The 288,358-nt window shown below is 43.7% G+C and overlaps 9 protein-coding genes across 12 annotated transcripts; 6 read left to right on the plus strand and 3 right to left on the minus strand.

Moving 5' to 3' along the window:
• Positions 1–9,142: 9,142 nt before the first annotated feature.
• LOC120027891 (band 4.1-like protein 3) lies at positions 9,143–38,896 on the plus strand. Its single transcript, XM_038972988.1, has 9 exons — positions 9,143–9,178; positions 9,432–9,626; positions 16,384–16,488; positions 26,080–26,226; positions 28,759–28,878; positions 29,121–29,213; positions 31,480–31,560; positions 33,864–33,980; positions 37,880–38,896. The coding sequence occupies exons 1-8, from the start codon at positions 9,143–9,145 to the stop codon at positions 33,972–33,974; spliced, it is 888 nt and encodes a 295-aa protein (XP_038828916.1). The 3' UTR covers positions 33,975–33,980; positions 37,880–38,896.
• A 2,487-nt stretch (positions 38,897–41,383) lies between these two features.
• On the plus strand, positions 41,384–44,695 carry LOC120027766 (zinc finger and BTB domain-containing protein 14-like). The gene is made up of 2 exons (XM_038972786.1): positions 41,384–41,540; positions 42,783–44,695. The coding sequence occupies exons 1-2, from the start codon at positions 41,399–41,401 to the stop codon at positions 44,132–44,134; spliced, it is 1,494 nt and encodes a 497-aa protein (XP_038828714.1). The 5' UTR covers positions 41,384–41,398; the 3' UTR covers positions 44,135–44,695.
• Positions 44,696–49,667: 4,972 nt separating this feature from the next.
• Positions 49,668–59,341, plus strand: LOC120027871 (DNA topoisomerase I, mitochondrial-like). Of its 2 annotated transcripts, XM_038972959.1 has the most exons (14): positions 49,668–49,886; positions 50,210–50,325; positions 50,437–50,558; positions 50,709–50,831; positions 51,025–51,212; positions 51,369–51,513; positions 51,686–51,829; positions 56,977–57,162; positions 57,271–57,339; positions 57,483–57,597; positions 57,908–58,035; positions 58,262–58,356; positions 58,694–58,843; positions 58,979–59,341. In XM_038972959.1, the coding sequence occupies exons 1-14, from the start codon at positions 49,756–49,758 to the stop codon at positions 59,079–59,081; spliced, it is 1,815 nt and encodes a 604-aa protein (XP_038828887.1). In that variant the 5' UTR covers positions 49,668–49,755; the 3' UTR covers positions 59,082–59,341. The 2 variants fall into 2 exon arrangements, with proteins under 2 accessions (XP_038828887.1, XP_038828889.1); XM_038972961.1 differs by lacking the exon at positions 56,977–57,162.
• A 10,091-nt stretch (positions 59,342–69,432) lies between these two features.
• Positions 69,433–79,505, plus strand: LOC120027892 (protein APCDD1-like). The gene is made up of 5 exons (XM_038972989.1): positions 69,433–69,478; positions 69,795–69,990; positions 71,959–72,511; positions 77,701–78,022; positions 79,054–79,505. Exons 1-5 carry the CDS (start codon positions 69,433–69,435, stop codon positions 79,503–79,505), a joined length of 1,569 nt encoding a protein of 522 aa, XP_038828917.1.
• A 1,012-nt stretch (positions 79,506–80,517) lies between these two features.
• On the minus strand, positions 80,518–85,894 carry LOC120027943 (vesicle-associated membrane protein-associated protein A-like). The gene is made up of 6 exons (XM_038973035.1): positions 85,735–85,894; positions 84,631–84,783; positions 84,105–84,208; positions 83,403–83,483; positions 81,638–81,814; positions 80,518–81,447 (listed from the first exon to the last, which is right to left on the minus strand). Exons 1-6 carry the CDS (start codon positions 85,790–85,792, stop codon positions 81,286–81,288), a joined length of 735 nt encoding a protein of 244 aa, XP_038828963.1. The 5' UTR covers positions 85,793–85,894; the 3' UTR covers positions 80,518–81,285.
• Positions 85,895–87,297: 1,403 nt separating this feature from the next.
• Positions 87,298–104,253, plus strand: LOC120027738 (serine/threonine-protein phosphatase 4 regulatory subunit 1-like). Of its 3 annotated transcripts, XM_038972744.1 has the most exons (20): positions 87,327–87,382; positions 87,526–87,570; positions 88,599–88,670; positions 88,774–88,858; positions 88,964–89,070; positions 90,546–90,688; positions 90,903–91,049; positions 91,503–91,610; positions 91,919–91,984; positions 92,347–92,505; positions 93,048–93,172; positions 93,297–94,078; positions 96,269–96,429; positions 96,521–96,802; positions 97,658–97,819; positions 98,088–98,188; positions 98,413–98,533; positions 99,607–99,735; positions 102,705–102,846; positions 103,150–104,253. In XM_038972744.1, the coding sequence occupies exons 4-20, from the start codon at positions 88,800–88,802 to the stop codon at positions 103,311–103,313; spliced, it is 2,958 nt and encodes a 985-aa protein (XP_038828672.1). In that variant the 5' UTR covers positions 87,327–87,382; positions 87,526–87,570; positions 88,599–88,670; positions 88,774–88,799; the 3' UTR covers positions 103,314–104,253. The 3 variants fall into 3 exon arrangements, with proteins under 3 accessions (XP_038828670.1, XP_038828671.1, XP_038828672.1); XM_038972742.1 differs by lacking the exon at positions 88,599–88,670 and having other exon boundaries at positions 87,298–87,382; positions 88,723–88,858; XM_038972743.1 differs by lacking the exon at positions 88,599–88,670 and having other exon boundaries at positions 87,298–87,382.
• Positions 104,254–110,456: 6,203 nt separating this feature from the next.
• Positions 110,457–118,840, minus strand: LOC120027958 (twisted gastrulation protein homolog 1-A-like). Its single transcript, XM_038973051.1, has 5 exons — positions 118,730–118,840; positions 117,952–118,097; positions 115,171–115,270; positions 114,371–114,643; positions 110,457–111,163 (listed from the first exon to the last, which is right to left on the minus strand). The coding sequence occupies exons 2-5, from the start codon at positions 118,069–118,071 to the stop codon at positions 110,982–110,984; spliced, it is 675 nt and encodes a 224-aa protein (XP_038828979.1). The 5' UTR covers positions 118,072–118,097; positions 118,730–118,840; the 3' UTR covers positions 110,457–110,981.
• Positions 118,841–119,550: 710 nt separating this feature from the next.
• Positions 119,551–125,347, plus strand: LOC120027764 (gamma-soluble NSF attachment protein-like). The gene is made up of 12 exons (XM_038972784.1): positions 119,551–119,765; positions 120,146–120,213; positions 121,236–121,320; positions 121,579–121,596; positions 121,718–121,748; positions 121,970–122,079; positions 122,225–122,291; positions 122,525–122,595; positions 122,675–122,753; positions 122,838–122,917; positions 123,443–123,572; positions 124,342–125,347. The coding sequence occupies exons 1-12, from the start codon at positions 119,713–119,715 to the stop codon at positions 124,474–124,476; spliced, it is 927 nt and encodes a 308-aa protein (XP_038828712.1). The 5' UTR covers positions 119,551–119,712; the 3' UTR covers positions 124,477–125,347.
• A 1,005-nt stretch (positions 125,348–126,352) lies between these two features.
• LOC120027893 (piezo-type mechanosensitive ion channel component 2-like) lies at positions 126,353–212,350 on the minus strand. Its single transcript, XM_038972990.1, has 46 exons — positions 211,613–212,350; positions 209,558–209,684; positions 208,679–208,892; positions 196,962–197,130; positions 192,821–192,946; positions 192,185–192,326; positions 191,748–191,923; positions 189,472–189,820; positions 188,161–188,360; positions 187,680–187,828; positions 187,271–187,444; positions 185,553–185,643; positions 183,518–183,521; positions 183,230–183,390; positions 178,954–179,130; positions 177,774–177,896; positions 177,146–177,346; positions 176,468–176,672; positions 176,159–176,260; positions 175,678–175,837; positions 173,977–174,220; positions 173,536–173,632; positions 158,222–158,387; positions 157,987–158,076; positions 156,709–156,833; positions 153,859–153,974; positions 152,255–152,384; positions 148,990–149,046; positions 148,577–148,743; positions 148,016–148,209; positions 143,593–143,772; positions 139,306–139,896; positions 138,540–138,798; positions 134,144–134,326; positions 133,654–133,921; positions 133,340–133,508; positions 132,550–132,697; positions 132,139–132,353; positions 131,797–131,955; positions 130,260–130,407; positions 129,800–129,988; positions 129,485–129,577; positions 129,034–129,203; positions 127,500–127,579; positions 126,891–127,101; positions 126,353–126,608 (listed from the first exon to the last, which is right to left on the minus strand). The coding sequence occupies exons 1-46, from the start codon at positions 212,348–212,350 to the stop codon at positions 126,353–126,355; spliced, it is 8,493 nt and encodes a 2,830-aa protein (XP_038828918.1).
• Between the last annotated feature and the right edge of the window lie 76,008 nt (positions 212,351–288,358).

Here is a 288,358-nt window from a genome sequence, read left to right on the forward strand (position 1 = left end):
CTCATGTTGTCTGTTATAACTACCTGTTACAAACCCCTCATGCTGTCTGTTATAACAACTACCTGTTACAAACCCCTCATGTTGTCTGTTATAACAACCACCTGTTACAAACCCCTCATGCTGTCTGTTATAACAACTACCTGTTACAAACCCCTCATGCTGTCTGTTATAACAACTACCTGTTACAAACCCCTCATGTTGTCTGTTATAACTACCTGTTACAAACCCCTCATGTTGTCTGTTACAACAACTACCTGTTACAAACCCCTCATGCTGTCTGTTATAACAACCAGCTGTTACAAACCCTCATGTTGTCTGTTATAACTACCTGTTACAAACCCCTCATGTTGTCTGTTATAACAACTACCTGTTACAAACCCTCATGCTGTCTGTTATAACAACTACCTGTTACAAACCCCTCATGCTGTCTGTTATAACAACTACCTGTTACAAAACCTCATGCTGTCTGTTATAACAACTACCTGTTACAAACCCCTCATGCTGTTGTTATAACAACTACCTGTTACAAACCCTTCATGCTGTCTGTTATAACAACCAGCTGTTACAAACCCCTCATGCTGTCTGTTATAACAACTACTGTTACAAACCCCTCATGCTGTCTGTTATAACAACTACCTGTTACAAACCCCTCATGTGTCTGTTATAACAACTACCTGTTACAAACCCCTATGTTTTCTGTTATAACAACTACCTGTTACAAACACTCATGCTGTCTGTTATAACAACTACCTGTTACAAACCCTCATGCTGTCTGTTATAACAACTACTGTTACAACCCCTCATGTTATTGTTATAACAACAACCTGTTACAAACCCCTCATGTTGTCTGTTATAAACAACTACCTGTTACAAACCCCTCATGCTGTCTGTTATAAAACTACTGTTACAAAACCCTCATGCTGTCTGTTATAACAACCAGCTGTTACAAACCCCTCATGCTGTCTGTTATACTACCTGTTACAAACCCCTCTAGTTGTTGTTATAACTACCTGTTACAAACCCCTCATGCTGTCTGTTTAACAACTACCTGTTACAAACCCCCATGCTGTCTGTTATAACAACTACCTGTTACAAACCCCTCATGCTGTCTGTATAAACAACTACCTGTTACAAACCCCTCATGTGTCTGTTATAACAACTACCTGTACAAACCCCTCATGTTGTCTGTTATAAACTACCTGTTACAAACCCCTCATGTTGTCTGTTATAAAACTACCTGTTACAAACCCTCATGCTGTCTGTTATAACAACTACCTGTTACAAACCCTTCATGCTGTCTGTTATAACAACAGCTGTTACAAACCCTCATGCTGTCTGTTATAACAACTACCTGTACAAACCCCTCATGCTGTCTGTTATAACAACTACCTGTTACAAAACCCTCATGCTGTCTGTTATAACAACTACTGTTACAAACCCCTCATGCTGTCTGTTATAACAACACCTGTTACAAACCCTCATGCTGTCTGTTATAACAACTACCGTTACAAACCCCTCATGCTGTCTGTTATAACAACTACCTGTTACAAACCCCTCATGTTGTCTGTTATAACAACTACCTTACAAGACCCCTCATGTTTTCTGTTATAACAAAATACCTGTTACAAACCCCTCATGCTGTCTGTTATAACAACTACCTGTTACAAACCCCTCATGCGTCTGTTTAACAACTACCTGTTACAAAACCCCTCATGTATCTGTTATAACAACTACCTGTACAAACCCCTCATGTTGTTGTTATAACAACTACCTGTTACAAACCCCTCATGCTGTCTGTTTATAACAACTACCTGTTACAAACCCCTCATGCTGTTGTTATAACAACCAGCTGTTACAAACCCCTATGCTGTCTGTTATAACTACCTGTTACAAACCCCCCATGTTGTCTGTTATAACTACCTGTTACAAACCCTCATGCTGTGTATAACAACTACCTGTTACAAACCCTCATGCTGTCTGTTATAACAATACCTGTTACAAACCCCTCATGCTGTCTGTTATAACAACTACCTGTTACAAACCCTCATGCGTCTGTTATAACAAATACCTGTACAAACCCTATGCTGTCTGTTATAACAACTACCGTTACAAACCCCTCATGCTGTCTGTTATAACAACTACCTGTTACAAACCCCTCATGTTGTCTGTTATAACTACCGGTTACAAACCCCTCATGTTATCTGTTATAACAACTACCTGTTACAAACCCCTCATGTTGTCTGTTATAACAACTACCTGTTACAAACCCCTCATGTTGTCTGTTATAACAACTACCTGTTACAAACCCCTCATGCTGTCTGTTATAACAACTACCTGTTACAAACCCCTCATGCTGTCTGTTTAACAACTACCTGTTACAAACCACTCATGCTGTCTGTTATAACAACTACTGTAAACCACTCATGTTTCTGATACAAACTACCTGTTACAACCTCATGCTGTCGTTATAACAACTACCTGTTACAAACCCTCATGCTGTCTGTTATAACAACTCTGTTAACCCCTCATGTTTTCTGTTATAACAGCTACTTGTTACAAACCCCTCATGCTGTGTTATAATAACTACCTGTTACAAACCCCTCATGCTGTCTGTTATAACTACCTGTTACAAACCCCTCATGTTGTCTGTTATAACTACCTGTTACAAACCCCTCATGCTGTCTGTTATAACAACTACCTGTTACAAACCCCTCATGCTGTCTGTTATAACAACTACCTGTTACAAAACCCCTCATGCTGTCTGTATTATAACAACTACCTGTTACAAACCCCTCATGCTGTCTGTTATAACAACTACCTGTTACAAACCCCTCATGCTGTCTGTTATAACAACTACCTGTTACAAACCCCTCATGCTGTCTGTTATAACAACTACCTGTTACAAAACCCTCATGCTGTCTGTTATAACAACCGCTGTTACAAACCCCTCATGCTGTCTGTTATAACAACTACCTGTTACAAAACCCTCATGCTGTCTGTTATAAAAAACCACGTTACAAACCCTCATGCTGTCTGTTATAAACAACTACCTGTTACAAACCCCTCATGCCTTCTGTTATAACAACACTGTTACAAACCCCTCATGTGTCTGTTATAACAACCACTGTTACAAACCCCTCATGCTGTCTGTTATAAAATACCTGTTACAAACCCCTCATGTGTCTGTTATAACTACCTGTTACAAACCCCTCATGCTGTCTGTTATAACAAACTACCTGTTACAAACCCCTCATGTGTCTGTTATAACACCACCTGTTACAAACCCCTCATGCTGTCTGTTATAACAACTACCTGTTACAAACCCCTCATGCTGTCTGTTATAACAACTACCTGTTACAAACCCTCATGTTGTTGTATAACTACCTGTTACAAACCCTCATGTTTGTCTGTTACAACAACTACCTGTTACAAACCCTCATGCGTCTGTTATAACAACCAGCTGTTACAAACCTCATGTTGTCTGTTATAACTACCTGTTACAAACCCTCATGTTGTCTGTTATAACAACTACATGTTACAAAAACCCCATGCTGTCTGTTATAACAACTACCTGTTACAAACCCCTCATGCTGTCGGTTTTATAACAACTACCTGTTACAAAACCCCTCATGCTGTCTGTTATAACACTACCTGTTACAAACCCCTCATGCTGTCTGTTATAACAACTACCTGTTACAACCCCTCATGCTGTCTGTTATAACAACTACCTGTTACAAACCCTCATGCTGTTGTTAAAAACCACTGTTAAAACCCCTCATGCTGTCGTTATAACAACTACCTGTTACAAACCCCTCATGCTGTCTGTTATAACAACATACCTGTTACAAACCCTCATTGTGTCTGTATAACAACTACCTGTTACAAACCCCCTCATGTGTCTGTTTAAACAACCACTGTTACAAACCCCTCATGCTGTCTGTTATAACTACCTGTTACAAACCCCTCATGTTGTCTGTTTAATAACTACCTGTTCAAACCCTCATGCTTGTCTGTTTATAACAACTACCTGTTACAAACCCCTATGTGTCTGTTATAACAACTACCTGTTACAAACCCCTCATCGTCTGTTATAAACAAACTACCTGTTACAAACCCCTCATGTTTGTCTGTTTATAACAACACCTGTTACAAACCCTCATGTTGTCTGTTATAACTACCTGGTACAAACCCCTCATGTGTCTGTTAAAAAACTACTGTTACAAAACCAACTCATGCTGTCTGTTATAACAACTACCTGTTACAAACCCTCATGCTGTCTGTTATAACAACCAGCTGTTACAAACCCTCATGCTGTCTGTTATAACAACTACCTGTTACAAACCCCTCATGCTGCTGTTTATAACAACTACCTGTACAAACCCCTCATGCTGTCTGTTATAACAACTAACTGTTACAAACCCCTCATGCTGTCTGTTATAACAAAACCTGTTACAAAACCCCTCATGTTGTCTGTTATAACTACCGGTTACAAACCCCTCATGTGTCATTGTTATACAACTACCTGTTACAAACCCCTCATGTTGTCTGTTATAACAACTACCTGTTACAAACCCCTCATGTTGTCTGTTATAACAACTACCTGTTACAAACCCCTCATGCTGTCTGTTATAACAACTACCTGTTACAAACCCCTCATGTTGTCTGTTCTATAACAACTACATGTTACAAACCCTCATGCTGTCTGTTATAACAACCAGCTGTTACAAAAACCCCTCATGCTTGTCTATGTTATAACAACTACCTGTTACAAACCCCTCATGCTGTCTGTTATAACTACCTGTTACAAACCCCTCATGTTGTCTGTTACAACAAACTTACCTGTTACAAACCCCTCATGCTGTCTGTTATACACAACTACCTGTTACAAAACCCTCATGTTGTCTGTTATAACTACCTGTTACAAACCCCTCATGTTGGTCTGTTATAACAACTACCTGTTACCAAACCCTCATGCTGTCTGTTATAACAACTACCTGTTACAAAACCCCTCATGCTGTCTGTTTATAACAACTACCTGTTACAAACCCTCATGCTGCTGTATAACAAACTACCGTTACAAACCCCTCATGCGTCTGTTATAACAACATACCTGTTACAAACCCTCATGCTGTCTGTTATAACAACTACCTGTTACAAACCCTTCATGCTGTCTGTTATAACATACCATGTTACAAACCCCTCATGCTGTCTGTTATAACAAACTACCTGTTACAAACCCCTCATGCTGTCTGTTATAACAACTACCTGTTACAAACCCTCATGCTGTCTGTTATAACAAATACCTGTTACAAAACCCTCATTGTGTCTGTTATAACAAACGCTGTTACAAACCCCTCATGCTCGTCTGTGTATAACAACTACTGTTACAAACCCACCCATGTCTGTCTGTTATAACAACCGTTACAAACCCCTCATTGCTGCTGTTTATAAAACCCTGTTACAAACCTCATGCCTTGTTTGTATAATAAACCACTGTTACAAACCCCTCATGCTGTCTGTTAAATAACTACAGCTGTTAACAAACCCTATAGATACAATGCTGTCTGTATCTGTTATAACTACCTGTTACAAACCCCTCATTGCTTGTACTGTTGTAACAACTACTCTGTTATACAAACCCCTCATGTGTGTTGTTATATAAAAAACTCGTTACAAACACCCTCATGTTGTCTGGTTAAAAAACTACTGTTACAAACCCCTACATGCTGTCTGTTATAACACCTACCTTGTTACAAACCCCTCATGTCTGTTCTGTGTATAACAACTACCTGTTACAACCCCTCATGTTGTCTGTTAAATACCTGTTACAAACACCCTCACTGTAATCTGGCTGTTATCAACAACTACCTGTTACAAACCCTCATATGCTGTCTGTTATAACAACCGTTACAAACCCTCATGCTGTCTGTTATAAACTACCGTTACAAACCCCTCATGCTGTCTGTTATACAACTACCTGTTACAAACCCATCATGCTGTCTTTATAACACAACTACCTGTTACAAACCCCTCATGCTGTGCTGTTATTAACAAACTACCTGTTACAAACCCTCATGCTGTCTGTTATAACTATACATACCTGTTAACAAAAACCCCTCATGCTGTCTGTTATAACAAACTACCTGTTACAAACCCCTCATGCTGTGTCTGTTATAACAACTACCTGTTACAAACCCTCATGCTGTCTGTTATAACAACCACTGTTACAAACCCTCATGCTGTCTGTTTAACCAACTACCTGTTACAAACCCCTCATGCTGGTCTGTTAAACAACTACCTGTTACAAACCCCTCATGCTTGTCTGTTATAACAACTACCTGTTACAAACCCCTCATGCTTGTCTGTTATAAACAACTACGCTGTTACAAACCCCTCATGTTCTCTGTATATACACTAATCACTGTTACAAACCCCTCATGCTGTTCTGTTATAAACAACTACCTGTTACACAAACCCCTCCATGCTGTCTGTTATAACAACTACCTGTTACAAACCCTCTCATGCTGTTCTGTTATAACAAACAACTGTTACAAACCCCTCATGTTGTCTGTTATAACAACTACCTGTTACAAACCCCTCAGCTGCTTGTCTGTATAACAACTACCTGTTACAAACACCTCATGCTGTTGTTTATAACAACCCTGTTACAAAACCCCTCATGCTGTCTGTTATAACTACCTGTTACAAACCCCTCATGTTGTCTGTTATAACAACTACCTGTTACAAAACCCCTCATGCTGTCTGTTATAACAACTACTGCTGTTACAAACCCCTCATGTTGTCTGTTATAACAACTACCTGTTACAAACCCCTCATGTGTCATGTTATAAATCCTGTTACAAACCCTCATGCTTATGTTATAACAACTACCTGTTACAAACCCCTCATGCTTGTCTGTTATAACAACTACCTGTTACAAACCCTCATGCTGTCTGTTATAAACAACCCTGTTACAAACCCCTCATGCTGTCTGTTATAACAACTACCTTACAAAACCACCTCATGCTGTCTTGTTAAAACTACCTGTTACAAACCCCTCATGTTGTCTGTTAAACAATACCTGTTACAAACCCCTCATGCTGTTGTTTATAACAACCAGTGTACAAACCTCATGCTGTCTGTTATACAAACTACTGTTACAAACCCTCATTTGTCTGTTATACAACTACCTGTTACAAACCCTCATGCTGTCTGTTATAACAACTACCTGTTACAAACCCCTCATGCTGTCTGTATAAACAATACCTGTTACAAACCCCTCATGCGTCTGTTATAACAACTACCTGTTACAAACCCTCATGCTGTCTGTATAAAACTACCTGTTACAAACCCCTCATGCTGTTATAACAACTACCTGTTACAAACCCCTCATGCTGTCTGGTTATAACAACACTACTGTTACAAACCCCTCATGCTGTCTGTTATAACAATACCTGTTACAAACCCCTCATGCTGTCTGTTATAACAACTACCTGTTACAAACCCTCATGTGTCTGTTATAACAACTACCTGTTACAAACCCCCATGTGTCGTGTTATAACAAACCGTGTTACAAACCCCTCATGTGTCTGTTAATAACAACTACCTGTTACAAACCCTCATGCTTTTCTGTTATAAAACTACCTGTTACAAAACCCCTCTTGTCTGTTATAACAACTACCTTGTTACAAACCCCTCATGCTGTCTGTTATAACAACTACCTGTTACAAAAACCCTCATGCTGTCTGTTATAACAACTACCTGTTACAAACCCCTCATGCGTCTGTTATAACAAACTACCTGTTACAAACCCTCCTGCATGTCTGTTATAACAACACTGTTTACAAACCCCTCATGTTGTTGTTATAACTACACTGTTACAAACCCCTCATGCTGTTCTGTTATAAACTACCTGTTACAAACCCTCATGCTGTCTGTTATAACAAAACTACCTGTTACAAACCTCATGCTGTCTGTTATAACAACCAGCTGTTACAAAACCCCTTATGCTGTCTGTTATAACAACTACCTGTTACAAACCCTCATGCTGTCTTGTTATAACAACTACCTGTTTACAAACCCCTTCATGCTGTCTGTTATAACAACTACTGTTACAAACCCCTCATGCTGTCTGTCTATAAAACTACCTGTTACAAAACAACCTCATGTTGTCTGTTTATAACTAACTCTGTTACAAAACCCTCATGTGTTCTGTTATAACAAACTACCTGTTACAAACCCTCATGTGTGTATAACAACTACTGTACAACCCCTCATGTTGTCTGTTATAACAACTACTGTTACAAACCCCTCATGCTGTCTGTGTTATAACAACTACCTGTTACAAACCCCTCATGCTGTCTGTTATAACAACTCACTGTTACAAACCCCTCATGTGTCTGTTATTAAACAACTACCTGTTACAAAACCCCTCATCGTCTGTTATAAAAAGCTTGTTAAAACCCTCATGTTCTGTTATAACAACCAGCTGTTACAAACCCTCATGTTGTCGTTATAACAACTACCTGTACAAACCTCTCTGTTGTCTGTTATAACAAACCGCTGTTACAAAACCCCTCATGCTGTCTGTTATAACAACTACCTGTTACAACCCCTCATGCTGTCTGTTATAACTACCTGTTACAAACCCCTCATGCTGTCTGTTATAACAACTACCTGTTACAAACACCTCATGTGTCTGTTATAACAACTACCTGTTACAAAACCCCTCATGCTGTCTGTTATAACAACTACCTGTTACAAACCCCTCATGCTGTCTGTTATAACTACCTGTTACAAACCCCTATGTTGTCTGTTAACCAACAAACTACCTGTTACAAACCCCTCTCATGCTGTCTGTTATAACAAACACTGTTACAAACCCTCATGTTGTCTGTTATAAACTACCTGTTACAAAACCCCTCATGTTGTCTGTGTTATAACAACTACCTGTTACAAAACCTCATGCGTCTGTTATAACAACTACCTGTACAAACCCCTCATGCGTCTGTTATAACATACTAACTGTTACAAACCCTATCATGCTGTCTGTTATAACAACTACCTGTTACAAACCACCCTCATGCTGTCTGCTTTATCAAACCTGCAGTGTATATAAACCTGTTACAAACCCTCAATTGCTATGGTTAACAACTACCTGTTTACAAACCCTCTATGTGTCTGTTTATACACAACTACTGTTACAGAACCCTCATGCTGTCTGCTCTATAACAACTACTGTTTACAAACCCTCAGCTTCTGTCTGTTATTAACAACTACTGTTACAAACCCTCATGCTGTCGTGTTATAACATACTAACTGTACAAAACCCCTCATGCTTGTCTGTTGTATAACAACTACCTGTTACAAACACCTACGCATGTTTTCTTTTACTAAACAAAACAGCTGTTACAACTCTTCCTGCTCCTCAGGACACAGTGGGCACGCCGGAGGAGCTGTTGAAACACACGACCAACATCAGTGAGCTCAAGAGGTCGTTCCTGGAGACGGGCGCCGACTCGGCTGGCCTTACCGAATGGGAGAAGAGGCTGTCATCGTCCCCCCTGCGCTCGCCGCGCCTTGACGAGGCCCCCATGATCGAACCCCTGGAACTCGACGAGGTACCGGTAAGTTCACTGTTAAATCAGAGAGGGACTGAATGGAGAGAGAGAGAGAGAGAGAGAGACAGGGGGACATCCACGTACCTTGTAGAGACCCCTCCATTTTTTATAAAACATTTAGTAGAACCTCACTGGGTGGAAACATCAACATTAGAAATCTAGTGGCATCTAATCCAGTGGTGGCCAGTGTGCAGGTTTTTGTTCCATTCCTGCTCTAACACCTGATTCTACTAATCAGCTGCTCATTAGCTCCTTGATAAGCTGAATCAGGTTAGAAAACCTGCTGGATGTACATACACAACCCTGATCTAAAGAGAAATAACATATTCACTTTTGAGGCTATGATTTGAAGGTTGAGATGTGTCTGCTACAGTGTGAGAAGGTTGAGATGTGTCTGCTACAGTGTGAGAAGGTTGAGATGTGTCTGCTACAGTATGAGTGTCACGGTCGTCTTGAGGTGAATGAATGGACCAAGGCGCAGCGTGATATGAATACATCTTCTTTTATTTTACGACGAAGATGAACACGAAACGAAACACTTATACAAACTATACAAAACAACAAACAACCGTGAAGCTACAAACGAAAGTGCACACACAAGCTACTTACGTTCAACATAGACAATCTCCCACAATCACCTAAAGCCTATGGCTGCCTTAAATATGGCTCCCAATCAGAGACAATTAATGACATCTGTCTCTGATTGAGAACCAAACCAGGCAACCATAGACTTTCCTAGAACTCTCTCCTGAACACAACCCCATACACTATACAACACCCCCTAAACAATACACACACCCTAAACTAGACAAAACACACAAACTTCCCATGTCACACCCTGACCTAACTAAAATAATAAAGAAAACAAAGAATACTAAGGCCAGGGCGTGACATAACCCCCCCCTCAAGGTGCGAACTCCGGACGCACCAGCATAAAGTCTAGGGGAGGGTCTGGGTGGGCGTCTGTCCACGGTGGCGGCTCTGGTGCTGGTCGTGGTCCCCACCCCACCATAGTCACTACCCGCTTTCGTATCCTCCTCCAAATGGCCACCCTCCAAATTAACCCCACCGGACTAAGTGGCAGCACCGGACTAAGGGGCAGCACCAGGATAAGGGGCAGCACCAGGATAAGGGGCAGCACCAGGATAAGGGGCAGCACCAGGATAAGGGGCAGCACCAGGATAAGGGGCAGCTCCGGACTGAGGGACGGCAGCTCCGGACTGAGGGACGGCAGCTCCGGACTGAGGGACAACACCGGACTGGCTGGCGGACCCTGGCTGGCTGGCGGATCCTGGCTGGCTGGCGGATCCTGGCTGGCTGGCTCTGGCGGATCCTGGCTGGCTGGCTCTGGCGGATCCTGGCTGGCTGGCTCTGGCGGATCCTGGCTGGCTGGCTCTGGCGGATCCTGGCTGGCTGGCTCTGGCGGATCCTGGCTGGATGACGGCTCTGGCTGGTCATGGCTCGCTGACGGCTCTGGCTGGTCATGGCTCGCTGACAGCTCTGGCTGGTCATGGCTCGCTGACGGCTCTGGCTGGTCATGGCTCGCTGACGGCTCTGGCTGGTCATGGCTCGCTGACGGCTCTGGCTGGTCATGGCTCGCTGACGGCTCTGGCTGGTCATGGCTCGCTGACGGCTCTGGCTGATCCGGTCTGGCGGAAGGCTCTGGCTGATCCGGTCTGGCGGAAGGCTCTGGCTGATCCGGTCTGGCGGAAGGCTCTGGCTGATCCGGTCTGGCGGAAGGCTCTGGCTGATCCTGTCTGGCGGAAGGCTCTAGCGGCTCCTGTCTGGCGGAAGGCTCTAGCGGCTCCTGTCTGGCGGAAGGCTCTAGCGGCTCCTGTCTGGCGGACGGCTCTGTAGGCTCATGGCAGACGGGCGGCTTTGCAGGCTCATGGCAGACGGGCGGCTTTGAAGGCTCAATACAGACGGGCAGCTCATGCGGCACTTGGCAGACGGACAGTTCAGACGGCGTAGGGCAGACGGGCAGTTCAGGCGCCGTTGGGCAGACGTGCAGTTCAGGCGCCGTTGGGCAGACGGGCAGTTCAGGCGCCGTTGGGCAGACGGGCAGTTCAGGCCGGCTGAGACGCACTGTAGGCCTGGTGCGTGGTGCCGGAACTGGAGGTACCGGGCTAAGGACATGCACCTTCAGGCTAGTGCGGGGAACAACAACAGGGCACACTGGACTCTCAAGGCGTACTATAGGCCTGGTGCGTGGTACCGGCACTGGTGGTACCGGGCTGAGGGCACGCACATCAGGGCGAGTACGGGGAGAAGGAACAGTGCGTACAGGGCTCTGGAGACGCACAGGAGGCTTAGTGCGTGGTGCCGGAACTGGTGGTACTGGACTGGAGACACGCACCATAGGGAGAGTGCGTGGAGAAGGAACAGGGCTCTGGAGACGCACTGGAAGCCTGGTGCGTGGTGTAGGCACTGGTGGTACTGGCCTGGAGCGGGGAGGTGGCGCCGGAAATACCGGACCGTGCAGGCGTACTGGCTCCCTTGAGCATTGAGCCTGCCCAACCTTACCTGGTTGAATGCTCCCCGTCGCCCGACCAGTGCGGGGAGGTGGAATAACCCGCACCGGGCTATGTAGGCGAACCGGGGACACCATGCGTAAGGCTGGTGCCATGTAAGCCGGCCCGAGGAGACGCACTGGTGGCCAGATATGTAGGGCCGGCTTCATGACATCCGGCTCAATACTCAATCTAGCCCTGCCAGTGCGGGGAGGTGGAATAACCCGCACCGGGCTATGCACACGTACAGGAGACACCGTGCGCTCTACTGCGTAACACGGTGTCTGCCCGTACTCCCGCTCTCCACGGTTAGCCTGGGAAGTGGGCGCAGGTCTCCTACCTGCCCTCGGCCCACTACCTCTTAGCCTCCCCCCCAATAAATTTTTGGGGTTTACTCACAGGCTTCCTTGCTAGTCGTACCCTCATAACTTCGGTTCCTCTCTCCGGTTGCCTCTGCTCTCCTAATCGCCTCCAGCTGTTCCCATGGAAGGCGATCTCTTCCAGCTCGGATCTCCTCCCATGTATAGCAACCCTTGCCGTCCAATACATCCTCCCATGTCCACGAGTCCTGGTTACTTTGCCGCTGTTGTTGGTTCCGCTCACGCTGCTTGATCCATGTGTGGTGGGAGATTCTGTCACGGTCGTCTTGAGGTGAATGAATGGACCAAGGCGCAGCGTGATATGAATACATCTTCTTTTATTTTACGACGAAGATGAACACGAAACGAAACACTTATACAAACTATACAAAACAACAAACAACCGTGAAGCTACAAACGAAAGTGCACGCACAAGCTACTTACGTTCAACATAGACAATCTCCCACAATCACCTAAAGCCTATGGCTGCCTTAAATATGGCTCCCAATCAGAGACAATTAATGACATCTGTCTCTGATTGAGAACCAAACCAGGCAACCATAGACTTTCCTAGAACTCTCTCCTGAACACAACCCCATACACTATACAACACCCCCAAACAATACACACACCCTAAACTAGACAAAACACACAAACTTCCCATGTCACACCCTGACCTAACTAAAATAATAAAGAAAACAAAGAATACTAAGGCCAGGGCGTGACAATGAGAAGGTTGAGATGTGTCTGCTACAGTGTGAGAAGGTTGAGATGTGTCTGCTACAGTGTGAGAAGGTTGAGATGTGTCTGCTACAGTGTGAGCTCAGGTTGAGATGTGTCTGCTACAGTGTGAGAAGGTTGAGATGTGTCTGCTACAGTGTGAGCTCAGGTTGAGATGTGTCTGCTACAGTGTGAGAAGGTTGAGATGTGTCTGCTACAGTGTGAGAAGGTTGAGATGTGTCTGCTACAGTGTGAGAAGGTTGAGATGTGTCTGCTACAGTGTGAGGAGGTTGAGATGTGTCTGCTACAGTGTGAGCTCAGGTTGAGATGTGTCTGCTACAGTGTGAGAAAGTTGAGATGTGTCTGCTACAGTGTGAGCTCAGGTTGAGATGTGTCTGCTACAGTGTGAGAAGGTTGAGATGTGTCTGCTACAGTGTGAGAAGGTTGAGATGTGTCTGCTACAGTGTGAGCTCAGGTTGAGATGTGTCTGCTACAGTGTGAGCTCAGGTTGAGATGTGTCTGCTACAGTGTGAGAAGGTTGAGATGTGTCTGCTACAGTGTGAGCTCAGGTTGAGATGTGTCTGCTACAGTGTGAGAAGGTTGAGATGTGTCTGCTACAGTGTGAGAAGGTTAAGATGTGTCTGCTACAGTGTGAGAAGGTTGAGATGTGTCTGCTACAGTGTGAGAAGGTTGAGATGTGTCTGCTACAGTGTGAGAAGGTTGAGATGTGTCTGCTACAGTGTGAGCTCAGGTTGAGATGTGTCTGCTACAGTGTGAGAAGGTTGAGATGTGTCTGCTACAGTGTGAGAAGGTTGAGATGTGTCTGCTACAGTGTGAGAAGGTTGAGATGTGTCTGCTACAGTGTGAGAAGGTTGAGATGTGTCTGCTACAGTGTGAGAAGGTTCAGATGTGTCTGCTACAGTGTGAGAAGGTTGAGATGCGTCTGCTACAGTGTGAGAAGGTTGAGATGTGTCTGCTACAGTGTGAGAAGGTTCAGATGTGTCTGCTACAGTGTGAGAAGGTTCAGATGTGTCTGCTACAGTGTGAGAAGGTTGAGATGTGTCTCCTACAGTGTGAGAAGGTTGAGATGTGTCTGCTACAGTGTGAGAAGGTTCAGATGTGTCTGCTACAGTGTGAGAAGGTTGAGATGTGTCTGCTACAGTGTGAGAAGGTTGAGATGTGTCTGCTACAGTGTGAGCTCAGGTTGTTTAGGGGGAAAGAGATGAATGAGATCCTTCCTCTCCATGTCAAGTCTCTGGAGACTGGGGCCTCTACCGCCTCCCTTTGAAAATCTGCTCAATAATCCATGCAGGTGGAGGACGGTGCTTAACAGCCAGCTACTGGAGATAGAAGAACAGCTGTTATGAAAGAATCGCTGCCTCATTATAACATTTGACACCTACCTTTCTTCTCCAGTGCTGTTTTCAAATAGTTACCAAGCATCAACCTGTTTTTCAATGGAAGTTAAGCCACGGTAAAAGGAAGTGATTCCGATGCGGCTCCTTGACGAAGCCAAAAAGTGTAAGCAACATTATCCAACCATTGAAGCCAAAAGTAGATAAAAGGAGCAAGCGTTGAAAGGAGCAGGGGACAATTAACAGTGGGACATCAGAATAGGGCTGGATTGATTTGTAGCAGCCTGGCCAGTGAACGAGTAATAAATCCTTGAGCTGTAACCTTGCCAAACGGAGGTGGGAGAGAGAGACAGAAGGAAGCCATTGGAAACATCCTTCTCGGCTAAGCATTTTAGTGCACTAAGATATATATATATATGGAGAAGCATGCGGGGCCTTCAAAAGAGAGGGAGGATTAGGGAGAAGAAACCCTGCTCCCCTCTGCATGGTGTGTGTGTGTGTGTGTGTGTGTGTGTGTGTGTGTGTGTGTGTGTGTGTGTGTGTGTGTGTGTGTGTGTGTGTGTGTGTGTGTGTGTGTGTGTGTGTGTGTGTGTGTGTGTGTGTGTGTGTGTGTGTCAGTGTGTGTGGGAACATCAAGCAGTCGGGAGAATGGCAATGATGACGTAACCAGGGAAAGGAGATATTTTATTCATTAATGTAGCAGCAACAACGGCGTATTCAGTATTTATTTTTATGACTGTTGGGATGTGGTTAAATTAAGTGTGGAAAGGAGACAGTTTACCACTCAGCCGAGTCTTGCTACCTTGTTTCATTCTTTATTTGTGAGCTACTGGAAGAAGAGGGACTGTGTGGGTCTGCACTCTGTAGAGAATGTCTCATAAATTCAGACCCATATGTCCGATATCAACGCCATGTTGTGACTACGTTTGGAGAGATACTATAGTCCTGTAGTCACACGCTGGTGAAATCTCAGATCACACACACTCTTATCCAACACAATGAGTAAATATCACACACACTCTTATCAAACACAATGAGTAAATATCACACACACTCTTATCCAACACAATGAGTAAATATCACACACACTCTTATCAAACACAATGAGTAAATATCACACACACTCTTATCCAACACAATGAGTAAATATCACACACACTCTTATCCAACACAATGAGTAAATATCACACACACTCGTATCCAACACAATGAGTAAATATCACACACACTCTTATCAAACACAATGAGTAAATATCACACACACTCTTATCAAACACAATGAGTAAATATCACACACACTCTTATCAAACACAATGAGTAAATATCACACACACTCTTATCAAACACAATGAGTAAATATCACACACACTCTTATCAAACACAATGAGTAAATATCACACACACTCTTATCAAACACAATGAGTAAATATCACACACACTCTTATCAAACACAATGAGTAAATATCACACACACTCTTATCAAACACAATGAGTAAATATCACACACACTCTTATCAAACACAATGAGTAAATATCACACACACTCTTATCCAACACAATGAGTAAATATCACACACACTCTTATCAAACACAATGAGTAAATATCACACACACTCTTATCAAACACAATGAGTAAATATCACACACACTCTTATCAAACACAATGAGTAAATATCACACACACTCTGTAATGTGTAATGGTGCCAGCAATAGGATGCAGACCACACACACACACACACCTCAAAGCTACTTTCAATTCTAGTTAATTCATGCTGTTAGTTTGTTTCCCTTTTTTTCTTTTTCTTTTCCATTCATGTAGAGCCAAGAGGATGAGGGAGAGGATGAGAGAGAGAGAGCCATGGCTGCAGGCGGTAGCGTTGAGGAGGACATCAAGCACAGCCCTGTGGATACTAAGACTACTGTGGTAGGTAGCCAAGCTGTCACTACATACAAGTATCTGCTGGTTCAGGTATCTCTGTGTGATTAGAAAACCTTCATCTCTGCTGCTTGGCTAGATTAGAGCCAGCTACTCCAATTAATTATTGACGAGTCTTACACATTTAACCTATGATCCATTTGGGTGTGTAGGACTAGGTTCCTATCCAGCAAACCAACATTTAATTAGTTCTGTGACAGTTCCCAGAACATTCATTAGGCCACGGCAAATGTTCTCTTAACCGAAAACCTGTCCAGTCGTGCTGATGATTATAGAATGTTTGTATAAAACGTTCGCCTGACGTTCCAAGAATGTCCCTAGAAAACATTTAGTCTGTTCTTTAAAGGTTCCTAGAATGTTTCTGGGAACAGTCTGGTGGGAACATTGTGGGGACATTTACTGGAAACATTACTGGTTCATTGTGTTATTACATTACCTAGAAACCTAATGAGAACGTTTGGGGAATGTTCTGTAATGGTTGTTACAGATGTTGTGCACAACATTTTTGTGAATTTTAGGAGAACATTCCAAGGATATTTCATAAAAGATTTAAAATAAGAAAACAAATAGATTTTGTTTTCAAAAATGTGAATGTTTTTGGGATGTTATCATCCTAATGTTGGATAAAACCCTAACTATAAGTTCATGGGAAGCTAATATTTTGGGAATGTTCCAGGTTTGCCGGGTATGTTATTCATTGTCAGCAGTGGATGACAATGTGACTCATTTGACCCTGTACAGTACCAGTCAACCTTTGCACACTCTTGGCATTCTCTCAACCAGCTTCATGAGGTAGTCACATGGAATGCATTTTCAATTAACATGTGTGCCTTGTTAAAAGTTAATTTGTGGAATTTCTTTCCTTAATGCGTTTGAGCCAATCAGTTGTGTTGTGACAAGGTAGGGGTGGTATACAGAAGATATAGCCCTATTTGGTAAAAGACCAAGTCTTTATTATGGCAAGAACAGCTCAAATAAGTAAAGAGAAACGACAATCCATCATTACTTTAAGACATGGCAAGAACTTTGAAAGTTTCTTCAAGTGCAGTCGCAAAAAACATCAAACACTATGATGAAACTGTCTCTCATGAGGACCGCCACAGGAAAGGAAGACCCAGAGTTACTTCTGCTGCAGAGGATAAGTTCATTAGAGTTACCAGCCTCAGAAATTGCAGCCCAAATAAATGCTTCACAGATGCTTCTCAGAGTTCAAGTAACAGACACATCACAACATCAATTGTTCAGAGGAGACAGTGTGAATCAGGCCTTCATGGTTCGAATTGCTGCAAAGAAACCACAACTAAAAGACACCAATAAGAAGAAGAGACTTGTTTGGGCCAAGAAACACAAGCAATGGACACTAGACCAGTGGAAATCTATCCTTTGGTTTATTGAGTCAAAATTTGAGATTTTTGGTTCCAACCGCTGTGTCTTTGTGAGAAGCAGAGTAGGTGAACAGATGATCTCCTCGTGAGTAGTTCTCACTGTGAAGCATGGAGGAGGAGGTGTGATGGTGTGGGGGTGCTTTGCTGGTGACACTGTCAGTGATTTATTTAGAATTCAAGGCACACTTAACCAGCATGGCTGCCACAGCCTTCTGCAGCGATACGCCATCAGGACAACAGGACAATGACCCAACACACCTCCAGGCTGTGTAAGGGCTATTTGACCAAGAAGGAGAGTGATAGAGTGCTGCATCAGATTACCTGGCCTCCACAATCACCCGACCTCAACCCAATTGAGTTGGTTTGGGATGAGTTGGACCGCAGAGTAAAGAACAAGCAGCCAACAAGTGCTCAGCATATGTGGAAACTCCTTCAAGACTGTTGTAAAAGCATTCCAGGTGACTACCTCATGAAGCTGGTTGAGAGAATGCCAAGAGTGTGCAAAGCTGTCATCAAGGCAAAGGGTGGCTATTTTGAAGAGTCTTTTTGTTTAACACTTTTTTGGCTACTACATGAATAACATATGTGTTATTTCATAGTTTGGATGTCTTCATTATTATTCTACAATGTAGAAAATAGTAAAAATAAAGAAAAACCCTTCAATGAGCTATATGGAGAGACCGCTTTTAACAATACACTATTAACTAAGAACTGTGATACAATACATGACCAAAAGTATGTGGACACCTGCTCGTCGAACATCTCATTCCCAAATCATGGGCATTAATATGGAGTTGGTGCCCTCTTTGCAGCTATAACAGCCTCCACTCTTCTGGGAAGGCTTTCCACTAGATGTTGGAACATTGCTGAGGGGACTTGCTTCCATTCAGCCGCAAGAGCATTAGTGAGGTTGGGCACTGATGTTGGACGATTAGGCCTGGCTCACAGTCGGTGTTCCAATTCATCCCAAAGGTGTTCGATGGGGTTGAGGTCAGGGCTCTGTGCAGGACAGTCAAGTGCTTCCACATCGATCTCGACAAACCATTTCTGTATGGAACTCCCTTTGTGCATGGGGGGCATTGTCATGCTGAAACAGGAAAGGGCCTTCCACAAACTGTTGCCACAGGTTTGGAAGCACAGAATCGTCTAAAATGTCATTGTATGCTGTAGTGTTAAGATTTCCATTCTCTGTATCTAAGAGGCCCGAACCATGAACAACAGCCACAGACCATTATTCCTCCTCCACCAAACTCGACAGTTGGCACGATGCATTGGGGCAGGTAGTGTTCTCCTGGCATCCGCCAAACTCAGATTCGTCCGTTGGACTGCCAGATGGTGAAGCGTGATTCATCACCACTTCGTGGCAGAGCCGTTGTTGCTTCTAGACGTTTCCACTTCACAATAACAGAACTTACAGTTGACTGGGGCAGCTGTAGCAGTGCAGAAATTTGACAAACTGACTTGTTGGAAAGGTGGCATCCTATGACGGTGCCACGTTGAAAGTCACTGAGCTCTTCAGTAAGGCCATTCTACTGCCAAAGTTTGTCTATGTAGATTGTATGCCTGTGTGCTCGATTGTATATACCTGTCAGCAACGGGTGTGGCTGAAATAGTCGAATCCACTCATTTGAAAGGGTGTCCACATACTTTTGCATATATATTGTATATGTTGCTGTCTATGATCTATGTTCCTTCAAGTCTAAAGTTGCTTCCTTATTGCTCTTCTTGGTACTGCCATTGGAAGTCCTACTCCCCCATTGAACTGGCTAACCCCAGTCTTTGTATGTATCTTGTATGTAGGATTCTGACGGGTGGGTAATAGTAAGCAAAGTCCCTCCTAAGGTAGCCGAAAAGAGAAACATTGTCAACTATAAAGTTATGGCCGTCGATAACATTGTGGCTGAAGGAGCGCTCGGCGACGCCAGTGGTGTCGTTGTCATCAAGGAGTTTGGCAAACCATACGAGAGCTTCAGCAGTGAACTATCGTCCAAGACCGAGGAGATGGAGGAGAAGACCTACACCCTGGGCAAGTCCTACGACACCATGTCAGGCAAGATCATCACCATGACGACGCAGGCCAAAGATGGTGGGGAGGCGGCGGTAGCCGCTCCGGCGGTGTTCGCCAGGGAGCTGAAGAGGGCGGCGGACCAATCCACCACCACTGTGAAGATCATCCCGGTATCGACTGAGTACGAGATGCCAGTGTCGGTCCACTTGAGTCTCCCGCCCATAGAGGGAATCGGACCCCCAATGATCACCATCCAGGAGGCCAGGACCCCCTCTCCATCCGAGGGAATGGGACCCTCCATGATCACCATCCAGGAGGCCAGGACCCCCTCTCCATCCGAGCCCAGCGACGGTGGCCTGGGCGCCATGCGGACCGTAGTGTCCATCCGCTCCAGCCCGAAAATAAGTGATGCCGCGAGAGCGGACAGCAGGAAGCAGCTAAGGGAGACTTTTCTCCTGGGAGACAGGAGCACCACCCCTGTTGCGCCTCACACACCCCTCTCGCCACGGTCCCCAATGGCCAAGTCCCCAATGGCCAAGTCCCCAATGGCCAAGTCCCCCATGAAGATGCCCAAGCCTCAAATGGTCGATCTGCGTCTGAGCCCCAGCCCTGTGTCCTATCTATCCAGAACCCCATCGCCCTCCAAAGTGGTAGGATGATATGAAACCCCCCCCCCCCCCCCAAATACCTGAAACCCCATCTCCCTAACCCCCCACTTTATCCTCAAGTTACTTCCTCTTCCCCCCCCTCTCCCTAAACCCCCACTTTATCCTCAAGCTACTTCCCCTTCCCTCCTCTCCCTAAACCCCCACTTTATCCTCAAGATACTCCCCCCCCTCTCCCTAACCCCCCACTTTATCCTCAAGTGACTCCCTCTTCCCCCTCTCCCTAAACCCCCACTTTATCCTCAAGCTACTTCCCCTTCCCTCCTCTCCCTAAACCCCCACTTTATCCTCAAGCTACTTCCCCTCCCCTCCTCTCCCTAACCCCCCACTTTATCCTCAAGCTACTTCCCCTTCCCCCCTCTCCCTAACCTCCCACTTTATCCTCAAGCTACTTCCCCTTCCCTCCTCTCCCTAACCCCCCACTTTATCCTCAAGTTACTCCCCCCCCTCTCCCTAAACCCCCACTTTATCCTCAAGCTACTTCCGCTTCCCCCCCTCTCCCTAACCCCCACTTTATCCTCAAGCTACTTCCGCTGCCCCCCTCTCCCAAACCCCCACTTTATCCTCAAGCTACTTCCGCTTCCCCCCCCCCTCCCTAACCCCCACTTTATCCTCAAGCTACTTCCGCTGCCCCCCCTCTCCCTGATCCCCCACTTTATCCTGAAGTTACTTCCCCTTCCCTTCCCTCCTCTCTCTAACCCCCCACTTTATCCTGAAGTTACTTCCCCCCCTCTCCCTAATCCCCCACTTTATCCTCAAGCTACTTCCGCTTCCCCCCCTCTCCCTACCCCCCCCCCCCCCCACTTTATCCTCAAGCTACTTCCGCTTCCCCCCCTCTCCCTAACCCCCCACTTTATCCTCAAGCTACTTCCGCTTCCCCCCCTCTCCCTAAACCCCCACTTTATCCTCAAGCTACTTCCGCTTCCCACCCTCTCCCTACCCCCACTTTATCCTCAAGCTACTTCCGCTTCCCCCCCTCTCCCTACCCCCCCCCCCCACTTTATCCTCAAGCTACTTCCGCTTCCCCCCCTCTCCCTACCCCCACTTTATCCTCAAGCTACTTCCGCTTCCCACCCTCTCCCTACCCCCACTTTATCCTCAAGCTACTTCCGCTCCCCCCCCTCTCCCTACCCCCACTTTATCCTCAAGCTACTTCCGCTTCCCCCCCTCTCCCTACCCCCCCACTTTATCCTCAAGCTACTTCCGCTTCCCCCCCTCTCCCTACCCCCCCCCCACTTTATCCTCAAGCTACTTCCGCTTCCCACCCTCTCCCTACCCCCACTTTATCCTCAAGCTACTTCCGCTTCCCACCCTCTCCCTAACCCCCCACTTTATCCTCAAGCTACTTCCGCTTCCCCCCCTCTCCCTAAACCCCCACTTTATCCTCAAGCTACTTCCGCTTCCCACCCTCTCCCTACCCCCACTTTTTCCTCAAGCTACTTCCGCTTCCCCCCCTCTCCCTACCCCCCCCCCCCCCCCCCCCCACTTTATCCTCAAGCTACTTCCGCTTCCCCCCCTCTCCCTAATCCCCCACTTTATCCTCAAGCTACTTCCTCTTCCCCCTCTCCCTAATCCCCCACTTTATCCTCAAGCTACTTCCTCTTCCCCCTCTCCCTAATCCCCCACTTTATCCTCAAGCTACTTCCTCTTCCCCCTCTCCCTAATCCCCCACTTTATCCTCAAGCTACTTCCGCCCCAGCCTGTTTGGTTGTCTTATCCACTGCAACAAGGCTGGACCCGGCGCTGTTTTGCACTCGACTGAATGTTCATGGGAATTGCATGGGAGTCTGTTTTTTCTTTCTATAGTTTGCTCTGTTTATTTGATCCCTTTGCCACTGTATTTGATGTTATTTGTTCACTGCTTGTCTTAGCCAAACTTGCTGCTCCATGGGTACTGGCATTTGTTTACCTCTTTCATTTCGATTTGTAAATGAAAATCGTGTTTTGTTTTAAGCTGGTCCCCATGCTGCTAGCCACACCAAATGAATGCTTTCCACTTTGGCTTATGGTACGGTATGCTATGGTTGGTATGCCACTGATTGCTTCAGTCCTGCCACTTTTACTTTGACTTCCCTGGGTTTGCGCTCTCTGACCTCTCTGCAGCTTGATCTGACATGATGATATTGGCCCTATTCATAAGAGGAGACCCTCCGACACACAAGACACTCTTGTCTGTCTTACCTATTGCCTTTATGACTGACATTCTCAAGAGAAAAACAACTCGAGTTCAGTGATTGACATGTCACAGGATGGTGTTTCTACCCATGTGCTCTGTAAAATAAATGCATTGCTCCGAGTTGCATATTATAGCATACAAACTGAATTAAAATAGTTGGAAACCAATTTGATGAAACCTTTGTAATTCTTGCATTGTTGTATAGAAGGAAATCAATCTAGGTTGTGATTGACATAATTATTTTTGAATACTTTAGAATAAAATTTGACAAACCCAATCTTCTAAGTTTACCTTTCTTAGCTATCAATCATCACCTCAATGCTCTTATGAATAATCCCGTCCAACCCCCCCGTCCCCTGAGCTTGTGTCTGGGCATTGTGTGAAAGACCTGTCTCTTTGTCTCTCCTATGTACGTACAGTATCTAACTGTGTGTGTGTCTCTCTTCTACTCCTGTTGTGTTGACTCTCCCCATCTCTCTGTCTGCTCAGCCAAAGCCGACCTTTGAGGAGATGTCCCCGGAGCTCACCGCTCTCTTACAGTCGGCCAGAGATCAGACCAGCACGCGGGTCTGGACTGCTTCGCCTGCCTTTAGTCAGACCGTGTTTAAGGTGGCCTCTTATACCATATAGATAATATACAACTCAACAAACGTGATGACAACAGTTGTAGTGCATGCATATCTGAGTTTTTAAAATTCTTTTTTTACCTTTTATACAGGTTATTCTCATTGAGATAGCATCTCTTTTGCAAAAGACCTGTTCAGTATCTGTACTGTTTGTCACTGATGTGTTTGTTCTTGTTGTTGAGGAAATGTTGTCACTGTAGCCACTGTGTTGTCTGTCAGGCTTTTCTGTCCCCTGTCCGTCCGTCCTTCCTGCCGGCTATTAAAACAGTGGACAGGTTTATGAGGAGGAATGGTTTGTCTAGACAGAGGCACCACATGGTCCTGGGGCCTTATTGAAGAGGAATGGTTTGTCTAGTCAGAGGCACCACATGGTCCTGGGGCCTTATTGAAGAGGAATGGTTTGTCTAGACAGAGGCACCACATGGTCCTGGGGCCTTATTGAAGAGGAATGGTTTGTCTAGTCAGAGGCACCACATGGTCCTGGGGCCTTATTGAAGAGGAATGGTTTGTCTAGACAGAGGCACCACATGGTCCTGGGGCCTTATTGAGGAGGAATGTTTTGTCTAGACAGAGGCACCACATGGTCCTGGAGCCTTATTGAAGAGGAATGGTTTGTCTAGACAGAGGCACCACATGGTCCTGGGGCCTTATTGAAGAGGAATGGTTTGTCTAGTCAGAGGCACCACATGGTCCTGGGGCCTTATTGAAGAGGAATGGTTTGTCTAGACAGAGGCACCACATGGTCCTGGGGCCTTATTGAAGAGGAATGGTTTGTCTAGTCAGAGGCACCACATGGTCCTGGGGCCTTATTGAAGAGGAATGGTTTGTCTAGTCAGAGGCACCACATGGTCCTGGGGCCTTATTGAAGAGGAATGGTTTGTCTAGTCAGAGGCACCACATGGTCCTGGGGCCTTATTGAAGAGGAATGGTTTGTCTCGACAGAGGCACCACATGGTCCTGGGGCCTTATTGAAGAGGAATGGTTTGTCTAGTCAGAGGCACCACATGGTCCTGGGGCATTATTGAAGAGGAATGGTTTGTCTAGTCAGAGGCACCACATGGTCCTGGGGCCTTATTGAAGGGGAAAGGCACCACATGGTCCTGGGGCCTTATTGAAGGGGAATGGTTTGTCTAGACAGAGGCACCACATGGTCCTGGGGCCTTATTGAAGAGGAATGGTTTGTCTAGTCAGAGGCACCACATGGTCCTGGGGCCTTATTGAGGAGGAATGGTTTGTCTAGACAGAGGCACCACATGGTCCTGGGGCCTTATTGAAGAGGAATGTGAGAGCGTTACCCACCCGGCATATTTGATTTTGCAACTCTACTCCACCTTTAGGTCATTTTGATACCTGAAAGTGGGGAAAAAAGCAATCATCCAATGCACAGCATGTTAAATGATTTAAACATGTATTCAGAAAGATCACATCGGTACTAACATATGAAGTAACCCTTCCCTACTGTATGGAAGCAGATTCTAGGTTATCCACCCACTCTGCCCAGAGTGGCTGAAAACTTGCTTTGGTGATGAAATTTCACTTCCTTATGATCTAAAATACATTTTTACCAAAAAACAAATATAATTATTCACGTTCTAAATCATTCAGTGTGAACTTTTCCTCCAACATCCAAAAATAAGCACCAAGATAATAATAATAAATAAGCACCAATAATAAGCACCTGCACATAGAGGTGCAGGTTTCTTATAACAACGGTTGACATAGAGGTGCAGGTTTCTTATAACAACTGTTGACATAGAGGTGCAGGTTTCTTATAACAACTGTTGACATAGAGGTTACAGGTTTCTTATAACAACTGTTGACATAGAGGTGCAGGTTTCTTATAACAACTGTTGACATAGAGGTGCAGGTTTCTTATAACAACTGTTGACATAGAGGTGCAGGTTTCTTATAACAACTGTTGACATAGAGGTGCAGGTTTCTTATAACAACTGTTGACATAGAGGTGCAGGTTTCTTATAACAACTGTTGACATAGAGGTGCAGGTTTCTTATAACAACTGTTGCGGATTTTATATCTTGTGGTCGTCTTCAAAGTTGTTTCCTAGGGTCGCAAAAATATATAAATTAGCATGACACGAGCTGAATTAAATGTAAAAGGCTTTGAAAATGAAAAGCTTGGTATACACTCAGTGCTCCGTTGAAATTTATAGAGATATGCTTGTTTTTGTGAGAAATCTAATAATAACAGGAATTTCGAATTAAAATAAAGTGTATACTTAAATATGAAAATACTACATGTCATGTCTCAAAATCAATATCTATCTTACCTCTATATTGTTTTATGTCCTACGGATTCGAGAAGAAAGATGACCAGTTCAAAGGGAAAGTGAGCCTGTCAGGTAGCCAATAGCCTTAATTCTTGCACGGCATCCAGCCTAGCTGACACAATGCACTTTTCCTGATTTTTGACCACTTTTTTCCCTCTGGCCTCCCTAATCTAAGCCATCTAACAACGGTAAAAACTCCAATAACTTTTGAATGGATTATGATAGAGACATGAGGTTTGGACCATTGGTTTTTCTTAGAGGACTATCTGCACAAATAATATTAGTTTACTCATTGGTCAAAAGATGTGTTTTTGATTGGACACCCTACAGATTCATGCTATTTTTTCATCTGCTTCCATACTACTGTAGATTCAATCCATATTGAAGGTTCAAGAAGACTGTTGGTGATGTCTTGTTTGTTTCCTTTGTTAGACAACAGAGAAGGTGGAGCGGATCGTGCTGCAGACAGAGGTGGTATCATCCCAACAAGAAAAAGACCAGGACCAGCCTGAGCTGAAGTCGGCACAGCCAGAACAGCCTGACAACTTGGAGAACCAGGCAGAGCATCAGACTGAGCAGGTAGAGACAGACTCACTGGAAGGGATAGAGGACGATAGGCCTCAGTCCATGCTGGGGTTTACAGGGCTGAGTATGCATGATGACCACTCTGACGACTCAGACACGCCAAGCGAGGCAAGTGACACTAGTGACGCCGCTAGCGTAGCCTCGGCGGGGCCGGCCCTGACTGCCGCAGCCAAGGCTGCCGTGGACAAGGCTATAGGGGCGGCGGTGAAGCAGGCGGAGGCCGAGGAGAAAACTCCAGCCCCAGGCTCGGGTGGAAACCTAGGCCTTGGGCTGGACAGTCAGTCAGAGGGAGAGGAGTCAGCAGGGTCAGTCTCAGAGGAGGAAGCGGAGAAGGAGAACAGCCAAGACTGGAGAGGGTGCTTCGTGCCCCCCTCCCCCGTGCACCCCTCTCCTATTGGAGCGTCCTGGCAGAGTCTCAGTGGGGAGGTAGCTGCTGCAAGGGCTCACTCGGAGGTAACACCCCAAAAGAGCCCCAAAATGTTCCCTAGTTGCCCCATTGACCTGTAGTACCTCTCCATAAGTGCCCCCCTAAACTATCCTTAACTGTCCTACCCACTTGTCTACAATAGCACTGGAAAAGCTACTCCTGTCTCATATTCCTTTTTGCCCATGCTATTTAGAAAGTGCTCAATCTGTTGCAGTCTTGCCTTCCCATTCCCCTGTAATATCACTGGAAAGATTCTCCCCAAATGATCCCAATCTTGGCCTCCCATTAGCTAGTAGTGCCAATAAGCAGGAAGCACGCAATTTATCCCAATCTTGGTCGTATTACCACAGAATCAGCTACCCAACTCCCCCAGTCCTGACCCTCCTCTTTGCCAATAGTAGCAGTCAGCCAGCCTGTGCTGCTGTGTGTTCAGTGATGTGCAGGTGGGAGACTGTCCTTTTCCCTGTTTCCTGTCCCTGTTTCTGCCCACTGGGTTTTCTATTGGAAAGCATTACCATGGCCAGGCAGGCTGTACATACTGTATGCTACTGTATCTATCAGCCAGGGAGGTATTGAAAACGGTTGAAGATTGCATAGAGGGACTTCTTGCGTGTGTGATTGTGTGTATGCAGGCCTGTGTTTGTTCTTACAGCGCCACTATAAACGCTATAATATTTTCGAGCTGCACATATACACACAGTATCATAGTGGAAACAGTTTATTTCTTCCTGACTTGTTGTTGCTCTATTTCCTCAATGTTCAGATACACTGAGTATCTTAAAACATTAAGAACACCTTCCTAATATTCAGTTGCTAGACGGCTTAAAAATGTTTCTTTAACCCGTCTCCTCCCCTTCATCTACACTGAAGTGGATTTAACAAGTGACATCAATAAGGGATCATATCTTTCACCTGGAATCATCTGGTCCGTCTATGTCATGGAAAGAGCAGCTGTTCTTCATGTTTTACTCAGTGTAGATTACCTTTGTGGCAATCATGAGCAGCAATGAATTAGAATGTTTTATGGACACACGTCTATGAGAAGCACAGATTGAATAGATAGCGGTCTGTTGCAGGATTATTGTCTATCGGTCCACAGACGTTTTCAATTATGTGAACCGTTTCAGTTTATAAATACAATCCTGCCAGGTAGACCCATTTGGCTTTCTCCTAAATGAATTAATATGCTTCCACAATCCCACATAAGACTTACTCTGTGGTGAACTGTGATGAATTCTTAGTGAATGGTCCAGGATGATGCACTAAGTGTCGTAGCCCCTTCCATCATAATTTAAAAAAATGACTATTTATTTTATAACAACATCTCTGCTATTTGCTTTCGGGATTTTATGTTATCATTTTGATTTGATTCATTTTGATAATTGTATAAATATTCTATCAGAGAGAGGATGGTCCTCATGAACAGCCAGTCCTTCAGAACTTTCCCTTTCCTCTTTCTATGACCTTTCAATTCATTCATTAATTGCTTGTGTGTCCTGTAGACAGACGGTGACAATGTAATTGTGTGTGAGCATGCAAACGTGATTGCCTGTGTGTGTATAAATAAATATAAGGGTGAAATCTTATTTTCTGCCCCATTTTCATTTCTCTCTCTCTCTCTCTCTCTCTCTCTCTCTCTCTCTCTCTCTCTCTCTCTCTCTCTCTCTCTCTCTATCCATATCTCTTTCTCTCCCCCGCTCTCTCTATCCCTCTTTCTCCATCCCTGTCTTTATTTCTCTCTCTATCCCTCTCTATCTCTCTTTATTTCTCTGTTTCTATCTCTCTCCCTCTCTCTATCCCTCTCACTCTCTCTCTATATCCCTCTCCCTCTATTTCTCTCACTCTATCCCCCCTCTCTCACTCTCTCTTTCTCTCTCTCTCTCTCTCTCTCTCTCTCTCACTCTCTCTCTCTCTCCCTCTATCCCTCTCTTTATTTCTCTCTCTCTATCCCTCCCTCTCTCTCTTTCTATCCTTCTCGCTCTCTCTCTCTATCCCTCTCCCTCTATTTCTCTCACTCTACCCCCCCCTCTCTCTCACACACTCTCTCTCTCTCTCTCACTCTCTCTCTCTCTATCCCTCTCTCTCTCTCTCTCTCTCAGTTGTCTGTGCTGGAGGCTCCAGAGGTCCTAACCTTCAACAGGGCAGACGTGGTGGATGTGACCCATGGGGTCCCTGTAATACACACGGAAATGAAAACTGTCACATACCAGTCACTAGAGGTAAAGGCCCTCTCGTCAGACTTATGTCTCATGCTCTATTCTGGATATTCTCATATACTTTTTGACCTGGGTAGTGTTCATTAGGGCACACAATGGAAAATGTTGTAAAACTCTAATTGCAACAAAAAACGTCCAAGTAGTTCCTCCTTGTTTCAATCTGTTTTACAACATTTGGTGCCTAAGGAATACGACCCTGTTCTTCCATCCAATTGAGATGATGAATTGTGTCTGTGTTGTTCCAGGCTGAAGCTGATCCCGAGGCGGGGGTGTTGATGAGTGCCCAGACCATCACCTCAGACACCACCAGCACCACCACAACCACACATATCACCAAGGTAGATACTACCTGACCTCAACTCAGAGGGGTGCCACTGTCATTCACCTCTGCTTTATCCATGAGTCCCTTTTGTGTCCCTTTGATATTTTAAGTTTAAATTGTGCACCAATTGTAACGAGTGCGCTGAGAGTCGGGAAGCAAGTTCAGGGAGTGAGTGTTTTAATAAATAAACAAAACAATAAACACGTAACACAAACAAACGCACCGACATGAAAACAGAGTCAATAACACCTGAGGAAAGAACCAATGGGAGTGACAGATATAGGGAAGATAATCAAGGAGGTGATGGAGTCCAGGTGAGGTGCGTGAGACGATGGTGACAGGTGTGCGGGATATTCAGCAGCCGGATGACCTAGAGGCTGGAGAGGGAGTATACGTGACAGTATCCCCTCCCCGACACTAGGCTCTAGCCGCAAGATGCCGTCAAAGATGACGAACCCGGGGATCAGGAGCGGACTGGTCACCCCTGCTGATGCGCGAGAACCTGTCACGCCAGCTGAGGCTCGGGAACCTGTCGAGTCAGCTGGGGCGCGGGAACCTGACAGATCGGTTGAGGCAGGGGAACCTGGCGATCCGGCGGAGGCATGAAAGCCCAACGAGCCGGCTGAGGCAGGGGAGCCTAGCGATCCGGCTGAGGCATGAAAGCCCAACGAGCCAGCTGAGGCAGGGGAGCCTAGCAATCCGGCTGAGGCATGAAAGCCCAACGAGCCAGCTGAGGCAGGGGAGCCTAGCGATCCGGCTGAGGCATGAAAGCCCAACGAGCCAGCTGAGGCAGGGGAGCCTGGCGATCCGGCTAAGGTATGAAAGCCCAACGAGACGGCTGAGGCAGGGGAGCCTGGCGATCCGGCTAAGGTATGAGAGCCTGATGAGCCGGCTGAGGCATGAGAGCCTGGCGATCTGGTTGAGGCATGAGAGCCTGTAGCAGTTCCCGGACCCAACGTCATTACTTTAACCCAAAAATAACATTAAAAAAACACTTGCTGTGCTTCCCTTAGATGAGGTGTTATTCTGTAACGAGTTCGCTGAGAGTCGGGAAGCAAGTTCAGGGTGTGAGTGTTTTAATAAATAAATTAAACACGTAACACAAACAACACACCGACATGAAAACAGAGTCAATAACACCTGAGGAAAGAACCAATGGGAGTGACAGATATAGGGAAGATAATCAAGGAGGTGATGGAGTCCAGGTGAGTGTCATGAGGCGCTGGTGCGCGAGACGATGATGACAGGTGTGCGGGATATTCAGCAGCCTGATGACCTGAGAGGGAGTATACGTGACACCAATATTGCATTTTAAAAGCCTGATATATTAAATGAAGTGCCTTTTAATATAGACCGCATAGACAAATAAATAAAACAGATTGTTTATATTAATAAATCCAGCATTTTGACATGTCCCTCCGTGCACCCTCTGTGACTTTTAGGAAGATTTTAACCCACTTAAACTCCAAAACTTCTCCAGGTTTTCACCATCATTGTAAAGCCCAAGTTATTTTATTTCTTTGACAAAGTCATTTCTAAAGATTATTATTTATTTAATGTGATTAGTGATTCATTTACGTCTGTCCCTCATTTTAAGGTCAACCCTGTTACGTGAACTGAACTCTCGTTTTAATAAGATGAAATTATTCCTTAAAAAAAAAAATACCTTGAACATCTAATAGTCCAATCATAGTGTAAAAGCAGGTGAGCTGGTTCTACTATGTTTGACATTTTCTGGTGTTTTGTGTTGGAAAACAAAGCAGTTTGAGCATTACACTTCAACCCTGTTACCAATAGATAGACAGGCATTTTATTAAAAAAATTACAATTTCCTTTTTTTTTGTGAAGCTTGCATTCAACAAGCTTTCATTCCCCCTGTCACAAGGGGATTTACGTCTGATTTAAAATGAAATTGTCAACACTGTTACTATATTTGGCACTTACTGTAGTCCATTTGTTTTTTTGTTTTTTAAATTATTAAATTGAACATGTTATCTTTATGACAGAATGTTAAAATTAAAATTCACCAAGTTCCACTACCCAAAAGGGACTAGTTTCGTGGAACGACCCAGTGGCATGGGTAGCATACTGTATGAGTGAATAGGGCGTGGATATGGATTCCACTGGTTTGTTAGTGGTGCATCATTTCACTATTAATTAGGTGGTTCCATTGGCTCAGTTGGTTTCAAGCTTGGTGCTTCCAATACTACAGCTGTGGGTTCCTTTAGGCTTTGTTGTTCCACGTCTGAAATATACCTCAAATTCAATGACATTTTTTCCAGACTGTGAAAGGAGGCATCTCGGAAACCAGGATCGAGAAGAGAATCGTAATCTCGGGTGATGCAGACATGGACCATGACGAGGTAAAAGGATATACTGTTTCTTCAGTCTTGCACTGTGTGTCCTCTAGCATGCATCCTAAGTATCCTTACAGCTACTAAATAGGCTTAGCTATTTTAACAAGACGATTGGTAACTGGAGACATTGCTGATGTCAAGATATTCGGTCCCCTACCCGACGAACAAACTGGTGGCAAAGAGATCATTATGCCGTCTTTTATGATGTCATGGTCCCGCTGTATACTAGTTGTAACAAGTTTTGTTATCGTCTTTTTAGTAACCAGAAAAAGACGTCTTTATCTGGTTGTAATGTGACCAGATAACAATATAAAGTATTTTCGATGATGTCTTAAAGTCGTTGTTCACACACACAGTGACGGAGGTGTTCTCACACACACAGTGACGGAGGTGTTCTCACACACACAGTGACGGAGGTGTTCACACACACAGTGACGGAGGTGTTCACACACACAGTGACGGAGGTGTTCTCACACACAGTGACGGAGGTTTTCACACACACAGTGACGGAGGTGTTCTCACACACAGTGACGGGGGTGTTCACACACACAGTGACGGAGGTGTTCACACACACAGTGACGGAGGTGTTCACACACACAGTGACGGAGGTGTTCTCACACACAGTGACGGGGGTGTTCACACACACAGTGACGGAGGTGTTCACACACACAGTGACGGGGGTGTTCACACACACAGTGACGGAGGTGTTCACACACACAGTGACGGAGGTGTTCACACACACAGTGACGGAGGTGTTCACACACACAGTGACGGAGGTGTTCACACACAGTGACGGAGGTGTTCACACACACAGTGACGGAGGTGTTCACACACACAGTGACGGAGGTGTTCACACACACAGTGACGGAGGTGTTCACACACACGGTGACGGAGGTGTTCTCACACACGGTGACGGGGGTGTTCACACACACGGTGACGGAGGTGTTCTCACTCACAGTGACGGAGGTGTTCTCACACACAGTGACGGAGGTGTTCTCACACACACAGTGACGGAGGTGTTCACACACACAGTGACGGAGGTGTTCACACACACAGTGACGGAGGTGTTCACACACACAGTGACGGAGGTGTTCACACACACAGTGACGGAGGTGTTCACACACACAGTGACGGAGGTGTTCTCACACACAGTGACGGGGGTGTTCACACACACAGTGACGGAGGTGTTCACACACACAGTGACGGGGGTGTTCACACACACAGTGACGGAGGTGTTCACACACACAGTGACAGAGGTGTTCACACACACAGTGACGGAGGTGTTCACACACACAGTGACGGAGGTGTTCACACACACAGTGACGGAGGTGTTCTCACACACAGTGACGGGGGTGTTCACACACACAGTGACGGAGGTGTTCACACACACAGTGACGGAGGTGTTCACACACACAGTGACGGAGGTGTTCTCACACACAGTGACGGGGGTGTTCACACACACGGTGACGGAGGTGTTCTCACTCACAGTGACGGAGGTGTTCACACACACAGTGACGGTGGTGTTCACACACACAGTGACGGAGGTGTTCACACACACGGTGACGGAGGTGTTCACACACACGGTGACGGAGGTGTTCACACACACGGTGACGGAGGTGTTCACACACACGGTGACGGAGGTGTTCTCACACACGGTGACGGGGGTGTTCTCACACACGGTGACGGAGGTGTTCTCACACACGGTGACGGAGGTGTTCGCACACACGGTGACGGAGGTGTTCACACACACAGTGACGGAGGTGTTCACACACACAGTGACGGGGGTGTTCTCACACACGGTGACGGGGGTGTTCTCACACACAGTGACGGAGGTGTTCACACACACAGTGACGGAGGTGTTCACACACACAGTGACGGAGGTGTTCACACACACAGTGACGGAGGTGTTCACACACACAGTGACGGAGGTATACCCAACCACACTGTGAAGGAGGTATCCCCAACCACACTGTGAAGGAGGTATACCCAACCACACTGTGAAGGAGGTATCCCCAACCACACTGTGAAGGAGGTATCCCCAACCACACTGTGAAGGAGGTATCCCCAACCACACTGTGAAGGAGGTATACCCAACCACACTGTCAAGGAGGTATCCCCAACCACACTGTCAAGGAGGTATACCCAACCACACAGTGAAGGAGGTATCCCCAACCACACTGTGAAGGAGGTATACCCAACCTCACTGTGACTAGTCCAGCCCTTGCCCTTGTGATTCTGATCATGCCCATTCCACCTTCCTCTCTGTTTCCCTCCATGGGGTGTTTGGCATAATGTCTGTCTGTCTGTAGGCCTTGGCTCAGGCCATAAAGGAGGCCAAAGAGCAGCACCCTGACATGTCAGTGACCAAAGTAGTGGTCCACAAAGAGACTGAGATCACGCCCGAGGAGGGCGAAGAGTGACCGCAGGTAAGGGGACCACGTCGGTCGGTCTGTGACGGCTGGGTCTGGCTGGCAGGACACTGACAAGTAACCCTCTCCATTCCCTCCACATCCATCCTCTGCTTCTTGTGCTGTCTACAGTCACCGGCTTCCCCATAGGGCTGCTCGATGCTCAGCTTGCTGTACTAACCTGGGGCTGCTTTCAGCTTTCCACAGTCCTCTCCCTCTCCACAGTCAACTATAGTATCATGATTCCTTCTGTGTGGATGGAGTCTCTCTCTCATATATATATACACATACTGTATGGAGTCTCTATATATACTGTATGGAGTCTCTCTCTATATATATACTGTATGGAGTCTCTCTATATATACTGTATGGCGTCTCTATATAAACTGTATGGAGTCTCTATATATACTGTATGGAGTCTCTATATTTACTGTATGGAGTCTCTGTATTTACTGTATGGAGTCTCTGTATTTACTGTATGGAGTGTCTATATATATACTGTATGGAGTCTCTATATACTGTATGGAGTCTATATATACTGTATGGAGTCTCTATATATACTGTATGGAGTCTCTATATTTACTGTATGGAGTCTCTGTATTTACTGTATGGAGTCTCTGTATTTACTGTATGGAGTGTCTATATATATACTGTATGGAGTCTCTGTATTTACTGTATGGAGTGTCTATATATATACTGTATGGAGTCTATATATACTGTATGGAGTCTCTGTATTTACTGTATGGAGTCTCTATATATTTACTGTATGGAGTCTCTATATACTGTATGGAGTCTATATATACTGTATGGAGTCTCTATATTTACTGTATGGAGTCTCTGTATTTACTGTATGGAGTCTCTGTATTTACTGTATGGACTGTCTATATATATACTGTATGGAGTCTATATTTACTGTATGGAGTCTCTCTATATACTGTATGGAGTTTATATATACTGTATGGAGTCTCTATATATAAACTGTATGGAGTCTCTATATATACTGTATGGAGTCTCTCTACATACTGTATGGAGTCTCTCTATATACTTTATGGAGTCTCTAGATATATACTGTATGGAGTGTATATATATACTGTATGGAGTCTCTATATAATGTATGGAGTCTCTCTATATAATGTATGGAATCTCTCTAAATACTGTATGGAGTCTCTCTATATACTGTATGGAGTCTCTCTATATTTACTGTATGGAGTCTCTATATTTACTGTATGGAGTCTCTCTATATATATACTGTATGGAGTCTCTCTATATATATACTGTATGGAGTCTCTCTATATTTACTGTATGGAGTCTCTATATTTACTGTATGGAGTCTCTCTATATATATACTGTATGGAGTCTCTCTATATTTACTGTATGGAGTCTCTATATATACTGTATGGAGTCTCTATATTTACTGTACGGAGTCTATATATATATTTACTGTATGGAGTCTCTATATACTGTATGGAGTCTCTCTATATATACTGTATGGAGTCACTATATATACTGTATGGAGTCTCTCTATATATATATACTGTATGGAGTCTCTATATATTGTATGGAGTCTCTCTATATACTGTATGGAGTCTCTATATACTGTATGGAGTCTCTCTATATACTGTATGGAGTCTCTCTATATACTGTATGGCGTCTCTATATACTGTATGGAGTCTCTCTATAGATATATACTGTATGGAGTCTCTCTATATACTGTATGGCGTCTCTATATACTGTATGGAGTCTCTCTCTATATATATATACTGTATGGAGTCTCTCTATATACTGTATGGAGTCTCTCTATATACTGTATGGAGTCTCTCTCTATATACTGTATGGAGTCTCTCTCTATATACTGTATGGAGTCTCTCTATATATACTGTATGGAGTCTCTATATATACTGTATGGAGTCTCTCTATATACTGTATGGAGTCTCTATATACTGTATGGAGTCTCTATATACTGTATGGAGTTTCTCTATATACTGTATGGAGTCTCTCTATATACTGTATGGAGTCTCTATATACTGTATGGAGTCTCTATATATACTGTATGGAGTCTCTATATACTGTATGGAGTCTCTCTATATACTGTATGGAGTCTCTATATACTGTATGGAGTCTCTATATATACTGTATGGAGTCTCTATATACTGTATGGAGTCTCTCTATATATACTGTATGATGTCTCTCTCAATATACTGTATGGAGTCTCTCTATATACTGTATGGAGTCTCTCTATATATACTGTATGGAGTCTCTATATACTGTATGGAGTCTCTCTATATACTGTATGGAGTCTCTCTATATATACTGTATGGAGTCTCTATATACTGTATGGAGTCTCTATATACTGTATGGAGTCTCTCTCTATATACTGTATGGAGTCTCTCTCTATATACTGTATGGAGTCTCTCTATATACTGTATGGAGTCTCTCTCTATATACTGTATGGAGTCTCTATATACTGTATGGAGTCTCTCTATATACTGTATGGAGTCTCTCTATATACTGTATGGAGTCTCTCTATATACTGTATGATGTCTCTCTCTATATACTGTATGGAGTCTCTATATACTGTATGGAGTCTCTCTATATACTGTATGGAGTCTCTATATACTGTATGGAGTCTCTCTATATACTGTATGGAGTCTCTATATATACTGTATGGAGTCTCTATATACTGTATGGAGTCTCTCTATATACTGTATGGAGTCTCTCTATATACTGTATGGAGTCTCTCTATAGCCTTCCATGGCTGGCTTCTGTGCCTGTGATGGCTGTTCTGGAAATGTTATTGGTGCTAATGTTTGCATTTCCTTTCAGCTTCTCATACCATTATTGACAATAAGCAATTCAAACGTTGTGTGTTTGCAATTCATTTTTTACTGTCTTGTCTAAATTTCAAGTTTGGTTTTGATTGTTGTCTATATAATTATCTGTGTTATCTCTGGTAGTGTTCAGAGTGTACTGGTTTTCACACTGCCAGTTTGTCTCATTCCTATCAAATGAGGGGTTACTTGATCAGTGTGTTTAACTACATTATATCATTATTTACCCTCTTTCTGGTTATTATGGCATAATGCTCAAGAGAGACACCAGTTTACATTTCTTATTGTCAAAGTTTCTGTATGCTGTAGTAGAGACATATTGCTTGGCAGGGGCTGTCTAGTCTATTAACCCTTTAAAATAAATGGTCATGTCTTAGCATGCAGCTTGTATGAATCTGTGTCTGATAAGTGTTGGTTTAGATGGAAAAGGTTCTTCTGCTGATAACAAACAAACCGTTGACTGCCATTCACACGACCTCTGGTATTCACACGACCTCTGGCATTCACACGACCTCTGGCATTCACACGACCTCTGGTATTCACACGACCTCTGGCATTCACACGACCTCTGGTATTCACACGACCTTTGCCATTCACACGACCTTTGCCATTCACACGACCTCTGACATTCACACGACCTCTGCCACTCACACGACCTCTGCCAGTCACACGACCTCTGCCATTCACACGACCTCTGCCATTCACACGACCTCTGATATTCACATGACCTCTGATATTCACACGACCTCTGATATTCACACGACCTCTGATATTCACACGACCTCTGCCATTCACACGACCTCTGCCAGTCACACGACCTCTGCCATTCACATGACCTCTGCCATTCACACGACCTCTGGCATTCACACGACCTCTGCCATTCACACGACCTCTGATATTCACATGACCTCTGATATTCACACGACCTCTCTCATGCTATTCTTCTTATCTTCAATCATAACAGCTACAATAACATAAAACATTTCCTTTTTTCCATCCTTCTGAAAAAGATGTACCTTCAACAAGAATGGGAGTGTTCATCTGTTTCATCTTAGCACGTGCTCTATAACGATACTCTCTCTCTTTCAGGAGTGACGGGTCACCGGGTTCACTAACGTTTCGGGAGCATTCTGTTAACGTTACTTCACGCTGTTCAGAGTAAGGGACGCAAGCAGGATAGTGGCGTTGCCGACGGACAGCACCCCACTGTAGCAGACACTAATACTGCATCCGACCACTACTAAACTAACCTCATCCACCCACACTCCCTCACTCACTCACCATCACTACTGGCAAACACAAACCTCCAAAGCTACCTTCATAGGAACATGTATATTGCATGAAAAGGGAACAATTCTGCATTTTTGTAAAAGAAAAAAAAAGATATATCAAAAGTTCTACATGTTTTGCTTGACCTGTAAACTCAGACTCAAAGGTTTAAGAATGTATGTGATGAGAGTTAAGATAGTATCGATCATTATGTTGTATTTATTATCAAACTGCTCACTTGGAAACATGTATAATAGTAGGCTATGATGGCACAATATTTATCCACGCAATAGATGTGGCATTCATCTTGTCATAAGTCCCCTTATTTATCCCAAATGCTGATTTTATCCAATTTTACATAGAGTATTCCCTTTAAAAAGACAACAATAATATCTATGGTACTGGTACATGCATTTGCTTAGTAGGTCATTCATCCTCAAAGATGATTTTGTTGTTTTTACTTTAATTGTAAATATGCTTATTTGGTTTTCATTAATTACAAGGTGAGGATGAGGATGATGAGGCAAAATATTGTAGAAGTGTTAGTTAGCAGGAAAAGTTAAACAGACTCCATTACTGTGACCTCTGAGGTGATTAAGAAACCCCTTATAATACAGTATTTGTCTTTACACTGTTGATTGTACTTTCTTGTTGGCTTGTATCTGAAATTATACCCTATTCCATATGGGCTCTGGTCATAAGTAGTGTACTATATAGGGAATATGATGCAATTTTAGATACATAATTGTTAAAACACATTCTTAAAGGAAAATTCCACCCAAAAACAATATTTTGGTATTTGTTTCATTAGTCCATTGTTAACACAGTCCCAACATGTTTTGCTTGTCAACAATCAAGTTTTCAAGATATGTAACTTTGAAAATACAGAAATCATCCCTGTATGATACATTTTGCATCCTATGATGCTGCGTTTTGCGTCATATGATGCATCATACAGGGATGATTTCTGTATTTTTAAAGTTACATATCTTGAAAACTTGATTGCTGACAAGCAAAACATTTTGGGACTATGTCAACATATGGGGGGGTGGCATTTTCCTTTAAGTCCTACCCAGAATCCTCCTCATCCCTGTGTGGCACATCCAAGCCTTAAAACTGTGCAGAATGGACAGACAACAACCTCAAGTACAAGTCTGCAGTGTGTGTTTGTGTGCTTGGTTTCTCCCACACAGAGGCATCATGCCCATCGAACCTGAGTTGGCACCATCGGGTGGCACATGCCCCCCTCAATATCATCCACTGGGATGAGAATACATAATTAGCAGTGTCTTATAGAATGAATATTAAGACATTATGGAGTCATCAGTGACCCCTCAGAGATATTGGGATCATGATGCCTCTGATCCCACCCCTTCAAATCATCAGCTGTAAAAACCATCCTTGTTGAATGTGTTTCCCACAAGATAAATAAATGGATAAATACATATTGTTGGATCTATTTTTTTTTTTTTTTTTTTGTCAATCGCTGAAAATGTATTGGTGGTTGTGCTCTCATAAACTCATGGCCGTAACTCTACAGTGAAGCCATTTACAGTATCACAACCAGTTCAGAGTGACACGAGCCCACTGCTCTTCTCTTCTTCTAACAAGCTACGAGTTATTTAACGAAAGGAACACCATTAGAAGGAAAGGCGTGACAAAATGGCTGATTGTACTTTCACCGAACACAAGTGCAGAGTCCGGTTACAGTCATGTGTTGCAAGTTAAGGTGTAAATCACTTTGGTTGTGTGTGACAGACTAGTAATGTTCCTAACCAAGCCAAATGTCCATCAACAAGACAGTTACTTTGAATGACTCATTTGAGAAGCAGTGTTTGGTGGGAAACTGAAATGTAATATGATAATTCAGTTCCACAACAGTATTGTCTAGAGGGACCTAACCAGTCAGAAACTAGAAGCATCTCGAAGTAGGAGTGCTACCTATCCAGGATCAGCCAGACTGCTTTGTGATCACCCTGCTCAAAGGATGCTGGAAGCTTATAGCTGTTTGTCGCAAAATTAGCCTTTTGAACCATAGATGTGTTGGAGTGTACAGTGTATATCTACTGTATAGTTCTCTCAGCCCAGTTAATTAAGTGTTTTTGCTGAAGTTATACATTATATAGAAATGTTCCAAATGTGTCTTCAGCTTTGCAAAATTGTTTTTCGTATTTTAAACGAATCATTAGGCAAAGGCAAAGTTGTTGACTACCCAGTAGCCACAATGTATTTTCAATTACAGATTTGACCTTTCAGAGCATATTGAATCTGGCTTTGCTCTAATTCAGAGTGCAACTACACCAATGGAACATGAAGTCAACTGTGAAGGCACAGCTGCTCTGGCATGAAGCAGATGGGGCCATAGTGCCCATTGCTAATGGCTGTATAAGCATCATGTTCATTATTCTAACTCTGAACACAAACCATAACAAATATCTATTGATGGTGCAATCCAAACCTTCAAGAGATGTGCAGCACATTGTTAAATAACCATATTACATTTACAGAAATATTAAATTGACATCTCTGGGATATAAAACAGGGAATCATTATGCAAGGTGGCATCTCCAATTAGCATTAATTATTGCATTGCAGTAGAGACTGAAAGAAAATTGCTTTAATGTAATTTGGGCATATACATTTAGAATACCAATAGAATACCGCTAAAGGGAACCATGACATCAGTAATAGCCGATATCCATCATCCCATTACAATTGAGGACCATAAGAAAATGGAAATGAGCCTAATAAATCCATTTAGGGCTACATTCCTTGTAAAAAAAAAAATTCTCGATATGGATTATTAACTATTCAAACGGTGTTGTAAAATCAATATTTGATGGGATATTTCATCAAATTATTATCGGTGGGCCATGTCAAACGCTCCAGTTTGACACTCCGTGCCGAACTTGCACACCTGTAGGCTCTGTGGGTGACAAGTGGCTAAAATTATTGAGGGTCAGTGCTATCAGAGATCCTTGGGACGTCCCTACCCTAAACCCTAACCATAATCTTTATCTAGCCCTAACCTTGAACCTTACCTTAACCATTTTAAATGTGAACTTCAATGGGGGTAGGGATGTACCAAGGACTCTGGATTGCACGGACTAATTATTGAATCTGTATCATCTCGATAAAAAGCGCACTCGCTTCCCGCTCGTGACAGTAGCTTTCGCGCCCCAAATCTACTCCCGTTTTCCTTCTAGGTTCGCGCTCCAGAGACTTCTTATCAGTAATTTGCGTAAGCACAGTGTGGTTTCTGCTTTTTGTGTTGTATTTACGCTTTGAGCATAGGCGGAAACATTTACAATTGACGTACGTACGCGCATAGTCACTTGCATGCTGCAGTTCCGTGCTGGCGCAGCGCGTCCTTCCGCTTATGCTCGTCCTCAGGCCAACAACACACAAAGTGTATTATTCCCTTTTGACTGCTTGACATTTATCGGAGACTTTCTCAAGGGGACGACATATTGTACTACAGGTAAGAAACGTATTTTTTTTAGCTAATCAGATCGATTTCCAAAATATTGCATAATGTTTAACCAAGATGCCTGCGCGCTCACGGTTTCAGCAAAAGCTCGAGTTCGTCATTTCAGGAGAGTTCATGGCTGCTCGGGCATTTTCCATGTTAGTGTTACGGGCGCTTCCTCGCGTGCTTGTGGCTAGTCGGATACACAACCCTTTTCTCCCCACCGTTCAGAATGAGACCGATTGTTGTGTTGTCATCGACATAAATTACGATTTTACAACCAAAAGCAGCATCGTATTCATGTTCTGTTGAAAACAATACGTATATAAGCATAGGTGGATGCAAACTATAGCTAGCTAAAGGTTAGCAAAATAGGCTAGCTAACGTTAGCCAGTTAACGTTAGTTACACTCCCCCAAATCTAAAGCTATATTGCTAGCTTTTCCAATGGGTTTACTGTATGCATACACATTACATTGCCAATGAATTGGCTATACGACATTGAGATGTATTGCTATGCAAGCATACATTCATAATGTGGCCAATTTAACATGTGCAACGTTATATAATTTATGATTTTCTGGGTTGAAAATTATCAAAGTCTAAGACATTCAATTGATGGGCGATTGTATCTGCCTAGATTGAATGTACTAAAATCATTTGGCCACCACAAACCTTGATTTATTGATTATATTTCGTTATAAAAAAAAACATGAAATGAAATTATTCAACAATGTGTCTATTTCCCTCTGGTCATGTGATCCATGTCGGGAGGGGATGGTAAACTAGTTATCTAAATAATCAAATCAAATGTTATTGGTCACGTACACATGTTTTGCAGGTGCAGGGAAATGTTTCTATTTCTAGCTCCAACAGTCTAGTAATACCTAACAATACATACAAATCCTAAAAATAAATACATATCATTGCAAGTGATTGCATATAGGCTACTCTCATAGTAACGATTTCCTATCCACATAGATTACTACATGTATTAGGTTGATATGGTAATAAATGATAACACAAAACATAGCTTTTTAAGTCAGCCCATTATTCTGCCCCACAACAGCCATTATGGTGTCATCCAGAGAAACATCATATATCGGGCCATGACACACACAGTGAAGCAGCTAATCATTCGCAATGTGGTTAACGTTTTAGGATATTATGACCAGATTGCTTTCGGCTTATTTCCCAATGGTTCAGAGTGAAATGTATCCACAGACATGTAACAACGTTCTTTCTATTGTTCCAGAATATCAATCCAAGATGTCAGAGACCGTGAAGTACATGGATGATGAACACAAGACCATCTTCCTGAAGATACTGAATGAGCAACGGTTGGAGGGTGAACACTGTGACATCGCGGTGGTGGTTGAAGATGTGAAGTTCAGGGCGCACCGCTGTGTGCTGGCAGCGTGTAGCAACTACTTCAAAAAGCTGTTCAAGAAGCATGAAGTCGACAACTCCTCAGTCATAGAAATCGACTTCATCCGCTCAGACATCTTCGAGGAGGTGTTGAACTACATGTACACGGCCAAGATTTCTGTGAAGATAAAGGATGTGAATTTGATGATTTCTTCAGGCCAGATACTCGGAATCCGTTTTCTGGACAAACTCTGTTCACAGAAGCGTGACATGTCCATTGAAGAAAGGAACGGCCAAAATGACAAACCCTTTCCCTGTGATATTCTCAAAATGGCTCTCCCTACTGATGACCCTACATTGGGCCAGGAAAACGACTTGCAGGTGCTAGGTGATCATGACGACACTCCTACTGACGACCTTGTGGAAGAGCCAATGACCAATCACGACTTGGACAAATCGCCCAACACGGCGTTGAGAGTAACGGAGGCCATTCTCAAAGAATGGCCTCCTGCCACTGAGGACGTGCACAAGGTGAGCTGTTACAACCAGGACGTGGAACCCATGGACACGGAGCAAAAAGACCTGGCAGGTCACACCACAACAACCTTAGCGTTTGCTGACAGCATCGGTGAGGTGAAGGACGAGCAGCCCCCCGGTTGGACCACAGCCACGACGGACATGAAGTTCGAGTACCTCCTCTACGGCCAACGGGAACAGCTCGCCTGCCAGATCTGTGGAAAGACCTTCATCGACGAGAACCGTTTGAGGAAACACGAAAAGCTGCACTCGGCCGAACGTCCGTTCATCTGTGAAATCTGCAGCAAAGCCTTCACTACCCAGGCTCACCTGAAGGAGCATCTGAAGATCCACACAGGCTTCAAGCCCTACCGCTGCGACGTGTGTGGCAAGTCCTTCATCCGAGCGCCTGACCTCAAGAAGCACGAGCGGGTCCACAGCAACGAGCGTCCCTTCGGCTGCCAGATGTGCGACAAGGCCTTCAAGCACAAGTCCCACCTGAAGGACCACGAGAGGCGCCACAGGGGCGAGAAGCCTTTCGTCTGCGGCTCGTGCACCAAGGCCTTTGCTAAAGCCTCAGACCTAAAGAGACATGAAAACAACATGCACAGCGAGAGGAAGCAGATGGCGCCCAGCGCTCTGCAGACCGAAACAGAACAGCTGCAGGCAGCAGCCATGGCCGCCGAGGCCGAGCAACAACTGGACTCCATAGCATGCTCATAGCACACAACGTTGTGTAACATTACCTTACTTGTCATGGACATCTTGAGAACAATCTGAGTTTTTTGATGCTGTTTAATTTTGTATTTTGGGAGGCCGACAAACTCCAATAATCAGATAGATTTGATGTTGATCATTTTTCTCGAGAACATAGTGAAATAAGATAGGATTTGACTGCATTCATTTATTTTTTGATTTATTTCACGTGTTTTAGGCTTTCTTGCACTTGATTATATTGTAATGGTTAAATCATTTTTGGGGGTATTAATTAAAATATGTTTGTGTAAATGTTATGGCAGCGTTATGGATATAAATGCTATGACTACTGCCTCTACTCGGTTTTGGTTGTCAATATATTAGTGCTGTTATACAGTACTGGTTTTATCAAGAAAAACTGGAAATTAAATGTTTGATTTGTAAAAATTGATGGAAAAAATTGTTATAAACCACAACGTTTTTGATGGTTAACTATTCCACAGCATCACATACACAAGTCTTACTGTAATTTACATCAAAATATGTGTTGCTTTAATAAACATGGTAGCCTCAACTGCCAACAAGTCATTAATCTATTGTCTTTTTCATTATTTTTGGAAATACATTATAGCTTTAATTTGTGTAGACTAGCCTATGTTTGCAAGGATTGACATGTCAAAAAAAGATATATAGTGTTGGGAAGTAGTGAACTACATGTTGTTCAACTAGTCATTTAACTAAATTTTACAGTAGCTTTTTGGTTGTTGAACTAATAAAAATCGAGGTTGGGTTTTCAGTAGTTAATTTATTTTTTGCTAGAACTATACATTACTGTTTTACCATGTAGCGGTGTAGCTAACTACTGGGAATACACACTACTGTTTTACCATGTAGTGGTGTAGCGAACTACTGGAACTACACACTACTGTTTTACCATATAGCAGTGTTCCTAATTACTGGAACTACACACTACTGTTTTACCATGTAGCGGTGTAGCTAACTACTGGAACTACACACTACTGTTTTACCATGTAGCGGTGTAGCTAACTACTGGAACGACACACTACTGGTTTACCATGTAGCAGTGTAGCTAACTACTGGATCTACACACTACTGTTTTACCATGTAGCGGTGTAGCTAACTACTAGAACTATACACTACTGTTTTACCATGTAGCGGTGTTGCTAACTACTGGAACTACACACTACTGTTTTACCATGTAGCGGTGTAGCTAACTACTGGAACTACACACTACTGTTTTACCATGTAGCGTTGTAGCTAACTACTAGAACTATACACTACTGTTTTACCATGTAGCGGTGTAGCTAACTACTAGAACTATACACTACTGTTTTACCATGTAGCGGTGTTGCTAACTACTGGAACTACACACTACTGTTTTACCATATAGCAGTGTTGCTAACTACTGGAACTACACACTACTGTTTTACCATGTAGCGTTGTAGCTAACTACTGGGAATAGACACTACTGTTTTACCATGTAGTGGTGTAGCTAACTACTGGAACTACACACTACTTTTTTTGCTAAAATAAAATATGGGGGAAGTAGGCAAGAATTTCCTTTATTTTTCAGCATCAGACCTGCCTAATTCTCCCTTGAAACAGTTTTTGTTTTTAATAGGCTAAACGACACATTCTGTTAACAACAACATCTGAATCCAGAGTGATCTTTTCTTGCAATTTGTAGTCTATGACTTGAGATTTAGATATGCTAATTCATCACTAAGTAGTTTGGACTTTAGTAACTTTAGTTAACTATATTTTATTTATTTTCAGAGTAGCTTCCCCAACACCACTATTAAAGCAGTGGTGTAAAGTACTTAAGTAAAAATATTTAAAGTACTACTTAAGTAGTTTTAGGGGGAATCTGTACTTTACTATTTATATTTATGACTACTTTTACTTTTAGTTCACTACATTCCTAAAGAAAATAATGTACTTTTACTCCATACATTTTACCTGATACCCAAAAGTACTTGTTATATTTTGAATGCTTAGCAGGACAGGAAAATGGTCTACTAGACTTATCAACATGTGGTCATCCCTGCTGCCTCTGATCTGCATCTTTTGTAAATTATGTCGGAGTGTTGGAGTGTGCCCCTGGTTATCAGTACGTTTTTAAAACAAGAAAATGGTGCTGTCTGCTGTGCTTAATATAAGGAATTTGAAATGATTTATACTTTTTCTTTTGATACTTAAGTATATTTTAGCAATTACATTTATTTTTTGATACTTAAGTATATTTAGAACCGAATACTTTTAGACTTTTACTCAAGTAGTATTTTACTAGGTGACGTTCACTTTTACTTGAGTAACTTTCTATTAAGGTATCTAACTTTTACTCAAGTATGACAATTGGGTACTTTTTTCCACCACTGTATTAAAGTGTGTTCATCAAGGCTAGGCTATGTTAGATCTATTCAGTCATTGTGTCACATTTTTTAATGATCTATTTGCTGACCTTGCTAATAACTTTATATTTGAGCAAGTTTTAAACATACACTATTCGTTGTAAATGTATGTCAATATGTTATTTGGCTGGATTTATGGTTGACCCTGGGCGTTCAAGCATGCGCAGTAGGTCGCTTTTGGTACTTGAAAACTTTCAGGTGTCGTGAGTTCTCAATCTCATCGAGAGTGTAATGGACACGATTGTGAATTGAGAACACGGACAACTCTGTTTACAGGTAAAGAATGCAAATACTTTCAGATATGTTAGCATTTTTCAACTGAAATAAAATAATTGGACAATTTTATGAACGTGTTTGTCGAGGAACTACGAGTAATATTGCCAGATTATCGACCCTCCAATCAGTAAAATTGTGACATGGTAAATTGATCTACAAATAACCATCCGTAATTCGACCTCGTGTGTTTAAAATGGTGTGGAATTGAAACTTTACAATATGATAACTATACACAGGTACAATTCAACTTGATAAAACATTGTCTACTTTAAAGACTTAATTGTTAAGGCTTAAGGCTACCTACATTTTGTACGGTCACATTTGAGTGATGAAACTGGAAGGCAATGAAGGGCATGGAGGAGCCAAAACATCTAGCAGGAAAAGAACAGCATCAGAATCTAAGAGGGATGAGAGCCCAACAGACAGGTGAGTTTCCTGAAGATACCTCAAACCACTGGTCCTAGGTCAGGTTGTCATCATGATAGAATTGGGTTTGGGGGGTGGAAGTGTATATCGTTGAGGTTACTTATCTCAGTGACAAGGTAGTAGAATAGAGCCTATCCATTACAAAGAGGTCATTGTTTTTATATAAATCAGGATTATTATGAAAAGCTAAATTCACACTTCCCTATGGTCCAACACAGGAAGAGGAGTAAGGATGGGGAAAGGGACAAAAAAGAGGAAACCGAGCTGAAGCACAAGGTAATGTAATGCACCATTTGGAGTGTTTAGAGAGTGGAACGTCAACTATATGAAAGTTAAGACCAGATGGCGGCAGCATGCATGAGATCCACACACCATCTCAATTATATCGCGTGATACACGCCAGGCATTCCTAATCAATCACTAACACAGACACGCCTTACAGTAAAATAGACCATTCATCCATACTCATGCACATGTCTGATGATAATTTTATTTCGTAGGCGAAGCACTCCAGTTCTAAGCATCCTCGTAAACCTCTGCAGGAGCCGAAGATCACAAGGTGAGTATGGACAGATCTATCTATTAGTATTAATTTACATACAGGGGATATGTGAAAGCGCCCTTAATTACAATCTCCCACTTACATGTCTTCATTCACAATGAAGGGTGTAGTATTGTCCGATGTGTTCGGTTTTATTTAAATCAGTGGTCAACTTGTTTAGCGATCATCTGATTTCATCTTGTTTTAACAATGCATTTGTTTCTGTCTTTCCTTTATCAGTTCTGGGGGCTTAAAAGCTGTCTCGGAGAACAACCATGCAGATGTGAAGACCAAAGGTGTAGCCATGGTAAGAACCACAGACTATCACCAGAGATCTGTACATAATGACCAGATGCTCATGTCTCCGCACTAACAATGGGAGTCATCCCAAAGGCGGGAAGGCAGGCGACAAGTTTAGGTCCTAAATAACCCATAGAAACGCATGGGTCTTATTTTGGACAGATTTTGGTGTGAGAGAAACCTCTCGCTTCACCTCTTCCTCTGCTATAACATGATATACACAGGCCTAGTTACTGCATATCCCTGTATTAGCAAAACATTTTAGGTCATGTTTATTCATGGGGTTTCTGTCTTTCTCTCACAGGATGCATCACTACCTTCTGAAAAGAAGTACGTTTTTCTCTGATGTTCAAAATATTCACCCCAAAAGTGAAAGTATATTCTTGAATGTGAAAGGAGGGAAAGCAAAGTTGGTGATTTTTTGTTTTTATTTTATTTTCAGCACCATTGACTTAAACAACAATATCTCTGCCAAGCACACGGAATCAGATGAGAGGAAAGTGATCAAGACTGAGATACGGGAAGTTGACTTGTTTGCACCAATTGAGCATTCAGATATGGAGAGGTAGGCTACAATTGACCCTTTATTGCATGATGAGTTTATTTATTGACAAAAACGGTCACTTGGTTTGGGGTAAATTGCATTTCTCTCTTTAACTAGGTCTGACAAAAAATCCAAGAAAACTGGGCATTCACAAAAAGATAACAAACACAAGGTACCTGACTAACCATTTTTTATTATTATTTTCAATTATCAATGTAATTGGTGATGTTGCTTGCCTTGTTTCTCACCTATTATGTCAATGTAGCACAAATCTAAAAGTAGCAAAAAGGGACACCACAGGACAGACGAGAGAAATCCTGAGCAGAGAAAAGTTGGTGAAATATCAGCTAACAGGTGAACATCATTAAGTTCCACAGTAAAAATGCTTCATACTCAGAATATGCTATGCTCTGAGTGAACCAACGTTTTTTTCTTTGTTCATTTTAATGACAATATCAAATATGTGCCAAATGGCTATGCTTTGTGTTATGGTGGATTTTATAGTACATTTCTACAAAGCTTTATTCAAAAGCATTTTCTCTTACCATTTAAATAGTTTCTATTTGAAAGTCATGCTTAAAGTCTAATTTTATTATCTCTGTAGTTCCGATGTCAACTCTAAAAAGAGGAAGAGCAAAGATTCATGTGAAACTGATGTTCTACCGACCGGTGACAGTAAAAAAGAAACTGCCGTAAAAAAGGAGAATGCCAAGAAAGAAAGGGAGAAAAAAGATAGACGTGGTAAAGACACAAAGACAACCGGTAAAAAGAAGCCAGAAGGAAAAGAGGAATCTAAGAAGAAGAAAAAAGATGGAGATGATGGGAAGTCCAAGAAGGGTGGGAAAAAAGAAGGGGAGGACAGTACATGGAAATGGTAATTGCGCAATGTTTTACTCTGTATTGCATGTAATGGGCAAGTATCATATTTGAATGAATTTATATTTGTTTTTATAACATTTTCCCCCTGTTATAGTTGTTGACATATTACGCTCATTTGTAGCCGGAACCGTTAACAATCGTTTGTTTCTAGGGGGACAGTATTAATAGTTCAACACAGGTGAATATTGTTTTAACAGCGTTATGAAAGTCCTTGGCGCCTGTGAATCTCATGCATTCTTGGTAATCTGGAATGAACAAATACAGCAATTTTTTTGCAAACTTGATATGTCAGTCGGTGAAATTTAATAGAAGTTGGTCTGCGGTTTACTCATTACGATTTTACCGAACTAATGTAAAGATTAAGCATGAGCCCAAAGCCAGGTGAGTAAACGATGGCAAGTAGCTGATCTTACAGTAGCTTACTCCAAACCACGCATGAATTATTTAGTTAAGTAACGTTATATTTGTCAAAACAGTGCAGACAGACAGTGACAGCCAGGGTAATGCCATTTTGGAAGAGTAATCCTAGCTAGCCACACATTGTCAATGTAAAGGGGTACGTTAGCTAACCTTACTTTTGCTAGATCTGGTATGGAGATGTTGTATTTTATATATTGTATTGTTTCACTTGTATTAGATTTTAAACCTTCAAACCTTTTCTGTCTTTCTGTACTGTAATTAAATTGCGTTACGCTTGTTGTCAGGTGGGAGGAAGGTAATTCCAACAACGGGATCAAATGGACCACGTTGGAACACAAAGGTCCACTTTTCCCACCAGAATACGAACCATTACCAAATAATGTGTCTTTCTTTTACAATGGTGAGTTACTTACCACCCTATTAATCCATTTTACTCATCCTCATAGTTTTCCTGTCTCGTTTTAGCTTTACAGTAAAGCAGACCTAACATTCAACGTTCCGTGATTCATAGGGAACCCTATAAAACTGTCTTTGCCTGCTGAGGAAGTAGCCACGTTTTACGCCAAGATGCTGGACCATGAGTACACAACCAAGAGTTCCTTCCAGGAGAACTTCTTCACCGACTGGAGAGAGGTTAGTCTCACTGATTAAGTAGAGACTTGCGTTTTGCAATGAACAACCACAGTTGTTAAGCAGCATTTTGTGTGAGTGTGTGTGTGTGTGAGTAAGAATGAAGGTCAATGTAGCAGTTGATATTGAGCTCATCAGGATTTTACCTAACAGGAAATGACAGTAGAGGAGAGGGAACAGATCAAGAAGTTGTCGAAGTGTGATTTCACACATATCAACAAGTACTTCCTGGATAAGTCTGAGGAGAAGAAGGCTATGACTAAAGAACAGAAACAGGTAACTTAGCCAAGTATCAAGAGCTTAGAGCTGCATCTATAACATTATGTAAGTATTGAAGTAAATTGTTCCATTTGAATTGAATTGATGGTACTTCATTCTGCATATCTAAGTGAATCCCCCAAAATATATATTATTTTGAGGGCACACTATCATTGCAAATCTGGAAGTCTTTGGATTGTGCTTTTGTTAGGTCCTGAAAGAGGAGAACAACAAGCTGACGGAGGAGTATGGCTTCTGTGAGCTGGACGGTCACCGGGAGAAGATCGGGAACTTCCGTGTGGAGCCTCCGGGGCTGTTCCGTGGCCGGGGAGAACACCCCAAGATGGGCAAGATGAAGAAGAGGATCCAGCCAGAGGAAATCACCATCAACTGCAGCAAGTGAGGGCCACCGGGAGAGCACTAGGAACAAACAACCACACTATAACTTTATGGAACTCCCAATCGGGAATTAGTGGCCTAACTTGTAAATTTAAACAGCAAATATGTGCCGAAAGGCAATGAGCTAAATAAATAGTGTTTTTGTTGTTTTTCCAGAGGCTCCAATATTCCGGTGGCCCCAAAGGGCCACAGGTGGAGGAAGGTGCAGCATGACAACACAGTGACCTGGCTAGCCTCCTGGGTGGAGAACGTCCAGGGCAACTTCAAGTACGTCATGCTCAACCCCAGCTCCAAACTCAAGGTACGGAGCCTTTCTCTTCACCTTCGTTTACCTCAGTGGGGTTGTTTTAGTGGGGGAAAAAACCCAGACTTTTGAGAAGAGTCTGAAGACTGAACTCAGTAAAAAGATGGCGTACATATCAAGCCAGTAGTTCAGAGTTTGCCTTAGACTATGTTTTTCTTTCTGTGCTCAGGGGGAGAAGGACTGGCAGAAGTACGAGGTGGCTCGTAAACTCAAGCTGAAGGTGGAGACCATCAGGAGGCTGTACCGTGAGGACTGGAAGAACCGAGAGATGAAGACCAGACAGAGAGGAGTGGCTCTCTACTTCATCGACAAGGTACACACCTCACAACTATCTTACCGCAGTGTGCTTAACAAATTGCAAGCCCTTTTAGGTCATCTCAAACACATATTGTACAACACTCATGTGTACGTACTAGGGTTGGGTGAAGTATTTCTTTTTCCCCATCATGATTATGTACTCATAGAATATGGTGATGTACTATGGTACACCCCTGTAGACTCTGTTCATTCTTGTTCTTTTTGAAAGCGGCAACTTTAGGACAGAACCTTTTTTAGGTTATTAAAATATTTGGGAAATAGGCTAATGTTCATTATTTTTACTTGTCTTAAAGCTTTAATGATGGGCCTAGTAGGAGGATAGGTTATTGGCCATTTTGGTTTTCAACCTCGCATGGAGGGTCCGGATTTTTTCCACCCCACACGGATAATTTATTTCTAAATGAAAAACTTTTCATTCTGTGATTCTATAGGCTGTTGGTGTTTGTTCACTCTTATTAGTCCCCTTGCTACCTTACGTTTTTAGGCTATTCATTTTCTGTCCCTTTGCATATAGTTTTTAGACTATTCAAACACCTTTTGGAGTTGGAACTCCAGATTCATTCATTGTTTGATGAGAAAGCCATGCCTGCATACAATGATGAAAGCGTATAGCCCAAAGTCATATTCAAAACCTATTGAAGCCTACTTATTATAGCCTACTTTTTTTTTTTTTTGCGGCTAGATGCAAGATAGTTAGGAAATGTCGGTTTATAAAAGCAATTAATAGGTTTAGGCCCATGCATCTGAGGGAGAGAATATTTTCTGAATGGACATTTTGCGCTGCTTTGGTGGAATTCTCAGTTTTGTCTAGACTACGTTCCTCTCTTGCGTTCTGTATAACATTCAGTGCATTTGGAAAGTATTCAGACTCCTGGATTTTTTTCCCACATTTTGTTACATTACAGGCTTACTCTAAAATGTATATATATATTTTTTTTTTAAATCCCTCATCAATCTACGCACTACCCCATAATGACAGTAGAAACAGTTTTTATTTTATTTTTTATTTTTATTTTTTTGCACACAAAAAAAATCTTTACGTAAGTATTTAGACCCTTTGCTATGAGACTCGAAATTGAGCTCTGGTGCATCCTGTTTCCATTGATCGTCCTTGATGTTTCTTGATTGGAGTCCACCTGTGGTAAATTAAATTGATTGGACATGATTTGGAAAGGCACATACCTGCCTATATAAGGTCCCACAGTTGACAGTGCATGTCAGAGCAAAAACCAAGCCATGAGGTCGAAGGAATTGTCCATAGTGTCGAGGCACATCTGCGGAAGGGTGCAAAAATGTCTGCAGCATTGAAGGTCCTCAAGAACACAGTAGCCTTCATCATTCTTAATTTAAAGAAGTTTGGAACCACTGAGACTCTTCCTAGATGAGGCCGCCCGGCCAAACTGAGCAATCGGAAGAATGCCCTTGGTCAGTGAGGTGAAAGGGGAACGACGCTTGCTCATTCCTATAGCGGTGGCTTCCCGAGTCTCTGAAGATGGAGCCACTCTGCTCTCCTTTGATCATTGAGAGAGCTCATCGAATTTCCGGCCCACAATCCGACCACAACGCACCCCGAGGGCTCTGGTAAGTTCTTAAACTATGAAGATAAGATGCGTGTGGTGAATGCAGCCTGGGCGAAAGGGAGACAACTTGCAGAGTAATGTTCTTCCCAGATCTCTCCATGGAAACAATTTGACCGTGTCAAGCGGCTACGGGCTAAGGCTATCCGGTATGGAATCCTCTTTCCAGCGCGCCTGAAACATCAGCCGAGGGGGAGCAGTTTCTTGAGAAGCTAGGCAGACGTGTGGAAGCGGAGCAACGCTGAAGAAGAGGCAATGGCAACGTAAAGTTAAACTTTGATCTATTTTTGGGACATTTTTTGTACTGTTGCTTTCGGTTTTGTCTTAACATGTATTTAAAGTGTGAGCCAGTTCACCGTGTTAGTTATCTAGTAACATGGTAGCACTGTCTATTAAACTATAATAACATGGCCAGTTTACAAGTCTTATTATAGTTTTATGTACCATGAAACTTTTTATGCATCGGAACATCCTGGTGCGGGTAGTTTTTTTTTTAGGTCTATATGAGGCTAGATCACAGAGGTCTTGTTTTCTGGCTCACTCCTAGTATTTTGTTTGGTACTTTGTTAAATGGTGAACACAATAATGACAAGTGGCGGGGCAGAAGGTGTACAAAGGGGGAAAAACTGCAGAGGCGGAGGCGGCTCCTCACGTGTGTGTGGATCTGTTGAGCGCCTTATACGGAGTGTCACTGGGAGGGGGAGGTCTGTTAGAGACTTTGGGGTAAGAGGGTTATTCACACGTTCGTAGTTGATTGTTAGGCATGTGTTTTTGTACGTTGACGTGCTTTAACGCGTCCTTTGTGTTTTTGTTTATGGTGGTAACAGAGGTCTATTGGTGTATTATTGCTGATCTAATGTGCTCTTATGGGTTCATGTTTTAGTTCAAGTGTCCCAGGTAAATTTGACTCAGTGTTAAGGTTAAATGTACATCCTGGAACTGTAGGGGATGAAATAAAATGGGTAATAACTAGATTAAAACAACTTTAGGCGAAGATCATATTTTTGCAAGAATCACATCTATTATCTGGCGACATTCCTAAGATACGCAAGAGGTGGCCTGGGCAGCCTCATGTAGTTCCCATGCAAGTGGAGTTATTATTCTTATCCATAAGTCCATTCCATATCAGATATTGCGAACAATTTGTGATCCCGCCGGCAGATATATTATTATACGGGGTACCTTGCTGTCCGAGCAGTTTTAATTTAATGCATATGGTCCCACCGAAGATTACTCTAAATTCTTTAATGATTTGTTTTTAAACCTTTCCACACTTCCTTGTAATTATGTTGTTGCAGAAGACTTTAATTGTACTTTAGATCCTGTTAAAGATCGCACCTCGGGTTCAAACTACTCCCACACCTAATCTAGGAAAACCATACAGCATTTTATGAAGGATTTAAACTTAATAGAGATTTGGAGAGAAATGAACCAGATGATGTGGAATACTCCTGTTACTCACTAGACCTATTCCCAAATCAACTTTTTTTATGTTCTCAGCAGCATTACGCTCTAAAATTTGAAGATTGTTTTTATGATAGCATTGTCATCTCTGAACATGCTCCAGCATCTCTTTATATATTCCGATTCTAATTTAGTAGGTGACACACCTAAATGACGCTTACAACCTAAATGGCTGCAAGATACAAGTTTTACAGAATACATTGGACAGCAGTTTGACCTATACTTTTCAATGTATACAAGAGACTTCAGCTTGTACTAGATGGGAAGCCTTTGTTGTGAGCACTGAGGGAACTCTATGCACTTGGCCAGATGATTCTGCATCTTTGTTGCATTCTTCACATGATTTGGCACAGTATTTGCAAATGTACACAGCTTTTCCTTCTACATTAGCTGCAGTGAAATGTCTCCACACATCAGATAGTGCCCGTGGCATTTACCTGTAAAATTAGAAGGGAAAAAAATGCAAAAAACAAAACAAATGGTTAAGCAGTTAGATTAAACAACTCCTTCTGTAAGATAAATGTTTTAAAATGAAACATGTATGGAAACAGGTGAATTAACACTCCTCAGTTAGCAGGCTCAAGCAAGCTAAAAACCCACATGGTAGCAAAAACTAACTAGCAGAAATTGTTAACAAGTTAGAAATGATTTAAACACACTTTGCTGTAGGCTACTATTTACCAGTCATTAAATAAAATAATGTCTGTCATATAAAATATTTTCACCCCACCCAGTATTGTAATCAAAACTTACCAGAAAGCATGTAGTCCTTGGCTCAGACAGTGTAGTAGTGTGGGCTCAGTAGCATCTCATTAGTGTGCAAGGTCTTGAGAATCAGCTGTACATGTGATGGAAGAATGCACTGTGCATGCAGAGGGTTGCAATTCCATTGAATTGGGGATAGTTTAACCAAATATGCCACAAGACCTAGAATTTCCTTATGTGTATCCCACAAAAAATGTTCACTGTTATAAGCTTACTTTTTTAATGAATTTAAGCAAAATTCCTGGCCTTAATTTCCCATGGAAAATGTCTGGAAATTTACCGGAAAGTTTCCGACCATTTGCAACCCTAGCGGTATCACATATCATATCCCAAATAGTATCAGTAAAATTGCCTCTCCATCCCAAAGTGTTTATCCTGGGGTTATACCCAATCAATCCTCATCTAAAGAACCAAGTACAAACGCTTATAGATATGTGCTTGTTGCAAGCAAAACGCTTGATAGCTCTTGCCTGGGAAAGTGTGAACAGGCCTAGTATTGCCCAATGGCTTTGGGAAATGTCATCTTGCCTAACAATGGAAAAGATAACATATACGGTTATGGGTAAACAACACTTTTGAAAAGGTTTGGGAGCAGAGTGATGTGGGTGAAATATTGGCTAATGAACGGAACTCTGGGTAGTGTACTATGCTTTGTTTGCATGTGGGGTGGTGAGAGATATCCGATTAGCTTGTGGCGCTGTGTTTCATCTGAAATTTGTCCCAAATGTTCTATCCTATTGCATCAGACCACTGTACAATGTAATTTTGGTGGTTTTACGCTTCTGTAACACTTGTTTTGTCTTAGATGTTACTTATTTTTTTGCTGTTAACTTTTGATGTGGGTTTTGCTGTTTTTTTTTTCATGTAATATATCTGCTTATGTCTTGTTAAAGAAGAAAAATCTAACATTGTTTAAAAAATAAATAATAATAAAGTGATTTCAGTTTTCGATTTAAAAAAAATAATTTCTTAAACTGTTTTTGCTTTGTCATTATTGGGTAATGTGTGTAGATTGAGGTGGGGGAACTACTTAATCCATTTTCGAATAAGGCTGTAACGTAACTAGAAAAAGTTGAGGGGTCTGAATACTTTCCGAATGCATTGAAATAGGCGATAGCAAATAGAAATATAATAATTACTCAATGTGACTTGTGTGCTGCCCGACTCCGTGCTTGCGCACCGCCAGTCATGTTCAAATTGGCTTAACCGTCGTCTGCCACATGACAATGTCGCCACCATCAAAGATGGCTGTCAAGACGGTAATATGCTAATATTACCCAACCCTACCTAGTACCTACATGTACAATATACATTTCTCCCACTAACGTGTATGTAGCTGGCCCTGCGAGCGGGGAATGAGAAGGAGGAGAGTGAGACAGCGGACACGGTGGGCTGCTGCTCTCTGAGAGTGGAACACATCACCCTGCACCAGGAGAAGGGGGGCCAGGAGTTCATGGTGGAGTTTGACTTCCTGGGCAAAGACTCTATTCGCTATTATAACGAGGTGCCTGTGGAAGGCAGGGTGAGCAGCACTGTCTAGCACCTGTTACATCTCCACTCCTACGTATTATGGGGTGTCAAGCAAGGGTTAAACATCTGTCTAATGTGCAAAGACATTATCTGTACACAGGTTTTCAAGAACCTGAAGCTGTTCATGGAAAACAAGGAGCCTGAGGATGACCTGTTTGATAGAATAAATGTAAGTTGACCTGCACCTGGTTATTTCATGTTTGCTGTAAAATGAGTGTCACCCAAATAATGACTAGCTAGCTATGTGATTCACACAGTAGGCTTATCTAGCTTTGCAGCTACAGTTACGCTTGGTTGTTGTTTGTTTGGTAGACTACCTACTTGAACAAGTACTTGAACCAGTCCATGCCGGGGCTGTCAGCAAAAGTGTTCAGAACCTTCAACGCCTCCACCACTCTGCAAGAACAGCTCAACAAGCTCACCACTGGTTAGTCCACTTCCTTTTACACCATCAATAAACTCAGTGCAGGTTTTTTTGTAGATCTAGTTTAGAATAGCTGACAAGATTTCTCCGCTCTGCTCTGGCTACCGTCTGTGACATACGTGACCCTAGTTGTTTTTTCTCGACTTGGTCTCGGGCCTAACACCACCCATGCCAATATATCCTCCAAACAACACTGGCTTCTCGGGCATTATCACTTGTGTTCTCAGTGTTATAACTGTATGAAGCTGAGAAACAAGCAGATGTATAGTGAAGACAGTACAATATTGAAAGACATGCCTGTTTTCCTCCTCAGCTGACATGAGTCTGGAGGAGAAACTGCTGTCCTATAACCGAGCCAACAGAGCTGTGGCCATTCTCTGTAACCACCAGAGGGCAGCACCCAAGACCTTTGAGAAATCCATGCAAAACTTGCAGGACAAGGTAACTGGAATATGTATGAATAGTGTGTTGTTTTTTTCTGGACAGTTAATTTAGTAGCTAGTGCTTCTTATAGGGCCATTTTAAAACCATCTATGCTCCTTTACAATATTGTCTAATGTTCAGATCCATTATCTTGATTATTTTTGTTTTATTACCATATAAGCATGTATAGCGATTCCCTTTAACAGTGAATCATTGTCTAACATACTCCATTATATTGTTCCAGATTGCGCAGAAGCAGCAACAGTTAGATGTGGCCAAGAAGGAGCTGAAAGAAGCCCAAAAAGAGCACAAGAAGGGCGGAACTGAGAGGACCAGGAAGTGAGTACTTTTTGATAGGGTGAAACTGACCAGTGAAATGAGTGACTCTTGCAGTTGGTCATTTGACTCTACTGTTACTGACACTGTTGGATAACAACCAGTGGATTTGACCTTTCATAACCTATAAACTACTTCTACAATGGCAGCTGGAAGGGCTATTTCAAATTGCTACTGCGGTGCTTGTTAGGCTACTGAGCCTCTATTGTTTTAACATCAGATCATTCTGTTGGTCAAATTTAAGCCAGGTAAGCTCAATCAAGCACAGATAAATAATTATACTTTTTATATATATATATTATAGAATTTGACCCAAGGTCTGGTCTCCTGCTCTCCCCAGGCTTGTTGAGAAGACGGAGTCTGTGGTGAAGAGGCTGGAGGAACAGCTGAAGAAACTCCAGCTGCAGATGACTGACAGGGAGGAGAACAAGGTCATTGCTCTGGGCACGTCCAAACTCAACTACCTGGACCCCAGGATATCAGTGGCCTGGTAACCACCATTTTAGCCTAACATTTATCCTTGACCTCTGTCAGTTCCACAACACTTGTTGCCCTCTAAAAATATACTTTTTTCACTTTGTATTTTTGTAGCATGTGATTGACTTTTACATTTTTTTCATGGCAGGTGTAGGAAATTCAATGTGCCAATCGAGAAGATTTACAACAAAACCCAAAGAGACAAGTTTGCTTGGGCCATTGATATGACTGAAGAAGATTTTCAGTTTTGAACTGTCGCCCTGTCAGCTAGACAGATTTTGCATTGTTTAATTTCCTGTAACTTTTTTTAATGTTCCCTTTATAATTTCAACTACTTAGGTCTTTCTTTGTTGTTGGTTACTAGCAGTGTTTGTTTTCTGACTTGACAACGCGCACATCTGTGAGAATTAATCAGTTATAATAGACAAGGAACATTTTGTGTTTAAGATTTGTTTCCTTTGTTAACAATAGTAAATGTGTGAAATAAAATACCTTTTCATTGATATGTTAAGTGTTTGTTGATGCCTTACTCATGAGTGAATTTCTACGGCCCTTCAAAAATTATAAATGCAACATGTAACAATGATTTTACTGAGTTAGTTCATATAAGGAAATCAGCCAATTGAAATACATTTATTAGGCCCTAATCTATGGATTTCACATGACTGAGCAGGAGAGCAGCCATGGGTGGGCCTGGGAGGGCATAGGCCCACGCTTTTGAGAGCCAGGACCACCTACTGGGGAGCCAGGTCCAGCCAATGAGTTTTCCCTCACAAAATTACTTTTATTACAGACAGAAATGCCCCTCAGCAGCCTCTACTGGCTTCTTGATATGCTACACCTGTCAAGTGGCTGGATTACCTTGGCAAAGGAGAAATATTCACTAAGAGGGATGTTAACAAATTTGGGCACATGGAACATTTCTGGGATTTTATTTCAGCTCATGAAACATGGGACCAGCCCTTTATATGTTTCATTCAGATTTTTGTTCAATGTAAATACACTAGTAATTTCCCATTTCAGAAGCAGAGGTACATCCCAGAACATGATTTATGATTCATATCTAGATATAATAGGCTATTTTAAATTGAGGGTTAAGATTAATTGAGTTTGGGGTTTTAGGCTGGGTTTCTGTATAGCACTTTGTTACATCTGTAAAAAGGGCTTTATAAATACATTTGAAAAGTTTGATAGTGACGGTTGTTATGAATATATTAGTGTCATATATCAAGAAAGATGCCTATATCCAGCTGTGACTTTACATCTTGCATTTATTTTAAATCAGTATATAAAGAGAACTAAATATCAATATACCAACAAGTTAAAGATGCGAGAATGTACCCAAATTTGATATTGTCTTATGCAGTTTGACGCTGCGATGGGTAGGGCTGTATTAGCATGGCAAGTTCAATTCTCTTATCTCGGAATGCAATCCTCACAACCTGCCTCTAATCATACCGACTGGATTGGAGGCTTGTGTTTTACCAGCCTTGTTAGCGTAGGTTAAATCTCACCAGGCGAAAGAACGTGCATAAATTTAAAAGGTTCATCTCTGTGGTGTATGAAACATTGTCCTGTTAAGTGTGCGACTGGCATGAAGTAGTTTACTGTCATGGGAGATTTTTTGAGCTACAAGACAATGTGATCCAACAGTTGTTTTGTATTCATCGTCAGGTCTTTTTACACACACACATCCCTTTTTTATGTGTTGTCTGTGAAGAAGACACCATAGTTTGACAGCTTTTTACATTTGTCAGTAGTGCTGATGTGAATGTTATTTTCCTCTTCATATGCATGAGTACTGCTGCGATAGCCCCAAGTGACGCCAGACTCATGTGGTTCCCCACAGGACTGTGGTCGGTAGACTGCAATGCGCCACATCAAAACTCTGTGTGCAGCTCATCAAAAAGACAGAGACAGGAAATGTGGGACAAATTCCTCCAGACCGCATTCCGTCTGCTGCCTGACTGCCTGTAACCCTGTACGCATGGAAAGTGGCCCTTTTGTTTGGCCCTTTTTGCAACTTCTGTCTGGTTTATGTCTGAACAGAATATCCTCACACCTCCTAACTCAAACTCTGTTGCAGCTAAACCTAGTTCTTAATTGTATTTAACCACAATACCAGACAGTTAAATTATTCAGACTTTTGGGACCCTAAGGAAGATTTGTTTGGGGGGCCACCCTCTCCTGATGGTGGAGAGAAAAATGTACTTTTTAAAGTACATTTTCTGATGTTATACACATTTTGCCATGTAGCTGAGAGAACATTTATCAATTTTTAAAAAACTTTAATGCAATTCTACTCATTTTTCCCTGACGCAGAGAGTAATTCTTGCCATTTAAAAACTAATTTCTGTCAATTCTACACATTTTGCCATGATTTATGCCATGTTAATGAAATATGAGTGAGAGTGACTAACAAAATCAATGGGGGCCCCCTGGAGGTCAGGGCCCCTGGGCAGGTGCCGTGCCCGGTTGGTATTCGGCCATGATTACTGTAAATTTAGCTAATCTCAAAATTGTTAGCTGACATGGCTAATTTAGTGACTGTCAGTGACTGACAAAACAAGAGAAAAACTGCTGATGCACAACGAAATTGTATACTTGCATCTTGTGTATTCTACTATTCTAACTGTCAACAGTAAATTCCTATTATTTATATTTTTTGGGGGGGGGGTTGGGGCCCGACTGCTTATGTCGCTTAGGCCTGGAGCCGGGCCTGAGTACACATGCTCAAGGCCACCGATGAATCATGCAACAGTCTTTATTTAACATTGCAACAGTGTATTGTGTGGACCTTATTCTAATACGCTGAAAATGAGAAAAATAACACTTCTCAGCTCCTCTCAAGAGGCCCTTGCAGTCTACAAATGTCCTCCACCTTTCAATAGCAGTCTGAGATCTGACCTACTGGGCTCTGTCTCAGTAGTAAACCCCTTAATCTGACCAAATTCACATAGAAATATGTATTAGATCTATCATTCTAATGGAAAGCATGTCTGAGAAGCAGTGGATCTTTTTTATCTGTGCTATTTCTATGCTTCTGTGCTCTTAAATCTCAATTTTGCGTCTTTTACTTTCGGTTTTGTACACCAGCTTTAAACAGCTGAAAATACAATATATTTGGGTACGCCCTTCTCCCCCGATTGCTCAGTTTGGCCGGGCGGCCAGCTCTAGGATGAGTCTTGGTGGTTCCAAACTTCTTCCAATTAAGAACGATGGAGGCCACTGTATTCTTGGGGACCTTCAATGCTGCAGAAATGTTTTGGTACACTTCCCCAGATCTGTGCCTCGACACAATCCTGTCTCGGAGCTCTACGGACAATTCCTTCGACTTCATGGCTTGGTTTTTGCTCTGACATGCACTGTCAACTGTGGGACCTTATATAGGCAGGTATGTGCCTTTGCAAATCATGTCCAATCAATTGAATTTACCACAGGTGGACTCCAAGTTGTAGAAACATCTCGAGGATGATCAATGGAAACAGGATGCACCTGACCTCAATTTCGAGTCTCATAGCAAAGAGTCTGAATACTTATGTAAATAAGGTATTTTTGTTTTTCATTTTTAATAAATTATCCCAAAAAATAACTTTCGCTTTGTCATCATGGGGTATTGTGTGTAGATTGATGAGGACTATTTTTTTTTTTTAATCCATTTTAGAATAAGGCTGTAATGTAACAGAATATGGAAAAAGTGAAGGGGTCATATCATACTAAAGGGAGTATCTCCGATTTACGTACAGAATAATACGAAATGCTCTGAGACCACATTGATCATTCTCTCTCTCATAACTTCTTTGTTGGTCATTGTTTGGACAGTTTTTCTCTGCAAGGGAACAATACAAAAATCATACTCTGAACCTGATTGGTGCATCCATTAGCTGTTAGTGTTGTGAGCTTGGCAAGCCCCGGAGGAAACAGAAAGCCTAGTCAGAATGCTCATTGTTCTAGTTCCTCATTTGAAGTTTGGGCTTGCGAGAAGACTTTGTAGAACAACAGCCAGTGTACTTGATCTTCCATTGCCTTGTTATTAATGGCAGTTAGCCATCTATGAATGTGGAAGATTCGGTTCAAACTGCTACTGAGATGCTTGTTACTGATCCTCCAATGGTTGGACTCATTTTTTCAAATGTTCTGGGCTACATTTATAAATGAGGGTTATTATTAATGACTGAATCAGTCTACTTTATGGCAGTTCACTATCTATGGATGTGGAAGGATTGGTTCCTTCAAACTAATCCTCCAATGATCATCAGTGCAGGTTCCTCTTTTTTTCTCTCTCTTAAATGAGGGTTATTATTAATGACTGATTATAATTGCTTAGTTTCGAAACACAAGGGGAGACAACCCAATGGGACTCGACACACAAAGATCTCTTTGCACATGTGGAAGGTTTTCAGAACCCCAGAGCCAGAACGACATTCCTTCTTTCCCAGATCTGGGTGTGTTTGTGCCGTCTTGTGTTGGTCGTCAACGCACCATATGACCACCACATTGAGATGTTCAAGCAACAACACACACTGCGTCATTTTTCTCCTTCAATTAGTTTACAGACAGTTGGCTTGTCAAGCAGTTTGCCTGAGGATAAAACATCAACTTTTGTCTGGTTTGTCTGATCGGACAACAGAGATGACCTGTCTGAAGAATAATGCTTGATTTTCCCTGTTCTCACATAAGTTATTATGTTATTTGTTAAGACTAAGAATAAATACTGTGTTGTCCATTTACTGGTTGCTCACTGGGAAGAAATATATGTGACAATGTTGGAACAATTTGGAAAACTGATTGGATTTGAAAAAAGTAATCAATGTAAGAGACTTTTGTGTTTTTTTTCACACCACTTTTAACCTAAATCCAATGACATGGTGACATTTTTGGTTGATATATAATCAAATCAAATGTTATTTGTCACATGCGGCGAACACAACAGGTGTAGGTAGACCTTACCATGAAATGCTTTCTTACAAGCCCTTAACCAGCAATGCCGTTTTAAGAAAAATAAGAGTTAAGAAAATATTTACTAAATAAAGTGAAGTAAAAAAGTAACAATAAAATAACAATAATGAGGCTATATACAGGGGGTACCAATACACAGTCAATGTGCGGGGGTACAGGTAGGGGTAAAGTGACTATGCATAAACAATAAACAGTGAGTAGCAGCAGCATAATTAAAAAAGATATATATAATAATAATAAATAACTAAAAAGTAAACCATTATTTTATTTTTTTTATAAATAAATTGGGGGGTCAATGCAAATTGTCTGGGTAGTCATTTGATTAGCTGTTGAGCAGTCTTATGGCTTGGGGGTAGAAGCTGTTAAGAAGCCTTTTGGACCTAGACTTGGCACTCCGGTGCTGCTTGCCATGCGGTAGCAGAGAGAACAGTCAATGACTTGGGTGGCTGGACTCTGGCGATTTTATTGGTCACATACACATGGTTAGCAGATGTTAATGCGAGTGTAGCGAAATGCTTGTGCTTCTAGTTCCGACCATGCAGTAATATCTAACAAGTAATCTAACAATTTCACAACAACTACCTTATACACACAAATCTAAAGGGGTGAATGAGAATATGTACATATAAATATATGGATGAGCGATGGCCGAACGGCATAGGCAAGATGCAGTAGATGGTATAGAGTACAGTATATACATATGAGATGAGTAATGTAGGGTATGTAAACATGATATAAAGTGGCATTGTATAAAGTGACTAGTGATACATTTATTACATCTAATATTTTAGAATTAAAGTGGCTAGAGATTTGAGTCAGTATGTTGGCAGCAGCCACTCAATGTTAGTGATGGCTGTTTAACAGTCTGATGGCCTTGAGATAGAAGCTGTTTTTCAGTCTCTCGGTCCCAGCTTTGATGCACCTGTACTGACCTCGCCTTCTGGATGACAGCGGGGTGAACAGGCAGTGGCTCGGGTGGTTGTTGTCCTTGATTATCTTTTTGGCCTTCCTGTGACATCAGGTGTTGGAGGGCAGGTAGTTTGCCCCCGGTGATGCGTTGTGCAGACCTCACTACCCTCTGGAGAGCCTTACGGTTGTGGGCGGAGCAGTTGCCGTACCAGGTTGTCATACAGCCTGACAGTATGCTCTCGATTGTGCATCTGTAAAGGTTTGTGAGTGTTTTTGGTGACAAGCCAAATTTCTTCAGCCTGCTGAGGTTGAAGAGGCACTGCTGCGCCTTCTTCTCCACGCTGTCTGTGTGGGTGGACCATTTCAGTTTGTCTGTGATGTGTACGCCGAGGAACTTAAAATTTTCCACCTTCTCCACTACTGTCCCGTCGATGTGGATAGGGGGGTGCTCCCTCTGCTGTTTCCTGAAGTCCACGATCATCTCCTTTGTTTTGTTGATGTTGAGTGTCAGGTTATCTTCCTGACACCACACTCCGAGGGCCCTCACCTCCTCCCTGTAGGCCATCTCATCCTTGTTGGTAATCAAGCCTACCACTGTAGTGTCGTCTGAAAACTTGATGATTGAGTTGGAGGCGTGCATGGCCACGCAGTCATGGGTGGACAGGGAGTACAGGAGAGGGCTGAGAACGCACCCTTGTGGGGCCCCAGTGTTGAGGATCAGCGAGGTGGAGATGTTGTTTCCTACCCTCACCACCTGGGGGAGGCCCGTCAGAAAGTACAGGACCCAGTTGCACAGGGCAGGGTCGAGTACCTTGGAGGGTACTATGGTGTTAAATGCTGAGCTGTAATCGATGAACAGCTTTCTTATATAGCTATTCCTCTTGTCCAGATGGGATAGGGCAGTGTGCAGTGTGATTGTGATTGCGTCGTCTGTGGACCTATTGGGGCGGTAAGCAAATTGGAGTGGGTCTAGGGTATCAGATAGGGTGGAGGTGATATGATCCTTGACTAGTCTCTCAAAGCACTTCATGATGACAGAAGTGAGTGCTACGGGTCGTTTAGCTCAGTTACCTTAGCTTTCTTGGGAACAGGAACAATGGTGGCCCTCTTTGAAGCATGTGGGGACAGCAGACAGCAGACTGGGATAGGGATTGATTGAATATGTCCATAAACACACCAGCCAGCTGGTTTGCGCATGCTCTGAGGACGCGCCCGGGGATGCCGTCTGGGCCTGCAGCCTTGCGATGTTTCCGGTCGCCTTGCCATGATTAAAAGCAGTGTTTCGCACTTTCAGTTTTGCGCGAGTGCTGCCATCAATCCAAGGTTTCTTGTTGGGGAAGGTTTTAATAGTCACCGTGGGTACAACATCACCGATGCACTGGCTAATAAACTCGCTCACCGAATCAGCGTATACATCAATGTTGTTGTCTGAGGCTATCCAGAACATATCCCAGTCCACGTAATCGAAGCAATCTTGAAGCGTGGAATCAGATTGGTCGGACCAGCGTTGAACAGACCTGAGCACGGGCGTTTCCTGTTTTAGTTTCTGTCTATAGGCTGGGAGCAACAAAATTAAGTCGTGGTCAGATTTGCCAAAAGGAGGGTGAGGGAGGGCTTTGTATGCGTCGCGGAAGTTAGAGTAGCAATGATCCAGAATTTTGCCAGCCCGGGTCGCACATTCGATATGCTGATAAAATTTAGGGAGCCTTGTTTTCAGATTAGCCTTGTTAAAATCTCCAGCTACAATAAATACAGCCTCAGGATATTTTAGGGTCTTCCTCTGACACTGCCTGGTATAGAGGTCCTGGATGGCAGGAAGCTTGGCCCCAATGATGTACTGGGCCATACGCACTACCCGCTGTAGCGCCTTATGGTCAGATGCCAAGCAGTTGCCATAGCAGGCGGTGATGCAACCAGTTAAGATGCTCTCGATGCTGCAGCTGTAGAACTTTTTGAGAATCTGAGGACCCATGACAAATCTTTTTAGCCTCCTGAGGAGGAATAGGGGTGTCGTGCCCTCTTCACAACTGTCTTGGTGTGTTTGGACCGTGATCGTTTCTTGGTGATGTGGACACCAAGGAACTTGAAGTTCTCAACTTACTTCACTACAGCCCTGTTGATGACAATGGGGGCGTGCTCAATGATTTCACATTGAATTCCCATTAATTGACAGCTCAACCAAATGTAAATTAAAACTAAATGTTTAACTAATGTCTGTGCCCAGTGGGTATCTACTCCAGGTCATAGAATCAGGATTTTAGTTCTAGTTTCTAGTGCCTAATACACCTCAAATCACTTCAGTCTGGATGTTAATGTTAAACCCCAGCGTGGAATTTCTATCCATCTATCTGTATCTGCCATCCCTCCACAATTCTCGCCATTCCCATCTTCCAGAAAGTGATCTGTCCTCTCAAAGGGCCTGAGTGAAGATGAGGTCAGCTGATTCCCTTCTGTAAGGGCCCGCTAACCCTTGACCTCTGGGTCCTCTTACCCCCGGCGACAAAGGCCAGAAGGATTCCATCCCTAATCGGCCTCCAGACCTCCCTGAGCAGGAGATGAGCCCTGTAGAGGACCACAGACACAGCTAAGACCACAATCACAGCTGCTCTTTTCATCTCCTCACAGACACTCCCTCATTCGTACTCTGGTCCTTCAATGGAGGATCTCCATTAAACATGTCTTTTAGTCTGAGATTATTCTGTGTCCAGTGTCCGGGAATCTGTCACAAAGTGCATGTAGGAGTGCTTTTATGTTATAGTTCTAAAGCACAGCTTAGCACCTGTCAGTCAACATTGGGAAACAGGTAGTGCTATTTCACAAATCCCTGTTTCACTGAAACAAGTTAAAACATTGGTGAAAATGTATCAACATTTTAACTGTATGGAGGGAAGGGATGGGGGGATGGAGAAGGTGTAACAAGATGTCAGTCAGTGATTGGTGTAAGTTTAAATACTTGTACTTTATAGCATGTTGACGATGACCATGTTGATTCATATCTCCTTGATTAAACCACAAACTGAGATTTGATATCAGAACCTTTCAATGCCTTCATCAATTGCAATACTAAGTACTCATTCAAGACATGCCCATTCATGGACATTAAATATTATTTTTCTACTTTCTCAGGTTGCGTTTTCACCCCTCTGAGCATCAAAAGGGCATCCAACGCAAGCATGTTTCATTAAGCAACACCAATGCCCTTAGTAAGTATATTTTGGTCTTGTTAAATACCCCCAGGTTCCCTGGAGGGTTTGGGTGAGCCAGTGCTAGGCTGCTAGTAGGCTGGCAGACAGCCTGTGACCACAAGGAGTAGACTCTCACTCCTGCACACACACATACACACACACACACACACACACACACACACACACACACACACACACACACAACACACAACACACAACACACAACACAGAACACACACCAAGGTGAGACCTTCTACGACTTAGAAGATGAATATCAAAATATAAGGACTCTGAAGTTGGCCATAATGATGGTAGCGACATTGTAAATATAATTATTTAGAACCGACAATGTATTGTTTACATTGATAAATAGATTATGGATTTTTATAGATGTGTCTGGATACAATGTATCAAATAATATATTCTCTCAGTGCATGAATTGATTATCTTACTGCAATACAAGACAGACTGTACAGTAACTAAGAAAGAAAGAGTAGTCCATTTTCAGAATCTTGCTACTGGACTTCACAACGTTAGAATAAAAAGTTTGGGTGTCTCATTCGACTTTGCTATTGACTTCAGGAGCAGGATTTCATACTGCAGGCTTCTTGTATGTTTAGATTCAACCAAACAGATACACAATTCATGTAGCTGTCACTGAGGAAATGCAGTTAGATTGGAGTGAGAGGGAATTTTTGACCACGCGCTGACAGATATCTGTCTCACTACTCAACTGCAAGGCATATTTATATTCCACCAAATTATTCACAACCCATGAGATTTCAATGTATATAGTAAATGCATTTATGTTGTTTTAGCCTGATATAAAATGTAGATATTGTATGATGTGTGTGTTGTATCACTGTACAGTGGATTCATGTATGGCAATACCCTGAACATGTATTTATTTGAATGTGTAATATTTTACATTAATAATAATTTATAACGGTGGTGGTCTGAAATTTGATCGCAAAGCAGAAAGAAAGTGTAAATCGCCTTTTGTCAGTGGCACACTGTTGTGTGTGCAGACCTAGCTGCACTTATACTATAGCTGGTTATTTTGTCTCGTCCGGGAGTTGACTTTGATCATGTTCAGAATAGGGTTTGACTCATCGGTTTGTTGGGGGGGCACTGAGTCACAGCACGAGTGCCCTCCTACGAAAGAAAACAGGACTTGTTGTGTGCTGTCAACTATGACACAGACAGGCGACAGAGCGAGATGTTCGTCCAATTTAAAATAATTTCGAAAAAGTCAGATAGAGGAAACCTATAACAAAATAAATTACAAAGTTGCTCTATGAGTCACATTGAACAACGACTTTATTAGTATATTATGAAATAAACTCGTATCAGGGCATCAAGCCACGTTTCTGGGAATGATTGACATCGGAGTGTTCTGCGATGTATTTTATTATTCTGCAGTGAACGGTTGGTGATGAAAGGAACAATGAGAAGAAAGGCAACTGATAATGAATAATACGTGTTAATGGACATAGGAGTGGTTCTTAGCTAATAAATTAAAAAGGTGTCGTCTCAGTCAAGACTAACAATGTTACTGATAAAATGGATTGTCTCTACTGCTGTTCTTTTCAATGGTGAGTTTGGAACATTCAGGTGTAAGTATTTACTAGTGATGTAGCCTAAATATTTTTTATTCCGTATCTATATCGGGCGATAGCCTATAATGTTAATTTATATATCTACCTATTATTTGAAAATGTAATTATGAACAACACATAATTGTTATATTTGAGAATTGAGTAATAGATCTTTAGCAATGCATGCACTCTATTGCCATGTTTGTATAGTACACTTTTCATAAATGTGTAGTATGCTACGCAAGCATTTATAATAAAAAAATGTCTAACTCATGGAAAAGTTTATAATAACATCACTCTTTCTCCACTCCAGGTATTTGTCATGGCTCTCTGCTTCACTCAGACATAAGAGCCAGTGTCGGGACCTTGGGGAGGAAACATGGGCAGCAGCATCAGCACGCTGCTATTGTGGAATTTCAGTGTCAGTACATGCTCAAACATCTCCAAAGTGGAGGCCAGATCTCAGTGCATATGCCCCCCAACATCACAGGCCACTGGGTATCCACCAGGTAACATAATGTGTAACATGTGCAATTAAACTGTTTGTTATGAACCCTTATTAAGTACAGAATTGTAAGAATGTATAGTCAATATATTGTAGCGATGTCAAAGGGTAATCCTGACTGGAGCTTGAACACAGGACCTTGCAGCTGTACACACTTCAGCTGGTATTCCAATATATTTTACATTTTTATTTAACCTTTATTTACCTTATTTTAAGATATCTGAACTTCTTGCGGAGGTTGCTAGGCGTTGGGTTTTGTATTTATTAAGGATCCCCATTAGTTCCTGCGAAGGCAACAGCTACTCTTCCTGGGGTCAAGCAACATTAAAGCAGTTATATGCAATTACAAATATTACATGACAAAAGCGTTTTTTTAAATAATTTTTTAAAAACATATTACATGACAATACATTTCATAATACGTTAAGTGTGTGCTCTCAGGCCTCTACTCTACTACCACATATCTACAATACAAAATCCATGTGTACAGTATGTGTGTGTACAGTGTGTGTGTGTGTTAGCATGTGTATGCGTGTGTCTGTGCCTGTGTGTGTCTCGTCACAGTCCCCGGTGTTGCATAATATTTATTTTTATCTGTTTTTTAAATCGGATTCTACTGCTTGCATCATTTACATGACGTGGAATAGAGTTCCATGTAGTCATGGCTCTATGTAGTACTGTACGCCTCCCGTAGTCTGTTCTGGATTTGGGGATTGTGAAGAGACCTCTGGTGGCATGTCTTGTGGGGTATGCATGGGTGTCCGAGTTTAAACGAACAGCTCGGTGCATTCAGCATGTCAATACTTCTTACAAAAACAGTAGTGATGAAGTCAATCTCTCCTCTACTTTGAGCCTTGAGAGATTAACATGCATATTATTAATGTTAGCTCTCCGTGTACATTTAAGGGCCAGCCGTGCTGCCCTGTTCTGAGCCAATTGTAAATTTCCTAAGTCCCTCCATGTGGCACTTGATCACACGACTGGACATTAGTCCAGGTGCGATAAAACTAGGGCCTGTAGGACCTTCTTTGTTAATAGTGTTGTTAAGAAGGCAGAGCAGTGCTTAATTTTGGCCAGACTTCTCCCCATCTTAGCTACTGTTGTATCAATATGTTTTGACCATGACAGTTTACAATCCAGGGTTACTCCAAGCAGTTTAGTCACCTCAACTTGCTAAATTCCAAGATTTAGTGAAGGTTTAGGGTTTAGTGAATGATTTGTCCCAAATACAATGCTTTTAGTTTTGAAATATTTAGGACTAAATTATTTCTTTCCACCCATTCTGAAACTGACTCCAGCTCTTTGTTAAGCAGTGATTTCACTCGCTGTAGTAGCTGACGTGTATAGTGTTGAGTCATCCATCCGCATACATAGACACACTGGCTTTACTCATGCCACTTTAAGTCAGTGGCATGTCATTTATTTATTGCCTTAATCTTACCTCATTTGCACACACTGTATATAGATATTTTCTGTTGTGTTATTGACTGTACGTTTGTTTATTCCATGTGTAACTCTGTGTTGTTGTTTGTGTCGCACTGCTTTGCTTTATCTTGGCCAGGTCACAGTTGTAAATGAGAACTTGTTCTCGACTGGCCTACCTGGTTAAATAAAGGTGAAAAAATAAAATAAAATTAGTAAAGATTGAAAAAAGTAAGTGGTCTAGACAGCTGCCCTGGGAAATGGCTGATTCTACCTGGATTATGTTGGAGAGGCTTCCATTAAAGAACACCCTCTGGGTTAAGGTCACTCACTACACAATACAGGATAATAGCACTGTTCTGTATGTAAGCCTACTTGGCACAACAACAGGTTCAGCTCCAGACTTCTCAGTGTAAAGTCTTAGGTGTTGAATCGACTGGTGCAATTAAAGGTGTGGGGGTCGACTCCAGTTACCCACCAGACTCACTGCATAATACCCAAATAACAAATCATTTGACTAAGCCAATTTCATGAATGTTTTCCCCATCAGCTGTGAGGTCAGGCCTGGGCCAGAGTTCATCATCAGATCCTATCTCTTCCACCACAACCACACCTTCCAGGTCCTCCAGTTCCTCTACCGGGACAACCGCTGCTCCTCCCCCACATACACCCTCCTTGCCCGGGGCAAGCTGTACCTGCGCCAGGCCTCCTGGGTGGTCCGCGGAGGCACCGAGGCCGACTATCAGCTTCACAGCGTCCAGGTTGTGTTCCACAGCCCCGAGGCAGCCATGGACCTCAGCCAGTGGCTCAAGCCCAGCTGTGGACCTCCGTCCCTAGATGGAGGGGGAAAGTGGGAGCCCTGGGAGCCCCACGTCAGTTATGACCTGTGGAGTGAGGAGGAGCAGGGGGGGGACTGTGCCCATAGGCTGGGTTTCACTATGAATGAGCTGCAGCTGGTGCGTGTGGAGCGGCGCCGCCATCATGGTGTCTGGCTCCCTGATGACCACACAGAGGAGCTCTTCCTGGGGGACGTCCACACTGAGCACACCCAGAGGACCCACCACACACCCTCCAGCTACCAGCCGCCACTGCAGAACACCAAGGTCAGACATAGAGATATATAATATACACTGCTCAAAAAAATAAAGGGAACACTAAAATAACACATCCTAGATCTGAATGAATGAACTATTCTTATTAAATACTTTTTTCTTTACATAGTTGAATGTGCTGACAACAAAATCACACAAAAATGATCAATGGAAATCAAATTTATCAACCCATGGAGGTCTGGATTTGGAGTCACACTCAAAATTAAAGTGGAAAACCACACTACAGGCTGATCCAACTTTGATGTAATGTCCTTAAAACAAGTCAAAATGAGGCTCAGTAGTGTGTGTGGCCTCCACGTGCCTGTATGACCTCCCTACAACGCCTGGGCATGCTCCTGATGAGGTGGCGGATGGTCTCCTGAGGGATTTCCTCCCAGACCTGGACTAAAGCATCCGCCAACTCCTGGACAGTCTGTGGTGCAACGTGGCGTTGGTGGATGGAGCGAAGACATGATGTCCCAGATGTGCTCAATTGGATTCAGGTCTGGGGAACGGGTGGGCCAGTCCATAGCATCAATGCCTTCCTCTTGCAGGAACTGCTGACACACTCCAGCCACATGAGGTCTAGCATTGTCTTGCATTAGGAGGAACCCAGGGCCAACCGCACCAGCATATGGTCTCACAAGGGGTCTGAGGATCTCATCTCGGTACCTAATGGCAGTCAGGCTACCTCTGGCGAGCCCATGGAGGGCTGTGCGGCCCCCCAAAGAAATGCCACCCCACACCATGACTGACCCACCGCCAAACCAGTCATGCTGGAGGATGTTGCAGGCAGCAGAACGTTCTCCACGGCGTCTCCAGACTGTCACGTCTGTCACATGTGCTCAGTGTGAACCTGCTTTCATCTGTGAAGAGCACAGGGCACAAGTGGCGAATTTGCCAATCTTGGTGTTCTCTGGCAAATGCCAAACGTCCTGCACGGTGTTGGGCTGTAAGCACAACCCCTACCTGTGGACGTCGGGACCTCATACCACCCTCATGGAGTATGTTTCTGACCGTTTGAGCAGACACATGCACATTTGTGGCCTGCTGGAGGTCATTTTGCAGGGCTCTGGCAGTGCTCCTCCTTGCACAAAGGCGGAGGTAGCGGTCCTGCTGCTGGGTTGTTGCCCTCCTACGGCCTCCTCCACATCTCCTGATGTACTGGCCTGTCTCCTGGTAGCGCCTCCATGCTCTGGACACTACGCTGACAGACACAGCAAACCTTCTTGCCACAGCTCGCATTGATGTGCCATCCTGGATGAGCTGCACTACCTGAGCCACTTGTGTGGGTTGTAGACTCCGTCTCATGCTACCACTAGAGTGAAAGCACCGCCAGCATTCAAAAGTGACCAAAACATCAGCCAGGAAGCATAGGAACTGAGAAGTGGTCTGTGGTCACCACCTGCAGAACCACTCCTTTACTGGGGGTGTCTTGCTAATTGCCTATAATTTCCACCTGTTGTCTATTCCATTTGCACAACAGCATGTGAAATTTATTGTCAATCAGTGTTGCTTCCTAAGTGGACAGTTTGATTTCACAGAAGTGTGATTGACTTGGAGTTACATTGTGTTGTTTAAGTGTTCCCTTTATTTTTTTGAGCAGTGTATATTATGCTCTAATCTATTCTACTATATTTCGATGGTCAGAGTCCCCTTATTATCACTTACATACTGAGACCCCATGAGAGAGAATCCTTTTAGATTTTTGGGCAGATAGTATCATTTTCAAGTATCTGTGAATCTGTTTGTCAAATCCCTACCAACTGAAAAGTATTGTGGGTATTAAAGATTACAAACTGTTGCAGCAATGAAACCACACATGTATAGTAATTGATACGTGATATTCCAGGGCTGTGTATTCCTATTTCCTTTGAAAAATCACAGTATTGTCTGTATGTTTTTGTACACAACGACAGACACGTTATGTGAAATGGGAGAGAATATGAATTGTGCAAACTGCAAACCCAGCAGCAGAGAAGATCCATGGATTGCAGTGATCATCCGTTGGTTGGTTTTTCACGGGCGCTCTTCAAAGAGAATAGCAAAGAGTGGCGCAGTATGCTCTGCTCTGAATTTCTGAATTCCTGCCCTTACTCTGTGGTAGTGTTGGTGCCTGAGGCTGTATCAAGGACAGAGGGATAAAACTGGAGCCGGACCAGAGAGATGGAACCAGGCCTTCAGTTCAGAAGCTCCCTCCTTTCCTCCCACTCACAAAAGGATTCGTCCCTTTCATGCTCCCCCCCCCCCAGCATTTACCCATATATCTACCAGCATGTATTTTTAAAAACTAATACAAACAACTCCCAGCCTATAAAGTGTCAGGTCAATGTAAATGAGCTGTGGTTAAAAGCTGAGGTGATTGATGTTGAAAGTGACTCATGCATGCACTGGTGGTGGAGTTACAGTCAGCCTTGAATGAATAGAGTTAGTCACGTTCAGCTATAACGTCAATCTGATGCTCAAACACTGAGTGCAATCTCAAAAGGGCTCCACATATAACAGGGGCTTGATGAGCTTATTTACGAGATTGTACTCACAACCCAATGAGTGTAAACAAGGATCCAAAACCATAAAGGCAGTCATAGCGTACGATGATATTTTTGATGATCTGGATGTGAAAATAGCTTATTTTCTTTTATTTGTCTATTAAACTGTGTCTCCGGATTCCCCGCCAATGTCCTTTTGAAACACGCACCTGTGGCTGATACTGTTTAACGAAGGACTTGAGACCAAGGCACAGACGGCACCTACTGCTTTTCAAAGAGCCCCATCCAGAGAAGAGAGAGGCGCATCACCGAGTGCATTTTCCAGGCCAGAGAGAAGCTTTTGATTCTTTGCCTTTGGTGGTTGTTTTCATCCCTGGCATCAATCTAGGATGGCAGACCCATGTTAAACGATTTGTTTATTATCTATGCATAGTTACTTTACCCCTACCTACATGTCAGTGGAGGCTCCTCCGAGGAGGAAGGGGAGGACCATCCTCCTAAGTGAATTTCATTAAAACAAAATTAAAAAACATTTAAAAAGTTATCCTTTTTAGATAAAACTATACTAAATATGTTCACGTCACCAAATAATTGATTGAAACACACTGTTTTGCAATGAAGGTCTACAGTAGCCTCAACAGCACTCTGTAGGGTAGCACCATGGTGTAGCCGGAGGACAGCTAGCTTCCATCCTCCTCTTGGTATATTGACCAATACAAAACATAGGAGGCTCATGGTTCTCACCCCCTTCCATAGACTTACACAGTAATTATCACAACTTCTGGGGGACGTCCTCCAACCTATCAGAGCTCTTGCAGCATGAACTGACATGTTGTCCACCAAATCAAAGAATCAGAGAATGAATCTAGTACTGAAAGCATACGCTACAGCTAGCTAGCACCGCAGTGCATAAAATGTGGTGAGTAGTTGACTCAAAGAGAGAGAAAGACAATAGTTGAACAGTTTTCAACAAATTAATTTCTTCAAAAATGAAGGAGAGGTGAGAGAGAGAGATTTCGTCATTTCTTTTCACTTTTAGTTTCACTTACTTAGCTAGCAAATGCAGCTGGCTAGTCGAGTCTACTCAAACACCTGGCTCAAACAGGGGGATGCTATGTTAGCTAGCTAGCTATGACTATCCAACATAACACTGGAACTCTTCCAAGTCAAGTCAAGATAAGCTTTTGGTTTTATACATTTATTGCCACCGGGGCCCGCCGGTGTAACTGCTTACTGACTACACACTGTAATGTTACGGCATGATTGTAGCAGGTTTACTAACACATTAGTTATATTATCTATGTTGACTAGGACGATACTTTAGCTAATATGGGGACAACGATGTATGCTGTGTGTAGCGGTTATGACATGGTTTGAACGTTTTTTTTGTCTGGTCACATACAGCTCATGTGTTGTGCATTGAGCTCCACAAACAAAGGGAAAAGGTGAGAGGAGGAGAGTGCATAGAGGTGAGAAGGAATAAAAAGTGACTGCTATGAAAGTGAACTGTGTTTACGGGTGATCAGGGGTGTATTCATTCCGCCGATTCTGTTGAAAAACGTTTCTTAAACAGAAGCAAACGAAACGGGGATAAATACCTGAATTGGTCCAATAGAAACTATCATTTGCAACTGTTGGAGCTAGATGCAGGCAAGAGTGTGCAAGGCGGTATTGAATGTGTCACTGTGTGTCACCTCAACATTTTCTCTCGAACGTTTCATTCATAGGCTAGGTTGTAGCAACGTCATGATGGGTATAGGGAAAATTTGAGTATCATGTAGTAGCCTAAACCTATCCATGTTACATTGAACTGGGTGATGGGAATATGAATGACAATCATCCAATATGCTGTAATGGAAATAAATTGTCCACCCTCATCATAAACGGCACTGACCGCCACTGCTTCATGTACTAATGATCTCGATTAACCTGTACCTCCGCACATTGACTCGGTACCGGAGGCTATTGTTATTTTATTGTGTTACTTTTTTAGTAAATCTTTTCTTAACTCTATTTTCTCTATTTTCTTAAAACTGGTTAAGGGCTTGTAAGTAAGCATTTCACTGTAAGGTCTACACCTGTTGTGTTCGGCGCGTGTGACAAATAAAATTGTATCTGATTTGCAGTGGTGCCATGAACACTCCCACGTAGCATATGAGAAGACAGTTTGCCATGCTTCTCCTTTATTAGCTGGGTGGGTCAGAGTCAAACAACAGTTTGCCATGCTTCTCCTTTATTAGCTGGGTGGGTCAGAGTCAAACAACAGTTTGCCATGCTTCTCCTTTATTAGCTGGGTGGGTCAGTCAAACAACAGTTTGCCATGCTTCTCCTTTATTAGCTGGGTGGGTCAGAGTCAAACAACAGTTTGCCATGCTTCTCCTTTATTAGCTGGGTGGGTCAGTCAAACAACAGTTTGCCATGCTTCTCCTTTATTAGCTGGGTGGGTCAGAGTCAAACAACAGTTTGAATGGCCTCGTTTGTGTTTTTCATCATCATGATTGGTTGTCTGTTGACATTTCAGTGATACCATCAGTGATGATATTTATCACCATGCTGTGACTCATTAAACCGCTTAGAAATCTGAAATATAGTTCAGACTTTTGTGTTAAACATCAAAATGGGATGCATTCCAACATCTACAGTCTCTTGCAGGTGTGTGAATTTCTTTTGAATCACAATATGAAAACGTAACATTCTGAAACACTATTACAGAACCATGACCGTACCTGCAGTGTCTGCCGAGTCGTTGCCGGGGCGGACGAGCACCATCCTCCCATCCTGCCCTGCGAAGACAACCTGCCCGTCAAACTAGAGGGCCAATGGGTGAGCCAGCGCTGCGAGGTACGCCCTGGGGTTCTCTTCCTGACCCGCCATTTTGTTTTCCACGACCACAACTGCACTTGGGAGGGTCACTACTGGCATTACGCCGACCCAGTGTGCAGACAGCCAACGTTCAGCCTGTACGCCCGGGGTCACTACAGCCACGCGGTCCTATCCACCACGGTAATGGGAGGGACAGAGTTTGTCTTCACAGGTAGGTGTTACTGTCACAATAAATCTAAATATACGGAACAAAAATATAAAACAAAACATGCAACAATTTCTAAGATTTTACTGAGTTAGTGTTAAAAACTCAGTCTATTTAAATAAATTCATTAGGTCCTAATCTATGGATTTCACATGACTGGGAATACAGATATGCATCTGTTGCTCACAGGATCAGAAAACCAGTCAGTATCTGGTCAGTACCAGTCAGTATCCACCATTGCCTCATGCAGCGTGACACATCTCCTTCACTTAGCGTTGATCAAGCTGTTGATAGTGGCCAGTGGTATGTTGTCCCACTCCTCTTCAATGGCTATGTGAAGTTGCTGGATATTGGTGGGAACTGGAACACGTTGTCGTACACGTCGATCCAGAGCATCCCAAACATGCTCAATGGGTGACATGTCTGGTGAGTATGCAGGCCATGGAAAAACAGGGGCATTTTCAGCTTCCATGAATTGTGTACACATCCTTGTGACATGGGGCCATGCATTAGCATGCTGAAATGAATGGCATGACAATGGGCCTCAGGATCTCGTCACGGTATCTCTGTGCATTTAAATTTCCATCAATAAAATGCAATTGTGTTCGTTGTCCATAGCTTATGCCTGCCCATACCCCCACCGCCACCATGGGGTACTCTGTTCACAACGTTGACATCAGCAAACCGCTTGCCCACACGACCCCATACACGTGGTCTGCGGTTCTGAGGCCAGTTGGACATACTGCAAAATTCTCTAAAACAACATTGGAGGTGGCTTATGGTAGTCAGCATGCCAATTGCACGCCCCTTCAAAACTTGAGACATCTGTGGCATTGTGTTGTGACAAAACTGCACATTTTAGAGTGGCATTTTATTGTCCCCAGCACAAGGTTCACCTGTGTAATGAAACATGGGACCAACACTTTACATGATGCATTTATATTTTTGTTCAGTGTATATAAATGATCACAGCTAATGATCATGCCATTATTAGTGTGCATAACAACCAACCTGACTATTTCTCTCTTGGTCTTCAGTGGACCACATGAGGGTGACCCCAATGGACCGGGCCACCACCTCCCTGCTCAACGTCTTCCAGGGCAAGGAGTGCGGGACAGAGGGCTCATGGCGCCAGGGCCTGGAGCAGGATGTCACCCCCACCCATGGCTGTGCTGCCCTGGGCATCCGGCTGCCCCACACCGAGTACGAACTCTTCCGCATGGAGCGAGACTATGCGAACCGCCTCCTTCTCTTCAACGGCCAGAGGCCCACGGATGGCTCCAGCCCTAACCAGCCCCACAAGACAGCCACCTCCTACCAGGCTCCCCTGGTGCAGTGTGCAGGGGCTGGCCATGGGCCAGCGGAGTGGAGGGAAACTGACGAGCTCCAAAGACTGTGGAGTAGCTGCTGCAGACACAGAGGTGGTGGCATGGTGGATATGGTTAGACTACTGCTTATTGCTGCTATCTCCGTTCTGCATCTCAGGTAGGAGTAGCTGAATGTTATTGTTGTTGTGGAGCAGCACTTCATTGACTGTGTATTGGACTTTCAGACTCTTTGAATACAGCATATGTGATTGCAATGTTGAATTGTTACATTCTATTATTCAGAGTCGTGTTCAGTAGACATCAAATGAAGAAAACACTTTGACAGGAAGTGAAACTGGGAAGTACTGTACTTGTCCAATAAGAAATGCATTTTTCCTATGGTGTGCCCAACACAACACAAGTTGTCTATGGCCGTGATTCAATCTGATTGTGATTTGTCGACAATGTGCCATTTAAATCAGCGATCGACAGTTTCTACATACATTTTTGCACTTATAAATTAATTATATATATTTTTTATTTAACTAGGCAAGTCAGTTAAGAACAAATTCTTGTTTACAATGACGGCCTACCCCGGCCAAACCCTAATGACGCTGGGCTAATTGTGCACCGCCCTATGGGACTCCCAGTCACGGCAGTTGTGATACAGCCTGGATTCAAACCAGGGTCTGTAGTGATGCCTCTAGCACTGAGGTGCAGTGCCTTAGACCACTGCGCCCCTCAATACACAATGATTCTTGAAGACTATAACTTATAAATGCCTCATGAGCTTAGTTCGACTGTCATACCCAATCAGAACCCAGAATAAACTTTTTTAACTCCAATATTTGTAAACATTGTAAATGTCTGTATAGCCTCAAAACATGGTTAAAACTATACATTTGATATAACAGATGGGCGACGACTTTGTTATTGATTTAACTGCTGATAGGCCCTAATGACCTATTTGGTCATTTCCAAATGAGCTGACATATGCAAAGTTTGCCTTTAAAAGCTGCATTGTCGACAAAGCGCAATCGGATTGAATCCTGGCCTGTGGTATCATGCAGCTCACTTCAATGACATTTGCATGTTCATCACAGATTTTGGAGTTAACAAAATGGAGGATAGCGAATAGAAAATTAAGCCTTGCTCTTGCTCAAAGACAAAAGATTAACAAAGATGACAAGCCACTAGAATGTTAAAGATTTTATTTATTTTTCATCAATGTTAAATACCATGGGACAGGACTGGGACAGGACTGCAAGAACGGTGACCTTTTTGCCTCACAAGGGATATAGAATTTGTGTAAAGAAAAAAAAAATCTAGAAAGAATTGTAATAATAATAAAATTCATTTTTTATAATTGTGTTTATGTCAGTAGGGAAAAGGAAAGAAATGTCCGTAGGAGACACCTATATTCCCAGCATACTGTATCATTTCACATACCTCAAGAAAAAACTAGATTTGAAGAATTCAGTGAAAATGAGAATGTTTCAGCAACATGTAGCAGTCTTTTGTTTGGAAGGCTTTTTCTTCATCCCATTTTCTTAAAATGATTAAAATAACAGACACGGAACATTCCAACTCTTATTAAAACCACAGAGAGAGAGAGCTCATTTATATTTATTTTTTGCTTCCGATTTCAACCAAGGTCACAAACCCAGTGCCCCGACTCACCTGTTATCAATGCTCTGATAAATGTACAATTTACATTTTCCCCCAAACATCCCTCCCCTGATTCCTCACCCCAAAAAAAGAGCAGGAAAAAAAAACAAAAAAGGAGAAAGCTCATTCCTGTTTTTCCACGTGTACTAACCATGTGAGATTGTAAAAGGCGAGGCCTGCTTATGATTGGGTACACAGAACATATGTACGTACGCCGTGAGCTGGCGCTACGGCCAGGCCCTTGGAGACAAACGAGCCCATGCCGGCTCACTTTCCTTTTCTCTCGCTCCTCCCCTACAAGACAAACTTCCCTAGGAAGAATCCGATGAAGATGGCTGCTATGACGACCAGTAGCGAGGGGAGGGAACTGGAAGAATGCTGTTTGCTCATCGTGGCGCCCGAGCTGGAGACTATGTTGTCTGACCGGTGGGCCTTCCTCATCCTCAGGCCCTCGTCCTGAGAGGACAAACACAGTAGGTTAGAACCCCAAGGCTTTCACACATGCTTCTCTACCACAGCCATAGGCCGAAGCCAATATCATCTTAACAAGAACATTGTCTTCACAATATATTACAGTATATCGCCAATATATAACAATATCCTAATACCACCTCAATCTTAGACATCACACAACCTATGACCATACCTTGAGTTGTCTGTTCTCGTCTGAGAGTTTGCCCACATCATACTGCATCCTCTTGCACTCGTCCATCAGTTTCTTCATCTCAGAGTCGTCCATGGATGCGCTGATTGGCTTGGGCGCCGACGTGCTGTCAGCGGTGGAGTTGAGTACGGGGGCAGCTTTGGTTGCATCAACATCATCCTGGAAGCAAGGAAAGTGGAAAAAGGTGGCGAAAAGACAAACGTGAACTAGAGGCTAGTTTCCCTCCTGACATTGCTGTACATTCCAACCACACAAACTCAACACGCTTTAGAGTAGACCAAACTTCATGAAACTGTTGAGCCGATGGAAATTATTATTATATATATAAAAAAAAAAGTGTTAATTAGTATGAAGCGGTAATACGTTTTCATTCAAACTACTATTCTAATTACATCCAGCTACGGCAGGGGAATAATTATTTTGGGTAGATGAGAAATTATTTCTAAATTATATATATATATTTTTAAAACAGACCTTCTCTAATCCGCAAATTGATTTTGACAAGAGAAAAAAAAAAACATTCGGTCCTCCATTCAATTTTGAAAGCCTAGTGAGGCCCTTCAGCCAAAAAGTTTGCCCACCCCTGGCCTACAGTGAGTAAACGACACCTGCACTTCAACTTCCTGTCCTGCCACAAACCTGCCACTCCCTGCCTCGCACTGAGCTGTGTGCTGACATGAACTCTGGGAGGTCGCTGGCGTCGTGGGCTCCCAGGTGGTGCCAGAGTCCCAGGGGGGTGCGGTACTCTCCGGGGGTGGAGGCTGCTCTGTCACCCAGGTGCCTGGTGCTGAGCTTGGGGGTCTGCTCTGGCCCTGGGGTGATGATGGGTCTGCCCATGGCCCTACCACGGGTCTCCCTGGCACTACCGCTAGGCTATCGCACGAGGGGGAGGCACAAGCAACATGCATGCCAATAGATAATGTATATAGCTTTTGGTTGTTTAGTGGTTTCTTTTTATTGTAGGGTAGAACATTCGACACTCAATGTATTATAAACGGTTATACACTCTTACTGTGTTAAACAAACAAAATGGACCTATCACATACTAGGAACAAGCTTCCATTCAAATCTCAATTGTTACAAGCGGTGAGTATTTCAGATATGACTTTGGGGAAGTTTGAGGTAGAAATGCTGGTTAGTACAGCAGCTATTTACTTCAAGTCATCAAAAATCCATGATATCATTAGCACCCATCAAATGACTGTACCTAGGCAAAGGCAGAGAAAGGAACAACCAACAGTAACAGGGCAAGGAGAGGGAGAGAAATCCAAGTAGAATCTAGGAGAAAATGTGAAAAAGATGCATTGACAGACAACATTGACCTGTAGCCGTGACAACAGTACAACATTGGAGGTATAATATCAAACAATTATAAACTGGGTGGTTTGAGCCCTGAATGCTGATTGGCTGAAAGCTGTGGTATATCAGACCGTATACCAGGGGTATGACAAAATCCGTATTTTTAGTGGTTTAATTACGTTGGTAACAAGTTTATAATAGCAATAACGCCCCTCGGGAGTTTGTAATATATGGTCAATATACCACGGCTAAGAGCTGTGTCCTAGCACTCCACGTTGCGTCGTGCTTAGGAACAGCCCTTAGTCGTGGTATATTGGCCATATATATATATATATATCACACCCCCTCGTGCCTTATTGCTTAAATATAACACCAGAACCCCTGATGGCAGCTGATAGAATTTCCACTCCTTTGGAAAGTCCAGCCTTTACTACTATACACTACTTACCATTTTATCGTTGTCAGTGGGCAGTTCGAACACACATCTCAGCTTGGAGTCCATGAAATCATCTGGCGTTGCATCTTTCCACTGTGGAGATTCAACAAGTAGAAGTTGAGATTGACAAGTAGATGATAAGGTGAACAACACAGATTGATCAGTTGATCACAGGGCCAGTTACAAGTCTATAGACATTAGGATGTGGAAATGCTGATACATCTGTGTAATATGCCATTTGCTGCCCTCTGCTGAACAAATCATAAAAAGGATTCTCCAACTGGCAGACCAAATTATTTTATTTGGCCCACTAAATTCTGAGCTAAAACAAAACACGTCGGGGGGGGGGGGGGGGGGGCATACGACTAAAAACACCAGCAAATCAGCTCCAAGTGATTTTAATTTTTGGAAATCTGTTCCAAAGTATTCCCAGGCATAAGAGAGATACAGTATGTGATTATATGTCAAATGTAAACAAGATTTGAAATGATTATGTTTTAGTCAAATAGTATATCTGTTTGGGCTTCTTGCGGTCAACAGTAAACTCATTATTTGTAATTATGATCAAGCCCCCTGACCAGCCACTGAATCTAGTTGATGACCCCTGCAGTACTGAAACCTGTAAATCATCAAAAGCAGGTTTTCCTTTGATGACACATCTAGTAACATAAAGCACAACATGTATTTGGTAGTAATGTGGACAGGAAAACTTACCACTGCATCCATGTCTGTAGCAGTGGATGGTGCAAAGATTGTCTGTACCATGAATTTGTGTTTACTTTTTTCATTGGGGTCATAGTCAAAGGGCTGCAGCATTACTGTTGAGACAGAAGATATGGGGTCAAAGCTGGGGTCATGACTATGCATACATATAGGCCTACTGATACATGCATTTGACATTTACATGCCTGATTCGTCTGTACTTGGAGCGGCAGGTAGCCTAGTGGTTAGAGCGTTGGGCCAGTAACCGAAAGGTTGCTACATTGAATCCCCGAGCTGACAAGGTAAAAATCTGTTGTTCTGCCCCTGAACAAGGCAGTTAACCTACTGTTCCTAGGCCATCATTGTAAATAAGAATTTGTTCTTAACTGACTTGCCTAGTTAAATAACGGTAAAATGTTTAAAAAAACTTACAAAGTCATACAATTAATTAAAGTGGACATAGTGACATGATATAATTTGTTCTTGTTTGATGTTGTGGCAGCACAGTGAAAAAGGTCTGCAAATGCAAAAGCCTTACCAGAGACAGTGACAGTGGCTCCTGGCTCAATCATGCCGCTGTTGGGCCTTACACAGTACCGGCGAGGTGCCGTTGTCTTCACTTTGAAGCATACTTTTCGGTCAGAGGGATTTTTGAGCTTGAGGTTTGTGGTCACTACATCTGTGAAGGGACCTGCATTGGAGAGAAAGGAGATGGTGTTGAGGGTCAATGGAGTCACCTGTACAATGCACACAACAGACGCAAATGACAACCAACTTAGACTAGTTACACGTTATGGCAAATGATTTTCTATATAGTAAAATGACCCATTAAACACAATAGTGTTAACCGTTGGCTAGGCTCAGATAAACATGTAGTTTAAGACATAAAAACATAGCCAACGATAATACATAGTTAACTACACCTCGCTCTCAATGTGATGAGCACTAGGGATGCGGTCAACAAAATACCATAACAATGCATTAACTATCTGGACACAGTGCAAAGTGTGAATGAGTGGGATAGCTAGCTAGCATATGAGCGGTCAGTCAATCAGCTTCCTTTAGCTAGCTACTATTTCCAATCAACAACTGCAATTTTAGCCGTGTCACCCTAGCTAGCTAACTTAGTTAAATAAATCCGGGAAAATAATAGTATATGTAACGACTGGTCTAGTCAAATCAGAATGTGTTGCTTGTTAGTTTACCTATCTAGCTAGTTAATGTTATAGTACTTACTTGGCCAAACAACCATGTCAGTGACTATTATTTCAGGCTAACGTTAGCTAGCTATCAATGATCCCTGAGTGACTGACAGCAAACTAACGTTACAGCAGTTAGCTGTGTCAATGTCACAGTAAGAAGTCAGCTAGCTAGGGTAACTAGAGACCATACGCCCTCCGCGGCTGGCGATAAATGTTGTACAGTGATAGCTAGTTAGCTCGATTGGTAGCTAACTGGGTAAAGGCCCATAAATCCTCGCTGCCATCTCAAAATGGCGGCGGTATGCGTGAGGTTTCAGTAGGGTTGTTGAAGCTAACACATCCCCGGTCCACGGAGCTGGTAACGTTCGCTAGCTTGCTGGCTAATCCACTGCCGAAAGCGTCTACAAGTGGTAGCTAGCCACCGACAGTATTCATCTTACCTTTAAATTTGAGATCATACGGCGGTTCAATAACTATGATCTGCTCCAATTTAGACATTGTGTTGTTGAAAACTGTTCCAAGGAGCCGGTGTTCAGTGTAAAATCGCTCAGAGCCAAAAGACGTGCACACGAGTTGTTACGGAAGCGCGCAAAATACACATCACCGCGAAACCCGTGCTCTTCACCTGAAATACAGAGCAGATAATTGTATCTATGGGCAACATAAACATTCTCAAAAACATTTGGCCCAATAGAAACGTGTTCCTTTTCAGAGGGTGCCTACAGAGCCAAAATATACAGTTTTCCCAGTTTTATTTAACTTTTTAAAAACCCTAAGCAAATAAATTAACAGCGCTGACTAGTCTCAAATGCATGAATGGCACTGTATATTATTTTTTACATGTGTAGGAAAAACATTATATTGTGTTTTAGGTACGCTTATCCACGACTATAACCATATAATTACATATAGTGACTAAGACATCATTATATTGGACCCTCATCCGTGAAGAGCAAACTTCTCCAGCATGCCAGTGTAACAGTATAACTTTAGTACGTCCCCTCGCCCCGACACGGGCGCGAACCAGGGACCCTCTGCACACATCAACAACAGTCACCCACGAAGCATGGTTACCCATCGCTCCACAAAAGCCGCGGCCCTTGCAGAGCAAGGTGCAACCCTACTTCTAGGTTTCAGAGCAAGTGACGTAACTGATTGAAACGCTACTAGCGCGTACCCGCTGTCTAGCTAGCCATTTCACATCCGTTACACCGGTAGCCATCAAAGGTGAGCATTTGCCCACCGACTTCAGGTAGGACAACAGGCATTCAGACGAGCTTCCCTGACACGTTTTCTGACAGTTTGTGCAGAAATTCTTCCGTCGTGCAAACCCACAGTTTCATCAGCTGTCAGGGTGGCTGGTCTCAGATGATCCCTCAGGTCAAGAGCCTGATGTGGAGGTCCTGGGCTGGCGTGGTTACACGTGGTCTGCGGTTGTGATGCCAGTTGGAAGTACTGCCAAATTCTCAAAACAACGTTGGAGGTGGCTTATGGTAGAGAATTTGACATTAGATTGTTTGGCAACAGCTCTGGTAGACAGTCCTGCAGTCAGCATGCCAATTGGGTGCTCCAGCAAAACTTGAGACATCTGTGGCAATGTGTTGTGTGACAAAACTACACATTTTAGAGTGGACTTTAACTGTCCCCAGCACAAGGTGCACCCGTGTAATTATTATACTGTTTAATCAGCTTCTTGATATGCCACACCAGTCAGGTGGATGGATTATCTTGACAAAGGAGAAATTCTCACAGAGATGTAAACAAATGTGTGCTCAGAATTTGAGAGAAATAATATTTTTGTGCTTATGGAAAATGTCTGTGATCTTTTATTTCAGCTCATGAAACATGGGACCAACACTTTACATGTTGCGTTTATATTTTTGTTCAGTATAATTAATATACAAATCATTGGGCGTTGTACTTTACTATCAACCGTAACGCCTCTAGGTGGGGTGGTGATTTCTTCACCGATTTTATACTATCCGGACCGCTCGTTCATTTCTAACGGCAGTTCCTGTATTCTCCGTCTCCAGTTGTTACCTCATCTGCACAGATCACTTTAAATGTAGGACCAGGACAAGATGGCGGGTACGTAGTCTATTTACACTAGCATCGGGAAAATGCACAATTCCGTCCCAAATTTTAACAGTTTCGAGTGAAAGTCGATACAGCAGAACAATTTAGTTATCGATTGAGTATCTTTTGATTGAGTTTTTCGTTGTTTTTAACAGATATATCTTTACTCCAAGAGGATTCCCAGGAGGAGTTGGACGGATGTAAGTTTGTCCCTGTGTTTTCAGTGTTGGAAATTGCTAGCTAGCCGTGCAATGGATGCGATGATTGCATTGTCGGCTCTCTGGAGTTCACGGGTCTGTGTGGGCCTTGGGTAGACGAGTTGGACTGTCCCCTTTCTTTGCAACTTAACTTCTTCGATGTGTAGTGAGTTATATTCACATCCTACATTTTAAATGCTCTCAAAAGTAGTTTCGTAAAAGCTAACACTCACGCGCTTGCGCAAATTTGGCGATAAACTAGCCAGCTAGCTAGCAAGCGAATTGGCGAGCTAGCCTCTCAGATAGCCAAGCAGCTAGCTAGCTAAGCAGAGTAACCAGCGATTCGATTCACTGCATTACATTTGATTATGATCGTCTCGCTTCCTTCGCTAGCTAGGTTCTCAACCTAATACATCAAGCTTGCATGCAGGATTGTTAACCTAGCTAGGTCAGCTAGCTAGCTACCACCCATAGCGGAGGGAGGTTACTGGTTTCTGTTACATCAGATATGCAACCCAGTCAGGGCCCTACGACTATAGCCTGAAACTTCCTGAAGTGGACTATTTGGCTTGCTAGTCTTTGCAGCCAAACTAAATTAGTATGATATAACAACTAGCCAGCTATCTATTTTTTTATTACTATCCAGTATGCATATTAGACAATTTGGTGACTGATAAATGGTAGCGAAAGTGGGAAGTTAATGCACCTAGTCTGGCTATTGTGCAATAACTGGGATGTGCAGTTACCATACACTGTACAAGCTAGGTATTTATGTTGCAATATGATAGATTGCTTTGTTTCAGTAGTGCATTTTGCAACATACCCATACCATTGCGAGAACAGTCATGCAACAAGTCCACCTACAGATCACTACCATCATCCTATAGATCCCCACCTGCTTGTATGCTATGTGTATTCACTGTATTTCAAGGACTTCATATGTTTCTTTCACCAAATCTGTCATTTTCACTTTTGCACTTTTTTCCCCCCCTTGGACTGCATTCTCCTAACCACTGTTGATATGCTAATAGATTTAGCATTGGTGCCAAGCTTCTGCCACTACTGCATGTCACCTCATCACTGTCCCTCACCGGCCTGACTGGGTACGTGGTGGTGGGTGCCTCTCATGCACAATATTCCCAATGTCTCTAATAGTTGGTGTGGATGACTACAGCTCAGAGTCTGACGTCATTATTATACCTTCAGCCTTGGATTTTGTTTCGCAAGATGAGATGCTGACTCCTCTTGGAAGATTGGATAAATACGTCGCTAGTGAAAATATTTTTAACAGGTAAATGTCCAATGCAATGTTATTAAAACTCACAATTTTGAAGACCTTTTTTAATTTTTATTATGGAGAATATTTATTCATATAAAATTTTGTTATGACTTCCAGACAAATGGTGGCACGAAGTTTGTTGGACACACTAAAAGCAGTGAGTGAGGATGAGAGGGACTGTATCGGCGTCTTGGAGAGAGTGGGTCGACTTGCTGATGACTCGGGTAAGACCCCATCGGTTTATAAGAGACGTTTGTTTCATATTTAACGACTGACTGTTGTGAAAACTGTCTGTCGTGTATATGAACTGGCTGTGTGTGTCTGCATGCTCTGGACATGCCCTTATTTCTGTCATGAAAGTAGTCTGTCTGTTCTCTTGGCTGGCCACTAGTGCAGGGGAGAGAGACCCATGAGTGTTTGATGGAGCGGTGTAGTTAACGGCACCTAGATGCCATTTCACACAGGTGAAATGCAGTCTGTCTGAGTTTTACAGCTGGTCTCAGTTGCTCCCATTGGCCCTGTAAGGTGTAGGTAGGCTAAAGGTGTCAGCATGCTTCGGTTCAGCTGGCACCGACCGAGTGTGCTCGCATACTCCCTTTAAATACCTTAACTTGGGAAAAACAAGAAAATCGGCAATAGTGATGTTTGTCCATTTTGAGACGCCGTAGCCAGTATACACTTCCTCAAAATAGTCTGAATTAATTTAAGACAACTCAAGAAATCTGTAATTCATTTTGAAGTTCTTGCCGAAGAGCTCTTAGTCACACAATTTTACAGGGGCGTAGACTTTGGCTCCGAACTTCGACTTGCTTCCATTAAAAAAAACGTGTACCCGAACAGCCCCCCCCCCCCCCCAAAAAGATGTCCAAAACGAACAAAAACTTCACAAAATGTCATAAAATATACACAAACTGAACTGTTTCGGCTGGGAAGCGTGCGGATACCTTTAAGAGATGTAGAGGAAGGTGCACCACTGCTTATACATATCCAGCAGGGATTAGAAAATAGATTGGGATTTGGGCATTTATTAGTTGGGATAACTAATAATAAGTTATCCCAACTACATTTGCAATGTGCAATGGTCAGGTCTCTGTAGTTCTCTGAATGTAGTGGCCTAGCAGTGTCCTTGTAAGTGCAGGGCATGTCTTTCAGCGTAATGCAGGAGCCCTGCATAATGGTGCAGGCATACATTAGAGCAGCAACCAGTTCTCTTAACCCTGGAGTAAACTGACCAGAGAGGATCTTAGTCAGTCAGTGGGCATGTATTTTAAACAACTACATCAAAATAAAAAAAACTGTTTTCCCCTTAGCATTACATAGGCTGGGTGTGCTTCGGGGACATTCTGGCCCCGCCTGGTAAAGCGGCGAGTCAAAATGCACAGTCCATCAGCATCCTTCTCACAGCTATTTATTAGTGCGTCTTTAAAATATAGGTTTAACTAAATTCACACCTGAAGTTAAGACAATCTAACTGTGTTTCTGCAGACAATTTCTCTGGACAAATGATATCCTCCTCTGGTCCCAGGGCATCCAGCCAGGTGTCAGTCATTGTTGAACACTTGTGCTGCTGACGATGATGAAACCAGACCCCTTTTGTCATGGAAGACATTTGATCTTCAGGCTTTATTGACCCCCTTTTCTACTGTCCTTAAAATACCTCCTTAAGTGTTTTTAAAATGTCTTACCTTTCTCTTTTCAGAGCCCTCTGTAAGAGCAGAACTAATGGAGCAAGTTCCTCACATTGCCATTTTCTGTCAGGAGAACAGACCTTCCATTCCGTTTGCCTTCTCTAAGTACTTGCTACCGATCGTGGTGAGATACCTGGCTGACCAGAACAACCAGGTAAGGGAGGCGTGTGATAAGAATACATTACATACTCCTCTTTTTGTATTGTTCAACATACTTTGTTCTGTTTTTTGAATTGCCTCTCACTCGCTCTCTCTAGCCATTGGCACATGTTAAATAAACATCTATTCAGCGACAATAAATTAAGCTCATAGATGTTATGCTCACTGTTATTAATAGCTTCTGTATAATGATTGGGATATCTCGCCAGGTCAGAAAGACCAGCCAGGCGGCCCTGCTGGTGCTGCTGGAGCAGGAGCTGATTGAGAGGGGGGACATTGAGACCCTGGTGTGCCCCGTTCTGGTGGACCTGACCGCCCCCGACAGCAACGACGACGTCAAGACGGAAGCCATGGCCGTGAGTCATGTGACCAAGGAGATGCCTGAAATGGCACACTATTCCCTATATAGTGCACTACTAAGTAGCTTTGTTGGTCAAAAGTGGTGTAATACATATGGGAATAGAAGGTGCAGTAGTGTGGAGATGGTGGTCAGGGAACATGACCCACACAACATTATGACATTATCAGACAGCTACTGTGCCACGTTTTAGATATGATCATATCAAATGCAAAAAGTAGAATAAGGTTGACCCCTTTGTTTTATTTACCATAGCTGTGATTTCCAGAAGCAGGCTGCAGCCAGCATTCAAATGAATGTTTGCCCTTCTGCGGATAGTGCAAGCCAAGGGTATTTCAAAGTTGTCTGTAGAACGCAGGTAGTGTTGTGACATTTTAGTTCAAACCACCATGCTGTGTGAGAAGGATCCTGACGGACGGTGTATTTTGACGCTCTGTTTTTGTGTCTGTAGATCATCTGTAAGATGGCTCCCATGGTGGGCAAGGACATCACCGAGCGCCTCTTCCTGCCCCGCTTCTGTGAGATGTGCTGCGACTGCAGGATGTTCCACGTGCGCAAGGTCAGTAGGGACTAGACTAGGGTTGTGTTCATAAGGCACCAAACAAAGAAAACGGACTGAAATAGGAGGGACTAGCTGGACTTGGCACATTTTTTTCTTCTTCGCGTTAACATTTTTAAACGTCTTCTGTTGTGCCTTAATGAACACGACCCTGCATTAGATCACACCCAGGCAGTGGCTATACACTCAAGTAGACTTTCTCACATGTAGTATTTGTCTTTTCAGCTTTTTTGTTTAACATATTGTTAAATCTGCTTGGGGTTGGAGTCATTGTTTTAGATGAGGTCATTTTTGTGTGTTTGTGGCAGGTTTGCGCTGCAAACTTTGGCGACATTTGCAGTGTTGTTGGAGGAGAGGCGACAGAGGAACTCCTGGTACGTTTTGACTTCTTTTGGTTTCATTCTTTCTCAGCCAACTGACTTGATAACTTTGTTTGCTTCCAGTGACACACCAGGGTTTACTTAAATGAGTCATCTAAAAGCCAGAAGTTTCTGTTGCACATGCCGTTCTCAACTGCCGCTTTTCCACCTATTTTTCTGAATTCTCAGTATATTGTTCTCCGTGTTGTGATATTGAGATTGTAACGGGTGAAACATTGATGCGCTCACTCTCTCTGACTCCACTCAGTAGCTCGGCCTTGTGTGACGATGAAAGGGCATTCTAAGCTCTGACTAACTGAAACACTGTTTTACTTTTCATCTGGCTCTCTTTCCCACCTCTCTCCTTTCCTGCCCAGCTGCCCCGCTTTTTCCAGCTCTGCTCGGACAACGTGTGGGGGGTGAGGAAGGCCTGTGCTGAGTGCTTCATGACTGTTTCCTCGTCCACCTCGCAGGAAGTGCGCAGGACCAAGCTATCGTCGCTCTTCATCAGCCTCATCAGCGACCCCTCCCGATGGGTGAGCACCGAGCAGAAATGTGTCAACCCACATCCTAAATGGAAACTAAATACTTTAGCATAGGCATTAAACATTGACCTCCTGAGGCCAGAGTTCTACTCTTAATCCTCTAGGTATTTTGCTGTTAAGGGAACTAACTTGTCCACTGTATCTCAGTTGGTAGAGTATGGCACTTGCAATGCCAGAGTTATGGGTTCAATTCCCATGGGGGACCAGTAAGAACAAATATGAAATGAAAATGTATGCACTCACTACTATAAGTCGCTCTGGATAAGAGCGTCTGCAAAATGTAAAATTAAACGTAACTTTTTAGAGTAAATACATATTTTATTTTTACTGCAGGGCCTGTGGGTAGTAGTTAGCCCACTTCGGGGAACATTCACATGACATTTTACCAGGATGTCTGACAGGCCAACTTCCTTATTTGAATGCACAACTTGGCTACTTCTCTTTACAAGAGTGTCTGCTAAATGACTGTAGAGTCATTGACATGTAATACTCTTTTGTTTCTTGACCTCTGTCTCTCTTACTTTGTGTGTCAGGTGCGTCAGGCTGCCTTCCAGTCGCTGGGCCAGTTCATCTCCACGTTCGCCAGCCCCAACAGTGTGGGCCAGTACTTCAGAGAGGGGGAGGAGGGCGAGTGCAACTGTGTCCACTCGCAGAACAGGTGCAGCCATTTTGGGCATCTAAAAGGGAATTTAGATTTGAATGGTCTTCTCTCAGTGAAGGAAATCCACCAAGCTTGTATTGTACTGCTTGTTTGTAACATGCTTCCTCTCTCTCTCCCCCAGTATTGAAGAGAAACCACTGAACCTGGACACTACAGACCCTTCCCGCAGCGCTAACACTGACTATCAGAGGCGGGGGGATGACTCTCCTGTATGCACAAATGGCAACCACGTAGAGGGTTGTCTACAACATGACTGCATTTCCAACAATGTCCAGGGGGACCACAGCGAGGGGGAGGATGGAGGATTTTGCCGGACAGAGGAGGAGATAGGAGGAATGGACGTGGCAGACCAGGGGGGTGGGGAGCAGACGGCAGAGGCTTTGGCGGATGCCCTGGACGGTCCCGAGTGCCTCTGTGGGAAGGAGGCTTCCTCGCTCGCCCCGGACCCCTCGGAGGAGGAGGGAGACTCTTCCAGTACAGCAGGGGCTCAGGAAGAGGAGGAAGCACCTTCAGTGGCTACTGAGAGCACTAAGAACGAGCCACAGCGACATGAGAAACGCACAACCTCCAATGAGAAGGACGACTCACCAGCAGACATATTGGCGCCCTCGTCCTTCTCCCTCCCTGAGCCAGCAGAGGAGGAGTCCCCCTACGTCAGTCCTCAGTACAATATCCCCGAGCAGGAGCTCTACAACTCCTTCCACTTCTGGAGGTTGCCCATCACTGAGATGGGCCTGGACATGGAGCTGCTCCAGCAGGGGGAGAGTGTCCAGGAGGAGCCCCCCAGCTATGTCTCCTCCAGTAAGGGCAAGGCTAAAGCCTCGGCCCCAGTCCTGGATAGGAAACAGCTGGAAGAGCTGATCGAAAACCTGGAGCCTCATATTGATGACCCCGACGTGAAAGGTGAGCTGTGCTCTGTGTGTAAAGCTGTAGCTTGACCTCACTGTCAGAGGTCTACACTCTACTGCTGAGATCACGAGAAGCTGCTTACTTCAATACCATATGTAGACGTGTAACTTAATCAGAGGTGGTTATTTTGGTAACTGTTGCAATTCATGGTTGTGTGTCTATTCATATAGGGACAGTGGCTCAGTGTGTAGGCTGAATGTAATTATATTGTAAGAGAAGTTGTCATGGAGGGTGAATTCCCTCGGGTTATAAATAGACTAATCCTTAACCAGAGCAAGCAGTGAAATTCAATACGTTGTTGTTGACAATTAACATTCCTCTGCTGTGATTGGACAGAAGAAGCTCTTTCACAGGTAGTGCTCAGAGCCTAACCCTATAGGCCAATGGTGTGAGAGGCTGGCCTTTGAGTCCAGTCCACTGTGTTTTTGGTGGAATTGAAACCCTTAATGTCGCATGTGAGGCTAGCAGCCTGCTGGCACCTGGCCATTTCACACAAAACAAACTGGAAGTCATTTTTGGGCCGACTTGGGAGGGGGGAAAATAGAAAACCGGGAGAGGTGTGTGTGTGTGTGGCCTGTAATGTTACAAATGGCACAAGGAAAGGAAGAGGCGTTGTCAGAGGATCCCAGAAAGCACTAGAAAGAAACTTCAAACTAAACTGTTTTTTCCTTCAATCTTCGTTTTATGTGCGAGCCTCCTCGTCTGCCTATAGATGCAATCCCATCGTGCTGCATGTAATAAACTCCGGTAGTCTAGGCCAGGGATGGGCAACTCCAGTCCTCAGGGGCCAGAGTGCTGTAACACTGCCCTGCCATCCCTAGCAAACACAGCTGATTTAAACTAATTGCATTCCAAACTGAGTAGTTGATTATTGGAGTCAGGTGTGTTTTCTGTGACACTAATCAGACCCCTGAGGACTGGAGTTACCCTGGGTTAGACCTATACTACAGAACACTGTGTTCCAGTACTGTTTGTTTCTAAAATGGGTCACATGAATTTAATGATCTGTCACTGAGTACGGTTACATGCACACAATAATGTGATTTATTGTAGGTAGTCAGATTAATATAATAGTTGGATTTAAAATGTTTACAGGCTTTGTAAGAAGAACAATCTGAAATCAGGCTACCTGATGTCACTCTGATAAATGCAGAAAATCACCAGTCTAAATAAACATTCCACCACAGCGACCATGTTATTTTTGGGTTGGGACATATAAAGATTGAATGTGAACTACTTCTTAGACTCATATGTTCTGATCTCACTTCACTGGCGCCGAAGAGGAAGGCACTTGGCTGGTGTCGGCACAGTTGAAATACACTGCTGGAACGGCAATTCGTTTTTTGGTTTGATGTTTTTTGTATTTGTTCTTTATTAAAAAAATTCTATATATTTTTTTTTTAAGGTGTTTAGATGTCCTAATAATTAGACCTTACGCTGATATTTTTATTTTTTAAATGAGCAGAGTAAGGTGTGTACATGACTACTGCCATAGTCAGTTTAGTATGGAATTATTACTGTGCATGTAAATGTTATCACCGGTGTCATCATGCCAGACCTGCGTTGGTTTGACAAACCGCTCATTGTTGCAGATGGAAATGGAATCCATAGAGCTGACGGACAATCATCAGTTCTGTCAGAATGTTCCGTAACGCTGTCCTCCTGAACAGGCCCCAGATGCACTGAAGCACAATGACTGACTCTGCTTAGCCGTGACAGATTTAAAATCTGCTCTTCCTCGTCTGTTAAGATTAACCCCGTGTCGGTGCTTAGGGCCAGTGCAGTGGCTCCTCCATGGTTTTGAGTGTGATCTGTTGTTGTGAAGAGGGGCCGGCTGTAAGCCCAGACAAGGGCTCCCTGTTGTGCATATGGCACAAAGAACGCTTGTTTGACAATGACACGCGCATGCACACACACGCACACACACACACAGGCCTCAATGGGCTGTTTTATACACTCAAGGTAATGGTGTCGCAACAAGGAAGAATAGGTCTCCTAGACGCTTCATGTATATGATAGAATGAGCACAGGCTAGGTATTAGCAATATGGTAGTTGCTCAAGTAGTATTGTGTTTGGCAATAATACAGCTTACCCCTTGGGCATTGTTTCTGAACAAGAGAACATGTGATAGAGCAATGTGGAACTCGCCTGCTCATCCATGTCCCCCCACCCCCTTCCTGCAGCACAAGTGGATGTCCTGACAGCTGCTCTGAGAGCCACAACCATGGACTCTCACCTAGAGGATGCCTTCCTGGAGCCCCGGGACAGCCAGGGGGGACACCACTACGACAACCCCTTTGGAGTGCACCAGATGCCCCTTATAGGACACCATTCAGACATGGAGGTGAGGTGGTGGAATGGCGTCACGCCTATAGAGAGAAATTAACTGTAGGGTTGTCATGTTTGACCTGTGATTAATCCTGGTGTCTGTGTAGAGGCGAAACTCCACCCTGCAGATGAACTATGGCGACGACTCTGAGCTGAGCGATGGACTGAAGCTGCTAGAGGACGAGAAGAAATCCAAGCATCAGGACGTGATCCCTCAGGCCCTGCTGGACCAGTACCTGTCCATGACGGACCCTTCCAGAGCTCAAACGGTGGACATGGAGATCGCCAAGCACTGTGCCTACAGCCTGCCTGGTGTGGCCATGACCCTGGGCAGACAGAACTGGCACTGCCTCAGGGACACCTATGAGACCCTGGCCTCTGACATGCAGGTGTGTCTACGCTCCACTTCTGTCTAGGCTACATCTCACTTACACCTTCTGTCAATTTTACTGTAAATGTTTTTGAGGAAAAATACAGGTTTTCTCTTCAGAAGTAGTTTTTGACCCCCCCCCCCCCCCCCCCCCCCCCCCGTTCGTTCCATTTCAACCTCTAAACACTCCCCACCATGGAACACATTCACTGGAACACAACTTTGTGGAATGTGTAGGTAGATCTAGATTGTGTATAACTGGCATGCCTCGCTCACTTGTAGCGTAAGCTCTAATCGTGACGTTTGCATCTGCACGTTCCACAACGTCGCGACCTCCTGAATGTGCCCCCATGGTAAGTATGTAGCCTAGCAGTGTGGCTCTCTCACTGTGGTCTATTTCCTCCTCCCCTGCCAGCTGGTTGTTGTCAGGGAGGGTGCTTTGACAGACTGGACCTAGACTGGAGCATGGAGCAGGTTTGCTTTTCTTTCTGGTCCTCCTCAAGCACCTTTTTTATTAATTTTGTGATTCTCCAAAGCCCAATGTGTGGTTCCTTGGCTTTCCAAAAGCAGTCCTCCAAAAACAAACTTGTGTCCTCTCACCATTCAGTTGTCAACCCCCAAAGTTTGCCTGCCTGCAAGGAATGACATTTTGCCCCAGGCACGACAGCTGAAGGGCTTGACACTATTGGCTCTGGTCAGACTCTCAATTACCCCCCAAATCAGTGAGCTGGAAGCCTGAGGACTGGAGTTGGCCCGCCCCCCCCATGTGATTCCTTTATGTCTCCCCCTGGCAGCTCCCTTTGTCCCACTTTTATACACGCCCTCTAACGTCACTGGGTCTTCCTGGGCTCTAATGTCTCTCTCCCTTCTCCAGTGGAAGGTGCGTCGGACGTTGGCCTTCTCCATCCACGAGCTGGCCCTGATCCTGGGGGACCAGCTGACAGCAGCGGACCTGGTGCCCATCTTCAACGGCTTCCTCAAGGACCTGGATGAGGTACGGGTAGGGGTCCTCAAACACCTCTACCATTTCCTTAAGGTCAGTTGGCACCTCTTTCTTTAGCACTCACATCAATATAAGAAAATACTTGATCAATATTTAAAAGAATACTAATAGAAATGATCATTAGAATGGATAGGTTACCTATTTATTGTGTTGTCACGATGAGTTGACTGCAACTCATAATGGTTCATATTTCCCATAGTGATGATAGGATCCAGGCATACCTGCTGTGTCTTCTGTGCTGCAGTGGCGTTTCTGTGTGGTCGCAGGGGATCAACTTCTTTCTCGCTCCCTCTCTCTCTAGCTTCTGCACCAGGACACCCGGCGTAAATACCTGTACCAGCTCCAGGAGTTCCTGGTCACAGACAACAGCCGCAACTGGCGCTTCCGATCAGAGCTGGCAGAGTAGGTTCTACCCTGTTATCACACTTCATGTAATCCATTTATTTCCCCTGTGACTTTAGTTGTCACACACACCATTAGTAGCCAGAGAAGTAGCCAGACGTAGTGACATTCCTGTACTGTATGGGTGAGGGAGTTAAACATAGAAGTAGCTTTTCCAAGATGGCTGTTTTGGTGACATTATGTTCTATGGGTCAGGGTAATCTGTATCTCCTCTGTGTTCTCAGACAGCTGGTGTTGTTACTGGAGCTGTACAGTGGTCAGGATGTTTATGACTACCTTCGACCCCTGGCCTTCAGCCTGTGTCTGGACAGAGTGTCCTCTGTACGCTGGACCTCCTACAAACTGGTACGTCACAGCCAGCGACACACATCCCCCCGACACGGTCACAGCCAGCGACACCACCCCCCCCCCCCCCAGAACTGTTCTGATTTAAAGAAGCAATAAAACTGGCCTTCTTTTTAGACTACTTGAGTATCTGGAGCATCAGCATTTGTGGGTTTGATTACAGGCTCAAAATGGCCAGAAACAAAGCACTTTTTTCTTTAACTCATCAGTCTATTCTTGTTCTGAGAAATGGCTATTCGATGTGAGAAATTCTTCAGTTTCTTGGCAATTTCTCGCATGGAATAGCCATTTCTCAGAACAAGAATAGACTGACGGGTTTCAGAAGAAAGTGCTTCGTTTTCAGCTGTGCTAACATAATTGCAAAAGGGTTTTCTAATGATCAATTAGCCTTTTTGAAATGATGAACTTGGATTAGCTAACACAACGTGCCATTGGAACACAGGAGTGATGGTTGCTGATACTGGGCCTCTGTACGCCTATGTAGGAATTCTATAAAAAAATCTGCCGTTTCCAACTACAATAGTCATTTACAACATTAACAATGTCTACACTGTATTTCTGATCAATTTGATGTTTGTTTTTTTAAAGGACAAAGTGTGCTTTTCTTTAAACAATTACATTTCTAAGTGAACTCAAACTTTTGAACGGTAGTGTATACATCTACTGGTAGTATTTTGTAATGTTACACCACCACATCCTTGGTAAATATTTCTCCCTCCCTACCATTTCCACAGATCTAGAACATTTCTCATGTTTTCCGCAACATACACAGCAGGGCGACGTACTGCTTACAGACATCAGCAACAACGCTATTCAAGTCTGCTAAAGATGGCCGCTATTGTCTCTTCCCAATATTAGCCTTTCACTGAGGCATGCCCTGATTGGGAAGAGATCATAGTAGTAGTTTAGCGATCACTCTGAAACAACGACTATTCCGTTCAAGACGTCACCCATCTGTATGATGTCATATTACTGAGCCCATCTTTTAAGTTCTCTGGGCTTCATTTACCCATAATTTGATGAGAATTTTGACACACAAAAAGGAATCCATAATATTTATTGTATATTGTTAGGTGAGTGAGATCATCAGGAAGGTGGCGTCGTGCCAGGCGCTGCTGGCAGACTTCCTCAGTGAGCTGGTAGAGAAGTTCTGCCACTCCCCCAAGTGGTCGGGACGACAGGCCTTCACTTTCATCTGTCAGGTGAGGACGTCTTTGTCATGTTCATCGTTAGGCTTTGGCGGTATACTGGGTTATTTGGAACTAGCCACGGGATGGTTTTTCAACTCCATCAATACTGTTAACCATTTTTCTGCTTGCTTATAAGTTATTTGTAGCTACTTTTAAGTAAATACCTGCAGTCAACTTGTGTAATACGTTAGGAAATAAAGCACATTGCGCTGTTCATTTCACCTGTCACATTATTTTTTCATTATGAAGCTTACTGGTAGTCCCCAGTCACATGGTGTTTGCTGACAAGCACACAACGATGAGTCTGCCAGCATAGCCTTGTGAGTCACTCACTGTTGTGCAGCATGCACCAGGTGGTCTAGTTACAGTATGGAATTCATAACTAAATGTTTGCCAGCTAGATATCTTACAACTATTCAGTGAACTGTCTAAAATGTGCTAAATGCTCTGCGGTTGTGTATTTGGTTTGCTAATTTAGCTTCTTGCGGTAACAGCAGAGTCCCCTCCTGGATCAATAGCCTAGCGGTCTCATATTTGTTTTGTATGTGCAGCAAAGTGTGAGTAGCATTTTTGTGTTACTTGTATAACTTTGCGCTGGGATGTCTGTCCTACAAATAGTTTGTCAGACTTTATAAAATGTTCCCAATTTGTTCGTTAGCATTTAGCTAGCACTTGCTATGGGATTTGACATGTGTTCTTTATTTAACCAGGGTAAAGCCCATTGAGACTGTTTCTTATTCTCTTTTTACTTGTTAGCATTACTATTACTAACATTTGGATTAAAGGGGTTTGACAATAGTGCCCCTTGTGTTCAGTGCAAGTATTACCAAATATCCCGAGATGGCACAAGGTCGGTATGACAACCGCCCACGCCTATTCATCGTTATTCTTCTCTTGTCATCTCCTGACCTATACAACACAAATAAACATCCAATAGGCCTAACCAAATAAACAAGGTAAATACTGTCTTCTGTCTGAACTACGGTAATTCTCCCACATTATGCGCCACAGTAACAAATATATAAAATAAGAATAACTAACAGACAGAAATTAAACACAATTTCAGTTTAAATAAAGGAATTAGGTCCAACACATGGAATGTACAGTGTAATCCTGAGACAAGTAATCTACCACCACTCTTAAGTAAATCCTTGCAGCGTAATGGCTGATAAATCAGGTTCTAGGTAATTCAAATAAGGTTCCCACACTTAGTAGAACTGATCTCTTTTTAGAATGTAATGTACATGTCAGATATTCCAATGGAACCCATTCAAATAGTATCTTATGCCAATCCTTAATAGAAGGGACCTTGTCATTAATCCACTGTAAGAGGATGTTTTTCCTCACTGTGATGGTAAGGATATTGTAAAGCCTCATCTTTGCCACCGAAATAACATGCCTATTAGGGAGAACTAACGTCAAAGAAAGTGTCCAATTCTAGGTCGACCCCACCCCCCCTTGAACATTAGTCCAGTACCTTTTTTGTAATTTGTTTATGGTCACGTTCCAATGTGTTAGGGTGTCTGTATCAGTTTTACATTTTAGACATGGAGGAGGATGAGGGGCTGTATGCAATCTGTGTCTTATTCTTTATTGGATTGCTCTAGTACGATTACAGCTAGATATTGTTTTTGCATATCTCCAAATGTCCTCCCACATATCCTCGTCAATAGTAATAGAAAATTATTTCTCCCCCCCCCCCCCAAACACGTTTTTTCAATGACAAACACATCAGGGTTGCTTATCAAGGTGGTGCTCTTCAAAATGTCTTACTTGTAGAAAGCGGAACAAGTCCTGCTCAACCATCTCCTCAAATTACTAAATATTTTCAGCAAATAAAAAGTTTGGTCTGCCTATGCCCTTATTAAGCCAAATGTTAGCCAGCAATCAGGGTACAAAAAATCTAGGTGGTTAAGAGCAGAGGTTAGTTTGGGCTTTCCTAAAACACATTGTACTGACCTCCATGCTTTGAGTGTATTAACTGTAATGGGATTATTGCAGTAATCTTTTATAGATTTGAAGCTTCTGAAAAATACAAGACTTTTTCAGAATCCCTCTAACAAAATCGAGGAGTCCTCATTATATAACATAAGTGGGCACACCACTGATAACCTAATATCCAAGTCTCCAATAGAATCTGGCAGCTGCAATATTGCCATCCGAAGTCTTGCCTTGTGTTTACTCCATATGAAGGAACTTAACCAGCCATTTATGGCTCTGATTACCTTATTGGAACGTAAGACTGAGATAATTTGGATTGGGTAAAGTAGTCTAGGTAAAATGTTAATTTTCAAGAGGGATATTCTACCCATCCATGACATCAGAGTTGCAGCGCTCCAGGTCCTGTCTTATTGTGTCAAATAAGGGAACAAAATTGTCTTTGTACATTTTGCTAGAATTTAGGAGTTATGAACATACCCAGATACATTTAACCTGATGGAGACTATTTTTGAAAGGAAAGGGAGGGGGTACAGAGGTAAGACTACAAAGTGGTATAGTCTCTGATCTAGTTAAATTAATCTTGTAGCCTGAGAATACACTGAATAATTCAAGAATATTAACAAGAGGTGTAATTTGAAGTCTCGGGGCTAAAGATGAATATCAAAACATTGTCAGCTGCCAAGGATTTTTAATTACGTTTTTTAATTGAAGAGCCTTTAGTTTCCCCACCCTCATATTACACAGTGGAGTAAGTGGCTATGGTAGCTATGAGGACACTGCTTTCAACGGGCCACTTGACATTGTCCTCGCCGTTTTATTTGATAACATGAGTGGCACCATTCTCTGTCCCACAATGTCTATTGTGTTGGAGGACAATGAGATCATGATGACTGAGTGGTCAAGTGTGTTAACGCACAAACACAACAGAAAGCACAAGTGTGTGTGTCTTGTGCATGCACACACAGAATCACACACTCCCCCAATCCATCTCTGAAACACACACACACCCTCTAACCATCCTCCCTCTCTCTTTCTGTCAGCTGGCGATTGAGGATGACTGTGTGTCGTTGGAGCAGTTCTCGGAGCACCTGCTGGCCCCTTTGTTACAGCTGGCCTCCGACCCCGTGGCCAACGTCAGGGTGCTGCTGGCCAAGACCATCCGCCAGAGCCTGCTGGAGAGAGGTACGTACACGCACACCTGCATGCTCCTCTGACCAATTCCATAGTTAGGCCTAGGAAACAACAAATTAAGCCATAATTGCTTATTTTATTATAAAAACGAATCGTATTTAACTGCACTCACAAAATGCATAGTATTATGCATTGTGAAATAGTCTGGATGGTGTGTGTGTATATATAGTTATGTCATTATTAATCCCCAATAAGGAAACATGACAAAGTATGGCTGTTCTCCATATATCGTCAGCTTAACTGCAGTTGAACCCTGGTCACATCTGTCCTCTATTCTTCCTGTCGTCCCTGCAGAGTACTTCCTGCATTCTGCAAACTCCCACCAGGAGGCGCTAGAGCAGACACTGGTGGCCCTGCAGATGGACCTGGACAAGGACGTCAAATACTTTGCCAGCGTGCATCCTGGGAGCACTCGCCTCAGCGAGGATGCCATGAGCACCACCTCCTCCACCTATTGAGCCCAGAGCACCCCTCACCCATCTAAACACACACAGGTTAGGGTGCAGAGGGCTTGAGGCAGCTTTTTTTTACTGCCACTTGTAAACAGGCACAGGGGGAGGACCCATGCATCAATACAACTCCAATCAACACTACAGATTAATTTAGTGCTTTGATTTGTTTATATATTTTTTTGCCACAGAAGCCTTAAGTGTCTTCCTTAAACTGGAAAATACTTGAATGTCCGGAGTGGATTCAGTGACTAACAAAACAAATGGGGGGGAACGCATGGGGAACGGCGCTAATAGGGACCATTTTCCCCCATCGGTTCCTCCCCTTCCCGCTCTCTTTCTATCGCTCTCATTCTCCTGAGACTTAGCGGAAAAGCCAGTATCTCACAAGCTTTATGGAACCACATAGCAGGACGACTGTCTCTAACTCAAAACATTTAAACGGTGTAAAGTTTCTGTAATTGCTTTTTCTTATTGATACTGTATAAATGACTCCTATGCTGCATATATATATATATAAAAAAATAAACTTAAAACCGTCTACCATCAGCCGCCTTCTGTGGGCGGTGGACGTAGCACGTCTTCTCCTCCTGGGCTCCTGCCTCCATTGTTTTAACTCTCTAGTGCAGCACATTGTTGTACCCATAGACAGAGGGTCTCCCCCTGGCAGGCAGGGGTTCCTGTTGTCAATGAGAAATAAATGTATTTTTATTAATATTATGGCTGTCCTTTGCGGTGTTTTTTAATTAAGTAAGCGGAGATATCCAATTGTAAAAGGTCAGCACACTTGAAACGTGGTATTTAACCTGAGAATAAAATACTGCGCCGCACCCCCACCGTTATACCCTATCTGTACATATCTCTAGCAACTTTTCCATTTTGATCAGCGATCATGTATTGTGATACCATGTTTTACTTGTCGCAACATTAAATAAAAAGCAGGCACACATTTGTATTTTGTTTGTGTAGGAGGGAGGGATGGAGGCTCTGGAACACATGTTGCTCAGGATATTCTTAACACCAAAGAAGAGTTTTATATACAACTGGTGCTATCCCCGGGCTCGGATTGCGGATCACAGGCATTGTGGCTTTTAAAGGCAATTTTACAGTAAACGTTGCATATGTCGGCTCAATCGGAAATTGCCTTAAACGTCTACGCCTATAACCCGCGATCAGAATGTATGTCGGCCCTTGTCAGACTGTTTTAACAGAAGTTTTAAAAAGTGTAAGCATCAAAATCATTGAGCCATTTACACTTAGACTTTCCTTTAGCTTGCTTATTGGATTTACACTGAGGGCTAAAACTGTAACGACACTGGGATTCAAACGTTGTTACACCCTCCCCCATGTTCCTTCTATTGCTGCTCACTGGTTGTTCTCATTGGTCACTCTAAACTCCGCCCACTGGTCCTTGAGCTAGAAAATGATTAGTTAGACAGTGTGTTGAATCAAACCAGGGACCTGTTGCAGCACAATCCCACGTTCTTTACGCTCTCCACAACCATCCAACCTCAATCTATACATGACTGGAAAAGCCCAGTCGCTAAAGTCTGCCCATTGATCATTCTTCCAATAAATCAATCATTTATTCTGAAGCTGAGGTTTACTACAAAGCAGGATCAATTAGTTAGCCGGCTAACTTCAATTATTGTTTTTGAAGCTAGTTTACAAACCAAATTGTGAAAGATGCAAAAACTAAATTAAAGCGTAGAAATAGTGCATATAGAACAGTTCTACCATATCTTATACTTGCTTTCAATGAGTGACAGCTTTATAACTCCAAATGTGAATTTGGTTGGGTGGCCCAAAAAGTTAAGTTTAATTTGTGTTTTTGGTTGTTGAGCCAATTAATGCCAATTTCAAGCTTATCTAGAAAGAAAACTCTAGAAAATGTCAAGTTAGCAGGCTAACTCATTAATCCTGCTTTGTAGTATACCCCTCTGCCCCCAGGACCAGATCACAAAAGTTTGCATGTACAGTGTGTAAAAACTAACCCTCTCATTTTCATTAACCAATTGAGCTCGCCAGCTTTTAGTCCTAAAAACCAGAAATTAGTTGCCTTTGGTTCAATCAGTCATTCCTATGGGGGGGGAAAAATGCTGAAAATAAGGTATGAAGTTAACACAGGCTTAGATCTTATACACTACATGAACATCTCATTCCAAAATCATAGGCATTAATATGGAGTTGCCTCCCCCCTTTGCTGCTGTAACAGCATCCACTCTTCTGGGAAGGCTTTCCACTAGATGTTGGAACATGCTACAAGAGCATTAGTGAGTTTGGGCTGCTCACAGTCGGTGTTCCAATTCATCCCAAAGGTGTTTGATGCCAGGGCTCTGTGCAGGCCAGTCAAGTTCTTCCACACCGGGGGCATTGTCATGCTGAAACAGGAAAGGGCCTTCCCCAAACTGTTGGCACGAAGTTGGAAGCACAGAATTGTCTAGGATGTCATTGTATGCTGTAGTGTTATGATCTCTTCACTGGAACTAAGTGGCCCGAACCATGAAAAACAGCCCCAGACAATTATTTTACCTCAACTTTACAGTTTGCATTGGGGCAGGTAGCGTTCTCCTGGCCAACCCCAGATTAGTCCGTCAGACTGCCAGATAGTGAAGCATGATTCATCACTCCAGAGAATGCGTTTTCACTGCTCCAGAGTCCAATGGCTGCAAGCTTTATACCACTCCAGACGATGCTTGTGCGCGCGAGACGAACAGTTCTTGTGCTGATGTTACTTCCAGAGGCAGTTTGGAACTCTATTGAGTGTTGCAACCGAGGACGGACTATTTTTACGTGCTAAGCACTTCAGCGTTCCCATTCTGTGAGCTTGTGTGGCCTACCACTTCGCGGTTGAGCCAGTTGCTTCTAGACTTTTCCACTTCACAATAACGGCACTTACAGTTGACCGGGGCTGAAATGGCCAAATCCACATGGGTGTCTACAGTCGTGGCCAAAAGTTTTGAAAATGACAAATATTAATTTTCACAGTCTGCTGCCTCAGTTTGTATGATTGCAATTTGCATATACTCCAGAATGTTATGAAGAGTGATCAGATGAATTGCAATTAATTGCAAAGTCCCTCTGCCATGCAAATGAACTGAATCCCCCCAAAAACATTTCCACTGCATTTCAGCCCTGCCACAAAAGGACCAGCTGACATGTCAGTGATTCTATCGTTAACACAGGGTGTTGATGAGGACAAGGCTGGAGATCACTCTGTCATGCTGATTGAGTTCGAATAACAGACGAAGCTTCAAAAGGAGGGTGGTGCTTGGAATCATTGTTCTTCCTCTGTCAACCATGGTTTCCTGCAAGGAAACACGTTCCGTCATCATTGCTTTGCACAAAAAGGGCTTCACAGGCAAGGATATTGCTGCCAGTAAGATTGCACCTAAATCAACCATTTATCGGATCATCAAGAACTTCAAGGAGAGAGGTTCAATTGTTGTGAAGAAGGCTTCAGGGCGCCCAAGAAAGTCCAGCAAGCGCCAGGACCGTCTCCTAAAGTTGATTCAGCTGTGGGATCGGGGCACCACCAGTACAGAGCTTGCTCAGGAATGGCAGCAGGCAGGTGTGAATGCATCTGCACACACAGTGAGGCAACGACTTTGAGGATAGCCTGGTGTCAAGAAGGGCAGCAAAGAAGCCACTTCTCTCCAGGAAAAACATCAGGGACAGACTGATATTCTGCAATTGGATTGCTTGGATTGGATTGCTGAGTACTGGGGTAAAGTCATTTTCTCTGATGAATCCCCTTTCCGATTGTTTGGGGCATCCGGATTAAAGCCTGTCCGGAGAAGACATGGTGAGCGCTACCATCAGTCCTGTGTCATGCCAACAGTAAAGCAGCCTGAGACCATGTGTGGGGTTGCTTCTCAGCCAAGGGAGTGGGCTCACTCACAATTTTGCCTAAGAACACAGCCATGAATAAAGAATGGTACCAACACATCCTCCGAGAGCAACTTCTCCCAACCATCCAGGAACAGTTTGGTGACGAACAATGCCTTTTCCAGCATGATGGAGCACCTTGCCATAAGGCAAAAGTGATAACTAAGTGGCTCGAGGAACAAAACATCGATATTTTGGGTCCATGGCCAGGAAACTCCCCAGACCTTAAGCCCATTGAGAACTTGTGGTCAATCCTCAAGAGGCGGGTGGACAAACAAAACCCCACAAATTCTGACAAACTCCAAGCATTGATTATGCAAGAATGGGCTGCCATCAGTCAGGATGTGGCCCAGAAGTTAATTGACAGCATGCCAGGGCGGATTTCAGAGGTCTTGAAAAAGAAGGGTGAACACGACAAATATTGACTCTTTGCATCAACTTCATGTAATTGTCAATAAAAGCCTTTGACACTTATGAAATGCTTGTAATTATACTTCAGTATTCCATAGTAACATCTGACAAATATCTAAAGACACTGAAGCAGCAAACTGTGGTAATTAATATTTGTCATTCTCAACTTTTGGCCACGACTGTACATATAGTGTATGTTTTGTTCTGAGATAGTCAGTTAACATGACCTTTATATATTTTTTTACATAAATGTTTCAAAATTAAACTACGTTAAGCGATGAAGATGACTTCATACAGCAAAACATAAGATTTCCTAAGCCTGTGTTTACCACAGACCTTATTTTCAGTGTTTTATCCAAAAACGCCATTCATTTCTTCCAAAAAAGCCAATTACTATTACTCTCTTCCCTTTATCAAAGACCATTTGCCTAAACCGAACCCGAAATTCATGTCCTTCATAAGATCCATTCCTCCATGCTTTTACAGCCAACACAATAGCATCATTGTCCAACGCTGCAACAAGGATGTCTGCCTGCACGCAACCCCGATCGACTGCATTGCAGCAGGTTTGGCTGGCTTGCCATGTCAGGTGGACAGACTGTTCACGTGACCAGAGCCATCCTCCTGAGACAAAGGCTTCTTTGTGAGGCCTTGGATGTACCCGACACATAACACTTTTGTTGCCTGTCAGCCAGTGGGCTGTGCCCAGCATCATGGTCCTCACTTCTCCATGCCTCCCCTTCCTCCTACAGGGAAAGTGGGGCAAACTGATTGGGACACCTGGGTTGTGTGGCAAACCGGTTTAGAAAACCCAGGATGAAAAGGAACTGTTAGGCATCAAATGCTCCTGTTGGGAAACTGTTGTGTAAAAATTAGAAATGTTTAATTTATTACATTTTACACAAAACATTATTTTACTGTTTGCAGTTTGGAATGAAGTGTTTTACACATGTTCCTGTCACAATTCAAGTTATATTATTGCTTTTACATGAACAATGTATCTACTTTACTTCTCCCACCTCATTTTCATAAGCTGTTATTTGTGAATTTCTAAGCATTGGCTTAGAAATTAAAGCATTTGTCTTTAGTACCTCACTGCTTCCATAAACCACATTGCTCCACTTCTGTGCCAAATAACCAACATTTTCTGTTTCACGAGACCCACTGGCTACACGACAACCCTATAAAAACTTAACAGATCAAGGAAATAAGCAATGCACGATGGAACCAGCACAAGAAAGCAAGGACACAAACAGATTGAATGTAGCACATACAACCTCTACCAGACCAATAAAGCTGCGGAAAGACGTTGCAGTAACGTTTTTGCTGCTCTCTGCCAGCCTCTGTGGCCCTAATTGAAACCAAATGTTGCAGACCTTTAATAAGCATAGCTAAAGACATGAAGAACGGGGGAATAAACACAGAGGGCTCGTGCAATAACAACTGGATTCCTCTGACATGACTTACAGTACACACCTCAGAGTGGAACACACTCCTGGTCTGAAACAGATCCCACCAGACTACCTTTAGACCAATCAACTGTTCCATTCCAGAGTGTGTATAGTAACAGTGTGGTATACAGTCAAACAACATACTTGTGCAAGAATGATAAATGTTTACAGTATGAAACAAATCATCTTAACTGCGCCTATAAAATCAAACCTGTTGTCTGTGAAAAGCTGGCCATCAGTTTTGATTGAATATGGCCGTCGTTTAAAATAACATACACTAAATGGCCAGAAGTATGTGGACAACCCTTCACATTAGTGGATCCGGCTATTTCAGCCACACCCGTTGCTGACGTGTGTATAAAATCGAGCACACAGCCATGCAAGCTCCATAGACAAATGTTGGCTGTAGAATGGCCTTACTGAAGAGCTCAGTGACTTGCAACGTGGCACCGTCATAGGATGTCACCTTTCCAACAAGTCAGTTCATCAAATTTCTGCCCTGCTAAAGCTGCCCCAGTCAACTATAAGTGCTGTTATTATGAAGTGGAAACGTATAGGAGCAACAACGGCTCAGCTGTGAAGTGGTAGGCCACACAAGCTCACAGAACGGGACCGCCGAGTGCTGAAGTGCATAAAAATCGTCTGTCCTCAGTTACAACACTCACTACTGAGTTCTACTGCCTCTGGAAGCAACGCCAGCACAAGAACTGTTCGTCGGGAGCTTCATGAAATGGGTTTCCATGGCCGAGCAGCCGCACGCACACGAGCCTAAGAATACCATGCTCAATGCCAAGCGTCGACTGGAGTGGTGTAAAGCGCTCAGCCATTGGACTCTGGAGCAGTGGAAACGCATTCTCTGGAGTGATGAATCACGCTTCACCATCTGGCAGTCCGACGGACTAATCTGGGTTTGACGGATGCCATAAGAACGCTTCCTGCCCCAATGCACAATGCCAACTGTAAAGTTTGGTGGAGTAGGAATAATGATCTGGGGCTGTTTTTCATGGTTCAGGCCCCTTAGTTCCAGTGAAGGAAAATCTTAACGCTACACCATTCTAGACGATTCTTTGCTTCCAACTTTGTGGCAACAGTTTGGGGAAGGCCCTTTCCTGTTTCAGCATGACAATGTCCCCATGCACAAAGAAAGGTCCATACAGAAATGGTTTATCAAGATTGTTGTGGAAGAACTTGACTGGCCTGCACAGAGCCCTGACCTCAACCCCATCGAACACCTTTGGGATGAATTGGAACGCCGACTGTGAGCCAGGCCTAATCACCCAACATCAGTGCCAACCTCACTAATGTTCTTGTGGCTGAATGGAAGCAAGTCCCCTCAGCAATGTTCCAACATCTAGTGGAATGTTTTCCCAGAAGAGCGTAGGCTGTTATAGCAGCAAAGGGGGGACCATCTCCATATTAATGCCCATGATTTTGGAATGAGATGTTTGACGAGCAGGTGTCTATACTTTTGGCCATGTAGTGTATGTTATATTACTAACAAGTATATAATTATACAAAACAGTATTTACTATGATTGTCCATTACAGCAAAAATAAAATGCCATTTCACTACAGATTTGATAACATTGATTGCTTGTCTTTACGCGGCTATATATATATATATATATAAAAAACGATTTGGCATAGTGACTCTTTCAGCTTTAACTATATGAGAATATAAAACAATCAATATATATTTATTCTCTGCTAGAGAACCTATATAAGATATAAAAACTAATTCAAGAGTGAAAAATAATTTGTAAGGGCTAATATTTTACATCACAACATGGAAACATTTTACAAAAAGGCTGAGGCACAAGTCATCCTACTCAGTCAACCCTCATCAGCTAATCTGCATATTGCAGACAGTGCCCCCTTGTGGCATTTTGAGCACAGTACCCTAACGTGGCTAGTCCCATTGGCTTTCATTAGAACAGGCAGTTCATGCACTTGACGGCTTTGCTGCCGTAGTCAAGGCACTCCGGGCCGATGCATTCACAGCAGGCGTTGTGGAACCAGCGGTACTTGGAGCCGCCCATGGACTCGCAGTACTGCTTGCACTGGCGGATGGACACGCAGTCATCAAAGTACACCACAGTGCACATGTTATCTGTGGAGGGGGGAAAAAAACAGGGAGAAATAAGCCTTTGAATACAACAGGCAAATATTAGCAATAAAATGCTTAAGCGATATATTGTAGTCTTCACTTTACTTTTATGAAGGTACTCTAAAGCACAAAAGAAGCAAAGTCCTGTTAGTCCACCTCTATGTATCTATCAAATCTCAGTATTTATTTAAATGTTTAATACATTTTTTTTTTTTTTAAATCACAAAATAAGTCCACCTCCACCATGTGACCTTCCATAGTTTGAACTATTGTGCCACAAGTATGTGTTAGCCAGCTGAGCTAAAGCCTAGTAGAGCCTAACCTCTTGATTGACATGCATCATCCATACTATGCTAAAGGGCTGCATGCGTACGGCTTGATTTAAGCCCATGTGTTTATCTCTGCCGCCCCACACCCATCCCACCTCATAAGGCGAGGGCATCCCCCATCGCTGGAGGCCTGATTAATGAGCGTGTTTTCCCAAAGGGAAAACAGATCTGGGTCACAGGTTCACAGAGCGGATACGTAAGGAGCTCGCTTACTCTCTCCCCCCCTAGATTCCTAGTCAATTAGAATCACTAGGACCAGAGGCTGAGGAGAGGACAACTGGAGCGGATGCACATGAAAGTTCACTAGGCCAGCAGCAATATACTCAATAATTTACAGGGCTGCTTGGTTTTCAAATAGCGGCCTGCTAAAACCATCAAACGAAAGCCAAGGCCCTGAGATCTCATAAGCTTTTATGGAGGGGTCAAGCCACAGAGCTCAGTTCAAAGCAGCCTTAGCCATGAGTTCATTATAGCTTAGCCCTCCCCTCCTAAAACAATATGGTCCCTGCCAGGGGGATGAGTTAGGGAACTCCTGGGGGTTCCCTAAAATAGTGTGTTGGATCAAAGTCCATATATTTAGCACTTATGGGTTGCCCAATCTGCCCAGGTTAATACCCCTAAAGCCAATTGGGCTGTCCTGATTTGTTATGGGAGATATTTTATTTTTACTGTTTTCTACATTGTAGAATAATGGTGAAGACATCAAAACCAGGAAATAACACATATGGAATCATGTAGTAACCAAAAAAAGTGTTAAACAAATCAAAATATATTTTAAATTCTTTAAAAGTAGCCACCCTTTGCCTTGACAGCTTTGCACACTCTTGGCATTCTCTCAACCAGCTCAATGAGGAATGCTTTTCCAACAGTCTTGAAGGAGTTCCCACATAGGCTGAGCACTTGTTGGCTGCTTTTTCTTCACTCTGCGGTCCTATCTCAATTGGGTTGAGGTCGGGTGATTGTGGTGGCCAGTTCATCTGATGCAGCTCTCCATCACAGTCTTCTCTGAACAGCTGATGTTGAGATGTGTCTGTTACTTGAACTCTGAAGCATTTATTTGGGCTGCAATTTCTGAGGCTGGTAACTCTAATGAACTTATCCTCTGCAGCAGAGGTAACTCTGCGTCTTCCATTCCTGTGGTGGTCCTCACGAGAGCCAGTGTCATCATAGTGCTTGATGGTTTTTGCAACTGCACTTGAAGAAACGTTCAAAGTTCTTGAAATATTCCGCATTGACTGACCTTCATGTCCTAAAGTAATGATGGTTGTTTCTCCTTTCTTATTTGAGCTGCCATAATATGGACTTGGTCTTTTACCAAATAGGGCCATCTTCTGTATACCACCCCTACCTTGTCACAACAAAACTGCTTGGCTCAAACGCATTAAGAAGGAAAGAAATTCCACAAATGAACAGGGCACACCTGTTAATTGAAATGCATTCCAGGTGACTAACTCGTGAAGCTGGTTGAAAGAATGCCAAGAGTGTGCAAAGCTGTCATCAAGACAAAGAGTGGCTACTTTGATGAATCTAAAATATATTTTGATTTGTTAAACACTTTTTTGGTTACTACATGATTCCATAGTTTTGAAGTCTTCACTTTTATTCTACAATGTAGAAAATAGTAAAAATAAAGACAAACCTTGCAATGAGTAGGTGTGTCCAAACATTTGACTGGTACTGTGTGTATATACGTACATACATACATACATACATACACACACTACCACCTCACAAGTCCTCAACTGGCAGCTTCATTAAATAGTACCCACAAAACACCAGTCTCAATGTCAACAGTGAAGAGGCGATTCCGGGATGCTGGCCTTCTAGGCAGAGTTCGTCTGTCCAGTGTCTGTGTTATTTTGCCCATCTTAATCTTTTATTTTCATTGGCCAGTCTGAGATATGGCTTTTTCTTTGCAACTCTGCCTAGAAGGCCAGCATCCCGGCGTCGCCTCTTCACTGTTGACGTTGAGACTGGTGTTTTGCCGGTACTATTTAATGAAGCTGCCAGTTGAGGACTTTTGAGGCATCTGTTTCTCAAACTAGACACTAAATGTACTTGTCCTCTTGCTCAGTTGTGCACCGGGGCCTCCCACTCCTCTTTCTATTCTGGTTAGAGCCAGTTTGCGCTGTTCTGTGAAGGGAGTAGTACACAGCGTTGTACGAGATCTTCAGTTTCTTGGCAATTTCTCTCATGGAATAGCCGTCATTTCTCAGAACAAGAATAGACTGACGAGTTTCAGAAGAAAGGTCTTTGTTTCTGGCCATTTTGAGCCTGTAATCAAACCCACAAATGCTGATGCTCCAGATACTCAACTAGTCTAAAGAAGGCCAGTTTTATTGCTTCTTTAATCAGAACAACAGTTTTCAGCTGTGCTAACATAATTGAAGAAGGGTTTTCTAATGATCAATTAGCCTTTTAAAATTATAAACTTGGATTAGCTAACACAACGTGCCATTGGAACACAGGAGTGATGGTTGCTGATAATGGTCCTCTGTACGCCTATGTAGATATTCCATAAAAAAAGCAGCCGTTTCCAGCTACAATAGTCATTTACAACATTAACAATGTCTACAATGTATTTCTGATCAATTTGATGTTATTTTAAATGGACAGAAAATGGACAGAGTGTGCTTTTCTTTCAAAAACAAGGACATTTCTAAGTGACCCAAACTTTTGAACGGAAGTGTATATATAAATAAAATAGTATATTGCAATGTGGAATCTTCAGAGTCTGTTTTGCTGATGAACTGAGTTTAATACTTTGATAACAGGCACCTGCACAAGACTGTATGATGTGCCTATGTTTTATTCTCTTATTAAAATGAGTACACAGCAGCTATTAGCATCCCCATAATTCAACCCCCTCACCCCTCCCTACCTTCAGTACTTTGGCTGTTATCGTAGCTGGCGTGGATACTGTTCCCAGGCAGGGAGACATTTTGGTGCTGGTCCTCGATGGTCTCCAGGAAAGACACCAGGTTCTCGTGGTAAGATAGTTCCTCGGCCACGGGGAAGGATACCACCATCATGTTGATGGGCGCTTCGCCCTCGGTGAGGGCGCGGAACAGTGAGGGGATGGGTCGGTAGAGTTCCTCCACCGTGCTTTTGGAGGTAGCTGGAGTGTCACTGTAGTTCCTAGGGTTACACATCCCTGTGAGGGGAGACAGGAAGCAAGTTAGTAAATATTGATAAATAAATAAAATATTACAATAAATGACTGATAAGTCAGTAAACCACTATTCTTCTCTTGTTCAAATTACACACTGACTCAGTACCCCCTGTATATCCTCATTATTGTTATTTTATTGTGTTACTTTTTATATTTATTTATTTTTACTTTCGTTTATTTTGACAATATTTTCTTAACTATTTTCTTAAAACTGCATTGTTGGTTAAGGGCTTGTAAGTAAGCCGTCCACGGTAAGGTTGTCCACCTGTTGTATTCGGCGCATGTGACAAATAATATGTGATTTGATACTCAACATTCACTGTAAAATCTGATGGATGCAATATCTTCAACAATCAGTGAATAAAGGACATAGACATGGAAGGATTTGAAGGAGCTCAATATGATGCAAAAATCAAATACCCATCCTCATTAGCCTCATCCATTCTGACACCGGTTCTTGTTTGTCCTTCCCAATATGCTCACAACTGCACCTAGTCCGTGGCACCTACCCACACAGTCGCAGCACTCCTCCCACAGTGTGCCAAGACAGAGCATACACTCTTTACAGCACGAGCAGTTCCCATCCGAGGGCCTGCACTGACACAGCTCCTGTACATCACAAAACACACACACACAAAATGGAAACCACTACATGGACACATTTTATGTACGTGTCAGGACTGATAGGAGAGAAATTCTGCAACAATCTGGTATAATCCTTCTATCATGTTGTGCACACGTGTGTTAACACTCAGACAATGCAGTAGCCTCAGTCAGGCTTCAGTCGTAACACGAGGAGAGCAAAAACAACATAAGAGTTTATTTATCTTGATGTGTATCGAGCACATCATGGTTGATACAACGCCAAGAAAATAAACCATATAATATCCTGTCCCTATTTAGAAATCACTAGGGAGAGGATGTGTGTGTGTGCGAGCGGTGACTGTGTGTGTGTTTTACTGCGTATGCTTGAGGTTTCCACCGGAGTGAGTGGGCCGACCTCAAGTTGCCTGTTCTGTGACTCCTCCAGTGCAGAGCGGTTGAAAGGGAGAAGAGGTCAAATTCCAGATGTGCAAAAGGATGGCGCTAACTGAGCCCACAGTCAAGTGTGGTTGTGGCAGCACCTTGCCTGACGACTCAAACTGAATACTCCCGCTGCTCTACGTTCACTACATACTTCAAACTGAGACCACCATAAATGACTTCAATGGTGGCAATGTCATAATGAGGGGTGTTGTACAAAACAAAGTCATCAGTAATTGGATAATTTCTAAATCAGAGTATCAAAAAGCCAATAAAAACACTTTACCCACGTGTGTTCTGGCTCTGGCCCAACCCATCGGTTTCTGGGACCAATCGGAATGGTTAGAATGTGTTTGCATTCTATAAATCGTCGGGGAGGTACGCCAGACTCATTGTAGAGAAGAAACTAAAGTCTGTAAAGTAGCGTTTGGCTGGCGCAAGGAGTTTGGGTAGCCAGGCAAAGACCAATGCCCAGGGAAGGTACACATATATACAGTACCAGTCAAAAATTTGGACACACCTACTCATTCAAGGCTTTCTTTATTTTTACAATTTTCTACATTAATTAGAAAATTAATTTTCTCAAATATATTTGAGATTCTTCAAAGTAGCCACCCTTTGCCTTGATGACAGATTTGCACACTCTTGGCATTCTCTCAACCAGCTTCATGAGGTAGTCACCTGTAATGCATTTCAATGAACAGGTGTGCCTTGTAAATTTGTGGAATTTAATTTATTCTTAATGCATTTCAGCCAATCAGTTGTGTTGTGACAAAGAAGGGATGGTATACAGAAGATGGCCCTATTTGGTAAAAGACCAAGTCCATATTATGGCAGCTCAAATAAGCAAAGAGAAACGACAGTCCATCATTACTTGAAGCTCAGTCAATGTGGAACATTTCAAGAACTTTGAACGTTTCTTCAAGTGCAGTCGCAAAAACCATCATGCGCCATGATGAAACTGTCTCTCGTGAGGACTGCCACATGAAAGGAAGACCCAGAGTTACTTCTGCTGCAGAGGATACGTTCATTAGAGTTACCAGCCCCAGAAATCGGCAGTTAACTGCACCTCAGATTGCACCTCACAGAGTTCAAGTAACAGACACATCTCAACATCAACTGTTCAGAGGAGACTGTGTGAATGGTGCTTTGCTGGTGACACTGTCAGTGATTTATTTAGAATTCAAGGCACACTTAACCAGCATGGCAACTACAGCATTCTGCAGCGATATGCCATCTCATCTGGTTGCACTTAGTGGGACTATCATTTGTTTTTCAACAGGACAATGACCCAACACACCTCCAGACTGTGTAAGGGCTATTTGACTAAGAAGAAGAGTGATGGAGAGCTGCATCAGATGACCTGGTCTCCACAATCACCCAACCTCATCCCAAATGAGATGGTTTGGGATGAGTTGGACCGCAGAGTGAAGGAAAAGCGGCCAACAAGTGCTCAGCATATGTGGGAACTCCTTCAAGACTGTTGGAAAAGCATTCCATGTGACTACCTCATGAAGCTGGTTGAGAGAAAGCAAAGCTATCATCAAGGCAAAGGGTGGCTACTTTGAAGAATCTCAAATATAACATATATTTTGATTTGTTTAACACTTTTTTGGTTACTACATGTGTTATTTCATAGTTTTGATGTCTCCACTATTATTCTACAATGTAGAAAATAGTCAAAAAGAAAAACCTTTGAATGAGTAGGTGTGTTCAAACTTTTGACTGGTACTGTATCTCCATTGGCTATCTCATGTACAGCCAAGGTAGACTAGGCTAAATCCTTTGAGGACACTGTGCAGCTGTAAATTGAAAACCTTCACTTCATTGTAGCCCTGCCAACTCGGCAAGTTCTTTTTTTTTTTGTTAGTTCGTTGAGGGATCCCAGCAACTGTCATGGTTTAATGTGCTTTTCCAGTACAAAGAGAATACTGTGATCACAGCAGAGAATTCAGGTTCATGTAAAATAACTTCAGACATACAGAGGAAATGCATAGTGGGAAGTTAATCACATTTTAGATTAACACTAAGGAGTAAAATGTTGGCATAATATTGTATGGCAGTCGAACTTTACTCTGAAAAGACAACAATCCCTTATAGAATTTGCATAGAGTTCTCAACGTGACTTAGAAACATTTTATTCGTGCGAGAAAAAAAAAAGTTAACCTAATGCCTTTCTGGAAACGTCACATCACACTAAGCGCTTAGCCTTCTTAATTGAATGATGCCTTTCCAAAAACGTTATGCTAAGAATTTAGCCTTCTTACCTGAATGAGACATTTGCTGACATCACTGGCACAGAGAGCCTTGTTGCAGGCTGTGGTCATGGAAAGTCCCGAGAGAAGGAAAATAAGTGCAGTGGATAGTAAGATTTGAGTAGACTTCATTCCGACACGCACGAAACAACGGTAACCTGAACCGACAAAACAGAGACAGACAATAACTTAGAATGTATCCCTTATTCAATGAGATAACACAAGACGTCATCCAGGCACAAACATACTAATAAAATACAGGAAAAGTCGTGTCAAGGAACCATCCCTTTGATTCAATTGTTATGGTAAATTGCCCGCTTGCTTCAAAGGAGCATTTCTTTTCTACACAAACCCAGTGCAATGCAAAAAGACATTGGTTTCTCACTTGTTGGCAACTCAATTCTAATAAAGGTTGCTGCGCACTTTCATTAAAACATCTGAATACGTTTCAAATCCATGTTCAAACGTTGTATACCTATTACGGTAGTCTAATTCAATAATAGCATGTTTATCATTCTAGTAGTGCAACACTTGGACTTCAGGGTTACATAAGGAAGGAATGTTACATTTTATCCTAAAATTAAACACTTTGGATACATTGTATGAAAAGTCTGACACTTTCAGGCTGCGTTTATGGACGAGCCTCGTGTTTTGGAGAGGCAAATACGCTACCCAAAGCTATAAACACCTTTTCTCAACATGAACTAACTAGGAAGAAAGAAGGATGGACTTTTTTTGTCTTGGTAAAGAACCCACACCAAGGAACCATAGAAGTAGTAAATAAACTTACCTTGCCCAAATAGTCGATTCTTGCTCCAGAGGTGAACGTTTCTTACCTTTGTTTACCTATACTTTTCAGAATTAAAGCATGTTCTTCTGTTCTGATGGCGTGACTCTCCCCTCTGGCTAAACAAAGCAGACAGTGGTAGACAGGCGCCTTAAAGATACAGTTACCATTTCAGGCTGCAGGCACAGTAGCCCCGCAGCGCAGGTGAACCCGAGCCAAGACAACTATGTCTGCTGGCATCATATAATATGCCATTTCTACTTGTGTGTTGATCTGATTTGTTTAGCTATATTCCACTGTACATATTTATTAGATTGTTACTTAGTAAATAGTAGCAACCATTTTGAAAGATACTTCTGATCATTTCACTGATCACATTCACTGATAATACTAGCCAGAAGAGGACTGGGCATCACTCTGAGCCTTGTTCCTTTCTAGGTTTCTTTCTACCTTGCCAGTGTGTTTCTGCCTCTGCATTGCTTGCTTTGGGCTTGGTATCTGTTAAGAACTTTGCAACTGCTGATGTAAAAAGGGTTTTATAAAATAAATGTAATGACCAATAATATTATTAATTATGTAGGCTATATAAAAGTCATCGTTTACAATATTGAGTAATTAAATTGCAAATTGTAGGCTAGACTATGAATGAATAACTGGATATTTCATAATGCATTGCGAATAGTGATGGACGAAGACTAGGTTACTTTGGTTTACTTTAGGGCATTCAATGAAAATAACCTACTTGTTACATTGTTGCCCCTTTTGTACACAGTAGCTGCAACATTGCAACACTTTGTCGCCATGTATCATTATATAAAGAATAGGCAACTCACGGGATTCCGTAGTCAAACCCCGATGACGAAAAAGTCTCCTGAAACCAGTAACGCTAGCACCCAGAGCTAGCTACAGCAACATCTCACTATATTTTAGTCAGTAGTATGTTTAATACTCATCTTTGAATTACATTGTTAGCTAGTTTGGACCAGATGGCTGCGAAAATCAACGAGGCGCACGACCACATTGCCAAGGCTGAAAAATAGTAAGGATATCTTGCTAGCTAGCTGACGTTAGCTAGCCAATTTAGCTGTATTGCTTTTGAGCATTTTATTTCAGTAGGTAGCCAGTTCCATAGTATTAGCTAGTTTATATTGTAAATATACCCATTTACAACACAAGTAAGAAGGAAATTGTATTTCTAGTTAAGTATATGCTATTTAGCTAGCTAGCCACTCTATACAGGATTGGAAGCCAGTTGAGCTGGCTGGCTAACGTTAGCGTCTTCCTGCGCTGCAGTTATTCCTGACAGTATCACTGCATAAATAATAGGACGTCCACACCTGTATTAAACCCTATGGTAAATCCATATGAGACAACACTGGTGTTGTGTTTTCACTGAATATAATGCCTTTCCCCCCAAAGTTTAAGGACTAGTTTCATGAAATGGAAGCCTGACTATGACAGTGCTGCATCAGAGTACTCAAAAGCAGGTATTGTATTAAAGGCTATTTATTACATTATTCAATACACCTGAAAACATGTTCCCTACTACAACGACTGGTGAGCACTAGCCAAGTAAAACTAAACTCCACGATGTACTTCACATCAACAGAGTTGAGCGGTGACTAGTGTGGGCTGACTGGAGCTCCGACATCACATAAAATAAAGTTTTTATAAAAAATATAAAAACTACAGATTTCATCATCCAAAAAATCGCCCGCAATTACAGTGACAATGTGCTGTGCAATTGTGGGTAGTTTTTTTTGGGTGCTGAAGTTTTTTTTGAATAAAACCTTTATTTTATGTTCCGCTCAACTCTGTTGATGTGATGTACATCATGGAGTTTAGTTTTACTTGGCTAGTTGGGCAATAACACACTGTCAGTATTATGATGCTAGATTGCACTTAATGTTGCTCAAGTTGTCCAATGACATAGCTATTTATTTTAAACTGGGTGGTTTGAGCACTGAATGCTGATTGGCTGACAGTCATGGCATATCAGAGGTATACCACAGGTATGACTAAACATTTCTTTTTACAGCTCTAATTAAGTTGGCAACCAGTTTATAATAGCAATAAGGCACCTCAGGGGTTTGTGATACATGGCTAATATTAGGGGTGCAACTTTGGTTTTAGAAGTGGGGGGGACATAATTCTTCTTATTATAAAACCTTTTTACCCAGTCAGATAAACACTCCAAATAGCCTACCTGGCCACTCGGAGGCGTCCACATGGTCCTAAAGCACACCGTTGCCTCGTTTTGTATCACATTCCAATGATAAAACTGGGGGGGACAAAAATGCAATTTCAGAATGTGTGGGGGACATGTCCCCAGAGAAAGTTGTGCCCCTGGTTAATATACTACGGCTACGGGGTGTGTCCATGCTCTCTGCGTTGTGTCGAACATAAGAACAGCCCTTAGCCGTGGTATATTGGCCATATACCACACCCCCTCGGGCCTTATTTCTTAATTATAAATGCATAATGAAGCATTCCCTCCTCCATCTTCCAGCTGTTGCCTTTAAAAATGCCAAGATGCTTGAAGAAGCGAAGGAGGCATACCTGCAAGAGGCAGAAGCCCATACCAACAACAAAACGTATCCTTTCAATGCTCACTTCCTATAGCGGGCTAGGCTTATCACACAATTTTAACGACCATGAATGCTTTCGCAGTAGTCTTGTAAATCGCAGACCTAGGGCATTGTTAATGTGGGTGGCAACCCGTCTGCCTAGGGAGACTACTTTCACAGAGTTGTTTGACAGTTAATGTAGGGATTTTATATGCTACATTTGAACAATATTGACTCCAGATCTCATAAACATCAATGTTTTCTTTAACTTAACTAAATGTTCAGACTATTCCATGCTGCCAAGTGAGTATGAAAGATCTGTCTCATGTAATGCTATTCATAGAATCCAGATGATGTACAATAGACACTGGTTGGTCTACTTTTGTCTGTATTGGATGTTGCTAAGGAGACATTTCTGTTGCAGAGCACTTGAAGCAGCTGGTATGATGCTTAAGGTTAGTGTTAATGTGATAAACAGTATCTACACTCATACATTGTTATCAGGCGTCGGATCAAATTTGCTGTTATTTTTATTCCATAGTTTTAACTCTTTGTTGCCCACTTCAGGATTAATGCCATTGTTGTTAGTCAGACATTTGACACATGACTACTGTTTTAGTTTTACTATTAACTACTTACTGAAGCTAATCATTGACAGACATGTGTTTCTCTCCAGGACATGCAGAGGATACCAGAGGCTATCCAGTACATTGAGAGAGCAAGCATGATGTATGTAGAGAACGGCACACCGGACACTGCAGCCTTGGCCCTCGACAGAGCTGGAAAGTACGTAGCCAATATTGATCATCATAGATGGGCTCTAGAAATTAATTCCCTGACATCATTGGCATGTCACTAAACGTATTGATGATGCTGATACTTGTTTTGATGCTTTAAAAAAAAAAAGTAAAATGCGTACCTTTTTGTGTAGGCTAATCGAATCACAGGATCTAGCAAAAGCAGTGGATCTGTACCAGAAAGCTGCATCAGTGTTTGAGGTACAGCTATATGAGTTCAATATTTGATAGAAGACCAGAAATCATTGTGTTGCTTCCATGCCGCTACCTCGGTTCAGGGCCACATTTGTAGGGATCTCACTTATTGCATGGCACTTATTGCATGGCAATATTAACACAGTCCTATTTTATATCGAATACATTATAATGTTGTAACGGTAATGTGATCAAATCAATTGAGGGAGTATTGATATGGTGAATGCATATTTCTGCAGAACGAGGACCGTCTACGGCAAGCTGTAGAGATGCTGGGGAAATCATCAAGACTGCTCGTCAGGCAACACAAGTAAATTCTCACTTGCTTTACAGATTTTTCTACCTGTCCTACTCATTCCCTACCCGCTAACTGTGTTTTTGTCCGTCAGGCTTGATGAAGCAGCAGTGTCGATTCAGAAGGAGAAGAACATGTATAAAGAAATAGAGAATTACCCAACGTGTTTTAAGGTGCGTTTAACTTAGTTAACCTGATAAAGAAAATTGACTGTGTGTTGAAACCAAATTGTTGCCTGTGTATTTGCTTATCTCCAGAAAACCAGTGCCCAAGTGCTAGTCCACCTTCACAGAAATGACTTCGTAGCAGCAGATAAATGTGTCCGAGAGAGTTACAGGTACTGACTTCACTTTTTTTTTTTTTACCTTTTATTTAACTAGGCAAGTCAGTTAAGAACAAATTCTTATTTACAATAACGGCCTACCCCGGACGATGCTAGGCCAATTGTGCGCCGGATGTGATACAGCCTGGATTCGAACCAGGGACTGTAGTGACGCCTCTTGTACTGAGACCACTGTGGCACTCGGGAGCTATACTTTCTAATTAAGCAATAAGGCCAATATATGACGAAAGGTGGAATGATGAAAGGTGGAGTGCCAGGATACAGCTCTTAGCCGTGGTATATTGGTCATATACCACAAACCCCTGAGGTGTCTTATTGCTATTATAAACTGGTTATCAATGTAATTAGAGCAGTAAAAATACATGTTTTGTCATAGCCATGTTATACGGTCTGATATACCATGGCTGTCAGCCAATTAGCATTCAGGGCTCGAACCACCCAGTTTATAATTAAAGACAAATAGGAAAGTAATTGTTATGACTGTTATGTTTGACTAATCATTCTAACCATTACTCCTAGTCTGCCAGGCTTCAGTGGGAGTGAGGACTGTATTGCCTTGGAGCAACTCTTGCAGGGCTACGACGAGCAGGATGAGGACCAAGTGCACCGTGTCTGTAACTCGCCCTTATTCAAGTATATGGACAATGATGTGAGTGTGGTGCCTAGAGCCTACTATGTAACCAACGTTTATTTCAAAGCATGTCATCACGTTTGAGTGTCTACGTTTAAAATTGGTGTTCAGGGGTGTATTTATTAGGCGGATTCTGTTGAAAAACATTTAGTCTGTTACAAAATGTTTTGCAACAAAAACTGTTTACTCTAGGAAGAAAATGCAATGAAACAGGGAGGGAGTGGGACCTTCATGAATTTGTCGAATAGAAACACTTGTTGGACTAAACTGTTTCCATTGCAAAACGTTTTGCAGCAGAATCCGATTAATGAATACACCCCTCTTTACTGTCTTTCTTGATCACATTTAAGGACTTTAAAAGGTATGGGATCATGAGCTGTCCTTTCTATATGAAACCTCTCTCCTAGCCACCCCATAGATGCATTTCCAGGCTAGGCTGAGTAATACAAAGTCAGAGAAGTAGTTTATTAATTGACACAATAGCAGTCCAACTGTTTTTTTCTTCCTTGTTGTTTTGTATGATTTATCTGTTCAATTATCGTAATACTCAAGAAATATGTTTCCCAAACCTCCTGATCTATTTCTGAAAGAGACACACACACACCTGATTCAAACCAACCAAGGGTTTTCTGATTCATTAGTTAGTTGAATCAGCAAAAACATGGAACTGGCTGGGGGGGGGGGGGGGGTACTCAAGGAGAGATTTGGAATACACTCTTCTGAGAAACATATACTGTAGAGACCACTAACTTGCCTTAACCTGAACAATGTGCCAATGGTCTTGCAGTATGCCAAGTTGTCCGTCAGCCTGAGGGTTCCAGGGGGTGGGAAGAAGAAGAAGGCGCCAGCTGCCGATGCTGGGGAAGGAGGAGCAGGTGCCGGAGAGGCTGACGAGGATGAGTATGCCGGTGGGCTATGTTAGCCACAGAACCTGGACTTCATGTCTGGACCAGAACACTTCCTGTTGCCTGTTAGGAGGGGAGTCTGAATCTTCCACAGCCTGTCCTCCCGTTCTGAGCATGTCAGGGGGTTGTGAACTTACCCTCCCATCTCCAGAATCCAAGCAACAACTGCAGGCACTCGGACCATACAAGCATAACGAGTTATGCTCAGAACAATAACATAAGCATGGTAACATCAGTGTGGAAAATAATCATATGCTACTCAATCATTTGAATATATATTATTTGTCCCTTTTTGGGTTTACTGTGATTGTAAAATATTGTTTATTTTGCTGCATTTAAAGTGATATAAAATATTAGATTGCTTTTGTTGTATTTGCCTCAGTGGATAGATCAGTAATGTTTTTTTATCTTTAAATCTACAACCGTATGCAACAAGATACACAGTGTGAAAATATTGATTTGAACATTTAACTTACAATCTAAAAATGCTGTGCCTCAATGATTGATGTGTAAAGGGGTGGATGAATCCATTTCTGAATTTATCGTATAAAGTGTTAAAAACAGCTATTTCAGTTGCTATTGTCTGTGTGAAGGCTACACTCATATATGGAATCAAATGAATGTTGAGAAAATAATATAGTGGGTAATTTGGTATAAAGTGATTTATTTTTTTGTTTCGTCAGGATTTCAGAATGCCTTTCTAGTTTTCATATGGTTATGCTTTTTAACCAACTGAAAGATAGAAATGATGATTCCTGTTTACAACTAATCTTAAAATGTGTGTCAAGTATTGTGGAGCATGCAGGCTGGATGTTTGTGGCATGCCCTCTTGTGTTTTTACTGAATCAAGTCAGAATGGAATAAAATGGCAGCACGTCAGCTTTCAAACATGTGCTTTATGTTCAGGTCGCTGAACCACAATAACACCACAAACTGGATTCCTTACACTATGGAGGTGCACAGACATTATGTATCTTCTTTCTCATGACAAGAAAACAATCTATTCACTTACACCTTGTATTGCATGGATTTGATGGCCTTGATCACATTTTGGTTGACCGTATGAACTTAACACTAACAATGTAAAAAAAAAAGAGGGGTTTTCAAGCAATACAGGTTACAAGCTTAAAAAAGAATGGCTGTATTGATGCCCTCCTATTCTCAAATCACAGGTCTTCATAGGGGTTCCATGAACATACTCCATAATATGATAGAAATACTCAGTGTTCATCACATCATCACTGTTTCTCCTAGGTGTCCTACAGGTAAAAAATAAAAACGTATTCCCGTTCTGGTGAGATGATATACATTTCCTGAGAATGACAGCTCCATTGATTACTCTGTAGAAACATCAACATAACGGCAACAAAGTATCTTAACTTGTTTTCAATGTCACAACCTCTCGCTGTTGTCTTGCTGGAAAAGTCAAAGCACCTCCAGTAGGCTACTGTAAGGGAAAATATCTTGGAGAATACAAGTGGCTAGTGTCTCTGTCGTTGCCGCCTTCTCTTCCGTGTAGCTCAAGATAACATGTCTGTTCAAGTTTACAGCCAGCTATCTGGACAGTATATTGCACAACCCATGGTTCATGGTTCCCAATAGGAAAAAGGCCAGACATCTGTCTGTCATCTCTAACACACTGACTGACTGATGGCTGCAAATCTTCAGAGATGCACTAAAAAAGTACAAACAAAAAACTGCTTCTGCAGTCACCTTTCATGTGTAGGTCACATTGTTTCACTGTAGGCTCGATAGGGAGATGGTTCTTATCACAGTCACACCAAAAGACAGGGAGCGCAAAAAGCTAGCTTGGAACTTCCTGCCGGGTTTGTGCTTTTTAAAAGAAATCTCATTCTGAGACTTCATGTCTCTGTCGCCTACTAGGTGGCTCTCTCACTTAGTTTTCTGGTCCCTGGTCCACTTGATCATCGTCTCTGGTGATCGGTACAAGAAGATGAGCTTGGCATACAGGTCTTCCTCCAGCTCCAGCTCGCCCGTCTCTCTGACCAGGAAGATGTCGGTACACAGCTTCAAGATGCGGTCCACGACGGGCAGCTCCTCGAACATGATGGAGTGCGAGATGCCGCTGAAGAACTCGCGCACAAACTTTCCGATGACGAGCACCACCGAGGCGTAGAGACCCATGATCCTGTCGGTGAGCGACGTAACACATTATAAGCCTTGTAATTATACATTATAAAGGCTCATACGTGCTTATAACTAGTCATAAAGCACTATAAATGCAGGATCCCTTTTAGAAAGCAAGACCAGGGTTGTGTCCAGTAGGCACAAAACAATATCTTGAAACAAGGTGGTACTGCCTGACCTTAAACAAGAAATGCTAATTTTCATGTTTCACTGCTTAACGTTTTACTAAGGTGTGCCTGACTGAAAACAACCCAAGTCACACTGTCAGATATCCTCCACTCACCCATATCCTGCCAGGAAGCCCAGACTGGGCGGGCTGACTTTGTCACTGAACACGTACAGCTGGAGGCCCGCCTCTCTCTTCTTCCCAACCGCCGCACCCCTCATCTGGATCTGTCCTGCCGACGGCTGGTCCACAATCCACCACTCCTGGATCTCTCCACTGCTGTTGTGGGTTCTCTCCAGGGCTAGCAGGATGTTCTTGTAGCTTTTGTCTGAAAGGGAGATAATATCGTTAATGCTACATCAGCAGTCAGTAATAAAAGGGGGATGCTTCAGTTCGAAACAGTGTCAAAATAAGAAATGTAGAAGTGTTAATTTCACATACAATGTAAATTTGTCTATGTACTGTATTTGAATTCTATTTAAGGATTTGTGCATTTTTGTTATTTAACCTTTATTTAACTAGGCAAGTCAGTTAAGAACAAATTATTATTTACAATGACAGCCTAGGAACACTGCCTTGTTCAGCAGCAGAACAACCGATTTTTACCTTGTCAGCTCAGGGATTCAATCTAGCAACCTTTTGGTTACTGGCCCAACGCTCTAACCACTAGGCTACCTGCCACCCCAAATTACCTTTCTAGAGGCATTACCTTTATAGATGCATTACCTTTATAGAGTTGTTCTATAGGTTTGGCATTGGAGTCACTGGGAGCTCTGAGGAAGCATGGGAAGACTTGTTCTATCACCCTGGAGAAGAGAGGGGAGAAAGAGACCTAAAATAAATATGTCCATAGTGCATTGACATGGTTGGGGAGTAACTAATTACATTGAATCTGATTACAAAAAAAAAAGTACCTGTAATCAGTTATGTTACTAGCAAAAATATTGTAATCAGATTACAGACAAATTTGAATAACCATATGATTACATCTTGGATTACTTTTGAGTTCAGAAAGGATGTTTGCGAAAAAATACATTGACACCTTTTTATTTTCTCAATGACATTAAATTCAGCATTGAAAAAAGGCGCACGTTTAAATTTGTTCCACCTAAGTGAGTCTGAACACAAGTCAGAGACCACTATGATGACACACCAAATGATGACCACCAATCAGAGACCACTATGATGACACACCAAATGGTGACCACCAATCAGAGACCACTATGATGACACACCAAATGCATTTTGCTGGATCCTTTTTGTCTTCTTCTATTGCATCTTAAGGGGAAAGTAATCCAGAAGTAACTGAAAGTAATCAGATTACATTACTTAGTTTGGGTAATACAAAAGTTACATTACCGACAAGAAAATGTGCTAACTGTAACGAATTATATTTATAAAGTAACCTACCTCACCCTGTCAAGTGGTTGTATACATTATATAGCATGCCATTTAATAATTAATGATTTATGAAGCATTTATAAAGGCCTTATAAAGGGTTTATGAAGGCTTAATTAAGCCTCAAAAGTTGTAGTCCGTGTTCCTTAGTGAAGTCTACTTACACAGCCTGGTTTCTGGTCCCATTCAGCAGATCTATTAACTCTTGTCGCGTTGTCATATCAAGGTATGTTATATGTTTATCTGTTGCAACTTCAGCTTTGGCTCCAAGACTGAGATTCCTGTCGAAGAGAGAAAAATCGCAATTGCACACAGTACATTGTGGTCACAAATGGTACACCACACATTCTTTCCCACACACATTACTTTGTGAACTCGTAAATGTGTTATTTTCCGGCTCACAGACATTGCAAATGGACAGGTATCTCAACAGATATTTTACAGCTCTAAAGTACTATGTAACCTATGTGTATCTACACAACTATGTCATTTTATCAAGTTCACACAAATCTCTAACGACACAGACACCCTAGAGCGGAACTAATTTATCCATTCAAAATGGAAGCAAGAAACAAATATATTGACTCCCTCTATCCTTGTCTCCCACCCTCTCTGTATGAAGTGTTGAATGTTGAGTTGTGCAAGACTTTTGAGTTTGTAATAAGTGTGTGAGTTTAGATTTGGTTCTCTCTCAGATTGTAAGTGAGTGTGTTTCCATGTGTGCAGTCGAGTATTGGTTTGTTTCTCTATGTCCTGGTTGAGTGCAGCGTGCAACGGAAATGAACGTATCTTATTGGGCAGTTCCATGTTGTCCTTCCCTGTTTCAGTCTGTTTTCTTCCCCTGGTGCCGTGTCACTCTTACCTCTGGATGGTCCAGGACATGGTGACAGGGAAGTATTCCTCCTTGCTGAGAACGTCCATCAGGTTCTTCCTGCTGGGGGGGCTTATGGTCCACAGGGAGTTGGAACTGCCCTCCAGCTCCGCCACAGCCACGTCCGCTGACGTGTAGGCCTCCAGGAACTGCATCGCTGACTACATTGATAGAAGTATTGAAATATTACAACTACTCAAACATACTGTACAACACTTAGATGCACAAAGTCCCGTGTGAGTGGGGCAAGACAGGTCTTTGTTATAGTAATACACATTAATTCAATACACAGTAATATATTCAAACCAGAATGTAATAGCAGTCAAACCTATATCATCACACAATATTTGGAAATCCTGAGAAATATCTGAAATATTTGTTGTATTGTATGGCCTAAAATTATGATTTAGAAAGCAAGCTGTAAAATGGGTGGTCTTCTTACCGGAATGTAGTTGTATGAATTCATGAAGTCTGCAAAATCTGCTTTGCTAATGTCCTTCAGTTGATTTTGCTGGGCACTCATAGTGAAAATGGGCTGAAGGAAGAGATACCAACGTTATAATATTAAAATAGATATAAATGTAAGTTAAAAAAAAAAAAAATAAAAAAAAAACATCTACACACCTTCAATCCCAGAGCTATAGATAGCATTTGGACTGATGTTTCTACCAACATATGCTAACATTGCGCCCAGTGTGAAAAATGGCGGCCGAACTGTCTCTCTATATATGACTGCGGTCAACATGAGTGGCGCTACCTGAAAGCCTCCCAGGGTGATGGTGACCGACACGTCCAGAGGTTTGTTGACCACCCCGGCCACTGACTTGACCAGTGACATGAAGAGCAGCGGGAACCAAACAATGCAGATAAGAAGCATGACGATCAAACCTCCCATCCCATACTTCACCACCTTCTTCTTCTTCTGCCCGCGAGGCTGGGGGTACCTCTGGCAAACAACACACATAAAGGAATATAAAAAATATTTTGGGGAAATAAACAATCGACTTTCGTTACAGTTTCTATAAATGTTTTAAAACTTTTGTGCGAACCTACGTAATTGGTGCCCCGTGTGAGGATTGTCCTGCATAAATCTGCTGTATCTCATTTCGACACAGCCTCTTTGACAACATACTATCTTCTTCCACTCTAAGCATCATTCAGATATTGATAGGGAGGTCCTAGAGGAGAACTAACACAGCAGGCCCATGGTCCCTCACCTTCTCTGACATCCTCCAGCACTTGAGGACAAAAATATGGGCGTAGATGTCCTCTACACAGATCCAGCTGGACAGGCTGAGGGTGGTGTCCGTCCACACCCAGTCCATCACCGCTCGCAGCTCCGTCAGGAACGGGACCAGGCGGAACCTGGGAACCAGGACAACGTTAGAGCAATGTTAGGGCAGCATTAGGGCAACAATAGGGCAATGTTATGGCAATAGTAATGAACCAGGCAGCCAGGCAACCAGGCAGCCATTGGTTGCATGTGCCGTCACTGATGAGCAGTGTTGGGATTAGATACTTGGAAAAGTAAAACATTATTTATTACTTGTTACATTTAACAAAAAGTTACTTTAGAAATATTACTTTGAATAGAAAGTAACACGTTATATCACTCGTTACATTACTTTGCATTACTTTCATGAAAATAATCTCTAAATCTCAATGTTTGACTGTCGGAAGGAGCAAGGCAAGCTGAACGGGCTCTACCATAGACAGGCTACTTACTATCTCAGGTTTGATCACTAGTTTCTCCTTTCATCTGTGGCGATGCTTTCCTGTACTAGTCTACAAGTGCTACACTATCACATGGGCTGCTTAATTAGTCATATATACTGTAAGCTAAACATCTATACCTCTCGAGCCACCAGTTCTGGTTAGACCGCATGTCGCAGAGCCAGAGATGTATAGAGGGCACACTTGCCACTAGATGTTGAAGCCGTCTATGCGCTTTGCTATTATAGAAGCGATCAATGGCAAAGATGTGGACCTTCTTTACATTTCTATGGACATTTCTATGGACAAATGGCCTGTATCCGCTAACTCGAGAACAAAATGAGGAAACAAGTCGAGATCGGATCATGGAAACATACGCCCAGTAGAGATATGATTCACACGGTGGCGCAGTGATCTAAGGCACTGCATCGCAGTGCTAGCTGTGCCACCAGAGATTCTGGGTTCGAGCCCAGGCTCTGCCACAGCCGGCCGCAACCCGGGAGGTCCATGGGGCGACGGGTTAGGGAGGGTTTGGCCGGCATGGATATCCTTGTCTCATCGCGCACTAGTGACTCCTGTGGCGGGCTGGGTGCAGTGCATGCTGACCAGGTTGCCAGGTGTACCAGGTTGCCAGGTTTCCTCTGACACATTGGTGTGGCTGGCTTCTGGGTTGGATGTGCAGTGTGGCTAGGTTGGGTTTTGTTTCGGAGGACGCATGGCTCTTGACCTTTGCCTCTCCCGAGTCCGTACGGGAGTTGCAGCGATGAGACAAGACTGTAACTACTACCAATTGGATACCATGAAAAAGGGGTAAAAAAAAATAAAGAGATATGATTCACAAGCGTTACTTGACAAAGTAACTATATTTATATTACCCCGTTTTTAAAAGTAACGCATTCCATTACTAATTAGTCAATCCGTTTACCTAACGCATTATTTTTGTAAAGCATTACTCCCAACACTGCTGATGCGGGAGAAATTCATTCCTTATTGTATTCTCAATTGGTGATTGTGGTCACAAGTGGCCTGAATAGCACTCACCCTTGGAAGAGGAAAAGATTGAGGTAGTTGTAACTCTTGGTGAGGAAGTTGCCCAGGACGCGGGTGGGGTAGCCACAGCGGATCTGATAGGCCGACAGGCCAAAGTAGATGCACTTGACGAAGTACCACAGCTGGGCCACTGTGTTCTGACTGAACCGTCTAGTGATTGATATGGAAATAATGTTAGCGTGTATTTTCAAAGTAAAACATTATGCTTTACTTACTAATGACGCAACTATTTCGTAAGTATTTAAAATATGTATTTAAAAGAAAGAAGGAGCTGGTTGTGACTAAATTATTAAAATTACTCAATAAATACATGTTATTTCTCCACATTCATACCTCTCTGTGACTCCAGGCAGGATGAAGAACATCCAGAAGTGGATGCCGAACACCAGGATGACTTGGAAGATGACTTTTCCCATGACAGTCTTGCGAAGGTAGAGGGCTCGGTCGATGATCATGGTGCCAAACTGGATCAGCACCATCACCAGGAAGGCTTCGGGAACCTGGTCCTCCGACAGGGAGGAAGTGATGTCAGCCGCCGCAGAGTGTTTCTTTTGGGGTACAGGAAGTACTGTTATGTTAGGAAATGTTATGGAAATGTTATGGTATTCATTTGGAAGTTTCAAGTTCAAAAGTGTTCTTGTCCATTCAGGGACAATTGAAATTCATTACACTGGGTTTCACTCACAAAGACAATGACAGTTTATACCAGAATTTTAGCACTAACATATCATATATCAAACTTACCCCAAATGCCCAGAAGCCGAAGACAATGATGATAAAGTCCACAGTGTCGGCCAGGAACATGAGCACATAGACGTCTGTCACTGCACTGTACTCTGGGTGGATCAGGTTGTAGAAGAACTGACGGATGGGCAGGTACATCTCCAGAGTTCTACAGAGAGGCAAAGAAACAATGATCAAATCAAATCAAATGTATTTCTATAGCCCTTCGTACATCAGCTGATATCTCAAAGTGCTGTACAGAAACCCAGCCTAAAACCCCAAACAGCAAGCAATGCAGGTGTAGAAGCACGGTGGCTAGGAAAAACTCCCTAGAAAGGCCAAAACCTAGGAAGAAACCTAGAGAGGAACCAGGCTATGAGGGGTGGCCAGTCCTCTTCTGGCTGTGCCGGGTGGAGATTATAACAGAACATGGCCAAGATGTTCAAATGTTCATAAATGACTAGCATGGTCAAATAATAATAATCACAGTAGTTGTCGAGGGTGCAACAAGTCAGCACCTCAGGAGTAAATGTCAGTTGGCTTTTCATAGCTGATCATTAAGAGTATCTCTACCGCTCCTGCGGTCTCTAGAGAGTTGAATCTGTTACAGTAAACAAGGTAAACAAGATAAACTAGATACCTTTATGAACGGTTAATGCCGTTTTTATGAACCTTGTAATGTGTATGCATCAAAATCAAATCAGGCTTAGAGATTTACATTACAGCCACCATTAAACAATTTATTATCCTGGAAAGTGACTGAATAGTAGCCTAATAACAGTAATAAGGCATCTCAAGTCAGTACACCTACTTTTTGACAGTGAAGCTCTTGGCTTTGATGAGCTGCTCTCTGAGTTTCTCCAGGATCATCTCCTTCTTGCTCCTCTGTTGGACACTCAGCACACTGTCCCCTCTCCGCAGGCTGTCCCCTCTCCGCAGGCTGTGCCCTCTCCGCAGGCCGGGCCGTGAGCTCACACTGTCTGTGGAGTCACCAGGTTTGAGGAGGTTTGGAAGACATAGGGCTCACAGATGATATTGTGTTGGTTCATAATGAAAAGCCTAGATATTTCTCCCAAACATATCTAAGCCCAATAAGGGAGTTACTCTACAGACTTGTGACCTCACCTCCTTTGGAGTGGGCGGAGCGCACGGTGTGCTGGGAAAGGTGGGAGGCGGCGCTGGAGCTCTTGCGGCGCAGCGGGGTGGAGGTGGACATGGAGTGGAATTTTCGGGGGATGCGGGTGCGGACCGACTCCAGCAGGGAGCTGCTGCCCTCCGCGGCCTGCTTCTCCACTGACCTGGAGCTGGTCCTCTTCTCCCTCTCATGGTGATGCTGCTTGGGGGTTTCCCCCCCTCCTCCCCTGGGGTTGTCCTCATCCCACAGCCCATGACACTGGAGGTCAAGACCAAGGAATAGGATGGTTAAGCCATTCAGTGTGCTAAATATAACTGTGTATCAATACAGGTAACAAGTCAGAATTAACAACATAGTTAAAGGTGTAGTCCACTTTTTTTTTTTAAACCTTATTTTTTGAAAAAAGTTAACTATCCCTTTAAAGGAATAACCATGTACTGTAGCTAATAGGCATCACACCTAGTAAGACTTAGTGGGCACCTTGAGAATAGATCGGTGGAAGAACAGAGCTAGCAGCTGAACCAGATCATAGTGCACGTATCCCTCCCTCTTCTCCACACCGATGATGTTGGGAGGATGGAAGGGTTTGGACTTGTCCAGCTCAATGTTCTGGTTGAATGGGAAGAAACCAAACTGGAAGAAGTACTTGATCACAATGGTGACCTGGTGGTACAGAGAGAAGGGGAAAAACATTCAAAATCATTTAGCAGCTGCCTGAGTGATAAAATCAAGAAATAGCAACATTGTCTATCAACACAATTAATTATTGAGTACAGTAACAGAGTATTATTTCCACACATGTTTTAACAAAAACTTCAATTTTCATAGCTGGACAAAGAAAAAAGGGCAAAGCGTCAATACAGGACTAAGATTGAATACTACACCGGCTCTGACGTTCGTCGGATGTGGCAGGTCTTCCAAACTATTACGAACTCCAAAAGGGCCAGACGGATTACCAGGACGTGTACTCAGAGCATGTGCGGACCAACTGGCAAGTGTCTTCACTGACATTTTCAACCTCTCCCTGACCCAGTCTGTAATACCTACATGTTTCAAGCAGACCACCATAGTCCCTATGCCCAAGAAAGCGAAGGTAACCTGCCTAAATTACTTTCGCCCCGTAGCACTCACGTCGAATGCCATGAAGTGCTTTGAAAGGCTGGTCATGACTCACATCAACACCATCATCCCGGAAACCCTAGACTCACTCCAATTCACATACCGCCCCAACAGATCCACAGATGGCGCAATTGCAATCGCACTCCACACTGCCCTTTCCCACCTGGACAAAAGGAACACCTATGTGAGAATGCTGTTCATTGACTACAGCTCAGTGTTTAACACCAGAGTGCCCACAAAGCTCATCACTAAGCTAAGGACCCTAGGACTAAACACCTCCCTCTGCAACTGGATCCTGGACTTCCTGACTGGTCGCCCCCAGGTGGTAAGGGTAGGCAATAACACTTCTGCCACACTGTTCCTCAACACTGGGGCCCCTCAGAGTTGCGTGCTTAGTCACCTCCTGTACTCCCTGTTCACCCACGACTGCGTGGCCAAGCACGACTCCAACACCATCATTAAGTTTGCTGACGACATAACAGTGGTAGGCCTGATCACCGACAACGATGAGACAGCCTATAGGGAGGAGGTCAGAGACCTGGCAGTGTGGTGCCAGGACAACAACCTCTCCCTTAACGTTAGCAAGACAAAGGAGATGATTGTGGACTATAGGAAAAGGAGGGCCGAACACGCCCCATTCACATCGACGGTACTGAAGTGGAGCGGGTGGAGATTTTCAAGTTCCTTGTGTCCACATCACCAACAAACTATCATGGTCCAAACACATCAAGACAGATGTGAAGAGGGCATGACAACACCTTTTCCCCCTCAGGAGACTGAAAAGATTTGTCATGGGTCCCCAGATCCTCAAAAAGTTCTACAGCTGCACCATCAAGAGCATCCTGACCGGTTGCATCACCGCCTGGTATGGCAACTGCTCTGACTGTAAGGCGCTACAGAGGGTAGTACGTATGGTACATCACTGGGGCCAAGCTTCCTGCCATCCAGGACCTATTTATTAGGCGGTGTCAGAGGAAGGCCCAAAAAATTGTCAAAGACTCCAGTCATCCAAGTCATAGACTGTTCTCTCTGCTACCGCACGGCAAGCGTTACCAGAGCGCCAAGTCTAGGTCCAAAATGCCCCTTAACAGCTTCTACCCCCAAGCCATAAGACTGCTGAACAAATAATCAAATGGCCATCTAGACAATTTACAATTTACATTTACAGTCCCCCCCCCCCTTTGTTTTGTACACTGCTGCTACTCGCTGTTTATTATTATGCATAGTCACTTTACCCCTACCTACTTGTACAAATTACCTCGACTAACCTGTACCCCGGAACATTGACTCGGTACCGGTACCCCTTGTTTATAGCCTTGGTATTGTTATTTTATTGTGTTACTTTTTTACTACATTTTTTTACTTTCGTTTATTTAGTAAATATTTTCCTAACTCTATTTCTTGAACTGCATTGTTGGTTAAGGGCTTGTAAGTAAACATTTCATGGTCAGTTGTTTCGGTATTCGGCGCATGTGACGAATAAAATGTGATTTGATTTGATTTGAAATACATTCATGAAAACGATTAAATGGAAATCATAAAGGGATGGTTCACCTTAATATTTTGGGTGAACACTCTTTTTAAAACTGCAAAGGACCAGGGGTCAGATTTACATTGATGAGAGCCTGACTAATGTCTAACTTGGCTTGTTTAGTTACAACTAGTTGGCTGGCTAATCTAAACTGAATGATGCATCAACACCTGATAAACACAACACCGGCTTTGTATTCCACCTGCCACTGTTTGTGGAAGGATGTGGACTGTGGTGTGAGAGGATGACAGAGGCTCGCCTCGTAGGACGCTGTTATTGACTACTGCCGAGGACTGGTGGTCTCTCAGGTGCTACACTTTCGGTGGTGGAAGTTGCAGCCTAACTATAGAGGAGGAGTGAACTGGTGTTGCCTGAGGGTGTCTGACGGATGTTTCTCCCTCTCTGGCTGCACCATCGCTGCCACCTCCTCTCAAGTTACTCGTGTACTGAACTGCATTATGGAAGACCATCTCCCATGAACTGCACGCTTCCTGAATGTATCTTTAGTTTTTTTTAAAGCGACTGATATTCTGTATAAAAACCGCTTTATAAAATACAGTTGAAGTCGGAAGTTTACATAAAACCTTAGGCAAATACATTTAAACTCAGTTTTTCACAATTAGTGACATTTAATCATAGTAAAAATTCCCTGTCTTAGGTCAGTTAGGATCACCAGTTTATTTTAAGAATGTCAAATGTCAGAATAATAGTAGAGAGAATGATTTTTTTCAGCTTTCATTTCTTTCATCACATTCCCAGTGGGTCAGAAGTTTACATACACTCAATTAGTATTTGGTAGTATTGCCTTTAAATTGTTGAACTTGGGTCAAACGTTTCGGGTAGCCTTCCACAAGCTTCCCACAATACGTTGGATGAATTTTGGCCCATTCCTCCTGACAGAGTTGGTGTAACTGAGTCAGGATTGTAAGCCTCCTTGCTCGCACACACTTTTTCAGTTCTGCCCACAAATTTTCTATAGGATTGAGGTCAGAGCTTTGTGATGGCCACTCCAATACCTTGACTTTGTTGTCCTTAAGCCATTTTGCCACAACTTTGGAAGTATGCTTGGGGTCATTGTCCATTTGGAAGACCCATTTAACTTCCTGACTGATGTCTTGAGATGTTGCTTCAATATATCCACATAATTTTCCTGCCTCATGATGCCATCTATTTTGTGAAGTGCATCAGTCCCTCCTGCAGCAAAGCACCCCCACAATATGATACTGCCACCCCCGTGCGTCACGGCTGGGATGGTATTCTTTGGCTTGCAAGCCTCCCCCTTTTTCCTCCAAACATAACGGTGGTCATTATGGCCAAACAGTTCTATTTTTGTTTCATCAGACCAGAGAACATTTCTCCAAAAAGTATGATCTTTGTTCACATGTGCAGTTGCAAACCGTGGTCTGGGTTTTTTATGGCGGTTTTAGAGCAGTGGCTTCTTCCTTGCTGAACGGCCTTTCAGGTTATGTTGATATAGGACTCGTTTTACTGTGGATATAGAAACTTCTGGACCTGTTTCCTTCATCATCTTCACAAGGTCCTTTGCTGTTGTTCTGGGATTGATTTGCACTTTTCGCACCAAAGTATGTTCATCTCTAGGAGACAGAAGGCGTCTCATTCCTGAGCGGTATGACGGCTGCGCGGTCCCATGGTGTTTATACTTACGTACTATTGTTTGTACAGATGAATGTGGTACCTTCAGGCGTTTAGAAATTGCTCCCAAGGATGAACCAGACTTGTGGAGGTCTACAATGTTTTTCTGTCTTGGCTGATTTATTTTGATTTTCCCGTGATGTCAAGCATAGAGGCACTGAGTTTAAAGGTAGGCCTTGAAATACATCCACAGGTACACCTCCAATTGACTCAAATTATGTAAATTAGCCTATCAGAAGCTTCTAAAGCCATGACATAATTTTCTGGAATTGTCCAAGCTGTTTAAAGGCACAGTCAACTTAGTGTATGTAAACTTCTGACCCACTGGAATTGTGATACAGTGAATTATAAGTGAAATAATCTGTCTGTAAACAATTGTTGGAAAAGTTACTTGTGTCATGCACAAAGTAGATGTACTAACCGAGTTGCCAAAACTATAGTTTGTTAACAAGAAATTTGTGGAGTGGTTGAAAATGACTTTTAATGACTCCAACCTAAGTGTATGTAAACTTCCAACTTCAACTGTAACTATCCAGTATTATTTATTCATAATGTGCTTCTGTGTGTTAATACCTCTGTGTAGACGATAGCGGTCATCCAGAAGCGTTTGCTGGGCCTGGGGACAGACAGCATGGCCCAGAGGAAGATGAAGATGGGAAGGACGAGCGTGGCCACGGACGCTGAGATCATGTGGTTGAGGATGATGACCAGGAAACACACCATCTCTGAGTGGGCCACCAGCATGTTGTACAGAGCATAGAGCAGCTGCAGCACTGCCGGCTGATCGCCGTAGAAACGCTCTGAATCCTCCAACTCCTCATCGTAGAACATCCTAATGGAGAGAGGGGAGAGAGAGAAAGAGGGGGGGGGGGAGAAAGAGGGGGGGAGAGGGGGTGAGAGAGAGAGAGAGAGAGAGAAACGGGAGGGGAGAGAGCGATAGAGAGAGAGAGAGAGAGAGAGAGAGAGAGAGAGAGGGGGGGAGAAAGAGGGGGTGAGAGAGAGAGAGAGAGAGAGAGAGAGAGAGAGAGAGAGAGAGAGAGAGAGAGAGAGAGAGTGGAGAGAGCGATAGAGAGAGAGAGGGAGAGAGAGAAAGAGGGGGAGAAAGACAGAGAGAGAGAGGAAGAGAGAGAGGGGGAACGAGAGAGAGAGGGAAAGAGAAAGGGAGAGACCGGGAGAGAGAGAGAGGAAGAGAGATAGGGTCTAAAAATTCAAAATCCTTTAGAATTGTCAAACAAACTAATCTTTAGCCTTGACTGGATCTCGATGTTGGGCTTTCTAATAGCTGAGAGATTAGTATTTTAATTGGCAATGCAAGACAAGCTGCGATAAAATACAATACCTATTGCGTAGCAGATCGCTGGCCGTCAGCTCGTGGGTGAGCGAGGGAAACGTGCCACTCGTGACGCCCGACAGAAAATCAGACTTCTCGTCAGGCGTCACCACAACCAACCTCTTCTTATGATGGGCCCTAATGGATGAGGCCCGTTCCTCCCTGACCAAGCCTGTAGCTCTGCTGTACGAGGCCCCCTCACTCTCCAGGCCCGTGGCCCTGGTGTACGAGGCCCCCTCCCTGTCAAGGCCTGTAGCTCTGCTGTACGAGGGGGGGATGTCTGTGTCTGTGGGGGTGGTACTGGGGAGGTCTGCCTGGTAGAGCTGGAGCTCACTGTGGTGGGCGTAGCACGGTCCTCTCTCGCACCCTGTCTGTTTGACTTCCAGGACGCTGTCCCTACTGTCCCAGTCCATACCCCTGGACCTGGAGAGAAGAACCCCCTCATGTTCCATGTACAGCCCCATGGAGGTGGAGGTGGATGGGGTCTCAGTGTAGGAGGAGTGGGAGTCTTGGAGGTCCTGGTCTGGCTCCTCTCCTGTCTCCTCGATGGTGTCGGTGGTCCCCTGGTGGGAACAGAGGGCTGTACACTGGGTGTGCTCACTAGTGGGGAGAGAGAAGCAAGAGAAAGGAGTGTTCATGTTCTGGAACTCATCTGTTCCACGACTCTTCATTTCAGTATTACTAGTCAATAATCCACATACTGTGTACCTACTGTACAGTCGTGGGCAAAAGTTTTGAGAATGACACAAATATACATTTTCACAAAGTCTGCTGCCTCAGTTTGTATGATTGCAATTTGCATATACTCCAGAATGTTATGAAGAGTGATCAGATGAATTGCAATTAATTGCAAAGTCCCTCTGCCATGCAAATTAACTGAATCCCCCCAAAAAACATTTCCACTGCATTTCAGCCCTGCCACAAAAGGACCAGCTGACATCATGTCAGTGATTCTCTCGTTAACACAGGTGTGAGTGTTGACGAGGACAAGGCTGGAGATCACTCTGTCATGCTGATTGAGTTCGAATAACAGACTGGAAGCTTCAAAAGGAGGGTGGTGCTTGGAATCAGTGTTCTTCCTCTGTCAATCATGGTGACCTGCAAGGAAACACGTGTCGTCATCATTGCTTTGATTAAAAAGAGCTTCACAGGCAAGGATATTGCTGCCAGTAAGATTACACCTAAATCAACCATTTATCGGATCATCAAGAACTTCAAGGAGAGCAGTTCAATTGTTGTGAAGAAGGCTTCAGGGCGCCCAAGAAAGTCCAGCAAGCACCAGGACCTTCTCCTAAAGTTGATTCTGCGGGATCGGGGCACCACCAGTACAGAGCTTGCTCAGGAATGGCAGCAGGCAGGTGTGAGTGCATCTGCACGCACAGTGAGGCGAAGACTTTTGGAAGATGGCCTGGTGTCAAGAAGGACAGCAAAGAAGCCACTTCTCTCCAGGAAAAACATCAGGGACAGACTGATATTCTGCAAAAGGTATAGGTATTGGACTGCTGAGGACTGGGGTAAAGTCATTTTCTCTGATGAATCCCCTTTCCGATTGTTTGGGGCATCCGGAAAAAGCTTGTCCGGAGAAGACAAGGTGAGCGCTACCATCAGTCCTGTGTCATGCCAACAGTAAAGCATCCTGAGACCATTCATGTGTGGGGTTGCTTCTCAGCCAAGGGAGTGGGCTTACTCACAATTTTGCCTAAGAACACAGCCATGAATAAAGAATGGTACCAACACATCCTCCGAGAGCAACTTCTCCCAACCATCCAGGAACAGTTTGGTGACGAACAATGCCTTTTCCAGCATGATGGAGCACCTTGCCATAAGGCAAAAGTGATAATTAAGTGGCTCGGGGAACAAAACATTGATATTTTGGGTCCATGGCCAGGAAACTCCCCAGACCTTGCAGATTGCAGTGATCTTGAAAAAGAAGGGTCAACACTGCACATATTGACTCTTTGCATCAACTTCATGTAGTTGTCAATAAAAGCCTTTGACACTTATGAAATGCTTGTAATTATACTTCAGTATTCCATAGTAAAATCTGACAAAAATATCTAAAGACACTGAAGCAGCAAACTTTGTGAAAATTAATATTTGTGTCATTCTCAAAACTTTTGGCCACGACTGTATTTGGAAGCTTTAGTCACATGGTAAATATATTCAACATAATTTCCATGAGGGACTTCATGGAGATGTATGAATTCCCTGGCTGGCCATAGAGAGGATTTACTCAAGATAATGAAATAACACAGAAATATAGTTAAATATAGTTTGTTTACACACACGGCTGTTGGTCATGGAGACAGAATGGTGTTTAGTCTGTTTCATGCACTACTTATTCATAGTGAGGAGAGAGAGAGAGAGAGAGAGAGAGAGAGAGAGAGAGAGAGAGAGAGAGAGAGAGAGAGAGAGAGAGATTCCCAAACCTTCCATAACAAAGCCATCACCTACAGAGAGATGAACCTGGAGAAGAGTCCCCTAAGCAAGCTGGTCCTGGGGCTCTGTCCACAAACACACACACAGCCCCAGGACAGCAACACAATTAACCAAATCATGAGAAAACAAAAAGATAATTACTTGACACATTGGAAATAATTAACAAAAAAACTGAGCAAACTATGCTATTTGGCCCTAAACCCGAGAGTACACAGCGGCAGAATACCTGACCACTGTGACTGACACAAACTTAAGGAAATATTTGACTATGTACAAACTCAGTAAGCATAGCCTTGCTATTGAGAAAGGCCGCCATAGGCAGACCTGGCTCTCAAGAGAAGACAGGCTATGTGCACACTGCCCACAAAATGAGGTGGAAACTGAGCTGCACTTCCTAACCTCCTGCCCAATATATGACCATATTAGAGACACATATTTCCCTCAGATTATACAGACCCACAAAGAATTTGAAAACAAAAACACAATTTGATAAAATCCCATATCTACTGGGTGAAATACCACAGTGTGCCATCACAGCAGCAAGATTTGTGTCCTGCTGCCACAAGAAAAGGGCAACCAGTGAAGAACAAACACCATTGTAAATACAACCCATATTTAAGTTTATTTATTTTCTCTTTTGTACTTGAACTATTTGCACATCGTTACAACACTGTATATAGACATAATATGACATTTGTAATGTCTTTATTCTTTTGGAACTTCTGCGAGTGTAATGTTTACTGTAACTTTTTATTGTTTATTTCACTTTTGTTTATTATCTACTTCACTTGCTTTGGCAATGTTAACATATATTTTCCATGCCAATAAAGCCCTTAAATTGAATTAAATTAAATTAAATTGAGAGCGAGAGAGAGAGCGAGAGAGAGAGAGAGAGAGGGAGAGGGTGGTAACAGACTCATACACTGGATACAAAGGCCGTCCGTCAGCACCATATCAGGGTGTTGCCATTGTAACTGCCCACTGTATTACACACTCACCCCGCCCCTGTCTACTCCTCTTTTATAGTCTCCTGATCCTCAATATAATCTTACACCTGCTCTGAAAGCAGACAATAATGCCCTTTGCAGGTTACACTACACTACAGTGGCACGCGACATGTTTGAACAACGCTTCGAGAAAAGGCCATTATAGTCCTGTAGCCAGGAAGTTGATTTGATGACAAGAATATGACTTGAGAACCTAAGCCTTGGATTCAGAGGGAGGGAGAGACTGGTCCTCTTCAAAGATGCCAATAGTGGTTTACTAATAGAGGAGAGACCCTACTACCGCTGGGTTTGTGGATTAAGGTAATGCATTACGGTTAGTGGCACAAATGGTGAAGAACACAACTAAAGAGACAGTGACAATGATGCATAGCTGTCTATGTACTGTAGGCCAGGGGTTAGAGTGAAGAAGTGGAGGGGTGAGAGAAGAACATCCAAGAGAGTGAGGGGGAGAAGAGAAGAGAAGAAGGGAGAGAAAAAAAGAGTGAGATGTGAGAAAAGAGAAGACAGTGAAGGATGAAGGGAGAGAAGAGTAGAGAGTGAAGTATGAAAGAAGAGAAGAGTAGAGAGTAAGCCTTGAAGAGAGAGAAGGGTACAGAGTGAGGGTTGAAGGGAGAGAAGGAGAGAGTGAAGGATGAAGGGAGAGAAGAGAAGACAGTGAAGGATGAAGGGAGGGAAAAGTAGAGAGTGAGGGTTGAGGGAGGGAAGAGTAGAGAGTGAAGGATGAAGGGAGGGAAGAGAAGAGAGTGAGGGTTGAGGGAGGGAAGAGTAGAGAGTGAAGGATGAAGGAAGGGAAGAGAAGAGAGTGAGGGTTGAGGGATGAGAGGAGAGAAATCTGTTTGTCATTGCCTACCTGGCCTGGCTGCCTCCGCTGTCAGCTGAAGAGGTGGACTTTAGGTCCAGCCCCTCCATCTTGCAGAGTTTAGGACGGGCGCGCTCGCTGGTCTTGGGCACCTGGACGTTGTCAGGACCCATGTCAGTGTGGTCCAGAGTGGAGCGACAGGAGTAGAGCAGTGTGCTCTCTGTGTATACACTGGAGAAATACACACAGACAGATGAAGTTTGATGCTGTGTTCTACACAGACTATGGACCTTGCATTACCTTCTGTGGTGTGTGTGTCTGCGCACCTATGGATGTCTGTGTTCTAGTGAGTGTGGACGTGTTAAACTATTCTTGTGGGGACCAGAAGTAAACAAGTATACAATAATAAACAAACAAAAATTTGACCAACTGGGTACATTTTGTTAGTCCCCAGTTGGTCAAATGCTATTTCTAGGGGATTTAGGGTTAAGGTTAGCATTAGTGTTAGGGTTAGAATTACGTTAAGGGTTAGGAGCTAGGGTTAGTTTTAGTGTTAGGGTTAGTAGCTAGGGTTAGGTTTAGGGTTAAGGTTAGGTTTTTGGGTTAAGGTTAGGGTTATGGTAAGGGTAAGAGTACGGGTTAGGGTTAGGGTTAGGGAAAATAGGATTTTGAATGGAATGGAATTGTGTCCCCCCACAAGTTTAGCTGTACAAGACTGTGTGTGTGTGTGTGTGTGTGTGTGTGTGTGTGTGTGTGTGTGTGTGTGTGTGTGTGTGTGTGTGTGTGTGTGTGTGTGTGTGTGTGTGTGTGTGTGTGTGTGTGTGTGTGTGCGCGTGCGCCAGGCCAGAGTCTAGGCAGAGAACAGAATGCCTGTGGGTAATAGTGCTCCCAGAACAGAACAAAGCAAAACAGAGCATAACAGAACAGAACAAAGCAAAACAGAGCATAACAGAACAGAACAAAGCAAAACAGAGCATAACAGAACAGAACAAAGCAAAACAGAGCAGAACAGAACAGAACAGAACATAACAGAACAGAACAGAACAGAGCATAACAGAACAGAACAAAGCAAAACAGAGCATAACAGAGCAGACAGGGCAGAACAGAGCAGACAGGGCAGAACAAAGCAAAACAGAGCATAACAGAACAGAACAAAGCAAAACAGAGCATAACAGAACAGAACATAACAGAACAGAACAGAGCATAACAGAGCAGAACAAAGCAAAACAGAGCATAACAGAGCAGACAGGGCAGAACAGAGCAGAACAGAGCAGAACAGAGCAGAACAGGGCAGAACAGGGCAGATCAGAACAGAACAGAGCAGACAGGGCAGAACAGAGCAGAGCAGAACAGAGCAGAACAGAGCAGAACAGGGCAGATCAGAACAGGGCAGAACAGAGCAGACAGGGCAGAACAGAGCAGAGCAGAACAGAGCAGAACAGAGCAGAACAGAGCAGAACAGGGCAGACAGGGCAGAACAAAGCAGAGCAGAACAGAGCAGAACAGAGCAGAACAAAGCAAAACAGAGCAGAACAGAGCAGAACAGAGCAGAACAGGGCAGAACAGGGCAGAACAGGGCAGATCAGAACAGAACAGAGCAGACAGGGCAGAACAGAGCAGAGCAGAACAGGGCAGAACAGAACAAAGCAAAACAGGGCAGAACAGAGCAGAACAGGGCAGATCAGAACAGAACAGAGCAGACAGGGCAGAACAGAGCAGAACAGAGCAGAACAGAGCAGAACAGAGCAGAACAGGGCAGATCAGAACAGAACAGAGCAGACAGGGCAGAACAGAGCAGAGCAGAACAGAGCAGAACAGAGCAGAACAGGGCAGATCAGAACAGGGCAGAACAGAGCAGAACAGGGCAGAACAGAGCAGAGCATAACAGAACAGAACAGAGCAGAACAGGGCAGAACAGAGCAGAACAGGGCAGATCAGAGCAGAACAGAGCAGAACAGGGCAGATCAGAACAGGGCAGAACAGAGCAGAACAGGGCAGAGCAGAGCAGAACAGGGCAGATCAGAACAGAACAGAGCAGACAGGGCAGAACAGAGCAGAGCATAACAGAACAGAACAGAGCAGAACAGGGCAGAACAGAGCAGAGCAGAACAGGGCAGATCAGAACAGGGCAGAACAGAGCAGAACAGAGCAGAGCAGAACAGAGCAGAGCAGAGCAGAACAGAGCAGAGCAGAGCAGAATATAACAGAGCAGAACAGAATATAACAGAACAGAGCAGAACAGGGCAGAACAGAGCAGAGCAGAACAGAATAGAACAGAGCAGAGCAGAATAGAGCAGAATATAACAGAGCAGAACAGAGCAGAACAGAGCAGAACAGAGCAGAACAGAATATGACAGAGCAGAACAGAGCAGAACAGAATAGAACAGAATAGAACAGAGCAGAACAGAATAGAACAGAGCAGAACAGAACAGAACAGAATAGAACAGAACAGAATAGAGCAGAACAGAATAGAACAGAGCAGAACAGAACAGAGCAGAACAGAGCAGAACAGAACATAATATAACAGAGCAGAACAGAGCAGAGCAGAACAGAATAGAACAGAATAGAACAGAGCAGAACAGAACAGAACAGAATAGAACAGAGCAGAACAGAACAGAACAGAGCAGAACAGAACAGAATAGAACAGAGTAGAACAGAGCAGAATATAACAGAACAGAGCAGAACAGAACAGAGCAGAGCAGAACAGAATAGAACAGAGTAGAACAGAGCAGAACAGAGCAGAGCAGAACAGAATAGAACAGAATAGAACAGAGTAGAACAGAATATAACAGAGTAGAACAGAATATAACAGAGCAGAACAGAACAGAATAGAACAGAGTAGAACAGAACAGAATAGAACAGAATAGAACAGAGCAGAACAGAACAGAATATAACAGAGCAGAACAGAACAGAATATAACAGAGCAGAACAGAGCAGAACAGAGCAGAATAGAACAGAGTAGAACAGAGTAGAACAGAGCAGAACAGAGCAGAGCAGAACAGAGCAGAACAGAGCAGAACAGAGTAGAACAGAATAGAACAGAATAGAACAGAATAGAATAGAACAGAATAGAACAGAATAGAACAGAGCAGAACAGAACAGAATAGAACAGAATAGAACAGAGCAGAACAGAACAGAATATAACAGAGCAGAACAGAACAGAATAGAACAGAGCAGAACAGAGCAGAACAGAGCAGAATAGAACAGAGCAGAATAGAGCAGAACAGAGCAGGATAGAACAGAGTAGAACAGAACAGAGTAGAACAGAACAGAACAGAGCAGAGCAGAACAGAGCAGAACAGAGTAGAACAGAATATAACAGAGCAGAACAGAACAGAATAGAACAGAGTAGAACAGAATATAACAGAGCAGAACAGAATATAACAGAGCAGAACAGAACAGAATAGAACAGAGTAGAACAGAGTAGAACAGAATATAACAGAACAGAATATAACAGAATAGAACAGAGCAGAACAGAATAGAACAGAGTAGAACAGAGCAGAACAGAGCAGAACAGAGCAGAACAGAGCACAACAGAATAGAACAGAATAGAACAGAGCAGAACAGAGCAGAACAGAATAGAACAGAGCAGAACAGAATAGAACAGAATAGAACAGAATAGAACAGAGTAGAACAGAGCAGAACAGAGCAGTGCTGTCTCATGCTGCCATGGCTGGTTTTAAACCCTTCAAAAAACCCACCAGCCTGGCACTCCTGTCTCAAATAAAGAACTAAATAACACTAAAACAGACAACCGTGTGGAACAACAAGAAGCATAGAAATACAGAAAGCTAAGTCATGTCAAAACAACCCTAAAACATAACTGCTGAATATTGAGTAATTGTACTGTCAAATGGTTATGTAACGTAAGTGTTTATCGCGTAAATGGTAGCCGTGCTGAGCAATACTTGGCTCGATTCACCAGGTTCTATTACACACAGATGGAACGCAAATAAATCATTCAATGATGTCTTCTACAGAAAACGTTCCAATCTGACCTCTGAAAGAATGTTACTGTCATCTGCACAGAATGATATCTTTCTAAAACAGCCAATATCTAGCACCTGACTCCAGTCATTTTGGATTATTTTATTTAGTTTCCCTTGATGTTTTGAGTATTATAATTGCAAGGTACTAAAGTAGCATGTGTTTACTACTATATCCTTGAAGTATTAAGAAACAGCCTTGCCTTCTATAATGATGATAATAATAATAATAATACTACTACTATTACTACTACTACTACTAATAATAATAATACTAAATTCCATTTAGCAGACAATTTTATCCAAAGCGACTTACAGTTGTGCGTGACTCCCCTTAGCTATCACCAGGATATTATGAATGACCATTTTTAATATTAAACATGATTTCCTCTTTCCTCTTCAATCTCATCACTTCTTTTGAGTATGAATAATTGTATAAGAAAAAGTGATAGCTGTAACAAAAAGTGTATTTTCTTCCATTCTCTTACCTGGACAGGCTATCATGAGACACCGTAGATTCTTGGCTCTCCAGACAGGCACAGCTCTGCCTCTCGGCCTTGTGGGGGATGCAGTCCTGGCACGTCTCCTCCTCGGTTCTCTCCAGGCCAGACTCAATGGACGCAGCCTTGCACATCTGCTTGCGGTAGTACACGTGGATGCTCTCCCGGGAAGGCTTGTTCCCCTGGAACGTTACAACCAAGAATGCCTGTTAGAATTGGTGGTCCTAGTCCCACTTCATATATTAAATAGGCTGTAATAACATTTGGAATAGGTAATTCCAATGATATTATTATGATATTGCTAGAAATAGTTAATACCAATGCTATGGTTTTACTACAGTATGGCATGGTAAATAATTATGCAACTAAATGGTTTTGTTGCTAGGCAGATATACTTGTTCACTGGTAACTTTCACAAAGCTGGTTTCTCATCCGTCATTGGGCGATTCACCTGGAGTATCAGGTAGTAGACCTTGTAATACGATACAGGTCACAAAATATATTTTTTAAAGACTCAAAATAGTCTAAATCCCCTGGCCGTGCCGTTACCTTATTAACCTCGTGTGTGAGCATACAGCGCTCGATGTGCAGCACGGTGGAGATGTCCAGGTGTTCCTGACACATGGAGTTGATCCAGGCTGTGAAACTGTCCAACATGGCCAGGAACAACACCCAGGAGAACTTGACTATGTTGAAGACTCGCTTCAGGACGTTGTCTGAGAACAGGGAGGAAGACAACGCACATCTTTTAACAGCCAAGTCCACATCAGTCTTTATTCATTGAGACTTATAAGTGTAACTTCCTCGATGCAGAGGACATTGTGGGTTGGGTTGAGTAGTGAATCAGGGGTCGAGGCACCCAATCTAAGAAGTAAATTAAAATTACATTTCCAATTCCATGTCCTGAAATGGACTTTAAATGAAATAGAATTGACCCCAACCCTGGTTTGAACTGCACCTACCTGATCCATCTGTTTTCTTCTCCTCCTGATCCTCCTCTTCCATAGCAACATGAACTGCTGGATAGAAAAGATATTGAATACGGAATGAGTCAATGGAATCATACAAAATTATAAAATGATATCCCTTGCTGTGAAGATATAAAACTGTAACGCAAAAGTAGCCTTCCAAACAATTTACACACACGTGTTATTCAATCATTGCACCCACACTGCTCGCGCATGTCAATGAGCGTCTGCATAGCAAGACTCAAAAAAATTGTGTGACGTTTGACGTGCTGCAAGTCCCGCCTCTCCCATCTCCTCATTGGTTTTTAGGAGCATATACCCACGTGCCATCTCCTCATTGGTTTTTAGGAGCATATACCCACATGGGTGATTGAAAGATGAACTGAGGTCCACACTCCAGTTGGTGGTGGTAATCCACCTTAAAGTTGGTTGCCAACCACCATATAAAGTCCAAAGAAGAAGAAGAAGCCTGAAGGAGGAGAGATTAACTTGGTTTACCCTTTTATCTGTGGATTAATTGTCAGAGTAGAGGACCTTGTGCATTTCAGGTAAAATAACAACCCAATGTTTATATCCCAGGACAAATTTGCTAGCAACAGCAAGCTAGCTAGCTAAATTGTCATAAATGTTTGCTTATCGACCTGTCCCCAATATAGTTGGTTCAGAGTTCATTTTGATATTCCAAACTTGTGGTGTCCTGATCACATCTGGTGTGAGGGGATATAATCAACATGCTCGCGATGGTGCACGTGGATGCATGCGCGCGAGCGGTCTGGTCAGCATGTAAGACAGTGTGGTCTTCTCCCAGACCTCATGTAAATCTATTTGGCTGAACTGAGAGACCGTACTGTATTCCAGCCATGTCCAGCATGTCCACAGTCAGTCCAGCCTTCATATGGGATGAATTGAACATGTCTAATCAAACATGGCATCCTATCTTTCAGACCCAGGAATGCCTTGGCCCTGCCTGGAGTTGGAGATGGGCTGGGCTGTGGGGAGGAGGGAGGGAAGGAAGGGGAGGAGGGGGGACTTGGCGGGACTGTGGACCAGACACAGCATGTCTCCCATTAGGGATGCAGCAAATCGTTAAGTAGACGCTCTTGAACAGAAAAAGGGCACAACATACCCATTCATGGCTAGTCTAGGGCCTATAACGAGAAAACCTGAGAGGGTGAAACAAACTGTAACACAACAAGTGCAGCATGGACGGATGGCGGCGAGACAAGGGTAAACATTGGGAGATGAGAGGCCTCCCGAGTTGCGTAGCGGTCTAAGGCACTGCATCGCAGTGCTTGAGGCGTTACTACAGACCCGGCTTCGAACCCAGGCTTTGTCGCAGCCAGCCACGACCAGGTGACCCATGAGGCGGCGCCCAATTGGCCTAGCGTCGTCCGGGTTAGGGGCGGGTTTGGCCAGCCAGGATTTCCTTGTCCCATCGCGCTCTAGCAACTCCTTGTGGCGGGCCGGGCGCATGCACCCTAACTTCGGTCACCAGTTGTACGGCGTTTCCTCTGACACATTAGTGCGGCTGGCTTCCAGATTAAGCGAGCGATGTGTTAAAGGAGCAGGGCGGCTTGGCAGGGTCGTGTTTCGGAGGACGCATGGCTCTCGACCTTCGCGTCTCCCAAGTCCGTACGGGAGTTGCAACGATGGCACAAGACTGTAACTACCAATTGGATACCACGAAATTGGGGAGGGAAAGGAGTAAAAAGTAAAAAAATAAATAATAATACATAAAAATAAAACATTGGGAGGTGGGGGCAGGTTTCCCAGAGGAACTGCTAGCATATTAAATCTCCTACAAAGGGTGGGATAAGCCTGGTTAAGTCAAACTGAATGCTGCACTCACCATTGTTTCACATTTACACAGTGTTCAGTCTGGTTACACCAGGCTATTTACACAGTGTTCAATCTGGTTACACCAGGCTATTTACACAGTGTTCAGTCTGGTTACATCAGGCTATTTACACAGTGTTCAGTCTGGTTACATCAGGCTATTTACACAGTGTTCAGTCAGGTTACATCAGGCTATTTACACAGTGTTCAGTCAGGTTACACCAGGCTATTTACACAGTGTTCAGTCAGGTTACACCAGGCTATTTACACAGTGTTCAGTCAGGTTACACCAGGCTATTTACACAGTGTTCAGTCAGGTTACACCAGGCTATTTACACAGTGTTCAGTCAGGTTACACCAGGCTATTTACACAGTGTTCAGTCAGGTTACACCAGGCTATTTACACAGTGTTCAGTCAGGTTACACCAGGCTATTTACACAGTGTTCAGTTAGGTTACACCAGGCTATTTACACAGTGTTCAGTCAGGTTACACCAGGCTATTTACACAGTGTTCAGTCAGGTTACACCAGGCTATTTACACAGTGTTCAGTCAGGTTACACCAGGCTATTTACACAGTGTTCAGTCAGGTTACACCAGGCTATTTACACAGTGTTCAGTCTGGTTACATCAGGCTATTTACACAGTGTTCAGTCAGGTTACACCAGGCTATTTACACAGTGTTCAGTCTGGTTACATCAGGCTATTTACACAGTGTTCAGTCAGGTTACACCAGGCTATTTACACAGTGTTCAGTCAGGTTACACCAGGCTATTTACACAGTGTTCAGTCAGGTTACACCAGGCTATTTACACAGTGTTCAGTCTGGTTAAACCAGGCTATTTACACAGTGTTCAGTCTGGTTACATCAGGCTATTTACACAGTGTTCAGTCAGGTTACACCAGGCTATTTACACAGTGTTCAGTCAGGTTACACCAGGCTATTTACACAGTGTTTAGTCAGGTTACACCAGGCTATTTACACAGTGTTCAGTCAGGTTACACCAGGCTATTTACACAGTGTTCAGTCAGGTTACACCAGGCTATTTACACAGTGTTCAGTCAGGTTACACCAGGCTATTTACACAGTGTTCAGTCAGGTTACACCAGGCTATTTACACAGTGTTCAGTCAGGTTACACCAGGCTATTTACACAGTGTTCAGTCAGGTTACACCAGGCTATTTACACAGTGTTCAGTCAGGTTACACCAGGCTATTTACACAGTGTTCAGTCAGGTTACACCAGGCTATTTACACAGTGTTCAGTCAGGTTACACCAGGCTATTTACACAGTGTTCAGTCAGGTTACACCAGGCTATTTACACAGTGTTCAGTCTGGTTACACCAGAAATGGAGGAGACTAAAAACCTATTATTTTCATCTGCTTTCAATGACAACTTGGGTCTTCCTGCTGCGCTTCATACCTTCCTCCAGGTCCTCTTTCCTTGACTTGCTGCTGCTCCCTTCAGTGTATTTCTTCCAGAAGCGGCGTTTCTCCTTGCTGCGCTCCTTCATGGCTGTCTTGGAATTGGTCATCCAGGCGTGGTAAACAAACTGTGGGGAGTGGATGTTAACAACCACACTGGTGGACTACTGATCAAACACAATGTGCCCAGAGGGACTGTTGAAAGCATGTTTGGCTGCTTAATTGGGACACTTACCCGTCCTTTAAGAGATTTGATTTTTAACGAGTCTGGTTCATGTTGACAGACTTGCGATTGGTGTGCTTTATCGAAAGTCAAGCAATGTGGCCCAAATTTTGCTCACACACTCAAAACCGAAGAGTTGAGTTGAAATGAGTGTAGGAAATGTGTCCGAATTAGGCAGCCAAAGAGAATATACCCTAGTCAACCAACCAGTAAGTCACAGGAAAAGGCAAAAACCATTGACAAAGTACACAATGCAGAGGAGACCAGTTTCAGGGGGTGTTTTGATCCAATGAACTGAGATGTAAGGGAATGTGTTTATGGAGATGGGACAAAAAAGGGATTTACAATTGAATAAAGCGCCCCTAAAGATTAACACATCCCACCATTCCTAGTTTGAGAACAGGGTTTTACATTTTATTTTTATTTTTAAATGTAACCTTTACTTAACTAGGCAAGTCAGTTAAGAATAAATTCTTATTTACAATGACGGCCTACAATGATGGGTTGGGGTTGATTCCATTTCAGTTCAGTACATTTCAGTTTACTTCCTGAAATTGACCCAACTGAAATAGTATTGATCCCAACCCTGTTTAAGACACAGACCTAACTCCACAGAGAATTACCCTGGAAGAAAAGCCACTCAACACCACATCTCTCTCCCAAAGCACACACAGGGAGGAGATCTACGCCAGAAACAGAAGAGCAACACAGTTCACTGAATTTCAACTGCATGCATCATCAGCGGCCGTCATTTTGTCATGACTCGGCATCATCTTGTGAAATGGAGGAGCGGCCGTGGTATTTGAACAGAACTTTATTGACATCGTGGTCATGTATTGGAGTGAGAGGGGAAAATGCATTTAATGTCGTGAGAAAGTGGCTTGGACTGGAGTGGTCAAGGATACTCACAGTATACAAAAAGGGAAATACAAGATAGAGACCTAGTTGTGAGAGTACCTTGGCTGCCCTCATTATATACTGCAGAGCAGCTTTGGGCAGCTTAATGATAGACTTTGTTAAAGCCAGCAAGGTAGAGGAGGACAAAGCAGGGGTGAGAGTTAGAAGACCATAACATTTGTCACAAATAAAGGCCAAAACAAACACAACTCACAACAAAAGAATGTTAACAGTTGGTACTTGGTTAAAAGGAGAGAAAACTGTTAAGTGCGGAGAGAACAAACAAAATTTGGTAATTAGACTTGTTACCTGTTTGTGATAAGAACAATCACACATTAAAACAGAAATAGAAGCAAGCAGTCCCGTTTAAATAATCGATAAAAAGAGAAAAAATGCACATAAAAAGACTATCCAACTGTTGTTACTGGACAAAAATCAATATTCTCACAATGCAGGACAGTGGTAAAGGGATTATTTCCTACGTTCGAGCGAACCTGAAATGCAGACTTCTTGGGCTGTTCTTCCTCATTTTTATCCTCCTCTTCCTCCTCTTCTTCACTGTCCGTCTCAAACAGGTAATAGTTACCACTTCTCACCACTGAGAGGGGAGTGAAAGACAAGGTTAAAGGTTACCCACTTATACTAGTCCACTTGTGTATTACACTGTACCAGAGTATGTGAGTGGAGCAAAGTTGGAGCGGAGTGTACAGCGGAGCGGAGCTGGAGCGGAGTGTACAGTGGAGCGGAGTGTACAGCGGAGCGGAGTGTACAACGGAGCGGAGTGTACAGCGGAGCGGAGTGTACAGCGGAGCGGAGTGTACAGCTGAGCGGAGTGTACAGCGGAGCTGAGTGTACAGCGGAGCGGAGTGTACAGCGGAGCTGAGTGTACAGCGGAGCGGAGTGTACAGCGGAGCTGAGTGTACAGCGGAGCGGAGTGTACAGCGGAGCTGAGTGTACAGCGGAGCGGAGTGTACAGCGGAGCTGAGTGTACAGCGGAGCGGAGTGTACAGCGGATCGGAGTGTACAGCGGAGCGGAGCTGGAGCGGAGTGTACAGCGGAGCGGAGTGTACAGCGGAGCGGAGTGTACAGCGGAGCGGAGCTGGAGCGGAGTGTACAGCGGAGCGGAGTGTACAGCGGAGCGGAGTGTACATCAGAGCGGAGTGTACAGCGGAGCGTTCCCAATTTGACTGGAGGGCGGAGCGAGATTCCCAAAGACTCCAGTAGCGCTCACTCGAGCTCAGGGCATGCGGAGTGTACAGCGGAGCGGAGTGTACAGCGGGAATATGGCCCTGGTCTAAAGTAGCGTGCATCTGTAGTCTACTTGTGTGCTGCTATAGCCCCTTGCTTTAGCTACTGTCATGCAGTATGCTAAATATTTTCATACAGAAACTGATAAAACACACAGGTGAAAAATCAAGGTGATTTACAAAGATGAGGACCAAGAGCAAGAGAGGGAGTGTGGTGATGTAGTGTCCACAACTAAAGAATCATTGTGGAATCTGAAAAGACACATTTCCAAAAAGCATGATGGTGTACTTACTACGTGCACATGCTAACAGAAAGGAACGAAGTGGGTAGATAGCTAAGTGTGTCATTGTAGCAAAGTATTTATAAACAAAAAATCGAATCTCTTAAAAGTTTCCTTCATTTCTGTTCTATTATCTATACAATAGTCCATAATTGATTTTGGCTCAATATTCCCACTTTCATCGAACCGACCGACCGACCGACCGACCGGCCTGCCTGCCTGCCTGCCTGCCTGCCTGCCTGCCTGCCTGCCTGCCTGCCTGCCTGCCTGCCTGCCTGCCTGCCTGCCTGCCTGCCTGCCTGCCTGCCTGCCTGCCTGCCTGCCTGCCTGCCTGCCTGCCTGCCTGCCTGCCTGCCTGCCTGCCTGCCTGCCTGCCTGCCTGCCTACCTACCTACCTACCTACCTACCTACCTAGGAGGATATTCTCCAGTGGTTCTACAAACGCTGAGAGGATATTCTCCAGTGGCTCTGCAAACGCCGAGAGGATATTCTCTGCTGCTGGTCTGCTCTCCAGACACCATCGCATGAGCCTGAAGCCACAGACTCTGGCCAAACATGTTTCTAAAAATGAATTCAAAACCACTATAGACTGAGCCTAATAGCACATTTTTCCTTTAATTTGTATTTCATTCTAAGTAAGTATATTTATAGAATATAATTACTTAATACAACTAAATGCTGTTTGAAAGCTAAATGCTTTATGTCCCTACAAGTCTAGTGTCACACTCCGAAATGCTTCACAATGTATTTCTTTGTAGTCTATAGCCTTGGAATAATTTAAATAATATAGCCTGAATAATTCATTTCCGTTCCTTCTTAGTCTCCCTGTCTGAATCCTGACCTATTTAGAGTGTTTATATGCTGTTTAATATGACATGTAGCCTATTTGAAATTATGAGCGCTTCTTACATTAACCTTATGTTTATTCAAATACTTTTAATTCAAGTCATATGGTTTGGTTTCAATACTTCAAACACAAATGGTAGTCACTAAAATAGATGGGTGTTGTTTAAATTTGGATTTTAATGAATGGAGCGAATTTAGAACGGCAGTTATTTTTTTCTTTAGCGAAGCGGTTGGAAAGGATGTGGAGTTCTGGAACGTCCACCACTCCATGAGCGATGAACAGGAATGAACTGCGCTCACATACACACCACAGGCGGCTGGTGGCACCTTCATTGGGGAGAATGGGCTCGTAGTAATGAATGGAATCATTGGAATGGTATTTAAACATCAAACACGTGGTTTCTTTGTGTTTTATACCATTCCATTCACTTCATTCCAGTCATTATCTGAGCCGTCCTCCCCTCACCAGCCTCCTATGGTACACACATATATAATACGTAATGACAAACTCAAATAAGATGTGATAATCATCTTGAGTGTCAATAAACAAATTCAAGCCTAACTTTGTTACATGTACAGTAACTACAGCCACATGAAATACACGATATCTAATTGAAGAGGAATATTTAAAGCTGAATTGCTTCAAATATGAAATAAAAAGGTTGAAGGTCCCTCACTGGATGCATGGTCAACCCACGGCCTCCACCACCGCTGTATTTTATCCACCCTGCTCCTTTCTTTATCTGAAAAACAAAGATTTTTGACCTTGATGGTTTGAATGAACAGTATATACAGTATTATGTAATCGTTGTGGGACTGTGATGTGTCTACAAACAGACGTATCGTTAAATCAATGCAAAACTTTATAGGCTGACATGGGTTGGCAGGACAAGATCATCCAATCATGGCTTTCAGTGCACTAGTTCCTCAAGGCCCAGAAGGCCTCTAGTAGTCCCACCTTCATCCTCCTCCTCCTCGTCCTTGCTGTGTCCGTGGCCTGCGTCTTCGCTCTCCTGCACCAAGCTCAAAATCCTCTCCTTCCCCCTCTTGAACTTCTGCTGTCGACTCTTGATACGGTCCATTCTGATTGGACACAGAGATAGAAACAACGACTAATGACCAGTAGGCTCTGACCACTGTGTATAATTGACAATGAATCTGTACTTTGGTTTTCTCTCTGTTCTTTGCGCTGGCTAGGAGTTGGTGCGTGTGTGGATGTGTTCAGACTGGTATCAGGTTGCGAGAGCAAAAGAGAGACCAATAGAGATGGAGATAGACAGCGAGAGACAGAGAGAGACAGAGAGAGACAGACAGAGAGAGACAGAGAGAGAGACAGACAGAGAGAGAGAGACAGAGAGAGAGACAGAGAGACAGAGAGCGAGACAGAGAGAGACAGATAGAGAGAGACAAAGAGAGAGACAGATAGACAGATAAAGAGAGAAACAGAGAGAGAGAGATAAAGAGAGACAGATAGCGAGAGAGACAGAGAGATAGAGAGCGAGAGAGAGAGTGAGCGAGAGAGAGAGAGAGAGGGGGAGAGAGACAGAGAGACACAGAGAGAGACAGAGCGAGAGAGAGAGAGAGAGAGAGAGAGAGAGAGAGAGAGAGAGAGAGAGAGGTGCTGACTGATCCTCTTGTCCTCATAATGCAGTAGATGTGTCCCACTAACACACTGCTGCCCTGCGGCTCCACATATGAAAACTAAAGTACATCAACACAGTGTAGGAGGACATACATCGTAAATCACAGGGAAGGACTGTCCAAATCTAGTTCATCATGATGAATGGTGTCTTTACTCAGACCTGAATGTAGTAATGACTGGAATACCCTGGAATTAGGGTTCATTTGAGAGTACATACATGGTAACATCTGTGAGGCTTCTCTTTTCAGTGAGAGCTAATAAAATCACAACTGTTATGACAGAGTTTACGTCATATACTGTTTGCCTAATGTGTTGGGATATGAGTTGGGATATGAGTTGGGATATGAGTTGGGATATGAGTTGGGATATGAGTTGGGATATGAGTTGGGATATGCAATTTTTTTTTTATTATACACACTTGTACATGTGTGAAATAGGACACTTATAAGCACCCAGCAAATTATTATTATTATATTAAATCTCTGTGCGTACATCATCCATGTGTAATGACTGTATATTAAGTGTGTGTGTACGGCACATATGTATTGTACTATATGTGTATATTTTCTGTCTGTAGAAAATACATGTTCTCACTGTCTCTTCAGCAGGTCCATCGACCTCTTCTCCACTTCGATCCTGGCTTTTACAGCTTTCACTATGGTCGCTTGGAACAGCTCAGCCCCTCTAACACAACACACACACAATACATCTAATATAAATTGAAAAATAAATTGAATACACAGTAAAGTTGAATTTAATTTAGTTTTATTTGAATGGTCATTGGAAAAGTAAAGTAAACAAAACTAAACCAAACGACATTAAAGTTTACCTGGAGGCGAGGATCTGTGAGGAGCGAATGTCGGCGACCACGTGCAGGAAGTAGTAGCTCATGAATACGCGTCGCTGTAGCAACAGGAAGGCAAAACAGATGCTGTCCCAGATGATGCCTGCCTCGTCGCTAGGCAACTCACAATGCTTGTTGGCCTGTTGCTCAGCTGCAACGATTTCAAAAACATAATCATCAAATATTTGTTAATTCTTTACATTTTGAAGAAAGTGAAACTTTTCTCCTCAACCCCAAATATACTGTACAGCCCCCATCCACTTCAGATGGAGTTACCATCAAGCATTCTCCTCAACCCCAAATATACTGTACAGCCCCCATCCACTTCAGATGGAGTTACCATCAAGTATTTCTGAACATTCAACGGAATAATGCTTCGCAAATCCTTTTAAGCGGGTGTACATTTTCTGTCACATATCAAAACAGAGAAAATGTGTTTCCAAAGGCATTCTGCTTCATAGTGGTGGTGGTGGTGGTGGTGGTGGTGGTGATAGGGTCACTTACGTTTAGAATAGTCTTTTATAGTGGTGGTAGGGTCACTTACGTTTAGAATAGTCTTTTATAGTGGTGGTAGGGTCACTTACGTTTAGAATAGTCTTTTATAGTGGTGGTGGGGTCACTTACGTTTAGAATAGTCTTTTATAGTGGTGGTGGGGTCACTTACGTTTAGAATAGTCTTTTATAGTGGTGGTGGGGTCACTTACGTTTAGAATAGTCTTTTATAGTGGTGGTGGGGTCACTTACGTTTAGAATAGTCTTTTATAGTGGTGGTGGGGTCACTTACGTTTAGAATAGTCTTTTATAGTGGTGGTGGGGTCACTTACGTTTAGAATAGTCTTTTATAGTGGTGGTGGGGTCACTTACGTTTAGAATAGTCTTTTATAGTGGTGGTGGGTCACTTACGTTTAGAATAGTCTTTTATAGTGGTGGTGGGGTCACTTACGTTTAGAATAGTCTTTTATAGTGGTGGTGGGGTCACTTACGTTAGAATAGTCTTTATAGTGGTGGTGGGGTCACTTACGTTTAGAATAGTCTTTTATAGTGGTGGTGGGGTCACTTACGTTTAGAATAGTCTTTTATAGTGGTGGTGGGGTCACTTACGTTTAGAATAGTCTTTTATAGTGGTGGTGGGGTCACTTACGTTTAGAATAGTCTTTTATAGTGGTGGTGGGGTCACTTACGTTTAGAATAGTCTTTTATAGTGGTGGTGGGGTCACTTACGTTTAGAATAGTCTTTTATAGTGGTGGTGGGGTCACTTACGTTTAGAATAGTCTTTTATAGTGGTGGTGGGGTCACTTACGTTTAGAATAGTCTTTTATAGTGGTGGTGGGGTCACTTACGTTTAGAATAGTCTTTTATAGTGGTGGTGGGGTCACTTACGTTTAGAATAGTCCTTTTATGTGGTGGGGTCACTTACGTTTAGAATAGTCTTTATAGTGGTGGTGGGGTCACTTACGTTTAGAATAGTCTTTTATAGTGGTGGTGGGGTCACTTACGTTTAGAATAGTCTTTTATAGTGGTGGTGGGGTCACTTACGTTTAGAATAGTCTTTTATAGTGGTGGTGGGGTCACTTACGTTTAGAATAGTCTTTATAGTGGTGGTGGGGTCACTTACGTTTAGAATAGTCTTTTATAGTGGTGGTGGGGTCACTTACGTTTAGAATAGTCTTTTATAGTGGTGGTGGGGTCACTTACGTTTAGAATAGTCTTTTATAGTGGTGGTGGGGTCACTTACGTTTAGAATAGTCTTTTATAGTGGTGGTGGGGTCACTTACGTTTAGAATAGTCTTTTATAGTGGTGGTGGGGTCACTTACGTTTAGAATAGTCTTTTATAGTGGTGGTGGGGTCACTTACGTTTAGAATAGTCTTTTATAGTGGTGGTGGGGTCACTTACGTTTAGAATAGTCTTTTATAGTGGTGGTGGGGTCACTTACGTTTAGAATAGTCTTTTATAGTGGTGGTGGGGTCACTTACGTTTAGAATAGTCTTTTATAGTGGTGGTGGGGTCACTTACGTTTAGAATAGTCTTTTATAGTGGTGGTGGGGTCACTTACGTTTAGAATAGTCTTTTATAGTGGTGGTGGGGTCACTTACGTTTAGAATAGTCTTAGTGTGGGTACTACGTTAGATAGTTAGTGGTGGGGGTCACTTACGTTTAGAATAGTCTTTTATAGTGGTGGTGGGGTCACTTACGTTTAGAATAGTCTTTTATAGTGGTGGTGGGGTCACTTACGTTTAGAATAGTCTTTTATAGTGGTGGTGGGGTCACTTACGTTTAGAATAGTCTTTTATAGTGGTGGTGGGGTCACTTACGTTTAGAATAGTCTTTTATAGTGGTGGTGGGGTCACTTACGTTTAGAATAGTCTTTTATAGTGGTGGTGGGGTCACTTACGTTAGAAATAGTCTTTTATAGTGGTGGTGGGGTCACTTACGTTTAGAATAGTCTTTTATAGTGGTGGTGGGGTCACTTACGTTTAGAATAGTCTTTTATAGTGGTGGTGGGGTCACTTACGTTTAGAATAGTCTTTTATAGTGGTGGTGGGGTCACTTACGTTTAGAATAGTCTTTTATAGTGGTGGTGGGTCACTTACGTTTAGAATAGTCTTTTATAGTGGTGGTGGGGTCACTTACGTTTAGAATAGTCTTTTATAGTGGTGGTGGGGTCACTTACGTTTAGAATAGTCTTTTATAGTGGTGGTGGGGTCACTTACTTTAGAATAGTCTTTTATAGTGGTGGTAGGGGTCACTTACGTTAGAATAGTCTTTTAATAGTGGTGGTAGGGTCACTTACGTTTAGATAGTCTTTATAGTGGTGGTGGGTCACTTACGTTTAGAATAGTCTTTTATAGTGGTGGTAGGGTCACTTACGTTTAGAATAGTCTTTTATAGTGGTGGTAGGGTCACTTACGTTTAGAATAGTCTTTTATAGTGGTGGTAGGGTCACTTACGTTTAGAATAGTCTTTTATAGTGGTGGTAGGGTCACTTACGTTTAGAATAGTCTTTTATAGTGGTGGTAGGGTCACTTACGTTTAGAATAGTCTTTTATAGTGGTGGTAGGGTCACTTACGTTTAGAATAGTCTTTTATAGTGGTGGTAGGGTCACTTACGTTTAGAATAGTCTTTTATAGTGGTGGTAGGGTCACTTACGTTTAGAATAGTCTTTTATAGTGGTGGTAGGGTCACTTACGTTTAGAATAGTCTTTTATAGTGGTGGTAGGGTCACTTACGTTTAGAATAGTCTTTTATAGTGGTGGTAGGGTCACTTACGTTTAGAATAGTCTTTTATAGTGGTGGTAGGGTCACTTACGTTTAGAATAGTCTTTTATAGTGGTGGTAGGGTCACTTACGTTTAGAATAGTCTTTTATAGTGGTGGTAGGGTCACTTACGTTTAGAATAGTCTTTTATAGTGGTGGTAGGGTCACTTACGTTTAGAATAGTCTTTTATAGTGGTGGTAGGGTCACTTACGTTTAGAATAGTCTTTTATAGTGGTGGTAGGGTCACTTACGTTTAGAATAGTCTTTTATAGTGGTGGTAGGGTCACTTACGTTTAGAATAGTCTTTTATAGTGGTGGTAGGGTCACTTACGTTTAGAATAGTCTTTTATAGTGGTGGTAGGGTCACTTACGTTTAGAATAGTCTTTTATAGTGGTGGTAGGGTCACTTACGTTTAGAATAGTCTTTTATAGTGGTGGTAGGGTCACTTACGTTTAGAATAGTCTTTTATAGTGGTGGTAGGGTCACTTACGTTTAGAATAGTCTTTTATAGTGGTGGTAGGGTCACTTACGTTTAGAATAGTCTTTTATAGTGGTGGTAGGGTCACTTACGTTTAGAATAGTCTTTTATAGTGGTGGTAGGGTCACTTACGTTTAGAATAGTCTTTAATAGTGGTGGTAGGGTCACTTACGTTTAGAATAGTCTTTTATAGTGGTGGTAGGGTCACTTACGTTTAGAATAGTCTTTTATAGTGGTGGTAGGGTCACTTACGTTTAGAATAGTCTTTTATAGTGGTGGTAGGGTCACTTACGTTTAGAATAGTCTTTTATAGTGGTGGTAGGGTCACTTACGTTTAGAATAGTCTTTTATAGTGGTGGTAGGGTCACTTACGTTTAGAATAGTCTTTTATAGTGGTGGTAGGGTCACTTACGTTTAGAATAGTCTTTTATAGTGGTGGTAGGGTCACTTACGTTTAGAATAGTCTTTTATAGTGGTGGTAAGGTCACTTACGTTTAGAATAGTCTTTTATAGTGGTGGTAGGGTCACTTACGTTTAGAATAGTCTTTTATAGTGGTGGTGGGGTCACTTACGTTTAGAATAGTCTTTTATAGTGGTGGTGGGGTCACTTACGTTTAGAATAGTCTTTTATAGTGGTGGTGGGGTCACTTACGTTTAGAATAGTCTTTTATAGTGGTGGTGGGGTCACTTACGTTTAGAATAGTCTTTTATAGTGGTGGTGGGGTCACTTACGTTTAGAATAGCCTTTTATAGTGGTGGTGGGGTCACTTACGTTTAGAATAGCCTTTTATAGTGGTGGTGGGGTCACTTACGTTTAGAATAGCCTTTTATAGTGGTGGTGGGGTCACTTACGTTTAGAATAGTCTTTTATAGTGGTGGTGGGGTCACTTACGTTTAGAATAGTCTTTTATAGTGGTGGTGGGGTCACTTACGTTTAGAATAGTCTTTTATAGTGGTGGTGGGGTCACTTACGTTTAGAATAGTCTTTTATAGTGGTGGTGGGGTCACTTACGTTTAGAATAGTCTTTTATAGTGGTGGTGGGGTCACTTACGTTTAGAATAGTCTTTTATAGTGGTGGTGGGGTCACTTACGTTTAGAATAGTCTTTTATAGTGGTGGTGGGGTCACTTACGTTTAGAATAGTCTTTTATAGTGGTGGTGGGGTCACTTACGTTTAGAATAGTCTTTTATAGTGGTGGTGGGGTCACTTACGTTTAGAATAGTCTTTTATAGTGGTGGTAGGGTCACTTACGTTTAGAATAGTCTTTTATAGTGGTGGTAGGGTCACTTACGTTTAGAATAGTCTTTTATAGTGGTGGTAGGGTCACTTACGTTTAGAATAGTCTTTTATAGTGGTGGTAGGGTCACTTACGTTTAGAATAGTCTTTTATAGTGGTGGTAGGGTCACTTACGTTTAGAATAGTCTTTTATAGTGGTGGTAGGGTCACTTACGTTTAGAATAGTCTTTTATAGTGGTGGTAGGGTCACTTACGTTTAGAATAGTCTTTTATAGTGGTGGTAGGGTCACTTACGTTTAGAATAGTCTTTTATAGTGGTGGTAGGGTCACTTACGTTTAGAATAGTCTTTTATAGTGGTGGTAGGGTCACTTACGTTTAGAATAGTCTTTTATAGTGGTGGTAGGGTCACTTACGTTTAGAATAGTCTTTTATAGTGGTGGTAGGGTCACTTACGTTTAGAATAGTCTTTTATAGTGGTGGTAGGGTCACTTACGTTTAGAATAGTCTTTTATAGTGGTGGTAGGGTCACTTACGTTTAGAATAGTCTTTTATAGTGGTGGTAGGGTCACTTACGTTTAGAATAGTCTTTATAGTGGTGGTAGGGTCACTTACGTTTAGAATAGTCTTTTATAGTGGTGGTAGGGTCACTTACGTTTAGAATAGTCTTTTATAGTGGTGGTAGGGTCACTTACGTTTAGAATAGTCTTTTATAGTGGTGGTAGGGTCACTTACGTTTAGAATAGTCTTTTATAGTGGTGGTAGGGTCACTTACGTTTAGAATAGTCTTTTATAGTGGTGGTAGGGTCACTTACGTTTAGAATAGTCTTTATAGTGGTGGTAGGGTCACTTACGTTTAGAATAGTCTTTTATAGTGGTGGTAGGGTCACTTACGTTTAGAATAGTCTTTTATAGTGGTGGTAGGGTCACTTACGTTTAGAATAGTCTTTTATAGTGGTGGTAGGGTCACTTACGTTTAGAATAGTCTTTTATAGTGGTGGTAGGGTCACTTACGTTTAGAATAGTCTTTTATAGTGGTGGTAGGGTCACTTACGTTTAGAATAGTCTTTTATAGTGGTGGTAGGGTCACTTACGTTTAGAATAGTCTTTTATAGTGGTGGTAGGGTCACTTACGTTTAGAATAGTCTTTTATAGTGGTGGTAGGGTCACTTACGTTTAGAATAGTCTTTTATAGTGGTGGTAGGGTCACTTACGTTTAGAATAGTCTTTATAGTGGTGGTAGGGTCACTTACGTTTAGAATAGTCTTTTATAGTGGTGGTAGGGTCACTTACGTTTAGAATAGTCTTTTATAGTGGTGGTAGGGTCACTTACGTTTAGAATAGTCTTTTATAGTGGTGGTAGGGTCACTTACGTTTAGAATAGTCTTTTATAGTGGTGGTAGGGTCACTTACGTTTAGAATAGTCTTTTATAGTGGTGGTAGGGTCACTTACGTTTAGAATAGTCTTTTATAGTGGTGGTAGGGTCACTTACGTTTAGAATAGTCTTTTATAGTGGTGGTAGGGTCACTTACGTTTAGAATAGTCTTTTATAGTGGTGGTAGGGTCACTTACGTTTAGAATAGTCTTTTATAGTGGTGGTAGGGTCACTTACGTTTAGAATAGTCTTTTATAGTGGTATAGGTAGGGTCACTTACGTTTAGAATAGTCTTTTATAGTGGTGGTAGGGTCACTTACGTTTAGAATAGTCTTTTATAGTGGTGGTAGGGTCACTTACGTTTAGAATAGTCTTTTATAGTGGTGGTAGGGTCACTTACGTTTAGAATAGCCTTTTATAGTGGTGGTAGGGTCACTTACGTTTAGAATAGCCTTTTATAGTGGTGGTAGGGTCACTTACGTTTAGAATAGCCTTTTATAGTGGTGGTAGGGTCACTTACGTTTAGAATAGCCTTTTATAGTGGTGGTAGGGTCACTTACGTTTAGAATAGCCTTTTATAGTGGTGGTAGGGTCACTTACGTTTAGAATAGCCTTTTATAGTGGTGGTAGGGTCACTTACGTTTAGAATAGCCTTTTATAGTGGTGGTAGGGTCACTTACGTTTAGAATAGCCTTTTATAGTGGTGGTAGGGTCACTTACGTTTAGAATAGCCTTTTATAGTGGTGGTAGGGTCACTTACGTTTAGAATAGCCTTTTATAGTGGTGGTAGGGTCACTTACGTTTAGAATAGTCTTTTATAGTGGTGGTAGGGTCACTTACGTTTAGAATAGTCTTTTATAGTGGTGGTAGGGTCACTTACGTTTAGAATAGTCTTTTATAGTGGTGGTAGGGTCACTTACGTTTAGAATAGTCTTTTATAGTGGTGGTAGGGTCACTTACGTTTAGAATAGTCTTTTATAGTGGTGGTAGGGTCACTTACGTTTAGAATAGTCTTTTATAGTGGTGGTAGGGTCACTTACGTTTAGAATAGTCTTTTATAGTGGTGGTAGGGTCACTTACGTTTAGAATAGTCTTTTATAGTGGTGGTAGGGTCACTTACGTTTAGAATAGTCTTTTATAGTGGTGGTAGGGTCACTTACGTTTAGAATAGTCTTTTATAGTGGTGGTAGGGTCACTTACGTTTAGAATAGTCTTTTATAGTGGTGGTAGGGTCACTTACGTTTAGAATAGTCTTTTATAGTGGTGGTAGGGTCACTTACGTTTAGAATAGTCTTTTATAGTGGTGGTAGGGTCACTTACGTTTAGAATAGTCTTTTATAGTGGTGGTAGGGTCACTTACGTTTAGAATAGTCTTTTATAGTGGTGGTAGGGTCACTTACGTTTAGAATAGTCTTTTATAGTGGTGGTAGGGTCACTTACGTTTAGAATAGTCTTTAATAGTGGTGGTAGGGTCACTTACGTTTAGAATAGTCTTTATAGTGGTGGTAGGGTCACTTACGTTTAGAATAGTCTTTTATAGTGGTGGTAGGGTCACTTACGTTTAGAATAGTCTTTTATAGTGGTGGTAGGGTCACTTACGTTTAGAATAGTCTTTTATAGTGGTGGTAGGGTCACTTACGTTTAGAATAGTCTTTTATAGTGGTGGTAGGGTCACTTACGTTTAGAATAGTCTTTTATAGTGGTGGTAGGGTCACTTACGTTTAGAATAGTCTTTTATAGTGGTGGTAGGGTCACTTACGTTTAGAATAGTCTTTTATAGTGGTGGTAAGGTCACTTACGTTTAGAATAGTCTTTTATAGTGGTGGTAGGGTCACTTACGTTTAGAATAGTCTTTTATAGTGGTGGTAGGGTCACTTACGTTTAGAATAGTCTTTTATAGTGGTGGTAGGGTCACTTACGTTTAGAATAGTCTTTTATAGTGGTGGTAGGGTCACTTACGTTTAGAATAGTCTTTTATAGTGGTGGTAGGGTCACTTACGTTTAGAATAGTCTTTTATAGTGGTGGTAGGGTCACTTACGTTTAGAATAGCCTTTTATAGTGGTGGTAGGGTCACTTACGTTTAGAATAGCCTTTTATAGTGGTGGTAGGGTCACTTACGTTTAGAATAGCCTTTTATAGTGGTGGTAGGGTCACTTACGTTTAGAATAGCCTTTTATAGTGGTGGTAGGGTCACTTACGTTTAGAATAGCCTTTTATAGTGGTGGTAGGGTCACTTACGTTTAGAATAGCCTTTTATAGTGGTGGTAGGGTCACTTACGTTTAGAATAGCCTTTTATAGTGGTGGTAGGGTCACTTACGTTTAGAATAGCCTTTTATAGTGGTGGTAGGGTCACTTACGTTTAGAATAGCCTTTTATAGTGGTGGTAGGGTCACTTACGTTTAGAATAGCCTTTTATAGTGGTGGTAGGGTCACTTACGTTTAGAATAGCCTTTTATAGTGGTGGTAGGGTCACTTACGTTTAGAATAGTCTTTTATAGTGGTGGTAGGGTCACTTACGTTTAGAATAGTCTTTTATAGTGGTGGTAGGGTCACTTACGTTTAGAATAGTCTTTTATAGTGGTGGTAGGGTCACTTACGTTTAGAATAGTCTTTTATAGTGGTGGTAGGGTCACTTACGTTTAGAATAGTCTTTTATAGTGGTGGTAGGGTCACTTACGTTTAGAATAGTCTTTTATAGTGGTGGTAGGGTCACTTACGTTTAGAATTGTCATGTTTTGTCTTTGATCTTCATGTCTTGTCCCTGTGCTTCCCTCTGCTGGTCTTATTAGGTTCTTTCCCTCTTTCTCTCTCTATCGTTCCGTTCCTGCTCCCAGCTGTTTCTCATTCTCCTAACGACCTTATTTACTCTTTCACACCTGTCCCCTATTTTGCCCTCTGATTAGAGTCCCTATTTCTCCCTCTGTTTTCCGCTTCTGCCTGGTCGGATTCTTGTTTGATGTTTGCTGTTCCTGTGTCCTTGTTCCGCCCTGTCGTGTTCTTTGCCTTCTTCAGATGCTGCGTGTGAGCAGGTGTCTATGTCAGCTACGGCCAGTGCCTTCCTGAAGCGACCTGCAGTCTGTGGTCGCGTCTCCAGTCGTTCCTCTCTATTGACGAGAGGATTTGACCATTGATAATATCCAGGAGAATCATTATTTGTTTATTACTGGAATAAAGACTCTGTTACTATTACGTCGCTTTTGGGTCCTCATTCATCAGCATAACAGAAGAATCCGACCAAGATGGACCCAGCGACTATGGATTCTCTCAACACTGCCGTCGAGTTCCAGGGAGCAATGCTCGGCAGACACGAGCAGGAATTGTTTGCTGCTCGTCATGCCGTTGAGACCCTGGCCGCTCAGGTCTCCGATCTCTCTGGACAGTTTCAGAGTCTTCATCTCGTGCCACCAGCTACTTCCTGGTCTTCCGAGTCTCCGGAACCTAGGGTTAATAACCCACCATGTTACTCTGGGCAGCCCACTGAGTGTCGCTCCTTTCTCACCCAGTGTGATATTGTGTTCTCTCTCCAGCCCAACACGTACTCAAGAGAGAGAGCTCGGATCGCTTACGTCATATCACTCCTTACTGGTCGGGCTCGGGAGTGGGGCACAGCTATCTGGGAGGCAAGGGCTGAGTGTTCTAACGATTATCAGAACTTTAAAGAGGAGATGATACGGGTTTTTGATCGTTCAGTTTTTGGGAAGGAGGCTTCCAGGGCCCTGGCTTCCCTATGTCAAGGTGATCGATCCATAACGGATTACTCTATAGAGTTTCGCACTCTTGCTGCCTCCAGTGACTGGAACGAGCCGGCGTTGCTCGCTCGTTTTCTGGAGGGACTTCACGCTGAGGTTAAGGATGAGATTCTCTCCCGGGAGGTTCCTTCCAGCGTGGACTCTTTGATTGCACTCGCCATCCGCATAGAACGACGGGTTGATCTTCGTCACCGAGCTCGTGGAAGAGAGCTCGCGTTAACGGTGTTTCCCCTCTCCGCATCTCAACCATCTCCTCCCACCGGCTCAGAGACTGAGCCCATGCAGCTGGGAGGTATTCGCATCTCGACTAAGGAGAGGGAACGGAGAATCACCAACCGCCTTTGCCTCTATTGCGGTTCTGCGGGACATTTTGTCATGTCATGTCCAGTAAAAGCCAGAGCTCATCAGTAAGCGGAGGGCTACTGGTGAGCGCTACTACTCCTGTCTCTCCATCAAGATCCTGTACTACCTTGTCGGTCCATCTACGCTGGACCGGTTCAGCTGCTTCCTGCAGTGCCTTGATAGACTCTGGGGCTGAGGGTTGTTTTATGGACGAAGCATGGGCTCGGAAACATGACATTCCTCTCAGACAGTTAGGGAAGCCCACGCCCATGTTCGCCTTAGATGGTAGTCTTCTCCCCAGTATCAGATGTGAGACACTACCTTTAACCCTCACAGTATCTGGTAACCACAGTGAGACCATTTCCTTTTTGATTTTTCGTTCACCTTTTACACCTGTTGTTTTGGGTCATCCCTGGCTAGTATGTCATAATCCTTCTATTGATTGGTCTAGTAATTCTATCCTATCCTGGAACGTTTCTTGTCATGTGAAGTGTTTAATGTCTGCTATCCCTCCTGTGTCTTCTGTCCCCTCTACTCAGGAGGAACCTGGTGATTTGACAGGAGTGCCGGAGGAATATCATGATCTGCGCACGGTCTTCAGTCGGTCCAGAGCCAGCTCCCTTCCTCCTCACCGGTCGTATGATTGTTGTATTGATCTCCTTCCGGGGACCACTCCCCCTCGGGGTAGACTATACTCTCTGTCGGCTCCCGAACGTAAGGCTCTCGAGGATTATCTGTCTGTTTCTCTCAACGCCGGTACCGTGGTGCCTTCTTCCTCTCCCGCCGGAGCGGGATTTTTCTTTGTTAAGAAGAAGGACGGTACTCTGCGCCCCTGCGTGGATTATCGAGGGCTGAATGACATAACGGTTAAGAATCGTTATCCGCTTCCCCTTATGTCGTCAGCCTTCGAGATTTTGCAGGGAGCCAGGTTCTTTACTAAGTTGGACCTTCGTAACGCTTACCATCTCGTACGCATCAGAGAGGGGGACGAGTGGAAAACGGCGTTTAACACTCCGTTAGGGCATTTTGAATACCGGGTTCTGCCGTTCGGTCTCGCTAATGCTCCAGCTGTCTTTCAGGCATTAGTTAATGATGTACTGAGAGACATGCTGAACATTTTTGTTTTCGTTTACCTTGACGATATCCTGATTTTTTTCACCGTCACTCGAGATTCATGTTCAGCACGTTCGACGTGTACTCCAGCGCCTTTTAGAGTATTGTCTCTACGTGAAGGCTGAGAAGTGCGCCTTTCATGTCTCCTCTGTCACATTTCTCGGTTCTGTTATTTCCGCTGAAGGCATTCAGATGGATCCCGCTAAGGTCCAGGCAGTCAGCGATTGGCCCGTTCCTAAGTCACGTGTCGAGTTGCAGCGCTTTCTTGGTTTCGCTAATTTCTATCGGCGTTTCATTCGTAATTTCGGTCAAGTGGCTGCCCCTCTCACAGCTCTGACTTCTGTCAAGACTTGCTTTAAGTGGTCCGGTTCCGCCCAGGGAGCTTTTGATCTCCTCAAGAAGCGTTTTACATCCGCCCCTATCCTTGTTACTCCTGACGTCACTAAACAATTCATTGTCGAGGTTGACGCTTCAGAGGTGGGCGTGGGAGCCATTCTGTCTCAGCGCTTCCAGTCTGACGATAAGGTCCATCCTTGCGCTTACTTTTCTCATCGCCTGTCGCCATCGGAACGCAACTATGATGTGGGTAACCGCGAACTGCTCGCCATCCGCTTAGCCATAGGCGAATGGCGACAGTGGTTGGAGGGGGCGACCGTTCCTTTTGTCGTTTGGACTGACCATAAGAACCTTGAGTACATCCGTTCTGCCAAACGACTTAATGCACGTCAGGCTCGTTGGGCGTTGTTTTTCGCTCGTTTCGAGTTCGTGATTTCCTATCGTCCGGGAAATAAGAACACCAAGCCTGATGCCTTATCCCGTCTCTTTAGTTCTTCTGTGGCTTCTACCGACCCCGAGGGGATTCTCCCTGAAGGGCGTGTTGTCGGGTTGACTGTCTGGGGAATTGAGAGACAGGTAAAGCAAGCACTCACTCACACTGCGTCGCCGCGCGCTTGTCCTAGTAACCTTCTGTTCGTTCCTGTCTCTACTCGTCTGGCTGTTCTTCAGTGGGCTCACTCTGCCAAGTTAGCTGGCCATCCCGGCGTTCGGGGTACGCTTGCTTCTATTCGCCAGCGGTTTTGGTGGCCTACTCAGGAGCGGGACACGCGCCGTTTCGTGGCTGCTTGTTCGGACTGCGCGCAGACTAAGTCAGGTAACTCTCCTCCTGCCGGTCGTCTCAGACCGCTTCCCATTCCTTCTCGACCATGGTCTCACATCGCCTTAGACTTTATTACCGGTCTGCCTTCGTCTGCGGGGAAGACTGTGATTCTTACGGTTATCGATAGGTTCTCTAAGGCGGCACATTTCATTCCCCTCGCTAAGCTTCCTTCCGCTAAGGAGACGGCACAAATCATCATTGAGAATGTGTTCAGAATTCATGGCCTCCCGTTAGACGCCGTTTCAGACAGAGGTCCGCAATTCACGTCACAGTTTTGGAGGGAGTTCTGTCGTTTGATTGGTGCTTCTGTCAGTCTCTCTTCCGGGTTTCATCCCCAGTCTAACGGTCAAGCAGAAAGGGCCAATCAGTCGATTGGTCGCATATTACGCAGCCTTTCGTTTCGAAACCCTGCGTCTTGGGCAGAACAGCTCCCCTGGGCTGAGTACGCTCACAACTCGCTTCCTTCGTCTGCTACCGGGCTATCTCCGTTTCAGAGTAGTCTTGGGTACCAGCCTCCTCTGTTCTCGTCCCAGCTCGCCGAGTCCAGCGTTCCCTCCGCTCAGGCTTTTGTCCAACGTTGTGAGCGCACCTGGAGGAGGGTCAGGTCTGCACTTTGCCGTTACAGGGCGCAGACTGTGAGAGCCGCCAATAGACGTAGGATTAGGAGTCCTAGGTATTGTCGCGGTCAGAGAGTGTGGCTTTCCACTCGTAACCTTCCCCTTACGACAGCTTCTCGCAAGTTGACTCCGCGGTTCATTGGTCCGTTCCGTGTCTCTCAGGTCGTCAATCCTGTCGCTGTGCGACTGCTTCTTCCGCGACATCTTCGTCGCGTCCACCCTGTCTTCCATGTCTCTTGTGTCAAGCCTTTTCTTCGCGCCCCCGTTCGTCTTCCCTCCCCCCCCCCCGTCCTTGTCGAGGGCGCTCCTATTTACAAGGTACGAAAGATCATGGACATGCGTTCTCGGGGACGTGGTCACCAGTACTTAGTGGATTGGGAGGGTTACGGTCCTGAGGAGAGGAGTTGGGTTCCATCTCGGGACGTGCTGGACCGTTCGTTGATTGATGGTTTCCTTCGTTGCCGCCAGGGTTCCTCCTCGAGTGCGCCAGGAGGCGCTCGGTGAGTGGGGGGGTACTGTCATGTTTTGTCTTTGATCTTCATGTCTTGTCCCTGTGCTTCCCTCTGCTGGTCTTATTAGGTTCTTTCCCTCTTTCTCTCTCTATCGTTCCGTTCCTGCTCCCAGCTGTTTCTCATTCTCCTAACGACCTTATTTACTCTTTCACACCTGTCCCCTATTTTGCCCTCTGATTAGAGTCCCTATTTCTCCCTCTGTTTTCCGCTTCTGCCTGGTCGGATTCTTGTTTGATGTTTGCTGTTCCTGTGTCCTTGTTCCGCCCTGTCGTGTTCTTTGCCTTCTTCAGATGCTGCGTGTGAGCAGGTGTCTATGTCAGCTACGGCCAGTGCCTTCCTGAAGCGACCTGCAGTCTGTGGTCGCGTCTCCAGTCGTTCCTCTCTATTGACGAGAGGATTTGACCATTGATAATATCCAGGAGAATCATTATTTGTTTATTACTGGAATAAAGACTCTGTTACTATTACGTCGCTTTTGGGTCCTCATTCATCAGCATAACAAGAATAGTCTTTTATAGTGGTGGTAGGGTCACTTACGTTTAGAATAGTCTTTTATAGTGGTGGTAGGGTCACTTACGTTTAGAATAGTCTTTTATAGTGGTGGTAGGGTCACTTACGTTTAGAATAGTCTTTTATAGTGGTGGTAGGGTCACATACGTTTAGAATAGTCTTTTATAGTGGTGGTAGGGTCACTTACGTTTAGAATAGTCTTTTATAGTGGTGGTAGGGTCACTTACGTTTAGAATAGTCTTTTATAGTGGTGGTAGGGTCACTTACGTTTAGAATAGCCTTTTATAGTGGTGGTAGGGTCACTTACGTTTAGAATAGCCTTTTATAGTGGTGGTAGGGTCACTTACGTTTAGAATAGCCTTTTATAGTGGTGGTAGGGTCACTTACGTTTAGAATAGCCTTTTATAGTGGTGGTAGGGTCACTTACGTTTAGAATAGCCTTTTATAGTGGTGGTAGGGTCACTTACGTTTAGAATAGCCTTTTATAGTGGTGGTAGGGTCACTTACGTTTAGAATAGCCTTTTATAGTGGTGGTAGGGTCACTTACGTTTAGAATAGCCTTTTATAGTGGTGGTAGGGTCACTTACGTTTAGAATAGTCTTTTATAGTGGTGGTAGGGTCACTTACGTTTAGAATAGTCTTTTATAGTGGTGGTAGGGTCACTTACGTTTAGAATAGTCTTTTATAGTGGTGGTAGGGTCACTTACGTTTAGAATAGTCTTTTATAGTGGTGGTAGGGTCACTTACGTTTAGAATAGTCTTTTATAGTGGTGGTAGGGTCACTTACGTTTAGAATAGTCTTTTATAGTGGTGGTAGGGTCACTTACGTTTAGAATAGTCTTTTATAGTGGTGGTAGGGTCACTTACGTTTAGAATAGTCTTTTATAGTGGTGGTAGGGTCACTTACGTTTAGAATAGTCTTTTATAGTGGTGGTAGGGTCACTTACGTTTAGAATAGCCTTTTATAGTGCAGGCCAGGCTGAACAGCTGTATGAGCCAACAGTGATTGGTGACCAGGGACTTTATGTATCCACAGGCCAGTATCTGAGGACCGCGAGGACAAACCACAGTCAGCTAAAACATGACACAGCAGCAAACAATCACACCACTATATGTACTGTATACTGTTGTTGCAGAATTAAAAAGAACATATTACATTGAATCTCTATGGCTGCTGCAGATCGCTTGTTTCAGCACTATTGGTTCGTTTTTTAATTTTAAATAATGGACTGAATTTCTATCTATGCCTCCCACCTATCACTGAATCCAACATCTTACTTCAACCTTTGTTGCCAAGATGTCCCCCCAACTAATCTCAAATTCAGTTTGCCGAATTCTGACTGTACCCAGTATTCAACAACACCGTAGCCAGTGTCATCGACACTTACCGAGAGGATGTTCTTCATGGTGATAACAAACACGTTGTAGGCGATCAGGAAGTCCCAATAGTGCAGGATGCTTTTGATTGGCTTGAGCAGCAGGTCACCCCCAAAGAGCAGGAAGTAAAAGCAGGCCACCAGGTAGCCCATACAGAAGATGGAGATGCGCGTGGTGCCCGTGATGAAGATGATGGTGAGCACGAACCAGAAGAGGTAGCTGAACATGATCACCTTCAGCATGTCCAGGTAGGATCTGGGGGAGGGGAATTCATTAGTACCCTTGACCTGCAGTCAAATGACCTAGTGGCCTCCTGGGTGGAATGTTATTATTATTTCTCAGAATTTAATAATTAATAAACATTATTTTAAAAACCTGCCGAAAATCTGGAGTTTCTATGTCAAACAGTTTAGTTATATTTCAGTCTTCTGTGATGTATATAAAGTGCAATATTGGGATGCAAACTCAAAATGTAATACATTTCAACTCTATATCTGACATGCTACAGCCATCTTCTTTGTTTAAGCCCATAACCATGTGTGTGAGGTGTATACTTTTGTTTCAAAGTAGATTTGTTCTTTGGATTCTGTTGTGGAATTTGACCTCAGGTTTTAAACCTGAGTATGTTGAGAGCCTACCGTTGCCGTATACAGTAGCAAAGCTAACGTTCAACAAAAAAAAGTATTCTGTAATAGTAAACGCTTTCTGATATCCACACAGAGATGAGCCCAAGTGATGAGCAGAGCTACGCTGTGTACTTTAGGATTCTACAACCCAATATTCAACTTTTCATTCAATATTTCAATATTGTTGACTTCACTGACACATCATCACCACCTCACATTGTTTTTACCTGCAGATGTACAGTATGTATGTGAACTGGAGGAGCAGTGGTGTCATCGAGGCTTCGGAGCACATTGACAGATGGGTCTGGGGGGGGGTCGTTTCAGATACAACTTTGTGCTGACAGGTTCAAAGAGCCAGCTGTCACGGGGTTAAAGGCCACTAGTGTCAGAACGGTTCCCCTTGTTTCAGGAAGACTATTGAGTTACAGGAACATGGAAAGCCATGTTTGAGTCGCTCACAGGACACGGTTGAAGGCTTGGGTGGAGTGATTTTGTTTTACATAGTTGAGTTATCTGATACCAGGAAAGTGTGCGGTAGAGAGCTGTGAGAGCGGTGGGAAAACACAGGTGTTTGGCAATGTGTTATCTGTGCTCCACTTTGAGATGGGCTATCCGATCGCTCATTTAACTCATCTCACGTCAAAACAATTGGATAGTTACAGGAGGAGTAACCCAAGGAATGTGTCTAAAGTGACTCTTTAATATGTACTTTGGAGAGAGACACAGAGACAGAGAGAGAGAGAGACAGAGAGACACAGAGACAGAGAGAGAGACACAGAGAGAGAGAGAGACAGAGAGATACAGACAGAGAGAGAGAGAGACACAGAGAGAGACATAGAGACAGAGAGAGAGAGAGAGAGAGAGAGAGAGAGAGAGAGAGACAGTGGAATGATTTGACCTGAATGTCATGTAGTAGAAGGTAGTTCACCAAATGACTCTTGCCTGATGACTAACCTTGTCTAAGATCGAACGACTCATATTGTCTCTCTGTGAAAAACACAGGCACTTTAACACATAGGGATAACTCGTTCTCGAGTAACAGGTTTTGAATCCTGATCAGACACAGCCTGTGAACCAGCCCCTTACCTGCAGTGTATGAAGTCTGGGACGGGGTTGTGTTGACTGAAGGAGGCGGCGTCCCTGCAGATCTCCGTGTTGTCACCGGCCAGGAGGCGCACGGCTTCCTCGTTCTCCTCCTCAAACACCTGTCTCTGCAGTGAGGCACACAGCAGCAGCATGAAGTCATCTACAGAAGACAGGAGAGGAAAGGAGGAGGAGGAGCAAGAGGAGGAGGAGGTGGAGAAGGCGAAGGAAGAGGAGGAAGAAGGCGAGGAAGATGAGGAGGAGGAGCAGAGAACCCCGTCCCAATCCTAGTCCCAATCCCAGTCCCAGTCCCAATTCCAGTCCCAATCCCATTCCCAGTCCCAATCCCAGTCCCAATTCCAGCCCTAGTCCCAATCCCAGTCCCAATCCCAGTCCCAATCCTAGTCCCAATCCCAGTCCCAATCCCAATCCCAGTCCCAGTCCCAATCTTAATGGCAAATGCTCAGTCCATGGTTGTACTCACAGAGCAGGAACATTGGGTTGGGCTTGGTGTGGAAGTCAGGGAAGTACAGCCACTTGATGACATTGGAGTCTGTGGAGGACGAGGGGAACCTCCATGGGTAGTCTGGGAGGAGGAGTTTAGTAAGTTTTCTCCTTCATAGACGATATTGACTCATGACACATACAACAACTCTGATTTATAATGTATAAAACATGATCATTACGCAGTGATGAAATGATGACCTCTGTCTTGAGTACTGAAATACCAAGGGGTGACATGTAGACAAAACAAAATGTCTGCAGCAGGGGAGCCTCGGATTGGTCCACCCACCTTTGCAGGCGGCCGGGGGGACGCCAATGCAGACAAAGTACTGGAAGGTGAGCATGCAGGCCAGGAAGCAACAGTACTTGGGCCAGGTGTCAGCGATGGCCTTCCGGCGCCGCTGGTAGATGACTGCGATCAGGCCGAAAGCGTGGAGCATGGCGTAGAAGTCCATCCTCTGGCCAATCACGTTCACCGCCAACAGTAAGCATGTCTGACGATGCAATGATAATGTTTAGGAACATTTTTACTCAAGAGACTTTATATTGGGTTTACAGATGTAGGATCTTAGTTTGTGCCAGTTTGCTACAACAGGACAATTATCCTGCAGCAACAGGAAATGATCCTGCAGCAACAGGAAATGATCCTGCAGCAACAGGAAATGATCCTGCTACAACAGAAAATGTGAATTATTATGTTGATTATAATTAATGGACATTTTTTAGGGGTTGATACATTTTTCATTTTAAACCTCAAATACACAACAAGTTTTATATTTCCTGGGTTCAGAAGTAGGTGTTATGGCTCAGTCGTAATTCCATACAATGTAGGTGACTCAACAATTACTTTGTCGTCCATGAAAGGTATTTCAAAACAGAGATATAGTGGTAAATATTCCAACTATCACACAAGTAAAAAACATAATCAGAGTGTATTTGCGAACTCAACAGTGACATGACATCATACCTCCAGGCCGAACTTGTAGAAGAAGTAGTTGATGAAGTACTTGGCACCGTTGACGATGCTGTCGTCGAGGTGTTGCCGGGTGATATCGTGGAAGATGGTTCTGGTGACGGGCGTGGTGAGGTTGTTCCTCATGCGGTACAGGTCCTGGTGGCGGTAGATGGTCACCTCGAACACCAGCAGGGCCAGAATCAACAGGTTGTTCTGGATGGAGATGGACATTGGACAGATAAATGGGTCAGGGTTGAAATGACAGTGTATATATTCATGATTTAAACATGGGAACCACCATGAAAAACATTGATCCAACCAAAGAAATCCTATTCAATTACTAATTTCAAAATGTCTAACTCGTAATTCTATGGGTCCAACCAACTGTTTTCAGGCCGTCTCCAAGGATGAAGTGTAATATGAGCACTACAAAGGGCAGTTAGGGAGATGATACCAGTGTATAATATAACACGGTTACAGTAGTTTCAGTTATATGTGAGGGAGACAGGTTGCGTATGTATGTGTGTGTGTGTGTGTGTCTGCGTGGGTGTGTATTTGTGTGCGTGCGCACGCTGCATATGTGCCTATGTGTGTGTGTGTGTGTGTAGTCAGGTTCCCAGGGCATCTCTCCTCCACTCACCCTCAGGTTCTCCAGTAGGGGGGAGAACTTGCGGAGACCCACCCAGTTGGCTGGGTCCACAGGGGCGCTGTAGAGCAGGGAGTGAGCCATCTCACTCCTCTGGTTATCCGTGTAGTTCACAGGCTACAGACGAGAGGACAGGAGTGTCATTAACGTCCTGAACCAGTACAGGCTAGCACAACACAGGCAAGGAGCATAATGATACATCGAGATAAATAGAGAAACATAGAGATAAATAGAGAAACATAGAGATAAATAGAGATACATAGAGATAAATAGAGAAACATAGAGATAAATAGAGAAACATAGAGAAACATAGAGATAAATAGAGATACATAGAGATAAATAGAGAAACATAGAGATAAATAGAGAAACATAGAGATAAATAGAGATACATAGAGATAAATAGAGAAACATAGAGATAAATAGAGAAACATAGAGATAAATAGAGAAACATAGAGATAAATAGAGAAACATAGAGATAAATAGAGATACATAGAGATAAATATATATACATAGAGATAAATAGAGATACATAGAGATAAATAGAAAAACATAGAGATAAATAGAGAAACATAGAGATAAATAGAGAAACATAGAGATAAATAGAGAAACATAGAGATAAATAGAGATACATAGAGATAAATAGAGATAAATATAGATAAATAGAGATACATAGAGATAAATAGAGAAACATAGAGATAAATAGAGATACATAGAGATAAATAGAGATACATAGAGATAAATAGAGATACATAGAGATAAATACAGATACATAGAGATAAATAGAGATACATAGAGATAAATAGAACAGGAACATATAGGAAAGAAAATATTGGGAAGTGGAACATAATGTACATACAGCACCCCCCCACTCCACAAACACACTAACACACACCCCCTGTCCACCACCCCAACACTCCCTTAACATAATGTACATACAGCCCCCCCCCACTCCACAAACACACTAACACACCCCCCCCTGTCCACCACCCCAACACTCCCTGAACATAATGTACATACAGCCCCCCCCACTCCACAAACACACTAACACACACCCCCCTGTCCACCACCCCAACACTCCCTGAACATAATGTACATACAGCACCCCCCCCCCCCCCCCACTCCACAGACACACACCCTCTTTCCACCACCCGACACTCCCTGGGCTGCTACCCACCATGGTGCAGTTCTTCGAGTACGTAGAGGGGTTTATAGAGGTGAGTTGGTAGAGCATCTTGCAGACGATGATGACACAGGTCCAGACGGTACAGACGCTGGAGGCCAGGGGCCTGAACTGACCGAAGGGCAGGGCGAACGCCCAACTCACCAGGAACACGTAGTTGAACAGAGACACCTGGAGAAAACAGGACAGAAGAGACACCTTCACTTCCTGGACGTTCTTGTTAATTTGCTAATTTAGTTGGGCCTCAATATTGGCAAAGGGTTGTAATTACTAGGCTATATTCATTTACTTTAGGCCCGCAATTTGTATTTTTTAAATGTATTATATAGGCTACATGTGACTGTATGGTGTGTGCGTTCGGGCACGTGCATATGATTGCAATAGCAATAATGCTCAGGAAAATTTAAAAGATTAGGTTATTAGGGCGGTAGGTAGCCTAGTGGTTAGAGAGTTGGGCCAGTAACCGAAAGGTTGCTGGATCGAATCCATGAGCTGACATGGTAAAAATCTGTCGTTCTGCCGCTGAGCAAGGCAGTTAACCCACTGTTCCCTGGGCACCGTGGATGTTGATTAAAGCAGCACCCCCACACCTCTATGTTTCAGAGGGGTAGGGTTAAACGTGGCAGACACATTTCAGTTGTACAACTGACTAGGTTTCCCCCATATTCATTTTTCATCCATAGATCTATGTTAATTCCCCTTAATTCAACATAGGACACTGTGCTAACTAACCTCCAAACGAGCTTCAATGCCATACAACACTCCTTCCGTGGCCTCCAACTGCTCTTAAACGCTAGTAAAACCAAATGCATGCTTTCAACCGTTCGCTGCCCACACCCGCCCGCCCGACTAGCATCACCACCCTGGACGGTTCCGACCTAGAACATGTGGACAATTATAAATACCTAGGTGTCTGGTTAGACTGTAAACTCTCCTTCCAGACTCATATTAAACATCTCCAATCCAAAATCAAATCTAGAATCGGCTTTCTATTTCGCAACAAAGCCTCCTTCACTCACGCCGTCAAACTTACCCTTGTAAAACTGACTATCCTACCGATCCTCGACTTCGGCGATGTCATCTACAAAATAGCTTCCAATACTCTACTCAGCAAACTGGATGCAGTCTATCACAGTGACATCCGTTTTTTTTTACCAAATCACCTTATACCACCCACCACTGCGACCTGTATGCTCTAGTCGGCTGGCCCTCGCTAAATATTCGTCGCCAGACCCACTGGCTCCAGGTCATCTATAAGTCTTTGCTAGGTAAAGCTCCGCCTTATCTCAGTTCACTAGTCACGATAGCAACACCCACCCGTAGCACACATTCCAGCAGGTATATCTCACTGATCATCCCCAAAGCCAACACCTCATTTGGCCGCCTTTCCTTCCACACGTCTTCCGGGTGGCGCAGTGGTCTAGGGCACTGCATCGCAGTGCTAGCTGCGCCACCAGAGTCTCTGGGTTCGGCTTGGACGGTTACTGAACTTCTCATATTTTTGCTTGGTAAAAAACAACCCTTTTTTTACATGCTTTGTTTGCTCTACATTGAGTTTGGCCTCAGCACAAGCTAGTGAATTCCAGTTCGCCTGGGTTGGTTGTTGTTTATGAAAAAGTTCAAAATGCTTTACTTCAGCCTCCAGTTTTTCCATATTTTCCATTCTAATCTTCTTGATCAGAGGCGCTTGGAAAATGATATAACCCCTAATGGTTGTTTTAGCAGCATCCCAGATAGTTGCAGCTGAGACAAGAGAGAGTTGATTGTCGAGCCTGTAATGTGATCATTTATCTTTTATCACAGAGCAGAATCCTTCATTGTTAAGCAGAGACGTATTAAGTCTCCAATATCTTGTTTTGGGGATTTTTGTTGCCAATTTCGATATCTATATACACTGGGGCATGGTCAGAAATGACTATATATACAATAGCACATGACTGGACAACATGCATGTAAGTAGAAGGCATAAAATAATTGTCCAATCTAGATGATGAATTATGGGTTCTAGGGTAGAAGGTATAGTCTCTAACATTAGGATTTAGCGCTCTCCATACGTCTACTAAACCAGATTAATAACAAGCGCTTCTGAGAGCATTTGAGGCTCTATGATTCCAGACTGGAGCAGTTGATGATTTATCCAATTTACCCAAAGTACAATTAAATTCTCCTGAAATAAACCCTTGCAGTGTTGATTAAATAATATAATCATGTCACTTACGTTTGTAGCTTCACGGTTGTTTCGTTTTGTTATAAGTGTTCGTTTTGTGTTTCACTCGTCTCAAATAAAAGAGATGTATTTTTCACACGCTGCGCCTTGGTCCACTCATTATCCTCAAGACGATCGTGACAATCATCTTGCCCACTATATCAGATGAGCGTAGAATTAGACTAAATGCTTCCTTTACTCCTGAAGAGGTTTGGGAAACTATTAAGGCAATGCCTTCTGGCAAGGCACCCGGCCTAGACGGCTACTCTGCAGAGTTCTACAAGAAGGCCTGAGATATGCCCCATCTTCATGCCTGCTCTAAATGATATGTTTGAAAGAGACATCATACCAGAGTCCTGGAAAACTGCATCCATTAGTCTGATACTAAAAATGGACAAAACCCCCATGAAACTGCTCTTCGTTTAGACCTATCAGTTTGCTAGGAGTTGATGTTAAAATAGTCACTAAGACACTTGCCCGCTGGTAGGAGGCCCTACTTCCAGACCTCATTAAAATACTTGGGCATATATACTACTCCAAATCTTCAAGACCTGTTCACTTCAAATAATATGCCTTTGCTCACAAAGATTAAACAGGACCTGGTTAACTGGTCTACCCTATCAGGATTAATGTCTTCAGGATGAATATCCTTTCTCGGCTAAATGATCCATTCCAAAATACCCCCCGCCATCTATCTCAGTCCATTTGCTGAAGGTACCGAGCTGTCTGTTTAAAATACTAGCACACAGCTCGGATCCCCACGCATACCCCACAAGACATGCCACCAGAGGTCTCTTCACAGTCCCCAAGTCCAGAACAGACTATGGGAGGTACACAGTACTATATAGAGCCATGACTCCGTGGAACTCAATTCCACATCAGGTAACTGATGACAGTAGTAGAATCAGATTTAAAAAGCAGGTAAAAATACACCTTATGGAACAGCGGGGACTGTGAAGTAACACACACACAGGCACAGACACATGCAGACAAACACATGATAACATATGATAACAGATGATAACACATGATAACAGATTTTGCGTTGTAGATATGTGGTAGTGGAGTATGGGCCTGGGGGTACACACTTACTGTGTTGTGAATTCTATAATGTATTGTATTGTATAATGTATTGTAATGTTTTTAAAATTGTATAACTGCCTTAATTTTGCCTGACCCCAGGAAGAGTAGCTACTGCCTTGCCTTGGCAGCAGCTAATGGGGATCCATAATAAATACAAATTGGAATGATATTCATTTACACATCCAGAAGAACTTGAGTAGATAATCAGCTCTTTCACTGAATGTCTATTTCCTCTACTTTGATTGTGACGTTCTGTTTGACCCTGACTCTGAACGTTTGTTCAATTCCCTTGTTTAGTTAGACAAAAAATGCATATTGTTATTATGGTCAACACCTGAAGTACTATCTGAGAGAATGTGGCTTTCTCAAGCTTCTGCTATTCTACCCCTAGAGAAACTTACCTTTGATTTACACCAGAAGTCTGATACATTTAGGTAAATCTGGTCTCCATTGTGGGCCTATGTAGAAAACCTCCCATAAATGACCCATATTATAATTGTGATGTTTTTCTTTTACGACTGCCTTTTTGTATAACGTTTTGCTGTATCCTTATTCATTTTATTGGACTTAGTCTGTGTTGTGCACTGTGTTTGGTAGTCTATGTAACCCCTGTTAAAAGAAAACATTCGAATAAAAAGATAATTACAAAAAAAAAAGGTTCTTCGACTGTCCCCATAGGAGAACCCTTTGAAGAACCCTTTTTGGTTCCAGGTAGAACCCTTTTGAGCTCCACGTAGAACCCTTTACACAGAGGGTTCTACATGGAATCCAAAAGAGTTCTACCTGGAACCAAACAGGGTTCTCCTATGGGGACAGCGGAAGAACCCTTTTGGAACCCTTTTTTCTGAGTGTATAATGGATTTTGGAAAGCATATTTTGAGGGAGGAGGAAAGTTGCCCGTTACATTGTAAAGACCATTTAGAGAGCACGTGAACAGTATTGTCCTTGCAATCTTGATGAGATGGTGGCTGAATAGGTCACCTCTTTGACTGAGACCCAGATGATGTAGGAGGAGACGATCTTGATGATGTGGAGCTCCAGGAGCCACCAGACGGTCAGCTGCAGCTGCTGGAAGTACTGCAGAAACTTGAGGAAGAGCACCGTGAGGCGGTCCACCACCAGATACCACTTACTCCTCAGGTCTGGGGAAGAGAGGGGGAGGAGAGGGGGGAGGGAGAGACAGAGAGAGTGAGAGAGAGTGAGAAAGCACTTTATGTTAATGAGTAGAAATGGAAACCTTGGACAATAAACCTTGGAGAAAACACTCACTAGCCTACAGTACACAGACAGGGATCCCAAGTGCAGAGCTGAGACAGTTTACCACTAGAGGGTGCTGTTCCATTTTGAATAGTGGTGGATGGGGGGACAACATCGACAGATACCTCAGCTCTCTTCATTCAGTATAATGTGCCATCTGACATGATGCTTTACAAACAAGTGATACTCTCATCTGACCTTGGAATATCCTCGTTCACAACCTTTTCACAATCAGAAGCAAACCTTGTCACATCCAACTGTCTGATAGCCAACAACAGTGTCAGTGTCTTCATGCATTTACATTTTAGTCATTTAGCAAACTGATTTACAGTGCATCTTCAGATACCTAGGTGGGACAACCACATATCACAGTCATAGTGGGTACATTCATCTTCAGATAGCTAGGTGGGACAACCACATATCACAGTCATAGTAGGTACAGCTATCAGCAGTCAGAGCAAGTAAGGGGGGGGGGAGTCAAGTGCGAGTGTTCGGGGTGAGGAGGTGGTGCCGGAGGGGGGGGGGGGGGGGGGGGATGGGGTGCTGTGGGATTATTTAAGATATTCTTTGAAGCGGTAGGATTTCAGATGTTTCCAGACAATGGGCAAGGACTCTGCTGTCCTAGCTTCAGGGGGAAGCTGGTTCCACCATTGGGGTGCCAGGACAGAGAAGAGCCTGGGCTGAGTTCCAGTAGTCTAGACGGGAGATGACAAGTGCCTGGATTAGGACCTGCGCCTCATCCTGTGTGATGTAGCGTTGTACTCATAACAGAAGGAGACAGAGAGAGAGATTACGTGGACACCTCTTCCTCTGACAGACACTGCGTTGTGTCTCTTCCATGTGTGATTTACTCCCCTTGTCTATATGTGACTGGGCTGAGGGGATTTCAGCACATTCTGGGCATGGTGACATTATGTCATCACGCACGCACAGCGCACACACAGATCACACACACACAAACACGCACAATACACCTAAAGCACACACACACACAGCACACCCAAACACATATTTTATTATTTCTTGTTGTTGTTGCATTTTCGAGAAGGAACCTGCAAGTAAGAATTTCATTGGACGATGTATGCCAATGTGTATCCTGTACATACGACTAATAAAACCAAAACTTGATATTCAAACTCATTCTTACTTCAGCAGGAAACAGATGTTGAACAGCCCGAGCATTGTTCTGTCAAGACACTGAGACAGCATCAGGGTTCAGACACACACAAACACACAGAAATCCCCTCAGCCTACACACGGTCAAACAGAGGAACGACTGTGGAGACAGTGTGTTGAGCAGCCTGTAGTCAGCATCAAATGAACACACCATTCACTGGGAAAAGACTACTAGAGAACTGGATGCATGCAGCCTGTAACTACAGTATGGGACTTCAACAACTGAAATCCTCCAAACTAACTATAGCTAGCAGCGTTGTGCATAAAGGACAGTGTAACAACCATGAGAACCTATGAGAAAATACCTCTGAGAAAGAGGTGTGTCCAGAGTACCATAATAGAATGATACATACTGGAGGAACACAGCCCTGGTTAAACACCAAGCTGGTTTTCTCATCCAACAATCTAGACACTTTCATTGTCCTTTGTTTACTGTCTTCTTCTCTCTCTCTCTCTCTCTGTGCCTGATTCCCCGTCGCTCCAATAAAGCCTTAGTGTAGTGGGATATGTCACAATCACGTCAAATCAATTATTTTATTATACTCCACCAAATACAAATACAACTACTCCAGATGACGGCTTCTATATTAGATTCATCAACTTTTATTGGCTGAAATATGATGAAGGAAGGTGCTTGCAAACCCACTGACATTTAATGCTTTTCATAAAAGGATAATTTGTTATCCCTGTGCATATGTGTCAGGTTCTCTGTCTAGGTACCTGACATCTCGTCGACCGAGGACTCCGCCTTGCTGCAGTGCTCCAGGGGTTCTTCATACCTCTTCTCCTCCTCCTCTTCCTCCTCCTCCTCCTCCTCATAACTTCTCTTCTTCTCCTCCTCCTCCTTCCCGTCTTCCTCTTCCAGCTGCACCTTCTCCCCAGCCTCCTCGTCTTTGGTGGTCACAGTGAGGGTGGGTTTGATGAGAGAGATATCTGCCAGACTGCCATCTAGGTGCACCAGCCTGGGAGTGGAGATAGAAATAGAATGACTAGAACAGACAAAGCTCCTAATAGTTGTCCCTCTAGTTCTATGGGAGGCACTGTCAGGCTGGGTCCCTGCAGTTATCAAGAGATAATTTGTTCTGTCTCCTTCCCTTCATGACCACTAGTCTCAAAGTGACAGGTTTAAAATAAAGAGAGACCAACCTGTCCATACAGCCACTTCTTCCTCATAACATGTGACAAGTACTGTACCCTACTATAAAAAGTATTCTAACTTATGGAGAAATTATTTAACATCTACTCGCAATCTCCCAAATCAAACTACGGAGTGGCTGCCGATCCGACTTTTCTGGACCCCTCTTCCTGACATCTAAAGGTCCCGAAGCATCTGCACATGTGCAGGATTTTCCACTTCACACACAGACTCTGTTCTACTTAGAGAGAACAGGCTACTCTGGCGATTGGTGGCCATTTAATATACATCAAAGCTGAATCAACGTCTGCAAGATCTCATAATGTTCTCAGTATTCTGGGGAACAGAACCGAGTACAACAACATATTATAAGGTTACTGTTACACCAAAAACACCACCTCATCTCTTACAAAGATTTTAGGATGATTGTGTAAATTTTTTCTCATGTGGCCGAAACTCAGCGAGCGCCACTAGGCAAAATATGTGCTTTGCATATCCCCATGAAACTGATTGAGATCAAGTGGTTGATATGCAGATGCTGCATGGACGTTTCACTGGTAAAACTTGAAGAATTATCGTTCACGATTGACAGGAAGCAATGTGAAGGGATGTTTTCTATGAGTAGAGGAGAGACGGTGTGTAAAGTAGAGAATCCCCACAGAAGCTTGGGACCCTGTCAGGAAAAGGGGTCCAGAAAAGTCAGCCATCAAAATATGCCTTCAATGAAAGAACATGTGATGAAATTGATTTAATGAACTCTTCCAACAGCACTTACACTGCACCTTTGGCAATGGTACATGTAATACACAGAACGTGGTTTCTGTAGTCAACAATGCTACATTCGTGCCTTGCATAACAACAACTAGTTAGCTAATGCTAAATCAGGCGCCCTAAAACTAATGGTACAACAGGTAAGGACAAAAGGATTAGACCCAAGCAGACAGAGAGAGGCGGCATTACAGTTCAACTACCAGCCAGTAGGGGCATGGGTAATGGATAGCCATGGTGGATTTCACCTCAATTAATTGCCGAACAGAGTATGGAAAGTTTTAATTCAATCAGAGGCTGCTAGAGACCAATACTAGACCTGCGTTTCCCAACCTTGTCTGTTCCAGGATTCCCAAATCACAGCCAAACAGTCCAGGACCACCATCCGTGGAGTCACATACGTTGTTTAAGATAAAATATCTTAGCGGTCACATTTAGTCCATTTTAGCAGTGAATGTAACAAATTAAAGGCCTATTATTAATATAAACAAAGTAATGTAAAATCTGTGAAAGAAAAACAGCGCTGATAATGATATTGAACCTTAAGTTAATTGAATAGATGGAATGACATGTTTTTTGGGGGGAAGAGTTTAGAATCCTGTGGGACTCAGGTGGGGAAAACGACCAATTGCATGAGCACTGCCAGAGAGACTTATTTTCCAGTGTGTGGTCCGCGTGACACTCACCTGGTGATCGTGCTCTTCTGTTTGTCGGCCACCGTCTTGATGTCAGTGAGCAGGAGGAAGCGCTGGTGGAAGTAGTGCAGGTGGAGGATGCAGACCAACAGGAAGGAGGTGGGGAGGAAGATCCTTGTGAACAGAGCCGGGACAGAGAACTTCTCCAGACCCAGGTCCTCCAGTCTACACAGGGAGAGACAGGAGGAGGAGGGCGGTTGACACGGAACGATGGTAAAGACACACACACACTCAGACACACACACAGACACACACACACACACACACACACACACACACACACACACACACACACACACACACACACACACACACACACACACACACACACACACACACACACACACACACACACACACACACACACTCTCTCTCTCTCTCTTCATATGTTTTTACTCACTTGTCCTTGCTCATGCCGGTCATGTTGAACCAGACGTGGATGGAGGAGTCAAACTGGAAGGTGTAGATCAGGATGAGGACCAGCATGGTGTACACCACCACAGACATCCAGAAGTACTTCAGCATGCTTCTCCACCACTCATAGTGCACCTGGCGATGGCCAGAGAGACAGGCTGTTACACAACTTTTACACCTACCTTCAGATCACCATCCACTACTACACTATGTGTAGTTTGATGGTTATAGATACTCATTTTACATTTACATTTACGCTCTTATCCAGAGCATAGTGCATATATTTCCGTACTTTTTCGTGCACTCCAGAAGTACAGAAATGGTGTATGTGGAGTGCACTTGATTTAGTTTCCCGGTAGTACGGAACCAAAGGAAGGTCCCAAAAGGTGCATCAGCCCTGGGCTAGATCAAAAACCTGCACAGAGCCACCCGGACAGGAAGGTACAGTAAGCCTACAGTAACAGCACCTGGTAGCAGGCCACACAGAAGAGGAGGAGCATCATGTAGATGATCTTGTACATGACGATGCGTCCCTCGAAGCTGACGAAGAAGAACATGCCGCCGCAGATATAGATCCAGTACTTGTTCAACATGGCCATGAGAGTGTTGCCTAGCACCTCCATCATCTCCCTGTGGCCACCGCTCTCATCCATCACCTCCTTGTCCTCTATAAGAAGCACATGGGAGGGAAGAGCTGAAGCAATGACATAGAAGATGACAACAACAACAACAACAACAGCAACAACAACAACAACAACAGCAACAACAAAAACAACAACAACAGCAACAACAACAGCAACAACAACAGCAACAACAAATACAACAACAACAGCAACAAAAGCAACAACAACAACAGCAACTACAGCAACAACAAAAGCAACAACAACAGCAACAACAAAAACAACAACAACAGCAACAACAACAGCAACAACAACAGCAACAACAAAAACAACAACAGCAACAACAACAGCAACAACAAAAACAACAACAACAGCAACAACAACAGCAACAACAACAGCAACAACAACAGCAACAACAACAACAGCAACAACAACAGCAACAACAACAGCAACAACAAAAACAACAACAACAACAACAACAGCAGCAACAAAAACAACAACAGCAACAACAACAGCAACAACAAAAACAACAACAACAACAACAACAGCAACAGCAACAACAAAAACAACAACAGCAACAACAACAACAACAACAACAGCAACAACAGCAGTGACAGAGGGATAAGCTAACACAACTAAGGCCAAAAACGGAGGTGATTAATGTCTTTCTTGACACCTGTGAGGTTACTTATAGAGCAGAATTCTAATTCAAGACATGTTTATATTTCATTTAAATAATGAATTAATGTCAATCGGAGATGTTTGTGAAAGTTTGCATTACACGTGTTCATCTGAAACTCATACTGTACATAAGGGATGGGCATCTTTGATGGGGGGGGCGGGCGGTCACAAAAAATCTGAACTCATCATAAGGGGCCACAGTGGCTCAAGGGTCTGCATACCCACATCCATACCCACACATGCAGTCAGAGCCCTAGCCTTTTGGCGGCCCTAATAACATTTTTGTTGGAACAGTAAGTTGAGACCACGGCCGAGTTCCCGAAATTGATCCGCGGGCCGTCAGTTGTCCATCCCTGCTGTACATACTCTCACCAGGAACTCTCAGTCAGACAGACAGACAGTCAGACAGACGGACAGAAGGACAGACAGATAGGCCGACAGACAGAGACTGACTGACAGACTCAGGAGCTGTCTTACCCTTCTTGTGGGCATGGATGACTCTGATGTCCGACAGCACCTCCTCTTCTCTCTGGCTCTCCTTCCTCTCTGTCAACGCTTGTCTCAGCAGCAGCCAGAAACTCAGCAGGCACAGCATCTTGGAGCCCAGTTCCCGGAAGGGCACCTCTTTCTTTAAGAAAAGCCCGGGCACGGGTTGGAGGAGCTCGAAGCTCCAGATATACTGTAGGATGATCAACAGGTTCCCATAGAACACCATGAAGGGGGAGGTGGTCATGGTGTACTGACGGCGGTCGCGCACCATCCACAGCGTGCAGGACCAGATGAGAAACACAAAGGTCAGCCAGCTGACATAAGTGATACTCCACGCCTGGGAGGGAAGGAAAGATGGGGAGGGAGAGATGGGGAGGAAGGGAGGGAGAGATGGGGAGGAAGGGGGGAGGGAGGGAGGGAGAGATGGGGAGGGAGGGGAGAGATGGGGAGGGAGGGAGAGAGAGAGATGGGGAGGGAGAGAAGGAAAGGTGGGGAGGGAGAGATGGAGAGGGAGGGAGGGAGGGAGGGAGGGAGGGAGGGAGGGAGGGAGAGAGATATGGGGAGGGAGGGGAGAGATGGGGAGGGAGGGAGGGAGAGATGGGGAGGAAGGGAGGGAGAGATGGGGAGGAAGGGAGAGATGGGAAGGGAGGGAGGGAGGGAGGGAGAGATGGGGAGGGACGAGGGAGATAGAGATGGGGAGGGAGATAGAGATGGGGAGGGAGGGAGAGAGAGATGGGGAGGGAGGAGGGAGAGGTTGGGAGGGAGGAGGGAGAGATGGGGAGGGAGGAGAGAGAGATGGGGAGGGATGGAGGGAGAGATGGGGAGAGAGAGATGGGGAGGGAGGGAGGGAGAGATGGGGAGGGATGAGGGAGAGATGGGGAGAAAGAGATGGGGAGGGAGAGATGGGGAGGGATGGAGGGGTGAGATGGGGAGGGAGGGAGAGATGGGAAGGGAGGGAGGGAGAGATGGGGAGGGACGAGGGAGAGATGGGGAGGGAGGAGAGAGAGATGGGGAGGGAGGGAGAGATGGGGAGGGAGGGAGGGAGAGATAGGGAGGGAGGGAGGGAGAGATGGGGAGGGAGGGAGGGCGAGATGGGGAGAGAGAGATGGGGAGGGAGGGAGGGAAAGATGGGGAGAGAGAGATGGGGAGGGAGGGAGAGATGGGCAGGGATGAGGGAGAGATGGGGAGAAAGAGATGGGGAGGGAGAGATGGGGAGGGATGGAGGGAGAGATGGGGAGAGAGAGATGGGGAGGGAGGAGGGAGAGATGGGGAGGGAGGAGGGAGAGATGGGGAGGGAGGAGGGAGAGATGGGGAGGGAGGAGGGAGAGATGGGGAGGGATGGAGGGCGAGATGGGGAGAGAGAGATGGGGAGGGAGGGAGGGAAAGATGGGGAGGGAGGAGGGAGAGATGGGGAGAGAGAGATGGGGAGGGAGGGAGGGAGGGAGGGAGGGAGGGAGGGAGGGAAAGATGGGGAGGGAGGAGGGAGAGAGAGTAAGAGAGAGAAAGCTAGATCATCAAGCCACTAATAATAAAGGTTAAGCATCACATATCATTGATTTCACTGGTGTTGCTAAAAGGAACCACTTTAGTGAGAGCAGTCACTGGCATAGCACGGCATAGCACGGCATAGCACAGCATAGCACGGCATAGCACAGCATAGCACGGCATAGCACAGCATAGCACGGCATAGCACAATATCCTTTAACCAACAGATCAAATGAAGTGACACTATTCTTAGATGTGTAAAACAGAGTGCAGGCCAGGGTTGTTTCTCAAGAGAGGACGGCCTTCCACCCATCCATCCCCACCACCTTTCTACCTACCAGTGACCTCAGCAGTGTTCTACTAACCAACCGCCCATGAAGAAAGAACACACATCTCTTCTTTGGTGTGATGCTTCAGTAGTATATGGTACACATCACCCAGGGCCAACAGGGGCTGGCTGCAAGCTGTCATCGCTAATGACTAAATTGGCCACTGGGACGCTGTGTGTGTGTGTGGATCCTGAAGACCTCGTCTGGGACTGAAAAGGCAGACTGTTCCTTACTCCTCCTCCTCTGACACACAAACAGCCAGCCAGCCAGCCAGCCAGCCAGCCAGCCAGCCAGCCAGCCAGCCAGCCAGCCAGCCAGCCAGCCAGCCAGCCAGACAGACAGACAGACAGACAGACAGACAGACAGACAGACAGACAGACAGACAGACAGACAGACAGACAGACAGACAGACAGACACAGACAGACAGACAGACAGACAGACAGACTCACCATCATTGCAATGAGGGCACAGATGTAGCTTTGCTTCATGATGAACCTGAAGGCCGTGACCACCGCATTAGCTCGCGCCATTCCTTCCCCCGGCGCCGTCGCCCACGCCATCGCCCCTGCATCAATCTCTTCTTTCAAACCCTCACCCTGCACAACCACCACCTCATACACACTCCCTGTAGGACGGAGGAAAGGGAGGGAGGGATGGAGGGAGAGAGAGAGCAGACAGCATCACGAGCGAGCTACCTACAAAACCGGATGTTAACCATTAGCCAATAACCACAGTCAGCCTTGAGAAGCAAAGCCACGTCTTTTTCACACTCCCTGGGATTTTCTTATGAACCAGGCAACTTTCCCCAAAGTGCTGCTGTTTTCCAGCACGAGGTCTGTGTATGTCAGGGTGAGGGACTTAGTCTCTATATGTGGGTGATACTAACCCAGATCTGGCCCTGGTTGGCCTGGTTTGTACTGCGGTGTGGAGTGCAGGTCCAGCAGCCCGTTGGTGTGGACAAGGTCCGGAGGAGACCCGTTGGTGTGGACATAGTCCGGAGGAGACCCGTTGGAGGTTACTATCAAAACCTGGGGTAGAAAAACACCTTTAGCGGGGAGATTCACAACAGCACGTTTATGTACGTTTATGAATGTGTTAACATCAATGTATTTGCTTGTCCAATAGCTTTTTGTTTTATTTTTATATTTGTTGACCAAGTGACATCAAGTGACACCAAGTGACATTGAGTCCATTTATAAGCAACTCGAAAACAAATATAGATTATCTCGCAAGTTACAAAATATAGCCACGGAGTAGCATGCAAACCCCAGATGTGCTGTATCCGTCTTGGGTTGAAAGAAGCTGGAGAAAACAAATGAATAATACATTGAGACTGCCCTTATATGATACTCATGTTTGCTTACAAACACACGATCAGGGACAGGATATTGTCACGCACGACACCTTACACACAGGCATTACAGGGCCACGAAAGATCTTGGACAACATGAAACAGACAGGAACATGAAAGAAATAGGTGTGTGAGATATTACTACAGTACATATTCCGGATGTTTGTTTACGTTTCTGTCATCAGTGTGGTGAGCCATGCTCCACACTTCTCTCCTCTTCTCTGCTGTGGAGGTGATGTCATCAACCATAGGCTCCTCCCCTTTACCCAGTTCTGCCCCTTCGCCCTCACCAGGCGCCTGCGAAATAGATCAGTAGAAAAACAAACCAAAAACATGTAGTGTACGTTACAGTAAATTTGGGTGATTGGGTATTCTATACATTTCCAAGAACTGTGGATGTGAGGAAGAATGTACAGATTTCCTTGGCACATATTGACTGAGTGACTCACCTTTCAATTAGGAAAATACAGTTCAACAAATCTACGCTGCACCAAAATGGTGGAGGTGTTACAGTAGACCCTATTCAGTTATACCAACGCCATGTTGGTGCAGAGTGGATTCTATAGGCAGGGTTGGGTGGATTACAAGAAAAATGTAATCCATTACTGATTACAGTTACATGAAAAATAAAGTAATCAGTGACTTAATCCTTTGGATGACTCAAAATCCTTTGGATGACTCTTAATCCTTTGGATGACTCATCGTGTCACAGCATCATCGGACTGAGCTTGTTGTCATTGTTGGCAATCTCAACGCTGTGCATTACAGGGAAGACATCCTCCTCCCTCATGTGGTACCCTTCATGCAAGCTCATCATGACATGACCCTCCAGCATGACAATGCCACCAGCCATACTGCTCGTTCTGTGCATGATTTCTTGCAAGACAGGAATGTCAGTGTTCTGCCATTGCCAGCGAAGAGCCCAGATCTCAATCCCATTAAGCACGTCTGGGACCTGTTGGATCGGAGGGTGAGGACTAGGGCCATTCCCCCCAGAAATGTCCGGGAACTTGCGGGTGCCTTGGTGGAAGAGTGGGGTAACATCTCACAGCAAGCACTGGCAAATCTGATGCAGTCCATGAGGAGGAGATGCACTGCAGTACTTAACCTGTTTGGGCTGCAGGGGCAGTATTGAGTAGCCGGATAAAAGGTGCCCATTTCAAACGGCCTCGTACTCAATTCTTGCTCGTACAATATGCATATTATTATTACTGTTGGATAGAAAACACTCTCTAGTTTCTAAAACCGTTTGAATTATATCTGTGAGTAAAACAGAACTCATTTTGCAGCAAACTTCCTGACAGGAAGTGGAAAATCTGAAATCGATGCTCTGTTCTAGGGCCTGCCTATAAATGTCCTTGATATATATCAGTATACATGCACTTCATACGTCTTCCACTAGATGTCGACAGGCAGTGAGAGAAGAAATTGAGTGTATAACTTGATCTGGGGTCGAATAAATGCTCTTTGTATGACGTGTCACCAGTTTCCTGTTTTCTGGAGAGCGCGTGAAGGGACCTGGTTTTGCCTTCTGTACAGCTGTCGTTATAGACGACTAATATCTCCGGCTTTGATTTTATTTGATACATGTGACAATATCATCGTAAAGTATGTTTTTTCAATATAGTTTTATTAGATTATTGAAATTTTTTCGGGACGTTAGGCGTGTTGCGTTGTCTGCGTTTGTTCACGAAGGAGAGCTTAGCGCCACTTTGCTAGCTTTCCGTGCTAATTGACTGGAGAAGAGGACATTCTAAATCCAAACAACGATTGTTCCCGACAAAGGACCCCTTGTACAACATTCTGATGAAAGATCATCAAAAGTAGGACCCATTTTATGATGTTATTTCATATATCTGTCGAACATGTTGTACTAGTAGTTTGCGGCCAGGTTTTGGGCACGCTCTCGCCATAACGTAAACTGCATATCGTAATGAAGTTATTTTTAGAATTCTAACACGGCGATTGCATTAAGAACTAGTGTATCTATCATTTCCTATACAACATGTATTTTTTAGTTATGTTTATGAATAGTTATTTGGTCAGAATATGTGAGTGTCAGAAAAATATCCGGACGTTGTGGGAAAAAGATGCTACGTTAGCACAATGTATAACCACTGATTTCAGCTCTAAATATGCACATTTTCGAACAAAACATAAGTGTATGTATAACCTGATGTTATAGGACTGTCATCTGATGAAGCTTATCAAGGTTAGTCAAAAATTATATATCTTTTGCTGGTTTGTTACGATCGCTAACTTTTGCTGCTGGGGAATGGCTTGTGTTTCTGGCTATTGTGGTAAGCTAATATAATGCTATATTGTGTTTTCGCTGTAAAACACTTAAGAAATCGGAAATATTGGCTGGAATCACAAGATGCCTGTCTTTCATTTGCTGTACACCATGTATTTTTCAGAAATGTTTCATGATGAGTATTTAGGTATTTGAAGTTGGTGTCTGTAATTACTCTGGCTGCTTCGGTGCCATTTCTGACGGTAGCTGTGATGGTAGCTGCAATGTAAAACTGATTTATAGCTCAAATATGCACATTTTTCGAACAAAACATAGATTTATTGAATAACATGTTATAAGACTGTCATCTGATGAAGTTGTTTCTTGGTTAGTTTGGTTGGTTCTTGGTTAGTTAGGTTGGTTTTGTGCATGCTACCTGTGCTGTGAAAAATGTCTGTCCTTTTTTGTATTTGGTGGTGAGCTAACATAAATATACGTGGTGTTTTCGCTGTAAAACATTTTAAAAGTCGGACATGTTGGCTGGATTCACAAGATGTTTATCTTTCAAATGCTGTATTGGACTTGTTAATGTGTGAAAGTTAAATATTTCAAAAATATATATTTTGAATTTCGCGCCCTGCACTTGAAGTGGCTGTTGTCATATTGTGCCCGGCTTCGGCCTTGCAGCCATAAGAAGTTAATGCAGCTGGTGGCCACACCAGATACTGACTGTTACTTTTGATTTTGACCCCTCTTTGTTCAGGGACACATTATTCCATTTCTGCTAGTCACATGTCTGTGGAACTTGTTCAGTTTATGTCTTAGTTGTTGATTCTTGTTGTGTTGATACAAATATTTACACATGTTAAGTTTGCTGAAAATAAACGCAGTTGACAGTGAGAGGACGTTTCTTTTGTTGCTGAGTTTATATGCAGTGTGTATGTATGTATGTATGTATGTATGTATGTATGTATGTATGTATGTATGTATGTATGTATGTATGTATGTATGTATGTATGTATGTATGTATGTATGTATGTATGTATGTATGTATGTATGTATGTATGTATGTATGTATATGCAGTGTGTATCTACAGTATGTATGTATGTATGTATGTATGTATGTATGTATGTATGTATGTATGTATGTATGTATGTATGTATGTATGTATGTATGTATGTATGTATGTATGTATGTATGTATGTGTATATATGCAGTGTGTATGTATGTATGTATGTATGTATGTATGTATGTATGTATGTATGTATGTATGTATGTATGTATGTTATTGTGTATATGTATATTATATTATTGTACTGCTCTAGGGATGTAATTATTGTCTGGATAACCTTATTGACTATTATGTATTGATGTATTGTATTTATTGATATATTTATTTTCACTCTTTATGTGATGGACAATGCATAGAACGCTGAAAGAAGAATGATCATTTAATTACCATAGTGAATTATTGTAATGTTTGTTTATGTGTCAATTAATCCCATAAGGGATGGGTTGCCAACTGACGATTTGACACAAAAATAACATTTCGTTAACATAACATTCATTCATTAATTCATTCATATAGCCTAATTAATGCTTATAGTTTGCTGTGTAATTGATAGGTCGACCAAACAGTACATTTAATGCCCGACGTGACTTCCCTTCGCTCAATGTAAGAGTTGATAAATAAAATGGTGACTTACAGAAAGATTACGACCTTCTTCTTTTAAACATTAACAACTGTGTTTAAAACATCGCAAGTGCAGTGTGCACTCTAAATATACTATTAAGTAGCAAGCAGCAACTCTATGGAGTCCAGACAATTGTCTTATTGATATCAGATGAAGTAATCCTTAATGTAATCAGCAGTTTTTTAAGAATGTAACTGTAATCCCTTTTTTTTTTTTTTTAAGTAATCCGGGCTCATTACAGTTGCTTCATTTTTGTAATTGGATTACGTAATCCCTGTTACATGTCATCTGTTACTACCCAACCCTGTCTATAGGGGAGCTCACCGTGTACCACTGGGGCCCTGCCCCCAAAATGGCCACCGTGTTACAGTAAAGGCAACTCACCGTGTCTGTGGGGTCCTGCAGCCAGAGGCGTATGAGTGTGGCCAGGGTGTAGTAGAGCAGCAGCAGCATGATGGGGTTGACATAGTGGTGCCAGGACAGTGCCGGGTTGACCCGGAACATCCAGGTGTGGGAGCAGTCGGACTGGACCACCGACAAGATACCAAACAGACTGGTGGAGACAGGGAGGGAGGGGAGGGAGGGAGGGAAAACGGAGGGAGGGATGGAGAGAAGGGAGAGAAAGGCAGGATGGAGTGAGGGAAGGGAGAAGGGGGAGGAAGGGGAGGAGAGAGAGGGAGAGGGAGGGAAAGGCAGGATGGAGGGAGGGAGGGGAGGATGGAGAGAGGGAGGGAAAGGCAGGATGGAGGGAGGGAGGGAGGGGGGAAGGTGGGAGGGGAGGGAGGGAGGGAGAGAGTATTATATCAGTTGTGCTGTCATCTTCATCTTGAAGTGTTCTTGACAACCACCTGCTTGGATTCTCCTCACCACACACACACACACACACACACACACACACACACACACACACACACACACACACACACACACACACACACACACACACACACACACACACACACACACACACACACACACACACACACACACACACATTGTCGAGAAGGAACCTGCAAGTAAACATTTAGTTTGCCGGTGTATAGAATGTGTATCCCGTACATACGACAAATAAACATTGAAACAATCTGAGAACAATTAAGCCACAATCTATTAACATGTCATTCCCCAAGTAGAACTGACATACCGAGAGAGCGAGAGAGAGAGCGAGAGAGAGAGAGAGAGAGAGAGAGAGAGAGAGAGAGAGAGAGAGAGAGAGAGAGAGAGAGAGAGAGAGAGAGAGAGAGAGAGAGAGAGAGGGGGGGGGGGGGAGAGAGAGAGCTTCAATTAAACTTCTCCATTCGGTTCTTTCCCTCTTTCATATGAATCAACCCCCTCTTCGTCTCAGTTGACAACATGTAAACATAACATTTTACTGGTACGGCATTCTCTGGAATGGTCAACCTGATCAGCAGCATTAGTAGATAATAAATGCCACTAGTTATCCCAAGTCATATACACTGTTTGAAAAAAAGGTGCTATCTAGAACTTAAAAGGGTTCTTCGGCTGTCCCCATTGGAGAACCCTTTGAAGAACCCTTTTTGGTTCCAGGTAGAACCCATTCCATGGTTTTACATGGAACCCAAGGGGGTTCTACCTGCAACCAAAAAGGGTTCTTCAAAGAGTTATCCTATGGGGACAGCCGAAGAACCCTTTTGGAACCCTTTTTGTACCGTAAATGATCAAACACACTTTTAATGTTTTTTAAAGACAGTGTGCCATGCATTTTCAATGAGATGATGAATGTAGATAAAGTATGGGCTGCAGCCATGTGTTGTACAATAATCTCAGAAACACTTTAAATTTACACCAGCAGTAACAATGCTTTGGTTCCCCTCGTTTGCTCTCTCTCTCTCTCTCTCTCTCTCTCTCTCTCTCTCTCTCTCTCTCTCTCTCTCTCTCTCTCTCTCTCTCTCTCTCTCTCTCTCTTAAAAAAAACAACTTAATGAGGCAGTCGGTGAGCAAAACAACGATAGATGCCTCGGGGTAAGGGATAGAAAAGCGAGGGAGGGTGGAAAGAGAGAAAAGAGACAGAGACGCCAAAGTGCACAACAGTTACTCCAGCAGTCTTTAATTTGGGGTTATACACAGTACCAGTCAAAAGTTTGGATACACCTACTCATTCAAGGGTTTTTCTTTATTTTTACTATTTTCTACATTGTAGAACAATAGTGAAGACATCAAAACTATGAAATAACACATATGGAATCATGTAGTAACCAAAAAAGTGTAAAACAAATCAAAATATATTTTAGATTTTAGATTCTTTAAAGTAGCCACCCTTTGCCTTTGCACACTCTTGGCATTGTCTCAACCAGCTTCATGAGGAATGCTTTTCCAACAGTCTTCAAGGAGTTCCCACATATGCTGTGCACTTGTTGGTTGCTTTTCCTTCACTCTGCGGTCCAACTTATCCCTAACCATTTCAATTGGGTTGAGGTCAGGTGATTGTGGATGCCAGGTAATCTGATGCAACACTCTATCACTCTCCTTCTTGGTTAAATAGCCCTTACACAGCTTGGAGGTGTGTTTTGGGTCATTGTCCTGTTTAAAAACAAATGATAGTCCCACTAAGCACAAACCAGATGGGATGGTGTATCTCTGTAGAATGCTGTGGTAGCCATGCTGGTTAAGTGTGCCTTGAATTCTAAATAAATCACTGACAGTGTCACCAACAAAGCAATCCCACACCATCACACCTCCTCCTCCTCCATGCTTCATGGTGGGAACAACACATGCGGAGTTCATCCGTTCACCTACTCTGCATCTGACAAAGACACGGCGGTTGGAACCAAAGATTTCAAATTTGGACTCATCAGACCAAAGGACCAATTTCCACCGGTCTAATGTCCAATGGTTGTGTTTCTTGGCCCAAGCAAGTCTCTTCTTATTATTGGTGTCCTCTTGTAGTGGTTTCTTTGCAGCAATTCGACCATGAAGGCCTGATTCACGCAGTCTCCTCTGAACAGTTGATGCCGAGACATGTCTGTTACTAGAACTCTCTGAACCATATATTTGGGCTGCAATCTGAGGCTGGTAACTCTAATGAACTTATCCTCTGCAGCAGAGGTAACTCTGGGTCTTCCTTTCCTGTGGCGGTCCTCATGAGAGCCAGTTTCATCATAGCGCTTGATGGTTTTTAAGACTGCATTTGAAGAAACTTTCAAAGTTCTTGAAATGTTTTGTATTGACTGACCTTCATGTCTTAAAGTAATGATGGATTGTCATTTCTCTTTGCTTATTTGAGCTGTTCTTGCCATAATATGGACTTGGTCTTTTACCAAATAGGGCTATCTTCTTGTTACCACCCCTACCTTGTAACAACACAACTGATTGCCTCAAAAGCATTATGAAGGAAAGAAATCCCACAAATGAATTATTAACAAGTCACACCTGTTAATTTAAATGCATTCCAGGTGACTACCTCATGAAGCTGGTTGAGAGAATGCCAAGAGTGTGCAAAGCTGTCATCAAGGCAAAGGGTGGCGACTTCAAATAATCTATTATTCTAGTATAGTAAATGACTGGTACTGTATATATATCATGCCACTATAATTGACCGGAATTGTTTTCTTTGGGATCACGGCCCTTGTGTCCTGTTAGGAGTAATGTAAGGTTGGCCTGTGATACTAACATTCTAAAACTGCAGCTTGTCTTATTAATAGTTAGACCTTAGAATGCACATCGTAATGGAAGGGTTTGGGTGCGTGGCTCTTTTCAACTCTGGCCAGAGTAAGAAAATATGAAGTGTAATTTCCTCTGCCTTCTTGGCATAGACAACCTCCAAACCAGATGCTTTCATGCCCAAGCACTGCTGCCACAGCTGGAGAAAGCTGACCACTGAGTACTGGTGTGTTTTCAATCAAGTGGCATATAGGGTGAATATCAATAGTATTTCCTTATTCGTGTCCTCTCTCTCCTTGCCTCTTTCTCAAAACGCATTGGAGGAGGTCCGAGGGGAGGAGGAGGAGGAGGCGAGGAGAGAGGACCCGAGGAATCAAGGAAATATATGATTGACATGAAATCAAAGGCCACAGGGCACTGTGTGGGTCATTCTAATCTGCCATGGATATTGTCGTGGTAATTTCCTGTATTACTAAACATTGAGAGAGCAAACCACACACAAGTCAGAGTTATATTATAAAGTCCATCTTTAATTATATATGAGCTTCACCATAGCCCTTTTTGACTCTCAGATCAATTCAGTGTCTATAAATGAATTCTCTGAGAGTCCCTACAAAACAATTCTTAGTATCATTTATAGCCAAGACACACCCCTCTCAACTCACATGACGAACAACAGATCTTAGGAACATTACAAAGAACCTTGTACTTGAAAGAGGAGTATCCCATCCAGATAGCATTAGCTATAAATTATCGTTCAGTTTGGTCTCTTTAGACGAGGTTCCAATCTCGTGCTTGGTACCAAAACATTACCTCATCCAATGGCATATATCAATTGTCAATTCTAGATACTCCCATCTCAAATACACCCCCTCCTGGACAAGCTCAGAAAAGACAGTGAGCCTCTTAGGTTATATACTAGGTCAAGATAAGGGCAACCTCAGAGGGGACATACAATAGTTACAGACACATTCCCATAAGAAGACAAGCCTCCATTCTGTCCTCCTCCCCTTCTGATATTCTTCATAGCATCACATGGTTTAACAGATACATTGACATATGAAGACAAGCCTGACCTCTCCCCTCTCTGGGCCCCAAGTGACTAAGCCCTAGCTGATAAGGGATAACTGCAACTGCCAACAGTATAGTCCAAAATAAGACATTCTAATGACAAGAATAAAATAAAACATCTTATTTATCTATGTTACCTAACTAATTCTGATTCAGCCACGACAATTGTCATGGTTTTACCAAGAAGATAGACAGTAAACATGATTCAGAAAGAATAGCTAATATACAACGAATCTGTCATTTGTGGAGTCATATACACCACTACATTAAAAAAACACAGACTGGATAGACAACAAGAACACAGATTGGATTCACAACGAGAACACAGAATGGATACACAACAAGAAGACAGAATGGATAGACAACAAGAACACAGATTGGATACACAACAAGAAGACAGAATGGATAGACAACAAGAACACAGATTGGATTCACAACAAGAACACAGGTTGGATAGACAACAAGAACACAGAATGGATAGACAACAAGAAGACAGATTGGATAGACAACAAGAACACAGATTGGATAGACAACAGGAACACATAATGGATAGACAACAAGAAGACAGATTGGATAGACAACAAGAACACAGATTGGATAGACAACAAGAAGACAGAATGGATAGACAACAAGAAAACAGATTGGATAGACAACAGGAACACAGATTGGATACACAACAAGAACACAGATTGGATACACAACAAGAACACAGATTGGATAGACAACAAGAACACAGAATGGATAAACAACAAGAACACAGATTGGATAGACAACAGGACCACAGATTGGATAGACAACAAGAACACAGAATGGATAGACAACAAGAACACAGAATGGATAGACAACAAGAACACAGAATGGATAAACAACAAGAACACAGATTGGATAGACAACAGGAACAGAGATTGGATAGACAACAAGAAGACAGATTGGATAGACAACAAGAACACAGATTGGATAGACAACAAGAACACAGATTGGATAGACAACAAGAACACAGATTGGATAGACAACAAGAACACAGATTGGATAGACAACAAGAACAAATACAGATACCCGAGTCGTTGATACACCCACAAGGCACAGATGTTAGTTCAATGTCTAGTTTTGATTTACTTTTGTTTGAGTTGTCAACAAACGTGAATTCAACATGAAATCAACAAAAAATGTCACCATGTCATTTAGGTTAAAAGGATACAAAAATACCTGACGTTTATTATTTTGGGTTGAAATAAAGTGGAAACAATGTTTATTCACCCAGTTTTGCCCAGTGGGTTTCTTGCGCTGACATTACGATAAACACTTTACACCAAAAATCCCATTTGACATTTTCTTCTCATTTCAGCATTTTATTACAAAACAACATTTGCTTTTTTGCTACCCTAAGTAGTTTTTATTTTGGAGTTTGGGTCTAAATTGAAAAGCACACTTATTTCGACTTAAGCTCGGATAGTAATCAAAGGCAATCAAAGGCATCGTTGCCCACAAATGTTAAACTACAAAGTACTGATTGTGCCTATTTTATTGTCAGAGGGTTCTTTGTTTTAGCCCAGAGGCAAGGCAACTCTGCACCCAATCAGCCCAGTGCTTAGCTATTAGTGGTGGGCTGGGTCATAATTTGGGGCACTCTGATTCAGTGAAATGGTCCAATCACGTGGTAGAATAATGGGTTTCATTAAAGAAACGAGTGAAGGCATATGGGGAATGATACATAGCGAGTGATGGCGTATAGGGAAGGATCCATAATGAGTGCAGGCGTATAGTGAAGGATCCATAATGAGTGCAGGCGTATAGTGAAGGATCCATAATGAGTGCAGGCGTAGAGTGAAGGATCCATAATGAGTGCAGGCGTATAGTGAAGGATCCATAATGAGTGCAGGCGTATAGTGAAGGATCCATAATGAGTGCAGGCGTATAGTGAAGGATCCATAATGAGTGCAGGCGTATAGTGAAGGATCCATAATGAGTGCAGGCGTATAGTGAAGGATCCATAATGAGTGCAGGCATATAGTGAAGGATCCATAATGAGTGCAGGCGTATAGTGAAGGATCCATAATGAGTGCAGGCGTATAGTGAAGGATCCATAATGAGTGCAGGCGTATAGTGAAGGATCCATAATGAGTGCAGGCGTATAGGGAAGGATCCATAATGAGTGCAGGCGTATAGTGAAGGATCCATAATGAGTGCAGGCGTAGAGTGAAGGATCCATAATGAGTGCAGGCGTATAGTGAAGGATCCATAATGAGTGCAGGCGTATAGTGAAGGATCCATAATGAGTGCAGGCGTAGAGTGAAGGATCCATAATGAGTGCAGGCGTATAGTGAAGGATCCATAGCCCTACTTTGGTGATATATATTTCTTATCCCTGTGCTTGTTCTTTCTTTTCCTCTGTCTTTCATGTCCAAGGAGACGTGTGTATGTTTTAGGACAAATATAAAAACCACAGAATGGGTGTATCTGTGTCTTAAGTCTTTCACATAAAACTGGACGGTTAGAACAGTTTTTTGTTTGAGGAGGGGGTTTGTATGAAATGTAATATAATGTCGTTCCTGGTGATTTTGAGAGTATGAATGGGGTGCTAACTTTCAACATGTTAAAGCAAGAAGGTCTTTAAGGTTGATCCTATTGTGTTTATTTGTACTGTTATTTCACAGAATACACACACACCGCGTAATACTACCTAGCGGTCTCCATAGAACATCAATATACACAGTTACAGCATACTCCAAATACAGAACATCTATTGGTCCACCCCCCATCACACACACTTCTCTGACAACTGCTGTTTAAGGTGTTTGTATTCTGTTAGGCTAGTTGACGGGGCACATTTCACGGCGAGCGAGCGCTTTTACCAATTAGTCCTGTATCCTTCACTAAGGCCTTTATAAAGCAATGCTACCGCCACTCAGGAACAGAAACACTCTATTTCCCAGCCCTCGCCTGTGCTTGCTGTCAGAGTTGTTCAAGCATTGTTACAGCACTCTCCTTCTAAAAATACTCTGATCATGTCCTAATTTATATTAATTCTCTCTCTCTCTCTCTCTCTCTCTCTCTCTCTCTCTCTCTCTCTCTCTCTCTCTCTCTCTCTCTCTCTCTCTCTCTCTCTCTCTCTCTCTCTCTCTCTCTCTCTCTCTCTCTCTCTCTCTCTCTCTCTCTCTCTCTCTCTCTCTCTCTCTCTCTCTCTCTCTCTCTCTCTCTCTCTCTCTCTCTCTCTCTCTCTCTCTCTCTCTCTCTCTCAACCAGTCAACTTAGATTTTTTTGCTCGCTCCCACAATTCATGTGAAGTTCCCTGAAACCAGCTGTGTAATTTCAGAGCGGGCCAAGAATGGGCTGGCGTAATGAGAACCACCTGGGTCTGTGGAACGGAGGGGAGCCGGAGCTGGGCCGGATGGCTGGCCTGTGCCACCTCTCCCTGGTCTGGCTCTCTCCGGGCCCTGACAGGGGCTGGATGGAGGGACTTTTTTTGGAAGGGAGGGTGAGGGGGGTACGTGGGGATAGTTGACCTAGGTTGAAATGTTTGTGGGTATTAGTTGATAGGATGGTCTATAGGGTAGAGGTATTAGTTGATAGGATGGTGTATAGGGTAGAGGTATTAGTTGATAGGATGGTGTATAGGGTAGAGGTATTAGTTGATAGGATGGTGTATAGGGTAGAGGTATTAGTTGATAGGATGGTGTATAGGGTAGAGGTATTAGTTGATAGGATGGTCTATAGGGTAGAGGTATTAGTTGATAGGATGGTGTATAGGGTAGAGGTATTAGTTGATAGGATGGTGTATAGGGTAGAGGTATTAGTTGATAGGATGGTGTATAGGGTAGAGGTATTAGTTGATAGAATGGTGTATAGGGTAGAGGTATTAGTTGATAGGATGGTGTATAGGGTAGAGGTATTAGTTGATAGGATGGTCTATAGGGTAGAGGTATTAGTTGATAGGATGGTGTATAGGGTAGAGGTATTAGTTGATAGGATGGTGTATAGGGTAGAGGTATTAGTTGATAGGATGGTCTATAGGGTAGAGGTATTAGTTGATAGGATGGTGTATAGGGTAGAGGTATTAGTTGATAGTATGGTGTATAGGGTGTAAGAGCATGTGGAAAAAAATGGCTGGAATTTCTGCCTGTTCAGTTGAAATGGAGTTCGATTACTGCTCGCTTAACCCAGAAGCCAGCCACACTAATGTGTCAGAGGAAACACCGTACTCCTGGCGACTGTGTCAGCATGCATGAGCCCAACCCGTCACAGGAGTCGCTAGACTGCGATGGGACAAGACATCCCTGCCGGCCAAACCCTCCCCTAACCACGCTGGGCACCTTACCATGGGTCACCCGGTCGCGGCCGCCTGCGACAGAGCCTGGACTCGAACCAGGATCTCTAGTGGCACAGCTAGCACTGAGATGCACTGCCTTAGACCACCGCGCCACTCAGGAGGCACTAGAATGACATTATTAAGTATATGATCCGTACCTTTGAGAATAATCTCTCGGTTGTGAAATTTTAAGTGATTTGATTGGTCCTCAATCTGCTTTCCTCCATCAGGAAATGTCACATATGAAATTAAATGTATAATCTCAAATCCAAATTATACGCACATAGAGACAAGGTGCAGTACATTTTGAAAATACTTTGAGAGTTTTAACTGGAGGTTTTGGTCTGATATCTCATATCGTCATCATTGTTTCCTTCCCTCCCTTTATCTATAGATCCCATTTGATTCTTGAAGAATAGCACTTACAAATGCCTATGAGCTTAGTTCAACTGTCATACCCCATCAGAACCCAAAATGATACTCCAATGTTTGCAAACAAAGTACATGTAAACAAACACTATACAACATCAAAACAGGGTTAAAATTATCATTTTGATATCATGGATGGTCAGTCCTTGTATCCATAGATCTGCCTTTGAATTTGAGAGTGGTTACAATTCTCCAGCCCAAATCCCAATAGTTTTTGCCTAAAGAGGGACGGGGATTACCCTTTGTTATTATTTAAACTGCCGATTGCCGCTTTAAAGAGGCTGTTTAGTTGCTTATTCTTTACCTTAAATGTTGGCTTGAGTGTTGCATGTATGCACACACTACTGTTCAAAAGTTTGGGGTCACTTAGAAATATCCTTGTTTTCCATGAAAACATACATGAAATGAGTTGCAAAATAAATAGGAAATATAGTCAAGATGTTGACAAGGTTATAAATAATGATTTTTAATTGAAATAATAATTGTGTCCTTCAAACTGTGCTTTCGTCAAAGAATCCTCCATTTGCAGCATTTACAGCCTTGCAGACCTTTGGCATTCTAGATGTCAATTTGTTGAGGTAATCTGAAGAGATTTCACCCCATGCTTCCTGAAGCACCTCCCACAAGATGGATTGGCTTGATGGGCACTTCTTACGTTTCATACGGTCAAGCTGATTCCATAAAAGCTCAACAGGGTTGAGATCCGGTGACTGTGCTGGCCACTCTGTCCAGTGTCTGTGTTCTTTTAACCATCTTAATCTTTTCTTTTTATTGGCCAGTCTGAGATATGGCTTTTTCTTTGCAACTCTGCCTAGAAGGCCAGCATCCCGGAGTCGCCTCTTCACTGTTGATGTTGAGACTGGTGTTTTGCGGGTACTATTTAATGAAGCTGCCAATTGAGGACTTGTGAGGCGTCTGTTTCTCAAACTAGACACTCCAATGTACTTGTCCTCTTGCTCAGTTGTGCACCGGGGCCTCCCACTCCTCTTTCTATTCTGGTAAGAGCCAGTTTGCGCTGTTCTGTGAAGGGAGTAGTACCCAGAATTGTACGAGGTCTTCAGTTTCTTGGCAATTTCTCACATGGAATAGCCTTCATTTCTCAGAACAAGAATAGACTGATGGGTTTCAGAAGAAAGTGCTTTGTTTCTGGCCATTTTGAGCCTGTAATCGAACCCACAAATGCTGATGCTCCAGATGCTCAACAAGTCTGAAGAAGGCCAGTTTTATTGCTTTTTTAATCAGAACAACAGTTTTCAGCTGTGCTAACATAATTGCAAAAGGGTTTTCTAATGATCAATTAGCCTTTTAAATGATAAAGTTGGATTAGCTAACACAACGTGCCATTGGAACACAGGAGTGATGGTTGCTGATAATGGGCCTCTGTACGCCTATGTAGATATTCCATAAAAAATCTGCCGTTTCCAGCAACAGAAGTCATTTACGACATTAACAATGTCTAAACTGTATTTCTGATCAATTTGATGTTATTTTAATGAACAGATTTCTTTTTGCTTTTTTTCCAAAAACAAGGACATTATCAAGTGACCCCAAACTTTTGAACAGTAGTGTATGATATAATATTTCTTAACACATCCTTGGTTTATTTGGGGGACACCTTTTGGCTCAGGAGCACTACCAGAGGAAATAGTTCTGTATATAGCCTCTTTAAAGATAAACAACAACAACAAGCAATGTCATATCATTCCTTGACAACCTTCATTTACTTCTCTATAAATTAAGCCCAAATACGTCCAAATACGTTACATAACCTCTTGGTCAATATCAAGTTAAACTCCACTCCACACAAAACACAACATTCGCAGGGCATGACAACATCCCAACTGCAATTCCCGTTCAAAAATCCTCCTTTGCTGTGAAGTTCTCCTTTGCTCAGTTGGGCTGAGCGTCTGACACCGGGGCCAGATGAAATACACCATGATCTACGGCCTCCAGCAGATGTCAAACACATTGTTGTGTGTTGTCTGGAGCAGAGGCAACGCACGTGTGGCAATCTTAAAGGTGTACCACCCACTGACAGCTCCCTGTGATGCTTTTCATAGGAATTCCTCTGCCTTTCTTTTTTTTTAATATAGTGAAAGAAAAGAGAGGGGAGGAAAAAGGAGAAAGAGAGAGAGAGAGAAAGAGGGAGAAATACATCTTCACCCTTTCAACCTGACACAAGCAATCTCTTCCACAAGAAATACCACCACTCTCACGGTCGGATCGTAATTTAGGACCAAAGCCAACAGACGGACACCTGACACCCACTCTGACATGCAATTGGCTCAGACGTTGACACTTGATTGGATTGCTAGGTTAGATTTGGTGGTCTTTTTCCCCCCCTAGCCACATGTGTTTGGGGCAATAATATTGGTCACCGTCAGAGCCTCAGTCAGCCTCTGTGTTCTTGTATTCCTAATCTAGAGGATTACACACTGATGATGTTATGCTGATATGCTGGGATTCAAAATGATCCTGTAAGCAGATGTTATGCAAATGGGGGTTGCTTTTTATGGATGATGCATGTGCATTGCCCTTGAAACTACATGAAAACGCACGCACACACACACACACACACACACACACACACACACACACACACACACACACACACACACACACACACACACACACACACACACACACACACACACACACACACACACACACACACCTGGCGTAGCTATCCCCGGGTGGGATGAGCTCCTGGAAGAACTGGAACTGGTAGAGGTAGAGAATCACCAGGTGTCCAGCGCTGAAGATGGCCATGAGGACACACAGACAGCTGAAGATGAGCGGGTGGAATGGCCGACAGAAGGACCACCAGGTACACAGGCCGAGGAAGGTGAAGAAGTAGACTGCAGAGGTCAGAGAGGGCAACATGATGCCTGGAACAGCACAGAAGCAGAGTGGGGACATAGTGACTAATGGAACATCCTCCGTGAGACTGGATGGAGAAGTATACATTGTATTACACCTTTACGTCGTTGTCAAATCTCATCTCTGATTCGTACATTTCACACTTGAGTATGAAAAATCCCAACACAATTGGTAATTTCAGCATTTCAGGAAAGGAAGTTAAACATTCAGAAAGTCTTTGGGAAACAAGGTTCATCCTGATAATCTACAATAGATGTGTGGGGAGATTTAACTGTATTGTCTTAATACAAATATTGAATATTTACACTGTATTTAACATTTTATTAAATTAAATCAGGGATTCAATCATGTCAATTTAAGCAAATTACAAATGGAGTAATTGCACTGCTCTGATGATTGTGGATTGCCAGTCATTCGTTTGAGTGAAGGCACTTACCTGTAAGGCCCAGTAGAATGGTGACTACTACTTTCCCTGCAGTGGTAATAAGGTTCCCAATGATCTCCTTGACTTTGGATGCCATCGCCGCTATCTGACGAAGGATCTTCATCTTGGTGCTCTCCTCCTCTACTTCTCCATCCCCTTCTTGCCCCTCTCCTCCCTCCTCCACCTCTTCCCCAGTCATCTCTCCATCTCCATCCCCTTCTTGTCCCTCTCCTCCCTCCTCCACCTCGCCCCCAGTCATCTCTCCATCTCCATCCTCGCCCGTCTCAAAGTCCTCCTCGAACATCAGGTCGTCCTCCTCCAACTCAACCTCCTCCTTTTTCTCCTCCTCTTTCTCAACCTCCTCTTCCTTCTTTTCCTGGGGAAAGAAGATTAATACAATCAGTATCAACGCAGAAGTTAATAACATGTACACCTTGTAGCTAGGGCCTTTACCCTGCCTCGTTAGAAACTGCATTCTGCCTCGTTGAGTAGAAATGACATCCTGCTCGTTAGAAACAACACCCTGCCTTGTTAGAGACGGCATCCTGCCTTGTTAGAAACGACACCCTGCCTCGTTGATTAGAAACAGCACCCTGCCTCGTTGATTAGAAACGGCACCCTGCCTCGTTGATTAGAAACGGCACCCTGCCTCGTTGAGTAGAAACGGCACCCTGCCTCGTTGAGTAGAAACGACAGCCTGCCTCGTTGATTAGAAGAAACGACACCGTGCCTCGTTGATTAGAAACGGCACTCTGCCTCGTTGATTAGAAACGGCACCCTGCCTCGTTGATTAGAAACGACAGCCTGCCTCATTGATTAGAAACAACACCGTGCCTCGTTGAGGTGAAACGACACCCTGCCTCATTGAGTAGAAACGACACCCTGCCTCATTGATTATAAACAGCACCCTGCCTCGTTGAGTAGAAACGACACCCTGCCTTGTTGATTAGAAATGACACCCTACCTCGTTGATTAGAAATGGCACCCTGCCTCGTTGATTGGAAACGGCACCCTACCTCGTTGATTAGAAACGGCACCCTGCCTCGTTGATTAGAAACGACACTCTGCCTCGTTGATTAGAAACGGCACCCTGCCTCGTTGATTAGAAATGGCACTCTGCCTCGTTGATTAGAAACGGCACCCTGCCTCGTTGATTAGAAACGGCATCCTGCCTCGTTGATTAGAAACGACACCCTGCCTCATTGATTAGAAACGACACCCTGCCTCGTTGATTAGAAACAGCACCCTGCCTCGCTGAGTAGAAACGACACCCTGCCTCGTTGATTAGAAACGACACCCTGCCTCGTTGATTAGAAACGACACCCTGCCTCGTTGATTAGAAACGGCACCCTACCTCGTTGATTAGAAACGGAGTTGAGTAGCCCTGTTTTGCTGAGATGCTCTGCTTTGTTGAGAGAACTCAATTCAACAGAAGTCATAGTATAGTGTGTACCCAATATGATACTTTGAGTGTTTGTGTGTAAAGAGTGAGACACTAGAGCTGTGCTCATAACCCTGTTAAGCATTTGCTGCAGAACCATGTTGCAGTAAAACTGCTGGTAAGGGTTAAGGAGGGTCCCAGGAGTTACGTCCCATTGTAATTATTAATGAGAGGGGTTATAGGAGAGATTAGCGGTCTGCTTGACAGTGACATTCAGCAGGACCGTACTCCAGACCACACGTTTAACGACCATTTCAACCAGTTGTCTCTTTTTATTGCACAAAAGGACTAAACCCACTCTAACGACTGCCTGCAATGCAGAAGACCTGCACTTTTCACTAAACATCAGCCAGTGCATTTGGATTTATATAGCAATTATATTAGAAGACTGCTATCATGCAAACCAGGAAAAAGGCATATGGATGTCAATAAATTGCAAATGGTTAACATTCTGGTTTACATTAGCCATGAGCTATAGTGTACAGCACATTGCATTTAATAAAGGTCAGTTAATAACAGCCGTTCATATCAGGCCATATGGTGGAAGTAACACAGGGAAAAGATGAGCAGGTTATTATGTATATTCATAACATAAATCCCTGGAATTCAATAGATGTTGCCCTTGCGTCATTGCTTTCAGAAAGTATTCATACCCCTTCACTTATTCAACATTTTGTTGTGTTATATCATTATAATCTATAAATTGTGCAAATAGGCTGTGACTTAAAATGAAATACAAAATAAACAAAAAATGCATGATTAGGCTCAGTCTCCAGTGCCTTTGAATTCGTTTTTAGAAACAGAGTCTGTGGCTTCAGGCTCATGCGATGGTGCCAGGAGAGCAGACCAGCAGCAGAGAATACCCTCTCAGCGTTTGCAGAACCACTGGAGAATATCCTCTCAGCACATGCAGAGCCACTGGAGAATATCCTCTCAGCACATGCAGAACCACTGGAGAATATCCTCTCAGCGTTTGCAGAACCACTGGAGAATATCCTCTCAGCGTTTGCAGAACCACTGGAGAATATCCTCTCAGCACATGCAGAGCCACTGGAGAATATTCTCTCAGCACATGCAGAACCACTGGAGAATATCCTCTCAGCACATGCAGAGCCACTGGAGAATATTCTCTCAGCACATGCAGAGCCACTGGAGAATATTCTCTCAGCACATGCAGAGCCACTGGAGAATATCCTCTCAGCACATGCAGAACCACTGGAGAATATCCTCTCAGCGTTTGCAGAACCACTGGAGAATATCCTCTCAGCGTTTGCAGAACCACTGGAGAATATCCTCTCAGCACATGCAGAGCCACTGGAGAATATTCTCTCAGCACATGCAGAGCCACTGGAGAATATTCTCTCAGCACATGCAGAGCCACTGGAGAATATCCTCTCAGCGTTTGCAGAACCACTGGAGAATATCCTCTCAGCGTCTGCAGAGCCACTGGAGAATATCCTCTCAGCGTTTGCAGAGCCACTGGAGAATATCCTCTCAGCAAATGCAGAGCCACTGGAGAATATCCTCTCAGCGTTTGCAGAACCACTGGGGATGCTAAACACCCTTCGGGCTCCTCTTACCAGGCTGGGCAGGATGCACATTTTTCTTTTTTTGTTGTTGGTAGGCCTAAAGGATTTTAGGTGAAATAACCCTATCAAAATGGAAGGCTCTGTGAAAGAGATAATATGCCAGAACTATTGGGTCAAAATCATTGACGGCCTACTGTATTGTTAAAAGAACGAAAATAATCTAAACTTTAATGAGATCAAATTTTTGTTTTATAAATACTTTACTACAATGACACACTTAGCTATCTACCCACTTCGTTCCTTTCTGTTAGCATGTGCACGTAGTAAGTACACCATCATGCTTTTGGGATATGTGTCTTTTCAGATTCCACAGTGATTCTTTAGTTGTGGACACTACATCACCACACTCCCTCTCTTGCTCTTGGTCCTCATCTTTGTAAATCCCCTTGATTTTTCACCTGTGTGTTTTATCAGTTTCTTTATGAAAATATTTAGCATACTACATGACAGTAGCTAAAGCAAGGGGCTATAGCAGCACACAAGTAGACTACAGATGCATGCTGGGCCGGGCATGCCCTGAGCTCGAGTGAGCACTACTGGAGCGAAATTGGGAACGGGCGAGAAGGCAGATGATTCAACCTTTGGGGAACTTGCTCCGTTCCAGTTAAATTGGTCACACTCTGCTACTCGCTCCGTTCCAGTCAAATTGGTCACACTCCGCTACTCGCTCTGCTACTCGCTCCATTCCAGTCAAATTGGTCACACTCCGCTACTCGCTCGGCTACTCGCTCCGTTCCAGTCAAATTGGTCACACTCCGATACTCGCTATGCTACTCGCTCCATTCCAGTCAAATTGGTCACACTCCGCTACTCGCTCTGCTACTCGCTCCGTTCCAGTCAAATTGGTCACACTCCGCTACTTGCTCTGCTACTCGCTCCGTTCCAGCTCCGCTCTGCTCACATACCCTGCTTGTTGCAGGATGCATGTTTTGGAGTATTTTTATTCTGTACAGGCTCCCTTCTTTCACTCTCAATTAGGTTAGTATTGTAGAGTAACTACAATGTTGTTGATCCATCCTCAGTTATCTCCTATCACAGCCATTCAACTCTGTAACTGTTTAAAGTCACCATTAGCCTCATGGTGAAATCTCTGAGCGGTTTCCTTCCTCTCCGGCAACTGAGTTAGGAAAGACGCCTGTATCTTTGTAGTGACTGGGTGTATTGATAAACCATTTAAAGTGTAATTAATAACTTCATCATGCTCAAAGGTCTGCTTTTTTTACCCATCTACCAATAGGTGCCCTTCTTTGCGAGGCATTGTTAACCTTCCTGGTCTTTGTGGTTGAATCTGTGTTTGAAATTCACGGCTCGACTGAGGGAACCTACAGATAATTGTATGTGTGGGTTACAGAGATGAGGTAGTCATTCAAAAATTATGTTAAGCACTATTATTGCACACAGAGTGAGTCCATGCAACTTGTTATGTGGCGTGTTAAGCAAACGTACAGCTTTACAGCTTTTCATTTTTTATTAATTAGTAAAAAAATTGATAAACATAACTCCACTTTGACATGATGAGGTATTATGTATTTGATCAATTTTAAATTCATGCTGTAACACAACAAAATGTGGAAAAAGTCAAGGGATGTGAATACTTTCTGTACATATCCAGTCTGTGTACTATATACAGAATACTGTACATGTTGTTATCCTTCTCCCATTCACAAACAATACATGATGTGAACAGCTGCATTTCAAATGCACATAAAGACTAATTATTAGCCTGTTTGTCTGTACATTAGATTATATAGTGACATGCGTTAGGTGACAGACTTTCCTAACAAGGTTAGGGGAACATAAATGAATCTCCTGGGACAGAACAGGATGGATGAGCATTAAGAAAAATGAGATTAGGTGTGGGACGCTGGAGACGAGACAGAATGTGGGCTTCACTTCAAAAGCACTAAGCAGACTAGCTGACTCAAAACTGTGGTAGATGCTAGACATCAGTTAACACGTTCTTATCGTATAGTATGTACTTCAAATTTCAATATAGAAGGAAATTTAGAAACCAACTTCAGATTTTTTTTTTTTAAGGAGTTCAAATCAAATCAAATGTTATTTGTCACATGCATTGTTAACAACAGGTGAAGACTACCAGTGAAATGCTTACTTACGGGTCCTTTTTCGACAATGCAGAGTTAAAGACATGTTATTTCTGGTTTGGCAAAATGGCCGCCAAGGGTAAGCCACCGCAAAAAAAGGAAATTCAATGGCCCTGTATTGGAATACTGGAATGTTTGATATTCATCATAATAAATACAATTTGAGAGAAAAACTACAGACATTTTGTAAGAGAAACAGCTAATTAGATGGGGATTTTACACCATCTGGTGATTTTACACCATCTGGTGATTTTATACCATCTGGTGATTTTATAACTAATTAGATGTAAAATCACCAATTTATGAACACAGGAAAAGCAAACTATTGCTATAAAACAAAACTATTCAAAAATAGGCACATGTAGTAGGCACATGTGGTCATCTGAGAGTAATTGGTATAATTTCCTCAAAACATTAGTCTCTCATGGCACATAATGGCACACGTGTAGGATCTTAATTTGAGCCAATTTGCTACAGCAGGAAAATAATCCTGCAGCAACAGCAAATGTGAATTGTGTCGATTATAATTAAGAGACATTTTTGTAAGGGTTGATCCATTTTTCGTGAGGGAAAATCAAGTCTGAAATTTCCAAGTGTAAATTACAAACTTAAGAAGCTTTTTTAAACCTCAAATACACTAAAGTGACCAGCATTGCAGGAACGTTCTCAGGGTGATCAAAATAAGATCGACATCTGTATAATAGTCCAGCATGAGATCAAAGAGTTTTGGGGGGTTTGTTAGCTGTGGTGGGAACCTCAAACTCAACTGTGGTTCAACCTATCTAAAATCCTCTCCACAGCAAGGTCCTCTCGGTTTTAATATCTATACTGGAGTCAGCAACTACAGAACTAAAATACAAATCAATTTAGAGCAGCCTAATCAGTTGTTAATTTGAAATGGGCCTACATGGTAAAAGTGAAATCTGCCTAGCTACATATTTTCCCTATACAGTATGTATCACACTGCCACAATGAATGAGCGCTCTGTGCGATCACTCGCCGCCCTATCGTGAAATCTTCACAGGGCAAAACAAACAAGTCTTTCTCGCTGGGGAAAATACCAAAGTCAGTAATCTCCTCACTATCGTCCGCGGGGTATCGTAAATGATCGAACAAGTTGCGTTTGAAGAAGCCCTGTTTATTTAACTGAGGCGACTGCTCCCATGCAGCGTGCAGCTGCGGGCTTCAAACCGCAATGTTCAACAGAGGAGGCAGCGAACGAACCAACCGCTCTCTTATGAACCTCCTGAGGGATCTGATTCCACCTCTTCCTCCTGGCTCTCACAAACAGGCTCTCAGTCTGTTCACAGGCCGCACCCACTGTTACATCACTACACACCGTGAGAGGATGAAGGGGGTTGTCTAGTCATCAGCACTCCACCTGGTAGGCTACTGCCGGTTCACTGTAACAGTATGACTAGTTGGATACCTGGTTGGTGATTGGTCAACTTCCGTTTTCAAAGGACCAAGAATATTGTCCGTCTACATTCATGCAAACTACTTTGCAATTGATGATCTAAGTTATTCAACATGAAGGTGTGATAATCCTAGTACTCGAAGTCAATCTTAAATGAATCATTGTTTATTGTCAGCAATCTGGAGAGGTTCCAACCAACTCAATGCACTGTAGTACACATGTCAATCAGGAGCTCTGCCGGGGCAGTCCCAGCAGTTGTCTTATATACACACGACTATACACAGACAAGTTATATTTGCATGATTTAGCATAATTAATTAGTCATTACCATTTTGTTTCATTCATGTGACCGACCAATACTGGTTCATAACATGCGACAGACCAACACCTCACAAGGCTCTATGCTGAGACCTTGAAACTAAGATATCTTTCATTCGTTCTCAAAACAATGTGGCATTTTGCAGCTACTGATAGGTGTGATTTGTACAGTCAGCCACTTGCATGAACACAGAAATTGGTTTATAGAACAGCACATGAATAGAACACAGAAATTAGTTGAAGAAAGGCACATGTATAACATTTCCATTAAAGGGTATTTTCTTTCCCTAAAAACCTTTAATAAAATGCTACTTTCAGAATGTGAAAACTTTAAGGATATTGCAGGTAGAGTGCCGGCGTCTCGAGTGAGGTCACAAAGGCCGGGTCCAATTCTCTATCCCCAACCACAAGCCTCAGTTTTGTACCTTAGAAATGACACATATAAACCCCAACGGAAACGCCACGCAAAAAGCATTTGGGAGCCAATCAGCTGCTCAGCCTGTTCCATGTAAATTAGTTTATGAGTAAAGTCACAAATACCCAGAGGTCAAACCTAAAGGCTTCTGAGGCTCCTATGAAAAACAACATCTAGTGGTCCTGCTCGACTCAGTTGGTAAGACTGTGGTGCTCGTGACACCAAGGTCATGGGTTTAATTCCCACAGGGAACACATACACATATTGAACATGTATGCAAGTGGCTTTGGACAGATGCATCTGCTAAGTGGTCTATGTTAGAAGACAAAAAACTGGAAGACTGACAACTAATCTATCAAGCTCAATAACAGCCAATCCATTCATATCCCCCTGCAGCTGCAGACAGAGAGGAACTAACGAGGAGAGCTGTGCTGACAGCATCAGGCTGCTAGTGATAAACAGCTTTGGTGTCAACACATGGAAAACCAGTTGCTCTGGCTTCCTCATTGACAGTTCATCCAATTCCTCATTGAGTTAGGGCTGATACACTGACATGCAGAGTAGGGCTATATCTGAATGAATGATGGCATGTGTGAATACATCTTACATCTCTCACTCTGCCACCCACAGGGGTGTGTGTACCTGGATCCAGGGTACAGGTTGGTAGTTGGAACTAAGCCAGGGTCGGCATATATGAGCTGCATAAGAATGTTGACATGTGAGCTGAAATCAGAGCTTAATATACCTCAGTGACTGAGATTTTGATGCAGTTCACCGCTGTGTATAACTTGATGTAATGATGTGTCCAACTTGTAAGTCGCTCTGGATAAGAGCGTCTGCTAAATGACTTAAATGTAAATGTAAATGTTGTGCATCATGTGTTGTGTATTGTATGTGGGAGCAGGGCCGTACGTCCAACAATATTTCCTCTTGGGTAAAATAAGGTTGATTTGATCTTATCTAAAGTAAAGGCCTTGTTAAATATGTGATCAGGAACATGGCAGATTATTAACATGCCAGCCTAAAGAGATCACACTAAGAGGTGCCCTAGATTTAAGGCAGGGTGAACAATAGGTGGTAAGGGTGTGAAAGGTGAGGGTGTCAAGGGTGAAGTTTAGTAGTGTGTGTGGTCTGATCAGAGTTGTGGGTTTCGGCAGGCATCACTAGCGGTCACCATTGTCTCGTCCCCCTCCGACAGTAGATTCTAGCTAGTATCAGCTATCTACAGTTGTAACTAGTTCACTAACGCAGCTAATGATTGCTCCATGGACTAGCTATAGCCTCACAGTGAGCCTGTACATTGGCAAATGTTACAAAACAATGGTGATGGCTGGGCTGTGGAGCTGTGAGAGAGAGCCAGCCAGTGATCAGAGCAGTGTGGTAGTGTGGTTATAATCAGCCCTTAAGTCGTATAACTGTAAAGGGCCATGCCAGGGGAGGGGCACATTCCAACTAATTACCGCTCCACAACACGCTGCACACTTGGAGAGAGCACGTCCCCACACTGCTTTTATTAGGGAAGAGTGAGTAGGGGGAGAGAGAGACAGAGAGGGAGGGAGACAGCAGCGAGAGAGGCAGAGAGGGAGGGAGACAGTAGAGAGAGAGAGAGAGGGAGAGAGAGACAGCAGAGAGAGAGAGAGAGGGAGAGAAAAAGAGGGGGCAAGTTTGGATCAGGAGCCCTGTCCTGGCACTGAGAGTCTCTGGCACCAGATGAGGAGCGGTGAAAACAAAAGATGATGGAGGAGAGTAGACAGAGGAGAGGAGAGAGGAGAGAGGAGAGAGGAGAGAGGAGAGAGGAGAGAGGAGAGAGGAGAGTAGACAGAAGAGAGGAGAAAAGAGTAGAGGAGAGAGGAGACAGAGGAGAGGAGAGAGGAGACAGAGGAGAGGAGAGAGCAGAATAGACAGAGGAGAGTAGGATAGAGAGAGAGGAGAGGAGGGGAGAAAGGAGAGGAGAGAGGAGAGTAGACAGAGGAGAGCAGAGAGTAGACAGAGGAGAGGAGGGGAGAGAGTAGACAGAGGAGAGGAGGGGAGAGAGGAGAGTAGACAGAGGAGAGGAGAGGGGAGAGGAGAGGAGAGAGGAGAGTAGACAGAGGAGAGGAGGGGAGAGAGGAGAGTAGACAGAGGAGAGTGGGGAGTAGACAGAGGAGAGGAGGGGAGAGAGGAGAGTAGACAGAGGAGAGAGAGGAGTAGACAGAGGAGAGGAGGGGAGAGAGGAGAGTAGACAGAGGAGAGGATGGGAGAGAGGAGAGGAGAGAGGAGACAGAGGAGAGGAGGGGAGAGAAGAGAGTAGAGATGAGACGGAGGAGAGAGGAGAGTAGACAGAGGAGGGGGGAAAGGAGAGGAGAGAGGAGACAGAGGAGAGGAGAGGGGAGAGGAGACGAGAGAGGAGAGAGGAGAATAGACAGAGGAGAGGGGAGGGGAGAGGAGAGGAGAGAGGAGACAGAGGAGAGGAGAGAAGAGTAGAGGAGAGAGCAGAATAGACAGAGAAGAGGAGGGGAGAGAGGAGAGGAGAGAGGAGAGGAGGGGAGGGGAGAGAGGAGAGTAGACATAGGAGAGGAGGGGAGAGAGGAGAGGAGAGAGGAGAGGAGGGGAGGGGAGGGGAGAGAGGAGAGTAGACAGAGGAGAGGAGGGGAGGGGAGAGATGAGAGGAGACAGAGGAGAGGAGGGGAGGGGAGAGAGGAGAGGAGAGGAGACGGAGGGGAGGGGAGAGAGGAGAGGAGAGAGGAGACAGAGGAGAGGAGCGGAGAGAGGAGAGGAGAGGAGAGATGAGACGGAGGAGAGAGGAGAGTAGACAGAGGAGAGGAGGGGGGAGAGGAGAGGAGAGATGAGACTGAGGAGAGAGGAGAGTAGACAGAGGAGGGGGGAGAGGAGAGGAGAGAGGAGACAGAGGAGAGGGGAGAGGAGAGGAGAGAGGAGACAGAGGAGAGGAGAGAAGAGTAGAGGAGAGAGCAGAATAGACAGAGGAGAGGAGGATAGAGAGAGGAGAGGAGAGGAGAGAGGAGAGAGGATAGTAGACAGAGGAGAGGAGAGGAGAGGGGAGAGGAGAGGAGAGAGGAGACAGAGGAGAGGAGAGAAGAGTAGAGGAGAGAGCAGAATAGACAGAGAAGAGGAGGGGAGAGGAGAGAGAGGAGGGGAGGGGAGAGAGGAGAGTAGACAGAGGAGAGGAGGGGAGGGGAGAGAGGAGAGGGGAGATGAGACGGAGGAGAGGAGAGAGGAGAGGAGACAGAGGAGAGGAGGGGAGGGGAGAGAGGAGAGGAGACAGAGGAGAGGAGGGGAGGGGAGAGGAGACAGAGGAGAGCAGACAGAGGAGAGGAGGGGAGAGAGGAGAGAGGAGACAGAGGAAAGGAGAGAGCAGAATAGACAGAGGAGAGGAGGGGAGAGAGGAGAGGAGAGATGAGAGGGAGGAGAGAGCAGAGTAGACAGAGGAGAGGAGGGGGGAGAGGAGAGTAGACAGAGGAGAGGAGAGAAGACTAGAGAGGGGAGATGAGACGGAGGAGAGAGGAGAGTAGACAGAGGAGAGGAGGGGAGAGAAGAGAGGAGAGCAGAGAGGAGACAGAGGAGTTGAGAGGTACATTGGAGATAAGGGGAGACTATACACTGAGTATACAAAACTCTTTCCATGATGTAGACTGACCAGGTGAATCCAGGTGAAAGCTATGATATCTTATTGATGTCACTTGTTAAATCAGTGTAGATGACGTGGAGGAGACTGGTTTCTAAGCCTTGAGACAATTGAGACATGGATTGTGTATGTGTGCCATTCAGAGGGGGAATGGGAAAGACAAAATATTTAAGTGCCTTTAAACGGGGTATGGTAGTAGGTGCCAGGTGCACTGGTTTGTGTTAAGTACTGCAAACCTGCTGGGTTTCCTGTGTATATCAAGAACGGTCCGCCACCCAAAGGACATCCAGCCAACTTGACCCAACTGTGGAAAGCATTGGAGTCAACATGAGCCAGCATCCCTGTGGAACATTTTCAACACCTTGTAGAGTCCATGAGGTTGATCTGAGGGGGGAAAGGGGGTGCAACTCAATATGAGGAAGGTATTCCTAATGTTTGGCTTATTCAGCGTAGAAGCCTAGAGGCTATCCTTACAAAAGGATAGAACAGAACACGAGAGGAGGAGAGGAAAATACATGCAGGAAAAGAGAGTGGGGAGAAAGAGGAGAGAGAGAGAAGAGAAAGGAGAGAGAGGAGAGAGAGAGGAGAGAGAGGAGAGAGTAAGAGAGAGAGTAGAGAGAGAGAGAAGAGAGAGGAGAGAGAGAGGGAGGAGAGAGAGAGAGAGGAGAGAGAGGAGAGAGAGGGGGAAGAGAGATAGAGAGAGGAGAGAGAGAGAGAGAGGAGAGAGAGGGGGGAGAGAGATAGAGAGGAGAGAGAGAGGAGAGAGAGAGGGGGAGGAGAGAGAGGGGGAGAGAGATAGAGAGCGGAGAGAGAGAGAAGAGAGAGAGAGGAGAGAGAGGGGGAGGAGAGAGATAGAGGGGGAGAGAGATAGAGGAGAGCGAGAGAGAGAGGAGAGAGAGAGTAGACAGAGGAGAGGAGAGGGGAGAGGAGAGGAGAGGAGAGAGGAGTAGAGGAGAGAGCAGAATAGACAGAGAAGAGGAGGGGAGAGGAGAGAGAGGAGGGGAGGGGAGGTGAGAGAGGAGAGTAGACAGAGGAGAGGAGGGGAGAGAGGAGAGGAGAGAGGAGAGGAGAGGAGAGGAGGGGAGGGGAGAGAGGAGAGAGAGGGGGGAGAGAGATAGAGAGGAGAGAGAGAGGGGGAGGAGAGAAAGGGGGAGAGAGATAGAGAGCGGAGAGAGAGAGAAGAGAGAGAGAGGAAAGAGAGGGGGAGGAGAGAGATAGAGGGGGAGAGAGATAGAGGAGAGAGAGAGAGAGAGAGGAGAGAGAGAGAGAGGGAGGAGAGACTGGTAACTCTAGCACTGCCACTACCACAGAAAACACTAATGATGACCAGATGTCTCTCCGGCGCTGGAATGCAAATGCATTGTTAATGGGAGCAAAACAGGCATCTCGCGGCAACACAAATACTGAGTTTAAGATTAATGTTGCACGGGTGAGGATTTGTGCAGGTTTACATAAGATCGTGTTCTTGTGGTTCTAGGCCTGCTCGAGTCGTTTACATTTTTTACATTTTAGTCATTTAGCAGGAACTCCTATTCAGTGCGACTTACAGGAGCAATTAGGCAATTAAGTGCATTGCTCAAGTGCACAACGACAGATTTTTCACCTAGTCGGCTAAGGGATTCGAACCAGCGACCTTTCGGTTACTGCCCGACACCTGGCTAGTTGGAGTTCTGACCAATGTTCCCTCTAAGCTGCGCGCAGGCGTGAAGTAGCCCTGAGACTCCCGCACGGCTCCCTGGGACTGCCGCACGGCTCCCTGGGACTGCCGCACGGCTCCCTGAGACTGCCGCACTGCTCCCTGGGACTGCCGCACGGCTCCCTGAGACTGCCGCACTGCTCCCTGGGACTCCCGCACGGCTCCCTGGGACTGCCGCACGGCTCCCTGAGACTGCCGCACTGCTCCCTGGGACTGCCGCACGGCTCCCTGGGACTGCCGCACGGCTCCCTGAGACTGCCGCACTGCTCCCTGGGACTGCCGCACGGCTCCCTGGGACTGCCGCACGGCTCCCTGGGACTGCCGCACGGCTCCCTGAGACTGCCGCACGGCTCCCTGAGACTGCCGCACGGCTCCCTGAGACTGCCGCACGGCTCCCTGAGACTGCCGCACTGCTCCCTGGGACTGCCGCACGGCTCCCTGAGACTCCCGCACGGCTCCCTGAGACTGCCGCACGGCTCCCTGAGACTGCCGCACTGCTCCCTGGGACTGCCGCACGGCTCCCTGGGACTGCCGCACGGCTCCCTGGGACTGCCGCACGGCTCCCTGGGACTGCCGCACGGCTCCCTGAGACTGCCGCACTGCTCCCTGAGACTGCCGCACGGCTCCCTGAGACTGCCGCACGGCTCCCTGGGAATGCCGCACGGCTCCCTGAGACTGCCGCACGGCTCCCTGAGACTGCTGCACGGCTCCCTGGGACTGCTGCACAGAACAAATATCAGCCCACAGAGAGAAGCACGAGATTGAACCTCACTCAATTTTCTAGAACAGTGGTTCACCAACTCAATCTCCAAGGCATTTCTAATCGATCGCCAAACATTTTTGTTAAAAACCCAATGATAAAGCCTTGTGTTCCTATTTTTTTTCTATTAGTCTCGGGCTGTTGGTGGTAGGTGCAGCCAATTCAGCTGCCCTGCGTGCCGGGTAGGCGAAACACATTTTATGTGTTTGAAGGTCTACCGCTGGCCAATCGGATGGCTCAGATTACCATTTCTGCAGTAACTAGCAGGCATAAAAGAAAGCTACAGCAAAGTTGATACTGTGAGATTTTAAAACAATTTAAAACCATGACTAGAGAGACTGTCAACGAATACAGCAAAGAGCTGCTGTTTAAGTTCTTACTCAGCATTGTCAATACTTTGTATCCAACACTTTTATAAGCCATAAAATGTGCATTCTTCCTATTTCCACTCAGCGCTACAACAAGCAGTGCAGCAGAAATTAATTAGTAGGAAAGTGTCTCTGTAGGCTTGTGTTATTATTAGCGGCTTGGGTATTTTTAATATCAAAGAACATTTCACTTTCTCTGTTCATCGGAGTAATCTGGCGGTTTATCTCTGCATGCATCTTGACTCAGAAAGTGATCTTGACTCAAAAAGTGATCTTGACTCAGAAAGTGATCTTGACTCAGAAAGTGATCTTGACTCAAAAAGTGATCTTGACTCAGAAAGTAATCTTGACTCAGAAAGTAATCTTGACTCAGAAAGTAATCTTGACTCAGAAAGTACTCTACACAGCCCGTACTCCACACAGCCCGTACTCCACACAGCCCGTACTCTACACAGCCCGTACTCTACCCAGCCCGTACTCTACCCAGCCCGTACTCTACACAGCCCGTACTCTACCCAGCCCGTACTCTACACAGCCCGTACTCTACCCAGCCCGTACTCTACCCAGCCCCTACTCTACCCAGCCCGTACTCTACCCAGCCCGTACTCTACACAGCCCGTACTCTACCCAGCCCGTACTCTACCCAGCCCGTACTCTACACAGCCCGTACTCTACCCAGCCCGTACTCTACCCAGCCCGTACTCTACCCAGCCCCTACTCTACCCAGCCCCTACTCTACCCAGCCCCTACTCTACCCAGCCCGTACTCTACCCAGCCCGTACTCTACCCAGCCCGTACTCTACCCAGCCCGTACTCTACCCAGCCCATACTCTACCCAGCCCGTACTCTACCCAGCCCGTACTCTACCCAGCCCGTACTCTACACAGCCCGTACTCTACACAGCCCGTACTCTACCCAGCCCGTACTCTACACAGCCCGTACTCTACACAGCCCGTACTCTACACAGCCCGTACTCTACACAGCCCGTACTCTACACAGCCCGTACTCTACACAGCCCCTACTCTACCCAGCCCATACTCTACACAGCCCGTACTCTACCCAGCCCGTAATGGTAAACATTTCTTTATTTAACCGTTATTTAACTCGGTAAGTCAGTTAAGAACAAATTCTTCTTTAAAATGACGGCCTACCCCAAGGCAAAAAGGACTCCTGCAGGGACGGTAGCTGGGATAAAAAAATAATCATACAATAAAATATAGGACAAAACACACATCACGAAAAGAGAGACACCATAACACTACATAAAGAGAGACTCCACAACACTACATAAAGAGAGACACCACAACACTACATAAAGAGAGACACCACAACACTACATAAAGAGAGACACCACAACACTACATAAAGAGAGACACCACAACACTACATAAAGAGAGACACCACAACACTACATAAAGAGAGACACCACAACACTACATAAAGGGAGTCACCACAACACTACATAAAGGGAGTCACCACAACACTACATAAAGAGACACAACAACAGTACATACATAGAGACTCCACAACACTACATAAAGAGAGACATAGAGAACATTGGTTCTGACAGCTCAGTGATTAACACGCAGACGAAACCCAAATGAGTAGTGGTGAGGAACACATCCCCCCCAATTATTAATAGGCAAGGAAAATGGACCTCAGACTTCAGTCAAAGTGAATTATTGAATAAAAGACAGCCAACGAGAGAGAAGAAAGAGAGAGAAGAGATAGATAGAGAGAGAGAGAGAGCTGTGCCCATGGATACAGGAGCCCAACATTGGGAGCCGAGCAGGTAATGCTTTTCTGTCACAGAGTCAGACAGTCAGACATAACACAAACCACACACTCCACATAGAGAAAATATATTAGGCAGTGGACATTAATTCATTGTTAATGATGTCATTCAGTCTGGAGCCTTATCTGTCACTGTCATGGTCTCAGAGGCATCCCATACATGTGGTGACTGTAATTCACCCTGCCACCACATAACTCAGGCTGGTGTCAAAGCAGGCCACCTATACACCAATAAACGTGGGTCTGATTGATTGAAACAGAGGGGGAGAAAACTAGACCGGGTCTATGAAACAGAGGGGGAGAAAACTAGACCGGGTCTATGAAACAGAGGGGGAGAAAACTAGACCGAGTCTATGAAACAGAGGGGGAGAAAACTAGACCGGGTCTATGAAACAGAGGGGGAGAAAACTAGACCGGGTCTATGAAACAGAGGGGGAGAAAACTAGACCGGGTTTATGAAACAGAGGGGGAGAAAACTAGACCGGGTCTATGAAACAGAGGGGGAGAAAACTAGACCGGGTCTATGAAACAGAGGGGGAGAAAACTAGACCGGGTCTATGAAACAGAGGGGGAGAAAACTAGACCGGGTCTATGAAACAGAGGGGGAGAAAACTAGACCGAGTCTATGAAACAGAGGGGGAGAAAACTAGACCGGGTCTATGAAACAGAGGGGGAGAAAACTAGACCGGGTCTATGAAACAGAGGGGGAGAAAACTAGACCGGGTTTATGAAACAGAGGGGGAGAAAACTAGACCGGGTCTATGAAACAGAGGGGGAGAAAACTAGACCGGGTCTATGAAACAGAGGGGGAGAAAACTAGACCGGGTCTATGAAACAGAGGGGGAGAAAACTAGACCGGTCTATGAAACAGAGGGGGAGAAAACTAGACCGGTCTATGAAACAGAGGGGGAGAAAACTAGACCGGGTCTATGAAACAGAGGGGGAGAAAACTAGACCGAGTCTATGAAACAGAGGGGGAGAAAACTAGACCGGGTCTATGAAACAGAGGGGGAGAAAACTAGACAGAGTCTATGAAACAGAGGGGGAGAAAACTAGACCGGGTCTACGAAACAGAGGGGGAGAAAACTAGACCGGTCTATGAAACAGAGGGGGAGAAAACTAGACCGGGTCTATGAAACAGAGGGGGAGAAAACTAGACCGGGTCTATGAAACAGAGAGGGAGAAAACTAGACCGGGTCTATGAAACAGAGGGGGAGAAAACTAGACCGGGTCTATGAAACAGAGAGGGAGAAAACTAGACCGGGTCTACGAAACAGAGGGGGAGAAAACTAGACCGGGTCTATGAAACAGAGAGGGAGAAAACTAGACCGGGTCTACGAAACAGAGGGGGAGAAAACTAGACCGGTCTATGAAACAGAGGGGGAGAAAACTAGACCGGGTCTATGAAACAGAGGGGGAGAAAACTAGATCGGGTCTATGAAACAGAGAGGGAGAAAACTAGACCGGGTCTATGAAACAGAGGGGGAGAAAACTAGACCGGGTCTATGAAACAGAGAGGGAGAAAACTAGACCGGGTCTACGAAACAGAGGGGGAGAAAACTAGACCGGGTCTACGAAACAGAAGGGTAGAAATAAAAACGAGAGTTCTTTTGCAAACGCTGGTCTGAGCCACATGGCTGAATAAACAGCGCCACCATGGAACAGGATGCACACGTGGGCAGAAAAACACTGTAGAGTTGCAGGGAACGGGGCACATAACGAAGGTCAAGCGAAGGGGTCTGGGAGCTGTGGGAGTGGGATCAATCCAGGCATTGTGGAAGGCGGTACTCAAGTTAAAGCCAACGAGCGGAACGGAGTCACACAGGCGTGGAGAACCGCTCGGTGGAGACCAACATTTTTGTTTTGACAAATAACGTTTTTAACTCACGGTTTCCTTCGCACTGCAAATGTTTTTACATATTGCTTTCCAACTTTCACCAAGCAGGAACGCTTTAAACTGATGTCATACGTGTTGTGTAATGCAAGAGGGAATAGGGAACGAATAAGCATGTCGTTATTTTGATTGGAACGAGAGGCTCTTAAATTGAATCAAGTGATCAAGTTCCCATAACATTTACAAGGACTGAACTCAATGCCCTAAAATGGTTACAAGAAGATGACACACTTTACATTTTTACTGCATTAATAATTGGGTATATCAAATCAAATGGGATGGTATAACATCCCCTGCAGAAGGATTCATTCAGACTGATCAGTAACTTGGTTCTAGTGACTATCATTCATAAAAGCACATAGTCATCTAGATTTAGAATCTTGTATCGCAGTCAACACTGAGTGTACAAGTCATTACGAACACCATGACATAGACTGACCAGGTAAATCCAGGTGAAAGCGATGATCCCTTATTGATGTCACTTGTTAAATCCACTTCAATCAGTGTAGATGAAGGGGAGACAGGTTAAAGAAGGATTTTTAAGCCTTTAGACAATTGAGACATGGATTGTATAAGTGTTCCATTTAGAGGGTGAATGGGCAAGACAAAATATTTAAGTGCCTTTGAATGTAGTATGGTAGTAGGTGCCAGGTGCTTTTATACGGTAACCCAAGCTGGAATGACCCATTTATACGGTAACTAAAGTTGGAATGACCCTGCAACAAATCCAGTCATCCGCTACAAAACATAATGAACAGAGACAAATCCACAATCGCTTTGGGTAATATGACCAAGCCTGACAATTTCCTGTTCGGCTGCCAAACGAAATCTCTATACAACCTGTCTAGAGACCCAACCTAAACCCCTTTCAAGAAAGCTGGTGCACATTTTATCAGCTGACCCTAACCAATCCCCATCCTCTCGTTTCTCGTTCGCTCTCACTAACGGCTATCTCGTCTCTGAGGCATTTCTTCAAGGCCTACATACGCGTTGTAGCCTGTGGGTTACCAGGTCTGGAGAGAAGCGGTTGCCAGATTTGCTTCCAGAGCGGGTCCCGAGGGAGAGAAGCTCTCCAACGTACAGGGAGGCTGACCAAACCCAGTGGATTAAGAGCTATCCAGGTAATAACACCAAGGTCATAGCAGAATTACCATCAGGGTAGCTGTTCCGGACGACTGCGTGGTCACACTCTCCGTAGCCGATGTGAGTAAGACCTTTAAACAGGTCAACATTCACAAGGCCACAGTGCCAGACGGATTACTAGGATGTGTACTCCGAGCATGCTGGCAAGTGTCTTCACTGACATTTTCAACCAGTCCCTGACTGAGTCTGTAATACCAACATGTTTCAAGGAGACCACCATAGTCCCTGTGCCCGAGAACACTAAGGTAACCTGCCTAAACGACTACCGACCCGTAGCACTCACGTCTGTAGCCATGAAGGGCTTTGAAAGGCTGGTCATGACTCATATCAACACCATCATCCCAGAAACCCTAGACCCACTCCAATTTGAATACTGCGCCAACAGATCCACAGATGATGCAATCTCTATTGCACTCAACACTGCCCTTTCCCACCTGGACAAAAGGAACACCTATGTGAGAATGCTATTCATTGACTAGAGCTCAGCGTTCAACACCATAGTGCCCTCAAAGCTCATCACTAAGCTAAGGACCCTGGGACTAAACACCTCCCTCTGCAACTGGATCCTGGACTTCCTGACGGGTCGCCCCCAAGTGGTAAGGGTAGGTAACAACACATCCGCCACGCTGATCCTCAACACTGGGGCCCCTCAGGGGTGCGTGCTCAGTCCCCTCCTGTACCCCCTGTTCACTCATGACTGCAAGGCCAGGCACGACTCCAACACCATCATTAAGTTTGCAGATGACACAACAGTGGTAGGCCTGATCACCGACAACGATGAGACAGCCTATAAGACTCCTGAACAGCTAATCAAAGGCCTACCCAGACACCTCTTTTACGCTGCTGCTACTCTCGGTTTATAATCTATGCATAGTCACTTTAACTCTACCTACATGTACATATTACCTCAATTACCTTGACTAACCGTTGCCCCAGCACATTGACTCTGTACCGGTACCACCTGTATATAGCCTTGTTATTGTTATTTTACTGCTGCTGTTTAATTATTTGTTACTTTTATTTTCTATTTTTTACTTAACACTTTTTTCTTCTTTTTTTCTTAAAACTTCTTAAAGCATTGTTGGTTAAGGGCTTGTAAGTAAGCATTTCACTGTAAGGTCTACACCTGTTGTATTCGGCGCATGTGACAAATACAATTTGATTTGATTTGACAGAGAGGGAAAGAGAGAGGGAATCACAGTCCTGGGGAAAAAAATCACACACGCACACACACTCGCACATGCACACGCACGCACGCATGCACACACGGGTGCACAAACACACACGCACGCACACACGTGTGCATGCATGCACACACGGGTGCACAAACACACACGCACAAACACACACACGCACACAAATTATGGCTGTTTGGTGTTCATCCAGACAGTAATGTGTTCCACTTATTACACTCCCTAAACTGTGGGGTCTAATTCATCGGCAAGTGGACTATAGGAGCAGAGCAGCCATAGGAGCTATAGCCCCCTCCTCCACACTGACTCTCACACTGAACACAGGGGTGTGTCATCAGCCGTCTGCTGTCCCCCCTGTTCACCCACAACTGCGTGGCTTTGCAAGACACCAACTCCCATCATCAAGTTTGCTGACGACCACCAACAATGACGAGTCAGCCTATAGGGGGTGTGGTGGTGAGTGAACTGGCATTGTGGTGCCAGGACAACAACCTCTACCTCAATGTCAGCAAAACAAAGGAGTTGATTGTTGACTCCAGGAAGCAGAGGAGGGAACACGCCCACGATCCACATCAACAGGACTGCAGCAGAGAGAGTCACGAGTTTGAAGTTCCTGATCGTCCACATCACAGATGACTTGACATGGACCAACAACACCACCACTGTTGTCAAGAGGGTGCAACAGCGTCTCTACTTCCTATGGCGGATGAAGGAATCGACGAAGGAATCGAGAGCGTCCTGACCAGTTGCATCACGGCCTGGTACGGGAACTGCTCCTTCCCCAACCACAAGGCCCTCCAACGGGTGGTGAAGAAGGTCCAGTACACACACATCACAACTGCTGCTACCAGACTCTTATTTACTATTGCTAATACTGCACGATTTAAACACTTGCCCCCCAATCACTCCTTCTCTGATACATGTGCAAACATCAATTGTGTCTTCCTGTTTTATACTTAATGCTAAAATGTAGATTTTGTTCTACTGAGCCCTTAACTTTATGTTCAAATTCTTATATTTTATTATTTCTTATGTTGTTGCATTGTCAGGAAGGAACCTGCAAATAAGCATTTCATTGGACAGTGTATGCCATGTAGGGGTGGCAGGTAGCCTAGTGGTTAGAGCGTTGGACTAGTAACCGAAAGGTTGCAAGATTGAATCCCCAAGCTGACAAGGTAAAAATCTGTCGTTCTGCCCCTGAACAATGCAGTTAACCCACTGTTCCTAGGCTGTCATTGAAAATAAGAATTTGTTCTTAACTGACTTGCTTTGTTAAATAAAGGTAACTTAAAAAAAAAAATGCCATGTGCATCCTGTGCATATGACTAATAAAACTTGATAGTTGAAAAGAGGACTGCAGCTTTCCAGGCTCTGAGAGAGCATTGCAATGGAGACTGTGTGTGTGTTGAAGTCTCTGGGTGGATTACTGGGGATCAACATGTAAAGGAGGTTCCCCTTTCATTGATTGATCACATCCCACTGGGAATAAAATAAAGATACCAGGGGATATCTTGACATGACACACTTTTGATATTCTACAGAATACCATGTACCATGTACCATGTACCATGTACCATATCCTGACGACTTCTGAATCCAGATGTGTCTTTAAGACATACTGTTATATGATAATGATTTTAGTCCGAATACCACGCATGGACATTTCCGATGGCCGGATATGGACTCATTCAATATCCTGAGATATGTGACATCCTATTTCCTCTCTTCGTGTTGACCAATACTGACTGTATGCATAGCATATCTGTGTTTTCTCAGCACATTCCAAGATAGGAAGCTATATTGAGTCCAGATATGCATCTTCTGGCTGAGGTCCATATCCGTATCTTGATATGTTTTTTGATATTCTGAAAATAAGGACGATTTCAGATGTATTTCTGAGTTTTCAGCACATGCTCAATAAATTAACAAATATCAAATCTATATATATTTTTTATTGACATATAATTTTTGTATTCCCTCTGTATATCATACATGGTATGTCTGGATATTGACTCACTAGATATCCTTAGAAAGTGTCCCATTACAAAGAATATCCTACAGTAGCTCCGTATATGAAATAAGATCTAATAAACTGTCAGATATACCCGGAAATATATAGATAAAGATATTCCCTGATATTGAACCTTTTTGCCCAGCGCCCATTACTGTTGTGGTAACCAAACTGGCCCAGGAATTCTCTACTCTAGGCCCAGATAAATTCAGTCGTAAGGACTGATTAAATCATTTTTTATCAGAAAAGGACAGATGGAGGACAGCAGAGATTTTGGAGTAGGTTTATTCATCTACACTACATGACCAAAAGTATATGCTGCTCGTCGAATATCTCATTCCAAAATCAATGGAATTAATATGAAGTTGGTCTCCCCCTTTGCTGCTTTAACAGCCTCCACTCTTTTGGGAAGGCTTTCCACAAGATGTTGGAACATTACTGTGCGGACTTGCTTCCATTCAGCTAAAAGAGCATTAGAGAGGTCGGGTACTGATGTTGGGTGATTAGGCCTGGCTCGCAGTCGGCATTCCAATTCCTCCCAAAGGTGTTCGATGGGGTTAAGGTCAGGGCTCTGTGCAGGCCAGTCAAGTTCTTCAACACTGATCTGGACAAACCATGTCTGTACGGACCTTGCTTTGTGCGCGGGGGCACTGTCATGCTGAAAAAGGAAAGGGCCTTGCCCACACGGTTGCCACAAAGTTGGAAGCACAGAATCGTCTAGAATATCAGTTTAAGCTGTAGTGTTAAGATTTCCCTTCACTGGAACTAAGGGGCCTAGCCCGAACCATGAAAAACAGCCCCAGACCATTATTCCTCCTCCACCAAACTTTACAGTTTGCACTATGCATCGGGCTGTCTGCCAGATGGTGAAGAGTCCAATGCCGACGAGCTTTACACCACTCCAGCCGACACTTGGCATTGCGCATGGTGATCTTAGGCTTGTGTTAGGCTGCTCGGCCATGAAAACCCATTTCATGAAGCTCCCGACTAACAGATCTTGTTCTGACATTGCTTCCAAAGGCAGTCTGGAACTCAGTAGCGAGTGTTGCAACCAAGGACAGCAGATTTCTACGCGCTACGTGATTCAGCACTCTTGCTTGTGTGACCTAGTACTTTGCTGGCTGAGCCGTTGTTGCTCCTAGACATTTCCACTTCACAATAACAGCATTTACAGTTGACAGCTCTAGCAGGGCATACATTTGACTAACTGATGTGGCTGAAATAGCCAAATCCACTAATTTGAAGGGGTGTCCACATACTTTTGTATATATAGTGTATTTATATATGCAAATTTAAATTATTTCCTTTCTTTGGGCTCTGTTAGTCTTGTCACTACTCTTTAGTGAGTTCCTGGCCTGTACTGAGTACAACATTTACGAGGGTAGGGTATATGGGTGTGTATAGGTGTTGGGAGTGTGGGGTTCCCCTGTAAATCCAGATACGCCAGGGGCAGAAGTTTGTCTGTAGAGAGATGATGAGCTCACCTGACTGTCCGACTCGCATTCGACGTCATGCTGCTGTGATTTGTCTTTCACCTGCGGCTTCTCCTCCAGACTCAGGCACAGTAGCCACGTGACCAGGCCCGCCACGAACATGCCGATGTCTGGCATGAACACACGGATGCCGTTTCCTGCATCGGCACCCCGGACGCTGCAAGGAGAGATAGAAACAGGGAAAAATGGTTAGCCAACAACGACAGATAAGAAAAGGTAAACAATTTGGGAACTATTATGTTTACAGTTTTCAGATGCAGTAGCCAACACTGTACTGCTTCATGAGGATTCCTGTCAGCTCAGCGATGATATTTGATGCCAGCAGATCAAATGATAACTGTTATAATTAAACTATACACTTACAATCCCTGTCTTTACAACGAGGCGATGGTAAAAACAACGTGATGTGTTTAACAGCTAGTAAATGTATAATTCAAAACGTGGCTTTTATGGCTCATAACAAGGTAGAGTAAACGTTAAATAGTTTACAGTCTGAATTCCTCCTCTATAAATATGTGGGGGTGTTTCTCACTTATAGCTAATTGGTACTCAACTTATGACCAAATCACCTTCATTCATATTCCAATATTGTTTACAGGATTTGTTTTCTCACACAGAACAGTGTGGATTGGTTGGCTAAATATTGAGTAAAGGAAGTAAATCAGAGGGTAAAATGAGGAAATTAAAAATGAAAAGGTATAAACAAAGAAGTCTTCAGGACAAGCTCTAACGTCAAAGTACAATGGGTCCATACATTGTGTTCTATACATGGTGTTCTATACATTGTGTTCTATAGATTGTGTTCTATAGATTGTGTTCTATACATGGTGTTCTATACATGGTGTTCTATAGATTGTGTTCTATACATTGTGTTCTATAGATTGTGTTCTATACATGGTGTTCTATAGATTGTGTTCTATACATTGTGTTCTATAGATTGTGTTCTATACATGGTGTTCTATACATTGTGTTCTATACATTGTGTTCTATAAAACACATTTTACAGGCCTTTCCTCATCCATGCCAATTAAAGCACAGCCCATATTAAATATATAAGCATTATCATTAAAAAATAGCATTTAACCCTTAGCTCAGCAGTGTTCTGCGCTAGCTTCTTAAAATACACAGAAAATATTTTGTTCCATAGTAAAAGTGTGGGATATTCCCACTGTCCTCTCTGTTACAGCGCTGGTCTGACTAGTTCTTATTTCCCATGCTCTGGAAAGGTATGCTGTGGCTGTGGCTGTTGCAGTGGGCTCTCTGGTCCCCCTCGCTTGACCAAAAATGTGCCCCCCAACCCCAATTTCCCTTGAAAAGCGTAACTCAACTTCTAAACTTTCATATTTGTTTGGGTTCAAAGCAGTGTGCAGCAACACTTGCAGATGTGATAGAGAAAAGAAGAAAAAAACCCTGCTGTTTCAGACCTTGAAAGGAAATGTCTCGGGCCAGTAGACCTGAAGTTAACTTTTCAGAGGAAGCTTTAGAGATACATTTTCTATTTGTGAATTGGGAGTAGGAGCGGAGTGGTGGCCTATGGTTGGCAGGGCGCTTTCATAAGAGGTCCTGGTGGGAGTACACAGCACAGTACACCCTCTATGAACCAGAGGACAGCTCAGGAGCCTGGTATTTCTGGTGAGTCATAGTGCACCGGGAGACCTTGTGGTCGGGGTGGGACCAAGACATCTCCGGGGTGGGAGACCTTGTGGTCGGGGTGGGACCAAGACATCTCCGGGGTGGGAGACCTTGTGGTCGGGGTGGGATCTAGACATCTCCGGGGTGGGAGACCTTGTGGTCGGGGTGGGAGACCTTGTGGTCGGGGTGGGATCTAGACATCTCCGGGGTGGGAGACCTTGTGGTCGGGGTGGGAGACCTTGTGGTCGGGGTGGGACCAAGACATCCCTGGGGTGGGAGACCTTGTGGTCGGGGTGGGACCAAGACATCTCTGGGGTGGGAGACCTTGTGGTTGGGGTGGGACCAAGACATCTCTGGGGTGGGAGACCTTGTGGTCTGGGTGGGAGACCTTGTGGTCGGGGTGGGACCAAGACATCTCTGGGGTGGGAGACCTTGTGGTCGGGGTGGGATCTAGACATCTCCGGGGTGGGAGACCTTGTGGTCGGGGTGGGACCAAGACATCCCTGGGGTGGGAGACCTTGTAGTCGGGGTGGGACCAAGACATCTCTGGGGTGGGAGACCTTGTGGTTGGGGTGGGATCTAGACATCTCCGGGGTGGGAGACCTTGTGGTCGGGGTGGGACCAAGACATCTCTGGGGTGGGAGACCTTGTGGTCGGGATGGGACCAAGACATCTCTGGGGTGGGAGACCTTGTGGTCGGGGTGGGACCAAGACATCTCTGGGGTGGGAGACCTTGTGGTCGGGTTGGGATCTAGACATCTCCGGGGTGGGAGACCTTGTGGTCGGGGTGGGATCTAGACATCTCCGGGGTGGGAGACCTTGTGGTTGGGGTGGAACCTAGACATCCCTGGGGTGGGAGACCTTGTGGTCAGGGTGGGATCTAGACATCTCCGGGGTGGGAGACCTTGTGGTTGGGGTGGAACCTAGACATCCCTGGGGTGGGAGACCTTGTGATTGGGGTGGGACCAAGACATCTCTGGGTGGGAGACCTTGTGGTCGGGGTGGGACCAAGACATCCCTGGGGTGGGAGACCTTGTGGTCGGGGTGGGACCAAGACATCTCTGGGTGGGAGACCTTGTGGTCGGGGTGGGATCTAGACATCTCTGGGGTGGGAGACCTTGTGGTCGGGGTGGGACCAAGACATCCCTGGGGTGGGAGACCTTGTGGTCGGGGTGGGACCAAGACATCTCTGGGTGGGAGACCTTGTGGTTGGGGTGGGACCAAGACATCTCTGGGTGGGAGACCTTGTAGTCGGGGTGGGATCTAGACATCTCTGGGGTGGGAGACCTTGTGGTCGGGGTGGGATCTAGACATCTCCGGGGTGGGAGACCTTGTGGTCGGGGTGGGACCAAGACATCTCTGGGTGGGAGACCTTGTGGTTGGGGTGGGACCAAGACATCTCTGGGTGGGAGACCTTGTGGCCGGGGTGGGATCTAGACATCTCCGGGGTGGGAGACCTTGTGGTCGGGGTGGGATCTAGACATCTCCGGGGTGGGAGACCTTGTGGTCGGGGTGGGATCTAGACATCTCCGGGGTGGGAGACCTTGTGGTCGGTATGGGACCAAGACATCTCCGGGGTGGGAGACCTTGTGGTCGGGGTGGGACCAAGACATCCCTGGGGTGGGAGACCTTGTGGTCAGGGTGGGATCTAGACATCTCCGGGGTGGGAGACCTTGTGGTCGGGGTGGGATCTAGACATCTCCGGGGTGGGAGACCTTGTGGTCGGGGTGGGAGACCTTGTGGTCGGGGTGGGACCAAGACATCTCCGGGGTGGGAGACCTTGTGGTCTGGGTGGGATCTAGACATCTCTGGACTCACTGCCAGGTACACTTGGGAGAGCACAAAGTGATGACGTCAATTAGTTTAGAAGGGATGACAGAGTCTGAAGGAAGGGAAAAAAGTCTGACGTGGTGAACTGGATTCTATTATCAGTTTGAAGGTGTCAAGGAAGGCACTTTTGAAAGAGCAGGTAGCCATTGAACAGAAACGTCTCCTCTAGAGACCCATGGCAGTTGTGTCCCTGTGATGGTACTTGAAGAAACGGCTGTATAATCTGCTCAGACAGGATATGCTGCCACAAGCAGTGGGTGGATATTTGAGTTTTCACAGGCTTGTTTTGCTTCATGTTGGGTTGCATAAAACTCTAAGCAAATGTTTGGAATCCCATGGCGCTCGCTCCGCATGAGATCTGACATTCAAAAGCGAGCGGCCAGGGGAGGGCACGGACACAGACGCTTTGAACCGAGTGATGTTTGCCTTCGTAAAAATTTAGTAAGTGACAGACGGCGCTAGTTAACACGCTAGAAAAACATATGCAAAAACTGGGTGCCCCGTATGGCGGGGGAAACACAAGCTCTTTAATGAAGCCTCTGCGTCTACACGGTTTGCTTCCCTCTCAGCATTTAAAGGGTCTTTCATCTCAGTCCTGCTCATAAAGACAGAGCTGTGGAGCTGTGAGCTGGCAACATAAACGCCTGCATATGGCATTCATCTGGAACCGGGAAAGGGCCTTAAAGGGGAGGTGATCAAAGTGGCTAAATTAACTGTACAGATTTAGCTTGTCAGTCTCATCTCTGGAAAGATAGCTTGTATAGCATTGACAATTTAACTGGTTGATGGATACAGAGAAAAGTTGTTACCGAGAGTCAACAGTGAACTGGCAGTTCATTTCGGAAGCCATAACAAAATGCTGCACTAGCTAGTGAGCTAACTCGATTTAGCTGTTATGAGACACTAACTGGCACTGGACTTTAGGCCTTGAGGGCACACTGGCATATCTATCATTAGGAGTAGACTGTGCCACCGTGGTTCTCCAGGGTCCCAGCAAGGCTACAACACACAGAGAAGGAATGGGACAAGGTTGTTCAAACAAACACACCAAAATAGCAAAAGGGGGGCTTTGATAAACATGTGATATGGATTTCAACCTAAATCCTAAAAAGTCTTCAACCCAGATCACTTGCATTTACAGTAACTGTACCATTTCAAAATAACAGTCATTATTTTCTCTAAAAATGGCATATAGTATTTAAGATGTCAAAACGAGCCACATCAGAAATGAAAGAGCTTCAATTAATAAAGACCTAATAACATTATGATTTGAAGAAAATGACTGCAATCATGATGACAAACTTAGAAATCATCAAGGATTTTGACTTAGAATAATTTTTCTCTTAGTGTTTTTTATTTTATTGTTAAAATAGCTAAGAAGATCCCAAAATATCTTGCAGGACTTTGCTTTCACCTACTTCCATTACTGTACCTTTTGTTTGCTTTACACCTCCAAATCCAGTATCCTGTCAATGCATGTTCTATCTACGTATGTTGAGAGCTGCTGGATGTGATGATTGTCCTGTGTATCTGTTTGGGTGCACATCCTCACTGCATAGGAGATTACTTTCCCATTAAGGTTAATTAAAACATTATACATGGGCATGTCAGCACATGTCACGCGACATTCCAAATGCATTTCATTCACATTCCACAAAGACACAATCTGCCTTCTCCGCTCTTTCAATCACACTCGGCTACAACTCAATCATTCGACTACTTGCATCGGCACATGTAACGTGTAAATGAATGCACATGTTAACGAAGACGCTGTAAAATTCAATGAATACAATCTTCCAAAAAGGAAGCTCATTCATTCAGTCATTTCGTTACCAGACCACCCCATGAGAGAAATAATATGGGAGTCCATGACCTAATAATGACAGAACACTAAGATCAATGACAGGAGGACGTCTGAGTGAATAGCTTTCAATTCCCGACTGAACACATCTCAACCATCTAGTGGGATATCTGGTCGTCCCGTAATCCAATCACATCTCTCGTGCGAGTTCCTAATTAATTACCACGGGCTTCTACCATCTTTGTGTCGAGGTCCATCAGAGCTGAGAGAGTGTGTCGTTCATCTAAGGACATGGCAAAAATGTGAACACAGATCATATTTAACGATTGCGGGCTGATCAGTGATCTTAACATGAAACATATGGCATGCTCATATCTTACATAGTTATGTCTATTTGTGTGCTGTAGCCCAGGTGTAATGTGACCGGGGTGGGTTTACTTAATGAGATGAAGAAACCTGGCTTAAGAGCTTTGATACCTATACTTTGAAAGGATTGTCTGTAAGCTATGGATTTGTGCATGATCAGCATGTGATTCTGATCCAAACCTTCAGCCCTACGGCTTCAGCAGACTGTTTAACATTAAAAACATAATCGTCTGCAAGTATCTCTCAACAAATCCAAATATCATGAATATCACGGGGACCACACACACAGACACAATGTGGTTTGGTAACACTTGATTTGGATAGTCTGTGGGGCGTCTACAGCTGCTCTTCTACACACTATCAGTAACATTTCAACTAACTATCTACTAACACTAACCATAGCTTAACCCTTATCCTAACCCTAAACGTAACCCTTACCCTGACCATTACCTTAACCCTTATCCTAACCCTAACCCTTACCTTAACCCTTGTTCTAACCCTAACCTTAACCCTTATCCTAGCCCTAAACTTAACCCTTACCCTAACACTAACCCTAACCTTAAACTTAACCCTTACCTTTACTCTAATCTTAACCCTTACCCTAACACTAACCCTAACCTTAAACTTAACCCTAACCCTAACCCTTACCTTTAACCTAAACTTAACCCTTACCTTAACCCTTGTCCTAAACCTAACCCTAACTGTAACCTTAGCAAACAGTTTCTTATCAACAGATAGTTTGTTGATAGTCCCATGTAGATGCTCTACAGACTATCAGAATACAGATGGAAAATCCATACTATTCATGGAATCCAAACATAAATAGATTTCTGGAGATGGTTCATTAACATAAGCAAAGCTTTTTTTTACGAGTGCCAGGGTGCGCGGTGTACTCTCTTTAGTTTGAGTTTCTGGAGCAGACCATCCTATGGCACTGGTACCTCCGCCAACGTCATGCCACACGACAACACGTCAACACACATGAACACAAACAAATGCACACAAAGCAGGGATGCCAATTACAGGTCTCAAATGGCAAGGATAAACTGTTCCTGGACCATTGACTCCCCTAGACAATCTGCCAACTGTCATTTAGTAATCCAACTTTGACGTGCATTAATATCCATGTCAGACTGAACGACAAACGCCTAAAACGGTTCAAATGTAATTCAATTAATCATAAAGCTTCTCGACATGAATGATCATAACAAGGGAGGGTAAATGGTAAATGGTTGAATTACCCTCGTCTCACGTAGCATAGAAAAACCTAAAAACCTTAACACCATCATGAAAACAAAATAACCTTCATAACCGTTTAAAAAAATGTAACGAACAGCTAACTGTAGACTGGAAAGCTGGGCATTCGTGCGATTGAGTCAGTTTCTGTTGTAAATTATACAATGGGTGGGTCTAATCCTGAATGCTGATTGGTTAAAACCGCATTCCAGCTGGTTTCTATTCCACAAGTTGCCACCGGGTATTTACTCTGTTCCATCAGACTGCGCAATCCACTGTCTCATCAGCCCAGCCAGGCAATTTATAAACTTGATCTCCACTATAAAAAGCATCTAGACATTCTCACATTTCTTTTAGACTAACATTTAGTTTTCAACAGCAGAGATTTGTATAAATGTTGCTGTTTTTCTCTGACATTTGCAACATTGTTTCAATACTCAAATTTGATCTCCAGCTGTCCCATAGTAATGCAACTGACAACAGGAAGACTGAGGAGTCCGCTCTCAATGAGTGTAGACAGCCTGCTGCTGCCGATTGCTAATCATCAGACGGGGAGAGGAGAGGAGGTAGGCAGTCCACATGGGTAACTGGAGGGCCCTGTCTATACAAAAACAAAGCCCCGGGCCTATGATTTGTTAATCCGGCTCTGACCATGTGTATCCCGTATATACGACTACTGAAAGTTGAAACTTGGAGATGAGGACATATTGTGTCTCCTCTACTATTCAAACGGTGATCACGGAGACTGTGGTCATTTGGCTGGCCAATTACCGTCATCCAAAATTCCATGACCGTCACAGCCCTAGCCGAGACCCCGATCAACTGTTCCTGTGCTTTGGGAAACCAAGGCTAACAGAATGATTAAGAAGCTGACAGACAGACTGCAATTGTCGACTTACAGCCGTGAAGGCCTCGAGAAGGTTGTGGGAAGGTTGAGCTGTTCACAGAATGACACACAGAATGGCCAAGATAGTTCTCCACTGAAACCCAGTGTGTTAAGGTCAATGTTATATGGCAACAATGGTACCCAGTCCTAAATCACACACTCAAAGGGTCCTATTCAGTCGTGATACATAGAAAGAACTATGTTTTCCACTATTATCTGTGACGCCTCCTATTTCCGGGAAAGCATTCCAATATTGATGATCATTGGCGCTGAAACGATGGAATTTCCCTCCAGCAGCACAGAGTCAAATGTCAGAAACAAGTGTATACATTTTCAAAACATTTCCAGTTTCCCCTGAGTAGGTCAAGAATGGGAAAAAGTGGAACACGACTGACCAATAAATAAACCAATAATTCTGTCTGGGATGGCGAGGCGGCAGAGTCTTGGCCAATGGAGTATAGCTCTTCTTTGTTCTGCCTTGGTCAGGGTGGAGTGTGAACCGGAGCTGAGACAGCACTTGGCCCAATCCAGAGGGTCACAACACTGGACACAAGCCATTGGCCAACACATGGGTCTAATGATGGAACTCAAACAATCACGTCCACCGTATTAAAAGAAGACTGTACCTCAGGGGGTTAAGGAGGGTACAGGTCTGAATCTGTTTACTCTAACTACTTCCTCACCAAATGGAGAACAGGTCTTGAGTTGGATTCATTTAGCTCCGCTATTTGCTCTGAGTCAGCGAGCAGGGGGAAGGGAGGGAGAAAATGCCACATTTCTGCACGTCAACAAGCATCCAGTCACGGATAACCAGATAATACAGTATGACCCGTTTTCCCCTACTTTTCATACCTCCGTCCATTGCTAGTACAAACACAATTTGTTCGTCGAATACAAAAATATTAAATATAGCTATTGAAGGAAAGTAATAACATATGACCATGGTTGTAACAGGTGATCCAGACATGCTCATATTCAATTACCACAGGTGTTCGTACCGACCTATTCTAGGGAACATCTTGTTCCCAGATGACAACATCCTGTTTATCTGGTTTCCAGCTATCTCTCAGGACATTTTACACTTCCTCCACACTTCAGCTTTAATCCCCTGGAAATCCCTTTAACTCGACTGTTACACGTTGGCCAGTATGCTCCAGTCTGTCACTAGACAGCAATTACACTTTCATTGTTTGTACATTAAACAGAGGACATTTGGCGTGTCGCCACCGGGCAGCCCTCAAGGTACAGCGTGGTCCTGGTGCGGTCCGGGCAAAGCAGGCAGCGCACACAGAGTACCACAGAGAGTCTGGCACCCTGTTGAGCCAAGAGAAACAGGGTAGCACAGTGGCACAATTCAGGCCTCATATCACTGGCCTATATTCCAGCACCTGGCCTGCCGGCAGTATCCAGCCCAACGTTATTAAAGACCTGGAGTTTAACTATTGATTTGAGAATTATACATTAGCGGGAGAAAATGTTTTGTGACACCGTGTTTAACAGAAATACATGTGTAATGAATAGATTAGGGTGTTTGTGGAGCAGCAGGGATGTATGGCAATTAGATATTGGCTGCACTGAGTAGACTTCAGCGAGGAACGAGGAAGAAGTCACACTTCTGAAGTGGTCCACCTGCGACAAACAAGACAGCTTTAGTGTAGCTGAGATTAATCCATCTCAGCTAAACTAGTTAGGATATGGACAGTAGGGCTGGGAATTGCCAAGGACCTCACGATACGATATTATCACAATACTTAAAGTCGGGAGTTTACAAACACCTTAGCCAAAGACATTTAAAATCAGTTTTTCACAATTCCTGACATATAATCCTAGTAAAAATCCCCTGTTTTAGGTCAGTTAGGATCACCACTTTATTTTAAGAAAGTGAAATGTCAGAATAATAGTAGAGAGAATGATTTATTTCAGCTTTTATTTCTTTCATCACATTCCCAGTGGGTCAGAAGTTCACATACACTCAATTAGTAATTGGTAACATTGCCTTTAAATTGTTCAACTTTGGTCAAACGTTTCAGGTAGCCTTCCACAAGCTTCCCACAATAATTTGGGTGAATTTTGGCAACTCCTCCTGACAGAGCTGGTGTAACTGAGTCAGGTTTGTAAGCCTCCTTCTTGACTGATGTCTTGAGATGTTGTTTCAATTTATCCACATAATTTTCCTCCCTCATGATGCCATCTATTTTGCAATGTGCACCAGTCCCTCCTGCAGCAAAGCACTCCCACAACATGATGCTGCGACCAGAGGACAGTTCTCCAAAAAGTACGATCTTTGTCCCCATGTGCAGTTGCAAACCGTAGTCTGGCTTTTTTTAAGGCGGTTTTGGAGCAGTGGCTTCTTCCTTGCTGAGCGGCCTTTCAGGTCAACATAGTATAGAAATGCCAAAGTTCAAAGCACCATCATAGAGTATTGTTTACTGTTGGATCGTGTAGTATTTAGAGGAACAGAAAGCAGACACTGGAATCTTTAAGTTCACTGGGATTCACCACGTAAAACGTCATGTTTCACAGACTAAACAGTAGCTGTTACAGAATCAAACCAAATCTGAAGATATGGGTCAGAGATTTCCTTCAAAATGTGATTCTATACAGGAATAGGATTCTATACAGGAATTTCACACAATAGTCAGCGGCCCTTCGAACAATCGTGAGGGGATGTCGATATGATGAAGAGGAAATCGGAGGCGGGCCTTACAGTACAGTAGACAATGAAACAAGAATAGATGACACAAAAGCCCAGTTTGACTTGAGCATGTTGCATGCACAAAGATCAGATTGCGAGCATGATCCTTAGTTTATCTCCATGTGAAAGGAAACAAAAGTTAATTTTACCTCGACACACCAACCACCACAAATATGGTTATGGGGGTTATGGGTAGAAGGCTCTCTTAACCTCTCTGGGATATGTGGGACGGTAGCGTCCCACCTGGCCAACATCTAGTGAAAATGCAGAGCGCCAAATTCAAATAAATTACTATAAAAATTAAACTTTCATGAAATCACACATTCAATACACCAAATTAAAGCTACACTTGTTGTGAATCCAGCCAACATGTCAGATTTCAAAAATGCTTTACGGCGAAAGCAAATAATGCTATTATCTGAGGATAGCACCCCAGCTAACAATCACAGACCATCATATTTCAACACTCCTGGCGCGACACAAAACGCAGAAATAAAGATATAATTCATGCCTTACCTTTGACGAGCTTCTTCTGTTGGCACTCCAATATGTCCCATAAACATCACAAATGGTCCTTTTGTTCGATTAATTAATTCGATATACAGTGGGGAGAACAAGTATTTGATACACTGCCGATTTTTCAGGTTTTCCTACTTACAAAGCATGTAGAGGTCTATAAATTTATCATAGGTACACTTCAACTGTGAGAGACGGAATCTAAAAAATCCAGAAAATCACATTGTATGATTTTTAAGTAATTAATTTGCATTTTATTGCATGACATAAGTATTTGATCACCTACCAACCAGTAAGAATTCCGGCTCTCACAGACCTGTTAGTTTTTCTTTAAGAAGCCCTCCTGTTCTCCACTCATTACCTGTATTAATTACACCTGTTTGATCTCGTTACCTGTATAAAAGACACCTGTCCACACACTCAATCAAACAGACTCAAACCTCTCCACAATGGCCAAGACCAAAGAGCTGTGTAAGGACATCAGGGATAAAATTGTAGACCTGCATAAGGCTGGGATGGGCTACAGGACAATAGCCAACAACTGTTGGCGCAATTATTAGAAAATGGAAGAAGTTCAAAATGACGGTCAATCACCCTCGGTCTGGGGCTCCAAGCAAGATCTCACCTCGTGGGGCATCAATGATCATGAGGAAGGTGAGGGATCAGCCCAGAACTACACGTCAGGATCTGGTCAATGACCTGAAGAGAGCTGGGACCACAGTCTCAAAGAAAACCATTAGTAACACACTACGCCGTCATGGATTAAAATCCTGCAGCGCACGCAAGGTCCCCCTGCTCAAGCCAGCGCATGTCCAGGCCCGTCTGAAGTTTGCCATCTGGATGATCCAGAGGAGGAATGGGAGAAGGTCATGTGGTCTGATGAGACAAAAATAGAGCTTTTTGGTCTAAACTCCACTCGCCGTGTTTGGAGGAAGAAGAAGGATGAGTACAACCCCAAAAACACCATCCCAACCGTGAAGCATGGAGGTGGAAACATAATTCTTTGGGGATGCTTTTCTGCAAAGGGAACAGGACGACTGCACCGTATTGAGGGGAGGATGGATGGGGCCATGTATCGCGAGATCTTGGCCAACAACCTCCTTCCCTCAGTAAGAGCATTGAAGATGGGTCGTGGCTGGGTCTTCCAGCATGACAACGACCCGAAACACACAGCCAGGGCAACTAAGGAGTGGCTCCGTAAGAAGCATCTCAAGGTCCTGGAGTGGCCTAGCCAGTCTCCTGACCTGAACCCAATAGAAAATCTTTGGAGGGAGCTGAAAGTCCGTATTGCCCAGCAACAGCCCCGAAACCTGAAGGATCTGGAGAAGGTCTGTTTGGAGGAGTGGGCCAAAATCCCTGCTGCAGTGTGTGCAAACCTGGCCAAGAAATACAGGAAACGTATGATCTCTATAATTGCAAACAAAGGTTTCTGTACCAAATATTAAGTTCTGCTTTTCTGATGTATCAAATACTTATGTCATGCAATAAAATGCAAATTAATTACTTAAAAATCATACAATGTGATTTTCTGGATTTTTGTTTTAGATTCCGTCTCTCATAGTTGAAGTGTACCTATGATAAAAATTACAGACCTCTACATGCTTTGTAAGTAGGAAAACCTGCAAAATTGGCAGTGTATCAAATACTTGTTCTCCCCACTGTATATCCAAAATGTCCATTTATTTGGCGCGTTTGATCCAGAAAAACACCGGTTCCAACTTGCACAACATGACTACAAAATATCTCAAAAGTTACCTGTAAGCTTTGTCAAAACATTTCAAACTACTTTTGTAATACAACTTTAGGTATTTTTTAATGTAAATAATTGATAAAATTGAAGACGGGATGATCTGTGTTCAATACCGGAGGAAAACAATGTGTAGCATGCTTTCTGGTCACGCGCCTCTAACAAACAGTACACTTCACCGGAGCCTCATTCTGAACATGGCTACATATTCATTTCTCAAAGGAAAAACCTCAACCAATTTCTAAAGACTGTTGACATCCAGTGGAAGCGATAGGAACTGCAGGAAGGTCCCTTAGAAATCTGGATTCCCATTGAAACCCCATTGAAAAGAGAGTGACCTCAAAAAAAAGAAATCTGAATGGTTTGTCCTCGGGGTTTTGCCTGCCAAATAAGTTCTGTTATAGTCACAGACATGATTCAAACAGTTTTAGAAACTTCAGAGTGTTTTCTATCCAATACTACTAATAATATGCATATATTAGCATCTGGGACTGAGTAGGAGGCAGTTTACTCTGGGCACGCTTTTCATCCAAATGTGAAAATGCTGCCCCCTATCCTAGAGAAGTTAAAGAGGAAGAGAGGACATAATTGCTGCCCAGATGCCACGCCGGAGATCACAAGGCCGATGTCACTTCCTTTACATGTACACCCCTCACAACTAACCTCCATTCTCATGTGCTTATTCTAGGGGCAAAAGCTGAAGAACATACGCCCATCCTGGTACTTTCCGCAGGAGCTGGAGTTGTAGGTAAACTCATGGAAAACAGAAAGGAAAAGGCTGCACACTGCTGTGTCACGCCCTGATCTGTTTCACCTGTCCTTGTGCTTATCTCCACCCCTTGCAGGTGTCACCCATCTTCCCCATTATCCCCTGGGTACTTATACCTGTGTTTTCTGTCTGTCTGTGCGAGTTCGTTTTGTTCGTTCAAACCTACCAGCGGTTTCCCTTGCCCCTGTTTTTGCTATAGTCCCTGTTTTGTAGCTTCCCGGTTTTGACCTTACCTGCCTGCCTGCCCTGACCCTTCCTGCCGTCCTGTAGCTTTGCCTCTACTCTACGACCTCTGCCTGACCTGACCCTGAGCCTGCATGCTGTTCCGGTGCCTTACACCCTCTCTGGATTATTGATCCCTGCCTGCTTGACCTGTCGTTTGCCTGCCTCTGTTTAATGAATAAACTTCTGTTTCTTCTACACTGTCTGCACCTGGGGCATACCTTAACACGTGACATGCTGCTCATGCTCCCAGGTGATAATTATTTATAATGTCACGCTCTGACCTTAGATTATATGTTTTCTTTATATTTTGGTTAGGTCAGGGTGTGACGAGGGTGGGTACGCTAGTTTTTGTATTGTCTAGGGGTTTTGTATTGTCTAGGGTTTTGTAGGTCTAGGTGATGTGTATGTTTATGGTGGCCTGATATGGTTCCCAATCAGAGGCAGCTGTTTATCGTTGTCTCTGATTGGGGATCATATTTAGGTAGCCATTTTCCCTTTTGTGTTCGTGGGTTCTTGTCTATGTGTAGTTGCCTGTCAGCACTTGTTTGTATAGCTTCACGTTTCATTTTGTTCGTTTGTTCAGTGTTCATTCTTTTAATAAATAAGAATGTACGCATACCACGCTGCGCCTTGGTCCGATCCTTACAACGGCCGTGACATATAACGACGTTTTAACCCTTAGTTCTTCATCAGGCATCCTTATTCTAGGGGCAACATATTTCCTATGGGAAACACACTTCAGCTTTTATTCCCATAGTTTTTTATTTAGTTTAGTCGTTTACTTTTTTGAGGGAGGGGTTACAGGTACAAATAAACACTAAAAGAAATGAATACAAAAATAATCCCAAAAATTACCCCAACCCAACCCCCTAAGTCCACCTCGAACCCGCCCGAAAACCATGGCTCCCACCCCGCTTAGCCCCCCCCACCTCCCCAAAGAAAGCATGCCTCCCACCCATCCCACCGAGGTTTCCCATCAGTCCCCCTTCCACCCATCCATCCCCCGATTCTCTCCCCACAAACCCCCGCCAGACCTCAATTGTTTCTTGACTAGTACCATTCATTCTCACTGACGATAATTCTGTTATAATTTCTAATAGTAACTGTATCCACTAGTTAAATGGGAGAGAGTGAGGTGGTTGCCAACGTTTCACAACAGTGCTACCTGACAGCAGTAATCTTCTCTGATTGATTGAGAGATTCAAGGGGCTATCATCGGTAAGTAACATAATAGATGCAAAGCATTGAATATTTAAATTCAATCACTTCGAAAACAAATGGTTAACTTTGTCTCAGAAGCATTTCACTGCAGGGCACTCCCACATCATATGAAGGAATGTGTCTACCTGCTTTATGGGACACAATGAACAGTTGGCAGTTGGGGCCAATTTCATTGTAAAACATATTCGTGGTGTTAAATAGATAGAGTCTGTGAACAAACTTAAAATGTATAAATTGCTGGTTCAGATTATGGGATGCCAAGGTCATATTTTTCCATATTCTGTTCCAATTAAAGTGTTGTTCAGATTCAATTACATCTGTGAACCATCATTTTTTAATGGTTAGCTCAGAATATGAGCTTTCCAAAAGATATTTGTATAATATAGAGATCAGTCCTTTCGGGAGTCCAGATCATTTATTTATAAATCCCATCATTGGATGGTTCGGTAGTTGGGTTTCCCAAGGTACTCCAGGCCAGCATAGATGACCTAAGTTGTAAATACAGAAAAAATTATATGCCTGGTAATGTGCATGTATCTTTCAAATCTTGAAATGTTCTCAAACCATTACTGTCCATGATATCGGTAAGGGTACGGATTCCACATTTGCAAATGGCCGCCCTCCAGACTGCAAAGAACTATTGTAAAATATTGGAGTAGGGGTATGCCATTTTCATTCCCAGTTACATCTTTTTTAAATTTTGCACCAAATAGAACTTGTGTGAGCATTAATAGGACATAAGCGTAGTTTATATTGTTTAAGGGATATATCAGGGAAGACCACCTCTTCCAGAGCAATAGGAGACACCATATTACTGTAATGAACACGATTGGAGACAGAGAGCTGGTTTCAAGCGCAGGGCGCAGCAGGTGTTTATTTGCAAAGGACCACAGGAGGAGGCAGGTAGCTGGGTCCAGGGGCAGACAGAAGGTCATACACAGGGGGTCCAAAAAGGCAACAGTACAGGCAGGGAAAAGTCTAGTAACATAGTCCGGAGATCAGGCAATAGGTAAATAACAGGGAATCCGATAGGCTAAAGTACAGGCAGGGAATAGGCAAAAAGGCATAGTTAGTGAGGCAGGTAAAAACTAAAATACACGGGAGGAGTAAATCACGGGAAAACCAGCACTCTGAAAGCCATGTGTCACAAAACAAACAATACCTCACAGTGATGGGGTGCAAAGAACTGAACTAAATAGTGTGTAATAATGACATACAGGTTTGTGAACAGGTGATTAGAATTCAGGTGATTGGGATCTGGAGAGTGAGCTGCGTTCAGGGGATCTAGGTATTTGAGGGTGTGAGTTGGAAGCAGACTTTACAATAACATTGTTTAAGGGATATATCAGTGAAGACCACCTCTTCCCGAGCAATAGGAGACACCATATGTCTCTATATACTCAGCCAGGGGGCGGAAGAATCATGTCTGAAGCAATTTAGGATGGGGTGAAATGTTAGTGCCAATTTAAAGTTTGGTACGGATAGTCCTCCTACATTATTTCCCTCTTTGTAAATGTATTCATTTTACCCGGGATCGTGTACCTTGCAATATACATTTTAAAACCGCATGATCAATTTTATCCCAGAAGCCAGAAGGTGGAGCCATGGGAAGCATTGAACTAGAGAAATTCAGCCGAGGCAATATATTCATTTTTACAATAGATTTTCTTCCGATTAAAGCAACTGAGACATTATTCCATCTTCTGAGGTCGGATGGAATTGATTTGAGCATTCTGTTAAAGTTTAAGGCAATGGTTTAATCTAAGGAAGGAAATATATCTTATCCCAAATTTTTAAAATGGAAAACAATTGGGATTCCTTAATTAGAGATGTAGGGCTGATTTAGTTTGATACATTTTATAGCTTGGGATGAAGCTGAATTTATCTATGATCGTCAATTCGTTTGGGAGCAATTGAGATACATTGTTGAGATAGTAAAATAATGAAATATCGTCTGTGTAAAATGAGATGAAGTGATCAGTAGATTTTGGGGAAATTGGTGTTATTTCCTTAGATTGACGAATTTCCTTGGCCAGAGGTTCTGTGGATAATAAGACTAGCAAAGGCGAAATTGAGCTTTTAATAAAAGCTAAATTAGGGCTGTATTCACATCTCTCACAGATTTGTAAACGGCTGTAATAATCATATCGAGCAATAGTGGACCTAATTGATTCCAACATTTTAAATAGACTTCAGGATAAATACCATCCCATTGCCTTTATTCATGCTATCCAATGCCCTTTTGAGTTCATTGAGCGAGTTTTGGGCTCTCAGAAAGGTGGCTTCCTCTGTTGAGAGAAGAGGGGTTCTTAATTCTTTTTCAAAGTACTTGGTCTGGCTTGGTGTGGATTTACAATCAGAGGTGTACAGTTCTTTATAGAAGAGGGATAGCTAAATGATCATTACTGCGTAGGTTGTTGGCTAGTAAATGACTGGGACGATTACCGTGGAAGTAATTGTTGAATCTTACTTGATGGATGGCAAATTCTGCTCTCTGTCTTATCAATAAATTAAGTTCTGTTTTGACTCTGGAAAGGGTTATAGCTACCTGGTCTAAAAAGAGTGATTGTTGAGAACGCTCTAACAGTTAAAAACATTTCAAAATCAGATATCTTCTTTAATTGTGATTTATTCAACCCAGATGCAAATGCAGTTGCATTCTTTTTTATAAAATTCATCCCATCGACTACATTTTTGTTGATCATTATAAATTAATTTAGTTCAATTTAGTTCAAACAATGTAGGATTTTGTAATAATGAAACACTGAAACGCCATCTTGCGGCTCTTTTAGGAGATTCTGAAATATGAAGGAGGCAGTAGTAAGTCTGGTGGTCAGACAAGTTCATATGTCGAATTTCTATTTTTTTTAATGAAACAAAATAGATAATATTTTAATATAGTTTAATATAGTAGATATGAAATCGATTCATGAGAATGATTTATGCCTATTTGAGTAGAAAATATACTATTTTGCTTTAGAATTGTGTGCTCGCCAGACATCAATGAGGTTGTAAACATAAAATACATGCTGGAGAGTCTTGGTTGCGTGTGGATTGTAGTTGGTCTTATTAAATGTCCAAAATGGCATTCCTGTCTGTCCCAATAACCAGACAAAATTCAGTTAATCCAAACAATAAAACGTAGGATCATAAGAATTTGGAGCGTATACATTTAAGAAAAGTTATTCTACCTTTAGCCACAGAAAAAGGCAAGAACCTTCCCGCTAGCCAAGATTGGCTGAGATAATGGACATGCCAAGAGATGAGTTGGGATTCGTCTGTCATGTAGCCCGCTTCTGTCTATAACATGACCTGCTCAGTATGTGTAGGTAATGCTTTCTAACACGGCTTTTTTGAAAGATATCATGAATAACTGCAAAAGTGTTGCTAATGCTCTCCACTTTCTGGAGGACCGAGTTTTGAAATTGGTGGAATGCCCGGTGGAAGTAGAGTATGACAGCTAGTGAGATGGAGAAAATTCAGGTGTTTGACTGCAAATATGCGGAGGGAGTCAAAAAGAGAACACACCGGTCTCCGGATTACATCTTCAAACTAAGGGCAACCATGGCAACCGTGACAGATAAGGAGAAGCGTTCATCCATGTATTCGGGTAAGAGAGTCTAGCTACTGCAGCTACATTTTCAATTATTATACGTTTCTAATTTAGTCAGAAAGTCATTTTAATTCATGTTAAAGCGTACTGTTAGCTACAGTAACTAGCTAACGTTAGTTGCCTGGCTCGCTAGCTAATGTTACGTGTAAGATCTGTGTAGTAATATTACTCATATCTCAGAGCCATTTGCAGTCCTAGTTATAGCCTAATAATCTAGCCTAAACAATTTAACCCATAGGGATGCAATGTGCTGTAGCCCAACAAGGAAGCATTGTTCATTAATTGCAGTGGAGCCATCGTTGTCTAAATGTCCTGTACCATAGGCAATATAATTATAACGAAGTCCAATGTTCAGCATTAATAATAATAATAATAATAATAATAATAATAATAATAATAGTGTTCATTTTACTCAATTGAGGGGGTTTCTTCATCATTGACTTATGCTGAGGGCAGCATCACAGCCACAGGTGAAACTGCATGACTAATTGTGCGTGGATAGCATAATATTGAGCCAGTCAAATTGGGGTTAGCCTAGATCTGTTCCTCCCCTTGTGTGTTGGGCTTGATGTGCTTCTCCAAGAAGCCTTGAGCCTCCTTGGCAGTGGAAAGCATATGTGTTTTATTCTGAATAATTTTCAAGTGATTCTGTTATCTTTAATTAGGAGCTTGATTTCCCCTTCTAGCTTTAGTTCGGGCTGATTCCAGGTCATGGATTTGCCCATCTGTCACATTGGCCACTGTCTCCAAACTTTACAGTTCAGTTGAGTAGGTATCCACTTTAGAAGTGAGCAGTGTAAGATATTAATTTATCGGTTTTAATTGCAAGTCGAGGGCAGGGGTAATTCCCTCAAGAACAATCACTTGAATAGTAGTGGCCAACTCTTTTCTGACCATCGGTCAAGAGGACCCAGCTCCTACAACAAAGGCTTCCAACTTCCAAGCCAATTCATCTCACTCTACTGAGGGAACACAACAGCAAACGTGCGCTACAGTAAATACATCAAAGTCTAACTAACCTCAGTTGAGGTTTAAAATTTGATAGAAAAGGTTGTTCTGGATTTAAACCTAAAACTGTGGATGATAGAGAGTCTTCCAAGATAGACATGGATGTTTCCTCTCTTCTTCATAGTCTGGGTCAGTGACAGTCTGCCTAACACTAATGTATGGGGATTATAACACGGACAGACAGTCAGTCATATTATGTCAACTGCTACTGCTTCTGCTTCTGCTTGGCTGTAACCTCCAGCCAGTTACAAACAGGAGCCGCAGACGCTTGCCAGACACAAACGCTCGCATACGCACACACACACACACGCGCACACAGCCTCTTCCCAGCCAGCCAGGTTAAATTACAGGTGTCTGACTGAGACACAAAGTCAGACTGGGGGGCTGTTGAAAAGAAAAGTACTGTGGATGACACATACTTCTTCACCGTAAAATAATATGTCAAACTAGTAGTCAATGAGGGCTAGGCCAGTAACCAGTGATTTGTTAAGGAAATGTATATCTGGCCTCGTACATCTGAGATTGTGACTAACTACCTTTCATCACAATAACATAGACATTCTGGTTTCCCAATACAAAACATATTGTCATATTCATTTGAAGCCTCTTTTGCCCGTAATGGTCCTCCCTTGTTACAGTCGCTCTCAGTCTTGCTTTCCAGTGTTGTATGTACAGTAATGTGAAACTGGAGCTTCATTAGAAGGCCAGGCCACTCCAATCACTCAGTGGGCTCCACAGGTTCCTGTCTGGTACACATTCATCACTGTCACTCACCTGCCTCCCAGACTCCCACAATGCAATAGGAGGAGAGGTGCCGTGGCAGCAGCAGTAGACACCCGAGGGACCGCATGTTGACATACCAGAAATTATCGAATGACGTGTTCTAATGTCTATCATCCCCTTTAATTACTCTAGTTTTTTTCTCTCACACCTGTGATAATTTTGTTTACAGTGTGGCATCGCAGGTTGCAAATATCTGTTAGGAATTCTATAGAGCAGGGATGTCAAACTCACTTTGCCCCAGGGGCCACATATGGTTTTCAACGAGGTCTGGAGGGCTGGACCTGAAAATGGATTGTATTTCCATGGCGCCAAAATGTTTAAAAATAATTCCTTTTCCATAATTTTTGGGAATTTCCAATGCTCCCTGACTCTCTATCTTTAATTTCTGAGATTAGCTGGAAACGATCAAGAAACTGTATGAATATAGGTCTATTATAATTTCTACACAGTTTAAAGCATATTGACTTCGCTCCCACCCCCCCACCACCACCAAAGAAATACAATAAATAAGTACAAATAAATGTTTTAACTCAAACCACCCACGGGCCGGATTAGACAACTTCGCGGCCCTTATGTTTGACACCCCTGTTATAGAGTGTGTGAAAAGATATCAACAAGGCCATTAGGCTAAGCCCATATGTCAACAGAGGTAATCAAGACACTGGTGAGCAGGCTTTCAGTCCTGCTAATTTCCCAGAAAGACAGAGACAGACAGACAGGGAGTCATGGGAACAGCTGTCATAGTTACCACCCCCCCACCAGACAAAATAATAATTATCCCCTGAGGAATGCCAGTATGGCGGCAATATGACTCTAAAAATTAAGGTTGGCCCTTGCCCCTTCGGCTGTTGCTTTAACCAAGTGAGCAGTAACACTTTCAATACTTGGCAGGTGACATCACCGCACCTGTAGCTACGGATCACCTTGGAAACTCTGTAATGGCCGTGCTAATTAGCCTAGCGGCACAGCGCGGAAGACTGGGACGATTTACTATGTTTACACCACATGTGGCGTAAGGATATGAGCGACAGTTAAACAATGGTAATGTCTGTGAACCCGGCAGCCGCACCAACCGTAATAACAGCCGATGCTGGGAAAACAAACGGCCACTTCAATCGTCATGACACAATGTAGTTTGGGTGCAGACTTGAAAAAACACCAAACCTCTGCTTTGTTGAGTCTATTATTTTACGGCTGGCCGTTCCTTCTAACCACAGCTTGGGACGAGGCACGTATCTTGCTTTCAAGCATACGAATGCATCAATAAAGCCTTGAACAGTGTGTAATCATGACTTAGCCCTCGTAGTAAATGAGACGTCGGTTTTCTAACCATAATATGCCTGGAAGGGAGAAAATGGACTGACATCTGTCAATACTTTGTTTGGATGTCCGTATTTAGACATGGGATTATATTTGACATTTAGATTTTTTATATATTGTATTTGGGAGAAAGGCAGATGCTGTGGTCACAATACGTCTGTCTGTTGTGGTCCCTATGTCTGTCTGTTGATGTTATATCTATCAAAATGTATCTGTCTATGTTTACAGAAAGTAGCATCACAAATCCACATTAAAGGTCAAGTCTGGGATATTTCCTGCTGTTAAATGGTCATTTCAATGAATCATATCAACCCACTGAAGTACACTACATGACCAAAAGTATGTGGACACCTGCTCATCGAACATCTCATTCCAATATCATGGGCATTAATATGGAATTGGTCCCCCCTTTGCTGCTATAACAGCCTCCGCTCTTCTGGGAAGGCTTTCCACTAAATGTTGGAACATTGCTGTGGGGACTTGCTTCCATTCAGGTCGGGCACTGATGTTGGGCGATTAGGCCTGGCTCACAGTCAGCGTTCCAATTCATCCCAAAGGTGTTCGATGGGGTTGAGGTCAGGGCTCTGTGCAGGCCAGTCAAGTTCTTCCACACCGGGGGCATTGTCATGCTGAAACAGGTAAGGGCCTTCCCCAAACTGTTGCCACAAAGTTGGAAACACAGAACCGTCTAGAATGTCATTGTATGCCGTAGCGTTACGATTTTCCTTCATTGGAACTAAGGGGCCTAGCCTGAACCATGAAAAACAGCCCCAAACCATTATTCCTCCTCCACCAAACTTTACAGTTGCCATTATACATTCAGGCAGGTAGCATTCTCCTGGCATCCGGATTAATTCGTCAGACTGCCAGATGGTGAAGTGTGAATCATCACTCCAGGGAACGCATTTCCACTGCTCCAGAGCCCAAGCTTTACACCACTTCAGTCGATGCTTGGCATTGCGCATGGTGATGTTAGGCTTGTGTGCGGCTGCTCGGCCATGGAAACCCATTTCATGAAGCTCCCGACGAACAGTTCTTGTGCCGACATTGCTTCCAGAGGCAGTTTGGAACTCGATAGTGAGTGTTGCAACCGAGGACAGATGATGTGTACGCACTACACGCTTCAGCACTCGGCGGTCGCATTCTGTGAGCTTGTGTGGCCAAACATTTCCCGCCTGAGCTGTTGTTGCTCCTAGACTTTTCCACTTCACAGTAACAGCAGTTACAGTTGACCGGGGAAGCTCTAGCAGGGTAGAAATTTGACTAACATTTTTTTTTTATTTTACCTTTATTTAACTAGGCAAGTCAGTTAAGAACACATTCTTATTTTCAATGAAGGCCTAGGAACAGTGGGTTAACTGCCTTGTTCAGGGGCAGAACAACAGATTTGTACCTTGTCAGCTCGGGGATTCAATCTTGCAACCTTTCGGTTACTAGTCCAACGCTCTAACCACTAGGCTACGCTGTTAGTCTATGGAGATTTCATGGCTGTGTGCTCGATTTTATACACCTGTCAGCAATGATTTTGGCTGAAATAGCCAAATCCACTAATTTTAAGGGGTGTCCGCATACTTTTGTATATATAGTGTATCAAGACAGTGGCTTTTGCGGGCTACCTGAGATGTGAAACAGATAAACGTCACATGTTGTGACGTCATAACGTCCAGTTGTTTTTATCGATCCACTGAAAACCCACCATAGCAGGCAATTGTTGCATCTATTTTCAATGCAAACTTCCTAAATGTCAACAAAAAATCTCTGGAAAGAAGTGAATGGAAACATAGCTAAAGTCACGCTCCTGACAGAACCATTGCTGAGCAGCAGGGCTATGGATGACTCACTTGGGAAAACACACTCGTCTTTGTGCCCCACCAGAGTGATGTTAATGGAACCTGGACTGTTTTGTTCAGCCACTGTTTTTTAACTTGTGTATTTGCATGTAAACTTAAACGTAATCATTCAGTTGAGCTCAATTGAACATCTTCAGTACTGTGACAATATGCCTTAGAATGGATTGTTGTGATGTACATTAGAATAAGTAAACTGTCTTGTCCTATGTAAGGGGTGGGAGGAAACTCACCCCTTTCCCACACAATAACATTCGGAGAAACACATTTTGTTTGTATGGGTCCCCAGGATGTATACAGAGACAGTAAAGTTTATACAGAGCCGGGCCAGTAAATGGGCTAAATGTGGCCATGCATGGCTGGAGAGAAGGGGACCAGTGTTTGTAATTTTTTAAATGATCTATTTAACTAGGCAAGTCAGTTAAGAACAAATTCTTATTTACAATGACGGCCAACACCAACCAAACCCGGACGACGCTGGGCCAATTGTGCGCTGCCCTATGGGACTCCCAATCACGGAATTGAACCAGGGTGTCTGTAGTGACACCTCAACCACTGAGATGCAGTGCCTTAGACCCCTGCGCCATGAAGATATATACAGCATACTACAAATTAGCAAAATGTATGATATATTACAAATTCTAATTTGTTGTGGCTAATGATAGCTAGGTGGCTAAGTGGTTAACGCTAATGTTAGCTAGCTGGCTAACGTTAGTTAGGCTAGGGGCAGGGTTTAAGGTTAGGAGTTAGGATAAAGGGTTAAGGTTAGGGGAAGGGTTAGCTTAAAGCGTTAAGGTTAGGGGAAGGGTTAGCTAACATGTTAAGTAATTGCAAAGTAGCTAAAAAGTAGTAAGTAGTTGCAAAGTTGCTAATTAGCTAAAATGCTTAAGTCGTCCGTGATGAGATTCGAACACGCAACCTTTGGGTTGCTAGGCGTTTGCGCCTAGCTACGCTAGGAGTTAGGGGTTAAACTTAGTGTTAAAGATGCACTATGTAGTGCCTGTAACGTAACAAAATGTGGAAAAAGTCAAGGGATCCAAATGCACTGTATACAAATTAAACTGTGCTATATACACTAGTAGACTAGTTTGATTAAATGTAAAAGCATTGGTCTCTTACCTTTCCAAGCCCAGCTGTCGCACCGACTTCTCCCATGTTGAACCTGCAAAAAAGACAAAACATAGACGTCTAAATCTTCATTCAACAGAGTGGATCATTATTCAAAACTCTTGAGATGGATTCAAGATGGCGACTGCCCAAATGGCACGCCTTCCTGAAGCACTTTCTGTTATCCTGCAGAGCCTCCCCATTATTCAGCAATGAGCGTTGAAGACCTGAGCAACATTAGCATACACTGAAAAAAGTGTATACTATCTATTTTGGACTGGATACATTTTCTATGGACACACTAGGGTGCAAACACACTTCTGACACCAATGTGGCAGATCTTTTCAAATGATTCACAGATTACATACATGAAGAATTGAATCTTGAATCCAGTGGTTTCACATGTACACTGACCCTCATTATGACAGTAACACAGGTCTAAACCAAATGTTAGTGAAGGTGAACCACACAAACACACACACACTCACACGGGGGCGGCCATGCACCTCGACAGCCTCTTGGAACGCACTCCGCCTCACAGTAAGCTGTCACCCTCTGTGACTCACACGACTCGTGCAATTAGCAGAGGATTCCTTCTCGCTCTCCTCTCTTCCCTTCTCCTCCCTCTTGTTTGAACATACTTCAGACCGAGTGTGTTTAGGACATGCAACTCTGCTGTACATTGATTTAATGACGCGGGGCAAAACAAACTACCTTTTTATTTTCTTGAAAGGCTTTGGGCTGATGGGCTTTTTGTTTCCAGGGACATTTCCATATACGCGAAAGGCCCCCTCCGGGTGAGAGAGTTGGGATTTACAGCTGTCTTACAGCTAAGTGCGAACTCCCAACTCACTGCCCCCCCCCACCCCCTATCCTCCCATCTGATCTGAGGGTAGTTCAATGATCAATGAGTCAGTGCTAATTAGCTCTGTCGTTAGCTCATTAATTGCCTGGCTATAGGCCCTCCTCGGATGAGAAGACATGTTCTCGACTGAGATGGCTGATGATGAAAACGTCCTGTTTAAAAAAGGAATTTAACTGCAATAGTTACTGTACTATATGCTGAGGAAGTAATTTCTGTACTTAAGTTGAATTCATTCAACTTTATCAACAATACATTTCTCGGTAACACCTTACCTTAAGTTGCCCTTATACTTATGTAACTACACAGTAATAACTGTAGTAGGGACCCTGTATTAACACGTACTGTAGTTACATATTAACCGCTTTGTAATTGAGTTGAGCCATTTCTATGAGGGATTAGTTAACATTCTAGTCATTATTCTCAAAATGTACCTCGTTGGCTCAGCTGTTTTGATGCCAGCTACCAGCAAGAATACTGAACAAAAATATAAAACGCAACATGTAAAGTGTTGGTCCCATGTCTCATGAGCTGAAATAAAAGATCACAGAAATGTTCCATACGCACAAAAATCTTATTTCTCTCAAATTTTGTTCACACATTTGTTTACATCCTTGTTAGTGAGCATTTCTCCTTTGCCAAAATAATTCATCCACCTGACAGGTGTGGCATATCAAGAAGCTGATTAAACAGCATGATCATTACACAGGTGCACCTTTTGCTGAGGACAATAAAAGGCCACTTTAATATGTGCAGTTTTGTCACACAATACAGTTGATTTGCTGACTGCAGGAGTGTCCACCAGACTTGTTGCCAGATAATTGCATTTTCATTTCTCTACCATTAGCCGTCTCCAACGTTCTTTTAGAACATTTGGCAGTACGTCTAACTGGCCTCCAAACCGCAGACCATGTGTAACCATGCCAGCCCAGGACCTCCACATCCGGTTTCTTCACCTGTGGGATCGTCTGAGACCAGCCACCCAGACAGCTGATGAAACTAAGGAGTATTTCTGTCTGTAATGGGGGAAAACTCATTCTGATTGGCTGTGCCTGGCTCCCCAATGGGTGGGCCTGGCTCCCAAGTGGGTGGGCCTGTGCCCTACCAGGCCCACCCATGGCTGTGCCCTGTCCAGTCATGTGAAATCCATAGATTAGGGACTAATGAATTGATTTAAATTGACTGATTTCCTTATATGAACTATAGCTCATTAAAATAATGTATATTTTTGTTCAGTATACATGTTTCTCTCTGATGGATACATCACCTGTGCTGTGGCGATTGACAAAGTATACTGCGAGTAATGTACTGTATGTGTTGCTATTGGCTGCAAGACAGCGAACTATGCAAGGTTCCTTTAATGATTCCCCATTATATTGTTCCCATGGCTAAGCCAATAAAGAGGAGGGGGCGTTTGTTTACGTCAGTTTCTCGCTTACATCATGTGCACCTCCCCCCTTCCTCCTTCACTCTCCGCCACCCCAAAATGTTATGGTTATAATACAGCCTGAACATTGTCTATGAGTGAAGGCTACAACCACAACGTACTCCAATGATGAAGTGCGGCCATAACAAGATCATACATCCATGTGAATTTATTCTCTCATTAATACAATATTACGGACCCAGATTTATGCCGGGGCACATGGGAAAATGTCATGCATGTTTGATGAGCTGTTTTCTAACTACGGTGCATGGAGGTTTTCTGACTCAGCTGACTTAAAGAGTCCAGGTTTTCAAGGTCTGAAAAACTCCATCCGTCACAGGAGTTGTGTGGAGTGGTGGCGCCTCGCGTTGCTTTAGATTTGTGTGTTTATATTTCTGGATGCTTATAGTAGGTTCAGTAAATTGATTCGGGCCTGACAGAATAATGTATTTGTCCATTAAAGTGGTAAATGACCCCATGTAGAAGAATGTCGCAGAGCGCAACAGTGAAAGCGCTTATTGTTAAGTGTATAAACTGGGCTGACAGGAGTAGGCCAACTTTGGATTTACAATAGAAAATGATTTTAAAAAGTTACTTACAATGCTATGGTAAAAATAAACTCTAAATTTGGCTAAAAATGTTTGTCTCGGAAAAGATAAGGAGAATTCTAGTCCCTCTATCTCCACAAGGAAAAAGACTATGGGCAGACTGCAGGATGACAATAGTTAGTTATTTTCAATGACAGACTAACCTATCCCTTGTAATTCAAAGGCCTCCAAACCAACAGGTGTTATTTTGCATTATCTTTAGTTAGCAGCTACAGTATACATATTACACGAGAGAGAGAGTGTCAGAGTGGGGACAAAGTGAAGAATAGAAAGAGAGAAAGAAAGAGAGGAGGAAGTGTGAGAAAGAGTGGGGGAGAGAGAGTAAGAAAGAGGGGGGAGAGAGAGAGAGAGAGAGAGAGAGAGAGAGAGAGAGAGAGAGAGAGAGAGAGAGAGAGAGAGAGAGAATGTGGGGACAAAGTGAGAAAGAGAAAGAGAGAAAGAGAGGAGACGTGTGAGAAAGAAGGGAAGAGAGAGAGAGAGGTTTCTGTGGAGCATAGTTGTGACTACAACAGCTGTTTAGCAGCTCCCTGCTAATGGGTGCAGTGGCTCAGGGAATCAATGAGCGCAATAATGTGGTGGCACGTAATAACGCAGTGGTGTAATAACGTCCAGGGCTGTCCAGGGGTACAGTATATACAGGGAGTACCAGTACCAGACCACTGTCCAGGGGTACAGTATATACAGGGAGTACCAGTACCAGACCACTGTCCAGGGGTACAGTATATACAGGGAGTACCAGTACCAGATCACTGTCCAGGGGTACAGTATATACAGGGAGTACCAGTACCAGATCACTGTCCAGGGGTACAGTATATACAGGAAGTACCAGTACCAGATCACTGTCCAGGGGTACAGTATATACAGGGAGTACCAGTACCAGATCACTGTCCAGGGGTACAGTATATACAGGGAGTACCAGTACCAGACCACTGTCCAGGGGTACAGTATATACAGGAAGTACCACTACCAGATCACTGTCCAGGGGTACAGTATATACCGGAAGTACCAGTACCAGATCACTGTCCAGGGGTACAGTATATACAGGAAGTACCAGTACCAGATCACTGTCCATGGGTACAGTATATACAGGGAGTACCAGTACCAGATCACTGTCCAGGGGTACAGTATATACAGGAAGTACCAGTACCAGATTACTGTCCAGGGGTACAGTATATACAGGAAGTACCAGTACCAGATCACTGTCCAGGGGTACAGTATATACAGGAAGTACCAGTACCAGATCACTGTCCAGGGGTACAGTATATACAGGAAGTACCAGTACCAGACCACTGTCCAGGGAGACAGTATATAAAGGAAGTACCAGTACCAAATCACTGTCCAGGGGTACAATATATACAGGAAGTACCAGTACCAGATCACTGTCCAGGGGAACAGTATATACAAGAAGTACCAATACCAGATCACTGTCCAGGGGTATAATATATACAGGGAGTACCAGTACCAGATCACTGTCCAGGGGTACAGTATATACAGGGAGTACCAGTACCAGATCACTGTCCAGGGGTACAGTATATACAGGGAGTACCAGTACCAGATCACTGTCCAGGGGTATAATATATACAGGGAGTACCAGTACCAGATCACTGTCCAGGGGTACAGTATATACAGGGAGTACCAGTACCAGACCACTGTCCAGGGGTACAGTATATACAGGGAGTACCAGTACCAGATCACTGTCCAGGGGAACAGTATATACAGGGAGTACCAGTACCAGATCACTGTCCAGGGGTACAGTATATACAGGGAGTACCAGTACCAGATCACTGTCCAGGGGTACAGTATATACAGGGAGTACCAGTACCAGATCACTGTCCAGGGGTACAGAATATACAGGAAGTACCAGTACCAGATCACTGTCCAGGGGTACAGTATATACAGGAAGTATCAGTACCAGATCACTGTCCAGGGGTACAGTATATACAGGGAGTACCAGTACCAGATCACTGTCCAGGGGTGCAGTATATACAGGGAGTACCAATACCAGATCACTGTCCAGGGGTACAGTATATACAGGGAGTACCAGTACCAGATCACTGTCCAGGGGAACAGTATATACAGGAAGTACCAATACCAGATCACTGTCCAGGGGTACAGTATTTACAGGAAGTACCAATACCAGACCACTGCCCAGGGGTACAGTATATACAGGGAGTACCAGTACCAGACTACTGTCCAGGGGTACAGTATATACAGGGAAAACCAGTACCAGATCACTGTCCAGGGGTACAGTATATACAGGAAGTACCAGTACCAGATCACTGTCCAGGGGTATAATATATACAGGGAGTACCAGTACCAGATCACTGTCCCGGGGTACAGTATATACAGGGAGTACCAGTACCAGATCACTGTCCAGGGGTGCAGTATATACAGGGAGTACCAGTACCAGATCACTGTCCAGGGGTGCAGTATATACAGGAAGTACCAGTACCAGATCACTGTCCAGGGGTGCAGTATATACAGGAAGTACCAGTACCAGATCACTGTCCAGGGGTACAGTATATACAGGAAGTACCAGTACCAGATCACTGTCCAGGGGTATAATATATACAGGGAGTACCAGTACCAGATCACTGTCCAGGGGTACAGTATATACAGGGAGTACCAGTACCAGACCACTGTCCAGGGGTACAGTATATACAGGGAGTACCAGTACCAGATCACTGTCCAGGGGTGCAGTATATACAGGGAGTACCAGTACCAGATCACTGTCCAGGGGTACAGTATATACAGGGACTACCAGTACCGGATTTGACAGATTTTTCAAGGTTTTACTGCTAACCTACAAAGCATTACATGGGCTTGCTCCTACCTATCTTCCCGATTTGGTCCTGCCGTACATACCTACACGTACGCTACGGTCACAAGACGCAGGCCTCCTAACTGTCCCTAGAATTTCTAAGCAAGCAGCTGGAGCCAGGGCTTTCTCCTACAGAGCTCCATTTTATGGAGTGGTCTGCCTACCCATGTGAGAGACGCAGACTCGGTCTCAACCTTTAAGTCTTTATGGAAGACTCATCTCTTCAGTAGGTCCTATGATTGAGTGTAGTCTGGCCCAGGAGTGTGAAGGTGAATGGAAAGGCACTGAAGCAACGAACCGCCCTTGCTGTCTTTGCCTGGCCGGTTCTCCTCTCTCCACTGGGATTCTCTGCCTCTAACCCTATTACAGGGGCTGAGTCACTGGCTTACTGGTGCTCTTCCATGCCGTGCCTAGGAGGGGTGCGTCACTTGAGTGGGTTGAGTCACTGATGTGATCTTCCTGTCTGGGTTGGCGCCCCCCCCCCCCCCCCCCCCCTTGTGTTGTGCCGTGGCGGAGATCTTTGTGGGCTATACTCGGCCTTGTCTCAGGATGGTAAGTTGGTGGTTGAAGATACCCCTCTAGTGGTGTGGGGGCTGTGCTTTGGCAAAGTGGGTGGGGTTATATCCTGCCTGTTTGGCCCTGTCCGGGGGTATTGTAGTTGGAGCCACAGTGTCTCCCGACCCCTCCTGTCTCAGCCTCCAGTATTTATGCTGCAGTAGTTTATGTGTCGGGGGGCTAGGGTCAGTCTGTTATATCTGGAGTATTTCTCCTGTCTTATCCGGTGTCCTGTGTGATTTTAAGTATGCTCTCTCTAATTCTCTCTCTCTTTCTCTCTTTCTTTCTCTCTCTTTCTCTCTTTCTTTCTTTCTTTCTCTCTCTCGGAGGACCTGAGCCCTAGGACCATGCCTCAGGACTACCTGGCCTGATGACTCCTTGCTGTCCCCAGTCCACCTGGCTGTGCTGCTGCTCCAATTTCAACTGTTCTGCCTGCGGCAATGGAACCCTGACCTGTTCACCGGACCTGCTACCTGTCCCAATCCTGCTGTTTTCAACTCTCTAGAGACAACAGGAATGGTAGAGATACTCTGAATGATCGGCTATGAAAAGCCAACTGACATTTACTCCTGAGGTGCTGACCTGTTGCACCCTCGACAACCAATGTGATTATTATTATTTGACCCTGCTGGTCATCTATGAACATTTGAACATCTTGGCCATGTTCTGTTATAATCTCCACCCGGCACAGCCAGAAGAGGACTGGCCACCCCTCATAGCCTGGTTCCTCTCTAGGTTTCTTCCCAGGTTCTGGCCTTTCTAGGGAATTTTTCCTAGCGACCGTGCTTCTACACCTGAACTGCTTGCTGTTCCCTAGGAGGGGTGCGTCACTTGAGTGGGTTTCTGTACAGCACTTTGAGATATCAGCTGATGTAAGAAGGGCTATAGAAATACATTTGATTTGATTTTAGATCACTGTCCAGGGGTACAGTATATACAGGGAGTACCAGTACCAGACCACTGCCCAGGGGTAAAGTATATACAGGAAGTACCAGTACCAGATCACTGTCCAGGGGTACAGTATATACAGGAAGTACCAGTACCAGATCACTGTCCAGGGGTATGTCCCCTGGACATACTTCCTGTATATACTGTACCCCTGGACAGTGATCTGGTACTGGTACTTCCTGTATATACTGTACCCCTGGACATACTTCCTGTATATACTGTACCCCTGCACAGTGATCTGGTACTGGTACTTCCTGTATATACTGTACCCATGGACATACTTCCTGTATATACTGTACCCCTGCACAGTGATCTACAGTGTTAACTGTATATAGCTCCATTCTTGTGTATTTTATTCTTCTCGTGTCACTTTAAAAAATATATATTTTTACATTTTTACTCTGCATCGTTGGGAAGGGCTCCTAAGCAAGAATTTCAATGTAAAGTGTACACCTGTTGTATTCGGCACTGTCACATGGGCTCCCTCTCCGGCCTCTAGGTCACCAGGCTGCTCGTTATTGCGCACACCTGTCACCAGCGTTAAGCGCATAATGACACTCACCTGGACTCCATCACCTCCTTGATTACCTGCCCTTTATATGTCACTCCCTTTGGTTTCTTCCCCAGTCGTCATTGTTCCTGTTTCATGTCGGTGCGCTGTTTGTGTTTCTTGTTTTGTTTTGTTTTGTTTTGTTTTGTTTCTGATTCAATTTTTTAAAGATTTGAATTCATTTTTTATTTAACCTTTATTTAAGTTGTTTCCTGTTCATTTTTGTATTATAATGACGTGTCTACCACTTAAGTCATGAAATACATGAATCACCATTCATGACCATTGTTTTATCTCATCATGTTTCCTCTTTGATCGCTGACCTTGTTTTTCTAAGGACAGTGCTTTGATATGTACACATTCAAATGCGGTAGCTCAAACCTTAGGGTGCCAATTAGACCAGTCGACACCGCAGCCCGTCGACAAGAACCCACATCTAGGCTATAGTGTGATGCACTGATCTGGATATCACTGGGAGAGAAGCACTTCACTTAGACACAAGCAGTCTGGTGGATCAACGAAGCCTCAGAAGTCCTAATTATAACATGTGTCTGTCAACACGGATACAACGCCCCTGCCTAGATAATGCTACATACCTGGGTTAGCCTAACACTGATTACTGTACATAGTGAATTTAATGCAGATTTACTGCTACTTCCCTTAGTCTTTCTCTCTTTATCACTCTATGATGTCATGGTCACAGGAATGGTGGAAATCACCTGGGCATTAGGTCATAACTCAAAGGAGGCAGCCAATAAAACGGCGAGAGTGAGGCCTCCAGTGTGTCCATACAAACAGCACATAAAAAGGAGAGAGAGCAAGCTGTTAGGAAGGTAGGAAGGACACGAGGAAGAACAAAAGAACCCTCAAATAGTTTTCTTTGAGTTTCTATTTGTGGTGTTCATTCGAAACAGCTTGTAACAGTTAATTTTTCCAAAACAACAATGAGCAATTCAGAAACACCTGTGGTGAAGACAGTCTAAAAACAATCCCTCAGCTCCCCCAGCAGAAAAACAACCGTGGTTTCCTTCTGCTGAGAGTGAGACATTTTAGAGGCTGTCTGTGCTGCGGAGCACAATGTTTTCATATGGCTGAAAATGGGTTATTCTACAGATGATGGCTGTTCGGGGAAAACAAGGCCTAAAACACCCCAAAAGTCTTTCTGAACAACATGCGAGATCTACCAAACCAGACTCCTACAAGCCTGTACAATGCTTCGACAATGTAAACAAATTGTGGTTGAGACATCTTGTAAAAACCTGCAAACTACCATAGAAATTCCTTTAAAGAAAACAGGGAAATTCTTTCAGTTTATGTGCATTGTGGGATTCAATTGCAGTCATGTAATTTTTGGGGGGAATATCAAAGACCGAGGTCCTCTGTGGATTGTTAAACTACAGTACTGAGAGCTAATTGCGTTTTTGGTTGGGCTTACAGACGTTGAGTTTTTGTGTAGTTATGGCGATAAAGGAGGACATAAGACATAAAGACCTGTTCCTTCATGGAAGTCTCTTAATGATGACCTCATCTTAACCTCTACTTCTCCTATTCAATTGGAAACAGACGGACAGACAAACGGACGGACGTACACCTGGTAAACATGGCTGCAGCTCCCTCGCTGACTGACCAAGCACACATCCGAGGTTAGGCCAAGTCAGTAGAGGGCCAAATCGAGGGGCCCACTCAAGGCAAGGCCGCTAAGTCGATGATTTGAAACAAGATCTTTTTGCAAGATTTCACTATTCTTCACTGTTATTAGTCGGGACAAGGGGTGCAATCCAGACGGAGAAGATACGACTGAAGCTCTGGCACAGATGCTTTTCACCTCCCACCTCCACACAGCCTACTGTGGGACACGTCTACAACGTTATTATTTTGTTTGACATTTTGTTTACATTAATTCTGACCGATAACGTAGCTAGTGGAAACTGAAAGTTGTCAGGACCCCATCCTCTCCTTGGTCCGTGCTGCCTGCATCCCTATGAAATGGTTCCATGGTGTGATGGATTTTTGTTGTTGTGTGAATTGGGCTGCACATCCTGGGGAAGATGATTCTTATAGCAGGACACTCAGAGCTATTAATGACAAAAACAGGAGTCACCTTTTGGACGTTTTGTCATTTTTGCTGGCAGCTCTTGAATGTGGTGATAGGTGAAAAAGTCTTGTTGCTGGTGTCCTGACAAGCCCAACGGAGCTCATACACACTACTACACTCCAAGGGTAAATCTCTATTACTATTTCGACTAGTAATTTTGACTAGTAAAGTTTACAAAGTAAGATGCACATACAAAAAGTAGGTTTCTGGAGTGTTTCAAATATTCACTTCTTAATATCAATTTAACCGACAACACATTTTATCTGTGGCTTTTCTCAAGGAGCATTTTGGTATAGGTCTACTAGAAATAAAAAATAAAAAACTTTTTTTATTTCAAATTTTAAAATGTATTTAACCTTTATTTAACTAGGAAAGCCACTTAAGAACAAATTCTTATTTACAATGACGGACTACCCCGGCCAAACACTAACCCGGACGACAATTGTGCGCTGCCCTATGGGACTCCCAATCACGGCCGGTTGTGATACAGCCTGGAATTGAATCAGGGTCTGTAGTGACGCCTCTAGCACTGAGATGCAGTGCCTTAGATCGCTGTGCCACTCGGGAGCCTAAACCCGCACTTTTGACTTACCTCACATTACAAGGGCAGTTCAACGGTAGACTACACTATCTCAGATGTCCCAGTCCCAGTCTCTCTTCACATAGCAGTACCCTTTCTCTCGCCACAGCACTCTCTTATAGCAGCCAGGCAAATTTTTAATCCCCCTTTCATCTCTGACTTCACCTAGGGTTGCCTTCACAGAAGGGCTACTTGTTTTCGCTCCCTCTCTCGCTCCTTCACTTCACTCTGCGTTCTGAGGGCCGCACGCCTCCTCCACGGCATATTCTATACAGTAGAGATTTATTCCCTGCCAACAGAGACAGAGGCAGGGAGATGTCATTTTTATGCACGACCAGGAAATACACCGAGCTCGCGTCGGGATGCAGTAAGGATACAGTGGCGAGGGCGATAAGTGAGCGTGTGCCTCATGAAGTTTTCCTAAAGTTCTATTAGTATCTTGTTGTTAAGGCCATGTTGACTAGCCACCCCTCCCCCTTCAAGCCCGTACAGTACAGTACACACACCACCATAACATACTCAAAGGCCACTTGGACCTGGAGGAAATATAAAAACAAAGGAAATGGTGTTGACTGTTGGACAATCAGATAACCTTCCCTGTGTGAAGGAGTGCTTCTTGTTTGGGCTTGGCTTCCCCCTTAGCTAGCGCTGTGATGTCATAGCTGCTGGTCAACGAAGTGCACTGCAATGAACCGCTCACTGTTGAATGCTGCTAACAGGGATCCTCAACATAATGCAGTGCATCAAATGCTGTCAGAAGTGAAAGTTCACATCAGTTTGCTCAATTGAAATCCTAGGCTGGAATTCAACCAAGCACTCACTGTGGTAAACTTGGATTGCAATAACACATATTGCAGAGCCAAACAAACCCCCCAAAATTATGTAATCATTTTGACAAGATCTAATTAAACTCCTCTTTCCGCAGTACAAGATTAGCAAAGTGTGAATTTGATGGATTCTGTCTCCCTTGCAACTCAACACAGCGCAGTACATCCCCAACCAATCAGGTTTATTGTACTGTAAGGTTCTCCTGTCAGCAGTAAACAGATGTGAGATCCCGTGACACACTTTGAGATAGTAGACTCTAGTCTACTGCTATGAATAGAAAGTCAGAAAGCAATAAAAGTAGGAATGCTGATTCCCATGATAAAACCACCTAAACTTTTGTTTTAGAGCCCCATATGACATCACTATCTAGACACAGTAGAAAATAGATGTTGGCAATGTTCTCTATAACATCACTTGGTGCCAGTTCATTTCAGTTCAGTTCCAAATGGTTCTACGTGGAACCAAAAAGGGTTTTCCTATGGGGACAGCCGATGAATGGTTTTAGAACCCTTTGTTCTAAGAGTGTGCGTAGAATTAGAACGAAGCTATTACTAGAACAGATATTCAGGTCACAGTTGCTGTCCCTGACGTTTCAGCAAGGCCAAACAATGACTCCAAAGTATCAATCGATAGCTTGTTTGAACACAGTGTTCTTTAGGGACACTACTTTGTTACCACACTGCTACAGTCTGTTGTAGGTTATATCAGGCTGAAAGTCCTCCCTGAAGATGCACACCAAGCCAAGCGCAGCATTTCCCTGAAAATGGAACAGAACTGTCACTAGCGCGAGGAAAAACAATAACGAACCTGTAACTTAATATAAAGTCAGTTTACCAGTACCATAATTCGAAACCGTCAACATGTCTAACTTTAGAAGTAGAGCTGAGTTAATAGTAAGTGTGTTGTGTTCACACAGTGGTCAAATGTAGCTACAGATTAGAGGCCATATCAATCATCATGATTCTGGTTAAGAAATCGAGTCCAACCAGCTACTGTGGAGGATTCCCTTACAGAAAAACCACATAAAGTGTTCCAAAAACACATGATCTTGATCTTATGTGAAGTTAATGTGATAACATGTGACAACATGTAAAGCAACATGTGCTAACATGAAACTAAATATGTGAATACATGTGATCACCTGTGAAGTGTTGCAAAAGCAAATTTTCTCACATGATTTCACATCTGAAATTTCACGTGAAATCTAGTGATTTTCCACATCTGAAATCATATGTTTTTTCTTTAAGGATTGTACTGAGCGTTTCCAATGATATTATCCTTATATACACTGAGTGTACAAAACATTGAGAACACCTGCTCTTTCCATAACAGAGACTGACCAGGCGAATCCAGGTGAAAGTTAAATCCAATTTAATCAGTAGATATTGTCTCATCACTGCAACTCAATGGGCTTTGGAGGCAAACGTCAAGCATCCTCTGAAACATGACCCGTCAAACCACACTTCTTAACATCCAACCGCACCAATCTGTCAGAGGAAACACCATTCAACTGATGACCAAGGTCCACCTACAGGCACCGGGCCCGCCACAAGAGCACGATGAGCCAAGTAAAGCCCCCCCCAGCCAAACCTTCCCCTAACGACGCTCCCCTAATGACGCTGGGCCAATTGTGCGCCGCCCTAAGGAACTCCCGATGACGGCCAGTTGTGAAACAGCCTGGGATCGAACCCAGGTCTGCACCACTCGGGAGGCCAACAAAAGACAGATTTTTAAGACAATTGAGACATGGATTGTGTATGTGTGCTATTCAGAGGGGGAATGGGTAAGACAAAAGACTGAAGTGCCGTTGAACGAGTATGGTAGTAGGTGCCAGGTGCACCGGATTGTGTCAAGAACTGCAACTCTGCTGGGTTTTTAACGGCCAACAGTTTCCCGTGTGTATCAAGAAGGGTCCACCACCCAAAGGACATCCAGTTGACTTGACACAACTGTGGGAAGCGTTGGAGTCAACATGGGCCAGCATCCCTGTGGAACGCTTTCAACACCTTGTAGAGTCCATGCCCTGACGAATTGAGGCTGTTCTGAGGGCAAAAAGGTGTTCAACTCAATATTAGGACGGCATTCCTAATCTTTGGTACACTCAGTGTATACTGTAACAGGGAGTAAATAGTATGACCTAAGAGTAACAGCAAAATTCAACAGAGGTTAGTTAGAGCAGGGGTTCTGAAACGTTTTCACTCAGGCCCCCCTTCCAGCATTGGGGAACAATAATAATAATATAGTTATAATATACTATACAGTAGTATATTATAGTATACTACCCCCACAGTTTGGGAACCACTGAGGTAGAGAATAACTTGCCCTTCACACCACTGTATAGTAGAGAGGAGACAGGAGCTATGCTCGAGCTTAACCTTTACACATTTGGCGACAACGTGTCACAACGCAAAGGAACTGAAGGAACTAGATTGAGGAGGGGTTTCAGGAGAGCATTTTGAGGAGGTAGCCTACGTGAGAAAGAACACTAGCATGGAGGAATGAGACATCAACAGGAATGACAGGAAAGGGGGATGACAGAGAGTGAAAGAAGAGTATAAAAGGGTGATCTGGAACAGGGGTAGACAGATGTAGTGAGGCATGCAGAGTGACACACAAACAACCTCCCACATCTGTCTGACGTGTGCCTGGGCCGACCACCAGCACACCGTGCTCTGCTGGGTTCCCATTGGTTCCGCTGGGGCCCCAAACTTTGACCTTTGTGAGCCATGCTGAGGACCCTGGGAGACAGCCGCCACGTCTGGGGGCGTAGAGACTCGCGTTCACTTCCCCAGGTGTCCATCTTACAACGCCAACCATAGTACAACACCCGCCCTGTCACGGAGGACCAATGTGGTCATGTACATTAGCTCTAAGTAAAAGAAGAAGAGAAATGTAAGCTGACAGGAATCCAGATGGAATCCAAATCATCCAATCATATAGGGATTCAGTCATGTTCTGTGTTGGAAGGAACAGTACATAAGGGATGGACAGCCAGGTCATCCGTGATACAAGTCAGTATTTGACGTGGAAACCGGCAACTAGGGGCAACAGTGAGCACTGTTACCTTCAAGTTGGTTTTGGTTTTGCTAGGTCATAGTTGACGGGAAAGGTGGATGGATGTAAGCATTTGTCTCTGACTACAAAGGTTGCAAGTTCAAGTCCAGCAATGGAAAGGTGTTTTTGAGTTTTTTCTTTTAAGCCTATCCCAAACCTTAACCATTCTGAGTTAATGTCTAACCTTAAGATTTCTGAGATAATGCATAAATGTAACCCTAACCTTAAACATTTAGAGTTAATTTGATGTTTAAGAAACATGGATAAGCGTCTAATACTGACGTGAGACTGTGAGAACTAGTTGGGGATGGAAAGGCCAGTACATAAAGGATGGAAGGGCCAGTAGATAAGGGATGGAAGGGCCAGTACATAAGGGATGGAAGGGCCAGTACATAACAGATAGAAGGGCCAGTACATAAGGGAAGGAAGGGCCAGTACATAAGGGAAGGAAGGGCCAGTATATAAGGGATGGAAGAGAAGGGCCACTACATAAGGGATGGAAGAGAAGGGCCACTACATAAGGGATGGAAGAGAAGGGCCAGTACATAAGGGATGGAAGAGAAGGGCCAGTACATAAGGGATGGAAGAGAAGGGTCAGTACATAAGGGATGGAAGAGAATGGCCACTACATAAGGGATGGAAGAGAATGGCCACTACATAAGGGATGGAAGAGAAGGGCCAGTACATAAGGGATGGAAGAGAAGGGCCACTACATAAGGGATGGAAGAGAAGGGCCACTACATAAGGGATGGAAGAGAAGGGCCACTACATAAGGAATGGAAGAGAAGGGCCACTACATAAGGAATGGAAGAGAAGGGCCACTACATAAGGGATGGAAGAGAAGGGCCACTACATAAGGAATGGAAGAGAAGGGCCACTACATAAGGAATGGAAGAGAAGGGCCACTACATAAGGAATGGAAGAGAAGGGCCACTACATAAGGAATGGAAGAGAAGGGCCACTACATAAGGAATGGAAGAGAAGGGCCACTACATAAGGAATGGAAGAGAAGGGCCACTACATAAGGAATGGAAGAGAAGGGCCACTACATAAGGAATGGAAGGGCCAGGGCCCGGTTGCACAAAACATCTTAAGGGTTTACCTTCAGGAATAATTGTCCCTTACCTAAGGGAATTATTTAAGGGCGATACATAAAGCCACTCGAACATTTCTGTAGGTAAGGGCATAATGTCATTGTTCTATTTGTGGTTTTACAGTAGTTTGAAGACATGTTAGACAGAAAGAGTATCTGGTTACCATAGAGACAACCTGATTCACTTAATGAACTTTTGGAAGATCGCAAAATAGAACTCATATATTGAAGACAGGAAACAAATTATTCAGAAGATAATAAAACAAAACATTTATTTTAGTTACTTTTATCTCAACTTGTTTCTATTAGTTTCTAGCACATCAAGGTAACTTACTGAGTAGGTAGCTAGCTAGTCAGCTAGCTTTGTAGCCATGGATTGTGCACACTATTTAGCTACCTAGCTAGCAAGCTGGTGGATGTTTTCCTTTTGAAACCAGGGCAGAGGAAAGCAAAATTAATTTCCACAAATGTTGTTTACATTGATATTCATACTGAAGGAAGCACTTAAGGGACCTCATGGGCACCCTTAGCTTTTTCACTTATTTTAAGGGGGAAATTAGCCTTAAAATGTTTTGTGCAACTGACTTAAAGTTAAGGACACTTTAAGTAAAAAGATAAGGTGGAAATTAACTTAAGATGTTTTATGGAACCGAGCCCAGTACATAGGGGATGGAAGGGAAGTGCCAAAGCCCGGTTGCATAAAACATCTTAAGGGTTTACCTTAAGGAATAATGTTCCGTTACCTAAGGGAATTGTTTAAGGGCGTAGCATTTAGCCCCTTAAAAATGTCCTTAGGTAAGGGCCTACTTAGGGGGTTTTACGGTAGTTTGAAGACATGTATGGCAGAAAGAGTCTCTGACTACCATGGAGAAGGCCTGATTCACTGACTAAATGTCTCGTCAAAGAGATCTCTTTAATTTTGTGAGATAGCAGAATAGAACTTCTATAGTCAAGACAGGATAACCAAATTGATTCAGAAGATAATAAAACACGTTTCTTTTAGTTACTTTTTTCTCAACATGTTTATATTTCTTTCTAGTACGTCAAGCTAGCTTACAGTGTAGCTATAGCTAACTAGCCAAGTAGCTTTGCAGCCATGGATTGTAACTATAGTGTCCTCAATTATTTAGCCAAGAGCACCGTCTATAGTGAACACTATTATTTACCCAAGAGCACCGTCTATAGTGAACACTATTATTTAGCCAAGAGCACCGTCTATAGTGAACACTATTATTTACCCAAGATCACCGTTTATAGTGAACACTATTATTTACCCAAGAGCACCGTCTATGGTGAACACTATTATTTACCCAAGAGCACCGTCTATAGTGAACACTATTATTTACCAAAGAGCACCGTCTATAGTGAACACTATTATTTAGCCAAGAGCACCGTCTATAGTGAACACTATTATTTACCCACGAGCACCGTCTATAGTGAAAACTATTATTTACCCAAGAGCACCGTCTATAGTGAACACTATTATTTAGCCAAGGGCACCATCTATAGTGAACACTATTATTTACCCAAGAGCACAGTCTATAGTGAACACTATTATTTACCCAAGAGTACCGTCTATAGTGAACACTATTATTTACCCACGAGCACCATCTATAGTGAACACTATTATTTACCCAAGAGCACCGTCTATAGTGAACACTATTATTTACCCAAGAGCACAGTCTATAGTGAACACTATTATTTACCCAAGAGCATCGTCTATAGTGAACACTATTATTTACCCAAGAGCACAGTCTATAGTGAACACTATTATTTACCCAAGAGCACCGTCTATAGTGAACACTATTATTTACCCACGAGCACCGTCTATAGTGAACACTATTATTTATCCAAGAGTACCGTCTATAGTGAACACTATTATTTAGCCAAGAGCACCGTCTATAGTGGACACTATTATTTACCCAAGAGCACCGTCTATAGTGAACACTATTATTTACCCAAGAGCACCGTCTATAGTGAACACTATTATTTACCCAAGAGCACCGTCTATAGTGAACAGTATTATTTACCCACGAGCACCGTCTATAGTGAACACTATTATTTACCCAAGAGCACAGTCTATAGTGAACACTATTATTTACCCAAGAGCACCATCTATAGTGAACACTATTATTTACCCAAGAGCACTGTTTATAGTGAACACTATTATTTACCCAAGAGCACCGTCTATGGTGAACACTATTATTTACCCACGAGCACCATCTATAGTGAACACTATTATTTACCCAAGAGCACCGTCTATAGTGAACACTATTATTTACCCAAGAGCACAGTCTATAGTGAACACTATTATTTACCCAAGAGCATCGTCTATAGTGAACACTATTATTTACCCAAGAGCACCGTCTATAGTGAACACTATTATTTACCCACGAGCACCGTCTATAGTGAACACTATTATTTATCCAAGAGTACCGTCTATAGTGAACACTATTATTTAGCCAAGAGCACCGTCTATAGTGGACACTATTATTTACCCAAGAGCATCGTCTATAGTGAACACTATTATTTACCCAAGAGCACCGTCTATAGTGAACACTATTATTTACCCAAGAGCACCGTCTATAGTGAACAGTATTATTTACCCACGAGCACCGTCTATAGTGAACACTATTATTTACCCAAGAGCACAGTCTATAGTGAACACTATTATTTACCCAAGAGCACCATCTATAGTGAACACTATTATTTACCCAAGAGCACCGTTTATAGTGAACACTATTATTTACCCAAGAGCACCGTCTATGGTGAACACTATTATTTACCCAAGAGCACCGTCTATAGTGAACACTATTATTTACCAAAGAGCACCATCTATAGTGAACACTATTATTTAGCCAAGAGCACCGTCTATAGTGAACACTATTATTTACCCAAGAGCACCGTCTATAGTGAACACTGTTATTTACCCAAGAGCACCGTCTATAGTGAACACTATTATTTACCCACGAGCACCGTCTATAGTGAACACTATTATTTACCCACGAGCACCGTCTATAGTGAACACTAGTATTTACCCAAGAGCACAGTCTATAGTGAACACTATTATTTACCCAAGAGCACCGTCTATAGTGAACACTATTATTTACCCAAGAGCACCGTCTATAGTGAACACTATTATTTACCCAAGAGCACCGTCTATAGTGAACACTATTATTTACCCAAGAGCACCGTCTATAGTGAACACTATTATTTACCCAAGAGCACCGTCTATAATGAACACTATTATTTACCCAAGAGCACCGTCTATAGTGAACACTATTACTTACCCAAGAGCACCGTCTATAGTGAACACTATTATTTACCCACGAGCACCGTCTATAGTGAACACTATTATTTACCCAAGAGCACCGTCTATAGTGAACACTATTATTTACCCAAGAGCACCGTCTATAGTAAACACTGTTATTTACCCAAGAGCACCGTCTATAGTGAAAACTATTATTTACCCAAGAGCACCGTCTATAGTGAACACTATTATTTACCCAAGAGCACCGTCTATAGTGAACACTATTATTTAGCCAAGAGCACCGTCTATAGTGAACACTATTATTTACCCAAGAGCACCATCTATAGTGAACACTATTATTTACCCACGAGCACCGTCTATAGTGAACACTATTATTTACCCACGAGCACCGTCTGTGGTGAACACTATTATTTGGCCAAGAGCACCGTCTATGGTGAACACTATTATTTACCCGAGAGCACCGTCTATAGTGAACACTATTATTTACCCAAGAGCACCATCTATAGTGAACACTATTATTTCTGCTTATATTATCTGTTCATTGCATTCTGACTGCAACTGACTTTAGCATTGCCGTAACTTTCCACTGTATTATGTTTGGCAGCCTATTTTCATCAGTATTCTGGAATTGTCCCGGGGTATTTGAGAGAAAAAAGTCTGTTAACTCAGCTGTTTACAATATAACAGCGTTGTCCTGTCTAGACAGAGGTTTACAGGTGATACATAATTCCAACCTTTTACCCCAAAAAACTATTTATACATAGCACACAAAGTTCCACTTGGTTTTTCAAAACTTGGTGAATCGCTGAAGTTCTTTGATCGATTGTTTTCGTTAAGTCTTTTGACGTAACACCGTGCATGCTAACACTAGGGTCAGACAGGCGTTTCAAAGGTTCTTACGCAACTTGAAGATCCCGCACATCATTTAAAACATTTTATGATTGTACTCTACACGTGAGACAGACCACCTTCGCTCTGAATTTTCGGTGGGGGTTTGAATGCACTTCTGTCAGGGCAGCATGGGAGTGAGGGAGTTTTTTATTTTCATTATGTTTATCCCCATCTTGAGTGCAGATGTTGTGGCTTATATTGCTACTCGGAGAGATTTGTGCCAGTGGTTTGCAGCAGCAACAGCGGGGCCTGTGTTGGGCCGCGGCGCAGACCAGGTCTCAGGTTCTGGTCTGAAAACCCTGGTGTCGGGCCAGTGGGTAACCTGATCTAGGCGTGGACTGGGCTGTAACCTCCGCTCAACCCCACCCTGCAGCCCCAGCCGGCCCATGTCCCACTCACTGGGGTGGATGCTCCCTCTACAGACTTCAATCCTTTTATTGTCCCCAGCACAAGGTGAAAAATATCTGGGATACTTTAGTTCAGCTCATGAAACATGGGACCAACACTTTACATATTGCGTTTATATTTTTCTTCAGTGTACATTCCTGCACGTGTTCGTGTCTGTAAATGAGGTAGAAATGACATCACACTTTAATGGGAGTGTAGTAGAGAAGATTGGTACTCACAGTTGAAGTTGGGTTCTATGCTGTCTCCTGCTAGCAGACTGTTGATGGTAACCTGGTAGATGATGTGTAGCAGCAGGAAAGCCATACCGGTGAAGCATAGGGACTTAAGCAGGCGCCCTGTGTGACCTGAAAGAGAGAGAAATGATCCTCTAAGGTTTCTTCTCGGATACTGAGGTCCAGTGCAGAATTCAGATTGAATAGTTACCACAACATTAGAGGGTCTGTCAAGTCAAATAGTAGTAGTGTAACTACTTCCTAGTTATGGTTCAGATTTTCCTCGTGATGAAAGAGTAATAAGACTATGAGACAAATGTTAACTTTATTAGGACGAATAAACATTTGTATTTCAACAATTTCATAACTGGTCTCACGTCATTAGTAAGGCCATACTTTAAAAACACAATGCATTTTACCTAATCATATTCGATGCATGACAGAGCTAAAAAACACTCGCAACTAACTATTCATCGCGCAATACTCCGCCGACTGTAGGGTAACATTAGATACTTGTAATTGACAGAGTGGAGACCTCACGGCCCAGTTATAGGGTTTCCAGTTCACATAGCTTAACCTGTCTGGTCCCATCCTAATAGGCCAGGCCTGCAGTAATCCACCTCCATTAATCCTAATACAGTACTGTATTACAGGTTTCCCCGCTGACCAGGGCCAGTAATATCCCAGTGATATTTTTGGCAGGCCGGTGGCCATCCGTCATGTTTGGGCCAACCTAAACACATGGTGACCTCTAAAGTCAAATGTGATGGATAAAACAGAGCTCAACAACTAGTGATGATTGGCCGACTGTCTGGTTTGATGGCTGATTGGACGGGTTGCTTAGAGATGTTGATAGGAGTGATTAGGGGACGATGCAGAGCAGAGGTGTCTGGATGTCTTGCAGGGAAAAAGTATGATAAAGCAGTGGGAAGTGAACAAGAACAAACCCCTGAATGGAAATGCTTTAGCTGGTTCAGTCGATTAGTACAACTGTCACGCCCTGATCTGTTTCACCTGTCTTTGTGATCGTCTCCACCCTCCTCCAGGTGTCGCCCATCTTCCCCATTATCCCCTGTGCATTTATACCTGTGTTTTCTGTTTGTCTGTTGCCTGTTCGTTTTGAGGAACAAAACGAACAGAGTTTTTCCCCCTTGCTCCTGCCTTGTCTATTTTCTTGTTTTCCCAGTTTTGTCTTTTGTGCCTGCCCTGACCCTGACCCTGCCTGCCGTCCTGTACCTTTGCCCTCTACTCTGGATTACTGACCTCTGCCTGCCCTGACCATGACCCTGAGCCTGCCTGCCGTCCGGTACCTTTGCCCCACTACTCTAGATTACCAACCCCTGCCTGACCTGACGCTGAGCCTGCCTACCATCCTGTACCTTTGCCTGCCAGTGTTCGAATTAATACATTTTTGTTACTTCGACATTGTCTGCACCTGGGTCTTACCTTCATACGTGTTAGTATGAACTGGCCATGACTGACCCAGCAGACTCGGACCAGCTGCGCAACTCCATCGCCTCCCAAGGAGCTGTCATTGGAAGGCACGAGGAGTTGCTTCATGGTCTGATGGAATGGTTCCAGGTCGTGGCTGAACATCACGAACAAGCATTCGACACATTATGGGAGCAAGTCCGTGGGTTGTCTACTAGGCAGCCTACCACGGCGGTAACCTCTCGGCCCCTCAGTAACCCGGCTGGTAGCAGTGCCGTCACCCCGGTTTCCCGGGAACCCCGCTTACCTCCCCTGGAGCACATCGATGGAGAGTCAGGCACTTGTCGGGCGTTTCTCGCTAAGCGTTCCCTCGTCATGGAGCTGCAACCTTCCTCTTTTCCCTCAGACCGCTTTAAGATAGTTTACCTCATCACGCTGATGTCCGGGAGGGCCCTCGCTTGGGCTACTGCCGTTTGGGAACAACAGTCGGCCATATGCTTCAGTCTGGAGGATTCGTGGCGGAGGTGAGAAGTTAGAGGCTCCGTGGTCTGGGAGAGAGGCTGCCTGGAAGTTGCTTCGGGAGGATTCCCTCACTGTGGCAGACTATGCGATGGAGTTATGCACGCTAGCAGCGGAGGGTACCTGGAACCCGGAAGCACGGTTCGACACATTCCTGCACGGATTATCGGAGGAGATAAAGGATGAGCTGGCAGCCAGAGAACTACAGACGGATCTCGACTCACTCATCGCTTTAACCATCCGGATCAATGGTCGGCTACGGGAACGTAGGAGGGAGAATAGGTCTGATTGTGGTCCCAATCGCTCACTCAAGGATCCCACCTTGCATCTGATGAACTCCGGAAGTCCCCGGCATCTACGTCCCTGAGAGGATCCGAGCTTACCCGAGTCCCTCCAAGAGCCTCCGGAGACTGCCGATTCACCTCTTCCCGAGCCGATGCAGCTCGGCAGGGCTAGGCTGTCTCCAGCCAAACACGTACACAGACTTGACACCCAGAGTTGTCTGTATTGCGGTACTGCCGGTCATTATGTGTCTACCTGTCCCTTCAAGAGACCTAGCTCATTCGTTGGATTGAGTACTCTGCTGGGTCTTAAAGATAATTTTTCATCTCCCCTGGCTCGCCCCCCTCTTCGTGCCATCCTGCAGTTGGGCGACCAGGGCGACCACCCCTTTGCTGTTCGTCCTCTGTTGCCCCGTACCCTCCGTATACTTCCTACATTTCCTGTGTCTAGAATTAAACCCATGTCTCACAGTCCTTTGTCTCCTGTTTTTCCCCTTGCTCCTGCCTTGTCTACTTTCCTGTTTTCTAATTTTGTCCTTTCTGCCTGCCCTGACCCTGACCCTAACCCTGCCTGCCATCTGGTACCTTTGCCCCACTACTCTGGATTACCGTCCTCTGCCCGACTTGACCCTAAGCCTGCCTGCCATCCTGTACCTTTGCCTGCCAGTGTTCAAATTAATAAACCTTTGTTACTTCAACATTGTCTGCACCTGGGTCTTACCTTCAAACGTGTAACAACATCTAACCAGGAAGCAGAAAAGCCCACTCAGTTCATGGCAGATCCAAACAAGATGTTGGCAGGTTTTCATCAAAACAAACAAGTACGTGTAATATTCCTAACTATGGATCCATAACTCTAAGCAAGGTATCAAATTCAGCTGACAAATTGGCACCTTCCATTTAACTGAAACCCAGACAGGCAGTGAGATGCTGACACTAGCTCAAAACGTGTGAGAGAGAGCTCCCTAGGCGTGTGTCAGCCACTAACTGTGCAGCTGTTAGGAGCCTGACACTGAGCAGGGGAACACTCCTGTAAACTCCCGAAGAGCCACTTCCATCTCTCTATAAGGATTAATGATCCCACTTCTGACACCAACGCCTTGTGACTCAGGCACAACTTCCATAGAAACGTGATGCTAACCTGATATGGACACTGTCCTAGTAGGGACACTCAGCTATCTCTGTCACGTAGAAAGTGTGACACCCTCATTTAATTATGTTATGAATGAAATATTGTGCTCACATATGGCGGTGTCTGCAGGTTGATCAACTTAGAGCCAAACTTCAGGTATACGTCTAACATTGGATTGAACTTCCTGTAAAACACTGGGGCTACAATTAAAGTCAAATGTCAAATCTGTGGTGTATTAACATTGCATTTGCCGCAATTGCACGCCAATAAAGGGGTTTTCAGTGAATGGTCTTGAGCATCCAATTATAGTTTGTTTTAGATTAGACATTTGAGATGTATTATTCCAACCCAACATGGCTGCAGGGTAACTTTCACACTCCCCTACATACACCGTAGCCAAAGGCAATCCCCATCCATTGTGGTTCTCTTCCATTACAGGCTGTATGTATGAGAAAGAGAGGGTGGCACTACACACTTTTCAAAGGCTCCACACATCAAACAGCGGACACGTTACATCATAAACACCTACTGGTTATCATTTCTTTTATCGATATATAGATATGGAAATGAGTTGGAGTGGCAACATGGTATGTACATTACAATGAGATACTGTTGTGGAAAAGACATCAATGAACCTATTCATGTACTCTGTTAGAAAAAAAGGTGCTATCTAGAGTCTAAAAGGGTTATTTGACTGTCCACATAGGAGAACCATTTGAAGAACCCTTGTTGGTTCCAGTTAAAACGCTTTTGGTTCCAATTAGAACCGTTTTGAGGTTTCTACATGGAACCAAAAAAGGTTATTCTATGGGGACAGTTGAAGAACCCGTGTGGAACCCTTTTTTCTAGGAGTGTAGTATATACACTGAGTATACCAACCCCCCCACAGACACACAGACACACACACACACACACACACACACACACACACACACACACACACACACACACACACACACACACACACACACACACACACACACACACACACACACACACACACACACACACACACACTTTTGCTCTCAGAACAGCCTCAATTCGTTGGGGCTTGAACTCTATAAGGTGTCGAAAGTGTTCCACAGGGATGCTGGCCCATGTTGACTCCAATGCTTCCCACAGATGTGTCAAGTTGGCTGGATGTCCTTTGGGTGGTGGACCATTCTTGATACACACGGGAAACTATTGATTATGGAAAAACCCAGCAGCACTACAGTTCTTGACACAAACCGGTGTGACTGGCATATGGAGTATGACTGGAGTGTGGTGAACCATACTCGGTTCTTAAATCTTTTGTCTTGCTCATTCACACTCAGAATGGCACCCATTCACAATCCATTTCTCAATTGTCTCAAGGCTTAAAAATCCTTCTTCGACCTGTCTCCTCCCCTTCATCTACACTGATTGAAGTGGATTTAACAGCTGACATCAATAAGGGATCATATTCAATCACGTATTTGATTCAGCATGAATGTTCACAATGGCTTCTGATAGACGTTGTAGCATGTATTGAAACCATTAGAAGTACCAGGAAATTCTCCACTGAGAGAAAGGCGATACTCACACAGTAACTCAAATATGGACCAGATGTGTTGTGTTGTGTGTGTGTGTGTGTGTGCGTGTGTCTGTGTGTGTATTTGTGTGTGTCTGTGTGTAAGATTTACAGAATAATTCCAAAAGAGGTTGCCTTGGCATATTCCAACAACCACAAAAAAAACATGTGATTTAGCCCTATTTCTCTCTCTCTCTCTCTCTCTCCATTTTCTCTCCTCTTCCATTCACCACTGTGTTTGAATTAATGTTGAGATTAAAGGAAGGTATGAATCTGGATCTCAGGATGCCAGTGAAAGGAGACTGGCGAGCGGATGGTGTGTGTTTGGCGCAAGCCCCACATGTTTTTAATTCCCACGACTGTTATCTGAATTCTGAAATTTCATCAACTTAATCGCATTTAAAGATTGTCCCTGGGAGAAGTGCAGGCTGCCAAGCCTTGGGAGTGAGCTGCTCAGCTCATTGAAAAGAGCCCCTAGGTCTGGTCTGGCTTGCATGGGGCCAACAATGCTTGAGTTGCAACTTGGCTTCCGTTGGCCCATCATAACTTCTAATTGTTTTGAAAGCTGCTCCTTGCCAATCCTGTTGCCCAAAAGTAGAGCTCTTTATGGGCCATCACAAATCAGTGATCGGGAGTAAATCACATTATTACAAAATGCACTCTAATCTATGACCCTTTACTGCTGTTCTAATAGAGAGAGAACAGCAGATTTGTGAGTCCATACTGTCAGACCGAGAGAATAATTGTTTTAATTTAACTAGATGTGTCAGTTAAGAACAAATTCTTATTTGCAATGACGGCCTACCGGGGAACAGTGGGTTAACTACCTTGTTCAGGGGCAGAACGACAGATTTGTGGCAGCAGGTAGCCTAGTGGTTAGAGTGTTGGACTTGTAACCGAAAGGTTGCAAGATGAAATCCCCGAGTTGACAAGGCAAAATTCTGTCGTTCTGCCCCTGAACAAGGCAGTAAACCCACTGTTCCTAGGCTGTCATTGAAAATAAGAATTAGTTCTTAACTGACTTGCCTAGTTAAATAAAAAAATACTTTTTTTTTTACCTTGTCAGCCCTGGGATGCAATCCAGCAAACTTTCAGTTCCTGGCCCAATGCTCTAACCACTAGGCTACCTGCCACCCCAATAATAAATGTACACAATGTACATACGTGTAGTAATGTAGTCCATTGGTTCCCAAACTCATTTAGAGGCCAACTTACACATATGACAGAGCCGGGCCAAAATGCGCCTCCTATTGAAAATACCCCAGCAGACTGACCCCCCCACACCACTGGTTTAGTCAATTGAAACACCACTATTTCAGTTGACAAAGTTGATTGGCATTGATTAGCGTTGTCATGGGAGCCATTGTCAATAGCAGTACAAATAGTGTGTTTGGATGATTTTACGACATCCTTTTTTATTATTTTTATTTGACCTTTATTTAACCAGGTAGGCAAGTTGAGAACAAGTTCTCATTTACAACTGCGACCTGGCCAAGATAAAGCAAAGCAGTTCGACACATATAACAACACAGAGTTACACATGGAGTAAAACAAACATACAGTCAATAATACCGTAGAAAAATAAGTCTATATACAATGTGAGCAAATGAGGTGAGATAAGGGACGTAAAGGCAATAAATAGGCCATGGTGGCGAAGTAAATACAATATAGCAATTAAAACACTGGAATGGTAGATTTGACAGTAGATGAGAGTGCAAGTAGAAATACTGGGGTGCAAAGGAGCACAATAAATAAATAAATACAGTAGGGGAAGAGGTAGTTGTTTTGCTATTTATAGATGGGCTATGTACAGGTGCAGTGATCTGTGAGCTGCTCTGACAGCTGGTGTTTAAAGCTAGTGAGGGAGATAAGTGTTTCCAGTTTCAGAGATTTTTTGCAGTTCGTTCCAGTCATTGGCAGCAGAGAACTGGAAGGAGAGGCGGCCAAAGGAGGAATTGGCTTTGGGGGTGACAAGTGAGATATACCTGCTGGAACGCGTGCTACGGGTGGGTGCAGCTATGGTGACCAGCGAGCAGAGATAAGCCGGGACTTTACCGAGCAGGGTCTTGTAGATGACCTGGAGCCAGTGGTTTTGGCGACGAGTATGAAGCGAGGGCCAGCCAACGAAAGCGTACAGGTCACAGTGGTGGGTAGTATATGGGGCTTTGGTGACAAAACGGAGGGCACTGTGATAGACTGCATCCAATTAGTTGAGTAGGGTGTTGGAGGCTATTTTGTAAATGACATCGCCAATGTCGAGGATCGGTAAGATGGTCAGTTTTACGAGGGTATGTTTCGCAGCATGAGTGAAGGATGCTTTGATGCAAAATAGGAAGCCAATTCTAGATTTAACTTTGGATTGGAGATGTTTGATGTGAGTCTGGAAGGAGAGTTTACAGTCTAACCAGACACCTAGGTATTTGTAGTTGTCCACATATTCTAAGTCAGAACCGTCCAGAGTGGTGATGCTGGACGGGCGGGCAGGTGCAGGCAGTGATCGGTTGAAGAGCATGCATTTAATTTTACTTGTATTTAAGAGCAGTTGGAGGCCACGGAAGGAGAGTTGTATGGCATTGAAGCTCGTCTGGAGGGTTGTTAACTTCTTATGGCTGCAAGGGGCAGTATTGAGTAGCCAGTTAAATCGTGCCCATTTCAAACGGCCTCGTACTCAATTCTTGCTCGTACAATATGCATATTATTATTACTATTGGATAGAAAACACTCTCTAGTTTCTAAAACCGTTTGAATTATTTCTCTGAGTGAAACAGAACTCATTCTGCAGCACTTTTCCTGACCAGGAAGTGGAACGTCTGAAATCGATGCTCTGTTCTTCTTCATGCCTATACATGGGCACAAGACCTATTAGTATACATACACGTCATACACCTTCCTCTGGTTGTCAAGAGGCTGTGAGAGAAGAAATGAGGTGATTATCTCGATCTGAGTTGGAACACATCATCTTGGAATCTCGTGTCCACCATTTTCGGTACTCTGAATAGCGCGAGCTGGACAGTGTGATTGCCTTTTGTTTAGCTTCCGTTATAGGCGACTACAATCTCCGGCTTTGATTTTATTTGATACATGTCACCATATCATCGTAAAGTATGTTTTTTCAATATGGTTTCATCAGATTATTGAAATTTTTTCGGGAGTTTTGCTGTGATCCGTTCTCTTCCGTTTGTTGACATGGAGAGTGTCGTGGCACCCGGCTAGCGCGCTTGCTAAATGAAGAGGGAAAGTGTCCGTTCTGAATCCAAACAACGACTGTTCTGGACAAAGGACACCTTGTCCAACATTCTGATGAAAGATCAGCAAAAGTAAGACCCATTTTATGATGTTATTTCATATATCTGCCGTAGTCGCCGGCGCCCAAGTGTTTCTGGCTATTGTGCTAAGCTAATATAACGCTACATTTTGTTTTCGCTGTAAAACACTTGATAAATCGGAAATATTGTCTGGAATCACAAGATGCCTGTCTTTCAATTGCTGTACACTATGTATTTTTCAGAAATGTTTTATGATGAGTATTTAGTTATTTGGCGTTGGTGTCTGTAATTTTTCTGTCTGCTTTCGGTGCAATTTCTGACTGTAGCTGCAATGTAAACTATGATTTATACCTGAAATATGCAAATTTTTCTAACAAAACATATGCTATACAATAAATATGTTATCAGACTGTCATCTGATGAATTTGTTTCTTGGTTAGTGGCTATTTATATCTTTATTTGGTCGAATTTGTGATAGCTACTGATGGAGTAAATAACTGGTGGAGTAATGAAAAATGGTGTCTTTTGCTAACGTGGTTAGCTAATAGATTTACATATTGTGTCTTCCCTGTAAAACATTTTAAAAATCGGACATGTTGGCTTGATTCACAAGATGTGTACCTTTCATCTGGTGTCTTGGACTTGTTAATGTGTGAAAGTTAAATATTTAAAAAAATATATCTTTTGAATTTCGCGCCCTGCACTTTGAGCTGGCTGTTGTCATAAGTGTACCGACGTCGGGCTTGCACGCCAAACACCTGTTATATAGCATATATAGCATATGTTTTTTTCGAAAAATTTGCATATTTCAGGTATAAATCATAGTTTACATTGCAGCTACATTCAGAAATTGCACCGAAAGCAGCCATAATATTTACAGACACCAACGTCAAATACCTAATTACTCATCATAAAACATTTCTGAAAAATACATAGTGTACAGCAAATGAAAGACAGGCATCTTGTGATGCCAGACAATATTTCCGATTTATTAAGTGTTTTACAGCGAAAACAAAATGTTGCGTTATATTAGCTTAGCACAATAGCCAGAAACACTTGGGCGCCCGGCGACTACGACAGATATATGAAATAACATCATAAATTGGGTCTTACTTTTGCTGATCTTTCATCAGAATGTTGAACAAGGTGTCCTTTGTCCAGATGAGTCGTTGTTTGGATTCAGAATGGCAACTTTCTCTCTCCATTTAGCAAGCGCGCTAGCCGGGTTGCACGGATCTCTCCATGTAAACAAACGGAAGAGAACGGAACACGGCAAAACTCCCGAAAAAATTTCAATAATCTGATGAAACTATATTGAAAAAACATACTTTACGATGATATGGTGACATGTATCAAATAAAATCAAAGCCGGAAATAATAGTCGCCTATAACGTCAGCAAAACAAAAGGCAACCCCACTGTCCAAATCGCGTTCTTCAGAGTACCGGAACTGGGGTACACGTCATTCCAAGAGGATTTATTCCATCCCAGATCGAGATAATCACCTCATTTCTTCTCTCACAGCCTTCTTGACACCCAGAGGAAGGTGTATGACGTGCATGTATACTAATAGCTCTTGTGCCCATTTATAGGCAGGAAGAGGAAGAGAGCATCGATTTCAGACTTTGAACTTCCGGGTCAGGAAAAGTGCTGCAGAATGAGTTCTGTTTCACTCAGAGAAATAATTCAAACGGTTTTAGAAACTAGAGAGTGTTTTCTATCCAATAGTAATAATAATATGCATATTGTACGAGCAAGAATTGAGTACGAGGCCGTTTGAAATGGACACATTTTATCAGGCTACTCAATACTGCCCCTTGCAGCCATAAGAAGTTAACAGAGTGTCCAAAGAAGAGCCAGAAGTATACAGAATGGTGTTGTCTGCGTAGAGGTGGATCAGAGACTCACCAGCAGCAAGAGAGACATCATTGATATATACAGAGAAGAGAGTCGGCCCAAGAATTGAACCCTGTGGCACCCGCATAGAGACTGCCAGAGGCCCGGACAACAGGCCCTCAGATTTGACACACTGAACTCTGTCGGAGAAGTAGTTGGTGAACCAGGCGGGGCAATCATTTGAGAAACCAAGGCTGTTGAGTCTGCCGATGAGGATGTGGTGATTGACAGAGTCGAATGCCTTGGCCAGGTCAATGAATATGGCTGCACAGTATTGTTTCTTATCGATGGCGGTTAAGATATCGTTTAGAACCTTGAGCGTGGCTGAGGTGCACCCGTGACCAGTTCTGAAACCAGATTGCATAGCGGAGAAGGTACGATGGGATTCAAAATGGTCGGTGATCTGTTTGTTAACTTGGCTTTCGTAGAACTTAGAAAGGCAGGGTAGGATAGATATAGGTCTGTAGCAGTTTGGGTCAAGAGTGTCTCCCCCTTTGAAGAGGGGGATGACCACAGCTGCTTACATCTGATCATAAGGGATGTAAAAGCCCTAATCAGCCAAACAAATTACTGGCTCTGATTAAATATGGCCCAGTGTTTTAAGGTTCATTTTGGTTACTCAAAATTATTGTAAATGTAAAATGACTCAAAATGACTCAAAATGCATGTTGACTCAAAATAACTCCAAATCTAAGTTGTTGACATTTTGTTGTTGAAAACTATAACATTAAAACATTGTAATCCTACTTTCTGAACCAGGATACTGTAATTACATACTGCCATATATACCCCAGCAGAATGACCACCTGTTTGTCCCTTTACTTTTCCAAGTTAAATTGAGCTTTGTGTTAATACTATGTTACATACCCGCTCGATGTGTAATCTGTTTCATCTGGAGTAATCTAGTGGAA

The sequence above is a fragment of the Salvelinus namaycush genome, chromosome 33 (genome assembly GCF_016432855.1).
Source record: "Salvelinus namaycush isolate Seneca chromosome 33, SaNama_1.0, whole genome shotgun sequence".
Taxonomy (NCBI): Eukaryota; Metazoa; Chordata; class Actinopteri; order Salmoniformes; family Salmonidae; genus Salvelinus; species Salvelinus namaycush.

Excerpts from the sequence above, each read along its gene's own strand:
- LOC120027891 (XM_038972988.1), top strand. The coding sequence starts at position 9,143 with ATGGTTAACAACTACCTGTTTACAAACCCTCTATGT. Across the intron at positions 28,879-29,120 it reads TCACATACCAGTCACTAGAG|GCTGAAGCTGATCCCGAGGC; the intron begins GTAAAGGCCCTC and ends GTGTTGTTCCAG. Across the intron at positions 29,214-31,479 it reads CAACCACACATATCACCAAG|ACTGTGAAAGGAGGCATCTC; the intron begins GTAGATACTACC and ends CATTTTTTCCAG.
- LOC120027766 (XM_038972786.1), top strand. The coding sequence starts at position 41,399 with ATGCTGCAGTTCCGTGCTGGCGCAGCGCGTCCTTCCGCTTATGCTCGT. Across the intron at positions 41,541-42,782 it reads GACGACATATTGTACTACAG|AATATCAATCCAAGATGTCA; the intron begins GTAAGAAACGTA and ends CTATTGTTCCAG.
- LOC120027871 (XM_038972959.1), top strand. The coding sequence starts at position 49,756 with ATGAACAAATACAGCAATTTTTTTGCAAACTTGATATGTCAGTCGGTG. Across the intron at positions 50,559-50,708 it reads TCTTCACCGACTGGAGAGAG|GAAATGACAGTAGAGGAGAG; the intron begins GTTAGTCTCACT and ends TTTACCTAACAG. Across the intron at positions 58,357-58,693 it reads GGAACTGAGAGGACCAGGAA|GCTTGTTGAGAAGACGGAGT; the intron begins GTGAGTACTTTT and ends TGCTCTCCCCAG.
- LOC120027892 (XM_038972989.1), top strand. The coding sequence starts at position 69,433 with ATGTTACTGATAAAATGGATTGTCTCTACTGCTGTTCTTTTCAATG. Across the intron at positions 72,512-77,700 it reads CGCCACTGCAGAACACCAAG|AACCATGACCGTACCTGCAG; the intron begins GTCAGACATAGA and ends ACACTATTACAG. Across the intron at positions 78,023-79,053 it reads GACAGAGTTTGTCTTCACAG|TGGACCACATGAGGGTGACC; the intron begins GTAGGTGTTACT and ends CTTGGTCTTCAG.
- LOC120027943 (XM_038973035.1), bottom strand. The coding sequence starts at position 85,792 with ATGTCTAAATTGGAGCAGATCATAGTTATTGAACCGCCGTATGATCTC. Across the intron at positions 84,784-85,734 it reads GTATGATCTCAAATTTAAAG|GTCCCTTCACAGATGTAGTG; the intron begins GTAAGATGAATA and ends TCTCCAATGCAG. Across the intron at positions 84,209-84,630 it reads AGCCACTGTCACTGTCTCTG|TAATGCTGCAGCCCTTTGAC; the intron begins GTAAGGCTTTTG and ends CTGTCTCAACAG.
- LOC120027738 (XM_038972742.1), top strand. Across the intron at positions 97,820-98,087 it reads ACCTCTACCATTTCCTTAAG|CTTCTGCACCAGGACACCCG; the intron begins GTCAGTTGGCAC and ends CTCTCTCTCTAG. Across the intron at positions 99,736-102,704 it reads CCTTCACTTTCATCTGTCAG|CTGGCGATTGAGGATGACTG; the intron begins GTGAGGACGTCT and ends TCTTTCTGTCAG.
- LOC120027958 (XM_038973051.1), bottom strand. The coding sequence starts at position 118,071 with ATGAAGTCTACTCAAATCTTACTATCCACTGCACTTATTTTCCTTCTC. Across the intron at positions 115,271-117,951 it reads TCAGCAAATGTCTCATTCAG|GAGCTGTGTCAGTGCAGGCC; the intron begins GTAAGAAGGCTA and ends TGTGATGTACAG. Across the intron at positions 111,164-114,370 it reads TAACAGCCAAAGTACTGAAG|ATAACATGTGCACTGTGGTG; the intron begins GTAGGGAGGGGT and ends CCCCCTCCACAG.
- LOC120027764 (XM_038972784.1), top strand. The coding sequence starts at position 119,713 with ATGGCTGCGAAAATCAACGAGGCGCACGACCACATTGCCAAGGCTGAA. Across the intron at positions 122,080-122,224 it reads GCCCTCGACAGAGCTGGAAA|GCTAATCGAATCACAGGATC; the intron begins GTACGTAGCCAA and ends CTTTTTGTGTAG. Across the intron at positions 123,573-124,341 it reads TCAAGTATATGGACAATGAT|TATGCCAAGTTGTCCGTCAG; the intron begins GTGAGTGTGGTG and ends ATGGTCTTGCAG.
- LOC120027893 (XM_038972990.1), bottom strand. The coding sequence starts at position 212,350 with ATGTGCATCCTGCCCAGCCTGGTAAGAGGAGCCCGAAGGGTGTTTAGC. Across the intron at positions 143,773-148,015 it reads TCTCATGATAGCCTGTCCAG|TGTATACACAGAGAGCACAC; the intron begins GTAAGAGAATGG and ends GTATTTCTCCAG. Across the intron at positions 126,609-126,890 it reads GGCTTCCTGGCAGGATATGG|GATCATGGGTCTCTACGCCT; the intron begins GTGAGTGGAGGA and ends GCTCACCGACAG.